The following is a 288,358-nucleotide window of genomic DNA, read 5'->3' as shown; positions in this document are numbered from 1 at the left end:
GGCAAGATATGAGAATCTGTTATCCTGCTTCTGTTTCTGGAATACTTACACTCGTTGCTAGAGAAATGTTCTGTCAACAAAAGTCAGTCATTACAACTTCTTGATATGTAAAATATTGCCTAGTTTGATCCCCAAGGAGATACTGTGGATTTTCTTAAATTATTTCAAACATTAGTTGTTATTGAAAAGCAGATTAAGAGGCCATGTATGAAATCACTTTTCAAGCCTTTAATAATTTTAAAAGTTTTGAAAGTAAATGTGTTTTGAAAAATGAGAGACTAATATTTCTTGCTGGCTAAATCGTTGCGATCACTGATTTTCTTGGTTTCATCCCTTATCATGTATAATACATTCATGTTACCTAGCATATTTATTAAATATGTATCTAATGCACTCTCAGGCTAAGAACATATGAACTGCCTAAATCTGCCTGTTGATCTCCAAACAAAAAATTGTTGAAGGCACAAATTTAGAATATAACATTCAGAGGAAAACAGGTATATTTCATAATTATCCACAAGGCTTTCTTGATTAAACAAAATTTCCTTAATTGTTTATTTAATTAAGCTTATAAAGAACTTCAGAATGGAAAGTGTTTTAGTTCCTCTATAAAAGACTGCTTTCCTGAGGGCATCTATGAATTGTCTAGAATTTTTGTTCCAATGGCCACATAGGAATCGGGAAAAGAGAAAAATTGTATCATCCTCCCAGTCTGGGGGTTCTAACAGAGACACTTCTATAGAGTTGGAAGGATGAGTTAGGGAAAATTCCACTCTATAGAAAGAGACAGGAAGGAAATATGCCTGTCTTAAATTTGACACTCGGTAGACAGGGAAAATCTAAAAAAAAAAAAAAAAGAATCACTAGCAAGTACTTTTGTCAGTTAACACCGAAAATATACTACCTGTATGACAAGAAAAAAAAAAAACTAACTAGAACCAACAATCAATATTAAAATATAACCCTAGCAATGTCCCTTCATGTTCCAAATGGAATAAAAAGAAATTCATACCTAGACACATCATAATGAATTTACAGAAGATGAAGGACAAAGAGAGAATCTTAAATGCACCCAGAAAGAAAATTTAATATCAAAGGAACAACAATTAGAGTTGTAGGCTTCAACAGGAATAATCAGATGCTAGAATATAGTGAGGTATGTCTTTGGGTATGACTCCCTACAATAGAAAATATATATTTTATAACCTACTTAAAATGTTGCAAAGAATAAGTGTGAAATCAAGACCATTTTTGGACAAAAATTAACACCACAAGTTTACCACCAATAGAATCTTACTAAAAGATCATTTTAAAGAATTTAGTTTAGGTGGATTGATCCCATACAAAAGTCTGAAATACAAGGAGTAGCGAACAAAAAAAAATTGGTTTACATGGATCCCGGACACTATTAAACAATAACAATGCCTTTGGGGGTATAGCCACATACTCGCCTACAGAAAGATGAAGACAAAGTAGAACATGAAAATATTAAGTAAATTCAAAGAGCCACTGTATGAGGGAGAAATAAATTCTCTCAGATCGTTGTCAACTTAGTTCCTTCCATATTCTTACTACTACAGTCATGGGAAAAACTGTCTTACAAGGATGATAAAAGACCATTAGAGAATTTTGATAGAGTGAAATTGTAACAAATTATCTATATGAGTAAGCAATAGGAAATTTGTGGTAGGCATTCAGACAAAAGAGGTGTCAAGTAAATTAGGAGGCTATTTGATTTGGGATCTCATTTTAAGGATTTGATTGTTGATTAGATGACCAGGTTGAGAGAAAGAAAGAAGTCAAGATGGCTATAAAAGTTAAGGACCACATGACTGAATCAAGGAGGAGCTACTTCCTGCAGTGGGGAACCCCAAGCAGGGAGCTACTTACAAGGAGAAAAACAAGAACTCCAATTTCATGCTTGAGACTTGTCAGATATCTCTTGAAGATGTCAAGTGGGTGGTGGGGTATGAATCTGCAGTTCAAGGTGAGAGGAAACAAAATACTGGAAGCAAAATAAAATTAAAATCAGTGTGGGTGAATTTAGCACACTTCTATCTTAACTTGTAAAATATAAAGAAACAATGCCCCAAAATAGATGACTAGATCAAGAAGATGTGGCATATATACACAATGGAATATTATTCAGCCATCAAAAAAGATACTCATGTCATTTGCAGCAATGTGGATGGAGCTAGAAGGAATTATGCTCAGTGAAATAAGCCAGAAGGAAAAAGAAAAATATAGCATGGTTTCACTTATAGCAGGAATATAGGGGAACCAAATAAGACATCAGTGTAAAAAAATAATAATAGTACAAAACACAACAAAGCAAAAATGGACAATTATAAATCAGTGACATCCTGCAGGGGAGGAGGAGGGAAAGGGATCAGGGAGAGGAAGGGATGAGCACAGGGGACTGAGGTGATGGTGCACGGGTGCATTGGTGAAGGAAACTCTATGGGGACTACACCTGAGGGGGTGGGGGAAGCAAATATTGTTTAAAAATGAACAATGATGTAAAAAAAAAGCAATTCATATAAAAAAATTTAAAAATTTTTAAAAATCAAGAAACAAAAAGTTAGTCAAGATAGAATAAATTTTAATGATACAACTACACACACACATACACCCCACCTAATACATTGTGCATACTGGGACACATTCCAAAATGAAAGGGCACAAAATAATTACAGAGACAGCAGGTATAAAAGGGGACAGACATACAGTTATCCCGCATTTATGTCACACTTTAAACCTACCAGATAAAAATGTACTTTCAAAAATATGTGAAATATTCACCAAAAAGATATCTTACATAGGACCCAGAGAAGTTTTAACAAACACACTGTGTTTTCCACCACCATGTTTTTTAATTAGAAATTCACTATGAAAAGAAATATTATGCTCCCCTCAAAATAATTATTATCAGGACCTCTCTGGTGGTGCAGGTGGTTGAGTGCCGTGCTGTGAAGCTGTCGGCAGCCTCTACAGTGCCAGTTCAATTCCGGCAGGCTGGCGAGGGTCCCACATGCCATGACAGATCTCTCCTGTCTCACCCGCTCTTCCCCTCAGCAGTGTATTTCATCAGTCTGCCTGTTATGTTCCCCACTCTGTCTCTGGTGAATCCTCTCACCCTCCCGCACATCTGGCCTGTAACCCAGTACTTGTACAAAAATAAATAAATCTTTAAAAAAATTATCATCAATAAATCATAAGTTTGAAATCTGAAAAACACAAGTGCTATGTGCTAATGGAGGGGCTCACTTTAACGATCTAACTGGTTTTATTAAATGATTCATGAATTGGGCAGTTCCCCTACTAGCAAACTTGCACAAAGTGGTTTTTATAGAAAAAGGTGAGGCCAGGTCATTAGGAAAAGAAAACAAAGATCATTTCAGGCAAAAACACCTTCCACTAGGAAAAGACAGGAGGGAAATTATGCAAATGGCCTCGCTAGTGCTAACTAGGAAGAGCCAGATTGGTTAATTAAAACTTCTACTTCTGGAACTACGGGTAGGTTAGGTATTGAATATTGGTGGGGGCTTACTGCATTTTAGGCTTATTCTTTCTATTAAACATATTATTCATGATTTTAAGATAAAATTGAAAGGATCAAAAAAATTGAAAGAAAATTTTGGAACTAGATAGCAAGAAATATATAGTGTATCAAAACATAAAAATATCCTAAAGTGTTATTTAGCAGTAAAGTTTTTGCCTTAAGAATTAACAATGAGGCGTGCAGACCTCTCCTGTCTCACCCACTGCTTCCTTTAGGAGTGTGTTTCAGTCAGTCTGCCTGTTCTGTTCCTTGCTCTGTCTCTGGTGAAATCTCTCACCCTCCCGCAAATCTGACCTGTACCCCGGTTCTTGTATAAAAAAGTAAATAAATTAAAAAAAAAAGAATTAGCAATGAATTTCAAGGATGTTATATTATGATTCATATTAAGAAGTATATATTTAGATCTCATCCCCATTCCTGGCACAGGAAATGGAAATTTCCTAAGTGATAAGAACAATAATGGTGAAAGAAAAGTCTTTGTATTCATAACAAGCCTTGCAACCACACCCAAGTTTCTGCTAGTGAAGATGGGAGCTGGATGCCAGGTGAACCAGCCATACCACTACGGGATTGGAACTTTCATACCTCACCTCTGGGAGGGTACAGATGCTGAGGTTCAATTATTCACCAACTGTCAATGCTTTAATCAATCATCCCTATGTAATGATACCCCATAAAAGTCCCTACAGTATGGGGTTCAGGTTGGTGAACACATGGAGGTGTGAGGGGTGCACCTGGAGAGGGCATTGGTCTTCCATGGTCTCTCCTCTACACCTTGCCTTACGTGTCTCTTCCTGACCTGACCATTCCTGCGTTATAGCCTTTTGCAGTAAACTAGTGATCTAGGAAGCAAACTATCCTCCTGAGCTGCATGAGCTACTCTGGGAATTCATTGACCCAAGATCCTTTGATTTATAGCTGTTTGGTCGGAAGCACAGAGGACAGTCTGAATCTGTGACTGATGTGTGAAGTTGGGGAGGAGGGTCAGTCTTGTGGAACTGAGCCCTTGAACTGAGGCATTGAAAAGCAAAATTGGGGGATATGGTCATGGTGGTGTGGGTTTTCACCTGTGTGTTCACAATTGCAAGACACCCCTCAGGCTCAATCTCAGGGTGCAATAACAAGTCGCCACTGTCCTACCTCAGGGAGTGTCCACAGTGTCCAGGAGTCCAAACCAAAAGCTGTTCCTGCAAGATGGCTCTGTTCCTCTGAAGAGAACCTGGGACAGGTGGCAGATCAGTAAGCAGGGAACCAGGATCCAACTAACCTGTGGCAACTGGGGTGTCACAGTGGCACTGCTGAGGCAGCACCCCAGCAGCATAGTAGCAATGTGGAGACCAGCCTGGGCAGTGCCAAATGTCAAGCCATGTTACAGCTCTTTAGAGATGCTGGGTTTAGGCCAGTGGCACAGCTGAAGCCAAGGTCTGCGGGTTTTACACCAATGGTCTTCTCAGGAGAGTCTAGCCAAGTCTCTCTCCACAGCCAGGTCTCTCCCTGAAGCCTCTCCCAAGCTGGATCAAACCTCTTTCTGAAGCTGAGTCCCAAGCAAATGAAGCTGAATCAAGACTTCCTCAAGCTTCACTGAAGCTTTGGCTTATATCCCCCTTCAGGGTTTCAAACCTGACTGGCCCATTTTCCACACCAGCTGTTCCTAAGACTTACTGGGTGCCGGTGCTAGCTTGAACCTAAGTGATACCAGTGGGAGTTTGAACCTGGCCCATTTTCAAAACCAGCTGGGGACTCAAAACCGAAACCCCACTCGTGTTTACATCTGTAGGGTAAGGAAAAATGTCAGGCTTTTCCGCCCTCCCGCCATCAGGATAGATGATGGATCCTTGCGGTCCTGAATGCATGCCTGATGACAGGCACCTAGAGTAGGGTGCGGGCATAGGTAGATGGGATTCACCTGGGCTAAGACTGTGCTTTTAAGGGCGGTGTCACAGGGACGCCAGTAGAAGCCAAAAGAGAAGCCGAGAGAGAAGCAAGAGAAGCTGAAGCTGAGAGGCCGGAGAGCCCAGAGTGAAGACCTGCTGGGGGCTGGGAGGCCGGCAGGCCCCCAGTTCCCCAGCCTGCCTTGTACCTGGTAATCTAAATAAAAAGACCTGCTAAAAGCCACTAAGGACTCTGACTCCTCCTTCACCTGGTCTGCTGGATCAGAAAACCTGCACCGAGTCCATACCTGTCCCAACAACATCCCACACTGTGCTCTCTCACACCAGAACTGGGCCGGCAGGCTCTGCTGGATCAGGACGGTATGACCTGATTTAAGCCTGACCCACGTGTTTCCAAAATTGCCGAGGTTTCTCTCTCTCTCTTTTCTAAAACTCAAACCTGGTTGTGCGGGCTTGGCCATCAAAGCTAGCTGCTCTGGTGTAGCCCAGGCTGATCCTGCTCAGCAGGGGATCAAACTTGTGCCCTCAGAAAACCAGGAGTCCCCAGGGCCATGTGACAGGGTGTGATGCTAACTGTATGTAGTGTTGGGACTGAATTAAATTCAGTAAGAGTTGAGAGGAGATTCCAAGTTCTCCCCGTATAAGGGGCTAAGAAGAGATGGATAGAGTAACTCTAAAAGAAAGACAAAAGGGCCTCCCTGGTGGCGCAAGGGGGTAAGCACAGCACCATGAAGCTATCCACAGCCACTGCAGCACAAGTTCGATCCCCGACCAGGGAGCTACCCACATGGCACAGCAGACCTCTCCTGTTTCCCTGCTGCTCCCCTCAGCAGTGTATTTCGGTCCGTCTGCCTGTTCTATTCCCCACTCTGTCTCTGGGGAATCCTCTCACCCTCCACACCTCTGGCCTGTACCCCAGTTCTTATATGAGTAAATAAATCTTTAAAAAAAAAATAAGAAAGAGAAAAACAATGTAGAAAGTGAAAACCTCAGCAGAAGCCAGTAAACTGGTAGCAAACACAGAGGAACAAATGTCAGCCTAAACATTCAATAGGCCATTAGAAAGGAAGATGCAATTATTTGGGATCAAAGAACAGCACTTGTGTACACAGATTCAGGCAGAAAATCTAAACCATGCCCAAGGAGGAACAAAGGCAGGGGCTTATGGGAGAAAAGAAGTTGAGTTGTTACAGAAAAGCTTTGAATGGTATTAACAAGCTTAAGCTATTCTTGGATATACATAATTGACTACCAATTCTCTACATAGGATGGAAAGGGAAGTGATTGATTTGATGCAGTCCAAGTCCACAATTACCTGTTCTCATGCTCTCGATAGTGTCTCAATTGTTTGCTAGATGACTTCTTAAAACAATTGCCTTTTAGCTGAAGGTCTTTAACCTTATTCAAAGAAGACAAGTAATGCAATTTCTCTGTAATTGCTCCATTTTAAAAAGTCTTTACAGATGTCAACTTTTCACACAAATACAAAAACAAGAAAAGCAAAACCTAGTTTTTTGCAGCTATATATTTTTAATAACAGAACATTGGAAACAATTTCAATACTCAGCACTTAGGGAATAGGCCAATAAAATGTGCCATGTTAATACAATAGAACAGAATGTTGCCATTTAAATGAATGGACTGGAGCCACATGTATTCTCATGAATAAAATCTGAAGAGCAAAATCCAGTTGCAAAATGGAAGGTATAGTAAATAGCGTAAGTTTCAAGTACATCAAACACTGAGGTATATTTTATGACTATATAGAGCTTCTGAAAAATGAAAATTCTGCATGAGAAAGAGGCCAACTTGAGGTGTGGCTGGCCCTAGGGGAGAGGGGAGTAGGAGGTGGAAGCGGGAGAGAGGAGAGAGGCAGGGAGAGAGCAGGGAGAAGAGAGAGGAGGGAGGGGGGGAAAGGGAAGAGGATGAGACCAGAAAAAGACCAGAAGTGAACTTTATCTTTTCTATTTTTAGAAAATGAAAGTCTGGAGTAAATAAGGCAAATGTTAACTGGTTAAACCTGGATCTTAAATGCATAGGTGCTTTTGCTCTTTATTTTCTGTATGTCTGAACTTTAGCATCATTAAAAACAAATCTCAAAAGGGCCTCCCTGATGGCACAGGGAGTTGAGGCACAACCTATGAAGCTGTCCGCAGCCACTGCAGCACAAGTCCGATCCCCAGCCAGAGAGCTGCCCACACATGGTGCCGCAGACCTCTCCTGTCTCCCCTGCTGCTCCCCTCAGCAGTGTATTTCAGTAAATCTGCTTGTTCTGCTCCCCACTCTGTCTCTGGTGAATCCTCTCTCCCCTCTCCCTTCTCTCCCTTCTCCCTTCTCTCCCCTTTCCCTTCTCTCCCTTCTCTCCCCTCTCCTCTCTCTCTCACACACTGTAAAGGCAGGATTGGACACAGCACGTTTTCTGATCCCATGCAGACCGGGTAAAGGAGGAGTCAGAGTCCTCAGTGGTTTTTTGCAGGTCTTTTATTGGGGTTCAGCGGGTACATGGCAGGCAGGGGTGCTGGGAGGCCTCCCAGCCCCCAGCAAGTCTTCACTCTATCTGGGCTCTCTGGTGTTCGTTCTGCTGCTTCTCGGCTTCTACTTCGGCTTCTCCTGGCGTCCCCGTGACGCCGCCCTTAAAAGCACAGTCTTAGCCCAGGTGTACCCACTCCAGGCGCCCGCCATCAGGCATGCATTCAGGATCACAGGGTTCCCTCGTCTATCCTGATGGCGGGAGGGCAGAAAAGCCTGATATTTTTCCTTACCCTACAGTCCACCCCCTCAGGGTTTTCTGCCATATAGTCTTTATCAGTCTCTATATACAAATCATAAACACATGTCTCTTGGCAATATGAACACTGCAGCCATGGCCCACAAAAGTAAATGAAATACATCACAATATAACAAAATACAATGGAACACAAATAAGTCCAGGCAGGGCCCCAATCTAGTGCAAAAGACAATTATTGGTACCAGCAGATGAGCCACCACATCTGCTGCCGAAGGCACTGCTCATACGAGGGAGGGGAACCACTCACGGCATCTACTGTAACATACCAGGAGCCGTCAGGCTTCCTGACCTTCTCTGGCTGTAGTCTTGGCTACAAGTCACACACCACATCCACCCCCAGGATGCACTTGCTCTGGGATTGGCGATTCTATTCTGTTGGGGGTAATCGCCAACCCTCAGGGTTTCTGTTTGCGGTCGCTCCAACACTCGGCCTTCATAGCCACCCATGCGACTGGCAGACCCCTGCACTCAGGCCAGCCCACTGCACAAGCACATGGGTTGGGGATCCAAATTCTATATGCGGCTTGGGCTCCACCCCAAGCCACGTTCCCCACCCGTCCCCCAAGGACGGGTTCCTCAGCTCCTCACCCTCACTCAAGAATGAGCAGGGCATCACCCACAGGTGATTTTCTGAGACTCACAGGTCTTCAGCTTACTCAGGCTGCTTAACAGCCACTCAGGGCTTCTCAACTTAGCATCAGTACCAGCTTTTGCCTTCTCAGTTGGCTTTTTTCCTCCACCTGGCTGCTGGGCATGCACAGGCTGCTTTTGGCCATCAAGGCCCACTGGCCACCCCCAGACTCCCATCTCCTGGGGTGTACAAACAAAACTGTTCCACCCCCAGGGTCCCAAAACATATCAACCTGCAAGGTCCTCCGCCTTCTGGCGGGATTGTCAGTCCAAGTTCAATTGTCAGTCCATCAGTCCAAGTCTCTTGGCCTCTCCCTGAATCAGCACTGGCGAGCTCCAAATCTTGGTCCTCTCTTTGCTGATGATTCTTGCTGCCTCAAGGGTCTTTGGCTGGTCCTTTTGGATGTCGTTGGCTGGTCCTCTCGGGTGTCTCCTCCTCCAGGTGTGGTCTTGTCCTGCAGCTCCCGGATGGTGTCCACCTTCTATACTGCCATGGGGCCTCTAGCATCATCACAGGCAAAGTCTGTTACTCCTTAGTCCCTCCAGGTCTTCGGAGGGCTCCAATAACCGTCTACATGGATCATCCTGCCGACTTACGCCAATTGTAAAGGCAGGATTGGATACAGAGCAGGTTTTCTGATCCCATGCAGACCGGGTAAAGGAGGAGTCAGAGTCCTCAGTGGTTTTTTGCAGGTCTTTTATTGGGGTTCAGTGGGTACGTGGCAGGCAGGGGTGCTGGGAGGCCTCCCAGCCCCCAGCAAGTCTTCACTCTATCTGGGCTCTCTGGTGTTCGTTCTGCTGCTTCTTGGCTTCTCTTTCGACTTCTACTTCGGCTTCTCCTAGCGTCCCCGTGACGCCGCCCTTAAAAGCACAGTCTTAGCCCAGGTGTACCCACTCCAGGTGCCCGCCATCAGGCATGCATTCAGGATCACAGGGTTCCCTCATCTATCCTGATGGCAGGAGGGCAGAAAAGCCTGATATTTTTCCTACACACACACACACACACACACACCCCTGGCCTGTACCACAGCTCTTGTATGCATAAATAAATCTTTAAAAAAAAATTCAAAAATCTCATAAAAGGAAAAAATTGTGTCTCAACCTAGAGCTTCTACAAAATAAAGTTTATTTTATGAAAATTGTAGCTTACACTAGCTTCTAAAATATTAATAAAATTAAAACTTTAGCTGGCCTCCATCCAAACCGTGTGATTTATGAGTTTGCTGGAATTGACACCACTTCCTGCTGCTGTTCTTTCTCTCCTTTTGTTTGTCTGCCTTTTCTTGGAAGCACAATATTGTGGAAAGAACATTGACCAGATCGTCAATAACAACTGTGAAAAACACTGTTTCAAATGAAGAAAAAGGAAGGCATCTCGACTAATAAGTGTTTAATTCTATCAACAGCTCAGCTTAAATAAATCAAGTATGGACTCCATCATCAGATTTCACTGTTTGAGAAAGACGCGTCTGGTCTAGGCCCAGAGAAGCAGACCATCTATCAAACATGAAACCTACCCAGGACGCATTATTCAGGCAGAAGGTCTACCCTTCTCTACAGCTAAGCATCAAAGCACTGCCATGTGGTTCTCATCAAAGGGCTCAAAAGTGCATTTCACATCATAATCTAAAGAGACGACCCTAGATTAAAAGCAGGCCCAACTTATATACATTTCAGGATTTGGTAGAGGCATTTCAATTGTGTAATATATGTAGTCATTTCTGGTACATAAATTGGATTTCTACAGCCGCTTAAAGAATCCATAAAGAACTCTACCTCCTTTTTATATTCTTTCTGACAATACTTTATGTAAATGTTGACAGATAGCCTTTGAATTGTGTTAATTGGGTGGTAAGGTTTCTGCATCCCCATAGGATGATTGTGAGATGTGAGGGTTGAGGAACAGAAATGAGAAAGGAAGGAGGCAGGAGGAAAGGAGCACAGGGATTCAGCAAGAGGGTGGCAGGAAGGTGGTGAGAAGACCAACAGGGGAAGGGTAGGGAGACCATTAGAAAATCCAGCCTAAGTCCCTGATCTCTGTTAGCTGGGACTAACAAGCTCAAGGCTGCAGGTGGAGACAGCCTCCTCCCAGAACAGTAACTTCTTCAGCAAAGCGTGTGTGGCTCTGGGGACATCTGTAACCCCGATTTTCTTTCCATTCACGTCCACATCACTGCTGCTCCAGCCAGAGTTCCACCAGATGTTTGTTTAGTTTCCCTTGTCCGTATTCACTCGTTGTGAGATCTTGGATGTGTTTTCCAGTGTGAGACTTGCCACCTCTCCCTTTCAAGGCACAGCATATTTTTCAGTCATGATGGCCCTCGGCGGCCCCTGCGCCATGAGGCTGAACACCAGCATTCAGTCTTCCTCCAAATACTGCACCACCAGCTCACCAGCCAGGTCTTTAAGTTGGTTCATTCTGAAATGCTGACTTCTACAAATGAAGACCAACTTTCAGCCCATTCAAAACAAGTGTATCAGAGTTTTTCCCTCAACATCCTCATCAACTACCACCAAAGGCTGCTGGGAAACACTAGCAATGTCAAGAGCAGGTACAATACATCAGATGCTAGAAATTTTCTTTTCACCAGTTTCATGCAGTGTCTTCCATTCTCTACTGTGATGATGCTCATTCTTCCAAGATTTTCCACTGCAGCAGAAATGACCTTGCCAATTTCTTTGTCTCCAAATTATGAAATCTTAGAGAACAATTTCCTCCAGGCTGTCACAGGCTTTGACTGTTTTGTCTGTGCAGCAAGGACAGCACCAGCAGCTCCTGACACGCCTCTTCTGATGTCTTCTCGAAGCCTTCCCCAGCCACAGAGCGGGCCCTTTCAGTGACAGTGGTGGCCACACCTTGTGGTACTGCTGTTTTCAGAGGTTATAATATGCATTTTAAAATATAATATGCAGGGCCTCCCCGGTGGCGCAGCGGTTGAGCGCTGGGTTGCGAAGCTGCCGGCGACCTCTGCGGCGCCGGTTCGATCCCTGGCTGCTCCCAGGCCACCGGAGGAGGGTTCCACATGGCGCACAGACCTCTCCTGCCACCCGCTGCTCCCCTCAGCAGTGTACTTTGGTCCTTCTGCCTGCTCTGCTCCCTGCTCTGGCTCTGGTGAATTCTCTCACCCTCCCGCGCTTCTGACTGTACCCAGTGCATGTATAAACAAAGAAACAAACAAATAAGTAAATAAATAAAACATGCCTCCATAAAAAATAAATAAATAAATAAATAAAATTAAAAAAATAAAATAAAATATAATATGCATTTTAAATTTAACTTGGAGTACTTAACCGCATGCTTGTAAGAAACACTGTACAGTCTAAGGGGGTGTTATAATAAAATGGGAAAGTAAAGGAATGTGCGGAAATGTGTGAGACAGGAATCGTAGGGAAACCTACATATATTGTCAAGCTGGATAAGATCAAATGACTTGTTCCAAGAATTTTAAAAATTAGACTTTTGTTGGTTTTTTTTTCCCCACAAAGCTTTTCTCTTTGCAAAACAGGAGCAGCAATTCTCCTGCCCACCTGTGACTACGCGGGTGCCTCTTTTTCGCCTTTCCCTAATAAACCTCTTATTAAAAAGTTTAAATGTAAGAAAAAAATTAAAATGTAAGAAAAAATTTTAAATGTAAGAAATGTAAGAAAAAATTAAACTTTTGATATCAGTAAAAAATTTATATTATATAAAGTTATATAAAACCAAACCTTAATTTCTTTCATTCTCTTAAAGGGCAAAAATATACTCAAACTGCGGTCAACTTTTAATAACAGACTTGGTGCCTCAGCCTTCTGGTTAACTAGAGAGAAGGAGTCCTATCAGCACTATATTCTTAGGACATGTCAGAGCCGAAACCAGATGTTTCTCAAGTGACTGTTTATAACTAAACATTTTTTTGTTTGTTTTGTTTTTTCAAATTTATTTATTTATGCATACAAGAACTGGGGTGTAAGCCAGAGTTGCCAGGGGGTGAGAGAGAGTGGGGAGCAGAACAGGCAGACCAATTGAAATACACTGCTGAGGGGAGCAGCAGGAGAGACAGAAGAAATCTGCTGTGCCATGTGGGTTGCTCTCTGGCCAGCTGGGGGTTGAACTCGTGCTGCAGTGGCTGGCCACAGTTTGATAGCACTGTCTTTAACCCCTGTGCCACCAGAGAGGCACTATAACTAAACTTTTAACATTGTGTTGTAGAATGCCATATTTATAGATATAGAATAAGTGACAACAGCAGAACTAAGGCTTAGAGATGGTAAATGGAGTTGTCATTGTTGCAACTGTAAAGAACCCAGAAGTTATCGTTCCCATCTGACAAGATAATAGCTGGACACACTGAAAATCAGTAACTTTTCTCAGATCCTTCGGAGAACAGCAGTTGCAGGCAAACCATGACCCTAAATTATGGAGAGGGGGCCCATTAACAGAAACAAGGTCAAGAACTGCTTATATAGAACAGAAATCCCCAGAGACAAAAACTGATAGGACCAATGAAATTGTGATTTTGACAAATTGCTGGAGGCCAAGTTAGGCCTCTGGAGACCCTCAGAAGCTCCTGGGGCCATGGTCTTGGGTGCCCCATGCCTCCACAAGCTTTCCTCCAGGAATCCCCCCAGATTCTCACCATCAATACTTTATTCACTACTGTCATTTTGAAAAAAGAAATCTACGAATAGACATCATTTGAGTGAGTAACCTCATTTTGAGTGCCTATGTCCTAAATTGTCTAACTATTGATCCACTGGGATTACGAGTTTTCATTCCACCATGGAGATGGCAGAAAGATCTATCATTGGGTTAGATTCCCAGAAATAAAGACAAGATAAAGAACTTACAGCCAAGGAAGCTACTTGCATTAAGGTTTCGGGAATTTGGAAATAACTTGGATTAAGATATCCCTTTTGTAAGTAACAATTATGGGAAATGTAAATGGTATACTTGACTGCAGTTCATAGGGATATATTCTCCAAAATCGATCTATGTTTACTTAGAAATCCAAGAAAAAGGAAAAGGTGGTTGTTTAATGTAACACAGCCTTGGTCTCAATATAAATTAGATTCAAGGGAACAGAGATTTGGATATGAGTAAAACGTATCTTTTATCACCTAGAAAAATTGGTGTACATGTTCTAGAAATTATGAAAAGTTATTTGTAAGTCTTCCAATCTAAAGGGATACTGATATAACACAGTTTCAGTTACTGCTTATAATTTAAAAATTAAGACATTAAGGTTTAAAGGCCTAAGAGTTCTAATTAATACATAAAATTAAAGCTAGTGGAAATAATAAGGGAAACAGCACTGTTCCTAAAGAAAATTAGATGTTTGTGTTCAGTGAAAAAAGGAAAGTATGAAGGATAAAAATTTTTGTTGTGGGAAGAGAAAGATTTAGGCTCAAGATGAAACTTGTTATTGTTGGAATGGGTATATATATATATATATATATATATATATACATATATAATATGTGTATATATATATTTGCGCTAAGATTCTTTACTGGTTGCCATGGGTAATTAAGTATTGTTTCATAATAGTCTCTGTGTTTTAAACCTTTTAATACTTAATGACAAATCTTCCTGGAAGTCAAAATTCTAAAATTAATAAAATCTTTGATAGATTAAAAAGAGAAAGAAATATGGGAAATCTTACAAAAGTTCCTAAGGCACCCAATAAAAAATTGTTCTCTTCCCTTGCAGAAAGAGAAATATTAAACAAATTAGGCTGTAACTAATACATCTTGTGTTTATAGCAATGGCCCCTTGGAGTTGAAAGCCATTTAGACAAAATCAGGCAACAGGCTATGTGGCTGCAGCAAGTTATCCCTTAACATGGAATTGATTTATTAGAAAATAAGTTTTCATGAGTCCCCAAGGAAATAAAGTTTATTCTTGAGGACCTACCAAGAATGGGAATCATAATCCATAACCATAATAATAGTAGGGTTGCTTTTCCTCCTTATTAAGTTCTTATGCATTGGATGACACAGATTTTTAAAATGCAGTCTTTGATGTCCCATCATATTATGGTTGCTCAGAAAAAAAAAATATAGTCTCTAACCTGTGGATAGTTACTATTGAATGCAAAGCTATGTCATTCCTCAAACCCAGACATATGTCCCCAACCAGATCAAGCTGGAGTAGCTCAATTGGTAGTTACCCCAACCCCTCAGTATTGAGAAATATACAGTCTCAAAGGGTTGCTGAAAGTGAGCCCAGCCTGCCATTAGTAGTCATTGCCAAGACAGGATGACACTTGTTTAACTGTCTTTTGAACTTGTCTTCACAGAACCTGTAACAGGTTGGTGCCAAGGAAAAGGGGAGGTTCCAAGTTCCCTGCCCCACCCAAGGGAGAGTGGGACTGAGCAGGGAGAATAAGCTGGAGAGGAGACTGGGGAAGGAAGAAAGCAGGATGGGGAGCCAGAAGGAGACCTGAAGGAGGCACATGGAGGAGAGAGACACATGAAGGAGCTGTGCTTGCTTCTTGGTCCTGGAATGGGTGAAACAGATGTGGGTGAGAGACTGTGGGGAGGTGACAATGGCAGCTTTTATCTTGATTTTGATTTTGCTCTTTTCCTCCTAGACTTGTCTGACTGTTTTTGTCCCTTTTCTATGGGTCCCTACTGGAAGGTGCTTTAGACTTATGTCAGGCTTTTGGGCCTTGCTCTGGGCCAATCCTGTTTGGGTGGACCTTTACCCACAAGGGGATGTGTAACTTTGGATGCTTGATTTAGAAACTATATTTTTTCTCTTCTGTGTATTGTTCACTAATTGTATTAAAGTTCCTTTCCATTAAAGGTCTTACATGTTTTGTCTTGATGTGGCGGAGGGCAGAACTTATTTACAGCAGGCAATCTGGGGGTTCTGGGGTGCCCCTCTCCCTGCCCTGTAACAGAACCAGAACAACCTGTCATTTATCTGCAGGTAATACCACCTAGCGACACATAGAAGCAATTGACCTTATGCTGAACTCCAAGCTGGTTGGCAAAAGCAGTATCACTTGCCACAGGAGATGCCAGGCAGGTCTCTTCTGGCTGGATTCTGTAGTGTGCACTGAATATTGAGTATGAGAACTCGCATCTAGGCTCCTGACTTCATTTCATTGAGGCTTCTATGTATTATTTTCCACAACACCCACCACAACAAATTTGAAAGACTAGACATCTACATGCTCTAAGACAACATACATGCTCTACATGCTCTAAGACAACATAAAAATTGCTAAAAAAAATTCATCTGAATTAATTTAAAGATCTAGTTGGCTTTATGAAATAGATTGTGAATCAGGTAGCTTCTCATCTTTTGCGTAGCTTCTTATCTTGTTGTGAGGGCTTACACAGAATGGAAGTGTTTTAAGTTAAAATGAGGGTGGGGGAAGTAAAACCACCTTCTCTCAGGGAAAGGAAAGGGGGGTTCTTATCAAGCAGGTTAGTTCATGAGTGCTGACCTGGAACCCCAAGATTGATTGATTTAATATTAACCTTTTGGGAGAGGTCAACATTACTATTGGACATGGCTCGATTTTGGGCTACTTTTTAAAACAGGATTAAGTTAAAAATTAACTGCAGAAAAATAGTTATGGAAACTGTACTTTTTTGCTCAATTTTGCTGTAATCAAGAACTGCTATAAAAATAAAGTCTATTCTAAAAAGTAAAGGGAAGAATTAATCAATGTAGATGTAAAACTGAAGAAGTAGAAAGAATGCCAATAAAAATGTAAATGCTACTCATAAAAATGAAATTTTTTAAAGTGGCAACTGTGATTAAGAATATAAACTGAAAAAAGACTTCTGAATTTTCTGAAAATGCCTCCAACATTCTAAACGTATATTTATATCCAGCATGTCTTGTCGCTACTTTGTCCAGAAATAGTGTCATTTAAGCAAAGTAAGCAGTGAGCGGGAGTGCCAGCGTCTGATGAAGAATACAATGACAGAATTGTCTTATAATTTGAAACATTTGGAGAAGGAAGCCTATTAGAATTAAATGTATTCAAGATACTCGAGTGAAAATCATCGAACAATTTAGTTTTAAAAGTTTGGTGGAAAATGAAGTGCAATTTAAAATCCTTTCTTTTAATTGAGTGCTTCCAGAAAACAGTTTTCTCCCCTCACAAAAAGTCTAACATCTCATATTTAAGCATCACAGTGGTTTTTATTTTTGTAAAGATTTATTTATTTGTGCATACAAGAACTGGGGTACAGGCCAGAGGTGTGGGGGGTTGAGGATTCACCAGAGACAGAGTGGGGAGCAGAACAGGTGGATGGACTGAAATACACTGCTGAGGGGAGCAGCGAGCAAGACAGGAGAGGTCTGCTGCGCCATGTGTGTTGCTCCCTGGCTGGCCAGGGATCGAACTCATGCTGCAGAGGCTGCGGATATCTTCAAAGTTGCTGTGCTTAACCCCTTGTGCCACCAGGGAGGCCCCCCTTCACAGTGGTTTTTAAAAGCAAAAATATAAGTAAATAAATCATTTTAAAGTTTTAAATTAACTCAGGTTTGCAAGAATAATGATGGCATCTTCATTTTATCTGTGAGACCCCAAATTAGTTCCCAGAAACTTCTCTTTAAATAGCAAGGACACACCACAGGAAGCAACCCTCTCCTCTAAATGGTAAGGTTGATTATGCTCCATTTTCTCTGCCTCCAAAGCAAGTCAACCCCTGTTGCACTGAGAACTATCTGTTGACTCCAGCATAAAAAGTTTGTTTCAGGGCCTCCCAGGTGGCGCAGCGGTTGAGCGCTGGGTTGCGAAGCTGCCCGCGGCCTCTGCGGAGCCGGTTCGATCCCCAGCTGCTCCCCGGCCACCGGAGGAGGGTCCCACATGGCGCGCAGACCTCTCCTGCCGCCCGCTGCTCCCCTCAGCAGTGTACTTCGGTCCTTCTGCCTGCTCTGCTCCCCGCTCTGGCTCTGGTGAATTCTCTCACCCTCCCGGCTTCTGACTGTAACCAGTGCATGTATAAACCAAACAAACAAATAGATAAATAAATAAGACATGCCTCTAGAAAATTAAAAAAATAAATAAATAAAATAAAATAATAAAATAAAATAAAGAAGTTTGTTTCAACTGGTCCAGCCACTATGAAAAGCTGTCTGGAGGTTCCTCAGTCTACTAAAAATGGAGCTGCTATATGACTCAGCAATTCCACTCCTAGGGACCTACCTAAAGGACACAGAAATGGGCCTCCCTGGTGGCGCAGCGGTTGAGTGCTGTGCCCGCAGCCTCTGCAGTGCCGGTTCGTTCCCCAGCCGCCGGTGAGGGTCCCACAAAAATAAATAAATAAATAAATAAATAAATGAATAAATGAATGACACAGAAACATTGATTCAAAAGAACACCTGTACTCCTACGTTTATTGCAGCACTATTTACAGTAGGTACAACCTGGAAACAAACCAAATGCCCAAAAATAGATGACTGGGTCAGGAAGATGTGGTACATATACACCATGGATTATTACTCAGCCATCAAAAAAGATAAACTCATGCCATTTGCAGCAATGTGGATGGAGCTAGAAGGAATTATGCTCAGTGAAATAAGCCAGAAGGAAAAAGAAAAATATTGCATGGTTTCACTTATAGCAGGAATATAGGGGAACCAAATAAGACATCAGTGTAAAAAATAATAGTAACAGTACAAAACACAACAAGGCAAAAACAGACAATTATAAACCAGAGACATCCTGCAGGGGAGGAGGAGGGAGAGGGATCAGAGGGAGGGAGGGGGGAGCACAGGGGACTGAGGTGATGGTGCACGGGTGCCTTGGGGAAGGAAACTCTATGGGGACTACCCCTGAGAGGGTGGGGGGAAGCAAATATTATTTAAAAATGAACAATGATATAAAAAATTTTTAAAAATTAAAAAAAAGAAAAAAATAGGTTAACAGTGGTCATCTGGGACCACTAGAAATAGTGGGGGGGCGGGGAGAAGGTCGTCTCAAAATAGGAAGGCTGAGATCTAAGTAAAATGTTATCCCTGGCTGAACTAGGGAGAGAGGGTGAGGGAGAGACATATTGAGAGAGAGAGAGAGAGATTGAGAGGGAGAGAGATTGAGGAAGGGAGAGAGCGAGAGGGAGAGATTGAGAGGGAGAGAGCGGGGAGGGCTGGCGAAGATGAGGGAGGGAAGGAGGGAAGAAGAGAGCAGAAGAAATAAAAGGCAAAGCCAGTACACATTCTCAACTGGGCAGTGTAAGATTTTGAGGGTGACATTTACTGCAGAATTTTTCAGATAACTGAAGAACTACTGCCATCTCATGGAGAACAGAGAGATCTCATTAGAAGTATTGGTTTTATGCAATCACAAGTTTATTTCTTGCCTTTTCTCTTTGATTACACTATTAAAAAGAAAATAACACAATCACAAACATTTCTTTTTTTTTTAAAGATTTATTTATTCATTCATTCATTCATTCATTCATTTATACAAGCACTGGGTACAGTCAGAAGTGCGGGAGGGTGAGAGAATTCACCAGAGCCAGAGCGGGGAGCAGTGCAGGCAGAAGGACCGAAACACACTGCTGAGGGGAGCAGCGCGCGGCAGGAGAGGTCTGTGCACCATGTGGGACCCTCCTCTGGTGGCCAGGGAGCAGCCGGGGATCGAACCGGCGCTGCAGAGGCTCGGGCAGCTTCGCAACCCAGCGCTCAACCCAGCGCTCAACCGCTGCGCCACCGGGGAGGCCCAATCACAAACATTTCTGCTAGAAGATACCCATTCTTCTCGATTTGGAATTTTCTTTTAAAAATAACTAATTCAGTGTTGATGGCCCTAGTAATGCATATGAATATATATATATTTATATACATAGAAGCTCATGTTAAGTGATTCAAATTCTGTTCCCCAACATGACTGTGCAGTGAAACGGTCTGGCAGAACAGGCTGCAATTCTGCCCTGAACATATACTTTACAAATTGTTGAGTTAAATTTCAAAGCTTAGAGAAGAACAAACTGGTACTGCTCTTGCCTCTCCATGCCCACCTCTCTTTGCAACATTCTGACTGAGAATCAAAAATCTTCTCTTTTTACTTTTTGTATCTTTCTCGCCAGTTGCAGGTCTTATCTAGGCAATATGATTCTGGTGACAGAAGTGGGCAGGTTCAAGAGCTAAAAAGCAGTAATAGATGCACTTTTGTGGAACTTCCGTATGTTAGTGACACAGTAGAACAACATGCCTTGTTCTGTAGCGTATGCTGTAGTGTGGATTCTGTGGAATATGTCATGGTGTGGATTGCAATCCAGCAAAAAAGTGACCTTAAATTCTAATATGTAATTTTTATTTATTTTTTTTAAAGATTTATCTATTTTTATACAAGAACTGGGGTACAGGACAGAGGAGCAGGCGGGTGAGAGGATTCACCAGAGACAGAGTGGGGAGCAGAACAGGCAGACGGACTGAAATGCACTGCTGAGGGGAGCAGCAGGTGAGACAGGAGAGGTCTGCCATGCCATGTGGGACTTTCCCTGGCCGGCCGGGAATCAAACCTAGCAGAGGAATCAAACCCAGCAGAAGCTGCAGACAGCTCCACAGTGCTGCACTCAACCCACTGCGCCACTGGGTGTGGATTCTGTGGAATATGCCATAGTGTGGATTGTGATCCAGCAAAAAGTGACTTCAAATTCTAATATGTAATTTTTAAATGTCTACTTCATCCCACTAGGCTATAAATTCCAAGAAAGTAGAGAACCCTTCTGTCTGTCTTGAGCTAGCTTGTAGGCAATTAAAAGTATTTCTTGTGTGGGTGAGAAAAATCATCATTGATTTACACAGTGATAACTGTTACTGCTTCCCTAGCAACTGTGTCTTTGTTGCAGTTCCTTGCTTATCAAAACAGTTGAGGCCATATGGATGGCATTTCTCCACATACTCCCAAAATAAGATTGGCTTTTGTTGTGCCCAAGATCAGCAGACTCGGCGAGCATAGCCTCCAAGAATCCAAAGACAGCTGATGCAAATGCAAAAGGGAGTTTATTACAGGCTCGAGTCCGGGCCCACGGCAACTACCAACGCAGTGGCAGATAGCGAGAGCCCCGAACAGAGGAAGCAGGGGTCTCTTACAGGGTCACAAGTGGCGCGAATTTTGAAAGAAGCTGGCAATTACTCATTGGCTACTACAAAGGCATTTTGGCGTGCGCAGTTACAGTTTCAAACTGATTGGACCGTTAGAGATGCTGTCCCATTTATGGACAGGACTGCCCTCATTGGCGGCTGGGGTGGTCTGCTTTTTCGTCACCAAGTGGAGTGAGGGTTGTGACTGCTGAAACTATCTCCGGAATGCGGCTGGACAAGGACTAACATATCAAGGTGGAGGATATACAAAATGGCGAAACCTCGGCTAAGCTTGGTTCCACAGCTTTCTTTTAAATTTAAATTCAGAGAGAGTTTAGAATTAAATGGAGTTTTAGAAACTACTCAATTTACTTTTTCAAATTACTAACCTAAGACCTGTAATAGTTAATCTTTGTAAGTCAAGAACCTCTTGAGAAAATAAAAGCTCTTTCCTGCTGCACAGGTAGACAGACAGCAGCACGTGCCTGGTGCTTGACCGAGACTCGTTCTCAGTATCCAGGCCTTTGCAGTGCAGGGGAGCTGATAACATTCCCAACACGTATCTTATTTGTCTTTATCCACTTAGAAATCACTGTGTTATTTATTTCCAGCTCACTGTTCTAGACTTCCTTTTAGCACGTTAAAAATTTCGTGGAGACAAAATGCTAATGAGAAAAGGAAGATACACATAAACATGAGAAATGTGACCTTAGAAAAATAATGTTTGAGTATATTACATTTTGTTGCAGGAAAAGTTGAACATTAAAAGAAAAAAAAACATGTTTTCTTTATATGAATAATAAAAATTGACTTAATAATAGAAAAACTGAGAAGACTGATAACCAAGGTATGCTAATAACAGCTGGCACTTTGGCACTTATTGAAGCCCTCTGTTCTATATCCCTAATGCATTTAAAGCTCATGACTCTGCGAAGCTGTTGAAACTACTATCCTGGTTTTGGTATGAAGAAACTGAGAGCCGAAAAGGTTAAGTAACAGGCATACAGTAAATAACTGAGCTAGGGAAAGAAGCCCCAAAGGCTGCCCTCCTAAACCATTTTTGCTCTAATGTTCTACTGACTTCTAGGAAACTTGCAATGAATAGAAAAAATCCTTTTTTTAAAAAAAATTAAGTATTCCAGCTTGTAGGAAAAAAAGAGACCCTCTCAGTGTTATCAGTCTGGCAAAACCTGAAGTCAGGAACAGCAGAAACAATAGCCAGTAGGGAAGTGGTGGATGCTGAGGAGAGTGTGGCTCTGAAAATCTAAGCTCCTGGCCTTGAACAGAGGTGGGAGGGCCTGCATGACCTCTGGCTGAGGAGCTCACTGGGCTGGCTGAGTCTTGCATGGACATACCCTGGGGGAAGGCTGGGGTGGGCAGGCCTTAACAGCAGCAGTGAAATGGGGGTGGGGGTGGGGGAGGGAGGGGAGACCCTTCCAACACTTTATCAGGCTCCAAAACCAAAATAACATCAGAAACAAAATAAATGCCCGAAATGTCCTCTAAATAAATTTTAAATTGCGAATTAAATTTTTGCAATTTTACGCAGAAAATTAAAGACAATCTAGCTTAAACCAAACTGCCAAATCGATTAGGAAGCTGGACAGACTTAGCAAACAACTTTTCCTTATTAGCAAGTACCTAGATTCTGAAATGAGAAAAACAATTCTATTTACACTAATGAAAACAAATTCCTAGGAATAATTTTATTTTATTTTATTTTTTTAAAGATTTATTTTATTCATTCATACAAGCACTGGGTACAGTCAGAAGTGTGGGAGCGTGAGAGAATTCACCAGAGCCAGAGCAGGGAGCAGAACAGACAGACTGACGAAGTACACTGCTGAGGGGAGCAGCGGGCAGCAGGGGAGGTCCGTGCGCCATGTGGGACCCTCCTTGCCTGGCAGCCAGGGATTGAACTGGCACTGCAGAGGCTGGGAGCAGCTTCACAACCCAGCGCTCAACCGCTGCACCACCGGGGAGGCCCTCTAGGAATAATTTTAATAAAGGTGAATTCAACTCCCATGTAAACAAAACTACTTTAAAAAACTGTACAAAATCAAGTTGCTGACAATAAATTTGAAAGCGACATTATATCCCATTTGTTAGCTGGGGACTCAATGTATATAGAAAGGTATTAGTACATAAGAAAGGTCTAAGATGATCCACTCATCTGTTTTGGGGCATGTAGTTTGGGTTCATAGGTTGGCTATTGTAAAGAGTACTGCAATAAACACAGGGGTGCAAATTTCCTTTAAAATTAGCATTTTTGTATTCTTTGGATAGATACCTAGGAGTGGAATGCTGGGTTGTATGGCAGATGCATTTTCAGTCTAGAGAAACCTCTGTACTGCTGTCCATGGAGTCTGGGCCAGTCTACATTTCCACCAACAGTGTAAGAGGGTTCCCTTTTCTCCTCACCTTTGCCAGCACTTGTTTCTGTTCTTTTTGACATGGGCCATTCTCACTGGTGTGAGGGGCTATCTCATTGTGGTTTTGATTTGCATTTCCTTGATGGCAAGTGAGGTTGAATTTTTCTTTCATGTGCCTGTTGGCCATCTGTATGTCTTCTTTGGAGAAATGACTGTTTAGCTCTTCTGCCAGTTTAGTGATTATTTTCTTTTCGTTGAGTTGTGTGAGCTCTTTGTATATTTTTGATAATCAACCCCTTATCAGATGTATGGTGTGTAATATTTTCTCCTATTCAGCAGTGTCTCTTCATTTTAGTTATGGTTTCACTAGGCAGAAGCTTTTCAGTTTGAAGCATTTCAGTTGTTTATATCTTCTTTTCTCTGTTGCTGGGGACAAGTCCACAAAATTACCTCTGAAGCTTAAGTCATGGAGTGATTTACCTAAGTTTTCTTCTATGCACTTTATGGTCTCAGGTTTTACCAAGTGTTTTATCCATTTTGAGTATATTTTTGTGTATGGTGGGAGAGGCAGTCATTTCCTTTTTTTGCTTGTGGCAATCCAATTTTCCCATCACCATTCATTGAAAAGGTTTTCCTTGTTCCAGTGTATAGTCTTTGCTCATTTGTTGATTAGCTGTCCTTATAAGTGTGGATTTATTTCTGGGCTGTCAATTCTTTTCCATTGGTCTGTGTGTCTGTTTTTGTTCTAGTACTATGCTGTTTTACTTAAAATATAGCTTTATAGTAGTGTAGTGTGTATGTGTATACAGTATCTATAGTGTATATGTACTATATATACTATACTATATATACACTATACTATATATATGTCTATACTATACTATATATATACTATATCCATTATATATACATATATATATATAATATAGTTTGAGTCTGGACCTGTGATATTGTCCTTTTTCCTCATTTTTGTTAGGATTGTTTTTGTTATTCACAGTCTTTTGTGGTTCTACACAAATTTCAGTAGTTTGTTCCAGTTCTTTGAAAAATGCCATTGAAATTTTCATTGGGATGCACTGAATCTGTATATTGAGATCTATTTTTTCCACATATTTGCTAACATTTGGCATTATAGATCTTTCTAATCACTCCGGTGATGGTGTTTGGTATTACATTGTGGTTTTAGTGTGCATTTCCCTAGTAACTAATGACATTGAGCAATTGCTCATGTTTACGGGCCATTTGGAAATTGTTTTGTGAACTACCTGCTCAATTATTTTGCTTACTTTCAACGACTGTGTTGTCAGCATTTTACTTACTGATTTGTAGGAATTCCTTAAAGATTATGGCCATTGAGGGAGGAGTGGGCAAATATTATGCATGAGTCTCTTATAAGAACCCCTCCCCCTGCCCCTGCAGCGCGGGGGGCTAAAAAAATAACAAAGAATATTCATGACTGACAGGAAGAGGTCTAATAGCAACATTAAGAGGAGTTTGGAAGAAGTTGATTCCAAACCTCTAGGATGACTCTGTGGGATTTAAACTTAAGTGGAAGAAATAACTGCAGACGTAGTGAAAAATAGCAAGAAAACCATAATTAGAAGCAGCCTGAAGATGTGACTGAATTGCTGCAATCTCATGATAAAAGGTGAACAGATAATGTGTTGTTTCTTGTGAATGAGCAAAGAAAGTGGTTTCCTGAGAATGAATCTACTCCTGGTGAAAGTGCTATCAAGGTGGCTCAAACGACAAAGAAGGATTTAGAATATTATATAAAATTAGCTGAAAAAGCAGCAGCAGGGGTTGAGAGGACTGACCCCAATTTTGAAACAATTTCTACTTGGGTAAAATGTTATCAAACAGCATCACATGCTATAGAAATATCTTTTGTCAAAGGAAGGGTAAATCGATGATCATTGTTGCCTTATTTTAAGAAACTGCCACAACCACTCCTACTGTCAGCAAGACCTTCCATCAGCAAAAATATTGACTCACTGAGGCTCAGATGGTAAGTGTTCTTTAGCAATAAAATATTTTTAATTAAAATAGTATAGAACCTAGACAAATATATCCCATGTTTCTTAAAGGCAAGTATCATTCAATTATCAGTTTCCTCATAATTAACATAGAAATGATTCTAATTAGAATCCCATTTAGAAAAAACTGATTAAAAAATCTTTGATAACAAGGTTTTAATTATACAACATTTCAAATATTCAAAGGACAAATCACTGATTAACAGTCTTTAGCAATGTGAAAGGATTCGTAACCTTATCACATTTTAGAAACAACTTTTTAAAAAAAGGAACCACGAAAAGGAAAAGTGGGCAAAAAAGAAAGTGGTCTTTAAGACTGAGATGTGAAACATAACTGACAAAGAGTACTTGCCATACCGGCCCATAGTAAACATTATAGGACCACTATCATCAAAACTTGTCTCACCAGGCCCCTGCGGCAGTTGGATGAAACCTGTGGAGCTTTTCTAAGACTTTTTTTTTTTTTTTTAAGTATGGAATAAAATATACAGAATTAAAGGAAATAAATTACACTGAAATACATTCCCTTCCAAGCTTAAGAGATTCCAAAACAAAAGCCCCAAAGTAGATTCCAGCAGTTGTGGAATTTTAATCTCAGGTGAAAGTTTCCTTAATATGCAGTGTTGGTATATAGCGACGCATGTGAGGAAAAATAAGATTGCTCCTTTTCTTGTGGCATAAGCAAAAGTGAACTCTAAGTTATTAAAAACTTCAAAAATAAGAATCAGAAAAGGTTAAAGAGGTTGTACATACAATGAGTTGGGGAACTCAGAAGCCATAAATTATAAAAATTGAATGTAAAGAAAAACACATCATAAAGTTTAGAAAAATATTAGATTGGAAACAAATGCTTAAACCATAAACTTTAGGGTTAATGTCTGTACTGCACAAAAGCTCATATAACAAGACCACAAAATATTACATTAAAATTAAAATGACAGTTACACCTCACAAATACCAAAGTGGCAAAAATCAAAATCTGAGAACCTATCCTAATAGAGAATTCCAGGGGAAAAACATACATTGACATATTGTTAGTGGAATGTAAACTGTTACTATATTTTGGAAAACAATCTACAAAACATCTCAAAAGATACACACTTTGTTTGACCCATGGATCCAACTTTTAGATATTTGATCTATAGAAACAAAAATATGTATACAAGGGTATTTACTGCAGCAACATTTGCAGAGGCAAGAAATGTAAACAATAAACACCATTACTAGAGTGTTAAGCAGACTGAGCTATGTTCACATCATGGAGTATTAGCGTCGTGCAACCATCAAAATATATGTTAAATGCATATAAATTGTCTTGACTGCATTTTCACAATCTATTGTTAGGTAAGAAATGTAGACATGAAGAATAAATGGATGGGGCCTCCCTGGTGGCACAAAGGGTTAAGCACAGTACTGTGAAGCTATCAGCAGCCTCTGCAGCACGAGTTCGCTCCCTGGCCAGCCAGGGAGCTACCCACATGGCACAGCAGACCTCTCCTGACTCGCTCACAGCTCCCCTTGGCAATATATTTCAGTCAGTCTGCCTGTTCTGCTCCCCACTCTGTCTCTGGTGAATCCTCTCAACCCCTGCACCTCTGGTCTATACCCCAGTTCTTGTATGCATAAATAAATCTTTAAAAAAAATGGATGAACCCATTTTTGTAAAGTAAATGAGAGTAATGTATACATAGATATTTACATCATTACAGAAACATGGAGCAATGCAGGAAGGATACACACACCAGTCTGTAACACCAACTACCCAGGAAGCCAGGAAGGAGGGGGCAAACCTGAGTGTTTCAGTCACAGGAAATTGAACCAAATTAGAGATCTATAAAACAAGAGGCCTTTAAAAATCACATGTATGAAGTTAATTCATTTATATGTATGTATCCATAAAGAAATATATGAAATTAACCTCACAAAATATTAAGGGCTATTTAAGAGTAATGGCTTTTCAAATGACAGTTTTACATTTTTCTTCTTCTTTTTTTAAAAAGATTTATTTATTTATTTATACAAGCACTGGGTACAGTCAGAAGTGTGGGAGGGTGAGAGGATTCACCAGAGCCAGAGCGGGGAACAGAACAGGCAAACTGACGAAATACACTACTGAGGGGAGCAGCGGGCATGGCAGGAGAGGTCTGCGCACCATCTGGGACCCTCACCAGCGGCAGGGGATGGAACTGGTGCTGCAAAGGCTGCGGGCAGCTTCGCAGCCCAGCGCTCAACCACTGTGCCACCGGGGAGGCCCTACATTTTTCTTCCTTATATAAATAAACATCAACATGCTGAGCTTGATATACAAAGTGTACTATAAATAAGAACATAAAACACACAGCATACATTTGGTTATGAGAAAAAAAATTCAACTCAAACTGGTTTAAACAATAGAGAGATTTATTGATTCATGTAAGTGAAAAATTCAAAAGATCTCATTTCAGGTCCCATTTGGTCCAGACATTCCAGAATACATCAGGGCACCAATTCTGATTCCTCTCATTTTCTTAGGTCTGCCTGCAGGCTGGCTCCTTCATATTAGAAAACTTAGCTGCATCAAGTTTCTCAACATGAAGCCTCACGCCATAATGTCTTCAAGAACAAGTCTTCTTCCACAGTTTCCGAGGAAACATCAGCAAACATCTTGCATCTAAGTAAACTGATCTGGGTCTGGTGCCTATTCCTGAACCATGTATCTGGGTGAAGGGGGAAGAATGGCGCTGATTAAAAGTAATGGGGTGAACTCTAGAACTGGGAGTGCGACAATCTCATAGAAACCACATGCATGGTAACAGGGGTAGCTGTCCAAAGAAAAAGTGGGTCATATTGGGAGAAAAGGAATTGAACGTCGGTTGGGCAACACACATATGTGAACAAGGAATTAAATACAAATATCCAATAAAATACTAAAAGTGCTCATACTCACTTGTAATCATTAAAATAGAAATGAAGTTATGTAATTTACTGCTAACCAGGTTCATAAGAAGAAACACTGTGTATGTAAGGGAGATGGTGAGGGGGCAGGCCTTAGAATAGGAGCTCACGCTACTGGAAATGTGTGTGCAACAGCTTTCCCTAAGACATTTAAACAAACTATATCAATCAAAAAATTACTGATTTTTAAATATGGAACAAATAGTAACATTTAAAGTTACAAATAGCAATATTTAAAATCTTAGAAGTTGACTACATTTTCCCCCATAACCTCATAATGTTCCCATTTTGAAAAAAAAGTCGGAGAGATCACTGGGTGAATCCATATTTAGTTCCAAGTTTTGACTTAGCAAATCTGCTTTCTATTCTCCTCTTTCAATAGTCCTAGACAAAATCCAGGGTGTAGTCTATGGTTGATTAACTTTGGCAGAGTTGGAGTCAGAACTAGTAAAATATCTCATGAAAACTGATAAAATGCTTTTCCCCCTATGTCTAACTAGGGGAAATACATGAATAAAAAAAACTTCTTAAGTATAACTGGTGAAATGGACAGCACAGTATCAAAGAATAATGCTTGAATACTGAGAAGACCTATAATCTACAGTACCTAGTTATCATCCCAAGCCACTTTAAAATCAGCTTCACAAATATACACCCAAATTGTATTTAAAGATATTGTGGCAATGAGATCTGTACCATCCCACAGGCAGAACAGTACTATTTTAAGAATTCTCTTATGCAAAGTCCCACACTTAGTATAGAATCATGCATAGTTCTTGAGTAATAGGAAAACCAAGTACAATTCTATTGAATGCAATTAGAAAGCCAACACCAAGTGTGAATTTCTAGATGACAATTAAGTCGTTAAAAATGAAAACCTCGGGCCTCCCCTGGTGGCGCAGCGGGTTGAGTGCCGTGCTGTGAAGCTGTCCACAGCCTCTGCAGTGTAGGTTTGATCCCGGCTGGCCGGCGAGAATCCCACATGGTGCAGAAGACCTCTCCTGTCTTGCCCGCTGCTCCCCTCAGCAGTGTACTGTCATCTGCCTGTTCTGCTCCCTGCTCTGTCTCTGGTGAATCCTCTCACCCTCCCACGCCTCTGGCCTGTACCCCAGTTCTTGTAAAAAAAATAAATCTTAAAAAAAGAAAAAAGAAAACCTCCCCCAAATTTTAATTTTGGGCAAAAACATTGTTCCTAGATTTAATTTCTTTTATGTCCAATTACAAATAGGAAATTAAAGTGCCATAAGTCCCCATGACTTAGTCTTTTTCTAAGTCAGGGGTTTTCATTCCACCATGCAAAGGTGGAATTACTCTAGTATTACTCTATAATCAAAAATTATTAAATATTTCTAGTAGACCTAATAAAAGAATGATAAACAGGCAAAATCCCTTAAGCATGCCTTAAAACAAAAAGAAACTAGTTATAGCAAAAGAAATGAGTTAATAGCATGAAGTCAGAAGTAAAAAAGACCAAAAAAAAAAAAAAAAGAAAAAGAAAATGCCTTGACTGGAATCCATCTCCATCACTTGTTAGCTATATGATCTTAGGGAAGTTATCTATACCTGTTTGACAATCCTGATCTTGAAAATGGGTCAAACAGGAGTACCACACAATCTCTATGGCTGTTGTGAGGTTTAATGATAATCTAGCACTTAGAAAAGCACCTAACACCACAGCAGCTTTCAATAAAAGATAACTATTACTTGTAACAGAAATTAGTTATTTGCTTAGCTCTATGTCAGTACTCCTAGAACTCAAACACTATATTCTAATTGTTCCAATTTGAACCATCTAGTAGACTTTTTTTTTTTTTTTTGAAAGGCTATCCTTGCCTCATGGCCTTTTTCTTTCTTTCTTTTTTTTTTAAAGATTTATTTATTTATTTATACAAGCACTGAATACAGTCAGAAGCGCGGGAGGGTGAGAGAATTCACTAGAGCCAGAGTGGAGAGCAGAACAGGCAGACTGACTGAACAGGCAGAAATACACTGCTGAGGGGAGCAGTGGGCTCGGCAGGAGAGGTCTGTCGCACCATGTGGGATCCTCGTCGGGGGCCGGGATCAAACCAGCGTTGCAGAGGCTGCAGGCAGCTTCGCAGCCCAGTGCTCAACCACTGCGCCACCAGGGGAGGCCCTATCTAGTAGACTTTAAACCTACCTCGAGTGATTTGGAAAAGAAGGAACAAAATCCTGTTATTTCACTGACTAATATTAGATGTTACAACTATTTCAGTTATGAAATAATAAGCTTGCAACAAAATAGTAGAGTGAAAGTCATATAATTTGAATAACTATATTTAGATGTTCCTCAACTGATGAGAGTAATAAAGAAAATGGATATAGTTCCTGCACAAATACATCTATGGAAAGCAGGCTATATTTATTCAAAACTATAAAAGGTTACAATATAAATGAAACAAAATTAGTTTTTAAAAGTTAAGTGACTCATGTGTCCAAATTCTGACCCAAATTAAGACAACAATCCGATGAACAGAAAGATTAGAATATAGTGTGTCTTATCAATACACACTATATAAATTTACAAGTCTGAAGTTTCAGTGTAACACAAGCTGTAAGTACATCTGTCAGCTACCTTCTCCAACATTAAAGTAGTAAATGGTTTATATTTAATAAAAACATAGAGTGTAGAAAACCTTTAATCACATGTAATGGAGATTGCCATGGTGAACCAAGTAGAGTGCAAGTAGTGTTTTCTTATGGAGGACGAACATTTCGGAAAGAACCCAGCTCAAAGTTCATCCATTATCACTTGTCTTGTAAAGGTGACCCATAAAAATATTTATCATTTGTAATTATAACACAGAAAACAAACTTCCCAGAAATTAATATCAATATCTTACTAAAGGGTAGTATAGTGACCAGTCTGAAAGGACAAGTTACTTATTTGGCGGTTTAAAATAGCAAAGATCAATGTAAATTAAATAACATCAGTGAAAAAACAATGTACAATAGCAAGAGGTTAGAAAACTGAATACTGTGGAAAAGATTTATTAGATCTGTACAAGTTGGGTTTTTAGATACTCTATTGACTACTTGTTACAATAAATTACCGAGATTTTCATTGCAATGGTATTTCCCCCCAACATCAAAATCTGGAAGCAATATGCTTTTCTTAAGCTGTCATTTAGTGTTTGCTTTTTTTTTTTTTTTTTTGCCCAACCTTCAAAACACAGAAATAGGTTTTAAATATCAACTAGCCATTATGGAAGTCATAAGATACAGATACTGATAAACATTACACAAGCTATATAATTGATGTACCTGGACAAACCCACCAGCATTTATGGAAAAAAGGTGTTGCTTTTAAAAGTGGTAAGGACCATATGAGTTACATAAACACACTACTTGTGTCCTGAAACCAAAATGGGGAAAAATCTTATTGCTATTCTGTCAAACACCACAAAACTAAAAATGCTGCACAAAGGGTCAGGTGTCAACACACATATCACAGAAATAAAACTCTCATTAAGCAACTGACCTACTCACTGAAGTAAATAAAAAAAAAAAGACCAAACTTCTTTAACATATCAATGCTACTTTAGAAGTATCATCAGAACAAGTAGAGATTTAATTATAAATTGGACTGGACTATTGACTTAAAGAATTTTGCTTAGTACTAAAAGAGAATCTGTCAGCAAACATCCTAGAAAAGCTGTGGAAATCATACTGTTATTCCTGAAAGGAAATTTGCCATGTTTGATGATACCTCTCTCTCCCCCAGAGGCTCCAGGGGTTCTACATACCAATTAATTCAGTAATTGATAGGAGTAGTTAAGTAAAAAGGAGATCGAAATATACTTTGTATCAACAGAGACTGGATAGGTGGATTTTTTAAACACATGATAAATGTAAATCATAAAATCAAATGTACTGGTAAAGGTACACCTATTTTATGTTACACGAAAAACTGTAGACTGCAAACTGTGCATGCTCACCATAACATTGTACCTGGGAAAGCCGATGAGGGGGCTTTTTTGCAAATGTTTACTGCCATGATACAAAACAAATTATGTGCAAACTGCAAGGTCCCTAAGATAGCAGTTGAAGAGTTTATATACAGAAAGATGTCACTATCTGATTAATATGCAAGAGATGGAGTTTCCCAGAGTTTATAACACAGAACAATAACCACCACAGGCTCCTCCTCCGTGGCCTTCTTCTCTGTGTGACAGTTTGACTCCTTTATTCTGGTTCTCACTTTCCCACAGTCCTGGTGTCTGAATGATCTTTTCAACAAGTTCTTCAAAGGCACACTGTACACCATCACAGGTTTTTGCACTTGCCTCTGAAATTCAAGGAAACGTGATAGTACATTCTTTTCTGACCATATTCCTGCTTTTCTGGGAAACTACTATGGCCAAAAAAAAAAAAAAAAAGTCCCCTGAAGCAGATATTATGCCCATTTTAAATATGGAAGTTTAGGCCCCAAGAAAAACAATCTGGCTATAACATGCATCCAAACAGCTGCAGGTTGCTGAAAAAATGACACACAGTCATGGACAAGGGTCCCAGTTTAAATTCATGTTCATGAAACTCAGGTGTACATTTAGCACCTCTCCCCAAGCCTAAATTTCCCTAGTGATACTCTTATCACTGTCTGAGGTGACATTTTATTCCTTTGTCTTAAAACTCCTTTTTCTCAACTGGTAATCTAGCTTTTTGTTAAGAAAAAACAGAAACAATCTGGCAGAACTACTGATCATCCACTAACAGTTGTAGCACCTCCCTGCAGCTATAGCCTTCTGTTATAATGGAAGAACTATCTCTGTTCTAAGGCCATTTTCTTTTTTAGTACCTGGGATCCTATCTTTTCTCATTCACTGAAGGATCATTCTCTATTGGATTATACCCATCAGCCTAAAAGTCTACCAAAATCATGATCTATCTTATTAACTGACCAACTAACCAACCAATTTGCCCTCCAGCCCAAGTATCCTTCCAGCAGTCACCCATTTTCTCTACCTCTTTCAAAGAAAAATTGCTTTAGAGTTATCCATATAGTTTGTCTCCACTTATCTCAAATTCTTTCTTCAAATTATTCTAATTAGGTTTTTGTTCCCACCACTCCATTTAAACTATTCTTTTAAAGACCATCAAAATTCTCTATCTTGTCAAATTCAATGTCCTCATCTGATTTGACATCCCACAGCATCTGATACAGCTGATCACTTACCTTTTGTATACACTTTGTTCATACCTGACTTCTGGACACTAAACACTAATTCTTCCTCTCACTGGCATGTCATTCGCAGCTTCACCTACAGCTTTGTTTGCTGGTACCTCTTCTTTCTTCTGATTTAATTGTTGGAAGTACCATAGAGTTCAATCTATAGTCCTTTTCTATCAAGTTTTTCCCATAGTGATGATGGCCTCAATCCAATGACCTTAAATATCATCTAAATGCTAAAGACCAGCATACCACGAGTTATCTGAGAGTTGGCTTATTCTTATAGCTAAGCAGAATGGTTGATTCCTCAGTTACCTCCAAAACCAGTTCTTAGTCTTCCACACCTCAGTTAAGGGTGGAACAATCTATTTAGGTGCTTATGCCAAAAACCCAGAGTTGTCTTTGATTATTCTCGTACCTTCCCTTCTACACCCAATCGATCAGCACAGGATATCAGCTGTACCTTCAAAGTATCACCTGGATCTGTCAACACTGTACAACCCACTACTGCTAACGTAGTCAAAGCCACAAGCATCACATCTGGACCATGTTATGAGAATCATTCTTCTCTTTTTCTTTCTGCTTGTTATGTTCCATTTCTACACAAATGGGTCTTTTTAAAAGAACATCAGTTCAAAAGAACATCGTATCACAACACTACTCCCTTGCTTCCGAACGCATTTAGAATAAAAGCATTTTCTTTACCATATCCTATGAGATCCAAAATGATCTGCTTAAAGCTCATCTCCTGTCACCACCCCTTCCCCCAGTACACAATATACTCCAGCCCACAAGCTTTCTTCCTGTTTCCTGAAGACACTAAAACTGGCTTCTACCTCAGACAGTATTTGCCACTCTCTCAGCTACTCCCCCTTTAGATCTTCCGGTGATGGATTCCTGCCCAAATGGCAGTCTAATAGCTCCCACTCAAGTCGTTCTCTCTCCCCTAAGAAGGTTTTATTTCTGTCACAGCACTACTTACTTACATAAGTCTGTTAAATTCTACATACTAGAATTTAAACTCATGAGGAGTTAAATTAGTCTGCTTTGTTCATTGTTATATCCTCAATATTCAATAAGTATTTATTGAGTAAACTGATGTATAGACATAAAGGGCATTCAGCAAGTAAGCTTACTGCTACCATTACTAGGTAGTTTTTCAACTCCTTTCTGAAATTCCTTATACCTTCCACTTATACAACCCTGCTTTTATTTATATATGCATGATGTTCTCCTATTTCCATTTCCTGATTCTTAATTAGTTCTAACACTGAAATAGCTAAATCATTAATTTCTAATGTTAAAATTGTCAGAATCGATGACACTAGTTTTTTATAAACTGCCTTCCAGGCCCTGAGAGGTCCAGGGATGTATAATTTTAAAGAGCTCCCCAGGTAATTTCGATATAGCCAGTCCATTTTTCTAAATGATGGGATAGCAAAATGTTGTTGGTAAAAGATCAGGCAGCTTAGGCTTTGAAAGCCATGTGGTTTCTGTTAAAACAAATGAACACACCTGAACTCTGTCATGAAGCAAGCACAAAAGCAGCAATAGCAATATGCAGATGACTGGGTATGGCTGTGTTCCAATGGAAGTGGTGGGTCAAACCTGACCCATGCTGTGGTATGCCAACCATGCTCTACCACGCTTCTTAAATATTAATGTGCATACAAATCAAATAAAGATCTTGTTAAAAATGTATTCTGACTTAGAAAATCTGGATTATGGCCCAAGATGAAGCATTCATTTCTAACAAACTCCTAAGTTGTACAATGCTGCCAGCACCCGGATCAACGAGGTACAAGTTCAGCACAGGGCGCCCAGCCTACTGAATGCCATTATATTCTAGAGGGATTCCACTGTGTTCTACAGGACATCACATAATATGATCTTTTTTCCTCATAGAAGAAAAAAATAAAGAACTGTTTCTAAAGTCAGATTTTATAGCATGAGACAACTATAAACTAAATACCTATTTTTATGGTTCATAAAGAGAAACATTAACAAACTCCATTTAAAAATTTGTTATTAACAATGAAAGCATAAATATTCACACACTTACCTATAAATAACATGGAATGCTTTCGTGCAAATTTCAGGCCTTCATTTCTGTCAACTTCACGATTTTCCTAAAAGATAAATGCAAAGATTAAGAAAGGCTACCAAAATAGAGAGCCCAAATGCCAAGCATCTGACTTCTTACCTTGTCAATTTTATTTCCAACTAGCATGTTTACTATGTCATTTCTCGTGCAATATGTTTCCAATTCGCTTAGCCAATTATCCAGTTTAACAAAGGTGTCCCTTCTTGTGACATCATAAACTGAAATCAAAAGAGTCATTTACTTAATAAACATTCAAAATAAAAAGTAATGACATTTTATTTCTCATACATAACTAGGGGTTAATGTTACCATATAGGCAAGTCTACTGAAAAACCCTTCAACACTTAACAATGAGTGTCTACTGATCCTGATAGACAAAACTGACCTCCAAAATAAAAATAACACACACATACATTTACATATATATATATACACACATGCACACATATTTAATTTTATTAACACAATGTGAAAAAATTATATCCTACAAGATCAGTGCAAATTAATTTAAGCGAACAAAACAACAGCTGGGCCTATTTGTAACAATAAGAGGTTTGTCCAAAAACCGAAGCGTTTAGGTCCAAACCTGTGGCAAAAGAGCAAATATTAATTAAAAGATCTATTGATTTATTTCTTACAAGGACCCTGTTGATTTGTTTCTTACAAGGATCAAAATTTGCAGCTTTGAAAAAATATGTAGAGTTAGTGGATGGGTATTAGTTGACTTCCTCTATTATCAACTGCATTATAATACAGGGCTTCTTCTTAAAATGTTTTCTAAACTTTTAACTTTGAAACTAGTCTCATAAATAAGTCATAATATAAGAAAAGCATTCTTCCTATAATTGATCAATATTCATTTTATACAGCTACCCAAGAATTATTAAGACAAGCACTTTTCAACAATTTAGAAAGACATTTTAAAACTTGAAATATGCATTAGTACTAAGTGACTATAATCTGTTACATAAAATAAAAAAACATAAAACTAAAAGTGTACTAACCTTCATAGACAATGAAAATCAAAAATTCCAGTATTTTTTTTTTTAAAGTAAGTATATTAAAGTAAAAATTTACCTAATATAACACCTTGTGCACCTCTGTAATAGCTGGGAGTTAATGTTCTGAACCGCTCTTGACCAGCAGTATCCTAAAAATGACAATCAATTACTATTAAATAATGAAAGTATAACTACTAATACTTCAGCATATTAAGAATAGAAAATAAAAATAGCATGATTAAAAATAAGTTCACTTAAAACTTGAAATTTATATAAGATGTGTTTTCTTACAAGCATTACATAAAACACAATAAATACTGAATCATTAAATAAAGGCTTTCTACTTTTGGGGGTTTAAAAGTATTATCACACATGAAACCCACTTCACTGAAAGGCCATGGTTCTCAACTCTGGCTGCACCCAGGGGAAAGGAAACTGAAACATCCCCTGGGTCCAACCCCTAGAAGATTCTGATTTAACTGGTCTAGAGTCTGACAGATGTTTTTAAAATCTTTATAGGTGATGTTAACCTGGAATCAGGGTTGAAAACCACTGATTTAAAGAGAATTACAGGATTGTCTTCTTTTAGGTCAGGGATTTTTAGGTGGGACTGAAAATTAATAAGTTTCTGACTCACTTTGGGGTGATCAACATAAAATGTACACTAGCTAGGAAATTTAAATTTCTTACGGAAGTGACTTCATCTACTTAATCACCAGTTTAAGTGTAATGCCCAAAACAATTCTTGCTAATGGAGAGCTGCTAAACTTTCGTTGGAAAAAAAGTGAATAATCTATTAATGAGTCTCTGCTTCTGGTAGCTCCTTCTGTCTTCTTTCTATAGTCCTGTGGCGGGTTCAAGATATCTAAAATTATTCAAAGCAGTAGTTGGCAATCTGCTACCACAGCCACACACTTGTTTTATGTAAGTGTTTATTAAATAAAGTTTTATTAGAATCAGCCGGGCCCATTCACATGGTCCACTTTAACACTAGACTAAACATTTACTATCCAGTCTTTTAAGAAAAAGTATGCAGTGTGCTAATGTAAAGTAACCTGAAGAAAAGTAAACCTTACACTTTTCAACTTAACTATGAGTCCCATGGCTACAAAAGTGGCTACAAGGCAAGCAGAAAGTATAACCCCCCAGAAAGTTCTAAAAGATTAGAGAGGAATTTTAAAGTAGCACTGAAGGTCTCTAAGCAATATGTTGTTTTCTTTGTACACCCACTACTCTTCCACAAATACATTAATGCAGAATGTCCTTGCTTCCAGATCCTCACCACAACAAAAAGTATCCCTACCCACACCATGCTGATGTGGAAAAACATCAAAATTAAAATTTCTAAATACATAAATTTATGAAGTAACAAAATGCTTTATAAGCATTTTTTGTCTCAAAGTTTCCTATAAGACCTCTGATAAATAAAATTATTCAATTTGCATATTTATTATTGAACTTTTCAAAAACAATAATATATATTAAAAGCCACATAAAGTGACATGAACTTGCTATCTAAAGCAAATTTAAAAAAAAAGTAAATCATAACTTTGGTAATCTGATAAAGGTTAAGGCAAAGATCAAGCATGAAATGTTTTCATCAACAACAGTATTGTAACAAGATTTTTGGTAATAATGTGGAAGTCATTCTACTTGCATAATGAAAATATCCATATTTTAATAAATTAATTCCCAGAAGTAACAGACAACCTTTGAATATAAATTGTCTCGTTTGGTTTTCACTGAGATCAACTTCAACAATAGCCTTGATGAAAAGCAATATAAAAATCAGAATTCCAGTTGAATTATGCATAAAACCCCAATGTTTTCAGAGAAAGACTACAGCAAAAAACTGCTTCAATGGCAAAATATTACTGCACATGATTTTGACAGTTTACAAGTAAATATTTAACTAAGCCAAATGTTTAATCTTGACATTTTTAGATTTCACTTTGGGCAAAACAGCCTGTGCCACAGTATTAATTAAATTAGGATTTCTAACAAGTAACAAATTTATATGCTCAGTCAGAAGTTAGTTATGCTTGTGTTTGTTTTCAAAACAGGAATATGCAGGGCCTCCCTGGTGGTGCAAGAAGTTAAGATGCAGCACTATGAAGCAATCTGCAGTTTGATCCCAGGCCAGGGAGCTACCCACATGGTGCAGCAGAACTATCCTGACTTGCCCGCTGCTCCTCTCAGCAGTGTATTTCAGTCAATCCTCCTGTTCTGTTCCCCACTGTCTCTGATGAATCCTCTCACCCACTCCCACCTCTGGCCTATACCCCAGTTCTTATATGCATAAATAAACAAACAAACAAACAAACAAATAAATCTAAAAAAAAAGGAATATGCAAAGAGTATAATGACATCTTTGTTAAAAGAAACAGAACTTTTAATTTTCTTTCTGTGGTTTTATTTTTTGGCAGGAAAAGAGAAAATAAATTCTTGATAGAGAAGTAAAAAAGAGCTGGAAGGGATCTAGAAATGGGAGTGAAGTATATGACAAAGGGAAGGAACAAAATCTTGTTCCTTACAGGTGTCAAGTAGGTCATGATGTATATGCAGCACTTTGAAGAGGCAGTGGGACAAGGCTATGCGTGATTACTATATCTGATTCCTACATAAAGTTTCCAAGCAGGAGATAACTGACTTTATATTTAGACCAGAATTGGAGGATTCATATGGATTCATATACTTCTAACACTGAGAAAAGCTTCTGACACCCAGATGCCATGAAGAAAATAACTGATTTGATCACATAAATACCAAAGCTTTGGTGTGGCAAACATCTAGATCCCCACCCCTAAACAAGAGGTGAATGTAAATAACAAATGGAAAAAAAAGATCTGTAACATGACAGTTAATATTTCTCTCTCTCTCACACACACACACACTCCATTAATATATATTCATCTTAAATAAGATTTTTTTAAAAAGATTTATTTATTTACACAAGAACTGGGGTATAAGCCAGAAACGCGGAAGGGTGAGAAAATTCACCAGAGACAGAGTGGGGAACAGAACAGGCAGAAGGACAGAAAACACTGCTGAGGGGAGCAGCGGGTGAGACAGGAGAGGTCTGCTGCACCATGTGGGTATCTCCCTGCCTGGCCTGAATCGAACCCATGCTGCTGAGGCTGTGGACAGTCTCACAGCGCTGCTCTCAACCTGCCACACCGCCACCAGGGAGGCCCTTAAATAAGATTTTAAAGACAGGGCCTCCCCTCATGGTGCAGCGGTTGAGCGCTGGGTTGCGAAGCTGCCCGCAGCCTCTGCAGCGCCAGTTCGATCCCTGGCCACTGGCGAGGGTCCCACATGGCATGCAGACCTCTCCTGACATGCCCGCTGCTCCCCTCAGCAATGTATTTCATCAGTCTGCCTGTTCTGTTCCCCACTGCAGCTCTGGTGAATCCTCTCACCCTCCTGCGCTTCTGACTGTACCCAGTGCTTGTATAAATAAATAAATAAATCTTTAAAAAATTTTAAAAGATGAATGAAAGAGCAGGAAACACAGAATGACAAAAAGTTAATATTTTTATTATGTAAGGATTTAATCATGAAAAAGATATGTATTTCTTTAGAATGAGCAAAATGTATTAAAAGATTCATTTAAAATATAGTCAATACATTAGAGAAAAACCTCACAAATCAAAAAGAAAGCAAACACAAGTAAAAAACTATTATTCAGAAAGACAAAGAAATATTGGCAATATACAGACACACAAAGTATATATCTATGTGCACGTTTATGTATTTTGTCAATATTTCTCATCAACAAAAAGCCAATTTATACACATATGTATACACCTTAAAATAACTGGACAGGGCCTCCCCTGGTGGCGCAGCGGCTGAGCGCTGGGCTGCGAAGCTGCCTGCAGCCTCTGCAGCGCCGGTTCAATTCCCGGCCGCCAGGCGAGGGTCCCACATGGCCCGACAGACCTATCCTGCCTCGCCTGCTGCTCCCCTGAGCAGTGTATTTCATCACTCTGCCTGTTCTGTTCCCTGCTCTGGCTCTGGTAAATTCTCCCACCCTCCCACGCTTCTGACTGTACCCAGTGCTTGTATAAATAAATAAATAAATCTTTAAAAAAAAATAACTGGACACACACAGCTGTCCACATTAGGATTCAGCAGAGCACTAGTACTAATAGTAATGTAAATAGCTTTCACTCAGTCTGACTAAATTAGAAGATGGAAAACTGGTGGCGATTTAAACTGATACACATCTATAATCATATAATCACAAAAAAGTACAGTGTTAGGTGTATGTAAAGGAAGTGGGGAAGATAAGTGAAAAGTTTCCAAAAAACTACATATACATATATGTGTAACAGTACGCATGTGCCTGGATATTTTAATGAATATTTACTAAAAGGTATACACTGGTTAAAGATGAACTTTCTCCTACTAAACTAATTTCTTACTGTTTCCATTATCCTTTTGAGAACGAGCCTGTTATCATCCTTATAGTCAGAGGGAAACTTTACAGGCCTATGATAAAGATATTACTTCATAATACCTGCTGGTCTTTTTATTAGACAGTAACTAGAAATTAAACTAAAAACAAAAACCCCTCTTGTTTGCAAGCTCTAATCTGTATTATTTCACAAAGCAGTATCAACAGCACAAACGTGACACAATCATGAATGAAAGTACATGGAAAATCAGGGACCTGCTTTAGTACACAAGGCAGGCAGCATTCTTAAACTGTTCACTATACTTTACGATGGCCTAATCCAACATTGTCCGGTATTTTCTGTTAGCCTTTACTGACTGATTTTCATAATACATGTGGAAATTGATATATAAAATACCAAATTTTAAAAACAACATGATACATATCAATATATCAGTAATCATATTTAGACAGAAGAGAGCGAGTGACGGTGGAAAGAGGGAGTGGGAGGAAGAAGAGAGGGAGGGTGACAGACACAAACACTGATCATCTTGGGTATTTTTCAGTTAGTGCCACCTGACTGAGAACTAGCAGAAAGAGGTCTAGTTAGAATAGCAATGTGGATCACAATGGTTGAGCTCACAGGAAAATGAGGAGATCTACGCGAAGACTAGACACCAGTTTTATTTTTATTTTTTATTTTTAAAGATTTATTTATTTATTTATACAAGCACTGGGTACAGTCAGAAGCGCGGGAGGGTGAGAGAATTCACCAGAGCCCGAGTGGGGAGCAGAGCAGGCAGAAGGACCGAAGTACACTGCTGAGGGGAGCAGCGGGCGGCAGGAGAGGTCTGCACACCATGTGGGACCCTCCTCTGGTGGCCGGGGAGCAGCCGGGGATCGAACCAGCGCCGCAGAGGCCGCGGGCAGCTTCGCAACCCAGCGCTCAACCGCTGCGCCACCGGGGAGGCCCAAGACACCAGTTTTAAATATAAATTCAAAGCCAGCAAACCCATTTTATATCTAACAAACATGAAAAATAATTTTTTCCCTAAGTATCTCTACATTCACCTTCTCCCAAACAACTGCCTTTAGTGTTAGGTCTGTCTAGGGTGTCTTTTAAAATTTGAAAGAAACATATTCAATAATGAGTCTCTCTGCCAGACAACATGATTTGTTTCACACTTTGTTCTATCTTTAAATATCCTAATGGGATTATATATTTAAAAAACTTAAATCAAGCCCCTGCCTAATTACCCAATTGAAAGAAATAATAATTTATTGTTTGCCTTTTTATCAACATTAAATCTCCCAAAAGTTATTTAATACAAGTGTTTTTTTAACCTCTGGAACACTACACACATCAATTTCTACTCCTCTAAAGATTTTGAATTTGATATTTATACAAAATATATTTTAAAAACTCTTACCCATATTGCAAGCTTAGCCTTATTTCCATCCACTGAAATTGTTTTCACCTTAAAGTCAACACCTTGAAGAAATAAAAATTTTGATAAGAACCTCAGTAAAATATATTTTAAACTCAATTACTAAGAAAATAAAAAAACAGGAATGCCACTTTATCAAATTCACACTCTAAATTCTGAGTTATGAATGTGAAGATAAAAGAAAATGTGTCACTGAATTTCAGCAGCTTAGGATTTTAATATGGATATGTGAAAATAAAATGCTTGTAGAATTTAAACACCTACTTGAACAACTTGAAAAAAAATTATCAAAAAAAAAAAAATAACCAATGTAAGACAATAACTGATTATTGTCACAAGCCAAGAGCTAGAATTCACAGTGCCACAGTAGGGAAGACTATCCATGTCTGACTGTGGATAGGGAGAGTTTTCAGTGGGCTTACTGAGCATCTACAGGCTATTAATTACCAAAAGTGTTGTCCACAGGTGGCCAACCCCCCAACTCAGCTCCTGACTATAAGCAGTTTGGAGAACTGGTAAATACAAAAGGGTCATTCACTTCTTGTCATATAAATTCTTTATTTGTTTTCATCCTAAAAAAGAGAATATTTTTATAGTTTCATCAATGACCACTTGCTCCTGCAAAATTTCAAAAGGAGAATTTACATACAAAAACATTTGTACTCAAATCTCAGAATCAACAATCTTCAGAAGTGAAAGGGGGTGCTCCAAGTTCTGTGACAATCTCCTATAAGTACTAATTTATGTAAAGAAAAGAGTTTTGTAAGAAGTTACATAAGGCTTTACTATAGCAGCCCTCACAAAAACTCTCCCTTTCCATAAAAAGGAGTTGACATATACCATCTGGCTTAAAGGAACAGTAACTGCTTACATGTCTCTAGAGAGTATTAAAAAATACTATGCAGTCTACCCCACTGGCCAGAGTGAAAAACATTAGGTCAAGAAGTTTGGAAAGACTTTCAAAAGATCTCATTAGCTTGTCGTAATTAATTCAGAACAGTCCCAACCACGATGAACAATACTCTTATATACTAAATGCTTAACATGGAAATACATTAGTAATTACTGGGCAGTTTCTGGTGATCCATTACATACACAAATGAGGCAATGAAAAAGCATTGTTAAACGTGCAATATGTCAGCTCTTTCTGTATGTTGAAGATAAAAAACAAAAAAAGTTTGGTGTTTAGGGGTAGGGCAATAAAGGGGTTGATAAAGTCATGCCTTGAGTGAAGGGACCATTAGTGAAAGGATCATGCTGATTATACAGACCAAGGGAAATCTTAAAGTTTCTTCACAAACAAAAAAGGATCACAAATTAAATAATTTTGTATTCACCAGGTCCAGATAAAGATATAGTATGCCATATCATCTATATATAAATATAAAATTATATTTTATTCATGTGGTGCTTAAGAAAACCAAAACCTAAGAAAAGGCAGAAATTGCATGTGCTGACTGACAGATACTGCTGGACATTACACAGAAGTAGTAGTTAAATTCTCAAAGTTTATCAGCGAGTGTAAGTTGTTGTTTTTTTTAATAGCTGAGCATGCCCAATCATCGGTATACCCATGAAAAGGAACTGTTTCTAGAATGTTTGTGTTTCCCATCCCTTCCCCAACCTTCTCTTTCTTCTTTTTTAGATTCCTACTTTCACATGTTCATTGACAGTCTAATGACTGTCTCTCTCACATGTGTAATTTGCATGTCAATAACTACTTCCAAGTTACCTTCTGAGTTCTTAGATCTGAAAATTGCAGATACCACCCTCAGGAAATACTGGAGAAAATGTGGTATAAATTTATAAAGAGAGAGTATTCAGTGATAAGAAAATTCTGCCATTTATAACAACGTGGATGGATCTTGAAGGTAATATGCTAAGTGAAGTAAGTCGGACAGAAAAGACAAATACTATGTGATCTCACTTAAATGTGGAATCTTAAATAAAACAAGTTCACAGATATGGAGAACAGACTGGTGATTGTCTAAGGTGAGCAAAATAGGTGAAGAGACAAAAAGGTATACACTTAAAATTATACAATAAATGGGGATGTAATATAGCAAATCAACTAGTTACAGCACTGCGTATTTAAAAGTTGCTAAGAGGATGCTAACAGGTTTGTAATCATTTCACAACATATACAAATATCAAATCATTATGTTCTATATCTGAAACTAATGTCAATTATACCTCAATTAAATATATGTAACACCAGGATTTTAAAATTTCAAATCTAAATTTGCAGTGACATCAATTAAATGTAAGATATCTATCACATATAATTAAATTGGTGCCTTGGGGGCACCATAATTATATGAACTGTTGTTCTGAGAACAGATGAAACCAAGAATCTAGAGGTTAGTAGGAGAGATAAAGAAACTAATCTATTCTCAGCAAACTAGAAAAAGGGAAGGTCCTCAACCTGATAAAGAGCATCTATGAAAAATATAAAGCTAATCTCATACTTAACGGTAATAGACTGAATGTTTCCCCTTAATGTCAGGAACTAAAGAAGGACTTCAGTTATGACCACTTCTGTTCAATGTTATACTGGAGATTTTTAGCTAAGGCAGTGAAACAAGAAATAAAAGGCATCCAGACTGAAAAGGAAGGTAGAAACCCAATGGAAGCTACAGGGAAGAAAAAGCTCCTAGAACTAGAAACAAGTTTAGCAAGGAGGATACAAAATAAACATTTAAGAAATCAGCTGTATTTCTCTATATTAGCAATGAACAAAAGGAAATTGAAAAGTTTTAAATACTATTTATATGAAAATCTATTAAATACTTGGGTCTGAATTTCATGAAATGTGAAAGACTGTAACTAAGTCAACCAACATGACAATGCTATCTAATGTTAGTTGAAATTAATCAACCCAACACTAAAATCTTAATAAACAGATGAAAAACAGATTCTGATGGCGGAAAAGTGAAGATGCCAGACTCTCTTTCTCTGCATATTTACAACCAAATTACATGTAAATAAAGATATAGATTCCTGGAAGATGACCAGATCACCACTACACATGAAGAAGGACAAAACAGCCCAGGCTAGGAAGAACTGCAGTTTGTGTTTGGAGTGTTACCTGAGCAGCATGAGCCAAGAAAAGGAGGGGCAGCTGGGATACAGAGCCTCTCTGGTGATGACTGAAGGACTCATGCTCACTGCAGGGACTTTAGAACCATTTTTGGTGAACCTTTTAGCCGGGCTAACAAAGAAGAAAGCAAACTATAATAAACAGAATAGAAATGAAAGAGGACAAAATATTATAATGTAGAAACATATAGGATCATCAGAGATTACTATGAACAACTATAACAAATCTTGATAGTCTTGAAGAAATGGGTAAGTTTTAAGAACAACAGTTTACTAAGACTGAACAAAGAAGAAACAGAAAATTTGAATAGAAAGAAATCAAAATGGTAGTCAAACAACTTCCCCAAAACAAGTCATATATTATTCCATAATTCTGATAAAGAATATGTTTTTTGTGGTAACAAAACAAGCAGTTAGAATGATTCCTTTCGTCCCTTGGAAACTCTAATGGCAACTACCAATGAATAATGGTGATTGTTCCTGAGTCACAAACATGCAAAAAAAATTGCTGATAGCACTGATGAAGGAGGGTTTGGTAGTTACTGCTTTAGTTGGCAATATCTGCATTTAAGACAAAGGGACATTTCCTGCTAAGCCTTATTTTAAAAATTACAAAATTTATACAGAAGGCAGACTCACAGAGGCTATAATGCTGATGACTTAAGTAACTTGCCCATGAAATGGGTGCAGTTTTTAGAAGATATTCAATTATCATTTTGCTCTAAAACTAAATGCCTCTACTTTTCACGGTGTTCCCATTCTTCAGTAAGAAACTTGAGCAGCTTTATAGTTCTGCTATAAAAACAAACAAACAAACAAAAAAAAAACCACTCCTGTTAACAAACCAAAAATGTAAAACAAAACCAAGAGTGGACGCAGTTTTTTACAGTTAACTATAACTGGAAGTGTAGTAAGTGTTCAAGCAGGGCACGTAATCTTAAAACTACATTTGAGTATTGGCAGAGACCGTACTTTAAAGTCTCTCCAGGGGTCCCTGCATTACTGTGGTCCTGACTGGACTATCAGCTATTCTGGCAGCCATGGATTTACAGGTCCCTGGTCACTGCTTCCACCAGTACATGAAAACTGGCATCCCTTGATTTGGAACCAATTTGAATTCTGTTTCCCACTGGCCTGAATGTACCTGTGCAAGTTACTATTCATAGAATTACTCTCCTATTCATTGTGTGCCCCTCTGTTCTTTTGTCCTGATCATCTGGGATGGGTTCACTAAAATTTGGTTACTTCTGAATAAACCATATAAAATTCCCCACTTTTTTTAAGTTCATCACCCACCTCTTCCAGTATAAGTGTCAGACATCCTTTCCACATGAATGCATACCTTCCAGTCAACTAAATACCACTGACTGTGTAAGAACTCTTTTCACCTCTCAAACACTTTTATAGATTTTTAAGCAATGTTCACATTTATTTTTCTCCTACCATCAGCCCTTATATCCCTCTTTGGCCCTTTCTCCCTCCTAATTGCACACACCAGTTTGGTTATCAACGCCTGCTAATATATAATTATTTTACTTTCTTAGTTCATCTGCTTCCTTCATCATATTATTAATGTATGTGAAATTGTCCAATATCTTTATCTTTCTGAATTACTGTGCTACACAGAATTCCTTCCAGCTCCTCAATTTTGCTGTAAATGGTAACATTTCATCTTCCTCATAGCTGAATAGATTCTCATTGTGAGTATATACCACATTTTCTTTATCCTGAGCTAAGTAATTTTCATCATTTCTCAGCAGCATTTTTTCTGTTGAGTATTCTTCATCTATTCTTTGCTTTTCTGTACCTTTCTTCCTTTTTGATTCTTGGATGGTGGTAGAGTCTTTAAGTTGGCCTTCGAAAGATGTGCGGTTTCCCTGGTCAACTAATTCGTAGGAGATTTATATAAAAGACCATAATGGCTCCCATTCTGGACCAGCAGCACTTTTTCTTGAGTCAGAGTTTTCCATAAGAATTATTGAGGTTGGTGGCACAAGGGGTTAAAGCACGGCACTATGAAGTAATCCGCAGCCTCTGCAGCATGAGTTCGATCCCCAGCCAGCCAGGGAGCAACCCACATGGCGCAGCAGACCTCTCCTGCTGCTCCCCTCAGCAGTGTACTTCAGTCAGTCTGCCTGTTCTGTTCCCCACTATGTCTCTAGTGTATCCTCTCACCCCACCCCAACTCTGGCCTGTACCCCAGCTCTTGTATGCATAAATAAATAAATCTTTAAAAAAAAAAGAATTATTTAGGTTCTTCTTTTTTTTTTTTTTTTATAGAGGCATGTTTTTATTTATTTATTTATTTGCTTGCTTGCTTGTTTTGTTTATACATGCACTGGGTACAGTCAGAAGCGCGGGAGGGTGAGAGAATTCACCAGAGCCAGAGCGGGGAGCAGAACAGGCAGAAGGACCGAAGCACACTGCTGAGGGGAGCAGCGGGCGGCAGGAGAGGTCTGCGCGCCATGTGGGACCCTCCTCCGGTGGCCGGGGAGCAGCCGGGGATCGAACCGGCGCCGCCGAGGCCGCGGGCAGCTTCGCAACCCAGCGCTCAACCGCTGCGCCACCGGGGAGGCCCTATTTAGGTTCTTAACAGAGAACGGAAACAGGCAGTATTGAGATTTGTCAAAATACATGGTTATTTCCTCCCCTATTGCTGCAGGGACAGATAAATTTAATAATGGCTTGTGTGACCCCTTCTTTGGCTTCATCTCCGTAACTTCTCAGAATTAAACCAGGTACGTTAGCTTCAAGAAACACGTTTTGCTTTTGCAAATATTGGGCTTAAGTTGTGTACCTCAGGACATCCCGAAGCATCTCTTGCTAGCTGGCTGTCAGGGGCAGCTGTGAATCCCTCTCACTGCTTTTTCCCACACGCAGCCTGCTTAACCTCTGTTTTCCCAGCTCGGGGTTTTTGCTGTCTTCTGAGTTTGTGAAATCAGGGGTTTGTGTTTTAGTTTTTTTCTCCTCAGTTTGTTATTATTAGCTAACTACCAGAAAGTAAACAGAAGAAAATGTCAACTTTCTAGTACCATCTTCAAACCCCAAACACAGCCAACTCTCTTAAAAGGAACAAGATAGAAACCTATTACACCACTTAAAAATAAAGATGTGTTATCCTCACTATTTTACTTTGAAGTAAAATAATTTTCCATAAAACACTAATTTTTACACAGCCACTAATAACTACATTCAGTATTTAATAAATTAACAATTGAGTTAATTAAAAAACTTATGTGGATATTAGCTATAACCTAAGGCAGAAAATCTTGTACCTAAATGTAAAAATACTTTTCATATCCACAGTCTATTTAAGGAACAAATTATGTACATTTTCATTGTAATTTCTTTTTAGACATAGCCTTTTTAGTAATAAGGACAACATAGGATGCGTCATTCTGCAAGTCCCAGAGTCCATCTGGGTCTGAAATGAAGACAGCTTTATATTACATGTAAGATTATTCCCTTAGCAAAATTTTAACTCTAGTCAAGTGTATTTTTGTGTCGGTTACTTAAACTTTCTACTCCTCCAAATTCATTACCAGGCATGTTCTGAGCAAAATAAATGTTTATTACTAGTTTACCAGTAGTTTTATCACTACTAATGTTAATATGTCTATAAAAGCTAAGCAATACCTAATAAAACTCAATAAACATTTGGAGGCACTGTGAGTTCACACAGACATAAGAGAGAGACAAAAGAGAATTCTAAGTAAGAAGTGAGGATGCTATGATGGAATCTAAAATATCACCATCTGAACACCACCATAGTTGATACTCCACAGTGGGGAAATCTGGCATACAACATGTTTAGTAACCAAAGTCCCATCACCAGAAATGGGACAAAGAGACACCATGTGCCTCCTGACAGGAAGTTCTGAAAAGCACTTTCGTTGAATTCCTGCCCAAAATACTAACCTGAATCTAACCACGAGGACTCACTGGACAAATGTAAATGAAGGATAGTCTACAAAAATAACCGATCTGTATTCTTTAAAATGTCAAGGCCATGAAAGACAGAAAAAGCTTGAAGAACTATTCAGATTAAAAGAGACTACAGAGAAATGACAACTAAATTCAATGAGTGTATGATCCTGGCCCAGAAACAATTCCTTTTCTTTTGCCATATAAGACATTAGTGGGACAAGTGATGAAACCTGCCTGTATACAGAACTGTATCCACATTCATCTAGGAGATACACATTAAAAATGTGGAGGTTAAAGATATCATGTCTGCAACTACTCTGAAACTATTTTAAGGAAATAATATTTTGTGTGTATGTAGAGAATGACAGAGCAAATATGGCAAATATTAATATTTGGGAAATTTGAGTGGGATCAACTGGAATTCTCTTTCCTTTTTTTACAATTTTCCTCTAAGTATGACATTATTTAGTAATGAAAAGATACAACAAATGAAAAAATCAATTAAGAGAAACATTATGTTTCTTAGTAATGTTAAAGATATCTTTACTACATTTACTCCTCATAACATTTAGAGCTAGAAGCAAGTTTATGGTCACTCACCAAAACCTCTCAGTTTACAAATGGAGACAATAAAGTTAACTCACTTGTTCAAGATCACAACTAGTTCAAGGGAGAGCCCAGATAGCACCCTGCTCTGTCTCAGCTCTTTCAACTATTATAAGCTGTCCCTCGACACCTTTACATTGGTGTCTACTACCCAAACACAAAACACCTAAGTATTAGCTCCATCTTCACATGCATTCCATTAGACTAATGTGGGAAACCACTTTCAGGCAATCTAAATTTCACTGTTAGTCCAGTCCCTATGGAAAGCAATATGAAAGTTCCTTAGAAATTAAGAATAGATATAGCATATGATCCAGCAATTCCATTCCTTGGCATTTATTTTAAAATGCAAAAACCCTAATTCAAAGATATATATGTACACTCCTATGTTCATTACCACACTATTTAAATAGCCAATTATGGAAACATACTAAATACCCAAAAACAAATGAGTGGATCAAGAAGATGTGGTCTATGTACACAATGGGATACTACTCAGCTATAAAAACAAAAAAGATGAAGTCTCATCATTTGCAACAACACGGATCGAACTGAAAGGAATTATTCATGTTAAGTGAAATAAGTCAGAGGGAGGGTCGAGAAATACCAGATGATTTGATACATATATGGAATATATGTTTTAGTATATATTTTGAAATACCACTGCAGAACTGAGGCTATAGAGGGGAAGAATGAGGTGTGGGAGACAAAGGGAAGAGGGGCCCAATGGTCTATAGTGAAGGACTAAGGGTGCTTTGCTGGTAGGTGTGGTGTGGCAACATACATCTGAAAAGCTGTGAACCTGTCCCCCTAAATCATACAATTGTTGTAAACCAATATTACCTCAACAAAAAATAAAATAAAATTTAAAAGTTAATTTTAAAAAAGGCATTTAGCACTCCTATGTTCACTGGAATACTATTTACAATAGCAAAGCTATGTACCTAAGTACCCAAATATAGATGAATGGATCAGGACGATGTGGCATACACATTCAATGGAATACTACTCAGCAATTAAAAAAACCAACCATAAACCCCTGCCATTTGCAACAACAGGAAGGGATTATTCCTAGTAAAGAAAGTCAGAAGGTGTGTCAGACAAATCCAGGAAATCTTACTGTAGAAGAGGGGATGGAGGGTGGGGGAGGAGAGTGGAGCAGGGGACAAAGTAGACAGCAAGTGCAATGGACTCCGGGGACTGACTGAGGTGGTTTGCTGATAGGTGTGGTGCAGGAACAACACCTGAAGGGAAAGATCTTGTATTTCTAAGACACAAACAACAATGTAAACCAGTATTATCTCAATTAAAAAAAAAACAAACAAACATGGGGGGGGGATTTAGGTAAATCGCTCCTAACAATCCTTAATAACTAGTATTGGTGAATATGTGTCATAATACACATGAGACATTGCAGCAAATAGTAAAAAAAACAAAATTAACGCAATGTAGTTGGGTGATAACTGCCATCACATAACCCCACCTCTTACGATAATGTTGGCATATAACAAATATTCAAACAATTGTATGTTGCTAAATAAAAGATAATTTATAGTACAGGAAAGAAATGTGCTGTGTGCACAGATAATCATAATATTAGTGATGTTAACAAAGTGCCATGAGACAACAGATACCAACGTTACTGCCTGGTGAGATGTGGAAAGGCTTCAGAAACCTTATGACACTAGAGCTAAGTTGTGAAAGGTAAGAAAAACTGTAAGAGACAGGGAAGTAAGAGTGTGGATAGTATTTTGAGGGAAATGAGATAAAACAGCCTGAAGTCAAGAAAATATTTGGCATTTCTATTGAATTTTAAACATAGGCTTACCTATTGTTGCTGCAAGTTCTGGATCAAAAGTATCATCTGTGAACCGCAAGAGCAGGCTAAAAGAGATGTTAAAAAGACAGATTAGGAATTTGACTTTTCTTTCTAATCCTTTGATAAAAGTGATCATCATTGCTATTTTTTGTAACAAATTAGATGCCAATAAGCAACTGATTTAGGTCTGCTCTCAGAAATACTGTCTTGTACATACTGCAGGTACATACAGAGAAATTAAATTATGTAAAGGCATTTAAAGAATCCCAAGAGCAAAGTAGTTTACTAGAAAATATATTCCCCATGCTCTCCTACACAATTCCCCAAGTATGAAAAGGCTTGTGGGTTTTGTTTTTTTGAATTGTAATGATATATCCTTCTAAGGAAAATGATATTCACATGTCATGCTTTATTTAGCAAAGGACAAAAGGGTTGGAAAAATAAGTCTCTTAGAATAAAACAAGCTAATTTTCTTTAAAAAGTATGATCCACTCTGAATTCAAGTGAAAAATGGAAGATGGGAAAGTCTAGTGTTTATAACAACTAATATAACTTCTAGCTAAGTAAGAAGAAAATTTATAGAAAAAGTGGGGGCATAAAGATCGCGAGGCCCAGAGTAGATACACTCTGGCAAATGCTAGGTAGGAGACAGAAAATCAAGCAGGCAATAGAAAGTTTGAAGGCTTTTAAAGAAAGCAATGACAAGAACTGCTATACATTTTTAAAAGTTAATGTCAGTTAAAACAAAGCAATAAGCATGGTTAGCATGAGCATTTACAAAGGATTAAACCTAGGAAAGCATGAAGATACTAGAAATGAAGGGATGAAATGCAAGCAGCAGACACCAGTTTAGAAGAGTACTCTTAAGATTTATTCAAAACTCTTCAAAAATATCTAAGCTTTTCTTAAAGTCCAAGATTTATCAAATAATTCAATCTCCCCTATATTATCTCCTAAAGTAGGACAAGACTATTGTATTGACCTATTTGTATTAATAAAATCAAGGCAATCGCCATCGGATATCTGAATTACAGAAAAAAGTATGACTATTTCTACAGGTTGTAATTACTGCTGCTAGAGACTGTTTTCGCCCACAGAGTATACTGCAGAATTCCCTATTGCTTCTCAGTAGTTTCCAAACCCACTGTCATTAATTGTATTTCTTGACTTTGCTTTAAGTGTTTACCATAAAACCAGCACAGCAGAAGCAAAGCAAAACAAGAGTCAAATTGTAGAATTTCTTACCTAACATTGAACCTTCTTGACTATTAATTACTTTAACTTAGGTCCAATAGGAGTTATGAGACAGCACTAATAAGAATCTTAAGACTGTTTATAAAAACTTTCTTCTCTCTCCAACATTAAACTTCAAATTAACAAAGGTGAAGATTGACTAAAAATTTCAATTACCCTAAATTTAAAAACAAAAAAGGTATATATCTGTATCTGGTCAGCACAGAAAATGTTATACAAACATAACATAACTTGTAGAGTGACAGTAGTAACAACGATGCCATAAGACAATGTCCAATTACTTATTGGGCATTGACAACTAGGGAATTTTCTTACACGATTGCTAATTCTTAGACAATCTATGTTATTAACGGTCCTTAGGAAAGGAAGGGAATTGGTATGGTGCAGAGCAAGAAATTTGAATACAGGCTCTGAGGATAAGTCAGCAGATCTCAGCTAGGAGGACAGTGGTAGCTTGAAAAGTATCCTAAATTCTTTACACACATTTCCCTAAGCAGAGTACATTTCTTCATTGGATTTTGAAAGGAATTCAAAACCCTAAAAATGATTAAGAACAAATACTTTATAATGGGTGTATATTTAGGCCTTCATATTTTCAAGGCAAAATACTCTCCAAGCAGAGCTGCAGATGGAAGTAGCACCACCATTTCACTTAGAGAAGATCAAATTTCTAATAAATAGACTGCAATTATAACGAATCCATATTTCTTAAATAAGGTATGAAATTGGCCAAAAGGAAAGGGGATTAAAAAGGACATTGGAGGGAAAGCAATTTAGATAATAGGTTTCTCTAACCCCTTCTGAAACACTTTGCTACTTCAGTTCACTATGCCTTGCCACAGAATCAAAGAATTTTACATATTTAACATCAGATAGGGTTTGAAAGATTTCTATTCTACCCTCATTTGTCAAAGTGAAAAATGAAGGCCTTCAGTGTTCACATAAGGTCACATAAATGGAAGCATTAATTTCAAAATCCTGATCTCACAAGTAGTTTATTCTCCAACAGACTGAAATTAGCTTGAAAAATAACCCACAAATTTGAATTAAAGACTCTTGTGCAATGATTTTTCAACAACAAGTGATCTCTCAATGCCACTAACTCTAGATCTGAAAAAAAAAAAAACAGAAACCAACTATTGGCTAGAACCCTTTCAGATTATATCCATGACCTATGTTTTTATACTAACTCACTTTAAAAAGCATATATTTCTATTTTAGTGGAATTATTTATTCTCATCTTACCCAAAGAGATAAGTATCGAGGTTTTTGTTTTCCACAGCATATCACAAATGTTTATCTAGCTAGAAAAATAAGACAACTTTTTCACAAATGCCATCCTTTCTTGAAAGAGGTATTAAAGGTGTTCAACTACTGCAGTGAGCATCTGACAACTCACTACTAAGTATGGAGGAAAAGTTTAGAACAGATTAGATCCACATACCTTTGAGGCAGGGGAACTAAGAACAAGAAATCACTTAAAAGACTGTGGTGTGGTGGAAGAACCTCAATCAAACCAACACTGTACTTCCAGATAATCTTCAAAAAACCTCTAGCAGAGCCTTCCTAGGCAGTGATCCCCCCAATACATTTAGAAAAAGTGCCCTGCCATTTACTGGATTGAATCACATGAAATGATTTTCATCTTGATTTCAGATTTAGCAATATGATAAGCCTTAACCTAAATGAGACACATCTCAAGAAACAAAGGTCACAAAGCTACGGAGTTCTTATTGAGATAATGCCAGTATATACCTTTTAAACCGTCAAAACGAATGGTGATCATTCTATCTAGCCCTTTCTCTCTCCCTCCCACCCTCCTCCGCCCCCCCCCCATACTTTCCCTAACCCAGTGTTCCAGGACTGCAATCCTTGTTGAACACAAATCCTTCACTCCGGTGCAGAGGACATTAAAGGAGAAAAAATACGAAAATAGATTACCATACTTAAAAAATACATAAACCTTCAGAACATATTAGAGAATAAGATTTCAAATCCTTAAGTCTCTAAAAATCCTTAACTTGGAAGCGATTAAGAAAGTGACTTGACATATAAGCGTATCAGGAGCGAAAACAGGAAATATGGTGAGGATAAATTCACCCGGGGAACTGCTCCACAGACCTGGACGAAATCAGGATGCTCTTCCCACACCGCGAGCTCCATGTCTCCGCCACACACTCAAGTCTAACTATTGTCAGTATCACTCCCCTCGCGCCAAGAAAGAAAAAAACAACACTCTGTTATCTTCTGTGCTGCGGCAGAATGGAACCATCATTTGCAAAGGTGGCTCACAGCTTCAGCAAAACTATCTCAGAGCACAGGGAGTTACTCCAGCAGCTGGAAGACCAAAGAGATCTTTCAGGGCTGACTCATGACACACGACAGCAGCAGCCGGGGCGGGCGTTGTGCGCGGCCAGGACGGCGACCTGCGGCGTCACGAGGCTTCCCTGCGCGTCACGTCGTTAGAGAAAGTCCAACCTGAATCCCGAAGTGATAAAGTCCCGACTCCAGCTCGCCGGGGCACGAGCGGCCTGAGCCCGGGGCCGCGGCCTCGCCCAGGCGAGCCTCGGGACCAGCGCGGCCCCGGCGCCCAGGCCTCGCGCGGCGGGCGGCAGCCGCGGGGCGCTCTCGCCACGAGGGGGGAGCAAGACCCGCCACTCGGGCCGGCACGGGCCGGCGGGGGCTGCGGGCGCGGGGCGGGCAGGGCGGGGAGCGAGGCCGCCGGAGCCGGGGCCGCCGGGCCGCGAGGCGGAGGGGCCCGCGGCGCACAAGCGGGGACCCCGCGCGGCCACTCGGGGCGCGCCGTTGACGGTTCCCGGCCGGCCCAGGAGACGCTGCCACGGCGGCCCCGTCCGCCGCCCCCGTCACGACCGCGGGGCCGCCTCACCTGGACTTGCCGACGCCGCTCTCGCCGATGATGAGGATCTTCAGGGTGGTCAGCACGTCCTCGTCCATCCTGACGCTGCTCCGCTCCAGCCCAGCTGACCGCCCGGTCCGGCTCTCAACCCTTCACCCCGAGAACTGCCCGCGCATGCGCACCGCTCCGCGTGCCACCACCTTTTCACACCGGGTGTGTCGGTCCCGAGAGCAGGGGACGCCCCAGTTCCGCCTGGAGGTTGCTCTGCGACTGCGCCAACCCAGAGTTCCAGGCGGCTTCCCCGAGAGGTTAGTCCTCTCGTGCGCAAGCGCAGACCCGGCGGGCGGAAGTGTGTGACCTCACCCGCCTGCGCACTTCCTCCTTCTGGCCTCCGTTGGCCTTGGTTGTGCAGTTGGCAAAGGGAAGGGGCTGAGCCAGGGGAGTGTAACGCTTGTTTGGTTTAGTTGCTGCTCATAACAGCTGTGCGGCGTGGGGAAGCACTGTGCGGAAAGGCAAATTATGGTAAAAGTAGGTCCCAACTCTACCACATGGCCAGCTAATTTATCTCGCCTTCTGAACCTGTTAGCTCGGCTCAGAAATGGAGGCCAGCGTATGTCTTAGAATAATACCAGCTTCTTGGATTGCTGTGAAGAGTAAGTGAGATCGTTTATGAACACACTTTGTAAACGCAAGTAAACCATGTAAGTGTGACCAGGTATGGATTTCCTGATTTACCCTCCTTTAATGAAGAATTCCCTTCCTACATCTGTACCTCTTGAAAGGGAATTGTAGACTCTGTACAGATCTGGTGCATAAAAACTTAATGGTGGTGCAATTTCAAACCAGCTATTTCTGTTCATAAAAACTACACAACTACAGGAATCGTGTACATGTGCTTTTTTTCCTTCACTAGGTTTTAAATCTTATTGAAAGTACCAAATCTCATGTGGAAATGAAAGCTAATGAAATGCTTGGTTCTTAGCACACTAAACAGTTCTTTCATCTTCTTACACTTGCAGCTAATGCCAGATACAATAGATTTGATTACAGAAGAAATAGGGGGAAAATTAAATAATTTTTTTGTTAAAATCTGGGAAAGCACTTTTGCCATATATCCAATTGGTTCCTTCACTTCCTTCAGGTCTTTACTCAAATAATGCCTTCCTAAGGAGGCCTTCCTTTATCCTGTGCACAGCTTTCCAGCCTTCCCTATACCTCTTCACATTATTTTTCTGCATAGAATTTGCCATCTTTATATATGTGTATATAATTACTTTATTTATTCACTGTCTAATCTTCCCCAAAGAGAAGAGAAAGAGCCGTTGTGTCTAGTTCCTGGTATATCATGTAAAATTATACTAAATGTTTGGTGAATGAACTGAGTGAACATTCTAGACGCCGTTCCCAATTTTGAAAAGTAATATCAACCAGACAACCTCTCATAAAATCATCTTTGAAATCTCAATCGGTCTATTCCAGTCTGCTCCTGGCTGTGGCATCAAGAATGTATTTCTGAGATTCTCAGTATATATCAAACTCTCCTGCTGTGGGGCAGTGATTCTAAAAGTGTAGTCCCCCTATCCGAGGGGAGCCATTTCTGGGGATCTGCAAGATCCAACTCTTCATAAATATTTAAGATGTTATTGAGGTTTTTTTTTTTTTTCACTCTTATTGTTCTGTGATGCCACAAAACCAAATGGGAGTTTTCCAAAGGCTGCATAAACTGTGACAGCAAAACAGAATGCTGGTAGAACCAGATAGGGTAATTCAGCTTTTTTCTATTAAGCCAGACATTAAAGAGATTTGGAAAAAAGCTCATACTTTTAAAAAATAATGTTACTCTTATCACTAATTTTTGTATTAAAATAGTTATTTTCATAAACATTAACTAGTAATACACTTGTTATTTTTAAGTGAATGAATACATGTCTAAAATTTCTCTAATTTTTGATTTCCAATAGAATAAATATTGATAGCTGTAGCCATATAATCAGCTTTTTTGAGTTTTCAGTGATTTGTAAAAGTAGACAATATGTTATAGAACCAAAAAGTGTGAGATCTGACGCACTTTACTATTCACATAAAAATATAAATGAAAAAAATGGAAGCTTGTCAATAATAGTCCTGGATATTGATACTGCATGTGATGTTTGTTGACCTACTTCAGCAATATCATTTCCTCCCATCTCTTCACCACCTTTGGGTTTTTTGCGAAATCTTCTTGCCCATCTTTTAAATATTGTTGTATTTTGGGTAGGCCAGCAGACACAACTGCCAAGCCCTTTCCACATGGGTGTGCCGGGATGGAGCACATCACTGACTGTGACCTTATTATGTTCTCCTCTGTACTTGCTGTTTCTCCTTATTTCCCTCAAGAGAATGACAGTGCCACCCATTGAACTTTCCCTCGTTCCCCATGTTGAGTACTCGAAAGTACTCAACTTTTAAGGATGTCCCTTAAGCATCCCTGAAAAAAATTTTTTTAAGATTTATTTATGTATTCATACAAGAAATGGGATATTTCTTGTATTTCTTGTATGAATGGGATATTTCTTGTATGAATAGGTGCCAGAGGTGAGAGGATTCACCAGAGACAGAGTGGGGAGCAGAACAGGCAGATGGACTGAAAAACATTGCTGAGGGGAGCAGCAGGCGAGACAGGAGAGGTCTGCTGCGCATATGCATCACCTCCCTGGTTGGGGATCGAATTCATGCTGCAGTGGCTGTGGATAGCTTCATAGCTTGCATCTTAACCCCTTGAGCCACCAGGGGTGGTCTTTATTATCACTACTATGATTAGATCATCATCTTTTGGCTGAATGAGCTACCATACAGATTGCCCAGTATGGCGATCCTGCCTCCATTATCCTCACCCCTCAGACTGTTCTCTATGCTGCAGCCAAAGTGCTGTTCCCAAAATGCAAACCCACCTGAGTCATCCCACCTTCCATAGGCTGCTCTCTGTCCTTAGAAGTGTTTGTTTAGTAGCATAGGCCCTAATTATTCCTCCTACCTAATCCCTTGCTAGCCAGTGCTTTCTACTTGGTGTTTTGGCAAATTAATTTCTTTTTATATTTTTAAGAACCATGTTGTCCTTGTCAGCAGGACCTTGCACAGGCCATTCCTTCTGCCTGGAGCCCTCTTCAGTCTCCCATCCCCCATCATCCTCTGCACATACTCATACACACTTTTCTCTGGGCAACTTCTACTCATCCTCTGTGTTCCAGCTTTTGGATCCCTTTCTCCTTGGTCAGCATTAAATGTTCCTATTACATGTTCTTATAACATTCAATGCATCTGTTATGGTAGACATTCTAGTAGTAGTATTCTGTGTTCCCCAGAAAGAGACAATGGAAAGAAAAAAGTCAAATTCAGGCCATTGACTTTCCTGATTTTATTTTTGTTACTTTCTCCAGGTGTCAGTGGTGAAGACAAGAATATAAATGCTGCTTTCAGAACTCACATGCTGTGACAGGCACAAACAGGAGCATTGTGACTCATGGCTTGTGCAGGACTGCTTATGGCCAAGTGTAACAGGCTTGTGTACTGGATTTCAGGTCCTACTAGTGAGAAGAGTCATATGGCATGCCTCTCTCACCCCGCCCCCGCTGTGTTGGCCTGCACTGAGCAGAAGTTCCAAAACAACACTCCACCTTCCAGCTATCTCTTTGCCTTCGTCAATGAGCACAGGACCTTCAGTTTACATGCAAGGAGATGTTCCCTTCACTGTTTAGCTGTTTGGTGAAGCATTGGGAACTTGGGAGAGAGAAAGTCCTTAGAGGAAGACGCTTGTGTGCCCTTTGGCACCGTGGGTGGGATTTCAGTCCTAAGATGAGAAGGGTCACAAACTGGAGCAGCCAGTTTAAACTTTGTGGCTTAACACAAGCAACATTATCTCCAGGGCCCATGGGACAGTGTAGCCCAGACTTGGAATAGGACCTGTTATTGTTATTCTCCTTTTGATCCAAGACCTATTATAACTCACACAGTATCACTTCCTACCAAGCAATTCATTTTACAGCAAAAGAAATGTGGCAGTGGGCTCATGTTTGCCCTTGGTCCTCGCTGATTTCATCATCTCACGTATTGGGGAAGGCAGTCAAAATAATATACCTCCAGGGCCTCCCCGGTGGCGCAGCAGTTGAGCACTGGGTTGCGAAGCTGCCCGCAGCCTCTACAGTGCCAGTTCGATCCCCCACCACCAGCGAGGGTCCCACATGGCGTTCAGACCTCTCTGCTCCCCTCAGCAGTGTATTTCGTCACTCTGCTCTCCCCTCTGGCTCTGGTGAATTCTCTCACCCTCCCGCACTTCTGACTGTACCCAGTGCTTGTATAAATAAATAAATCTTTAAAAAAATATATATACCTCCAAAGTGACCCTGAAGCTGGAACTAGGCTCCATAAGGCTACTTAGCCACCTCCCCTGGTGCGTGAGTTCCCATAATCTGCTCCAAAGGTTCAGCCTTGAAGTGTTAGCATGAAACCAAGGGGCACCTAGGGACCCCAAACTATTAAGTGCTGCCTGCTCTGAAAGTCATCAGACCATCTACACACACAAAGATAAAATAAACATACTCTTAGTGTGAAAGATCTTTTATAGAATTAGTGTGCATAAAGAAGAGAGGAATGGGTATTCCCGATAATAGTTTCCCAATAAAATGAAAACTCTTAGTTTTCCCTATGTAAGAATGCATTTCTTCCACCTTCAGTTCTGAGGGATATTTCTCTCAGCTATACAGTTTTGAATTGATAGCTCTTTATTTTTAGCACTTGAACATTTTCTTCCTTCTTTCTGCCTTCCATGGTTTCTGATGAGAAAATCATAGTCATGTGAATCATTGTTTCTCTATGAACAATGAGTCATTGTCATTTTCCTCTGGCTGCTTTCAAGATTTTCCTTTGTCTTTAGTTTTATGTGTGTGTGTGTGTGTGTGTGTGTGTGTGTATGTGTTTATTCCCACACTGTGGGAATGGATTTTCTTGGAATTATCCCATTCAGGATTTGCTCCATTTTTTTAAAAGTTGTAGATATATGTCTTTTAACAAATTTCTTAATATTTAACCATTTTTTAAGAAGAATTTTTCAGCATCACTCTCCTCTTAGGATTTTTATGAAATGAATGTTAGGCTTTTTTCCTATTATCCCAAAGTTTCCTGAGATTTATGTTCTTTTTCTCTCTTATGTTTTCTCTGTTGTTTGAATTGGATAATTTCTATTGATCTATCTTTACATTTTCTGGATCTTTCCTCTGATATCCCTATGTTTGCTATTAAGTTCATTCAGTGAGTTTATTAGTGAGGTGTTTTTTTAATTTCAGTTATAAGGTTTTTCAGTTTTTTTAAAAAATTTTTATCTGTTTAATAATACTTTCTTTAAGATTTTTTTTTCATTTGTTACACGAGCCTTTGTAATTGCTTCCTGGAGCATTTTAAAATAGCTGTTTTAAGTCTTTGTCAAATAATTTCAAATTCTGTGTCATTGCAGCATTGAAATTTACATGTTGTCTTTCTGGGTTGAAACTTTCCTGATTCCTCGGAAGCTGAGTAATTTGGATTATATTCTGGACATCTTCAATGATGTCATTGAGTCTTGCTTAAAACTGGCAAGAAATGTTGACACATAGTTTTAGCATGAAGCATGCCTGACTAGATTCAGAAAAAGAGTTCCAGCCCACCTTCAGCCAGCAGTGGCCCCAATATTTGGTTTTCAGAGCCTTAGCAGGGCTATTGGACCTCTCTCCAGTGTCTGCGATGCCCAGTGCCTCGTCTCATATGCTGAATAGGATCAGATTGAATCACCTGAGCTTGGGGGCCAGCCCAGGAGCTCATAAACAACTGTTAGAGTCATTTTCCCAAGAACTTCTCTCTTGGTGATCTGCCCAATATTCTCTTAGTCATCGTAGATCCTCTTCTCATTCCTCAGCCAGAGAACAAAGACTTTAGTTAACTCTGGTTGGTGGAAAGTTTCACAAATAAGCCCAAGTCCATGGTCAGATGGCGGGAGAACTGAGAGAAAGAAAAGCAGTGGTTTGGCCTCCACATCTTGAAACCAGAATTCCACTGAACAGAGAGGAAAGATCTCCAAAAGCATTTTGCATCCTCTGTACCAGCTGCTTTTGCTGACACTGAATTCTTGGAGGCTGAGGCACAATAAAAGAAAGAAAAAGGGAAATGGTGCCAGATTTCCACACTCCCTGAGTATAGAAGTTGTTTTTCCATCCCCAAGTTACCACCACAGAACTTCCCAGGAGCTCACTCTTCTACTTGAAAAAGATTTGTTGGCCAGTGGCTTTTGAGTTTTGTAATGCATGACCCACTAGTTTACTCACTAGATTTATTGAATAATAAAGAATAATCTCCTCTGTCATAAACTCAAATTTAAGAAGAATGTCTTTCTTTAGTGCATTTAAAACAATCATTTATTTTATGAAATGCCACAGTCCTTGATACATATGGACGATATTGCCAGGGCTTGTTTCACATATTCTAAACCCAATTACATTGTCAGAGGTTCATCCATTTTAGGAATAGGATCCTTGGCCTCTTCTACCCCAAAATGATCCACCCCAGCACCACATCAAAATCTCTTGCCTGCTTTGCTCACCTAAGGGTGCTTACGTTAAGTATGTCTATGGTTCCAGTACTCCTAAAAGTATCGGCAAATCCACAACATGGTAAGTCCAGGCTCTACCTGACTCTTCTACCTTCAACATTTGAGGACTCATGAGTTAATACTCTTAGTGTTATGGTGTCAGTGCCTTTTGGATAGCAAGCCAGCTGGCTGGAAGCTGCTTCCTTCTTCATTCCTGCCAGTCCCATTTCCTGGGGGCTGGGTCTCGTTCTTTTGCTCTCCAGTTCTAAGATCATTCTTAGCAAGACCTGGCTCTGTATCCAACACTCCCGCTGTCCTGTTCCAAAGCAAGCCTATGTCCTCATGCTTTAGATCACATTGTCCCTGCTGATATATTGGACAGAATCGTTCACTTTTGTTAGCTTTAGCTTTTCATTGGTACAACAATTTTCCCATCTTTTATTTATGGTACCATTTTGTATCTGTTTTCTCCCTTAATATATTGACAAACATTTTGTTTTTAAAAATTAAGTAAAAATGATAATAAGGATCTTCCAGCAAATACATCCTTTAGATGTATGAAGTTTGGACCAAATCACTCAGTATACATGCATTCTACTAACAGGAAAATATTAGGTTAAAAGAAACATGAGCAATTAAAAGGGGAAAACATTTTTACAAAAGTCTCAAGAGAAGAGGTGGAATTTCCAATTACTTTTTTTGAAACTTGTGGACAAGGCTGTTACAGGTGTCAGAGACATATCTGTGGATGAGGCCAGGCCAAATAACCATGTCACCTCTGTGATGCTTTCTCATGTCATCGGCCATTGTGTAAATACTGAATCATCCAGGTGAAGGCAGGATGCAGTCCCAAAGAAGAGCTTTGAGATACAACTTCCTACTGGAGAGTCAGAGAAAGGAGGCATGTGGCAACATGAAAGGAAATTAGGGCTGAATTTCCTTCTGCAAGGAAAGTCCTCCATAGTGCTGCCAAACGTCTTTCTGGACACATTCTGAACTGAGCTTGACCTTCCTCTGCCGTCTAACTTGAGTAGACAGTCTTCTCAACTCACTTCCCCCTTCTATCACCAGTGGCTTAAAGCTGTCAGAATGTAGCTGGTAAGTGCTTATTGTTAAATAACAAAATTAAAACAATTTTCAACCAGCAGTGATTTTATTCCTCAAGGGTCATTTTGCCCCCCACAAATGTAGACTTCATTTGGCAATGTGTGGAGACATTCTGATTTGTCACAAGTGGGAGATTGTTAATGGCATCTAGTGAGTGGAGGCTAAGGATGTTGTAAAATATGCCCCAATGCCCAGGACTGCCCCACAACAAAGAATTATCCAGCTCAAAATGTCAGGAGCGTCCTTGTTGAGAAACCCTGTGTTGGTGGTAATGCAAGTTAGTCTAGTTAGTTGTGGTTTCAGCTTTTTGATGCCTATGCACATATTAACATTCCTTAACCTTAAACTATTATTTCTTTAGTCTGTGAACCCTCATAAAGAATGACAAAATTTCCTTCTAAAGTGCCCCTATGATTATGTGTTCAGACATATAAATCATGCACCTATAATATCAATACCAAGTTTCTGCTCTGCCCCATATAAGTCAGTAGACATTCCTTTCCACACCCACTAAAATATGTATATATAACAAAATATGTGTATTTTGTAACATGCTGTCATTTTGAAAACCCATCTCAAGCAAAACTTAAGCCCCACCAAGCCCCACCATACCCAACCCATAACTTAATAAAGTGGATGGAACCACTTTACCCAACCAAGCCCCACCATACCCAACCCATAACTTAATAAAGTGGATGGAACTCTTTCCAATATGGACAGTGACTTTCAGAGTAAGAGCCTTCTTCATACCAATCCTGTCTTAATTTTAGAGATGAGAATGAGAGAACTCAGAACTAGAATAAATAATTGTTCAGAAACATTTCTGTTATTGCACAGTAATTATCATAAATATTCTTCCAGGCTATGAATCTTAGTGGCGGGTGTAGCTGGTAACCTGGGGCAACTGACCTCTTGTTACCACTCTCTTGAGCTTCTTCATCTCACACAGTGCAGGGCGCTGCCTCTGCCAACCAATCAGCAAGGGCAGAGTTGGGTTAGAGGCAAAAATGCTGGGAAAGTGGGGTGCAGCAAGCAGCACAGAATTACTTTAGAGTTAGTAATAATGAATCTATAATACACTTTGCATTTCCACAACACATTTGATCCCTATAATAACCCAATGATGTCAGCAACATAACTCACAGATGGGAAAAAACGGAATTATTATGAACAGAACGGCTTGCTCTAAACCATGTAGCTATTGAGCATCTGAGATCCAGAGCTTCCAGTTCTTAATCTAGCGTTCTGTGGACGATCGTACACATATACACAAACTTAAAGGTTACCTGATGGTCTCTTCCTTCCAGTTCCTGTGATTTGAGTCTCCCGACTCAGCTGCAGGATTATAAAAGAGAACTGAAGACTCCGAGCTGCAGCAGGTTTGCAGATGGCAAGAGAGGAGTGGAAATCTTTCACCAGAGCAAAGCAGCCATAAATGGCTGATGTTCTCCCACCCCTAAAAGACCACCTCCATAGAAATCTTTAGCAAAATCATTCATTTCCTAAAAATCATTTTCACACCATCATCAATTATCCCAGAAGGATTGTTCAAAATTGGTCTTCAAATAACATAATAATATCAGTCCAACTTAGTTTTACCGCATTTCTCTAATTTAAGCCATATTACTATGATTTAGTCTGCTTTTCTTTGGGATATTTTTTTGAACATTTGAAGACAGCTTGTTCCAAATTAATAGTGTCATGACCTGAATGCATTTATTTATCCATTCCCTTCATTAACTCTCTTAGCTATTTATTCTTCCTTGAAAGGAGCTTTCAGTTCCTGTAACTTCCTCTTACTTGAACACTCAGTGTTGTTGCTTCCACACAGAACATACGGATCTTTTTTTCTTTCTAAGAATGTGGAACCACACTCGTTCCAGTTATAGGAAGTCGTTTTGATGAGGACTTGTGTGTGAATGTAGGGAGGTCATTTTAGTTCTATTTTTGTTCATTTTCTGAGGAGTTAAAAGTTTCAACACTAGCTCTCAGTGCCATTTAATGGTAGGGTTGTTTTTTTTTTTTTAATGACTACAAAATTATAGTCAGTCTTATAACTGTGGAGGAGAAAACTACGAAGATAGTACTGTGACAGTGTGTAGGTCCTGAATCAGCAAGATATACATTATGCATATGTAAGCTGTAATATGAATATATTACAATATATTCATTGTAATGAATGTAGCTGGTAAGTGCTTATTGTTAATCACAAAATTAAAACAGTAATTTTGTAGAAGGTAGAATACATATTTAATGTATTCTACCTTCTACAAATGCAATTCATAGCTGTATTGTTATTGCCTTCCCTATTGTACTTTAAAAATTTAAAACTTCAAAGACAGCAAAACTCTCAGTGAGTAGAGATGACACATTCACTTCTGCCATAATAGCTTCAGCTAGGAAAAAAAAAAATATTCTGTTCTGGCATCATCTACTTCTAGGAGAAAATGGGGAGACATATTTCAGATGTCACTATGAGTTTACCAAAACGCAGCATAGCTCAAGAGGAGTAAAAATGTCACTGAATGAAAGGAAAAGTAAATGTCTTGATGTCAATTTGGACATCAATTCATTGTTCCATGTAAAAATTAACTAAAATTATGAATCATATTAGAATTCAAGCGATCTCCTTTTGTAGATAAGTTTTAAAGGGTAATATATAGTCATATAGTCTCATATCAGCTAATGAGAGATTCTTCTTGGTTTTGTGAGTCATCACTTTCTAATACTTTCATTATCTGGGAGAAAACAACAGCAAGCTTCTTGAAAGCCAAAGTATTCCCTTAAAATCCTTTCAAAGGGGAACTCAAGCTCTAATATACCTTAAAAGGGTGAGTTGTTCGCCATACAATTGCACCCCCCTTATTTTGACCCCAATCCCTCCTCTCCTACCCCCACCCTAGTGTGTCTCTGGTTTATAGTTGCTTGTTGATTTTGATTTTTACTTTATTATAATTAGTCTGTATTGGGTATGTAACCAAAATGAAAATGCATACATTGTGCAAAAATGAAAAATGATGTAAGAATTATGTAAAATAAAATATATTAAACATAAAAAAGGGGAAGTTGTAATATACCTCCAGTTATATTTCCCCCTCTAATTTAGATAGCACTTTAATATCCCAGTCCTGAGGCCATAAAAGCGATCTTACTTTTATATAACAATTCCCTGCCTATTTTTTTTCTAAACTTGCATTTCCCTGGCACACATGACAAAGACATTTTCCTACACATCAGAACCAAAAGCTTAGATGGAGCCAATGTTCATTTCATCTTGAATCACCCACCCACTCGGGCCTGACGCAGGTTGGCAGTCCAAAGGGAAAACACTGCCCGGGACACATTACAGCTGGCAGCTCTGGCCCCCCTGCTCAGGCGCACAGACCCCAGATTCATCTTGAGAGTTGACGTGGCAAATGTGACTGGAGGGGAATTCTGGGAGGCAGCGGGGTTTAGGGTAACCCAAACCGTTTGCCAAGGAGTAAATAAAAGAGACTTTTGAGTGGGACAATTTGAGAAAGAACAAGGTTGTTCACGATTCCAAACTATTGCCAGAATTTGTTGAAGCTTTTTAGCTAGAAATGTCTTGCAGACCAGACTTTTCCTTCTGGAGAAGCTTAAGACCTGAAAGTCAACCGTCTTTTGCTATTAAGTAACATCATAATATCTAAAAATGTTAAAATCAAGACTTGTGTTCAAGAATTTGTTTTTAAACGAGGAAACTAGAATTCATTTGTTCTTTGCTTCTGGAGATCCCTTTCAAATCTCCGTTTTTATATACTAAAAGCAGCATCTTTTTTCAGATGGGCTTTCAGGAAAAGGAAGGGTAGTTTTATTAGACAATTATTGTTCTTTCCTTTCATTCATTGACCAGATTTCCCCAGGTGAATAAACAGTGTTAGCCATTTCTTTATGAGTCTTTCTAGCTTTGTCTCGCTTTATCTCCCTTAAGCTTCTAGGCTATTTCTCATTCAGGGCAAGTGTCAATTTACTCTCTACCCAAGGACCTAGCAATACGGTGGGTCTCCAGAAGAGTTGGCAAGGTGTTGCATACTTAATCAGGAGCTAGTCAAGTACCCAGGAGTCTTGTAGACCATGGGTTTTAGAAGTTTAGAAGGTTTTATACATATGACTTTTCAGAGAACCATGAACGTATTTCCAGCTGCTGTGTGTAGTGGCTAGGTAGTTGGGACAAATTACTTAATCCCTAAGACCCATTTCCTCATCTGTAAAATGGGGCTAATCATGCCTACATCACAGTGCTATTTTAAGAATTAAATAATATATAAAGAACACATAATTAATGCTAAACATATGTTAGCCATAGTTATCACATATGTGTGTGTGTGACTCATGTAACTGCACTCAACCAATTTTCATTTGTGCCAGTAGGATTTCATTGTCACTTTTAATCAGATACGCCCTGCTTTTAAACCTCCTTTATGATGAGCCACCCTGGTGGCGCAGCGGTTGAGCACTGGGTTGCGAAACTGCCCGCGGCCTCTGAAGCGCCAGTTCTATCCCCTGCTGCTCCCAGGCCACGGAGGAGGGTCCCTCATGGTGCGCAGACCTCTCCTGCCGCCCGCTGCTTCCCTCAGCAGTGTACTTCATCAGTCTGCCTGCTCTGTTCCCCCTTCTAGCTCTGGTGAATCCTCTCACCCTCCAGCACTTCTGACTGTACTCAGTGCTTGTATAAATAAATAAATAAATAAATCTTCAAACTGCTTTTGTGATTGTGAGATCACACACACACCAAGGGGCAGTGAGCTGCCAGCTGAAGCAGAGGGGCAACAGTGATCCCCTGGAACTGTTGCTCCCAGTGCCCTTTTAGCCCTCATCACTGTTGAAAGCTATTTTTTAGGGCCATAAGTAGGTACTCTTGGGAGCCTTGGGAGCAGGCGTTGTGATTTTTAAAAGCTCCTCAACAATTACTCTAGGTTCTACTTTGGGAATAGGTGTCATATATCCACAAAGAGAAATCAGTAGAAAGAAATACTGTGGACCTAAAAGCCATCATAAGAGACTCACTAATCTGAGCTACTTGATACTGCTACTATTTATGAAAAGACCCTTGAAATCACCCACAAAAGGAAACCTAAATGGACACAATATGAACATGCTACAGTTTCATTTCAAATAAATTATCAATAAATGGAATACAAAAAAGCAGTTTCCCCAAAGAATGGTTTTATTGCTTTTGCATCAATTTTGCTGAGTACATTTTCAGAGGACAGCCCGGTACACCTGTCATAGTAAATATAACTGCTGGCTATTAGGAAATGAGTTTCATTGAAAAATTCAGCTTTTTAGAACTTTTTGTTTCTTTTCCTCTATTGCTAGAAATATGGAAGGATTCTTCATTTCACTCCCAGCTGAAATATTTGTAATCTAACCCTCTGGATTTGGATGCCTGTGCAAACATCCTGAGCTGCAGGGGAGTTCTCCTCAAAAATATGTACATTCACAAATTGGCTGCTGACATGATAGGGAATTATTTTTGTTGTTCCACTGGCCAAATAGGGAAAAATTCAGAACTTCATTTTCATTTTCTGAGATGTTGTTCCAGATACAAATGTCTCATAACGTCATAGGTGTCTTAATTTTACACCCAAAGGCATAAAACAGAAAGGATTTGTACAGCCATTGTTGTGAATTTCTCTAAATCCCTGCCAATCTAATATTAGACAGATGTTTTAACTCTACCATAATGTAGACACCTCAGAGAAATGACAACAGTAAGCTAGAAAAATTTTAAATCCTGAAATTATGACAACGATTATTTTCATATTGAACATATCTGTCAAAAATAGAAGCCTTAAGGGGCCTCCCCAGTGGCGCAGTGGTCGAGCGCTGGGCTAGGAAGCTGCCCGCAGCCTCTGCAGCACCGGTTTGATCCCGGGCCACCAGAGAGGGTCCCACATGGCGCACAGTCCTCTCCTGCCGTGCCCGCTGCTCCCCTCAGCAGTGTACTTTATGAGTCTGCCTGTTCTGGCCCCCACTCTGGCTCTGGTGAATTCTCTCACCCTTCCACACTTCTGACTGTACCCAGTGCTTGTATAAATAAATAAATTTTTTAAAAAAGAAAGAAATTGCTAAAAAGAAAATTGGTAAAATATTTAACAAAAAAAAAGAAGCCTTAGCTGACTTGGTAACAATGACAAAATCAAACCAAGTGCTTCAGAATATTCTTTAGTTTACAAATGAAAATTCATGAAGACATTTCTTATTTGTTGATGACAAACTGTTACCAGATTTTAAGCGATGACTTGTGAAGTGTAAGATATAGCTTGTGCTTTTTAGATGCTAAAAATACATCTAAATATTAAGCTAAGATCCGATGAAAGCAAAAATCAAATCCCTATCATTTTATTTTTGTATGGCTTTTAATTTATAATTTCTAATCAGCTTAAGATATGATTCATATTTACTTTCATTTTAAAATCTAGCTTAGTTTTCATTTCACAGCAATGTTTCAATTTATTATGACTATTTTCTTTACTGTGACTTAGTCCTGGTTTTTAAACTTCACGACTATGTTGCATTATTAGAGTAATGATTGCAAAACATTTTTGACAAGTATGGCAAATAGTAGCTAATGTTTTCCATCTGGTCCCTGGTGTGTCACCAAAAGGACCATTGATCCCAGACAATAAGGAGACACCCTTCCAAGCACGTGACATGAATATAAATGTCTAATTAATTTTGATCATTTACCTATACATTTTTATAAATGCTACCATATGTTGTTTAAATTATTCAGGCACCAAATTAGTGCCTGAATGTTATCTCATCCAGACCTTCAGTCTAAAGTTTTTAAAGTTTCAATTCTTTTAATTGATTTGTGTAAAAATGTATCATCATTTATTTCTAAGTATCTCCTTTCTAAAATTACAACCAGTCTTCTGAAATCTCCCCCTTATCACAGCTTTAGTGGTGTTTCCCACAAAAGTTCTCCAAAGAGTCAAAACGAAGAGCTGTATCGAATGACCCCAGATCTACACCACAAATCATGGAAGGGAAATGCAAAATGCTTCACAATTTCAATCTGCTTGGAAAGCACTGCAGATAGTCAGCGTTCTAAGCAGTTGCTATGGCATGGTTCTATGTTGAGAACTAGCCCATCCCACTCCATCCTTCCAAGGGATTGTCCAGGGGGAAACATGCTTAAGACAATGTACAAAAAAGAATAAACTGTCTTAATGAGTTCACTTTTGCTGGCTGAAAAATAAAGTCAGAAAGTCTTCTTTTAACTAAAACAACCATTCTAAATATAAATATTGTAGGGCCTCCCCTGGTAGCGCAGCGGTTGAGTGCTGGGCTGCAAAGCTGCCCGCAGCCTCTGCAGCGCGGGTTCGATCCCCACCTGCTCCCCGGACACCGGAGGAGGGTCCCACATGGCCCGCAGACCTCTCCTGCCGCCCGCTGCTCCTCTCAGCAGTGTACTTCGGTCCTTCTGCCTGTTCTGTTCCCTGTTCTGGCTCTGGTGAATCCTCTCACCCTCCCGTGCTTCTGACTGTACCCAGTGCTTGCATAAATATATAAATAAATCTTTTAAAAAATATATATATATAAATATTGTCATAGTCATTTTGTCATTTAGTGAGCATTTACTCAGTTCTTAGGAAGTGCCAGCACTTTCTTAAGTTCCTTACAGGCAGCTATTCTAATATCCCCATTCACCTTGCCCAAGGTTACAAACCTCAGACCCTGCCAAGCTGGGACATGAATACAGACGCCTGACCACAGAGCCCTAACCAGTGCACAATGTTACCTCCAAATGATCCATGAAAGGACTAGAGATCCAGGTACAAATGATACAACGTGGCTTCCTGTTTTGCTCTGGATGAGGCTCGATTATCAGCAATGTCAGTAAGCAATTTTTCTGGCCCCTGATTTCTTTTTGTTTTGTGTTAAAGATTACAAATCCGGGCCTCCATGGTGGTGCAGTAGCTTGAGCGCAGTGTTGTGAGTCTGTCAACAGCCTCTGTAGCACAGGTTCGACTCCCAGCCGGCCATGGCGATTCCCATTAGGCGCAGCAGACCTCTCCTGTTTCACCCTCTGCTCCCCTCAACAGTGTTTTAGGTCGTCTGCCTGTTCTGCTCCCCACTCTGTTTCTGGTGAATTCTCTTACCCTCCCATGTCTCTGGCCTGTACACCAGTTCTTGTATAAAGAAATAAATATTAAAAAAAAAATAAAGTTTATAAATCCTTCCTTATCACAATTCATATCACACGTGCAAATTCCACACAGTGAACATGTAAAGAAAACACAAATCTTAAATCATATAGCTGTGTCATTTGTATTACTGGCAGCATAAATATCACGGGATTTGCTCTGCTCTCCCCTCACCAAACCATTAAATCAAGACTGAACTACAGGGGAGCCACAGACTTCTAAAAACAAGCACAACCTTGACAAGCAAACACAAAAATTTTGCCTGGGGAAAGATCACATGTTTTTTTTTTAAAATCAGATATTCATATCCTCAAATATGTAGATTCACTGCAATAAAGAAATTAAAAATGGAAAATCTGACTCATAACTTTACTATGTATAAAGAATATTAATCGATTGGTCCTCCCCGGTGGCGCAGCGGTTGAGCGCTGGGTTGCGAAGCTGCCCGCGGCCTCTGCGGTGCCGGTTTGATCCCCAGCTGCTCCCCGGCCACCAGAGGAGGGTCCCACATGGCGCGCAGACCTCTCCTGCCGCCCGCTGCTCCCCTCAGCAGTGTACTTTGGTCCTTCTGCCTGCTCTGCTCCCCGCTCTGGCTCTGGTGAATTCTCTCACCCTCCCGCACTTCTGACTGTACCCAGTGCATGTATAAAAAAACAAACAAACAAATAAATAAAATAAAATAAAACATGCCTTAATAAAAAAAAAAATTTAAAAAAAAAAAAAAAAAAGAAAACCTGACCTGCTTGTTCTATTTCTCATGATAAAGTAATATATTTGTATAATGATTTATGCAAAAACAATGTTAGAAAAAAATTTAAAATGTTCCACTAAGGTTTACAATGTGCACGTAACACAGTTATGTGAAATGATAAAAGCAAGATAACACAGAAAACACAAAATAGTATAATAGAAATAAATCCCAAAATATGTGATATAGAAGTTCAAATGGGTTGAACACACCTATTAAGAGACAAACTTTCAGATTAGATTTTTTTAAAAATCTTGTATGTCACTAATAAGAGACATACCTAAAACAAACAAATACCAAAGTTTAAAAATAGACATAACATAATTACAACAAAAAACAATAAATCAAGATGAGGTAGTGATATTTTTAAGTATCAAATATTAATGAGGCAAAGAGATATTTGATATATATAAAAGGAGTAAGCTTGTGAACAAAGCAAACTTATAAGCAGGATCGTAACCAAAATAGTTTCTATATATAAAGAAAACAAACAGAATTACAAGGTTAAGTTGGCAAATTCAGACTTAGGGTAGGAGGTACATCTTTCCTGCTCAGATAAAATTATTAAGATACACAGATGTGCAATGTACTTCAGAATAAAGAATCTTATACTCAACACAATAACTATTATTTTCATATACAAAAAAATTTACACAAATAACCATATATCGGCCTCCCCAGTGGCCCAGCAGGTTGAGCACAAAGCTATGAAGCTGTCCACAGCCTCTGCAGCGAGGGTTCGATTCCCAGCCCACCAGGGAGATAGCCATGTGATGCGGCAGACCTCTCCTGTCTCATCTCCTGCTTCCCTCAGCAGTGTATTTCTGTAGGTCTGCTGTTCTGTACCCCACTGCATCTCTGGTGAAACTTCTCACCCTCCCGTGCCTCTGGCCTGTACCCCAGCTCTTGTATAAATAAATAAATCTTTTTAAAAAACATATATCCAGAAAATATGCCTCATCAAATTGAAAAGAATTGATATTATACAGAATATTCTCTGGCAATATAACGATAATAGAAATAATATATGAACCATGTAAACCCAATAGACTTGGAAACAATCCCACTTTTAATAATTCATGATTTAAAAAAGTTAAGGAAATTACTAGATTTTTGAAAATTTATAATTAGGACACTACCCATCAAAACCGGGAGAGTACCTAGCCCAACACTTCAGTAAAAGTTAATAGTTTTAAGTGCACTTATTGGAAAATAAGAAACTGTCAACCCAACAAGTCAGAAAAAGAAGAAAGCTGGAAGAAGGAAGTAAAGGCATAGGTAGAAATGAAAGAAGCAGAGTGATCAAAGAATTTTAAAACAGAGTTAAACAATATAATCAAAACCTGGTTCTTCTAAAGGAGTTGTAAATAGAGAGAGCTTTGAAAACCTGTTTAAAGAAAAAAAGAGAATAGGCACAATTAATGTTATGAATGGAAAAAAGGATCAAAAGTATAAATAAATAACAGATTTTTAAAAAATTCTTTCAAAACACATGAAAATGTTAATAATTTTAAAAGAAATGGCATAAACACATATTTAGAAAAATACAAATTATCATGTTTCCTGGAGAACAATTAAAAACCTGATTCACCCTCTGCTATTGAAGAAATTAAACTGAATGCTAAAAATGGCCATCTCTTAAAGTCACTAGACCCAGCTATTTCACAGAAGAAATTTAACTGTCTTTTCTGAAACAGGTTATTCCTCCCTTATATAAAGTCCTCTACAATAGAAATTGTGGCCCTTTGATGCCTGGAAGGACCAATGCATCTGCAATGTTTCTTCCCCCAAAAGGTAGCCATTAATCAACCTTTGGACTTTTCATACCCTAAGTAACTTCACTTCAAAGAAATGTCATGTCATTTTCAATGCTGGAGATCCATGGCAACTACCGCCCTGTCAGTCCCATATAATTATTCCCCTACTTCTTTCCAGAAGGTTCCCTTAGTGTTAAAAATCTCATCTTGACCCTTACATTTTGGAAAAATCTATAAGCCAGCCATGTTTTTTAGGATTGAGCTCTCTCCTTCCATTGCTTTAACTTGATTTGGGGATTGGATATGTTGGTGGGTTTTGTTTTTTTTTTAAACAAAGACCTATGTGTTTGTTTTGAGGCCAGAAATATTAAGTTCTGAATTATCAAACCATTCATTATTTAATTAAGTCTTGTCCATCTTCACCTTACTCATGTAGATAAACTTATCCAAATTCCTTCTCAGGATCCTTACATCATGCACTTCAGGCACAGGTTGACCACTTTTTCCTTCTTGGTTCCTTCTAAGGTTTCTCTTCTGTGTGCTTCTTATTGAGAAGATTTAACTCTAGAAATTCTTGGCCCACTAGAGCTCAGGTAAAACACGAATCTCTATGTAACTTTATCCTTTGAAATGTACTTACTAATGCATGAAATAGTCTAAACAAATGGTCCACAATCTTGGCTTAACATCTCTGGAATACTATACAGATGTGAAAAAAGATAAAATAATGGCTTTGGGGATGGTTCTCAAGGTAATTATGTTAAGTGAAATAAATCAGAAAGTGAAAGATAGATATTGGATGTTTTCACTCATCTGGAAGTATGAATAACCAAAAACAAACAGACAAAATACAGCAGGAATAGATCTTAAACTCAGTGAAACAATTTAATGGTTACCAGAGGAAACGGGGTGGGGGCAGTGAGTAGGCAGGGTATTGACATGAGTGATTTGGTGGAGGGTTAGTGGAACATGTATACATATGGAAAAACAAAATTAAAATATAAATATAAAAATCTGTTGATTTTTTTGTAACCACTGACTAGCTCTTCTATGCTTCAAGAGAACTCCAACTATTCATTCACCTTTTGCACTTGTTCCCCTTTAGGGGCATTACTACTATTTTCTCTGAATAATTTTTTCAGATTATAGTCACTCTCTGATCTAGTTAAATATTAAATTATTTCCCCCTTTCAAAGTCCTATTTCAACAATATTTCAGATCTCGTTTGCTTGTTTTACTTTTTGTGTGCTGAGTACAACCTTCAATATCTCCTTTCTCCTTTTCTAATATTTCCATTAAAATCTGTTTTTCTTTCCCTTAAGCAATCTCCAGTTTGTTTTCTGGTATTCCTTTCTGGGTATCACTCTGTTACAGAAAATGGGAAATTCACTTTATTATATAAAAAGGAATTTAAGGTCAAGGTTAAAGTAACTACTTAAAAAAAGTTTTACTATGAGTGCTGTGACCCTGATCCCAATTCAACAGGACCCTGTTTTCTCTTGTTTCAGAGCCAACAAGTCCCAAATGCACAAAAACTTGTCAATCCTCTGATGTGTCAGTCTTACTAATGTCTCATTTGACCAAGTTAGTCAAACCCAGAATCATTAAGGAAAGGGACCAGGGAATGTCACAAATACTGACAGTCAAGATTCTATGGAGGCCATTGATGTTAAGAGTTGACCACACTACCATGTTATTTATACGCAAGTTACAATGTTTCCCCCACATATTATATTCATGATCAGTTCTTGATGTTGGCACTATTAATCCTTATTTCAGTTTCTTTCTGAATTATTCGTGTTTCAGCTTTAGAGGCCCTTCTCAATGTCTGCTGCAACTCTTACGATTTTAACCCAGAAAAAGAAAACTATGAGGAGCTCATAATACCTAGGGGCGGCTTACTACACAAATTGGGAGGAACAACTCTACTGGTTTAATTCCTAACAAGTAAGAAAGAAGAAAGGAAAAAGGGCTCATAAGAAGATACAAAAAGATACCTCATATTTCATTTAGCATAAAGCATCTGGAAAAACCCTAGAGGATCTACTTAGCCCAGAATCCATATCAGTTAATGTGTCTACCACACATAATTAAATAAAACTGGAGTACAGAAAGGCCAGGAGGGCCATCTGAGTAGTGAGAATAAGCAGATATATATTAGTCGGTTGGAAGGTGCTTTCTTTGCTGCCACTGCTGTATTGTCACCCACTTTTGAATAACATTGAGTCTCCAATGGGTAACAAATGCAGGAATGAATAAGCCACAGTTCTTGCCTCTGAAGAGCTCATGGTCAAAGGTAGGAAACGAATAATCACATTACTTACTAACACACAAATTTAAAAAGCCATGTTATAAATAGCGGTGGGCAATATCCCTTTCCACCCCCCCCCACCACACTAGCTCTAGCTAACCTGAGAGAGTGGGACTAAAAAGAAGGAGATGGGGACAGAAAATATGCATGTACAGTGTCCCCAGTTGAGGACAACTGGGGAACAGAAGGAGAATGAAACTACCTACTGATAAAGATAAGGATAGCAGGTGACTGAGCACTCGGTTATGCTTTGTCTGCTTGATTGGATCTAGCCTGCTTATGCCTAAGAGGCAGACTAGATAAAATGTTAAGTTCTAAACTATGTTCTTTAATATCCCAATTCCTTTCCTGTTCTCATACAGACGGTATTTTCTAAAGTATGGAGGATCCTTCTCTGGAAAAGTGTATTCCCATACTCAGATGAAAGTTCAGGGCATCGTCTCAGTCCAAAGGAAGAAACCTGAGAAACTAACCGATTCCAATGCCATATCATTTGCATGCCATCATGTCTCAGCTAATACTTGGTGTGATCTCCAGCTCTGCAGCCAATACGAAAGAGTTTCACAAATCAAACATTAGCAGGTAAACTCATAGAACAACTGGCCTGATCTTATTTCTTTGGCATTGTAAGAAAGCCAAATTCCTCTGTAGGGTAAATGGTTTTTCTGCCCTCCCACTATTGGCTAGCCCTGCCTGATGGGGCCCTGCAGTTGTTACATTGTTGCAAGCTGTCTCCTTTACTTGTGTGGGCCATGGGAGGAGTATTGGGATAGTCACCAAGAGAAGCAGCAGCAGAAGAGGCAGGACATAAAAACGGTGAGACAGAAGCCAGAGAAGCCCAGAGTGAAGACTTGCGGGGACTTGGATGCTTTTGGGCCTCCTGGTCCCCCGGCACCCATGCCTGCTGTGTACCTGTTTGCCATACTACATGTAAAGCTCAATAAAAGCCTGAGAAAGCCATGGAGGGCTCCAAGCCTCTCCTTTACCCATCTGCTGGATCATAGACATCCTGCTCAGTGGCCCTTCCTACCACTACACCTCTTATAATATAAAACAAAATTGGCAGGTGAAAAATTAAATAAAGGCAGTCTTTTTTGACTGACATTCTAGACTCAAACAAATATTAGTAATCTAGATAAGTAGATTAATAAAATAATCTGGAAGGAGAAGACAGGATAACATAGGATCCAAGAGCAAATAATTACTTTTCTATAAAAGTTAGTACTTACCAGTGACTGATTTGTGAACTCTTGTGGACATTCAGTAGTTGTTTTCTGAGGGGAAAAATATGCTGATGTGATGCTAAAGAAATATCAAAGAGATGGGCAGTGAGAGGCCCTGTGCCTGGATTTGCTTCATGGTAGAGTACTTGTAAGCACCCTGTGACATTTCCTCTTCAAACTTTAGGAAACCAAGCCATTCCCTCCATAATATGCATGTGGTATAACACATGGCATTCCCAAATCAGTAATTCCATCTACAGGCTAAATGTGATACAGATGCCAGTAGGTTTAAAGCATGTGAATAATAAATTCAAGAGGTGGCTGTAATTAGGACTTGAAACATGGAAGAAAAAGAAAAGGAGCCCTCCTGCTAGTTTACTGTAACTTTTAAGGCAGAAAATGGGTGCCCTCTTGTGGTGTCCTTTCAACCATGACTTTATGGAAAACCAACATTCAAAATCTATTTCTCCTTTAAGAGACTGTAAAAGATATTCCCATAAACTCTTAGATAGAGCAGTCTTATAATCTGGAGATTTTATGAAAATGCATTTTCTACTTACATTACTATTAATGCAAAAAGATTGCAACCATGGGAAAATGCCAGGCAATTTTCCTTATAATTGGAACTGTACATCACCCGCCTTTCCAAAGCCCAGTTAAAAGCATGCTCAGAGAGGCTTTTCTTTGACTGAGTCATTCTCTTCCTAGAGAGAGGTCTGTCCTTTCGGCCTTGGTACCATTTCTATTCCAAGGAATTTGTCTGTTTCATCCACTGTGCTCAATTTGTTGGCATGTCATTTTTCAGAGTAATTTCTTATAATTGTTTTAAATTTCAGAATGATCCATGGTAATCTTTCATTTTTGATTTTAGTCATTTGGATTGCACTGATTTTCTCTATTTATCAAGTATCTGAATATCCACTTTTCGTGATTGTAATCGAACTACCTCAACTTCCATGACTAGCATTTTATTAGTATTCGATTTCTCTTCACTTTTAAAATGAAAAGTGGGGCCTCCCCAGTGGCGCCGCGGGTTGAGCGCTGCACTGTGGAGCTGTCCCCGGCCCCGGCCACCGGCGAGGGTCCCACATAGCACGGCAGACGTCTCCTGTCTCGCCCGCTGCTCCCCTCAGCAGTGTATTTCAGCCAGTCTGCCTGTTCCACTCCCCGCTCTGTCTCTGGTGGATCCTCTCACCCTCCCGCGCATCTGGCCTGTACCCCAGTTCTTGAATAAAAATAAACAAATCTAAAAAAATAAATAAATGAAATGAAAAGCCCCCACAGGTCTTCACTCTGGGCTTCTCTAGCCTCCTTCTCCCTTTCTGTCCTGTCCTCGGCTTCTCTCCGCAGATATACCAACACCCCCACCAGGCCACAGGAGGGAACCCCAGGACTGATAACAGTGTAGCAAATGCAGGCCGCTCAGGTGGGGGATCGTAAGGGCAGGAGCGCAGACCTGCCTCGAAACCACTTCCCCCAACTAGGCCAGTTGGAAAGACCCGGCTCTCCAGCAAAGTACCCCCCTCACAGCCCCCTGCCCCATCCCGGCATGCACAGCGGAGGTCAAAGGTCACAGGAGCTGTGACCCTTGGCACAGCCTCCCTGTGGATTCCTCCCGGAAGCCGCTGGGGGAGGGGACTGGGCGCAACATCCAGTCGCTGCTTTCTCGTTCTCCTGTTGAACAACTGGTTGGTCCTTCCAGAAATGGGTGTCCATTCCTCCAAGGTTGCACCCCAAGGGGGGTTCGAGCAAGGGGAGGCTTCAGGGGCTCAGAGGCCAGAGCAGGAGGACTGGCCCGAGCCAGAGTCTGAGAGCAGAGCAGATCCTGAGGGGGTGACTGGGCCCCAGCAGCTCCCCGCCTCCGCGGGGCAGCCAGAGCAGGTCCTGGAGTCCAGTGAGGGGCAGGAGCCCGACGAGAGCCAGGCTTCGGGGCCTTCCTCAGACCCACCCTGCCAGCCGTCTGAGAGAGGGGATTCACCGGTCCCAGAAGCCCAGGGGCAGCAGCCACCCCCTGGGAGGCCCCGCTGCCGCACCAACTGCCTGGAGCAGCCCCTGGCCCGGGGATTCCGGAGGATGGGGCTGGCTGTGGGCTCGCACCCCTGGCTCTTCCTGCTGGCGCCCCTGGTGCTGATGGCTTCCTGGGCACCGGGTGGATATACCTGCCCAGGGAGACGGAAAAGAGCCTGGAGGAGCAGGATACCTCTTTGGGCAGCCCGGCCAAGGCTGAGTGGCGCTTCGTGCAGGCACATTTCTCCACCAACGAGTCGCACCTCTTCACCCCATTTCAGTCCAGCGCCGAGGTCAACTTCGCCTCCGTCCTCGTGGGCTCCAACACTGCCAATCTGCTGGATCAAGTCATTTCTCAGAAATGAGTCAACTGGACGAGGCGGTGCAGACGCTGACTGCACCCTGGGGAGATGGAACCCAGGTCCTCTACCCTCAGGTGTGTGCCAGGTACCAGAGCACCTGCATGCCCTCCAACCCACTCCTGTTCATCTGGCAGAAGAATAACAACATGGACCTGAGAAGCATCACCTTCCCTATTTACAACACCTCCGCTGCGCCCCTCTACTTGGCCAGCCTCTTGGGAGGAACCGTCCTATGTCCTGGCACGAGGACAACTCGCTTACTCCTGCAAGCCAAGGCCATGCGGCTGCAGTACTACCTGAAGACCGTGGACCCCGAGAACAGCGCGCAGCCAGAAGTGGCTGCTCGAGTTCCTGGACCAAATTCATGCCATTGAAAAGCGCCTGACCTTGAAGAACATCCAGGTGCCTGGGGCTGGGTTTAGAGGGAGGAGAAGGTGGGAGGGATAAGACCTGTCCAGGGATGTGTCCGCGCCTGGCTACTTGGTGGAGGCCTTGACCTGGAACCGGGTCTGCTCCACTCTCTTTGAAGCTTAAGCCAGCTTTCTTCAAGGGACACCAAGGGAAGCCGCCAGCCTAGATACTGGGTCGCATTCTAGTGGTAAACACTCATTCTCCACCCCAGGGGTGGGCGTGTTCAGGGCAGACATTGATCTTCAGGGTTCCTTTTGGTTTTCTAGCCAGAATGCTCTCACTTCATGTCTGTGTTGTTTCTGGAGCCCCCGAAAACTTGCTTGGTGGCACTGGAATAAAAAACAAAGCTTTAAGCTGAAGTTCCCTGGTGTTTTTGAAAAACAGAACTAGCTCAGATTTCTCAAGTATTTTCTAGCATCCTGCCAGTCACCTCAGATGTGGAGCAAACCTGCTAACACTTTTGGCAAGGCCTGGTGAGAGACACCCTCTGGGAAAAGGCTTTGGATACCAGGCCTTGCTGAAATTATACTTTGTATTTAAATACCAAAAGACAGCAACCTACTCGTCATTTAGAAAAAGCCAAAATTTTGACAGTTATTAATGATTACACAGTATTAGAGAAAATTGAGAATTTGTATACTCAGGAATGTTAAACATTGGATTTTTGAAAGAAATCTTAGAAAGCATGCCACGGATTGGTGGGGAACATTTTTTATTACCTTTATTTATAATCATAATTCACATATTTTAATCTTTTACCGAACTGTTACATGTTTCAATCAATAAGCTATAATATTTTGATAGATCTTGTCACTCATACACAAATATTGGAATTAAAAGTTATTTACCTGAGTGTATTTTTACGACAGGTGGTCTACTTCACATCACTTTCTAGGAAACTGGAATTTGAGGTGACTGCTAGGTCAGTGGTCCCTTTGTTTTACATGGCATACCTTCTGATCATATTATTTGCAGTCATATCATGTTACAGGTAAAAAACTTTTATTAGTTTTTAAACTTAAAAATATTTGTTGTAAAACATTTAATGTAACACGTGCCATTCTAACCATTTTAAGTGTACAGTTCACTGGCATCAATCACATCCCCACGGCTGCGTACTGTCGTGACTGTTTCCAAATATCTTTCATAACCCAAAGGAGGAACTCTGTGACCAGTGAGCAGTGGCTCCTGCTGCCCTTCTCTCCTCCAGTCCTGATTAACCTTGACTCTATTCTTTCTCTGAATTTGCCTTTCTTAGATTTTCATGTCAATGGAATCATACGTTTTTTTGTGACTGACTTATTTCACTTATCATAATGCTTCCAGGGTTTGTCCTTGTGCACATGTGACAGCTTCATTCCACTTGATGGCTCTGTGTTCCATTGTATGTGTGCTCCACAATTTGGTTATCCTCGGTCTTTTGTGGGCACTTGGAATATTTCCTTTTCTTGACAATCGTAACACTGCAAGGAACATGGTGTGCTCATGTGAAGAGAATCATTTACAAGTGGAATTGGTGGATTGCATGAGAATTCCATAGTCAGCTATTTGAAGAACCATCACACTGTTTTCCAGAGTCTACACCCTTTTCGATCCCACCAGCAGTAGATAGGGGCTCCAGTTTTTCCACAGTCTCCCTATAAACCAGCACTCATTCTTTTCCCTTTTATGGATTTTACCTGTCTTAGTTGGTGTCAAGTGGTATCTCATTGTGGTGATGATTCGCATTTCTGTAAATATCTGATCATGTTGACTGTCTTTTCAACTGTTTATTGGCCTCTTGTATATTGTCTTTGGAGAAATGTCTATCCAAGTCCTTTGCCCTTCTTATAATTGGGTTGTTTGTCCTTTTGTTGTTGACTCGGAGTTTTTCATTAGCACTTTGCATATTTCAGTTATTAAGCCCCTTATCAGCTATATGACTTGCTGAAATTTTCTCCCTCTTTATAGACTGTCTCTTCACTTTCTTGACAATGGCCTGTAATGATTAACATTTTTTTATTTTTTGATAAAATCCAACATATCTAATTTTTTTTGGTACTTGCATTTTTGGTATTATATCTAAGTGTCCACTGACAAGTCCATGGTTATGCACATTGACCCTGTGTTTCCCTCTACAAGTTTTTATGGTTTTAACTCTTTTATTTAGATTATTGATCAATGTCTATTTAGTTCTGTTTATGGTATTTCATAAGGTCCCAGCATCATCCTTGTGTATGTGAAGATGCCGTTTTCCAAGAACCATTTATTGAAGAGACTTTTCCAGTTTGTTAGACTTACTACACTTGTCAATCAACTGGCTGTATTTATGGATTATTTCTGGACTCCCAATTCTATTCTGTCAGTCTGTATGTTTATTTGCATGCTAGTACCACATTGTTTTCATTACAGTACCACTTTGTAAGTTTTGAAATCTGGAAATCTCAGTCCTGCAATTTTTTCTTCTTTTTGGAGATTGTTTTGGATATCATGGGCTCCATGCAAATTCAAGTGAATTTGAAAAGAAAAAAGGAAATTGGAATTTTAATAGATATTGTGTTGAATCAGTAGATTGCTAAGTGATTGACATTTTAACAATATTAATCCTTCACATCAACTAAGGATGTCTTTCTATTAAATTAGGTTTTCTTTAGTTTCTTTCACCAGTGTTTTATAATTTTCAGTGTACACATCTTTTACCTCCTTGGTCAAATGTACTCTTAAGTATTTTCTTCTTTTAGACAGAATTGCTTTATTAATTTCCTTTTGAAATTGCTCTTTGCACATAAATAGAAATACAGCTGATTTTTATAAGTTGCTCTTGTATCTTGTAGCTTTGTTGAATTTTTTGTAACTAGTAGTTTTCTTGTGGATGCTTTGAAATATTCATGTCTGTGATTATGTAATCTGTGAAATAGGATACTTATATTTCTTCCTTTCCAGCTTGGATTCTTTTTATTCTATTCCTTGACCAATGGCTCTGGCGAGCAATTCCAGCACAATGTAAATCTGGTCAGCATCTCTAAGTTTCACTTGTTTCTGTTGTGTGTGTGTTTGTTGGTTTTTTTTAGCTTTTCAGCTCCAGAATTTCTGTTTGTTTCCTTTTAATTTTTTATATGTATATTATTATTTCATTCATATAGTGTGTTCAGTGTTCTCCTTTAGTATTCTGAGCATATTTAAGACGGTGTTTCTCATAGTATTTGTGTAGTATGCCTTCCTCCTTTCCATATTGCAAAACTACTTCCTGGGTTGGAGCAGGCACAAAGAGGAAAAGGACCAGGAAATTTCTGTCGGCACAAGTGCTGAGTATAGTCCTAATACTTGCCTTCCTTGGACTTGAATATATGTAACTGATTTTCCTGCTAGTGCTTTTGTAGATTCTTTTGACATCTTGCCCTCCCTCTCTCTGTTATCAATACAACTATCTTGTGTTTGTTTAGCTCAGGGATTCAACACATTTGAGCATTCCATATTTTTTGGCTTGGAATGAAATCATTTGGATAATAGTAAGACCTTCCCAAGAGTGTATGGCCAAATTGAACACCATTCTATGGCAAGTAGTGGTATATTGAGTTTGTAGTCTATTTCAAATTTGACATTTTAGAAATGACAAAACTTATTATGCCAACTATTAGATCAATTTCTGATACAATCTGGAAAATCCTTCTCTTCTCAAACATACTTTAATTTTTCTTGTGTTTAATAGACATCATTATCTTTTAGAATGATGTGGCCTCCTCCCCAAACATACAGTTTTCTAAATGTAATCATTTCTAATTCAGCCCGACGCACTCAAGTTATTAGAATATTCAGAAAATTGGCCATTTTGCTACCAGGGATGCCTCAATTTGACTGACCATTGGAATCGTTTTAGGAAAATTTTAGACACAATGATTCTGCAGCATCATTGTAAACCTACTAAGTCAAGATCTATTGATCCGGGGTTGTAGGAAATCTAAAGTTCGATCATTCTCCAATCATTTTGATAAACTGCTTGTATCAAGTTTCTTGTAGGGTTCTAGAATATCTGCAAGCGCATTTCATCAGTTTCCTATGGTATCCATTTTTATATCTTTCCTTCATTTACAATTATTAACAGTTGCTTAGAGAAACTCAGCACAACTAGTCAAAGTAGAGTCACTGTAGCCAACAATTTGCCTTCCTACCTCAGTGTCTAAAAAAAATTACACAAGGGCCTCCCTAGTGGTGCAGCGGTTGAGTGCTGGGTTGCGAAGCTGCCTGCAGCCTCTGCAGCGCCGGTTCGATCCCCAGCTGCTCCCCGGCTACCAGAGGAGGGTCCCACATGGCACGCAGACCTCTCTTGCTGCCCGCTGCTCCCCTCAGCAGTGTACTTCAGTCCTTCTGCCTGCTCTGCTCCCCGCTCTGGCTCTGGTGAATTCTCTCACCCTCCCGCGCTTCTGACTGTACCCAGTGCTTGTATAAATAAATAAATAAATAAATAAATAAATAAATAAAAAATCTTAAAAAAAAATTACATAAAAATGCAGAAACTTGTAAAGGGGATTGAGACTAAATATGTCCTGTGTAGCTCTCACTAATCTTTTTGCATTTGAACTTCATCTTTGTTATGTTCTTATCTTAAACATTTATAAATTGTGTTTTCAAGAATTATTGCAAAAGGAAAATATTCATTATGTTCAAATTTATTGTTCACCAAGCGATTTACTTTTGCTCTGAAATTGTGTGTGTGTGTGTGTGTGTTTGGGACCCTAAATTTAACTCAAGGCACCAGCAGTTTGAGAAAAAGTGGAACACATCAATGGTGCAGAAACCTTTTAATAAAAACAAAGTTTTACTTTGTGAATATGGTCTGAAAAAGTCTTTTCGTCACATTCTGTTTTAGAATCAATAGCTCCATTTCCTTAGTTGTCTTTCCTAGTCTTCAAACTTAGTTTCTTTTTCCTATAGAAGTCCAGAGAGACTTTTATCAATCATTTGTTTTAAAACTGTTCAAAGAAAATTAAAATATAAAGCCACAGGGTGTTGTCAATATTTTAAAATGTAATGTAGTTATTATGGAGGCAAAGTACTGCATACATGTTTCAAATGCTCTCTCTATATTCCCATTTCTGGTGGTCCAACAGAGAAACAGAAAAGTCTTGTGTTGATCCAAAAACAGTACATTTCAAATCATTTTTTTTTGCAATTAATAGCAACTTTTCTAGAACCCACTTCATCAATAAAGGAGAATCTTGAAAATATGTTAGCAGGATGCTTTCATGCATTTTATTAACCACATCCTATCTCTGTTGTACAGGAACCCTTTAGGTTGGTGTTAATAGCTAGTTGGAATCAGGAAATGAGTGCAAAGATAATTGGATGTGGGTACTTTCTCAACTGCAGCTGCCTGCCCTTTAGTGTTGTGTTCTATTCACACACAACTCCTTGAACACTAGAGTGGAAATGACCATCTGCTGTGCTCCAGTACATGTATGTGGTTCTGAAACACCATCAGGGAATTAGTGCTTGGCCAGATGCATAAGAAGATAGTTTAGTAAAAGCACAAAATGCCAACTTTTTTCCCCCTCTTTGAATTGGTGTAGTGGGTCTGGGATAGTGCATGGGAATTAAAGGTCTCCAGGAGACAGGCGTAGAATGGTCGCAGAAGAGATTTCAGAACAGGTCCAAATCAAGAATGTCATGGATTGATGGAATTTAAGTATGGAAGCTGCTGCCAAAAATTCATCATTTTTCCCTCCCTATTTATAGGTTTAGCTGTATACGAAACCAAATGTTTACTGCAGTCATTGGAGTGATTTCTGTTGCCCTGGCAGTGGTGAGTGGCTTTGGCCTCATGTTGTACGTGGGGGTGCCATTTGTGAAAATAGTTGCAAATGCACCATTTCTAATACTAGGTGAGTAAAGCAAATGTGAGGCTACACTATGTGTGTTGGGAAGAAAGTAGATAACAGAAAGATTTTATGATAGATTAAGTAAAAGAACTGTGCTTAAATGACTACAGATCCAAAATGAGGTGTCAGAAATGAAGACAAACATTAAATTGTGTCTTCAGAACTGGAAAAAATAAGGACCCCAAATGCGAAAGTAAAGACAATGACATGAGCAGGTAGTTCTCTTTCTCTCTCTCTCTCTCTCTCTTTCTCTCTCTCTCTTCTTTCTCTCTCTCTCTCTCTCTCTCTCTCACACACACACACACACAACCCTGAAAAGGGAAAATACAAGTCACTGAAAATGTAAGGGGAAAAAAAATATATGACCTCTCAATCAAAGGATGCAAATTAAACCAAAAGTGAGATGCCTTGTTTTCTTATTAGAATAATAAGTATTGCAAGACTGAAGCTTTTGGGGTGGTTGTATGTAATGAACACTGTCATCTGCTAGTAGGAGAAGATTGTGAATTGGCTCATACTTACTCCAATTTTTGTATCAAATCAAAAGGCTTACAAGAGGATTCAAGGTGCATGTCTTTTACCTCTCCATTCTACTTCTAGGAATTTGTCCTAATAATTGAAAAAATGCTCCAAAAAGTAGAGTAAGTGTGTTTATTTCAGTGTGATTCAGAATTGAAAAAATAATTAAAAACAATCTACCATATCCACATGAGATTGGTGAATTCAAACATATGAAACATCTATATTCCCACCAAGAAAGTACTAGGGTTCTTTTTTCTCTGCATCCTAACCAACCTCTGTGGTTTCTGCCAGATACACATGTAGACCATTTTCACTGGTACATCCCTCTACTTTTGATTTGCCTTTCCGTGATGATAGGTGATGTTGAACATTTTCTTCATGTGCCTGCTGGCCATCTGTGTGTTGTCCTTGGAGAAGTGTCTATTTAGCTCTCCTGTGCATTTTTAATTGGCTTGTTTTCATTTGGTTGAGTTGTCTGAGTCCTTTGTAGATCTTAGATATTAGCTACTTGGCAGGTGTGTGATGTGCAAATGTATTCTCCCATTCAGTAAGGTGTCTTTTAATTTTGATGAGGCTTCCTTTCGCTGGGCAGAAGCCATTTAGCTTATGTAGTTTCATTTGTTTATTTTTGCATTTGCCTTCCTTGAAGTTGGAGTCAAATCCCCAAAGACAGCCATGAAGGCAATATTATGGCGTATTTTGCCTGGTCGCTTTTATGTATTATATGACTGCAGATCTTACATCCAAACCCTTAATCCACTTTGAGTTATTTTTTGTGTATGGTAGGAGAGAGTGGTCTAGTTCATTTTTCTACTTGTGGCTGCCCCGTATTGCAGTACCATTTGTTGAATAGAACTTCTTTTTTCCATTGTGTACTCTTGACTCCTGTTTTGTACATTAACTGTCCATAAAAGTATGGGTTTATTTCTGGGCTGTCATTTCTATACCATTGGTCTGTGTGTCTGTTTTTATTCCAATACTTTTTTTGGTCAATATTGCTTTGACTATTTGGGGTCTTTTCTGGCTCTATATAAATTTCAATTATATTTGCTCTATTTCTTTGAAAAATTCCATTAAAACTTTAATAGGAATTGCATTTCATCTCTATATGTTTTACTTTGGAGAAGGTGTACATTTAAACAATATTAATTCTTCCAATCCATGAGCAGGGAATATCTTTCTATTTTTTGCATCATCTTCTGTTACTTTTAGCAATACCTTATCATTTTCATTGAATAATAGATCATTCACCTCCTTATTTTTTTATTTTTATTTATTTTTATTTTTATTTATTTTTATTTTTTACATCATTGTTCATTTTTGAACAATATTTGCTTCCCCCCCATGTGTAGTCCCCATAGAGTTTCCTTCCCCAATGCACCCGTGCACCATCACCTCAGTCCCCAGTGCTCCTCCCTCCCTCTGATCCCTCTCCTTCCTCCTCCCCTGCAGGATGTGTCTGATTTAAAATTGTGTCTTTGTTTTGTTGTGTTTTGTGCTGTTATTATTTTTTTACGCTGATGTCTTATTGGGTTCCCCTATATTCCTGCTTTTAGAGAAACCATCCGATATTTTTCTTTTTCCTTCTGGTTTATTTCACTGAGCATAATTCCTTCTAGATCCATCCATGTTGCTGTAAATGGCATGAGTTTATCTTTTTTTGATTGCTAATAATATTCCATTGTGTATATATGCCACCTCTTCTTAGATCATTCACCTCTTTTGTTAGGTTTATTTCTAGGTATTTAATACTTTTCGATGTTATTGTAAATGAGATTGTTTTCCTGAGGGCTTTCTCTTGTAGTTCATTATTTGCATATAGGAATTCAACAGAATTTTGCATGTTGATTTTGCAGTCTCTCACTTCCCTGATTGTTCTAATATTTGGTAAAATGTAGTGTTTAGGTTTTTCTATATGTATTATCGTGTCATCTATAAATAGTGATAGTTTGACTTCTTTGTTTCCTGTTTGGGTTCCTTTTATATCCCTCTCTTGCCTAATAGCTCTAGTACCTCCAATACTACGTTGAACATAGGTGGTGATAGTGCACATCATTGTTGTGTATCTGAAATCTTGTCCTATTTTCGCCCTGAGTATGTTTCCTGTGGGTGTGGTATAGATGCCTTTTATCTGTGGAGATATGTTCCTTCTACCCACTTGTACTAAGAGTTTTTTCTTACTGAGTCTACCTAGAAGTTTTCTATCTTATTTTTTCCCCTAAGTTCCAGCTGCTCATTTCATTAATTTTTTAAATTAAAAAAAATTCTTAAGATTTATTTATTTATGCATACAAGGGGTGGGGTACAGGCCAGAGGTGTAGGGGGATGAGAAGATTCACCAGAGACAGAGTGGGGAACAAAGCAAGCAGACTGACTGAAATACACTGCTGAGGGGAATAGCGGGCGAGTCAGGAGAGTTCTGCTGTGCCATGTGGGCAGCTCCCTGGCTGAGGATCGAACCCATGGCCCAGTAGCTGCAGATAGCTTCATAGGTTGTGTCTTACCCTTGCACCACCAGGGAGACACTCAATGATTTTTTTTAAATTGTTATTTTAACTTCTATGTCATTTATTTCCACTGTGATTTTTATTATTTCCTTCCTTCAACTAGCTTTTTTGCTAATTCTTTCAGGTAATGTTAGCATATTTATTTGAGTTCTTTCTTATTTCTTCTTGTGTGCCTGTGTTGCCGTGTACTTCCCTTTTGGAACTGTTCTTGATCCTGGCCAGAGGTTCTGATAGGTTGTGTCTTCAGTTTCTGTTGTCTCCAGGTGTTTTTTAAATTTCTTCTTTGATTTCCTCATTAACCCAATAGTCACGAGTGTTGTGCTTTATAGTCACCACATACTCGGGGTTTTTCCCACTTTCTTTTTGTGCTTGAATTCTATTTGATACCTGATCAGAAAAGGTACCTGACAATGATCTCAAACTTCATGAATTTATTGACACTTGTTTTGTGACCCAACATGTGATCCACTCTGGAAAATGTTCCATGTGACCTTCAGAAGAATGTGTGCTCAGCTTTTGGGGAGTGTCATTCTCCATAAATGTCTGGTCGGCTCAAGCGGTCTATTGCTCACTTAAGGCTATTGTTTCCTTGTCGATTTTCCCTCTGGTTGATCTGTCTTTGATGTAAGTGGGGTGTCAAAGTCTTCTACCATCATTGTGTTGTGGTCAATGTCTGTTTTTAGGTTTATTAAATAGTTGTCTTATATATTTGGGTGCACCTTTGTTTGCTGCATGTATGCTGATGTTATATTGATCCTTTCCTGATGTGTTGCTCCATTAATCACTATGGAGTGACCATTCTGCCTCTTGTTCCCTTTTTTAACTGAAAGGGTTTTTCTTTGTCTGATGAAGTATGTCTGTCGCTGCCTTTTTGAGGGTCCCATTCACTTGTAGAATTTTTTTCCAGCCATTTGCTTTGAATGTGTTTATCTTCTGAACTCACATAGGTCTCCTGGAGACAACAAGAAGTTGGATTTGTTTTCAGATCCAACCATCATTTCTGTGCCTTTTGCTTGGCAAGTTCATTCCATTCACATTTAAAGTGATTATTGATATAAAGGTATTAGCTACAGTAATTTTTTCTTTAGTTTTCTGTTCTATAGTTTAGTTTCTTGTGGCTTTTCTTATCTGAAATTCAGATAGGAGTTTTCTTTTCAATAATTCTTGAGGAGGAAGTCTAGTGATAGCAAACTCCTGCTTTCATTTGTCTGTGAAGGCCTTATTTTCTCCCTCACATCTGAATGAGAATCTTGCAGGATATATATTCTTGGCTGGCAGTTTTGATCTTTGAGTGTTTCGAATACATTATTCCATTCTCTCCTCGCTGGTTGAATTTCCTCAGAGAATTCAGACGTAAGCCTGAAGAGGGTACTTTTATAGGTTATCTGCATTTTCTGCCTGGCTGCCTCCTACATTCTTTCTTTGCCTTGAACTCTTTCTAGTTTCCTTACTGCGTGTCTTGACGTAGGTCAACTTCAGCAGGGGACCTACCTTGGTGGATTTGCTTCTAGGCCCTGAGGTCTGCCAAGGGCTACTTCCCGGAGTGCCTCCTGCGCCCCACTAATGATCACTGATGTCTGCACCAATGCCTGCTGTGGCTGGTCTCTTCCAGTCCTGCCCTGGCTCACTGAGAACTGCCAAGGCCTGCTGTCAATGGGGCTGCTTCCATGAGCCACTGCTGAGCTCAGAGATCTGCACCACCGTCTGGGGCCTGGGTGGTGGGTCTGCTTCAGGACCCAGTCTGGAGGCTTGCTGAGGTCTGCCAAATGTTTCCGTGTAAGCACATTGCCAGTTCTGCCTGGCCACTGGGGCTCACCTCACTGCCCAGGCAGGCTACCTGCTTGGCCTGTTCCACTGCTTGCTGGGGTCTCCCTTCTCTGGATGGGCACTTAACTTGTGCTGTAATTGTCTGTTTTTCCTTCAGGAGTCATTGGCTTTGTTCTGTTGCAATCTAGTTTGAACACATGGAGAGGGTGAGCCCAGCATCTTTACTCTGCTGCCATTTTGCCCCTTTGACATTGTTTTTTAAGTGAACTTTCTATGCCTTTGTTTTTGTTACTTCTAGGACCCATATGAGATGGATGTGATTTCTCTCTGTTTTCCCGACAGGAAAACATGGTATCCTTTTTCAAATTCCTTTTTTCCTGCATTGTTCTATTGTGTGTTCGCCAACATGGTGTTTCTCGAGCTCATCGATTCTTTCCATTGCTTCTGTTTGTCTGCTACTGACGCCCTCAATGAATGTTTTTCATTTAGTTATAGTGTTTCAGACTTCTGTGATTTCTAACTGTAGCCACCTCATATTGCTTTGTTTGTATTCTCGTGCTGGCTCATGTTCTCTGTTATTGGAGTTCCATGGCTTTGTTAGAACTGTTGCCCTAAATCTATGTCAGTCATGTGCTGCAGTTTTGCTGGAATGAGGCTCCCATCTTTTGTTTTCCCCTCCAACATTTGTGATCTGTTCGTCTGTCCCCTCGTTTTTAATTTTGATGGGTTGTAGTAGGTATAGACTTTCAAATTGTTGTCTTTTCCCCTGTTGAAGTAACGAGAGAACTGTCCTTATGAGGGGCAGAAGGTACAGTGAGTGCCAGGGCAGTGGGGCACCAAAGAATCACCCCAATGAATGCCAGGAATTCAAGCTTCCTACTGTGCTGTGCATACCAGAGGTGGTACTGGGAAGTGCTCCCCAGTTCTTTTTTTTTTTTTATAGAGGCATGTTTTATTTATTTGTTTGTTTGTTTATACATGCACTGGGTACAGTCAGAAGCGCGGGAGGGTGAGAGAATTCACCAGAGCCAGAGCGGGGAGCAGAGCCGGCAGAAGGACCGATGTACACCGCCGAGGGGAGCAGCGGGCGGCAGGAGAGGTCTGCGCGCCATGTGGGAACCTCCTCTGGTGGCCGGGGAGCAGCGAGGGATCGAACTGGCGCTGCAGAGGCCATGGGCAGCTTCGCAACCCAGCGCTCAACCGCTGCGCCTTATGAGGGGCAGAAGGTACAGTGAGTGCCAAGGCAGTGGGGCACCAAAGAATCACCCCAATGAATGCCAGGAATTCAAGCTTCCTACTGTGCTGTGGATACCAGAGGTGGTGCTGGGAAGTGCTCCCCACTTCTTTGCCCACTTCTCAGCCTTAATGTCCTTCATGGCTTCATGCTCATGCTAAGCTGTTCTTGAATGCTTGAGCTTGAGCTTGAGCACTGGGCACAGATTGCAGCTGACATGGGCTCACAGGCCGGGAGTTCTCTTCTCTTTTTACACTCAAAGCCTTATCCTGGGGTGTGAGTGCCTGTCATTAGCAGGCACTGAGCTCTAGTTTACCAGGATTCCTTTGTTGTTTTGGCTTTAGCCACAGGTTGGGGTGGCGATTTCTCTGAATATCCTAGTCTCAAGTAGTAGCCTTTTCTATGGGGAGACACAGGTGACCTGACTCAGCTCTCCCTGTTGAGAGGTCAGGGTCCAGCTGTTCTATACTGTGAGCCTCCACTCAAGCCAGTAATGCTCATGCTGAACCCCCACCCCAAAGCTTTCCAGTTCCTGGCTGTCAACTTGCTGACTCCCTTATTCAGTGCATTGCCGGGTCTCAGGAGTCCCTGATATTGCTGTGTGTCAAACCCACAACTGTAGGGGTTTCTTTTTTTTTTTTTTAAGATTTATTTATTTATGCATACAAGAGCTGGGTTACAGGCCAGAGGTGTGGAGGGGTGAGAGGATTCTCACTGACTGAAGTACACAGGCAGACTGACTGAAATTCACTGCTGAGGGGAGTAGCAGGTGAGTCAAGAGAGGTCTGCTCGCCATGTGGGTTGCTCCCTGGCCAGCCAGGGGATCGAACTCGTACTGCAGATTCTGAGGATTGCTTCACAGGCTGCGTCTCAACCCCTTGCGCCACCAGGGAGGCCCAACTGTAGGGGTTGTTGTATAGCATGTGTCCACCCGCCACGAGTTGTGCTACCCTAATCTCACTACACAGAGTTTGCTTCATGTTTTCTCTCCCTTGGGACTGCTACTCCTCAGATATGCTGTGGAGGTATGTTTTTCCTTCAGGGGTTTTGGGCTTTGCTCTATTGCAATCTAGTTTTGTGTATCTGGAGAAGATAAGGCCAGCTTGCTAGATTCAGCTTGGGAAGTTTGAATGACATTATCTGGATATTAAAAACAGAAGAGCAGGAAAACTAGTGTGTGCATGCTTGTAAATGACACGGTGTCTCGCAAGTCATATTGCAATGATAGACTGATGCTGTGGTGGTCAGATAGGTTCAGTAACAGAATGTTGGCTGAAAGTGTTTGTGCATTTCTGTGAAATGGCTTATGAGAGAAAATGGTCTCTCAAGTAATCTAGTGGAATCAGGAACAGATTGCTAATCCTGCTTGGACTAACACGCATCCACCAGGTTTCCTGATCTCAACACTGAGGCACCACAAATGGAGAGGAGGAGTATACTGTGCTGTGTGGAAATAATAGGAATCCATGCAAAGCACAAGCTTATTACAGAGGGAAGAGTGCGCTCTGTTGTGGACTCAGAGACAGATTGTGCAAGATAAACAAAACGTGAAGGGACAAAGAATAAGACCTTAAGGGACAAAGGATCATTTCACTTAGATGTGGAATATAGGGAAACCAGACAAAGGGTCATACAAAGACAAACTTTCAAAGCAAATCTTGAAAGCTGACCTAGAGCTGAGACAGCCAGGAAGCAGGGGGAGGAGGGGGAGGGTGGCAAGAAGGACAGGGAGGAGAGCACAAGGACTCTGGTGGAGGACCACAGGTTCACTGGTGCTGGGAGAGCGAAGGTGGCCACACCTGAGGGGAGAAATTCTAGACTGTCAAAAACTCAACAAGGATGTAAAACAATGTTGCTTCATTCAAAAGAGAAAAAGGGGGAAACCTTTTGAATTGTGCTATTTACACTTTCATGTATATGAATATACATTAAGATTTATTTTTTTAACAGGTTTTGGCATTGATGACATGTTTATCATGATTTCTGCTTGGCAGAAGACCAACATCATGGACAGCGTACAACAGCGAATGTCTGACGTCTACTCCCATGTGGCGGTGTCCATCACCATCACCACTCCCACAAATGTCCTGGCCTTCATTACAGGGGTGATGACCTCCTTTAAGTCCGTGCAGTACTTTTGCATTTACACAGGAACAACCTTGATCTTCTGTTATTTTTGAAACATCACCTGTTTTGGCACCTTTATGGCCCTAGATGGTAGGAAAGAAGCGGCCTGTCAGCGCAGGCTGCAAAGGTCAGAGGGAAACCCAGACCAAAATTCTTCCTCGCTGATAAGGTGCTGCTGCCTCCCATTTACTTCTCTTCGAACTGATGAAGAATCGAGCATCCATCCAATGAACTTGTTCTTTAGAGATTATTTTGGCCCCTTTCTCACAAACACTAAGTCCAAGTCTGTGATAGTGGTTTTATACCTTCTGTACATCGCATTCAATATACATGGCTGTTTCCAGTACAGGAAGGTTTAGACCTTCAACATTTGGTAAGTGACGATTCCTATATCACACCCTATTTTAACATCCATGAAGAGCATTTTTCAGATTATGGTCCCATCGTGATGGTTATCATGACTGAAGCTATTGACTACCGGGATAAAGACACTAGGCAAACATTGGGGAAATGTCTGACCACTTTTGAAAACAGTGACTATGTCATTCAAAATCTAACAGAGTTTTGGTTACAAGTATATATACAGTATATGGAAGCCAACATCTTAGCTGTAAATGACAGAGATAGTTTTATAAACAACATTCCTGGTTTTTTAGTGCATATTCCAATTTTTACATGTGATATTAATATTTCATCATCACATGAGATTACTTCTTCCCGGGCCTTCATTCAGACCACGGGTGTTTCTTCTTCGCACAGTAAGAAGAACATGTTATTCCAATTAGGAAGTATTGCCAAAAGGAGTGAGATTCCCCTAATGGTGTATAACCCAGCTTTTATCTATTTTGATCAATATTCTGCAATCTTAGATAACACTGTTGGAAGTGTCATTGTTGCATCCATAGCTATGTTCATTGTTTCTTTATTGTTAATTCCCCACCCATTGTGCTCCTTGTGGGTCACTTTTTCTGTTGGGTCTGTGATTGTAGGAATAACAGGTTTCATGAGATTCTGGCATGTCAACCTTGATTCCGTATCCATGATGAATCTTGTGATTTGTATAGGGTTTTCTTTTGATTTTTGTGCACATATTTCATATGCATTTGTTTCCAGTTCTAAACCCTCAGCAAACCAAAAAGCAATTGAGGCATTGTTTTTGCTAGGTTACGCAGTGTTACAAAGTGCACTGTCAACAATAATAAGAGTGTGTGTTTTATCTGTAGCAAACACATACATCTTTAGGACGTGTTTTAAGATTATGTTTCTTGTCATGGTATTGGGGGCTATTCATGGCCTAGTTTTTATTCCAGCATTCTTAACCATTTTTTGAAGATTTGTTGGAATATCCACTAACAAATCAGAGGCCAATGATAGAATTCTTGACTGCCCCAACCCAGTCTGGTAAAAATGCTCTATTAAGGATAGTTGATAAACTGAAAAGAAAGGCATGTTTCCTTGATTTGGAAATCTCATTCCAAGCAGTTCTTTAAAATATCTTGAGAAAAATTAATTAGTCCCACATTAAAATATTTTTACTAAATTAAGAAGTGTTGTCATCTTTATTTTAAACTATAAACATTGATTGAGTGTAACCAGGCATATGAAAAAATGTTCAACGTCACTTGCAATCAGGGAAATGCAAATCAAAACTACAATGAGATACCATCTCACACCAGTGAGAATGGCACATATTAAAAAAACTAGCAACAACAAATGTTGGTGAGGATGTGGAGAGAAAAGAACTCTCCTGCACTGCTGGTGGGAGTGCAAACTGGTCCAACCACTATGGAAAGCTGTGTGGAGATTCCTCAACCTACTGAAGATAGAGCTTCCGTATGATCCAGCAATCCCACTCCTAGGTATTTACCCCAAGGACACAGAAACATTAAATCCAAAGAGCACCTGCACCCCTTTGTTTATAACTGCACCATTTACAATAGCTAAGCTTTGGAAACAACCCAAATGCCCAAAAATAGATGACTGGATCAAGAAGATGTGGTACATATACACCATGGAATATTACTCAGCATTCAAAAAAGATAAACACATGCAGTTTGCAGCAACATGGATGGAGCTGGAAGGGATCATGCTCAGTGAAATAAGCCAGAAAGAAAAAGAAAAATACTGGGTGGTCTCACTCATAACAGGAATCTAGAAAACCTAAATAAGGGACCAGGAAAATGAATAACTATAAGAAAGAAAAAAATCAAAATCAACAAACAACTATGAACCAGAGACATATACATTGGGGTGGGGGCGGGGAAAGGAGGGATTGGGGTCTAAATCGGGGTTGCAATTGTATGAGGAATATAAAAATAAAAAGTTTTATTTATGCATACAAAAAAATAAGAGACACTGGAAATGTAGGTAATGAATTATAAGTTTTGTGAGAAAGATTATCTAGAATTTCAATCATCAGATTAAAACTCCTAGAAAAATCGAAGAGGGGGCGGAGCAACATGGTGGCGAGGAGACGCTGCGAGTAAGATCTCCCATTAAAAAAAGTTAATAGGGAGGAAAAGCGGCAGGTCCCAGTGAGAACTGGGACACGGAAGATAAACGGACGACTCCAGCAAACTGCCCAAAGAAGAAAGTTGCCATAAAAGAGGACGAGAAGGGAGGGAAGCGCAGAACCCTGCTCCCCTCCCCCGCCCACAGAGGCGGCACTCTCCGACCGGCAGAGAGTAGGGAAACAACAAACCAAAACGCCCAACAAGAAAAACGGACGCAGCAAGTGGGACTGTGAGTGGAAAGGAACTATTTCAGCCACCACACCCCGTGAACGGGAGCTGAGGCGAACCCTGTAGGATCCGCCGCGGAGGTGAGCTCCAGGCGCCATTAAAGAGAGCCCCGCCCCCAGGAGGAGACCAGCACCAGCACACAGCCCCGGCCGCCCGGTAAGCTTGCGCGAAAGCAGTGCTCGGATTGCAGCTGCCCAGATCCCCGCGACTGCGACCTAGGCTTGTGGGGAGACGGCGGAGGCCCTCCCTGAGTGAGCAGGAACAAGGTGCCCAGGCAGGGGAGCGGGATTCAAAAGGCGCCATTCCCGCGCCACTGATCTGGGCTACAGCCCGCGTCCTGGAACTGAGGGCTTTGGAACTGAGACCCGGGCGGAGGCCCTCCCTGAGTGAGCAGGAACCAGGCGCCCAGGCAGGGGAGCGGGATTCAAAAGGCGCCATTCCCGCGCCACTGATCTGGGCTACAGCCCGCGTCCTGGAACTGAGGGCTTTGGAACTGAGACCCGGGGCACGAAATTAGGGGCGTGGGTTCCCCACGACGGTGGGGCACAAGGCGGACACAGCACCCCAAAGCCGTTGAGGTGTACCCTACCATCCCCGCTCTGCTCCCTGTCCCACAGGGTGGAAAATCAGCTCCCCAAGGGCTCTAGGAGAGATCTCTGGCGCCACCTAGCGACTTGACCCCAGCACAGGCTACTGAAGGAGCTAGTGGCCAGCTGGGGAGTTAGCCCACACCGGGCCCCTTCCGAACAAGTAGTCTGAGCCCACAGGGAGAGCGAGCACCCACAGCCGGGGCAGACCAGGCGCGCAGAAGAGTGTGCCTGAGACCAGAAGCGCAGGGAGTGTGTCCCACATCACCATTTTAGAACAGGGACATTTCTTCAGTAAAGACTACCTGCAGAAGGCTTCCTCAGGAGCCAGAGGTGAGCGGGGGAAGTTCGCCCACGCCAGACCCCCTCTGGCCTGCAGTCCAAGCCCAGAGGGGAGCAGGAACCCACCGCCGGGGCAGACCAGGCGCACAGGGGAGTGTGTCCCCACATCGGCATTTTAGAACAGGGACCTTTCTCTAGTAAAGGCTGCTTGAAACTGACAGATGACTCCTGGAAGAACCAGAGGGGAACAGAGAAGCCCACCCAAGATGCCGGCCAGTCCCAACAACACAGTGTCCCAACGCATACGGCAAATTAGAAAACAGACAGTAGGGAGGAGAAGAACCACACGCAACCTAGCAACTCTCCAGAGAAAAAGCACACCACAAAAAGAAAGCCAGCCCCCAGATTGCAACGACAATAACTTGGAAGAATTTCTGAGCCTTCCAGAAAGAGAATTTAAAATTGCCGTGATTAAAAAACTGACAGAAGTCATAAAGGAAAACAATGATAAGGGAAAAATAATCAACGATCAGAAGAATGCAATTGAGTCCCTAGAGAGGGAAAACAATGGTCAGAAGAAAGAAATTGAGTCCCTAAAGAGGGAAGTAAAAGAAATGCAGGAGATCAAAGAATTAATGGAAGAACTAAAGAATTCTGGGAAAAGCAATGAAAGCAGAATAGATGAAATGGAAGAACGAATAAGTAATCTTGAAGACACAGAAATAAAAAGAACCAAAACAGAAAAGGAAAGAGAAGTACGAAGGAAAAAGAACGAAGAAAGACTTCGGGAACTATCTGACTCCATGAGGAAAGGAAATATAAGAGTTATAGGAATACCAGAAGGAGAGGAGAGAGATGTAGGAACAGAGAAAATATTCAAAGAGATAATTGAAGAGAACTTCCCAAATGTGAAGAAGGAGCTGAAAATTGATATAAGAAGCAAGAAGAACACCAAACTTCCACGACAAAAGGAAAAATACAGCAAGACACATAATAGTAAAGCTCCAAGAATCCAGGACAAGGAAAAAATAATGAAGCTGGCAAGAGGGAAGAAACAGATAACATTCAAAGGAAAACCAATCAGGCTGACATCAGACTTCTCCGAAGAAACACTACGGGCAAGGAGAGAGTGGAGGGACATAGTCAACAGACTCCAAGAAAACAGATGCCAACCAAGAATACTCTATCCCGCAAAGCTCTCCTTCCTCTTTGAAGAAAGAATATGGACCTTCCCAGACAAACAGAAACTCCAGAATTTCATTGCAACTAAACCCCCACTCCAAAAAATACTACAAGGAGTCCTAAAGCCAGAACCTCAGAGCGACGAATAACAATGAAAGAAGGCCAAAAAAAAAAAAAGTTATTAAAAGAATAAATAAATAAAATCAAAGGAAAGACAAACACAATGGCAAATACAGATGTTAACATATCAATATTAACTCTAAATGTAAATGGACTAAACTCTTCAATAAAAAGACACAGAGTTGCATCCTGGATTAAGAAACAAAACCCAACCTTTTGCTGTCTCCAGGAAACACATTTAGCTACAAAAGATAAAAATAGGCTCAAAGTGAAAGGATGGAAAACAATCCTTCAAGCAAATGGACCAAAAAAGAAAGCAGGAACAGCTATACTTATATCAGATAAAACAGATTTCAAACTCAAAAAGATAAAAAGAGACCCCAATGGTCACTACATTATGATCAAGGGGACAATACTTCAAGAAGAAATAACACTCATTAACATATACTCACCAAACGAAGGAGCACCAAAATATATCAGACAACTGTTGTCCTCTCTGAAAACAGACATCAGAGATAACACATACGTAGTGGGAGACTTCAACACACCACTATCAACAATGGATAGATCAACAAGACAAAAAATAAGTAAAGAAACCAAAGCTGTAAATAAAGACCTAGAGCAATTGGGCTTAACAGACATCTATAGAACACTAAAACCCAAAAAAACGGAGTACACATTTTTCTCAAGCGCACACGGATCATTCTCCAGGATCGATCACATACTGGGGCACAAGACAAACATCAACAGATACACCAAGATTGAAATCATACCAACCATCTTTTCTGACCATGAAGGCATCAAACTAGAAATAAACCATAAAAAGAAGGCAAGGAACTTTCCTACCTCATGGAGATTAAAAACCACACTACTGGAAGACCATTGGACTAATGAGGAGATCAAAGAAGAAATTAAAAAATTTTTTGAATTGAACGACAAGGAGGACACCAATATCCTAAATGTATGGGATGCAGGAAAAGCAGTAATAAGAGGAAAATATATAGCAATAGAAGCTCACATCAAGAAACAAGAAAGAACGCAAAGAAACAACCTAATCTCGAAGCTCGAAGATCTAGAAAAAGAACAACAAAAAAACCCCAAAACCAGTAGAAGAAAAGAAATAATAAAAACCAAAGCAGAAATAAATGAAATTGAAACTAAAAAAACAATCCAAAAGATCAACGAAACCAAGAGCTGGTTCTTTGAAAAAATCAATAAAATAGACAAACCCCTAGCCAGGCTCACAAAAGAAAAAAGGGAGAAAGCACAAATAAACAGGATCATCAATGAAAGAGGAGAAATCACAACGGACACAGCAGAAATCAAAAGAATAATCAGTAACTACTATGAACAGTTATATGGAAACAAGTTTAACAATCTAGAGGAGATGGACAAATTCCTACAACTCTACAATCACCCAAAGCTAGATAAAGAAGAAATAGAACACCTAAACAGACCAATTACAATTAGCGAAATTGAAATGGTAATCAAAAGCCTCCCCAAAAACAAAAGCCCAGGACCTGATGGATTTACAAATGAATTCTACCAAACATTCAGAGACGAATTAGTGCCTATCCTTCACAAACTCTTCCAAAAAATTGAGAAGGAAGGGGCAATACCAAACACGTTCTATGAAGCCAACATTACACTAATACCAAAACTGAACAAGGACAACACAAAAAAGGAAAACTACAGGCCAATCTCCCTAATGAACACTGATGCAAAAATCCTCAATAAAATTTTAGCTATCAGAATCCAACAATGTATCCATAAGATAATTCACCACGACCAAGTAGGATTCATTCCAGGGGCACAAGGATGGTTTAACATCCGAAAATCAATCAACGTTATCCAACACATCAACAAAAAGAAATATAAAAACCATATGATAATATCAATAGATGCTGAGAAAGCTTTCGACAAAGTGCAACACCCATTCATGATAAAAGCCCTTGAAATTCTTGGGATACAAGGAACATACCTCAACATCATAAAGGCCATCTATGACAAGCCAACAGCCAGTATCATTCTCAATGGTGAAAAGCTGAAAGCAATTCCATTAAGATCTGGAACAAGACAAGGATGTCCACTCTCACCATTGCTTTTCAATATAATACTGGAAGTCCTAGCCAGGGCAATAAGACAAGAGAAAGACATCCAAGGAATCCAAATAGGAAAAGAAGAAGTCAAACTATCACTATTTGCAGACGATATGATATTATACATAGAGAACCCCAAAAACTCCACAGAAAAGCTAATTCAACTCATCAATCAGTTCAGTAAAGTGGCAGGATACAAAATCAACACGCAAAAGTCAGTAGCCTTCCTATACACAAACAATAAATCTGAAGAAGAAGAAATCAAAAAGACCATCCCTTTTGTTATTGAAACAAAAAAAATCAAATATTTGGGAATATAACAAAAGAGGTAAAGGACCTATACAAAGAAAACTATAAAACACTGTTAAAAGAAATAGAAGAAGACACAAAGAAATGGAGAGACATCCCCTGCTCATGGATTGGAAGAATAAACATTATTAAAATGGCCATCCTTCCAAAAGCAATATACAGATTCAATGCTATTCCAATCAAAATTTCAATGTCATTCTTCAAAGAAATAGAACAATTATTGATGAAATTCATATGGAATCACAAAAAACCCCGAATAGCCAAAGCTCTCCTGAAAAAAAAAGAAGGGAATGGAGGCATCAGACTCCCAGACTTCAAACTATACTACAAAGCCATAATCATCAAAACTGCATGGTATTGGAACAAGAACAGACATACAGACCAATGGAATCGAATAGAAAATCCAGAAATAAACCCACAGATTTATGGTCAACTAATCTTTGACAAAGGAGCAAAGAATATGCATTGGAGCAAAGAAAGTTTGTTCAATAAATGGTGCTGGGAAAAGTGGGTCGCTACATGCAAAAGAATGAAGCTTGACCACCACCTCACACAATACACAAAAATCAACTCAAAATGGATTAAAGAACTAGACATAAGACCTGAAACCATAAAATATATAGAAGGAAATATAGGCGAAACACTACGTGATTTGCACATCAAAGACATCTTTACAGACACATCACCCAAAGCAGTGATAGTGAAGGCAAAGATAAACAGCTGGGACTACATCAAATTAAAGAGCTTTTGCACAGCAAAAGAGACAATAACAAAAACAAAGAGAAACCCCACCAACTGGGAGAACATTTTTGCACCCAACACTAATGATAAAGGACTGATCACAAAAATCTGCAAAGAGCTGATGAGACTCAACAACAACAAAGAAAATAATCCAGTCAAAAAATGGGCAGAAGACCTTAAAAGAAACTTCTCTGAAGAGGAAATGCAAATGGCCAACAGGCATATGAAAAAATGTTCAACATCACTTGTCATCAGGGAAATGCAAATCAAAACTACCATGAGATACCTTCTTACACCAGTGAGAATGGCACATATTAAAAAAACTAGCAACAACAAATGTTGGCGAGGGTGTGGAGCAAAAGGAACTCTTCTGCACTGTTGGTGGGAGTGCAAACTGGTCCAACCACTGTGGAAAGCTGTGTGGAGATTTCTGGACCTACTAAACATAGAGCTTCCATATGATCCAGCAATTACACTCCTAGGTATTTACCCAAAGGACACAGAAACATCAATTCCAAAGAACACCTGCACCCCTATGTTTATAGCAGCACTGTTTACAATAGCTAAGCTTTGGAAACAACCCAAATGCCCAAAAATAGATGACTGGATCAAGAAGATGTGGTACATATATACCATGGAATATTACTCAGCATTCAAAAAAGATAAACACATGCAATTTGCTGCAACATGGATGGCGCTGGAAGGGATCATGCTCAGCGAAATAAGCCAAAAAGAAAAAGAAAAATACCGGATGGTCTCACTCATAGCAGGAATCTAGAAAACTTAAATAAGGGACCAGGAAAATGAATAACTATAAGAAAGTGAAAATCAAAATCAACAAAAAACTATGAACCAGAGACACTTTTAGGGGGGCGGGGGCGGGAGGGGAGGGATTGGGGTCAGAATGGGGGGCTGCAATTTTATGGGGAATATAACAATAAAATTTATAAAAAAAAAAAAAAAAAGATTAACAAGTCAAAAAAAAAAAAAAACTCCTAGAAAAATCTTTGATTATACTATAAAAGATTGGTAAATGAATACACACATATACACACACACGTTTGAAGGAAAATTAAAATAACCATGTACCTTTAAGAAAAAATATTGGGTGTAAGGTAAAACTTTCCAGATTTTTTTTTCTATTTTTTTCCTCTTATCATTAGTGTTTATTCCTGGAATTCAAGAATTTTCTATATTATATATACTATCACTGGGATGTTATGTTTATTGTACTTCCTATATGCATTGCTATGTAAAGGTTTGATTTATTATTACTTATTCTCCATCCTGGGACTTTTCTATGCAATTTCTTAATGGTATATTTGGATGAACTGAAGTTGCTATCAATAATTTTTTAAAATTTGGAAGAATTAACCACTGAAGGGGACTCCCTGGTGGTGCGGGCAGTTGAGCACCACACTGTGAAGCTGTCCGTGGCGTCAGCAGCGCCGGTTCGATCCTGGCCTGACGGGGAGAATCTCACATGGCGAAGCAGACCTCTCCTGTCTCACCCGCTGCTCCCCTCAGCAGTGTGTTTTGGTAGTCTGCCTGTTCTGCTCCCCACTCTGTCTCTGGTAAATCCTCTCATCCTTCTGTGCATCTGGTCTGTACCATGGTTCTTGTATAAATCATTAAATCTGAAAAAAAAAAAAAAGAATTAACCACTGAAGCCATGAGGTGCTGGACTTTTGTTTTTTGGTAGGGGTTTGACTGCTGATTCAATCTCCTTGCTAATAATTGATCTGTTTGGATTTTCTTTATCAGTTAAATTTGATACCTAAATGATACTTAAATGATAATGGATATATGTTTTATTTATAGATAAACAGATATAGATAATAAAAATAAGTATTGCCTAATGCTGCAAAGAAAGAAAGTGATATTCCTGGTAATTGTAGGTTTAAAACTATTTTACTTTTTATTTTTTTAACAATAGAGAATAATAATTCAATCTCTCTTATTACATAGATAATTGAAAAGCATAAATTCTTTCTTTGAAAAGGAAAAGGTTTTTTTTTTTTTAGATAATAAATTTTATTGTTATATTCCCCATACAATTGCAGCCCCCCCATTCTGACCCCAATCCCTCCCCTCCCGCTCCCGCCCCCCTAAAAGTGTCTCTGGTTCATAGTTTTTTGTTGATTTTGATTTTCACTTTCTTACAGTTATTCATTTTCCTGGTCCCTTATTTAAGTTTTCTAGATTCCTGCTATGAGTGAGACCATCCGGTATTTTTCTTTTTCTTTTTGGCTTATTTCGCTGAGCATGATCCCTTCCAGCGCCATCCATGTTGCTGCAAATTGCATGTGTTTATCTTTTTTGAATGCTGAGTAATATTCCATGGTATATATGTACCACATCTTCTTGATCCAGTCATCTATTTTTGGGCATTTGGGTTGTTTCCAAAGCTTAGCTATTGTAAACAGTGCTGCTATAAACATAGGGGTGCAGGTGCTCTTTGGAATTGATGTTTCTGTGTCCTTTGGGTAAATACCTAGGAGTGCAATTGCTGGATCATATGGAAGCTCTATGTTTAGTAGGTCCAGAAATCTCCACACAGCTTTCCACAGTGGTTGGACCAGTTTGCACTCCCACCAACAGTGCAGGAGAGTTCCTTTTTCTCCACACCCTCGCCAACATTTGTTGTTGCTAGTTTTTTTAATATGTGCCATTCTCACTGGTGTAAGATGGTATCTCATGGTAGTTTTGATTTGCATTTCCCTGATGACAAGTGATGTTGAACATTTTTTCATATGTCTGTTGTCCATTTGCATTTCCTCTTCAGAGAAGTTTCTTTTTAGCTCTTCTGCCCATTTTTTGACTGGATTATTTTCTTTGTTGTTGTTGAGTCTCATCAGCTCTTTGTAGATTTTTGTGATCAGTCCTTTATCATTAGTGTTGGGTGCAAAAATGTTCTCCCAGTTGGTGGGGTTTCTCTTTGTTTTTGTTATTGTCTCTTTTGCTGTGCAGAAGCTCTTTAATTTGATGTAATTCCAGCTGTTTATCTTTGCCTTCACTATCACTGCTTTGGGTGATGTGTCTGTAAAGATGTCTTTGATGTGCAAATCACGTAGTGTTTCGCCTATATTTCCTTCTATATATTTTATGGTTTCAGGTCTTATGTCTAGTTCTTTAATCCATTTTGAGTTGATTTTTGTGTATGGTGTGAGGCAGTGGTCAAGCTTCATTCTTTTGCATGTAGCGACCCACTTTTCCCAGCACCATTTATTGAACAAACTTTCTTTGCTCCAATGCATAGTCTTTGCTCCTTTGTCAAAGATTAGTTGACCATAAATCTGTGGGTTTATTTCTGGATTTTCTATTCGATTCCATTGGTCTGTATGTCTGTTCTTGTTCCAATACCATGCCGTTTTGATGATTATGGCTTTGTAGTAGAGTTTGAAGTCTGGGAGTGTGATGCCTCCATTCCCTTCTTTTTTTTTCAGGAGAGCTTTGGCTATTCGGGGTTTTTTGTGATTCCATATGAATTTCATCAATAATTGTTCTATTTCTTTGAAGAATGACATTGAAATTTTGATTGGAGGGCCTCCCCAGTGGCGCAGCGGTTGAGCGCTGGGTTGCGAAGCTGCCTGCGGCCTCTGCGGCGCCGGTTCGATCGCCGGCTGCTTCCCGGCCACCAGAGGAGGGTCCCACATGGCGTGCAGACCTCTCCTGCCACCCGCTGCTCCCCTCAGCAGTGTACTTCGGTCCTTCTGCCTGCTCTGCTCCCCGCTCTGGCTCTGGTGAATTCTCTCACCCTCCCGCGCTTCTGACTGTACCCAGTGCTTGTATAAACAAAACAAACAAGCCAGCAAACAAATAAATAAAGCATGCCTCTATAAAAAAAAAAAATTAAAAAAAAAAAAAGAAATTTTGATTGGAATAGCATTGAATCTGTATATTGCTTTTGGAAGGATGGCCATTTTAATAATGTTTATTCTTCCAATCCATGATCAGGGGATGTCTTTCCATTTCTTTGTGTCTTCTTCTATGAAAAAGAAAAGGTTTTGAGACTTCTCAAGTTCAAGATTTTCTCTAAGGGCATCTGACTACTAAGGGTCTCATTCTCCAAACTCTGCCTGGAGGATGCCCTAAACACACTCTTCCTGTCCAGACCATCTCTAGAGGCAGGTCAGGGATCGGCAATGACATCACCCACCAGGAGGAGCCACTAAAACCACGTCCTTTGTTAGGCATTTCAAACCCAGTAGGGAGAACAGATTCAAAGAATGCCCTCCGTTAGAAGAAGGAGGTGGGTTGAAGAGGGGTGGTTGGCAACACTTCTGCTCTTTTTTTTTTTTTTTTTGGTGAGAATTTTTTTTTTTTAATTTTGACATCATTGTTCATTTTTAAACAATATTTGCTCCCCCCCTTTCAGGTGTAGTCCCCATAGAATTACCTTCACCAATTATGCTCAGTGAAATAAGCCAGAAGGAAAAAGAAAAATATAGGATGGTTTCACTTATAGCAGGGATATAGGGGAACCAAATAAGACATCAGTGTAAAAAATAATAACAGTACAAAACACAACAAAACAGAAACAATTATAAATCAGAGACATCCTGCAGGGAAGGAGGAAGGACAGGGAGCAGAGGGAAGGAGGGAGGAGCACAGGGGACTGGGCTGAGGGTGCACTTGCTTTTTTAACAGCTGTACTAATAGGCCTTTGTCCTCGTTTTACATTCCCAGTGTGAAAAGTGAACAATTCATTTACTTCACAATTTGTTTTAAAGCACTTGCATTGTGGCAAACACTCTTCCAGGCTTTTAGCATAAACAATGAAGAAAGTGAACAACAGTCTCTGCCCGTGGGCTGAGGAAGAAACACTCAAGGCAGATACTCAAATCAACATATTAGGAAGTGATATCTGTCCAGGAGAAACCTGCCAATTACCGTGGAACCCAGCAAGGTCATGTGAGCCCTCAGCACCACACAGGGAGCTGCATGCTTGTGCGAGCGCTGATGGGAAGGCGGCTGCAACTTGTAAGGGACTGAGAAACGTGTGTTGTATGTATGTGTGTTAACATGCAGTGACTGGCAATTTGAAAAAGTGGGTAAAAAGAAGTACACTACTATGACATATCAATCATGATTACTCTCTTTTCTAAAAAAAACTTAGCATTGACATCAATTTTGGGGTATTTAAAAGAAACTGATTTTGAATTAAAATTCAAACGGCACTTAATTATCTTAACAGTTTTTTAGATTTGAAGTTTCACTGTAAGGTTTTTAGCTTTTCCTAAGTAGAAAAACCATAAAGTGAACTGACATTCTAGGGGGATTTCATAAGAAAAAGCCCACATCTCATTTCACTGTAACGAAGGTCATCACTCACTGGGGACTCCAGCCAGGCCCTGCAGATCTTCAGCACAAGCTGGCTGTGCTGAAGCAAAATCCTAAATGCAGGAACCATTCAATTTCTCTATGGAGAGCGACTTTTTTGAAAGGCAGAGGAGGAAAAGGAATTCCATAATGTGACACAACCAAATGCAACCAAAGGGAAATTGTTCCTCAAACTCAAAGTCTGTTCCCTAAGCATTTATGGAGAATCAGTTTATCAGACACTACAAACACATGGAGGTGGGCTTACTTCAGGGAAACACACAACTATATCAGTAACAGCAAAATAGAGTCAAGGAGCGTGTGCCTACGCTTGGCGTGAAAGCAGGTGATGGACAATGTTTTGTACAGCTTTGTCCAACACCCAGGGGTTTTCTTAAAGAAATCCGAATGATGCCACTTTTTTTCCTCCTCTGTTGCAGTGTTGTTCCAATAAAATGATTCTCATCCACTCAAAGGTTTAGGTTGAGTAAACCCATGTGACTATCAAATCATCCAAATAATAACTATCACCACTGAGATGATGAGAAAATCATCAAGATAAGGATTTTAAAAGACCCTGAATGGAAAGAAATTTAATATAGTTCTATTTTTTCTTTCTCCAAAACAACAAGAAGAATAAGAACAACAACAAAAACCAACTATAATCCAGGTGTTAAACTACTATAGAAATAGTAAAAGAAATGTTAATAGGAAAAATGTACCATTCATCAATAAAATCCTAAAGCCAACTAAATCTTGAGCCAAGAATCAACTGCAGGCCATGATGAAGATGTAAAGAATTTTTTTTGTTGTTTATTAAAGAAACAGATATTTGAATGAATGTAAGACGTTCTTAGTAAGTACGCACAATTTTTAAAGAGATGTTACCAGTAGCGGTGACAGCCATTCTCTCTCCTTCTCTCTCATAGGATGGAGAGAGATGGAGAGGGAGAGAGATTACACACTTGATTCCTGAATTTACTAATACTTCAATGTTTTATTTTCTGTTTTTCTCTTTTTACTGAATTATTTCTTCTTAAGACATATTTTATTCTCTGAGATGTGCAACCGATGAAATCATACAAATACATGAACAAACCTGGGCTCTCTCCCTCATTTTCTATCTTCTCCCCATATTAATTCTCTCTCTAATGCAGTCTTTCAAAATGTTATTCAAATAACAGGCTACCAGATAATGTTCCCTGTAAAAGTGTACCTGCATCTTTCATCTCCTCTGATGGAAATTTTTTGTGAGCGCGTGCCTAAGCTAGGAGCCCGAGAGTCAAAGAGGAGGCAAAGTATTATGAATTTTTCTGATTGCTGAACAAGAAATATGATCCATTTCGTACACTATTTGTGCTGTTAAAGTGAAGGTCATATCACTTCTGGAACATAAAATAAATTTAAAAGCAAACAAAAGTTTATGTGAATACTTTTTTTGGTTTATTAAAGGAAATACATTTCCGAGGCCTTTCACCAAGAATTTATTAGTGATAAAATGGAAGCTAGTGCACCATACCATCTTTGCTAGCAAGTCAAGAATAAGTATGATCTATAACTTCAATACCCTTTTCAACAGTTTTTACAGATTTTCCCAACCAATTGGTGGTTTGTTTCAGCCCCACACAGACAAATGTATTTGTATAAGACGAGCTGATGTCCCACAGCCCTTTTCTTATTTACTAGCGGACATGGGATGCCTGTGTAGAGTTTCAGGTTAGCTTCAGAATGTTGAGGAATGTTTTGTTGCCTAAGAAAAAGTCTTTATTTTCTTTATATAATTTCTGCTCCCAATTGAGTCGCTGTTGCATTTTAAGATCAAAGACTTTCAGCAGGTTGTTTTTCTAGGTGAAAACACTACATGTCACATATGTTTTCTTCACTTTGTCCCCATTGAAAGTTTCTAATCAACAGTGGCTATTGGCTTCATCTGGCTAAGTCACCCCCAGGTGACAAGAGGAAGAATCTTCTGGTCACTGATGGTGGCAAAAGGGTGAATGTCTAAGTGCCAGGATTAACTTAAGACACATTTCCCTGTAGATTACTATGGCGATTCCAGGTTTAGCTCTGCTGGGAAGTCATTGTATGCGTATTCTGAACAAAGTTTTGAAGTACCTAAATTATCTGTTCAGAAGAATAGAGACAATAACTCTACATGTGTCTTTTAAAGAGAGCAGAAGTAGTTAACCTCCCTAAGATCATCCTCAGGGCTTCCTCTCTCCCTATCACCTCTTTTCTTGGCCATCTCCAGCCTCAGGCCTGCACAGACTATTGCCACTTCTTACAGAGACAGTGTCTATGGGTAAGAGATGAAATTATTTTATCTACTGCCACAGTAACCTGTTTTATTCCCTAAATACCTCAGACCATCTGGCCTAAAGACAAAACGGCAAAATCCAAAGGGAAGGATCATCCTATACTTATTCACAATCAGGAGGCATGGACCTCAACAGACTTTGTGGTGTGATATTTAATCTGCAGTGTATGAATCTCCTAAGGTGAGAGCTACTTTAAGCTAGACATGGGACATCTTAGTGGGTTTTAAGTGTCATTGGTTATAGCTTTTTGAACACATATTATTACACTGAAGGTAACTGAAGATGAAGAAATGAGGAGCTATTTGAAGATCAAAGCTTCTATGGCAGGAGCCTGACCTCCTGTTAGGTTTGGAAACCCATGGGGCCTCTTTGTGAAACACTGCATTTAAAATTAAAAAATGCCCTTTAGAGAATCATTTAGCACAAAGTTCATTGTGAAAACAGAAGAAAATAAATGCTGATGCTGATAGCAGGGAAGGGGCGGGCTAGTGTCAGGACCCTTCTTTCCATGAGGTCACACATTCCTTCCCAATGGGTCTGTTTGTACACTCCCCTCCTTCCTTGCTCTAGCAGAGAACTCCTCCTCAGCTTTCTTAAGGCAATAGTTATGTGCTAGTCTTACCACCAGGAGGAAAAGTCACCCCCTACTCACCATTCATTCCACCGGTACATTGCCTGCACAATGTCAAAGAATGCATCAGAGAGAGATCAACATGGTAGAGGGGAAATACTGCGAGTAACTCCCATTAAAAAAAAGTTAATAGGGAGGAAAAATGGCAGGTCCCTGCGAGAACTGGGATGCGGAAGATAAACCAGGGTGATTCTGGCAAACTGCACGAAGAAGAAAGTTGCCATAAGAGGACTAGAAGGGAGGAAAGCTCAGAACCTGGCTACCCTCCCTGACCCACAAAGTCAGCACTCTCTGACCAACAGAAAGGAGGAAAACAAACAAACCAACAAAAACAACCAGCAAGAACAAACTACACATCAAGCAGAACTTTGAGTGGAAAGAAACTATTTCAGGCACTGCACCCTATGAACTGGAACTGTGGAAAACTGGGCAGGAATCACCGCAGAGGTCAGCGAATGGCTCTTGCGCCATTAGAGGAAGGTAAAGACTCCACGGAGACCTACACATAGCCCAAGGCCAGCTGGTAAGCTTGTGTGGAAAAGCGGTGAGCTGGAAAAGCCTATGCGGTTCCCAGCTGCACAGGTCCCTGCACCCGCAGGGAGATGAGCGGGAGCCCTCATTGAGGTGAATGTCCCTCACCGAGTAATCAGAAACCAGGCGCCCGCACATGGGAGCAGGGTGCAAAAGGTGCCATTTCTGTGGACACTGAACTGGGCTACAGCCCACATCCTGGATCTGAGGGCTTTGGAACTGAGAGCACAAAATTTGGGGCGCAGAATACCCACGACAGTGGGGCACAGGGCAGACACAGCACTCCCGCGCCATTGAGGCTCTCCACGCCACTCCCACTCTGTTCCCCTGGACCCACGGGGGGGGGGGGGGGGGGGGGGGAGACAGTTCTGGAAGGACACTAGAAAAGATCTCTGGCGCCACCTAGTGACCAGAAAAAAAAATCACCAACATCCTGATAGTTGGAAACCAAGAATCCCAAAAACACCCTCAGGCTCTGAGAGAGGGTGGGCAGCTCAAAAGGGGGGTAAGGAGGGAAATAAGGAGTGGAGCAAGACCCCATCCTAGAACTGAGAGCCAGCCGCAGGATCCGGGGTGTGGGGCATGCCATAACAGCGGGCACTGCACAGGGTGACAGCCGGCATTTGGATTTGATAGCCCTGGAACTCAGACCTAGAGTGCAGAAGTCAGGGCATGGAATCCATACACCTGTGGGCACAGTACCGGGTGAACACAGAGCAGACACAGCACAGCTTGAATAAGAGCCCCTGTGTTGAGGTGCTCACCTAGGCACCCCTCCCCACCTCCTCCGTTTCTCAGAGAACCACTGGGAAAAAGCACAGATCAGCAAGTACGGATCTCTGACGCCACCTCGTGACCGGAACAAAATCACCAACTAGTTGATTCCCTGTTGGAACAGTAAATACAGAGAGAGGGAACTGTAAGGGACAGTGCCCAGCAACACAGCATCAACACCCTGGTGGAGTTTAGGCCTACCAGTGCTGGTCTCTGTCTGGTAAACAGTTTCTAGCACCCCTAAAGGAGCACTCCAGAGAGATGCCTGCCAACACCAATGGCAAGACCTCCCAACGCACAGAACTAATTAGAAAGCAAACAACAGGGAGAATTAAAAATATAAATAACCAAGTTAGCCCACAGGAGAACACACCACAAAAAGAAACACAGTCACCAGAGCTCAACGATGACATGGAAGAACTCGGCCTATCAGATAGAGAATTAATGATCATCATGATTAAAATGCAGAAAGAAAACAAAAAGGAAAAAAAAGATTTGAGACAAATAATCACTGAACTTAAGAATGAAATTGAGACATTGAGAAAGGAAAGAAAAGAAACACAGGAGATTAAAAGATTACTAGAGGAGCTAAAGAACTCTGGGGAAAGCAATGCAAACAGAATCAATGAAATGGAAGAACAGATCAGTGGCATTGAAGATACAGAAATAAAAAGAGCCAAAAGAGAAAAGGAGAGAGAAGTGCAAATGAAGCAGTTTGAGGAGACTCTTAGACAATTATCAGGCTCCATGAAGAGAGGAAATGTAAGAGTCATAGGCATTCTGGAAGGTGAGGAGAAAGACAAAGGAACTGAGAAATTATTCAAGATGATAATTGAAGAAAACTTCCTAAGCATAAAAAAGGAGATGAATATAGACATACAAGAAGTGAGAAGAACTCCCAATTACCACAATGAAAAGAAAACTACAGCAAGACACCTAATAGTAAAGCTTGCAAGAGTCCAAGACAAGGAAAAAATAACGAAACTGGCAAGGGGGAAGAAACAGATAACTTATAAGGGAAAACCAATCAGGTTAACTTCAGACTTCTCCAAAGAAACATTATGGGCAAGAAGAGAATGGAGTAACATATTCAGCAAACTTCAAGACAGCAAATGCCAACCAAGAATACTTTACTCTGCAAAGCTCTCCTTCCTCTATGAAGAAAAAATATGGACCTTCTCAGACAAACAGAAATTCCAGAAATTCATTACAACTAAACCCCTCACTCCAATAAATTCTACAAGAAGTCGTAAAGCCAAAACCAAGAGAGGAATTAACAAGAAGAACAGAATAAAGCAAGGAATACAATCACAAAAAAGACAAACAAAATGGCAAACACAGATGCCAACATATCAATATTAACTCTAAATGTAAATGGATTAAACTCATCAATAAAAAGACACAAAGTAGCAGGCTGGATTCAAAAACAAAATCCAACCTTCTGCAAAATCCAACACATTTAACCACAAAAGATAAACATAGATTGAAAATAAAAGGTTGGAAAACAATCCTACAAGCAAATGGACCAAAAAAGAGGCAGGAACAGCTATACTTATATCAGATGAAACAGACTTCAAATTAAAAAAGGTAAAAAGAGACATAGACGGACACTACATTATGATCAAGGGGACAATACATCAGGAAGATACAACACTCATCAACATATACTCACCAAATGAAGGGGCACCAAAATATATTAGACAATTATTACCAGCTCTGAAAACAGACATTAAATACATATATACTGGGAGACTTCAACACCCCACTCTCACCAATGGACAGATCAACGAATAAACAGACAAAAAATAAACAAAAACACTAGAGCCTTAAATAAAGACATAGAACTCATGGACTTAACAGACATCTATAGGACACTGCACCCAAAAAAATATGAGTACACATTTTTCTCAAGTGCACATGGATCATTCTCCAGAATCGATCACATACTGGGCCACAAGACAAACATCAACAGATACATGAGGATCAAAATCATTCCAACTATCTTCTCTGATCATAAAGGCATCAAACTAGAAATAAATCATGAAAAAAAAAAAACAAGGAACCCTCCCACTTCATGGAGATTGAAATCCACACTACTGGAAAAACACTGGACTAATGAGGGGATCAAAGAAGAGATTAAAAAATACTTTGAGTTGAACGACAAGGAGGATACCACTTTCTAGAATGTATAGGATGGAACAAAAGCAGTAATAAGAGGAAAATATATAGCAATACAGGCTCACATCAACAAACAAGAAAGAACTCAAAGAAACAACCTAATCTCACATCTCAAAGAGCTAGAAAAAGAACAACAAAAAAACCCTACAGCCAGTAGGTGAAAGGAAATAATAAAAATTAAAGCAGAAATAAATGAATTGGGGATTAAAAAAACAATCCAAAAGATCAATGAAACCAAAAGTTGGTTCTTTGAAAAAATAAAACAAAATAGACAAACCTCTAGCCAGGCTCACAAAGAAAAAATGGGAGAAAACACATATAAATAGGATTACAAATGAAAGAGAAGAAATCACCACAGGCTCAGTAGAAATCAAAAGAATAATCGAGATTACTATGAACACCTATATGCAAAAAATTCAACAACCCAGAAGAGATGGACAAATTCCTAGAACGATATAATCATTCAAAGCTGGACAAAGAAGAAATAGAACAACTAAACAGACCTATTACAAGCAGCGAAATTGAGGCAGTAATCAAAGCACTCCCCAAAAACAAAAGCCCAGGTCCAGACGGCTTCACAAATGAATTCTACCAAACGTTCAACAGTGAATTAGTGCCTATCCTACACAAATGCTTTCAAAAAATTGAAAAAGAAGGAATACTAACAAATACATTCTACAAAGCCAATATTACACTAATACTAAAACCAAACAAAGACAGCACAAAAAAAAAGAAAATTACAGGCCCATCTCCCTAATCAACACTGATGCAAAAATCCTCAACAAAATCCTTGCCAACAGAATCTAACAATGCATCAAAGAGAGAGTACACCATGATCAAGTGGATTCATCCCAGGGGCACAAGGATGGTTCAACATATGAAAATCAGTAAGTGTAATCCAACACAACAACAAAAAGAAAAATAAAAACCATATGATCATATCAATAGATGCTGAGAAAGCATTCAACAAAGTCCAGCATCCATTTATGATGAAGGCCCTTGAAGTTCTCAGGATAGAAGGAACATACCTTAACATGATAAAAGCCATATGCGATAAACCCACTCCAACATTATTCTCAATGGCGAAAAGCTACAGTTTGGTATTGAAACAAAAACAGACACACAGACCAATGGAACTGAATAGAGAGCCCAGAAATAAAACCACACTTATATGGACAACTAATCTTTGACAAAGGAGCAAAGAATATTCAGTGGAACACAGACAGTTTGCAGCACTATACCTCCACATGCAAAAAAATGAAACTAGACCACTACCTCTCACTGTGCACAAAAATCAACTCAAAATGGATAAAAGAACTGGACATAAGACCTGAAACCATAAAATATATAGAAGAAAATAAAGGTAAAACACTACAAGACATATCTCAGAAACTTCTTTAAAGACTCATCACCCAAAGCAGTGATAGTGAAGGTAAATATATATACCTGGGATTACATCAAACTGAAAAGCTTCTGCACAGAAAAAGAGACATTAATCAAAACAGAGAGATAATGCACTTATTGGGAAAAAATCTTTGCACTCCATCCAGCTGATAAGGGACTGATCACAATGATATACGAAGAACTCACATGGCTCAACAAAAACAAAATAAACAATCCAGTCAAGAAATGGGCAGAAGAACTCAAAAGACATTTCTCCAAAGAGGAAATGCAAATGGCCAACAGGCATATGGAAAAATGTCCAACATCCCTGATAATCAGGGAAATGCACACTGAGATACCACCTTACACTAGTAAGAATGGCACATATAAAAAAAACAAGCAACAACAAATGTTGGCGAGGCTGTTGTGAAAAAGGAACTCTTCTACATTGCTGGTGGGAGTGCAAACTGGTCCAACCATTGTGGAAAGCTGTCTGGAGGTTACTCAGTCTACTAAAAATGGAGCTACCATATGACCCGGCAATTCCACTCCTAGGGATCTACCCAAAGGACACAAAAACAGTGATTCAAAAGAGCACCTGTACACCTACGTTTATTGCAGCACTATTTACAATAGGTAAAACCTGGAAACAACCCAAGTGCCCCAAAATAGGTAACTGGATCAAGAAGATGTGGTATCGATACACAATGGAATATTATTCAGCAATCAAAAAAGATAAGCTCATGTCATTCGCAGCAACGTGGATGGAGCTAGAAGGAATTATGCTCAGTGAAATAAGCCAGAAGGAAAAAGAAAAATATTGGATGGTATCACTTATAACAGGAATATAGGGGAACCAAATAAGACATCAGTGTAAAAAAATAATAACAGTACAAAACACAACAAGGCAAAAACAGACAATTATAAACCAGAGACATACTGCAGGGGAGGAGGAAGGAGAGGTGTGAGAGGGAGGGAGGGAGGAGCACAGGGGACTGTGGTGATGGTGCATGTGTGCCTTAGGGAAGGAAATTTTATGGGGACTCAATCTTAGGGGGTGGGGGGAAGCAAATATTGTCCAAAAATGTAAAAAATGATAAATGTTAAAATAAAAAAACCTGAAAATAAAAAAAGAATGCAACAGTAAATCTTCAACCTTCTCCTTTTTAGACTGTTGGAAGCGTCCAGTACCTTAGGTAACCAGGTTTCTCTCGCCGTTGTTCTCAGTTGAAATTATCAGCTGAAACATTAATATAACGTGGAAGCCCTGGGCACTCAGAGGGCTAGAGCAAGAGGGCCTGTGAGAACCAGCGAGGCTGAGAACGAATGGAAACAAAGACCATGTGACCAGGAATACTGGACCATGGTGGCAAAGGACACATGCACTTGCGAAGTCAGCAGTAAAGCTGTGGGTGTGGCTCTGAGAGCCATTCCCCACAGGGTGTGAAGGACACGTGTGTGGGGATCCCTGGACCCGAGGGGCCGGTGCCAATAATTTGACAAGTTTTCAACTGAAACTTCAAATCACATTAGGATAATGTCTTCTCTAATTTACATATTCCTGTACTTTAAAGTGTTTCCTTTTCTAATATTCATAGTTGTCTTTGTAAGTCAGTCCTATTTTTTAATTATTTGAAATGGATGCTCAGATTGCCAACATAAATGCTAACTTTTCAGATATTACTCCTCCTTGTCACACCAAGAATGGAGAACTCTCTCTCTCTCACTTCCTTAAGCCCCACAGGAAGATCAACAAGGTAGAAATTATGTTTAAAAGTCAGGCTTCCTACCTGATAGCTTGTTAGAGCTGAGTGAGAGCCCATGTTTCCATAGCTCTGCCAGAATATGCATGCAGCTGGCTGTCCCAGAATAGGGTAGAAAATGTCAATTGGAGTTTATAATAAACCAGACTGGATTCTTTCAAAGTTAAAGCTGATTCAGTTTACATAGTGGGGAAAAAAGCTGCTCATGGAGCCTGTTTTTCCCAAGAAAAGTACAGTCATCATGGCATTACAACTGGTTTGAGCTTTCAGAAAGAACCTTTAGAAATCAGGAAATCTGTGATGTATGTAAGTGAACTCAGCAAGATGCTGTTGCGCTCAGCACCTGGCACGAAGCACTTCCTCACACAGGACATGCCTATCTCCACAGTGCGAGCCACCTCCTGGGAGCTCCCAGCACACGCACAGCCCCTGGTGAGATGAAAGCTAATGAGAGTCAAGAATAAAGTCAACACCACATAGAAAGTTTTCTTCATCAGCACAACCATGTGACCACCCATCAGGATGAATGAGCAGCCCCACTTTGAGTACAAAGAGTTTTGTACTAAGATTTCTGTCAAATGCCCTAATTTCAGGCTTCAGCACCACAAGTGCATACAGCGAATTAAGGGAGATCCAGTCAAATCTCTTGGTAAAGAGAGAGAGGGAAAGAAGAAGGCAGAAAGAATAGAGAGGCGGGGCCGGGTGTCGGGGGAGAGGGAGAAACATACAGAGATTGACTTTCCATCTGGAAGTTAACCCACCCACCCTAGAGTTCGCCCATGGAAATGAATGGCTCCAAGAAGCAGAATGCTGGAGAAACAATGGGTCAAGCATGCAGTTACCTCCACGAGCCTCTCCTCCTAAGTTGAAGATCTCGATACTTATGTCTAGTCTTTGCCGATAGTTATTAGACTCTGCATTTTCACTGCATTTATTTAGTACAATATATCATCGCGTCAGGAACATTGGCTTTGTGCCATGTCATAGCCCTGATATTTCCCTGGGAAGATGTATGGACATGATTTATCACCTACGGACCTTTCAGGGATACCCACTTTTTTTCTGTTGCAGTTTAGTTGTAATTATTGGAGGGTGCAGGGCCTCCCCGGTGGCGCAGCGGTTGGGCGCTGGGTTGCGAAGCTGCCCGCAGCCTCTGCGGCGCCAGTTTGATCCCCGGCTGCTCCCCAGCCACCGAAGGAGGGTCCTGCATGGCGCGCAGACCTCTCCTGCCGCCCGCTGCTCCCCTCAGCAGTGTACTTCGGTCCTTCTGCCTGCTCTGCTCCCCGCTCTGGCTCTGGTGAGTTCTCTCGCCCTCCCGCGCTTCTGACTGTGCCCAGTGCTTGTATAAATAAATAAAAATAAATCTTTAAAAAAAAATTATTGGAGGGTGCAAGCCTGGCTTCTTCTTTCTGCCGCCACCTTGCTGGACTTCTACTCACAAATCCCTATTTACTGCAGTGATCGTGGTTTTATAGTTTGAGTCCATACTTAAGGGTAGATTCTAACCAAACCTGCCTAATCCTTGTAATCTTGAAAAAGTTAAAAACAGAAATGTGCTAAACTTTGAAAAATAGGAAATTGATGCCATCTTGTGGTTATGAAGTAAAAATTTTTCTTTTTTATTAAAGAATCATTGTCAAAATCAGACTACCTTAAACAATTTCCCCGTGTTCCTGAACACTCAAATGTCACTTTCTCTTTGAGAATATTGCTAATGTGTAGATACGTTTTTCCTTGACAATCAGACTTGTTATTTCAACCAGGTAGTGCCAGTTTCCTGAAAAAAATCATTTTTTATGATTATACTTGATTTTTTTTTTTTAATCAGGCAGATCATAATTCTGAATGCTGGGGTAATGTATTCATGGAAAAAGATTCTAAAACATTTTCCAGGCATTAACATGATAATCAACAAATGTCTTTGAGAGATGGTCCAAAGCACTGGAAACAGCAGTGACTTGATTTTTGGGTCTTTGAAAGTGTAGATTGACTTCCAGAAAGCATAGGGTTATAGGAAGGTTGCTGTTCTTCCAAGGAACTTATTGATCACAGAAATAAGACTGATCAATTCTTATTGATCAAGAAATAGCATGATCCAAGATGTCATACCAATCCCCACATTTTATAAACTAGACTGGAGGAAAATGCCAAGAACTGCCTGATAAGTATTCTTAGTATGAATGCAAAATGGTAACAAGGATTGGTGCCGTCCTTCCTCTGCATTGTATAGTGTGGGCAGGTCAATTCCTGATATTAAAGGGCTTTAATATCCCCACAAGTAATCATGTTTCAGTGACATGCACTTAAACTAGCAGATAGGGCCTCTTAGTCTAACTTGATGTGGTATTTTTAGTTAAGCTTAGTAATGTACTTAATATTTACTGGGAATTATATACATAAATATGCATGTATAAATGAATTTGTACTACTTATTAACAGGAAGGATGAAAATACAAGAGAACTTGAAGGATAAATGTGGAGTTGGCCACAGCAAGGTGAAAAGGAAAAAGAGAAAAAATGAGTTGAGGAGGGGAGAGATAAAGACCAAGAAGGTATTACATAAGCACAGGCTAAGCATTACCTGTGCATCTTGTCCATTAAAACACATGTGCTGAGGGCCTCCCCGGTGGCGCAGCAGTTTAGCGCTGGGTTGCGAAGCTGCCCGCAGCTTCTGCAGCGCCAGTTGGATCCCCGGCCACCAGGCGAGGGTCCCACATGGTGCACAGACCTCTCCTGCTACCCACTGCTCCCCTCAACAGTGTACTTTGTCAGTCTGCCTGCTCTGCTCTCCCCTCTGGCTCTGCTGAATTCTCTCACCCTCCCGAGCTTCTGACTGTACCCAGTGCTTGTATAAATAAATAAAAACAAAACAAACTGAAAAAAAAAAATGTGCTGAGTGGGGTGAAAAAATAATCACAAAAGCCAGTATTTGCTGCATACTCAACACACGCTGGGTAGAATGCTATGATCTGATTGTACAGTATTTCATTTAATCCTCTTCGAAAAGAGAAAAAAAAATAGGTGAATTTCCAACACTTTAGAATCAGATCTTTAGATGGGGATTTTTCATAGATTTTTTCCCCCCTTCAACTATAGATATCTAGATTACACTTTTTAATCTGTGCGGCATTCTTTCTCAGCAATACCTTGCATGATGCCCATTCATCGACTAAAGATGTATGCCAGGCATTTATTTATTTTTTTGAGAGGCTGAAACATTAAGAAACAAAATGCTGTGTAGACACAGATTCTTGATGTCACTCTTAAAAGTGAGTTGTCAACTAAGAAAAAAAATAACTGAAATCAGGATTATATCTTCTCTGCTGAAGCTAGAAACAGGACTAATCTTATACTCCAAACCTTGCAGCAAATTAAATGCAGGAATGGAAAAGTGACTTACTTTCTAGAGATGAGCATGCAAAAATAACAGCAGTGGTGGGAGGAACCTCGAAGACCTTACTTAACTGTAGGCAGTTCAAGGGCCGGAAAATACCTTGTTTTGTGCTAAGATTGTGAAATTATGTGGTTTTTTTCCATAGGTCATGGATTAAACATGATGCTAGTTAAGTGTCAATGAACTATTTTTACTCTTTGAATATGAAATGTAAAAATCTCCAGGGTGATGGTGGCAGTGGTGCCTCCTACGTCCTCATGTGGTGAGATATTAGGTCAGGTAGGAACTCTTGAACTTTCTGCCATCACCTGTTTAACCTCTTAGTGCATTTCATAACCTCCCAGTGCAGGTAACTCAACTTATGTGACCTGACATAATTAATAATCAATAAAATATGAACTAGACACACACACATAGAAATACTATACACATTCTCATGACACAAAAATATTTTAATATTCCTTTTGATTTAATGTTAATATTCCTTTAATAAAATGTAAGAAACAATTACAGTGTTATGTAAACAGCCCAGGGGAAAATTTTTCATTATTTAGCATTCAGATCATATAATTTTTCTTCAAAATCTGTACATATTCTTGTGATGTTTTCCAAAGCAAATCTTGATTTGATTCATCAGTAGATCCTAGAGGAGAAGCTCTATAGGATACAGACTCAAATTCAGCAGCAGCTAGAAAAAAAAAAAAGCCCAAAGAATTATATTTTTTTAGTATTTTATTTTATATAATTTTTACATCATTTTTCATTTTTGCACAATGTATGCATTTTCATTTGGGTTATATTCCCCATACAATTGCACCCCCCCTTATTTTGACCCTAGTCCTTCCTCTCCCCGCCCTTCCCCCTACTTCCCCCTGACCCTGTAGTGTGTCTCTGGTTTATAGTTGCTTGTTGATTTTGATTTTTACTTTGTATTGATTAGTCTTTTTCCTGGTCCCTTATTTAGGTTTTCTAAATTCCTGCTATGAATGAGACCATCCGGTGCTTTTTTTTTTTTTCTTTCTGGCTTATTTCGCTGAGCATGATCCCTTCCTGCTCCATCCTTGTTGCTGCAAATTACATGAGTTTATCTTTTTTGATTACGAGTAATATTCCATTGTGTATGTGTACCACATCTTCTTGATCCAGTCATCCATTTTTGGGCATTTGGGTTGTTTCCAAAGCTTAGCTATTGTAAATAGTGCTGCTATAAACATAGGGATGCAGGTGCCCTTTGGAATTAATGTTTCTGTGTCATTTGGAGAAATACCTAGGAGTGGAATTGCTGGATCATATGGAAGCTCTCCCTTTAGTAGGTCAAGAAATCTCCACACAGCTCTCCATAGTGGTTAGACCAGTTTGCACACCCAGCAATGCAGGAGAGCTCCTTTTTCTCCACAACCTCGCCAACATTTGTTGTTGCTAGTTTTTTTAATATGTGCCATTCTCACTGGTGTAAGATGGTATCTCATGGTAGCTTTGATTTGCATTTCCCTGATTACAAGTAATGTTGAACATTTTTTCATATGCCTGTTGGCCATTTGCATTTCTTCTTCAGAGACGTTTCTTTTTAGCTCTCCTGCCCATTTTTGACTGGATTATTTTCCTTTGTTTGTGTTGAGTCTCATCAGCTCTTTGCAGATTTTTGTGATCAGTCCTTTATCATTAGTGTTGTGTGCAAAAATGTTCTCCCAGTCGGTGGGGTTTCTCTTTGTTTTTGTTATTGTCTCTTTTGCTGTGCAGAAGCTCTTTAATTTGATGTAGTCCCAGCTGTTTATCTTTTGCCTTCACTATCACTGCTTTGGGTGATGTGTCTGTAAAGATGTCTTTGAGGTGCATATCATGTAGTGTTTCGCCTATATTTCCTTCTATGTATTTTATAGTTTCAGGTCTTATGTCTAGTTCTTTAACCCATTTTGAGTTGGTTTTTGTGCATGGTGTGAGGAAGCGGTCAAGCTTCATTCTCTTGCATGTAGCGACCCAGTTTTACCAGCACCATTTATTGAACAAACTTTCTTTGCTCCAGTGTATATTCTTTGCTCTTTTGTCCAAGATTAGTTGACCATAAATCTGTGGGTTTATTTCTGGATTTTCTATTTGGTTCCATTGGTCCATGTGTCTGTTCTTGTTATGATACCATGCAGTTTTGATGCTTATGGCTTTGTAGTAAAGTTTGAAGTCTGGGCGTCTGATACCTCCATTCCCTTCTTTTTTTTTCAGGAGAGCTTTGGCTATTTGGGGTTTTTGGTAATTCAGTATGAACTTCATCAAAAATTGTCTTATTTCTTTGAAGAATGTCATTGAAATTTTTATTGGAATAGCACTGAATTTGTAAATTGCTTTTGGTAGGATGGCCTTTTTAATAATGCTATTTCTTCGAATCCATGAGTAGGGATGTCTTTCCATTTCTTTGTGTCTTCTTCTATTTCTTTTAACAGTGTTTTATAGTTTTCTTTGTATAGGTCCTTCACCTCTTTTGTTAGGTTTATTCCCAAGTATTTGATTTTTTTGTCAATAATAAAAGGGATGGTTATTTTTTTTTGACTTCTTCAGATTTATTGTTTGTCTATAGGAAGGCTACTGATTTTGTGTGTTGATTTTGTATCCTGCCACTTTACTAAACTGATTAGTTTAATTAGTTTTTCTGTGGAGTTTTTGGGGTTCTCTGTGTATATTATCATATCATCTGCAAATAGTGATAGTTTAACTTCTTCTTTTCCTATTTGGATTCCTTGTATGTCTTTCTCTTGTCTTATTGTTCTGCTTAGGACTTCCAGTATTATACTGAAAAGCAGTGGTGAGAGTGGACATTCTTGTCTTGTTCCAGATCTTAATGGAAATGCTTTCAGCTTTTCGCCATTGAGAATGATACCGGCTATGGGTTGTCATATATGGCCTTTATGATGTTGAGGTATGGTCCTTGTATCCCAAGAATTTCAAGGGCCTTTATCATAAATGGGTGTTGTACTTTGTTGAAAACTTTCTCAGCATCTATTGATATTATCATATGGTTTTTATATTTCTTTTTGCTGATGTGTTGGATAACACTGATTGATTTTCGGATGTTGAACCATCCCTGTGTCCCTGGAATAAATCCTACTTGGTCATGGTGAATTATCTTATGGATACATTGTTGGATTCTGATAGCTAAAATTTTATTGAGGATTTTTGCATCCATCTTCATTAGAGAGATAGGCCTGTAGTTTTCTTTTTTTGTGTTGTCCTTTGTTTGGTTTTGGTATTAGAGTAATGTTGGCTTCATAGAACATGTTTGGTGTTATACCTGCCCTCTCAATTTTTTGAAAGAGTTTGTGAAGGATAGGCACTAATTCGTTTCTGAATGTTTGGTAGAATTCATTTGTAAATCCATCAGGTCCTGGGCTTCTATTTTTGGGGAGGTTTTTGATTACTATTTCAATTTCGCTCTTTGTAATTGGTCTGTTTAGGTGTTCTATTTCTTCTTTATATAGCTTTGAGTGATTGTAGAGTTGTAGGAATTTGTCCATCTCTTCTAGATTGTTGAACATGTTTACATATAACTGTTCAAGTAGTTTCTGATTTTTCTTTTGATTTCTGCTCTGTCCTTTGTGATTTCTCATCTTTCATTTGTGATCATATTTATTTGTGCTTTCTCCTGTTTTTCCTTTGTGAGCCTGGCGAGGAGTTTGTCTATTTTATTTATTTTTTTGAAGAACCAGCTTTTGGTTTCATTGATCTTTTGGATTGTTTTTTTTTTTTTTTTTTTTTTTTAGTTTTGATTTCATTTATTTCTGCTTTGATTTTTATTATTTCTTTTCTTCTATTGGTTTTGGGTTTTTTTGTTGTCCTTTTTCTAGTTCTTTGAGCTTTGAGATTAGGTTGTTTCTTTGAGTTCTTTCTTGTTTCTTGATGTGAGTCTCTATTGCTATATAGTTTCCTCTAATCACTGCTTTTGCTATGTCCCATATGTTTAGGAAATTGGTGTCCTCCTTGTCATTCAACTCAAAGTATTTTTTAATTTCTTCTTTGATCTCCTCATTAGTCCAGTGGCCTTCCAGTAGTGTGGGTTTCAATCTCCATGAGGTAGGAGAGTCCCTTGCCTTTTTTTTTTTATGGTTTATTTCTAGTTTGATGCCTTCATGGTCAGAGAAGATGGTCGTATGATTTCAATCTTGGTGTATCTGTTGATGTTTGTCTTGTGTCCCAGTTTGTGATTGATCCTGGAGAATGATCTGCGTGCGCTTGAGAAAAATGTGTAATCAGATTTTTTTGGGGTTTAGTGTTCTATAGATGTCTGTTTTGCACATGAGCTCTAGATCCTTATTTAGAGCTTTCTTGTGCTTACTTATTTTCTGTCTCGTTGACCTATCCATTGTTGATAATGGTGAGCTGAAGTCTCCTACTACATATGTGTTTTCTCTGATGTCTGTTTTCAGAGATAATAATAGTTGTCTGATATATTTTGGTTCTCCTTCATTTGGTGAGTATATGTTAATGAGTGTTATTTCTTCTTGAAGAATTGTTCCCTTGATCATAATGTAGTGACTGTTGGGGTCTCTTACTTTTTTGAGTTTGAAATGTTTTATCTGATATAAGTAGAGCTGTTCCTGCCTTCTTTTTAGGTACATTTGCTTATAGGATTGTTTTCCATCCTTTAACTTTTGAGTCTATTTTTATCTTTTGTAGTTAAATGTTTTTCCTGGAGACAGCAAAAGTTTGGGTTTTGTTTCTTAATCCAGCCTGCGACTCTGTGTCTTTTAATTGAAGAGTTTAGTCCATTTACGTTTAAATATTGATATGTTGCATCTGTATTTGCCATTGTGTTTCCTCTGATTTTATTTATTTACTCTTTTAATAACTTTTTTTTGGCTTTGTTTCATTGTTATTCACCCCTCTGTTGGTTCTGGCTTTCGGACTCCTTGTAGTATTTTTTGGAGTGGGGGTTTAGTCATAATGAAATTCCAGAGTTTCTTTTGGGAAGGTCCTTATTCTTCCTCATAGAAGAAGGAAAGCTTTGCAGGATAGAGTATTCTTGGTTGGCATTTGTCTTGGAGTCTGTTCACTATGTCCCTCCACTCTCTCCTTGCCTGTAGAGTTTCTTCAGAGAAGTCTGATGTCAGTCTGATTGGTTTTCCTTTGTATGTTATCTGTTTCTTACCTCTTGTCAGCTTCATCATTTTTTCCTTGTCTTGGATTCTTTTGAGCTTTACTGTTTTGTGTCTTGCTGTATTTTTCCTTTCGTCGTGGAAGTTTGGTGTTCTTCTTCCTTCTTCATGTTTGGGAAGTTCTCTTCAATTATTTCCTTGAACATTTTCTCTGTTCCTAGGTCTCTCTCCTCTCCTTCTCTGATTCCTGTAACTCTTATATTTCCTTTCCTCATGGAGCCAGATAGTTCCCGAAGTCTTTCTTCAGTCTTTTTCATACCTCTCTTTCCTTATCTCTTTTCTCCTTTTCTCTTCTCTTTCCTTTTCTGTTTTGGTTCTTTTTATTTCTGTATCTTCGAGAGTGCTTAATTGGTCTTCCATTTCATCTATTCTGTTATCACTGCTTTTCCCATCATTTTTTAGCTCTTCCGTTAATCCTTTGATCTCCTGCATTTCCTTCATTTCTCTCTTTATGGACTCAATTTTATTCTTCTGAGTGTTATTTTCCTGAATGACTTCTGTCAGTTTTTTCATCACAACAATTTTAAATTCTCTTTCTGGAAGGCTCAGTAGTTCTTCCAAGTCACTGTCATTGCAATCTGGTGGGTGGTTTTCTTTTTGTGGTGTGTCTTTTTCCTGAGGAGTTGCTAGGCTGCATGTAGTTTTTCTTTTTCCTGCTGCCTTTTTTCTAATTTGTCCTATGCATTGGGACACTGTGTTGCTAGTACTGGCCGGCATCTTTTTGGTGTGCTCTTTCTGGGATTTCGGATACTGGCGGTCCAATGGAGTCAAATACTGTTATGCCAGAAGTCCAGTGAGGCAGTAGTACTTTGAGTATATTAATGGTTGCTGTCACAGAATATCTCCTCTTTCTGTGTTTGTTTAATTCCAAAGGTGTGTCTTGAAGCCTCACAGACTTCCCCGGAGGTGGGGCAGCTGGATTGCACCCTGGGCTCCAAATCACTGGATCCCCCTCTGGGCTCCAACTCCCTGCCAGGTGGGACCAGGCTTGTGGGTCCTTCAGCTCACCTCTGGCTGTGCAGGGAGCCTTCTCCCAGTTTCAAGCAGTCTTTATTGAAGGAAGGTCCTTGTTCTAAAATGGCAAGTCGGAGGTGCACTTTCCTGCACACTTGGTCTGCCCCAGCCTTGGATGCCCGTTCCCCCTCTGGGCTCATTCAAGAATTATATTCTTTAGCTAAAAGGCTTTGTAATTAAGTAACTTGGCATGACACATCCCACCCTCAGCAGACATACACTGTCAACTAGAAAAAGAAACAAACAGGCAATTGCCATGAATCCCATATACCAAGATAGGTGCAATACAGGGCACTACTGGAACACACAGAAGAGTCATTCCAGTTTTATGACAATATTATGGCTTTGATGGTGATACCTCACTGATACAAAGAGTATGCCAGATGAAGGGAAGATGCATATGCAAAGAGCTAGTATACGTGGTGTTATAAGTGGTCTAGTTCTGTCAGATGTTAAAGAGCAAAAGTATAAATAGCAGCAAGAGATAGGCTGTATAATTTGGCAAGAACCAAGGTGATGTAGCTGTGATTTTATTCTATGCTAAGGATTTTGAAAATTTTCCTGAGGGTCAAATGTAAAACAATGACAAAGTCAATGACTGGTGATTTAAATGTCACTTGTCAAGTGATAGTGTTTGGCCTTAATATCACTACCCTCTGGTAGTTCACAAGCTGATGAAGTTCATGCTTCCAGAGAAGAGTTTATATGCAGACCGACTTTTTAGGGGATGGCAAAGTGAAGGAAGAGGACAGTCAGATATTCAAAACTGAAAAATTCAAAACTGTTACTTTCAGAATTTTAAAAGCTATAGAACATGATGCATAAGTGTGGGTTAAGAATATTTCATATAATGAATTTTTACACTTTCACATTTTTATTCAATATGGATAAGAAAAAATATTTAGTTATTCACTATCCAAACAATGAAAAGGGTTGACTTAGTTCTTACAGTTTATTTGAGAAAGCAATGATATCTAAAGTAACTTATAAATTTCGGGTACATACCTTCTTCTAGTTCTCTAGTTATATTTTTTTCCAACTCCTGCTGCATCTGAAATAAGCCCAATATTATTTATAATGATTAAGGATCAAGAGACATTATTGTAGGAATGATATATAGCTTATGAAATGTGCGTTTTAAATAATATTTCTAGAGACAAAACTAGTGGGTTGCTTAAGTAGAAAAAATAATCCTATAAATAAAATAAATTCCTATTAATTTTAATTAATTTTAGAAACAGGACATAATTACACAATGCTATTTAGATTGATCTGATAGAAAGTATAATTAGTATTGGCCCACTGCATATATACTGTTGCACATTCTTTAATGGCAGACCAATTCTAAGCAAAAGTCAGTTTTATAGTGAAAGCATTATTTTGCAATTCTTTGAAAAACTACCCTTTGAAAAAATTCACTTTTTTTTTACTTTAATGGACTTTCCCTTAAAATGAACTTTCCATTCTCCACACTGAAAATATTAAAATCTTAAGGTCTGTTCTGTTTTTAATTTTTTCAGCACAGTCTTAAATATAAAAATAAAGCAGTACTGTCATCATGTCATGTGAAAGTCCTGGCAAAAAAAACCCAAAAACTATTTTGTTCTCTGGATTAGACGGAAACATTTCCTTATGCTTATGAATGCAAAGATTTAAGAAAATGTGTTTGAAAAAAGGAAAAATATAGGCTAGTGTCAGCTTTCAAACATAGCTTCACTTTCATGACTTTCTAGAATTAGAAACAAGAAAAAAAATATATAACTCCCTTTAATTGTAACTTTGTCTCCTCTAGCAATTAGGGTTAATTTTTTTTTTTATAGAGGCATGTTTTATTTATTTGTTTGTTTGTTTATACATGCACTGGGTACAGTCAGAAGCGCGGGAGGGTGAGAGAATTCACCAGAGCCAGAGCGGGGAGCAGAGCCGGCAGAAGGACCGATGTACACCGCCGAGGGGAGCAGCGGGCGGCAGGAGAGGTCTGCGCGCCATGTGGGACCCTCCTCTGGTGGCCGGGGAGCAGCCAGGGATGGAACCGGCGCCGCAGAGGCCGCGGGCAGCTTCGCAACCCAGCGCTCAACCGCTGCGCCACCAGGGAGGCCCAATTAGGGTTAATTTTTGACACATTGACTAATCATAATCCTATTAGCTATGGAATCATGAAATATAAGGGGATATCTTGAACTATACTACAAACGACCCTAAGCTGTCTAGGGTGTTATTAAAATCATTCACATATAAGGGTTTCTTATCAAAATCTATGATATATAAAAAATAGACTCATAATTATTTAAGACAGGGTCTACAATAGTGACCCTGAACATAAAACCACTGTGATAATACAGAAAACATGATATCCAGTGCTTTTACAAACTTTGTGTAGACAGATTTTTTTTTTTTGCCTAGACATATTTTCCAATATTTAGAGACAATCTTTCATAACATTTTTGTGACAAAAGCATTATGAAATGAATAATGTGACATCATCACTAGATAAATCTTATTGGATTAAGAATTGATATGAGATGGCAGAAGTCTTTTTAAAAGAATTTTATATTACCATTAAAACATTAGGAACTACCAATGTAGTAGTATTATTTACAATCATCAAAAAAATTAAATATTGGAGAAATCACAAAAGACTCAGAAATCAAAAGAATAATCAGAGATTACTATGAACACTTATATGCAAACAAATTCAATAACCTAGAAGAGATGGACAAATTCCTAGCATGATATAATCATCCAAAATTAGACAAAGAAATAGAACAACTAAACAAACCAATTATAAGCAGCGAAATTGAGGCAGTAATCAAAGCACTCCCCAAAAACAAAAGCCCAGGTCCAGACGGCTTCACAAATGAATTCTACCAAACGTTCAACAGTGAATTAGTGCCTATCCTACACAAACGCTTTCAAAAAATTGAAAAAGAAGGAATACTAACAAATACGTTCTACAAAGCCAATATTACACTAATACTAAAACCAAACAAAGACAGCACAAAAAAAAGAAAATTACAGGCCCATCTCCCTAATCAACACTGATGCAAAAATCCTCAACAAAATCCTTGCCAACAGAATCTAACAATGCATCAAAGAGAGAGTACACCATGATCAAGTGGGATTCATCCCAGGGGCATAAGGATGGTTCAACATACGAAAATCAGTGTAATACAACACAACAACAAAAAGAAAAATAAAAACTGTATGATCATATCAAAAGATGATGAGAAAGCATTCGGCAAAGTCCAACATCCATTTATTATGAAGGCCCTTGAAGTTCTCAGGATAGAAGGAACATACCTTAACATGATAAAAGCCATATACGATAAACCCACTCCAACATTATTCTCAATGGCGAAAAGCTGAAGGCCTTTCCTCTAAGATCAGGGATAAGACAAGGATGTCCTCTCTTACCACTGCTCTTCAATATAATACTGGAGGTCCTAGCCAGGGCAATAAGACAAGAGAAAGACATACAAGCAATCCAAATAGGCAAGGAAGAAGTCAAACTATCACTATTTGCAGAAAATATGATAATATACATAGAGAACCCTAAAAACTCCTCAGAAAAACTACTCAAAATAATCAACCAGTTCAGTGAAGTATCAGGATACAAAATCAACAAGCAAAAATCAGTAGCCTTCCTATACACAATCAATCAATTGGAAGAAGAAGAAATCAAGGTAACCATCCCTTTTATAATTGAAACAAAAAAATCAAATACTTGGGAATACACCTAACAAAAGAGCTGAAAGACCTGTACAAAGAAAATTATAAAACACTGTTAAAAGAAGTTGAAGACGACACAAAGAAATGGAAAGACATCCCCTGCTCATGGACTGGAAGAATCAACATTATTAAAATGGCCATCCTCCCAAAAGCAATATACAGATTCAATGCTATTCCAATAAAAATCTCAATGACATTCTTCAAAGAAATAGAACAAATACTGATGAAATTCATATGCAACCACAAAAAACCACGAATAGCCAAAGCCCTACTGATGAAAACAAAGGAGAAAGGAGGTGTCACACTTCCAAACTTCAAGCAATACTACAAAGCCATAATAATTAAAACAGTTTGGTATTGGAACAAAAACAGACACATAGACCAATGGAACCGAATAGAGAGCCCAGAAATAAAACCACACTTATATGGACAACTAATCTTTGACAAAGGAGCAGACTATGCAGTGGAACGCGGACAGTTTGCTCAATAAATGGTGCTGGGAAAACTGGACCACCACATGCAAAAAAAAATGAAACTAGACCACCACCTTTCACCATGCATAAAAAATCAACTCAAAATGGAGAAAAGAACTGGACATGAGAACTGAAACCATAAAATATCTAGAAGAAAATAAGGTAAAACACTACAAGACATACATCTCAGAAACTCCTTTAAATACTCATCACCCAAAGCAGTGATAGTGAAGGCAAAGATAAACACCTGGGATTACATCAAACTGAAATCTTCTACACAGCAAAAGAGACATTAACCAAAACAGAGAGACACCCCACTGATTGGGAAAAAATCTTTGCACTCCATCCAACTGATAAGGGACTGATCACAATGATATACCAAGAACTCACACGGCTCAACAAACACAAAATAAACAATCCAGTCAAGAAATGGGCAGAAGAACTCAAAAGACATTTCTCAATGAGGAAATGCAAATGGCCAACAGACATGAAAAAAATGTTTAACATCCCTTATAATCAGGGAAATGCAAATCAAAACCACACTGAGATACCACCTTACACCAGTAAGAATGGCACATATCAAAAAAACAAGCAAACAACTAATGTTGGCGAGGATGTGGTGAAAAAGGAACTCTTCTGCATTGATGGTAGGAGTGCAAACTGGTCCAATCATTGTGGAAAGCTGTCTGGAGGTTCCTCCGTCTACTGAAAATGGAGCTACCGGGCCTCCCCAGTGGCGCAGTGGTTGAGCGCTGGGTTGTGAAGCTGCCCGCAGCCTCTGCAGCACCGGCTCAATCCCCAGCCACTGAGCAAGGGTCCCACATGGCGCACAGACCTCTCCTGACGCTCGCTGCTCCCCTCAGCAGTGTACTGCCTGCTCTGCTCTGCTCCTCGCTCTGGCTCTGGCGAATTCTCTCACCCTCCCATTCTTCTGACTGTACCCAGTGCTTGTATAAATAAATAAAATAAAATCTTAAAAAAAAAAAAGAAAAAAAGGATAAAAAAAATTAAAAAAAAAAATGGAGCTACCATACAACCCAGCAATTCCACTACTAGGGATCTACCCAAAGGACACAAAAACATCGTTTCAAAAGAATACCTGTACACCTATGTTTATTGCAGCACTATTTACAATAGGTAAAACCTGGAAACAACCCAAAGGCCCCAAAATAGGTAACTGGATCAAGAAGATGTGGTATCGATACACAATGGAATATTATTCAGCAATCAAAAAAGATAAACTCATGCCATTCGCAGCAACGTGGATGGAGCTAGAAGGAATTATGCTCAGTGAAGTAAGCCAGAAGGAAAAAGAAAAATATTGGATGGTTTCACTTATAACGGGAATATAGAGGAATCAGGTAAGACATCAGTGTAAAAAAAATAATAATACAAAACACAACAGAGCAAAACTAGACAATTATAAACCAGAGACATACTGCAGGAGGAGGGAGAGGGGTGTGAGGGAGGGAGGGAGGAGCACAGGGGACTGTGGTGATGGTGCACAGGTGCCTTTGGGAAGGAAATTCTATGGGTACTCAACCTGAGGGGATGGGGAGAAGAAATATTGTTTAAAAATAAAATAAAATAGTGATTAATTAAAAATTAAATACTGAGGAATTAGCTAAGAAGGTAAAGGATTTATATAATGAAAATATAATGAAAATGTTTTAATTTTGTATCAGACTCAACAACTTAAAGAATATTTGACATTTATTATTTTTTTCTTTATCCAATAGTTCAATATCACAACTTTAAATTAATTGTACCCTATTTGGTTGCAATGCTGTCTAAGAGCCTTAATTTTGCCATTTTATGATTCATTATGACATGAAACCAAAAAGAAAAAATATAAGGTTGGGCCTCCCCAGTGGTGCAGCAGTTGAGTGCTGGGTTGCGAAACTGCCCACAGCCTCTGCAGCGCCAGTACGATCCCCGGCCGCCGGGTGAGGGTCCCACATGGCGCGTAGACCTCTCCTGCTGCCCGCTGCTCCCCTCAGGAGTGTACTTCGTCATTCTGCCTGTTCTACTCTCCGCTCTGGCTCTGGTGAATTCTGTCACCCTCCTGTGCCTCTGACTGTGCTCGTATAAATAAATAAATAAATAAATAAATATTAAAAAAAAATATATACAAGGTTCAGAACTCATTAAACAAAGGCCTATACTACGGATAAGTTTATCTGCATTAAGAAGATCAGGAAAACATCATAAAAACTATAAGCATTGATTGAAATGGATATTTTAAAAACAATGAAAACTAGTTGCTATTCAAAGATGGCATATCATTGTCATCTTAGTTATTCAGGGAATTGCCAGATAAAGAAACATAAATGAACTTCATTTTAAACATTCAGGTATTTGCTCAATTCAACTATTTGAAAAATGTTCTACAATTGTTCAGAAAGACATTTTATATCAATTGAGATAAAAATGTCATAACAGCAATTAAGGATGCACTCTCACGTAAGAAAATGACAAAACATTTAACTCAAAAACAAACTAATTTTTTTTGCAATTAATTTGCAGGTTTATTTAATTTATGAAAGGGATTAATCTTGGATTCCTTTAAATAACAAGCATCAACATTTGTCAGGGGTGGAGGGTAGGGGGTGGGATGGGAAGGGTATGGCACAGGTATAGGAAAACTTTTAAATTGCTTTGAACCACAGTGAAAATGAAATCAATTAGACAGTATGTCAAAGCATTTCAAAGTATACCTCTGGTTTTTAGACATAACTATTTCATTTCTAAAATCTAATTAAATACAGCTTTTCAGGAAAATTTAAATGTGTCAGTTAAATTACATTTATTGAATAAGATTAGAGATGGATATTTTTGAAAATGTGACGTAAAATTGCAAAATTTCTGTCTCCTTTATTAGCACTACTGATGTTTACTTACTGTGTATAAATCAAATACATTATTCAGAATTTCACCAAATTAAAAATGAGTATTGTATTGAAATCTGAAAGCCAGGGATAAAAAGATACTACAACTAACCTTGGTCAAGAAAGTCTCCATGCTGTTACTTGAAGGCCGCTGGTTTGAGGTAGAAAGAGAAATCACTAAGTTTTCTCTTGGACTAAGATGTTTATTGAACACTAAACTATTACTAAGATCTCCCACACAATGTGGATCCAGGCCTGGTCTCACAGTAAGAGAGCTGAGTAAAGATTTGTTCTGCTGTTTCTCCGCAAAAAGTTTAGTACTGATCTCTGCTAACCTCTCGTTAGTCCTGTGAAGATTGCAAAAGACAATTAGTATTTCATTGTTCTTTGATTCATAAATAACTTGCATTTTTTAAGAAAAATGGTGCCATAAAAGTAAATGGAATTTCCCATTCAACAGTGTTTTAACCATCAGCATGTGCTGCAGCATACCTACTGTTTACAATCACAGCTTTAAAATTGTTCTAAAGAAGTACATATGTTTCCAGGACGACTCCTATAACTCAAAATAGGGAGGGCTGTGAGTGATGGAGATGGCTTGGGAGGTAGCACCTGCTCTCTTCCCGAAAACTCCTTGAAGATGCCATTAGATATAATTAGTAAATCAGTTCAGAGATAAAAAAAAAAAATCCCTCAATAATATTTTCAAGCATTTGCTTGCACCACTCTTGTTCATTTCATTCATCCCCACAGAGAAATTAAGCATTTGGCACTGAGGAATAAATTTAGAACACAATTTAGAACAATCTCTAGGGGAGAAATACATAGGTTGGTGGATGATGAAAAAGAACTAAACAGCTCCAGAGGCTATGAGCTCATAACATGGTTACCAAGGTGTAGGTGGTGAGATCTACCCTTTCTATAACCCATAGATCCCCCCACGGCTTTTGTGAATTATACTACCCTTCAGGCCTAAGATAACTTTCCCCTATTTTACATGTATGCCTTTACATAGAGCAGAAAAATTATAAAGGATAGTTTGTCTTATGGCATCTTCTAGTGATAACAACAAAGATCACAATCAAGAAAGTTAATTTACCAAGTGCCAAAATGCTCTTATTATTTGGACATCTGGTTTAAGTTATAATCTTCTACATGATAAACTCATTACTATTCCTCTTTAGGGAAATTCTGATAAGTAATTTTACATTATCGTTCTCTAAATTATGAAGTTTCAAAAATATTTAGCTCAAATGCTAACAGATCAGGTCAACTATGTGGTATTCACTTCCTACTTATCTCATGAATCTTGAATCTATAATTTAATCTATGCTATGGAGGCAAACCTAAGAGCTAAATTAATTTTCCACTATTTTATGTTTTGACTTACCTGTTTAGTTGATTTGCTAATGATTTTCTGACCTTTAATTCTTCTAGGTAGAGTTGCTTGTATTTTTCCAATTCTATTTTATTAGAATCTTCTTGAGAGATTTTCATTTTGGAGAGTTCAGATTCCAGATCTTTAATTCTGAGGTCCATCTGACTTCTTATTGAAGCATTATGATTCTCCCTTAACTGTTCTAAGTTTTCTTGAGATGCTGCTTGTGCCTAAAACAAATCAAAGAACACATTTTAAAAATAATTATAATCTGAATAATTATATTTGTTTCCTTAAGTTTTGAGTCAATGATTTAGAAAATAATTTCACATATAAATAAAAAGCTTAAGTTTAAAATATTTATCATCAATGAATGACAACCAAATTAAATAGAAATTATAAAGAGTAGTTAAATTGTTCTTATATTAATTCTCATATAACAGATAACTCAAAGACTAATACAATCAATTTAAATTTTTTTGACTGAATAATATAACTTGAGAATAATAATATGGTGCTTTTTTTCCTTTTCTTCCTAAGATTCTTGTTTTATACTAACTGGTCTCAAAATAATACAATGATTCTCTTACGAGAATAATGCTGAGAGATCAAGATTCCAATGCTGGGAAACAGAAATACCCAAAAGGGAGAAACAAAGCTACCTTCCTTCTAGAAATCTACAAAAGAAATGACTGTAATGGCTATAACAGAAGTAGAGAGAACGCATACAGTGTACATATCCAAAATGTAATATGCAGTGAAATGAAATTAAAGCATGTCACAGATCAACAAATTACCTGTATAAATAGATTAACTTCTTTTAATTTTTCCACTATATCCTGCCTTGCTCTTTCTTCAATCTCTCGTTTATACTGTTCCACTTGATAGTGTTCTACCATATTCATTTCCATATGACTTTTGAGGTTCACTACTTGTTGTTCCAACTTCTTTTTGTTCCTCTCTAGTTTTTCACATTTCTTTTGCATTGCTTTCATAGATGATAACTCCTGTTGAAGAACTTGATTTTTTGCATCCACATGTAGATAGTTTGAAGATGCATTTTCTAGTTTTGCAGTAAGATCATCAATCTGCATGATTAAAATAAAAACTTTGGTAGTGAAGGAAGCCGAATGAAAACAGTCTGATTCAAAACCAGTATCAAATTTTGAAATAAATTCAGTTGCAATAGAATGTTATCTAGATTAAAGTAGAATCTTAGAGCAGTACAAGTGGTAACTCAGAAAATCAAGAACAAAGTTAAAACCACTAAGAGTGACAAAAATATATTTACTGTCATTGTCTTTGTTGTGACATTTGCAATTGATTTTATACACTTTCCTATGATTGCTTTATCTTCCTTTCACAAAATAATTTTAAGTCATCTCTCAGTAGACAGTCTCTGGCCTCTTATCCCACTTTAACATCCCATAATTATACTGAATTCTTTAGGCCTGAGTCAATAAATGCCCCCAAAATAAAACTTTGAAAATAAGACTCTACAAATTTTATTCCTTTGTCACTTGCACAAAATAAGGGACCATGCTAAATAATAAAAACAAAAAACTTGATGGAATTTCAATGATACTGAGTTGGGAAGAGCTGCTTTCCTTTACATACAGTAATTATTGTTGATACAATAGTTCTTTGGTAAGAAAAGGTGAGAGTAAATGGTGGTTCTTACACATGTCTACAGACTGACATTTCTCCCATGACTTTCCTTCACTTTAATATGGGTTATTCTTAGTAACTAGCTACCAAGCAAGTAACATAAATGCTGTGTTCTGTAACTGCCAGGTTAGAAAATGTGAAACAGCTTCCACCTGACTTTTTCTGTCCTGAGAAGCTTGCTGAAGCTTGCTGTCACTTTGTGAAAAATGCTTTCAGCTGAGATTATCCAGGCCAACGTCCCAGCTAAAAGCTAGCTGAGTCGGCCAGACGTGTGTGAACAAATCTTTAAATACTAATTCTAGGCACCAGTCTCAAGGCATTGCAGTGAGGTCAAGCAGAGACCCATGTCTAAACTGTACATTCAATAACAAAATAAACACAAAGAAAATAAATCTTACACCAACAGGTTTTGAGGCGGTTTATTATGCAGGAATAAATAACTGGCACCATTATTGATAATAAAAATGGGGTCTAGCCAAGAATATACAATCTTTTCACTAGATGGTGTTGGGAAAACTGAACAACTACAAGCAAAAGAAAGAAATTGGACCTCTATTTTATTCCATACACAGTTCATTCATTGCCACAGGTCTTGGGTATGACTTTTTTTTAACTTGACACTAAAGCAAAAGTAACAAAAGCAAAAGTCAAAATTGGGACTAAATAGCTTCTGCATAGTGAAGGAATCCATAAATAAATCAAAAAGTTAATCTAACAAATGGTAGAAAAAAATTGAAAGTTGTATATCCAAAAAAAGGTGAATATTCAAAGTACATAACAAACTTGCCCAACTCAATAGCAAAAGTAAAAGACAGAGGATCTGACTAGACATTTTTCCAAAGAAGACATACAGATGGGCAATAGGTACATGAAAGAATGCTCAGCATCACTAATTATTAGGGAAGTGAAATCAAAAGCACAGTAAGCTATCAAGAAGACAAGAAGTATCAGGTGTTATACAGCATGCAGAGTAAAGGGAACCCTTGTCCACTGCTGGTGGGATCTAAATTGGAGGCATCTCAAAATATTTTAAAAAATTTAAAAAATGATGTAGTAATACTACTTCTGGGTATTTATCTGAAGGAAATGAAAAAACTAACCTTAAACAATTAATGTACTGCCCATGCCAGTGCAACATATTTACAAAAGCCAAGGCATGGAAGCAACCTAAGAGTCCATCAATGGATAATGGATTAAGTAGATGAAATGCATATATGCAACAGAGTAGCATTCAGTCACAAAAAAGAAAGAAATCTTGCCAACTGCAGCAACTTGCTTGGCCCTTGAAGGCATTAAACAAAAGTGAAATGTTAGACAAAGAAAGACAAGTACTATATCTTACTTATATGTGGAATCTAAAAAAAAAATTTGAACTCATAGACACAGAGAAAACATTGTGAGAGTCCACTGACGGCAGATGTCTGAAATAAGCAAATCGATAGAGAGAGCAGAGTAGTAGTTCCAAGGGCTTCTGGGGAGAGAGATGAGGAAACTGGCTGAGGGTGATGGGTAATAAGTATAAGGTTTGTTTTTAGGGGGGTGAAATGTTCTAAAAATTAATTGTGTTGATGACTATACAACTCTTTGCGTATACTAAGTCACTGAATCATACACTTTGAGTGACCTGCAATGAAAGCCATTACAACAAACAAACAAACAAACAAACAAACAAACCCAAAAACCCAACTTGGTGCTAGTGCTTTGGGTCCTGTGATGTGTGCTGCCTGGATTCAGATCACCAGCCAAAGCTTGAGACCTAAGAAAGTCTACAGTAGGCCTTTTTTGTAGAGAAATAACATAGGAAAAAAAAAAAAAACACAATATTTTCAGCAGTATCAAGTCTATATAAGTAAGAGGAAAATCTTTATTTTGCTGCTCCAAGAATTGAATGACTTATATTTCCCCAAATTAAGTGATTTGGGGGTATCAACACTAATTACACATTACCTTATTTTTTAGCATATTAATCTGACTATCCATTTCAGTTTGATTGGTTTTCAAATCTCCATGGAAACTAAACTCCCCATTTTCATATTCATTTAACTTCCTTTTTGACATTTTTAGGAGTTTCTTAAATCTGTGGGAATATACAGAATGATAAATCAACTTCTTAAAAGTAAATATTTAACAGATGTTGCTTCTATATATAAAGTAAACAAATCTATCAATTGTGATCCTCTCATTTGTCTCCATTTACCACTGTTTGAAAGCATACTATCTAAATTATACTCTTGTAAAAAACATAAAGACAAATTTTATGACATTTATGGCAGATAAAAAGTTAATGTGGTAACTATATAGACTTATAAATTATTCATATCCATATTTAGTATGTCAATATAAAACTTAACCTACTATTAAATATTAGCTATAACACAGACATCAGTATCCAAGAAGAAGAAATCATGTTTACAGATGAATGTTTTTAAGAGACACAGAATACATTTTGGTAAAATGTACTGACATCAATCTATAAGAAGAGTACATTCAATAGAAAGAGAAAATCTTTCAAGCCTGAGTAGAGGAAAAAGAAGCAGAGCTTTAGAAGAAAGGCAAACAGCAGCAATACATGACTCCCCAAAACTGATTTAAGAAGAGATGAGCGATCTTGCTAGCAAAATGTCAACAAATGAAAGTCATGCATAAATTTTTGTATAATGATACATATTATAACTAACAAAAGTAGAAAGAATACATAAGCCAAGTCAAGGTAATTATGAATGTTAAGCAATGACACAGAGTTCTTAGATATCTAGTAATGTGAATGTTGAAACGAAGAATGTAATTGAAACACGAGAGACTCTCAGAGAGAACAGAGCTTGCAGAAATAAAAACTCAAGGTAGAAGATGAAGAATGTAGTTGATGTTTTAAGCAAAAGGCATTGTCACTATTGTTTAAAAAATCATTAAAGAATTAATCTAATATTTAATGCATTCAGATTGTGTTCTAAGTTTCTGAAGTAATTTTTTAAAAGGGTTTCTTTAATAATAAAAATACAAACATAAAATGAATTTGTATTTATGTTTTAATAGTCAAATTAAGTCAATTAATGGTCGAAATATCAAAAACCATACCCAGTAATCTCTTTTTCCAGTTCACTGTTTTTCTTCATTTCTTGATCCAAACTATGTTCCAGAGATTGCTTTAATTCCATATATTTCTTTAATTGTTCTTTTTCATCCTCAGGCTTTGAAAAAAGTTTTAAAAGAGAATTCTTTTTGAAAATCTAGAAACTCACTCTTCTTTAAAAAAATTTCTTGACAGTTCATGAGTAATATGTGTTTAGATAGGTTTGTAAAATGTCATTTATAAACCTGATGGCAGCAAAGACAGATTTCAAAAACATGACTTTTCTTGAAACAAGTTGATTTGACATGTTCATTATTACTCTTCCTAGAATTTAAACTGCCAAATTTATTTGCTGAAAAGAAGTTTTCGCACATAAAATACCAAGTGCTAATGAATTTTTAAAAAAGAATTTTTAAAAAAGAATTTAGTTACTGAAGATGCCCTAGAGACATTTTCATCAATAGTTCAATATATTTCAGGTTTTGTTAAATTACATTCCTTCTGAGATAATCTTTGGAAAATTCCCATGTAGTCCCACTACATTTATGATGATCAAATGACTTTAGGATGAGTCAAAGACTCATTTTCTACAAGAATACTTCTATAGGATTCAAGATCTCATTTCCTGTTAATCACTTTTATCTTTAAATAAAACTTGTCTTCTTTAATTATGTAAAAATGTAACTTTTGTTCAATTCTATAGCTTTTTCTATCATCTGCTTCCCCCCTTCCATTGGACTCTGAAATACTTTAATGCCTGGGCTCATAAACAGACTGATCTTTTCATCATTTATTCCTTTCTGTTATATTTAAATCTGATTTTCTTTTTTTTTTTAAAAGATTTATTTAATTTTATGCATATGAGAGCTGGGGTATAGGCCTGAGGTGCGGGGGCGGGGGTGTGTGTGAAAGGATTCACCAGAGACATAGTGGGGAACAGAACAGGCAGGCAGACTGAAATACACTGCTGAGGGGAGCAGCGGGAGAGATAGGAGAGGTCTGCTGTGCCATGTGGGTTGCTCCCTGGCTGGCTAGGGATGGAAATCCTGCTGCGGAAGCTGCAGATTGCTTCATAGTGCTGTACTTACCCCCTTGCGCCACCAGGGAGGCCCTACATCTGATTTTCAATCCTATAGTTCCAACATGAAATTTCTGCCAGTCATCACATATTATTTTTTTTTAAAGATTTATTTATACAAGCTCTGGATATAGTCAGAAGCGGGAAGGTGAGAGAATTCACCAGAGCCAGAGTGGGGAACAGAACAGGCAGACTGCTGAGGGGAGCAGCGGGCGCTGCAGGAGAGGTCTGTGCCGCCATGTGGGACCCTCGCCGGCCGCTGGGGATCGAACTGATGCTGAAGAGGCTGTGGGCAACTTTGCAGCCCAGCGCTCAACCGCTGTGCCACCAGGGGAGGCCCATCACATATTATTTCCAGACTTGATAACCCCTTCCTCCCAACTTCACTGAGGTTCAACTGTATTTCATATCTTCCTTCCAGTTTACTTCTCAGAGACAATTTCCTCAACCACATACTCAGACTATTATACCAAAAGCACAGGTGTGGACTACCGGGGTAGATTGCTAACCTTGTACATTTTAGGTTGACCAGCATATTTTGTCTTGCTTTTCTTCTATTATGTACATGTTTTTCACAAGGGTCAGATTATCAACTCTCTTGGTTTTCTTTTTGGATTACTTCCTGTTTCTGCTGCACCTCCCCCTGCAGTGACCTTTAGGGATAATGGCTTTCGCCACAGTCCCTAGGTCCGGCTGGGCAAGGAACCAGTGCACAGGGGGAGAACAGCAAGACTCCCTGAAGCAAGGGGAGAACAGCAAACCCCCCTGAAGACATAGATAAGATGGAAGCCTGTTGAAAGATAACGACCCCAAGGAGCCACTACAGGAATGCTGACCGCAGGGAAACTTATCTTGCCTTCTCAAGGCCCACAAACTTTATTCTAATACAACTGTCTCTCTAAAATCTTTTCTCTTTCTAAAATCTTTTCTCTTTCTCTGTCTAAAAAGGTCATTGGTTGCTGATTAAAAAAGAACATACAAAATCTAATAACTAGGTTAATTTAAATGAAACGTTACTAAACTCTTGTATTAATAGAACTGTTAGCTTAATAATTTCTCTGTTGTATGCTTAGCCTTGTTAGTATTAATCTTTTTTTAATTTTTTTTATTAAATAATAAATTTTATTTTTATATTCCCCATACAATTGCAGCCCCCCCCCCATTCTGACCCCAATCCCTCCCCTCCCGCCCCCGCCCCCCTAAAAGTGTCTCTGGTTCATAATTTTTTGTTGATTTTGATTTTCACTTTCTTATAGTTATTCATTTTCCTGGTCCCTTATTTAAGTTTTCTAGATTCCTGCTATGAGTGAGACCATACGGTATTTTTCTTTTTTTTCTGGCTTATTTCGCTGAGCATGATCCCTTCCAGCGCCATCCATGTTGCTGCAAATTGCATGTATTTATCTTTTTTGAATGCTGAGTAATATTCCATGGTATATATGTACCACATCTTCTTGATCCAGTCATCTATTTTTGGGCATTTGGGTTGTTTCCAAAGCTTAGCTATTGTAAACAGTGCTGCTATAAACATAGGGGTGCAGGTGTTCTTTGGAATTGATGTTTCTGTGTCCTTTGGGTAAATACCTAGGAGTGGAATTGCTGGATCATATGGAAGCTCTATGTTTAGTAGGTCCAGAAATCTCCACACAGCTCTCCACAGTGGTTGGACCAGTTTGCACTCCCACCAACAGTGCAGGAGAGTTCCTTTTTCTCCACACCCTCGCCAACATTTGTTGTTGCTAGTTTTTTTAATATGTGCCATTCTCACTGGTGTCAGATGGTATCTCATGGTAGTTTTGATTTGCATTTCCCTGATGACAAGTGATGTTGAACATTTTTTCATATGCCTGTTGGCCATTTGCATTTCCTCTTCAGAGAAGTTTCTTTTTAGCTCTTCTGCCCATTTTTTGACTGGATTATTTTCTTTGTTGTTTTGAGTCTCATCAGCTCTTTGCAGATTTTTGTGATCAGTCCTTTATCATTAGTGTTGGGTGCAAAAATGTTCTCCCAGTTGGTGGGGTTTCTCTTTGTTTTTGTTATTGTCTCTTTTGCTGTGCAGAAGCTCTTTAATTTGATGTAGTCCCAGCTGTTTATTTTAGCCTTTACTATCACTGCTTTGGGTGATGTGTCTGTAAAGATGTCTTTGATGTGCAAATCACGTAGTGTTTCGCCTATATTTCCTTCTATATATTTTATGGTTTCAGGTCTTATGTCTAGTTCTTTAATCCATTTTGAGTTGATTTTTGTGTATGGTGTGAGGCAGTGGTCAAGCTTCATTCTTTTGCATGTAGCGACCCAGTTTTCCCAGCACCATTTATTGAACAAACTTTTTTTGCTCCAATGCATAGTCTTTGCTCCTTTGTCAAAGATTAGTTGACCATAAATCTCTGGGTTTATTTCTGGAGTTTCTATTCGATTCCATTGGTCTGTATGTCTGTTCTTGTTCCAATACCATGCAGTTTTGATGATTATGGCTTTGTAGTATAGTTTGAAGTCTGGGAGTGTGATACCTCCATTCCCTTCTTTTTTTTTTCAGGAGAGCTTTGGCTATTCGGGGTTTTTTTGTGATTCCATATGAATTTCATCAATAATTGTTCTATTTCTTTGAAGAATGACATTGAAGTTTTGATTGGAATAGCATTGAATCTGTATATTGCTTTTAGAAGGATGGCCATTTTAATAATGTTTATTCTTCCAATCCATGAGCAGGGGATGTCTTTCCATTTCTTTGTGTCTTCTTCTATTTCTTTTAACAGTGTTTTATAGTTTTCTTTGTATAGGTCCTTTACCTCTTTTGTTAGATTTATTTCCAAATATTTGATTTTTTTTGTTTCAATAAAAAAAGGGATGGTTTTTTTGATTTCTTCTTCTTCAGATTTATTGTTTGTGTATAGGAAGGCTACTGACTTTTGCGTGTTGATTTTGTATCCTGCCACTTTACTGAACTGATTGATGAGTTGAATTAGTTTTTCTGTGGAGTTTTTGGGGTTCTCTATGTATATTATCATATCATCTGCAAATAGTGATAGTTTGACTTCTTCTTTTCCTATTTGGATTCCTTGGATGTCTTTCTCTTGTCTTACTGCTCTGGCTAGGACTTCCAGTATTATATTGAAAAGCAGTGGTGAGAGTGGACATCCTTGTCTTGTTCCAGATCTTAATGGAATTGCTTTCAGCTTTTCACCATTGAGAATGATACTGGCTGTTGGCTTGTCATAGATGGCCTTTATGATGTTGAGGTATGTTCCTTGTATCCCAAGAATTTCAAGGGCTTTTATCATGAATGGGTGTTGCACTTTGTCGAAAGCTTTCTCAGCATCTATTGATATTATCATATGGTTTTTATATTTCTTTTTGTTGATGTGTTGGATAACGCTGATTGATTTTCGGATGTTAAACCATCCTTGTGTTCCTGGAATGAATCCTACTTGGTCGTGGTGAATTATCTTATGGATACATTGTTGGATTCTGATAGCTAAAATTTTATTGAGGATTTTTGCATCAGTGTTCATTAGGGAGATTGGCCTGTAGTTTTCCTTTTTTGTGTTGTCCTTGTTCGGTTTTGGTATTAGTGTAATGTTGGCTTCATAGAACGAGTTTGGTATTGTCCCTTCCTTCTCAATTTTTTGGAAGAGTTTGTGAAGGATAGGCACTAATTCGTCTCTGAATCTTTGGTAGAATTCATATGTAAATCCATCAGGTCCTGGGCTTTTGTTTTTGGGGAGGTTTTTGATTACCATTTCAATTTTGCTGCTTGTAATTGGTCTGTTTAGGTGTTCTATTTCTTCTTTATCTAGCTTTGGGTGATTGTAGAGTTGTAGGAATTTGTCCATCTCCTCTAGATTGTTAAACTTGTTTCCATATAACTGTTCATAGTAGTTTCTGATTATTCTTTTGATTTCTGCTGTGTCTGTTGTGATTTCTCCTCTTTCATTGATGATCCTGTTTATTTGTGCTTTCTCCCTTTTTTCCTTTGTGAGCCTGGCTAGGGGTTTGTCTATTTTATTGATTTTTTCAAAGAACCAGCTCTTGGTTTCATTGATCTTTTGGATTGTTTTTTTTAGTTTCAATTTCATTTATTTCTGCTTTGGTTTTTATTATTTCTTTTCTTCTACTGGTTTTGGGGTTTTTTCGTTGTTCTTTTTCTAGATCTCTGAGCTTCGAGATTAGGTTGTTTCTTTGAGTTCTTTCTTGTTTCTTGATGTGAGCTTCTATTGCTATATATTTTCCTCTTATTACTGCTTTTGCTGCATCCCATACATTTAGGATATTGGTGTCCTCCTTGTCGTTCAATTCAAAGAATTTTTTAATTTCTTCTTTGATCTCCTCATTAGTCCAGTGGTCTTCCAGTAGTGTGGTTTTTAATCTCCATGAGGTAGGAAAGTTCCTTGTCTTCTTTTTATGGTTTATTTCTAGTTTGATGCCTTCATGGTCAGAAAAGATGGTTGATATGATTTCAATCTTGGTGTATCTGTTGATGTTTGTCTTGTGCCCCAGTATGTGATCGATCCTGGAGAATGATCCTTGTGCGCTTGAGAAAAATGTGTACTCCGTTTTTTTTTGGGTTTAGTGTTCTATAGATGTCTGTTAAGCCCAATTGCTCTAGGTCCTTATTTAGAGCTTTGGTTTCTTTACTTATTTTTTGTCTTGTTGATCTATCCATTGTTGATAGTGGTGTGTTGAAGTCTCCCACTACGTATGTGTTTTCTCTGATGTCTGTTTTCAGAGAGGACAACAGTTGTCTGATATATTTTGGTGCTCCTTCGTTTGGTGAGTATATGTTAATGAGTGTTATTTCTTCTTGAAGTATTGTCCCCTTGATCATAATGTAGTGATCATTGGGCCCTCTTTTAATTTTTTGAGTTTGAAGTCTGTTTTATCTGATATAAGTATAGCTGTTCCTGCTTTCTTTTTTGGTCCATTTGCTTGTAGGATTGTTTTCCATCCTTTAACTTTGAGCCTATTTTTATCTTTTGTAGCTAAATGTGTTTCCTGGAGACAGCAAAAGGTTGGGTTTTGTTTCTTAATCCAGGCTGCAACTCTGTGTCTTTTTATTGAAGAGTTTAGTCCATTTACATTTAGAGTTAATATTGATATGTTAGCATCTGTATTTGCCATTGTGATTGTCTTTCCTTTGATTTTATTTATTTATTCTTTTAATAACTTTTTTTTTTTTTTTGGCCTTCTTTCATTGTTATTCGTCCCTCTGAGGTTCTGGCTTTAGGACTCCTTGTAGTATTTTTTGGAGTGGGGGTTTAGTTGTAATGAAATTCTGGAGTTTCTGTTTGTCTGGGAAGGTCCATATTCTTTCTTCAAAGAGGAAGGAGAGCTTTGCGGGATAGAGTATTCTTGGTTGGCATCTGTTTTCTTGGAGTCTGTTGACTATGTCCCTCCACTCTCTCCTTGCCTGTAGTGTTTCTTCGGAGAAGTCTGATGTCAGCCTGATTGGCTTTCCTTTGAATGTTATCTGTTTCTTCCCTCTTGCCAGCTTCATTATTTTTTCCTTGTCCTGGATTCTTGGGAGCTTTACTATTATGTGTCTTGCTGTATTTTTTCTTTCGTCGTGGAAGTTTGGTGTTCTTCTTGCTTCTTGTATATCAATTTTCAGCTCCTTCTTCACATTTGGGAAGAATTATCAATTATATATATTGATAATTATATCAATTATCTCTGAATATTTTCTCTGTTCCTACATCTCTCTCCTCTCCTTCTGGTATTCCTATAACTCTTATATTTCCTTTCCTCATGGAGTCAGATAGTTCCCGAAGTCTTTCCTCGTTCTTTTTCCTTCGTACTTCTCTTTCCTTTTCTGTTTTGGTTCTTTTTATTTCTGTGTCTTCAAGATTACTTATTCGTTCTTCCATTTCATCTATTCTGCTTTCATTGCTTTTCCCAGAATTCTTTAGTTCTTCCATTAATTCTTTGATCTCCTGCATTTCTTTTACTTCCCTCTTTAGGGACTCAATTTCATTCTTCTGACCATTGTTTTCCCTCTCTAGGGACTCAATTGCATTCTTCTGATCGTTGATTATTTTTCCCTTATCATTGTTTTCCTTTATGACTTCTGTCAGTTTTTTAATCATGGCAATTTTAAATTCTCTTTCTGGAAGGCTCAGAAGTTCTTCCAAGTTACTGTCGTTGCAATCTGGGGGCTGGTTTTCTTTTTGTGGTGTGCTTTTTCCCTGGGGAGTTGCTAGGTTGCGTGTGGTTCTTCTACTCCCTACTGTCTGTTTTCTAATTTGCCGTATGCTTTGGGACACTGTGTTGTTGGGACTGGCCGGCATCTTGGTTGAGCTTCTCTGCTCCCCTCTGGTTCCTCCAGGAGCCATATGTCAGTTTCAAGCAGTCTTTACTGGAGAAAGGTCCCTGTTCTAAAATGCCGATGTGGGGACACTCTCCCCTGTGCGCCTGGTCTGCCCCGGCGGTGGGTTCCTGCTCCCCCTCTGGGCTTGGACTGCAGGCCAGAGGGGGTCTGGCGTGGGCGAACTTCCCCCGCTCACCTCTGGCTCCTGAGGAAGCCTTCTGCAGGTAGTCTTTACTGAAGAAATGTACCTGTTCTAAAATGGTGATGTGGGACACACTTCCTGCGCGTCCGGTCTCAGGCACACTCTTCTGCGCGCCTGGTCTTCCCCGGCTGTGGGTGCTCGCTCCCCCTGTGGGCTCAGACTACTGGTCGGAAGGGGCCCGGCGTGGGCTAACTCCCCAGCTGGCCACTGGCTCCTCCAGGAGCCTCTGCTGGCTTCAAGTCACTAGGTGGCGCCAGAGATCTCTCCTAGAGCCCTTGGGGAGCTGATTTTCCACCCCGTGGGACAGGGAACAGAGCGGGAATGGTAGGGTAAACCTCAACGGCTTTGGGGTGCTGTGTCTGCCTTGTGCCCCACCGTCGTGGGGAACCCACACTCCTAATTTCGTGCCCCGGGTCTCAGTTCCAAAGCCCTCAGTTCCAGGACGCGGGCTGTAGCCCAGATCAGTGGCGCGGGAATGGCGCCTTTTGAATCCCGCTCCAGTGCCTGGGCGCCTGGTTCCTGCTCACTCAGTGAGGGCCTCCACGCATCTCCCCGCAAGCCTAGGTCGCAGGTGCGGGGACCTGGGCAGCTGCGATCCGGGTCCGCGTTTGCTTTTCAACTGCACTGCTTTTCCGTGTGATCCCGATTCCGGTCCGCGCCGCTTTTCCGCGCAATCCCGATCCCGATCCGCGTCTTCTTTTCCAGCGCGCCGCTTTTCCACGCAAGCTTACCGGGTGGCCCGGGGCTGTGTGCTGGTCTCCTCCTGGGGGGCGGGGTCTCTCTTTAATGGCGCCTGGAGCTCACCTCCGCGGGGGATCCTGCAGGATTCTCCACAGCCCCCGTTCACGGGGTGTGGTGGCTGAAATAGTTCCTTTCCACTCACAGTCCTGCTTGCTGCGTAGTTTGTTCTTGTTGGTCCTTTTAGTTTTTTTTTTGTTTTTTTTCCTCCTCTCTGCTGGTCGGAGAGTGCCGACTATGTGGGCGGGGGAGGGGAGCAGGGTTTTGCGCTTTCCTCCCTTCTGGTCCTCTTTTATGGCAACTTTCTTCTTCGGGCAGTTTGCTGGCGTCACCCGTTTATCTTCCGTGTCCCAGTTCTCACTGGGACCTGCCGCTTTTCCTCCCTATTAACTTTTTTTTAATGGGAGATCTTACTTGCAGCGTCTCCTCGCCGCCATGTTGCCGTTAGTATTAATCTTAATGATAAAAATATTACATTGTGAAAAGTAAAACTCACCCGTGTTAATTTATAGTAATTTAGTGGTAATGAGTAGTTAAAACAAAAAAGTAATCACATAAAACAAAAAGAAAAATTAATAGCCTAACTACTTAGGAATGCGCCTGGGTCCAGATGTAAATCACTGCCCTGTCAATGATAAGCTAAACCTATAAGCAAGCTGATTTCTTCACTGATGTTCGCCATTCCTATGCTTTTAGAAAACGTATATATACTGGTCACCAACTCAAAGAAAATTACACTCAAATTTTCACTCTCTTGAAGTGTTTCTGTTTGTCATTTCTTTCACCAACTCTCTTACCACCCTGCACGCTTCTCTCAACCCTGAGACAGCCTCATCGTTCACCGCTGTGCTGGTCCGCGGCAGTTTCACAAACCTTTTGGAAATATTCTGAAGTTCTTTTCAGATAAATACTTGACTATATTATTTGGAGGCTTGAGTCAGAGCTACCTCTCTCTTCCCAGTCCAGATTATTCATCTCAAAATTGTGTTAATTATATATCTTTTTAAATTTTATTTTATATATTTTTACATCATTTTTCATTTTTGCACAATGTATACATTTTCATCTTGGTTATAGTCCCCATACAATTCCCACCCCCCTTGTTTTGATCTGACTCCTTTCTCCCCCACCCCCTGCCATAGTGTGTCTCTGGTTTATAGCTGCTTGTTGATTTTGATTTTGATTTTATTATAATTAGTCTTTTTCCTGGTCCCTTATTTAGGTTTTCTAAATTCCTGCTATGAGTGAGACCATCCGGTACTTTTTTTTTCTTTCTGGCTTATTTCGCTGAGCATGATCCCTTCCCGCTCCATCCTTATTGCTGCAAATTGCATGAGTTTATCTTTTTTGATTGCTGAGTAATATCCATTGTGTATATGTACCACATCTTCTTGATCCAGTCCTCTATTTTTGGGCATTTGGGTTGTTTCCATAGCTTACCATTGTAAATAGTGCTGCTATAAATATAGGGGTGCAGGTGCCCTTTGGAATTAATGTTTCTGTGTCCTCTGGGTAAATACCTAGGAGTGGAATAGCTGGATCATATGGAAGACCCATCTTTAGCAGGCTGAGAAATCTCCACACAGGTTTCTGTAGTGGTTGGACCAGTTTGCACTCCCACCAGGTGTGCAGGAGATTTCCTTTTTCTCCACATCCTCACCAGTATTTGTTGTTGTTAGTTTTTTTAATATGTGCCATTCTCACTGGTGTAAGATGGTGTAAAATTTAAGTCTTCTTTAATTATGTAAAAAATGTAACTTTTGCTCAATTCTATAGCTTTTTCTATCTATCATCTGCTTTTCCCCTTCCACTGGACTCTGATATACTTTAATGCCTGGGCATTATAGTTTTGATTTGCATTTCCCTGTTAATCACATATCTTAATCCAGGCCTGGAAACACATGACATGGTGAGAAACTTAGAGAACTTAGGTCTATTGATTGAGTCCTGGAAAGCTCTGTTAGTAGATTTTTGAGCCACAGAAGAGACCTTAAAGTGACTAATAATTTTATGTCATAATTCTAGCTCATTTCTATAAGAATCTGTAAAAAAATCACTCATCATTTTTGAATAAGTTTAATTATTTTGGGATATTCTTATATTTTCAATTTTTGATACCTTAATAATTTTTATGTGACACTATAATTTTTACCTGGCACTGCCACAGTCCTTCACAGTCCATTCCTATGAACACAGTATCTATAAAGTATGCTAACATAATGTGACTATGAATAACTTTCAATGTTTCTTAGACTATAAGAATATGGACCAGTCAGTAGGAATGTTCTACATTCACTGCAGGAATCTAATTATTGCGATTTAAAGAAACTATGTTGTCTCTAATGCAGCCACCTCATTGCTCCATGCCCCAACTGAGGGTTCATAATGCAATGCAATCTTCTAACCTTAAATCATAAGAAACCTCTCCTATAAAGGAGAGTCTGGATGACAAAAGAATCTTGGTAAATAATCACAGAGTTTGCACGATACATCAATACATTGGCATCAATACATTGGCATTAAACATCAATCTTTTGTGAGATTGGATCATTAAATTTTTGAAAGGCTAATGATTAACTCAAGTAAATGGGAAAACATGGTTTCTGAACCATGTGAGTGCTGGAGCGCTATGTTACTCTATAAGGTCCCGATGAAACAGTTCGTACTCTTTCACTAGCATCTCTATCATTTTAAAAATCTTTAAAGGAGAAAAGTACGTTCCTTCCAGAAAAATGCTTGCACAATGACATACTATTCATTCTTGATGAATAGAACATATTACAACATTAAAAACAAATCAATACCAAAATCTCACCAAAAGGTGTAGATAACAAGAAAAATTCAGAATTCTAGATCAAAACAGGATTCAAATATGGAGGAATTTTTAAACATTGAAAATATTAGTTGAGATTCAAACAGGCAATTGTGTGCCAGTGGTCTCAAAAGCATCATCAATAATAATCCAGGGCCTCCCCTGGTGGCGCAGCGGTTGAGCGCTGGGCTGCAAAGCTGCCCGCAGCCTCTGCAGCGCCAGTTCAATCTCTGGCCGCCGGCGAGGGTCCCACATGGCGCGACAGACCTCTCCTGCTGTGCCCGCTGCTCCCCTCAGCAGTGTATTTCATCACTCTGCCTGTTCTGTTCCTTGCTCTGGCTCTGGTGAATTCTCTCACCCTCCTGCGCTTCTGACTGTACCCAGTGCTTGTATAAATAAATAAATAAATAAATAAATCTAAAAAAAAAAAATAATCTGAAGGTGGAAAACTAGTTTATCAATCAATGGATAAACAAAATGTAGTAATACTGCTTTTAGATTAATAGATTCTTTTTTACTAGAATCTTACCACAAAAATAACACATTTTATGAAATCAGTTAACTTCCTCTACAAAGTATAACTACACTACCAGTAACAAGCAGCAGCAATATGAATATAATAAATAAGTTTACCATTGAGGTCTTTTATGTTGTCCAAACCACTGATACATACTGCCACTGGAGAAATAAAATTCCTTTTCACAGAAGTTAAGAGACTTGACTTACCGTATTTGTACTTAGCAGAGTTTTCTGAAGCTGTTCAATTTTGCATGCTTGTTTTTTGATTGTACCTTTAAACTTCGCATTTTCCGTTTCAAGCCTAGAATGTGTATTTTAAAATATTAATCTCACACATAAACAAAAGCAACCACATAAATCCTAAACAACTATCTGAGGGTGCAATTACATAAATTCTTAAAAATATGCAGAGTAGATGATTAGCCAATTGTGTATTTTTCAACTTGTGCTTTGTAGGTTATATATATGATTTAGAAAAAAGCACAAAAATTATGCACTTCAAGAGCTAAGTACTCAAAATTTTACCCAACTTAACAATGATGTCAATAATATCATAACACATAGTTCTTATATGACACTGTGTCAGTAACCTTTGGCAGTACAGTTTTCCGGCCGACAGAGGGACCTGGGGTAGTGCCCGCTTCCACCAAATAATGAGACTACAAATCTGATGCAATCTTAACAGGAAGTTGCAAGGTCCATGGAAAGCGCATGCTCAAGGCACAAGCTGATGCAACGTAAAGCGCATGTGCAGGCCACGTAAAGTGCATGTGCAGGCCAAGAAAAGCACATGTGCAGACTTTCCTATATATATCCCTGCCCCTCGGTAATAAAGAGAGTTCCTGCTTCCAGCCAAGTGAGAGGACGCATCTTTCATCCCCAGCCCCTCCGCTGTGTTCCTGAAACCCGACGGCCTGCGGGACGGACGGACAACACTGCTCATCTGCTTTATAAATACTCAAGTTCTTTGTGCTGCTTTAAAAATGTACTTTTGCACGTGATCTTGCGTCTTCTCAGCACATCTTACGGCCTCTGTATGACCATCCTGTGCCTCTTGCAACTGAAAGAAAAAAAAATTTTTATTCACTAGTAATCGAGGACAAATGTGCCATTACATGTTTTTTTAACTAAAACTTTATTGGAATGTAAACATACGCTCTCAATTTGTATACTGTTTCTGGCTACTTTTTTGCTGTTAAGAGCAGAGTTTGATTATTACAAAAAAGACCTTGGGGTGCACAAAGTCTAAAACAATTATCATTTGACCCTTTACAGGAACATTAACCAATCTCTCCTCTAATATTGATATACAAAATTATTATGTTTTAAATTATTGATATACAAAATTATTATGTTTTAAATTATATTTTATCAAATCATACACAAATTTATAAATTGGTCAGATGGAGAAAGATGGAAAATTACCTCATAGCAAACATTTATATTTTTGTATTCTAAGCACCCCTTCAAGTATAAATTTAAATAAAAACTGTGTGAATGACCACAGCTTTCTAAGTGATTATAAAGGTTAATGTGCTGCTTGAAGTCACAACCACATGTTTCACGGAATAGTTTGAGATGCAATCACCTACATAGGAGACAGGTGCCGGGGACACAGCCCATCTCTACCAGACCTTAAGTCTCTATTGTGACCTTAAGTAAATTACTTAAAATTTTGTCTTAGTTTCTTCATCTGTGTAATGTAGATAATAATAGTACTAACTTACTGGGATGTTGGGAAGATTAAATTAGCAAGTATACATACAGTAATTAGAAGAGTGCATGGCACGTAAGTTCTAACACTGCAATTAGCATTATACTGTTACTATATTTGATGTTCTAATTACATTGGATAATTTATACAGATAGTGCACCGTGGTATCCTAAACAAGTTACAGGGAAATCACTGATACCACTGAAAGTAGCAATGAATGGGGAACATGAGGCCCAGAATTTAACTTCAGTGCTTCAAAACCCTTCACCAATTCCACTAGCCAATGTACTTTGTTCTACTTGCAATCATTTGTAACACACTTCTCTCTCTGCACACTCGTTGGGACTCATGGACTACAAAGAAAACATCACCTGGATTAAACAGTACATGATCATGTGATCACCACAGGCAGCAACAAAAGAGTTGCTGACATGGAAATACTGGACTTCCTTGCTAAATCAAAGTACCCAAATCAATTCTTTCCCAGCAACTGTTAATGCTGGGCTGCTTTGGACAGTACTCTGATGAGTTGATTAAGGTTACGTGACATGGCATTCCAGAAAAGCCACTCCCACGGTTACACAATGGGCAAAGCTTTGTAAGTCTGTAAGCTCAGTTCTGACTGCATGTAGGGTAAAGAAAATGTCAGGCTTTTCTGCCCTTCCGCCATCAGGATAGATGATGGATCCTTGTCCTGAATGCATGCCTGATGGCGGGCACCTGGCAAAGGGTGTGGGCATAGGTAGATGGGATTCAGCTGAGCTAAGACTGTGCTTTTTAAGGGCGGCGTCACGGGGATGCCAGTAGCAGCAGCAGCAGCAGCAGCAGCAGCAGCAGCAGCAGCAGCAGCAGCCGCCGCCGCCGAGAAGCAGCAGAACGAACGCTAGAGAACCCAGCCCCCCAGCCAGCACCCCTGCCTGCCATATGCCTGGTGAACCCCAATAAAGGACCTGCAAAACTACTGAGGACTCTGACTCCTCCTTTACCCGGTCTGCATGGAATCAGAAAACCTGCACTGTGTCCTGTTCCTGGCCTTTACACTGCACAATGAAGGTAAATTTAGATTTTCTTTTCATACTGAGGGAAGAAAATTAACATTTGATTGAACAGTTAATGCCTCTTAGATTAAGTGTTTAATTTCATACTTAACTGGTTGAAATACATTTAGAATAAAAGCTTTATTCTATCAATATCTCCAAGAAGAAATTATTGGTGTGGCATAAAGTACTTAATTTCTATCTCAACAACTGTCAAGCTCAAAAATTTTCAATTTTTATAAGACTTTATCTCTCATGAAAAATACTTAAAACAATACAAAGTTAAGGGCTAAAATGTTTTATATAGACTATCTGACAAGCACTGAAGAGAGTATGACCAGTGAGAAGGCAGTAGGAGAAAGCTTCATGCACAAGGAGAGATTGAACTAGGTCTGAATGAAGGCAGGATTAAGTAAAAGAAATAGAAACTGAAGACAGGAAGGACATTGTGAGTAAAAGCCAAGAGGAGGAGAAAGCAGAGGCTAAAAATCTAATATGAGAAAATAAAAACATACATCCACACAATAATTTGAAAATGGAAGTTCATGGCAGCATTTTTAAGGTAGGGAAAATAAAACACAAGAAAGGTTCATTAACTAGACAGTGCTTTAGCCATAGAATAGAGTATTATTTGACAGTAAAAACAAGTGAAGCACTAATATGTACTATAACACAGATGAAATCTGAAAACATTATGTTAAGTGAGAGAAGCTACATACGGTATGATTCATTAATATAAAAATAGATAGATAGGGGCCTCCCTGGTGGCACAAGGGGTTAAGACGCAGTACAATGAAGCCATCCATAGCCACTGGAGCACGAGTTTGATCTCTGGCCAGGGAGCTACCCACATGACACAGCAGACCTCTCCTGACTCGCCTGCTGCTCCCCTCAGCAGTGTATTTCAGTCAGTCTGCCTGTTCTGCCTCCCCACTCTGTCTCTGGTGAGTCCTCTCACCCCTGCATCTCTGGTCTGTATCCCAGCTCTTGTATGCATAAATAAATATTTTTTAAAAAACATAGACAGACAATAGATTGGTGGTTGTCCTGGGCTGGGGATAGAGGCTAAGGGATACAGGGCTTCTTTTGAGGGTGATGAAAATGTTCTAAAATTGATTCAGTTTCAGTTTCACAGCTCTCTGAATATACTAAGAGCTACTGAATTGTACATTTTCGATGACTGACTTGTATGACATGTGAATTACATTTGAAAGCTTTTTAAAAATTCCAATGGCAGGTAGTCTCTTAATTCTCTATTTTCAGTGTATATATTATATACGATCTTTTATGTGCTTTTACAACATATCTAAAATGATTAAACATGCACAGACTCTATATTCATACACAAAAGATAAGGAGAAAAGACAACATCCTGGAACATTCAATTAAACATTGTCCTGTGACTTTATCTGGCTTACCTCGTTGTAGTAATAGAGATTACTAAAAAACAGTTTAGTAGAAAAAAAGTATTTCAACTTGTATGAGGAATGGTAAGTTTCTATTGTATAATATGACAGAATAAAGCCAAAGCTTAAGAAACAAATACATTATAAAGAAAATAATGAAAAAAGGAAAGATGTCCATGAAAATCAGTACTGGTAACACTGTATTATGTAACCAGTTAGAGATTAACTATTAATATTTTAATTTTCATACGTACTTGACTTCTGATTTGACTTAATTTCTTCTTTAAATCCTGTATCTCCTCCTCTAAATTAATACGATGGCGTGAAGTAACCTCCAGCGAAGCCTCTGACATGGATTGCTTTTTTAGGGTATCAGCCAGTTCTTGTTGAAGTTGTCTCACACCTACCTAGTAAGACATATCTATTACTGATTTCATAAATCATCTTATTAAATTATGTTAATAATATGTAATGCTAACACATGTTATATGGGGGAAAATCACCAGTTTACCTTCTTTCCCTCATAAATACACAATTTCTGTTTACTGAATTTGATTAAAGACATCCTCCTGCATAATCATCCTCTGCTAGCCTCCTGCATAATCATTACCGTGTTAAATTGACAGGATTCAGCCCCACCATGCACTCCCCCCTGATCAGTTTGCGAAGCATTACAAGCCACTGAAGTTTCAAAAGGAGATAAGAATATAGAAAGAACCTAGTGGTGGTAAATTTCATATTGTTGAACCTCTTCCCTCTTTCTACTAGATGTTTAAATTAACTTCATGGTCACTCACATAGTCAATCATCTGCTCAAATCCTTCCAATACATTTCTCTCTCAGAATAAAAATGAAGTAATTCTGATGGCCTTTTCAAACCTGGAGGCATAAAACCTGGCCGCCACTTCACTTTCTGACCTCAGCTGGTCCAACTCTCCCCTACTCACTCCATTCCTGAGTACATAATACATAAACCCACATAGTCTGAGTGTGGAATCCAATGCAAATTAACAAATCACACAGAGATACAATTCTTTTAGTACTGAACACACTTATGACCAATTAATAATAACTGAACTTTGAACTGAGTCTTGAGTGACTTATTTATAAAAATGTTCAAAGTAAATTAAAAAGAGCAGTGGGGAGATTAAATCAAATAGTAATTTGCTAACACCACATTTGCCCTAAATTACAATTTAATGAAAAGTAAATGTCTTTAAAGAATTGAGTGGGCTCAAGAATATATGATCTGAGACCAAAATATTCCAAAGTGAAATCAAATTGACATGAACAAGCAAAAAAATCCACTTACACAACAAAACCAATTAAAATATATTAAAAGTTACTTAAGGAACTTTTTAAAGTTACTTAAAGGAAAAGTACACTGGGAAATCTGAAATTAATGGTCAAGGTAGTCTACAAAACAATCATTTTAGTATGAACATCTACATTTATCTGCTTTATCATGGCATTAAAATTGTGTTGACAGATTAAAATGATTATTTTAGCAGTATAAGACAAAATTATTAACATTAGTCTATATCTATTAACAAGTTACAAACAGCCCTCTTAAAATTTCATAGGTGGTACAATGTCTTTGACAGTGTAAAGTGCGCCTCTCTGGTCTAATTTTTATTTGCTGGATACATGGTATGCTTCTAAGCTGATAGAGCAAATACACTGATTACTTTGACTTTTCTTTCAGGAAGATTGAAAAATATTTATCTTTCTGGATACTTACTTCTCTTGCAGCTTTCTCATTTTCATACTGATACATCCTTTCTTTTAAATGATTGCATTCATTGATTAACTCCTTATTCCTTTCTTCTAGCATAAGACCTTGTTTTTCACTTTCAGCTTGAAGTCTTTTTACCACATCCTGAAACTGATCTTGGATATTCATTATCATCTTTTCTTTATTTTCAGTTCTGTTGTGAGCATCATCCAGTTGCTGCCGAAGCAATGTATTTTCACTTTGTAGCTGAGATAATCTCTCCTCTAAGGATTCCTGCTTTCCAATGTATTTATTCACTTTACCTTGTTCATTTTGATACATCTGTTCAATTTCCTTCTTCTGACTCTGTGTTTGGTTTAGGTCTCTTTGTGCCCTTTCTAAAACCAAAGTCTTTTCTCTGAGAGCATCTCTTGCGTGATGGAGTTCAATTTCGAGGTTATTGAGTTTACTTTCGACTTTTGAAAGTTGCTGAGAAAGAATCTCATTGTTATCTTTTAGGTTAGACACATCAAAATTCATTTTGTCCTGTAAACGAAGCCATTCATCTCTTGCCCTCTGGAAAGCAAGTTCTAGGTCTCTCTTGGATGTCTGACTTTGGTCATGATCGTGTATAGCAGAAGCCAGTCTACAACGGAAGGATTCAATTTCTGCTTCTAGTCTGTCTTTGTTTTGTTTTTCACTCTCCAATTTAGAGTTTAGCACTGAATTCTCAGTCTTCAGAATATTAAGCTGTCCACTATATTGGGATATTGTTTTTGTTAATGTTTCCTCATTTAATTTTAGTGTTTTGAGAAGATCATCATTCTTTCCTTTTATAATTTCAATGTCCTCAAAATATTTATTTTCTTTTTCCTGGTTCTGATTTCTTATTGTATCTATTGCCAGTTTTAGCATTGCAATTTCATCCTGTAACATGTGGTTTTTATGCACCAGATCTTTTTCTTTTTCATAGATATCAGAAACCTAAATAGAACACAAGAGACTTCTATCTAGCACTCAATAAAATAACATATCATGATTTCTTCTGAAATTAAATAAAAATTATATAAGCATAGATGCCTGAAAGTTTAAAAATTTAATTGAAGACAAAGAATCCAAGAAAGTGAAAAAATTTTGAGTTTTTGAAAAAACCTCAAAGTTAGAATGACCTTGCTCTAAATTACCACAAACCCAGAGGCAGAAATAAAGATTAATAAATGTATTTGGACAGGTTAAACTTCCTAAAGCTCTTTTTATCTAAGATTCATTCCACATATTTTTTCTACTTTTTTAACATTCTTAATAATCAGCTATAGAATGAAAGTTACTATTAGCTGGTAAATCTAGGCATTGTACTAAAGATTTACGAGTGTGTGTGTGTGTGTGTGTGTGTGTGTGTGTGTACACACACATACACATACACAGAGTTATCACAGTTCTGGAATGGAGAGGTCAAAACTATAAGCTAGTTTGCAAAATCTTCCTACTCTACCACGAGTGCTCTTCTATTAAATCGCAACTACTTCTCTAACATAAACATACAAATACAAAAGAAGCATTCTAATTCAAAATAAAATAGGGAATATGGAAAAGTAGGGGTAGGAACAGATCACACCAGTTAACAGCCACCTGGCCACCAGATGGTTCCCGGCCCAGGAAGACATGATGGACACTGGAGAGACTGTATTTTTTTGTAAGTGCTCTGCTTATACCCACTTTGTTTTATTCAATACTTTACATTGTTCCACACATACTGTGTATGCCCATGAGCAATCACCTTTCCCCAGGCATATGGGGACACTCCACAGGTTTACCTGCAGCCCTGATCAACAGGGGACCTCCAGAGTCATGAAAGATCAAACACTGTGCTCCACTCTGCAGAACCCAGACATCTCAAAGCAGGAGACAGGATCCTTGAAGACTCCTGAAAAATTGGTCTTGGGTTTCCCTCAGGGAAACAATCTAGAGTCCTGTCCAGGGGCCATCCCTTGCATTTTTTGACTGCACTCTGATAAACCCTCTTTGGTTTGACGACACTTCATGCTCTGTGGTGAATTCTTCTTTTTTTTTTTTTTTCATAAGTTTTCTTTTTTTTTTTTTTAATAGAGGCATGTTTTATTTATTTATTTATTTTGTTTTGTTTGTTTGTTATACATGCACTGGGTACAGTCAGAAGTGCGGGAGGGTGAGAGAATTCACCAGAGCCAGAGCGGGGAGCAGAGCAGGCAGAAGGACCGAAGTACACTGCTGAGGGGAGCAGCGGGCGGCAGGAGAGGTCTGCACGCCATGTGGGACCCTCCTCCGGTGGCCGGGGAGCAGCCGGGGATTGAACCGGCGCCGCAGAGGCCGCGGGCAGCTTTGCAACCCAGTGCTCAACCGCTGCGCCACCGGAGAGGCCCTGGTGAATTCTTTCTTTTGAGGGCAAAGGACCCATGCTTTTCAGTCAAGCTCTGCTACAAAAATACTAATGGTAAATGAGGCAAAATTTAAAGAACTTTCTGAAAAGAATCATGAAACTCTTTGTGGCTGCAATAAATTTTATTTCTTCTTCATGATGTTTAAAATAGTAAGAAATGTGAAAGAGGGGAAACATACACTGAACTGATTTACTAAGAATATAGTACTTTTCAATAAATTATCACAAAGTACATACTATAGTGTATCATTATTTTCTAAAGCTCTTTCTACTGAAATAGAGCACTGTTTGGAGCAAACTGTCACTTTTCAAATGTAGGAAAATGAAATTGAAAACATAGTCTCTGAACTTGTTACCCTTTTTCTCCTCACCATAAGTATAAGTGATAAACTGATTTCTAATAATATGTCAAGGAGGTGAAATCACTGCCAGAAACTGGACATCTATTGCTAGTAACAAAAGTTTTGAGATTATAGAAAGTTCACTGGTCCCTATAGAAAATATTAAAAGCCTCTCCTTTGGGAGACATTTGCAAATGTCACCACTTGATTACTGCAGACAAGTACATTTGAATTAAGCATATTATTTTATTCAATGGCCCAAAGATGCCAAGAATTTTATTGTTTTACCCAATGGCCCAAAAATATTAAAAATACTATTTATTATTTCAATTATTGATCCAAAAATAATGCCCCCCCACAAATATATACATTTAAAAACCCTCCATATTTTCCATGATGTATATAGTGTTGATTTTTAAAACATATGCCCATACAAATACATATACATTCATATTTGAAAACAACTAAAGAAATACCTCAGAATTTGTTTTCTTATGAGCCATTTCTATCTCCTTTTGTTTGCAAAGGAGATTGGTCAGAATTCCATCTTGAGATATTCTGGCATTCTGTTCTCGAGAGAGCTGCCTCTGAGTGTCATTTCGCTCTTCTACAACCTAGAGACAAGTTTCATTAAGTTTTTGGTCTTATACCATTAAAAACAAAGTCAAAAGCGCAAAGTCTTTCTAAAAAATGTTCAAAGGAATTGGCTTTTTTAAGTACAAGGGTCTCTATTCTACAGACTAACTCAATTGGAACTTAAAGGAGAGTTAAATTTGTCATAGAGCACACAGGTACAAACAATGTCTCTACAGAATATTTAACTAATTTCACCATAGCATTGAGGCAATTATGTATTTTAACATAAGAAAACAAAATTAACTTGCAGGCTAATGATGAAGCTGAATTTACCTTCATTCCTTCATTCAGAAAACATATAAAAGCATCTACTAGATTCTTCGCACTGCAATAAATTAATCATTGTGGCTATAGATGGCATAGTTCATATTTTTGATTTGTTTTAAATCTAATAATATACATTAAATGAAAATTATACTATAGTATTGATAAAATATTAGAAATATGAATTTCTCACCAAAGATTACTTACCTGATTCAAATTATTTCTTAGTGTCCTTAATTCCATGTCTAGTGTTCGAAGATTAAGTTCAAGCTGTTGTTTCACTTCAACTTCTTTATGATATTGCTCTTCTGTTTTTTTTAACTGCTCCCTAATTTTTTCACATAATGTATCTGAATTTCTTCTTTTCACTTCTTCTTGTTTCAAGGTAAATCTGCAGTTAAATATGCTTACCTTAATATTCACTTTGTTAAAAAATAAAAAGTTGACTTCATGATCTATTTCTAAGTACGAGTGAACCATGTCGCTTTGTTCAAATGATGAGCTCATTTACCTAATAAAATTTCTATATTCTTAAATTACTGTCTTTTTTAGATTGTAAGTTTTTATTTCTTGCTACAACCTCTTCCAAAAGATGTATACATCATTGAAAGATAGCAATAAAAACATATTCTCCTATGCAGTAAATTTCTTTAATAGTAACTCTATGGTAGGAAATAAAGTCTTAAATTATTCAGTAAAGTAAAAGCTGAAAAGCACCTTTTCTACACAAGTATTATTCCTCTGCCATTTGGATAGATAATTTAGTTACTAATAAAATGGAGACTTTGGGCCTCCCTGGTGGTGCAGCGGTTAAGTGCTGGGCTGCGAAGCTGCCCACAGCCTCTGCAGTGCCAGTTCAATCCCCGGCTGCCAGTGAGGGTCCCACATGGCGCGTAGACCTCTCCTGCCACGCCGCTGCTCCCCTCAGCAGTGTATTTCGTCAGTCTGCCTGTTCTCTTCCCCGCTCTGGCTCTGGTGAATTCTCTCACCTTCCCGCGCTTCTGACTGTAACCAGTGCTTGCATAAATAAATAATCTTAAAAAAATAAATGAAATAGAAACATGGTTGTTCATAAGCAAGTTTATAAATTCACTAGAAAAAAGTTAAACTGCACAAAATGATGGAGTGTAAAAGAGTATCTGCAGGTATCTTTTACACCATCACAGCTCCGCAGAGACTGCACGCCCCAGCTCAGGAGTCTATTGTCTCCTCCCTGCACTTCTTACATCTCTCTTGCAACACTTTCAATATATCTTGTTTCGTATGTGCTCTCAAGACAGATCTTTAAATTTATTTTCTATGTAGGAGGGCTATGTTAAATAATCAGTAATCACCTTCTACTTTTTACTTTTTCCCCATGTTTATAACAATAAAACTGTATACATTTAAAAAAACTGTGTCTTGAGAAAAATGGCCACTTCATACTCTATTGATGGAAATGCAAATTAATATAGTTTCTTTTTTTAAAGATTTATTTATTTATACAAGGACTGGGGTACAGTCAGAGGCACAGGAGGGTGAGAGAATTCACCAGAGACAGAGTGGGGAGCAGAACAGGCAGACGGACCAAAGACACTGGTGAGTGGAGCAGCAGGCGAGGCAGGAGAGGTCTGCTGCACCATGTGGGTTTCTCCCTAGCCAGTAGGGAATTGAACCCGCACTGCAGAGGCTGTGGACAGCTTCACAGCGCAGTGCTCAACCTGCTGTGCCACCAGGGAGACCCTAATATAAAGTTTCTTAAGAACAGATTGAAAATTTGATGTAGCACTGATTTAAAGCACTGTATACAATTCAGGGGAACAGGTTCACACCTCCTCAGATGTACATCATCACACCACACCCACCAGCAGACGCTAGTGGGCCCCCCCGACTTTGTGCATTCTCCCACCTTCCCCACTTCTAGAAGCCTCCAGTCTGCAGTCTAGGAGGCTTCTAATTCATAGTTCTAGGCTCTTGGTTTCGTTTTGTCAATTCCTTTGTTTCCACAAACATTTTTTAAAAGTGCTTATTCTTAATAGTATATTGAAGAATTCATTCAAAGTAAAATATTAGTAGAAACAGAAATACTTATATAAAAGACATTCCTCTACCATTTAGGAAGAGAGAGAATTTTTAAAAATTGAAATTCAATTTTTTAAATAAATAATGAGGCTTCCATATGTTGGACTTCCATATGGCCATTAAAATTATGATGAGGAGGGGCTTCCCTGGTGGCGCAGTGGGTGAAGTGTTGTGCTGTGGAACTGTCCACAGCATCTGCAGTGCGGGTTTCATTCCTGGCCGCCCAGGGAGATTCCCACATGGCATGGCAGACACCTCTCCTGTCTCACCCACTGCTCCCCTTAGCAGTGCTTTTCAGTCTGTCTGCCTGTTCTACGCCCCACTCTCTATCTGGTGAATCCTCTCACCTTCCCGTGCCTCTGGCCGGTACCCCAGTTCTTGAATAAAAATAAGTAAATCTTTGAAAAAAAATTATGATGTGGAATAATACACATTAAATTATTAGTAAAAGTGGTCATGTTAAGAAGCTGCTATATTATTTACAAGAATTTCTATATCATAATACTAGTAAAGGTTTCTCCCCCATAAAATCCCAGAAGGTAAATTAGGAAGTTTTACAAAACTTATGCTACATCTCTGTAATACATTACTTTAAAGCCAGAATGATCAATACCTCAAACTGCAGAGTTCCCGTTTCCATTCCACTTTTTGATGCTCTAACTGGGATTTTATTTCTTTGGTTTCTGAGAGCTCCTTTTGTAGGCCACTAACCTTATTTTTCATTTTTTTAATTTTTCCCGAAAGCAATTGACAGTGATTTTTTTTAAGTTCTATTAATCTTTCATATGAAAGAAGTGCATCCTGGATTTTCAATAAGCTCACAGAATCTGCTCAGGGAGAAAACAAACAGAGAAATAAATATGTAAGTACTTTTGGTGTACAAAGGATGTGGATTTTCATATTCACTTCTGCATGTATTTATTTTATATATTGAGTGTCATGTCTACTATGTAGAAGACATAATCAACTTTGTAGGTAAAATAAACAAGAACTCTGTCTATTGTTTAGCTAATGTCTAATGACAGAGGAAGACAAAATGATAAGTTCTGACAGATACTGTAAGCAAACTGAATTCTATGATCACTAACAGAACATGATCTAGGAAGAGGAAGAGATGGCTACCTTGAGAAATGAAGGATAAACAGGAAGCAATTAAGCAAAGGAGAAAGAACAACATTCTAGGAGTTTACAGCATGTGCTGAAGTTCTACTGCGATCTGCTTCTAGCCAACATGGAATAACAGGTACTTCCTACTGAAACAAGCAAAGACAAAACAGACAAAATACATTCAAAAATAATTTTCAAGATAAAGAACTTCAGGCAGTGAAGGTCAATGATTTCTGAAGTTAATCTAATGAATGCCCCAGCTCACTGCCTTCAAGAATTTCCAGGCCATGCTACAGGGAGCAGGAACTGCAGCGGGGCTGATGAAACAGAGTCTGTGAAAACAAGGTAGATGGAGATCACAGGTCCAACAGTGGAGAGAAAGAACCCCAGGGATCTGCAGAGGGGTCCCTCAGGGTATTCAGCAAAACCAATCAATAGTGTATATACCCTTGTGAGGAAAGCACCAGAGACCAGTGGGGAAAACCATCAGAAAAAAGTAGAGGAAACAGTGTTGGCTGCTCACATAGCACCAGGAATAGTGTCTGCTCCATTAGCTAGGCTGGAAAAACTCCTCATTCGCAGGACAGTGGCTAGTGGGTAACACCCAAGCCGGGGCTGAGCACTGCTTCAGAAGTCACTGGACTAATCATAAGAACAAGTACAGGAGGATCAGCCTTGTTGAAAAGTAACTTAACTGTCCTAAAACAGAGCTCCAAAAGATAAGGCAGCTATTTAAAAAACAAAACAAAACAAAACAAAAAAACACGACCTATAGAGCCAGAATTCAAAATGTCAGAGATGAAACACACTGGTGGGGGTAAACACATATTAGACATTACAAAAAAAAAAATGAGTTAGTGTGATATAGGTGAAATGTGAGAAAAATTCAAGTGGCTAATACACAATTCCCAAGAGGTAGGAGAAAGAGAAAGAAAAAAATTTCAAGAAAAAAATGGCCAGAACTCTCCAAAGTTAATGAAACCTATTGTCCCATAGATCTAGAAAAGATCAGAAATGAAAGTAAACTATTGTCATTTTCTCACACACTGTATATAATATGGTAAAGTATTACTTGAACGTAAACTGTGATTACCTACTCATAAACTATAAACTCTAAAGCAACCACTAAACTAACAAGACAAAAGAGATATAGCTAATAAGCCCAAAAGAGAAATAAAACTACATCATAAAAATTACTTAAGCTTAAAAAAAGGCAGGAAAAAAAGAGGAACAAGGAGCAGATAGGATGAACAGAAATCCAACAGCATGATGACAGATTGAAACCAACTATATGTCAGTATCACCGTTAGGTGCGAATGGTCTGAGGATCTCAATACAACATCTCCATACTTTGTAACAGATGTGAAAAAAGCTCACAAGGTCAATACAGCAAAATGACCTCAATGTAAGACCTCAAACTATACAATTTATAAAAGGTAGCATAATCTTTGTGACCTTGTGCTAAGCAAAGTTTTCTTAAAATGAACACCCAAAGCAAAAGGCATGTAAAGAACAACCACCTAAATCGGACATCAAACATTTTTGCTCTTAAAAAATGAAAATGGACACAAAATGGAAAACAAATGGCACAGCTACTTGAGGAAAAAAGTTGGCAGCGTCTGAAAGGAATACAAATGGTCGTGAGGAGATATTTTAGGGGTGATGCATACATTAAGTATCTTGATTGCAGTGATGGTTTCCCGTGTATAGACATGGTCAAGTGACCCAGGGACACACTTGCTATATGTGCAGTTTACATCACTAAACTATAACAAACAAAAAGTCTTACTGCAAGAAAGAACCACCATGGCAGTGCCTGAGACGCAGATGGATAAAGAAGGACAAGAGATGCAGTGAGAAGACTGTGGCCTTTAACCTTATTCCAATAGCTGGATTTTATGGAAGGGGGTTAACATGATGAGATCTGCAGTTTTGAAAATATATCACAATCAAGGTTTTGGAAAGTGGAATGGCAGGGAGAACGGCTCTGAGGTTATTTCAGTATTTCACGAGGGAAAAAATGGTACATGACCTTGAATGAAGGCCTAGGAGACAGCAGAGTCAGCAAGAGTACAATGAGAATTCTCAAAGCTCTTTGGCTGAGTTTATACAATTGCTTTCATTTCAATTTAATATAAAACAGTTCTGAGATGAATAACATTATACCTGTGCTTTATGGTGCAGTACTAGATAAATGGTGTATAAAACCCCACAGTGTAAAGAAAAGACTTTATAGTTATAAAATCCTACCTTTACAATCCATGCTAAGTTGTTCAATTAGCAACATAGAATTCTTATAATTAGAGTAAGGTAATTCACTATCTTCTGAAGCTGTTTCAGATGACTGAGTTAAGTCCTCCAGGTTATCCACAGAATTAATTTGCTTCTTGACCTACAAATAAGCAATGCTATTTCAAAATGTTCTCAAAATACTTAGGAAACATACTAAATATGCAAGGGTGATAAAAATCCATCTTTCTATAAAAGCAAAAACAGACTTCTTTTTAATTACTGTTTTTATCAAAAGACTACCTTTATATATAACTAGTGTTATACATCACTCTTTCAAAATAAACCTCTCTGAAGTTTAGGAAAACTTTCTATTTTTTCATTCTACCTTTTATAATGTATTTCTTTTACAACAGAATAATATTTTTTAAGGATTTATTTTTATTTATTATGCATATAAGAACTATAGGCCAGAGGTATGGTGGGGGTGAGAGGATTCACCAGAGACACAGTGAGGAGCAGAACAGGCGGATCTACTGAAATACACAGCTGCAGGGAGCAGCAGGCGATTTAGGAGAGGTCTGCTGCCCCATATGTGGGTCAGCTCCCTGGGTCTGGGGATTGAACTAATGCTGCAGTGGCTGGCACTAGCTTGATAGCGCTGACTTTAACCCCTGCACCCCCAGGGAGGTCCCAGGATAATATATTTTATCAATTAATTTTTACTGTACCTTGTTCTTTTCTTTAGATGTTTTCTTTATAAGCCTAAAAAAAATAACCAAACACCTATTTCAGATGCATGTTAACTACTTTAATACAGGGAATAACTGAGACTAGATTTTTTTTAAATAAATATCTGCAATGTAATTAATTTTCTAGAGAGGGGGTTAAGCAATACATAAAAAGAGTAATATTAATGAACAAAGAAAATGTACTACAAATAATATTAGCAAATCATTAAATATAGATCAAGCTGACAGTCAACAAGTTTCTAACATTGGAAATACAAACAAAATCAAATTTAATAAACATGTTCTTCTCTACTGGATCATTTCCAAGAGCATAAATATCTAAGAAAGAAAACTCCCTCGAACTCCACATTCTTCTGAAGTTATCCATTTTTCTACTGTCTTTCTCCGTATATATTCTTCTATAAAGGAGCAATTCACACTCACTCACCACAAACTGGCTGAAGGGCAACTATTTATTGAAACTTTCTCATCAAAGTTAATAGTCCTCATTGTAACCTCTCAATAGTATTTCTCTGATATTCTCTAGAACTCTCTTGTCGGGGACTGTACACTACATTATAGTTGTTTTATTCCCAGAAAAAGTAATCACTGCTAATATTCCTATACCTAGAAATAAAGAACTTAGAGAATTTACCTTCCATCATTCTGATCTACTTCACTTAAGCTGCTGTCATCATTCACTTGAAGCGCACCACCAGTTAGGGAACCAGCCTTCTCAAACATGGATGTAGTCACAGATGCTTTGACTGTCCATTTGCTATTTTCATTTTTCTTTACTTCTTTCATAGGCAAGCCAGGATTACTACTTTTAAAAATCCACAAAAAGGTCAATATTTAGAATAACTACTGATATTTTGTACAGTTCCAACATTTATCTACATTCATTTGTCTATTAATTCACAAGAAGTATGAAGTACCATCTGTAAGCAAGGAAATATATTTTTCTTGCTTCAAAAACAGATATACAATTATGATATAATGTGCTATAGAAGAATTGTCATATGAAATGTTAAGTGAGCACAAGGAAGGCTTTAAGAAGAGGGATGGCAGAGGAGGTCACCAGGAAAAAAAATGCACGAGAAAAAACCATTACACATGGAGTCTTTAATGCACAAAGACTAGGAGAAGTATAAAATTCATAGAATTTTATGTGATAGAATTTTATAGTGATGAGTTAGGAAATTGTGAAGCTTCTGTGCAAAAGCTTGAGAGTAAGGTGCCTAAAGTAATGACTCTCAGACACTGTAGTACTAATTAGACCACCACTGTATTTTTTATTTTAAAATATAGTAATACTTAAATGACATTATTTTTAAAATAGCGTGAGGCACATATAATATGAAAGAAGAAATCAGAACTAGGGCCTCCCCGGTGGCGCAGCGGTTGAGTGCTGGGTTGCGAAGCTGCCTGCAGCCTCTGCAGCGCCGGTTCAATCCCCGGCTGCTCCCCGGCCACCGGAGGAGGGTCCCACATGGTGCGCAGACCTCTCCTGCCGCCCGCTGCTCCCCTCAGCAGTGTACTTCGGTCCTTCTGCCTGCTCTGCTCCCCGCTCTGGCTCTGGTGAATTCTCTCACCCTCCCGCGCTTCTGACTATACCCAATGCTTGTATAAAATAAATAAGTAAATCTTTAAAAAAAAAAAAATCAGAACTATCTTGGGTGGTGAGGGCAATCTTACTTTTAAAGTAGGCCTGAATGTCTCCAGTAAAAATATAAAATTTGTTAATGACGATATTAGCGCACATTATACTTTGTTTTACAAGAAAATAACAAGTACCTACTATTAAATATATGCTAACTAGGTTTACCTATCAGAATCTTCATTCTCCATAATAGGAAAGTGCTGGTTATCAGTTTTCCCATTCTTTGTTTGTTGAATTAATCCACGGTTATCAATAGCAGCATCACAAATATTCTCTGATAATTCCATTTCACTATTTTTGTGCATCTTGTTTTCTTCTTCAACCTTCAGTAAAAGTTTGATATTAAGGAAATTACTATTACTTTATTCATTAAAAAGAATTATTGTTGTTTTCATTAATTTTATCTTCTGACTAGTGGTTGTGATTTTATCCAATACAGATATTTTTGTGTGCTTCCTTTATTTTTATCATTACAGATCATTGAGATTTTTGTAAATTCTGCTTCATTCTGACTCAAGAAAGATCTTTCCAAAATTCCTACAAGGGCTTTCTTAAATCTGTGCTCTTATTCACACCCATTCTTCACTACCTAACATATTTACTCCTGCCATCTGACTGACAGATGGCAAAAAGACTTCAGCACAATGTGACCTTGTCCGTCTTTACCGTCTTTAAACAGCCAAGTTAATATACACTAATGAGAGTGGATTAAAATATTTTAATATGTACTCATTACCCACACTGAGATAGAAAAATATTACCTGTATCTGAACAAGAAAAAGCCCACCCTAGAAGGTGTTATTCTCTTAATAGGCAGTTGGATTATTTCTTTTTCTTTCTTTTTTTTTTTTTTTTTTGCCAACTAATTAAGTCTTTAATTAGTGCTTCAAATTCAACAAGTCATTTCCAGGATGATTTTTCTTAAACAAAAGAAACTGATAATTCAACTTCTTGACAAGTTGCTGCTGAAGAAAATAAACTCTTTAAATATATGACACATCATTTAAAAAATTATCCAGCATCACCTTCTATGATATTGTTTTGCATTTTGGGCACATAATTATTTTATTTTTTTTATTATTTTTTAATAAATTTTATTTTTATATTCCTCATACAATTGCAACCCCCCTTATTTTGACCCCAATCCCTTCCCTCCTTGCCTCCCACCCCCTATAGAGTATCTCTGGTTCATAGTTTTTTGTTGATTTTGATTTTTACTTTCTTATAGTTATTCATTTTCCTGGTCCCTTATTTAAGTTTTCTAGATTCCTGCTATGAGTGAGACCATCCGGTATTTTTCTTTTTCTGACCCCATATACTGTTTGAAATTAGACTCTAAGTCAATTGCATAGAGATCACAGGAGAATAAGTCTTTCACCTTGATGTTGGTGACTGGCAATATGAAACTGCAAATTTTGAATCAGTGGGAATAATTACTTCTTTTACATTTTTCCAACTCAATGGACATCACTGTTTCACTGTTCATAATTTCAACGGATTATCATGTTTCAGCATTGGATTTCTACCTTGTTAATCATGTAGGGAAGTTATAAAAATGCGAGAAGCAAGCAATATTCAGGAATTTTTTCTCTCAATTCCAAGGATAAAGTTACTAGATTCTAAAAACATTTTAAGTTTTTAACAAGCACAAATATTTTCAAAACTAAATGTTAAATTATGATCTATTAAGTCTAAAAAACTAGTCCAAAAATAATTTGATTTGTATTACACTATGTTTAAAGCACAGAAAACAATATTAAACCAGAAATTAAGTATAAATTTCTACATACCAGTGGGTGGTCATTTTCACTTCCATCAAGCCTTTCTTGACCTTCCTCTGATGTCATTTCTAAGTCTGGTTCTTCTGACAAATCTATATATGTTGTTAAAATGAACTACTTAGAATGCTTAGGCAAAAACACAACGTAACATTTTATTGAAAGTTCAAGTTAAGCTTAATGTTTAACTGAATGTTGGCTTCATAAAGAATGTTGGCTTCATATTTCTGGGCCTCCCTGGTGGCGCAGAGGTTGAGCGCTGGGTTGAGAAGCTGCCCGCAGCCTCTGCAATGCCAGTTCGATCCCCGGCTGCCGGGTGAGGGTCCCACATGGTGCGCAGACCTCTCCTGCCGCCCGCTGCTCCCCTCAGCAGTGTACTTCGGTCCTTCTGCCTGTTCTGCTCCCTGCTCTGGCTCTGGTGAATTCTCTCACCCTCCTGCACTTCTGACTGTACCCAGTGCTTACATAAATAAATAAATAAATAAATAAATAAATAAATCTTTAAAAAAAAAAAAAAGAAAGAAATTGTTTCTAACTATCTAAAACTTCAAGATCATCTGGGAAAATTTGATTCCAGGTACAAACAGCTCAAGGGTTCACTCACTCACAAATTTACCCATTCAACATCAAGGGGAAAAACTATATATGAAACACAATTTTAAAGTATACATTACTAACCAATAAAGTCACACTATTAAATAGCACATGAAGCTTTAACTGCATTATTCATGGTTTCCAAAATCACTGTTGATTTTTCTGCCTTTATCAGTGCTCAGCTTTCCATAATTGGAAATGTTTTCTTGTATTATTCTGACAAATTCTTTTGCATCTTTTTAGACTCAGCTTGCTATGTTAAGTCCTCCTTGATTATGACGCTTTTCCCAGATAAACAGATGTCTCTTTCCTTGGGGCTACATAGCACTATACAGATTTTTCTTTTGTATCTTCATCACTTGAACTGCAATTTATTTCTTTACATGTCTATCCCCTCTGTTCTTACACTGTGGGGATTAATCTCTTGGATTATCCTTATATAAAGAAACTATTTATTTTGCTCAATAGCTATTATTTGAGATCATGGCTTTTTTAGAGATAATCCCTGAAATGAGACTTCAAAAGTTGGTTGGCCAGACACAAAGGGGTAGGGGCAGGAGAAGGGTATTCAAGGCTATAGCAAGACAGTGAGAGAAGCACACAGGACACATATTTGTCTAAAATACCAGGATGATGAAGAAGGCATCAATCATCAGAAGTTGAGAATGCCAGAGCAAAGTGCAGTAGAAAAGACTGAAATGTTAGATCTGTGCTGCAAAACTTACCTGATTGAAATGTTTGCACATCTTTCACTCCTACTGCATTTTTAGGAACAGCATCTTTCACTTCAATGGTAGGCTGAAAGGGTTTTGAAACAAGATGATAAATAATGTGCATTTCATACAACCTATAGTTAATAATTCAAAATGAAAAAATTGAAGTTACTACCTTCAAGTGATGGTATTTTTCAGGAGAATCTGGAAAGCAAAAGGGACACATGATCAGTCATATGTAAATATGAAAGCCAGCAAGACATTCAGGCAGAGTTAGTATCAAGCTGAATCCTCATGCTGGGCTTTGGAAATGATCACATCAGGCTTTGGTTGGTTGGCTTTAGGTTAGGACAGCCACAGGCAGAAATGTGAGCCCAGTATAACACTGAATGAAGAACAAGACTACAGGTTTAACAAAACATGCAGTTAATATTTCAGAACTTAAGGTTAAGTTTCAAATGATTATAACTAAAATAGAAAAGTATCAATATCTCAGTGTGAACATGCTGATAGATGGGGAAAAAGTGTTATTTAATCACAAGAAAAAACCATGACGCTGAGAGGATAAACGTGAGAGCTGATGGTAGAATGAAACAGCATGTATTTAGTGCAAGACATCAGAATCATGTAAACCATTATACTACAAGTACTTATCATATTTCATATTATCATTCTCATACCATATATATTATATTCTTATCATATCTTCAATTTATCTTATAATTTAGGAAGTACACAGCTGTGACGACAGTTCAATTGATTGCATAATTTGTCACTCTTTAGAGAGAGTGTTATGAATTGATCAGCATGGTTATACACTTGTAGAATAATAGTTAATAAAAATATTCACATTTTTCCATACCCAGCTGGGCTACTGGAATGCCTACATTTCTTGTATCCTCTACTTCAGACATCTTAAAGTTTGTTGATCCGCTCATGCAAGAAGGTATATAAAATACATCTAAGAAATAATGTATATAAACTTTTAATTCTAAAATATGGTTATCAAAAAAGAAAAAAATTAATTGCAAGAAAATTATCAGATATCTTAAATCTTTATATTTCAAAATCAGTGTAAGGTTTACTGAAAATAACAGTATTACTATGTAGGGGGGAAAATTCTTTAATTTCTTTCATTTCCAAAATGAATTTGGCTTGCTATATCATGATACTCATTAAAGAATTTTTATGAAAGTTATAAAAAAAATAACTATCAAAAAAAAAAAGTCAAGGCTACTACTATATTCAAATTAACTTCATTAATTTGAAAAATATACATGGCACCAATCACCACATGTATTTTTTGATGTCTGATAGTTATTAGGAGGTAAATTAGCGGCTAAGGTTTACCCCAACTCCAGCACCCTCTCCTGCTTCCAGTACTGTCTGGAGAAGCAATGATAAATTTTTTTTGAGTGCAAATACACTGAAGTCATCTAAACTGAGTTCTCTCAAGTTTCATCAACTGTAAAACTACCAAGTTAACCATTTTTCCTCCCTCCTGCCCTTCACTATCCTCCTTCCTCTTCAAAAGAAATCTCTAGATCTGTGGTCTTGATCTTCACCTTTTACATGGATTATATGTGTGTGTGTGTGCATGTGTGTGTACTCATATATATGTATATAGTATCTAGTCATATATATGACTATACATAATTTATGTATTACATATTATCCTCACCACTTCCTCTTTTCTCTTTGCTTAGCAGCAGTATCTTTTATCTATAGTTTTAATTCTTCATCTGTTTCCCTCTGACTATAAACATGTTCAGAAATAAAAACGAAGAAGTGCTTTCCTTAATCCTTTTATATCTTGAGCTATCCAGTGACTCTTCTTCCAGAATTCTCTAAAGAGAAGTTTACACCCTGGCAACTCAGAGCAAGGTCTAAGGACAAGCAACAATGGTGTCACCTGAGAGCCTGTTAGAAATGCAGATTTCCACCACAAAACTCAGAATGTGTATTTTTAACAAGTTACCCAAGTGATGCATTAACATTTGAGAAACTGTAATCTATACTGAGTCTGCTGTCACATTTATTTTACCGTAACTCATCCTTTTAAAATCTAGTTTCAAGTTCCTCACTATCACTTCCTCTGCATTAGAAACTGCATTAGAGGTCATGAACTTTGCAATGGATTTTTTTTTAATCAGGCTATTGCTTCCTTAATCTTTCCATAACTGACTCTACCCTCCTCTCTTCAATTCTCTTATTTTGTCCTAGATGATCCTATCCTATGAGGTAGCAACATTTTACTTAACATTTAAGCATACACATTGATAGTTGGCCACATCCATGATGCTCACCCATGGAAAATAAAACATAGCATTAAATGATCTCAATCTTTAATGTCTTCCCAACAATGAGGAAAGCAGTAAGAATGGGGAGATTTTGTCCTGCTTCTCCATGAGTTTTGGTACTGGGAACTCACCTTACATTCTCTCCAAGTTTGAACACTCTGCTCTTCCCTTTTTTTTTTTTTTCTAGTGAATACCTATATTTATTGAGTAAGTTCAACGCCTTTATGGACACAGGTCATATATAACAGTCACATTACAATAGTCACATCAAAGATTACAAATCATAGATTACCATAATAGACATTAAAATAACGAAAAAGTTTGACATATTTTTGAGAATTACCAATATGTGACAGACAGTTACAAAGTGTGCACAGACTTTGGAGAAATGATGCCAATTTTTTTTTAACACCTCCCTCTATATATACACCCAATTCTCTCTCCTTCATTTAGCCCCTATCTCCACTCTCTGCCTTTCTCATTCATTCTTCACCCCCACTTTTCCTCTTCTTTATTTCCTAATTTTCCGAGCTCTCAGAGTATCTTAAAGTACACTAACACCCCTTTAGAAGAAAAGCCTTTCAATGTAATCTGTTGTTGACACCTGATAAGAAAACAAAACTTATTTCCTTTTCACTTCTCTTTTACTTTAGTATGCATTTATTAGGTGATTATCTTTGGCTATTAGAATACATCACTATTCTTATTTTAACTCAACATGCAGTCAAATGACCCCTTTAAAGATAAATTTCTTACCATCTACTTTTCCAGTTAACATATTTTTTCCTCTTTGGTCTGCAGCTCCAGATAAATGATCAACATATTTCTGTGGAAGACTCTCAGAAATACTCTGTTAAATTTGATATTAATAAATAATGAGTGGGAGAAAGATTTCCTAATCTCTTTCTAAGAAAATATTTGAATTTCCTAGCTTAAACATTTTTAAACTTAAAAAACAAAGAGAAGCATGTATTAAAATCTAAAACATTTAAATTGAAAACCTCATCTATGCTTTCTAGGTCAATTCTATCTTTCATCTTTATTTGGCAATTGGCTTAGTAAACTGAGCAAAGAAGGTAAGAGTGTTTTCATTGACAAAATACTGATTTACCCACATATTTCTACAAAACACTTACCTTTAATTTTCATTTCTCAACAAGATAAAAGAATATTTAAAAAAATATGTATTTAAACAAATTCTCTAATGAGTATACTTGTTATAAATTTAAACTATCTGTAATAATAGAAATTCTTTTAGTGTTAAAACATACTTGGCATAAAAAACTTTGGTGCATGTCTTGTTCCCTATAAAAAGAACGCTGTAGGGCCTCCCTGATGGTTCAGCGGTTGAGCACTGGGCTGCGAAGGTGCCCGCAGCCTCTGCAGCGCCAATTCGATCCCTGGCTGCTGGGCAAGGGTCCCACATGGCACAACAGACCTCTCCTGCAGAGCCTGCTGCTCCCCTCAGAAGTGTACTTTGTCAGTCTGCCTGCTCTGCTCCCCGCTCTGGCTCTGGTGAATTCTCTCACCCTCCTGTGCTTCTGACTGTACCCAGTGCTTGTATAAATAAATAAATAAATCTTAAAAAAAAAAAAAAAAAGGTTACTATATTTTGGAGAACAGGAAGAATCTAAGTTTTGGAAGAATGTAAGTTTTAAAATATTGCATGCATCTTACTTTAGCTCAACATGGAGACAAAGTAACCCTTTTCTCTCTAATTTGGCAATGTTTTATAGATTTATTTTTATTAAGGTAACATTGGTTATTTGTGTGATATATCTAACAACTAAAGCTTGAAATGAAATTACTTCCCATATTTTAAATGCATTTCTGTTCTTTTCATAGATAAATGGCAAATTGTTTCTGTGTGTTTATTTTCATCATTGTGTGCTTAATTGTATTATCTTCTATAACAGATTAATTAATCTATTCTGTTACAAATCTGTCACATCCCATAACATAAAATAATCTGTGCACTGTGCTGCCACAGCTTCTAATTGCTCCTTATATAAAGGTACAAAATTCTCCTCATGGCACACTCAGGAGTAAAATTCCTGGTTTGCATGGAATGCAAATATTCTGCCTTTCAAGATAATGCTCAACCGTTTTCCAGTATGATGGTATAAATCTTTTCTATGGAGTTTGATTGCAGACTACAGGTAGAGTTTGAGTTAGTGGTAGTGCAGGTGAGCTGACATGAAATAGAAAATAAAATAGAGAACACAGGAGAAAAGAAGATATCGATGGACAAAAATCAGCATAAACAGAAGTACTGCAGTGGACAAGAGTGATGTTCCTGATCGATACAGGCACAGTAACATCACAGACACAGAGCTAATGCCAGATCCTGAAATGTTCCAGTTTCTGGGGGATGGCTCAGTGACACCACTTCCAGTAGTGTTGAACAGGAATGGTGACATTAGGCACTGTTCTCCCATTCTCAAATGCAGGGCAAATGCTTTTATCATAAAATATGCCCTTTTTTATAGATTATTGTATAGATGAAAGAAGTCTCCAATGAAAATATGTTCCTACAGGATTTATTTTAAAGTGAAAAATATATATTGCATTTATCAAATGTTTTTTTCTGCATCTATCAAGACCACTGTATTTTATCTCTTTGTGCCATTCATGTAGAAGATAACATTATATGTCAAAGCCACACTGCAATCCTTCACATAATAAACCTAAATTTGGGAGGTTATTTTCTTGAGGATTTTTGCATCTCAGCATATGAGACAAATTGGACTTTAAGTTTTCTTTTCTGAAATGTCCTGAAGAAGGTTTTATAACAGTGTTATGCTGGACTCATAAAATAAATTGTAAGTTTTCCCAATTTCTCTATTTGAAGGAAGATTTTGTTTGAGATGTCAATAAGTCTAGCTGAAATATCTGGAGATTTTATTTTTTGATCTCTCTGGACCTGGGATTTTCTTTGTGGGGAGAATTTTTGTCATTCCTGTTTTATTACAATTTAAACATCTTTAACAGAAAATAGACTACTCAGATTTCCTATTTTCCCCCACAATGGTTTGTACATTTCACCTAAATTTTCAAATTTAATGTCACAAAGTTGCACTTTATCTCCCTTTAAAAGTGTTTGTGTGCAGACAATTATAAACCAGAGACATACTGCAGGGAAGGAGGAGAGAGGGGGGTGAGAGGGATGGAGGGAGGAGCACAGGGGACAGTGGTGATGATGCATGGGTGCCGTGGGGAAGGAGATTCAATGGGGACTCAATCTGAGGGGGTGGGGAGAAGAAAATATGGTCCGAAAATGTAAAAGTGATAAATGTGGCAGACCGGGCATGCAGGGAGTGCATACCGCATCGCCATTTTAGAACAGGGACATTTCTTCAGTAAAGACTACCTGAAACCAGCAGAAGGCTCCTGGAGGAGCCAGAGGTGAGCTGGGAAGTTTGCCCACGCCAGGCCCCTTCTGGCCTGTAGTCTAAGCCCAGAGAGGGAGCGGGAACCCACCACCGGGACAGACGAGGTGCGCAGGGGAGCATGTCCCCCGCATCGGCATTTTAAAACAGGGACATTTCATCAGTAAAGACTGCTTGAAACCGACAGATGGCTCCCGGAGGAGCCAGAGGGGAGTGGAGAAGTTCACCCAAGATGGCGGCCAGTCCCAGCAACACAGTGTCCCAATTCATACGGCAAATTAGAAAACAGACAGTAGGGAGTAGAATAACCACATGCAACCTAGCAACTCCTCAGGACAAAAGCACACCACAAAAAGAAAACCATCCACCAGATTGCAACGACAGTAACTTGGAAGAACTTCTGAGCCTTCCAGAAAGAGAATTTAAAATTGCCATGATTAAAAAAATGACAGAACTCATAAAGGAAAACAATGATAAGGGAAAAATAATCAACGATCAGAAGAATGAAATTGAGTCCCAAAAGAGGGAAGTAAAAGAAATGCAGGAGATCAAAGAATTAATGAAGGCACTAAAGAACTCTGGGAAAAGCAATGAAAGCAGAATAGATGAAATGGAAGAACGAATAAGTACTCTTGAAGACACAGAAATAAAAAGAACCAAAACAGAAAAGGAAAGAGAAGTACGAAGGAAAAAGAACGAAGAAAGGCTTCGGGAACTATCTGACTCCATGAGGAAAGGAAATATAAGAGTTATAGGAATACCAGAAGGAGATGAGAGAGATGTAGGAACAGAGAAAATATTCAAAGAGATAATTGAAGAGAACTTCCCAAATGTGAAGAAGGAGCTGAAAATTGATATACAAGAAGCAAGAAGAACACCAAACTTCCACGACGAAAGGAAAAATACAGCAAGACACATAATAGTAAAGCTCCCAAGAATCCAGGACAAGGAAAAAATAATGAAGCTGGCAAGAGGGAAGAAACAGATAACATTCAAAGGAAAGCCAATCAGGCTGACATCAGACTTCTCCGAAGAAACACTACAGGCAAGGAGAGAGTGGAGGGACATAGTCAACAGACTCCAAGAAAACAGATCCCAACCAAGAATACTCTATCCTGCAAAGCTCTCCTTCCTCTTTGAAGAAAGAATATGGACCTTCCCAGACAAACAGAAACTCCAGAATTTCATTACAACTAAACCCCCACTCCAAAAAATACTACAAGGAGTCCTAAAGCCAGAACCTCAGAGGGACGAATAACAATGAAAGAAGGCCAAAAAAAAAAAAAAAGTTATTAAAAGAATAAATAAAATCAAAGGAAAGTCAAACATAATGGCAAATAGAGATGCTAACATATCAATATTAACTCTAAACGTAAATGGACTAAACTCTTCAATAAAAAAAGACACAGAGTTGCAGCCTGGATTAAGAAACAAAACCCAACCTTTTGCTGTCTCCAGGAAACACATTTAGCTACAAAAGATAAAAATAGACTCAAAGTGAAAGGATGGAAAACAATCCTACAAGCAAATGGACAAAAAAAGAAAGCAGGAACAGCTCTACTTATATCAGATAAAACAGATTTCAAACTCAAAAAGATAAAAAGAGACCCCAACGGTCACTACACTATGATCAAGGGGACAATACTTCAAGAAGAAATAATACTCATTAACATATATTCACCAAACGAAGGAGCACCAAAATACATCAGACAACTATTGTCATCTCTGAAAACAGACATCAGAGAAAACACATACGTAGTGGGAGATTTCAACACACCACTATCAACAATGGATAGATCAACGAGACAAAAAATATGTAAAGACACTAAAGCTCTATATAAGGATCTAGAGTGCTTGGGCTTAACAGACATCTATAGAACACTAAACCCAAAAAAAAAAAAAAAACGGAGTACACATTTTTCTCAAGCACACACGGATCATTCTCCAGGATCAATCACATACTGGGGCACAAGACAAACATCAGCAGATACACCAAGATTGAAATCATACCAACCATCTTTTCTGACCATGAAGGCATCAAACTAGAAATAAACCATAAAAAGAAGGCAAAGACTCTCCTACCTCATGGAGATTGAAAACCACACTACTGGAAGACCACTGGACTAATGAGGAGATCAAAGAAGAAATTAAAAAATTCTTTGAATTGAATGACAAGGAGGACACCAATTTCCTAAACATATGGGACACAGCAAAAGCAGTAATAAGAGGAAAATATATAGCAATAGAGGCTCACATCAAGAAACAAGAAAGAACTCAAAGAAACAACCTAATCTCGAAGCTCAAAGATCTAGAAAAAAGAACAACAAAAAAACCCCAAAACCAGTAGAAGAAAAGAAATAATAAAAACCAAAGCAGAAATAAATGAAATTGAAACTAAAAAAACACTCCAAAAGATCAATGAAACCAAGAGCTGGTTCTTTGAAAAAAATCAATCAAATAGACAAACCCCTAGCCAGGCTCACAAAGGAAAAAAGGGAGAAAGCACAAATAAACAGGTTCATAAATGAAAGAGGAGAAATCACAACGGACACAGCAGAAATCAAAAGAATAATCAGTAACTACGATGAACAGTTATATGGAAACAAGTTCAATAATCTAGAGGAGATGGACAAATTCCTACAACTCTACAATCACCCAAAGCTAGATAAAGAAGAAATAGAACACCTAAACGGACCAACTACAAGCAGCAAAATTGAAATGGTAATCAAAAACCTCCCCAAAAACAAAAGCCCAGGACCTGATGGATTTACAAATGAATTCTACCAAACATTCAGAGATGAATTAGTGACTATCCTTCACAAACTCTTCCAAAAAATTGAGAAGGAAGGGACAATACCAAACACGTTCTATGAAGCCAACATTACACTAATACCAAAACCGAACAAGGACAACACAAAAAAGGAAAACTACAGGCCAATCTCCCTAATGAACACTGATGCAAAAATCCTCAATAAAACTTTAGCTATCAGAATCCAACAATGTATCCATAAGATAATTCACCACGACCAAGTAGGATTCATTCCAGGGACACAAGGATGGTTCAACATCCGAAAATCAATCAACGTTATCCAACACATCAACAAAAAGAAATATATAAACCATATGATAATATCAACAGATGCTGAGAAAGGTTTCGACAAAGTGCAACACCCATTCATGATAAAAGCCCTTGAAATTCTTGGGATACAAGGAACATATCTCAACATCATAAAGGCCATATATGACAAGCCAACAGCCAGTATCACTATGAATGGTGAAAAGCTGAAAGCATTTCCATTAGTATCTGGAACAAGACAAGGATGTCCACTCTCACCACTGCTTTTCAATATAATAGTGGAAGTCCTAGCCAGAGCAATAGACAGGAGAAAGACATACAAGGAATCCAAATAGGAAAAGAAGAAGTCAAACTATCACTATTTGCAGATGATATGATAATATACACAGAGAACCCCAAAAACTCCACAGAAAAACTAATTCAACTCATCAATCAGTTCAGTAAAGTGGCAGGATACAAAATCAACACGCACAAGTCAGTAGCCTTCCTATACACAAACAATAAATCTGAAGAAGAAATTAAAAAAAAATCCCTTTTATTATCGAAACAAAAAAATCAAATACTTGGGAATAAATCTAATGAAAGAGGTAAAAGACCTATACAAAGAAAACTATAAAACACTGTTAAAAGAAATAGAAGAAGACACAAAGAAATGGAAAGACATCCCCTGCTCATGGATTGGAAGAATAAACATTATTAAAATGGCCATCCAACCAAAAGCAATATACAGATTCAATGCTATTCCAATCAAAATTTCAATGTCATTCTTCAAAGAAATAGAACAATTATTGATGAAATTCATATGGAAGCACCAAAAACCCCGAATAGCCAAAGCTCTCCTGAACAAAAAAGAAGGGAATGGAGGCATCATACTGCCAGACTTCAAACTATATTACAAAGCCATAATCATGAAAACTGCATGGTATTGGAACAAGAACAGACACACAGACCAATGGAATTCAATAGAAAAATCCAGAAATAAACCCACAGATTTATGGTCAACTAATCTTTGACAAAGAAGCAAAGAATATGCATTGGAACAAAGAAAGTTTGTTCAATAAATGGTGCTGGGAAAACTGGGTTGCTACATGCAAAAGAATGAAGCTTGACCACTACCTCACACCATGCACAAAAACCAACTCAAAATGGATTAAAGAACTAGACATAATACCTGAAACCATAAAATACACAGAAGGAAATATAGGCGAAACACTACGTGATATGCACATAAAAGACATCTTTACAGACACATCACCCAAAGCAGTGATAGTGAAGGTAAAGATAAACAGCTGAGACTACATGAAATTAAAGAGCTTCTGCACATCAAAAGAGACAATAACCCAAACAAAGAGAAACCCCACCGACTGGGAGAACATTTTTGCACACAACACTAATGATAAAGGACTGATCACAAAAATCTGCAAAGAGCTGATGAGACTCAACAACAACAAAGAAAATAGTCCTGTTAAAAATGGGCAGAAGAGCTAAAAAGAAACTTCTCTGAAGAGGAAATGCAAATGGCCAACAGGCATATGAAAAAATGTTCAACATCACTTGTCATCAGGGAAATGCAAATCAAAACTACCATGAGATACCATCTTACACCAGTGAGAATGGCACATATTAAAAAAACTAGCAACAACAAATGTTGGCGAGGGTGTGGAGAAAAAGGAACTCTCCTGCACTGTTGGTGGGAGTGCAAACTGCTCCAACCACTATGGAGAGCTGTGTGGAGATTTCTTGACCTACTAAACATAGAGCTTCCATATGATCCAGCAATTCCACTCCTAGGTATTTATCCAAAGGACACAGAAACATCAATTCCAAAGAGCACCTGCACCCCTATGTTTATAGCAGCACTGTTTACAATAGCTAAGCTTTGGAAACAACCCAAATGCCCAAAAATAGATGACTGGATCAAGAAGATGTGGTACATATACATCATGGAATATTACTCAGCGTTCAAAAAAGATAAACACATGCCATTTGCAGCAACATGGATGGAGCTGGAGGAGATCATGCTCAGCGAAATAAGCCAGAAAGAAAAAGAAAAATACTGGATGGTCTCACTCATAGCAGGAATCTAGAAAACTTAAATCAGGGACCAGGAAAAAGAATAACTATAAGAAAGAAAATATCAAAATCAACAAACAACTATGAACCAGAGACACTCTATGGGGGATGACGGGCAGGGAGGGGAGGGATTGGGGTCAAAATAAGGGGGTTGCAATTGTATGGGGAATATAAAAATAAAATTTATTTAAAAAAAATCATAAATGTTAAAATAGAAAAAATAAGTGTTTGTGTGAACTAGATATGGATGATTTTTATTTTCTCTTGTTTTTTAATATCAGTTTTGTTAGATATTTAACAATATTATTAGAAATTATTTTCTCTAGTACATGTTTTTCAATTTCATGAATTTCTGTTCTTTTCTTAATATATTTCCCCCCCCCACATCCTTTGTGTTTAATTTGCTATTTTATTTTACTTCTTAGATTCCTGTATGATAAAATTTCACTCTTGCCAATTAGCAGCATTGTACTATGAAGTAGTATTAAATTTGGCATGTTATTAATTATATATTAAATCTATAATGAAATAATTTAATGGGAAATACAGAGATGAGAAAAATCAAGTCAAATCAGAGTCTTTTATGTTTTAATGTCATTCAATGCTTACAGTGGGAAAAAATTGATAAAAGACAGTACCTCGGAATCCCAAGGTGATTCTGTATCTTCCTCTTCTCCTAATCCTAATTCTGACATCATATCTATAAAACATAGGTACAGATACATTAAGGACAATGTCTATTACTATGAATTATTTTTAAAAAGTCTATGTTTATGAATATTTCCATAAAATATTATAGCAGAAAGGAATTTCAGAGGGTTGAAGAAGTTTCAGGAAGAAAAAGCTGGTATACTTATGAAGAAAGCAAGCAAAAGAAAAATAATTAAAGGAAATAGATATTGACTGGTTGACTTGGAAGGAGGGATACACCCTTAGGGGTTATGTACAAATGGAGGTAACACAGGCATAAGCCCAGCCCATATGCACAACTATCACTAGTGATGGACTTCTTTGGGACCACCCCTCTCAGCCCCACCCCGACTCACTGATGACCCAGCTACATTTTACTTCTCCCTGACATACAGTGCCATCTACCGGAAATGTAGAAGCTCTGTAGCTTTAATATTTAGAAAGCAAATAACGGGGAGGTGAAGAAACACTACAAGCAGCAACCTAAGTTCTCAGAGGAACACTACAACACAGAGAAAGAACACTCGCGAGCCTAACCAAAGACATGCAAGATCATTATTCCTGTCAAGTACAGAGCTCAAAAAGGCACAGAGTGACTGATTAGATTAGAAAACAGAATCTAACTTTCTGCTGTCTCCAGGCTCAGACTAAAGAGTTGGGAAACAATCCCACAAGCAAATGGGACAATAGCAGATAAAAATAGATCTCCAGCTGAAAAACATGAGAGACAGGGATAAACACAATAAATGATTTAAGGAAAAAACACATCGGGAAGTCATAATACTCATCAATATTATACTCACCAAACCAAGGAGCATCGAAATATATAAGGTAATCACTATCAAATATAAATATAGACTTTGGAAAAAACACATTCATGGCTAGGGGTTCAACATTCCCTTTTACCAATGGGCAGATTAACCACACAGAAAGTAAGGACAAGTAGCCTTAAATAAAGAATTAGACCATATGGGCTTAAAAGACTTTCGTAGGGCAGTGCACCCCACCCTCCCAAAAGCTCAATACATATTCTTCTCAAGTGCACATGGGACATTCTCCGGGATTGACCACAGAGTGGGTCACAAGACAAGTATCGACAAATTCATAAAAACTGAAATCATACCAAGCTTCTCCTCTGACCACAATGGTATCAAACTAGAAATCAATCAAAAATGAAGGAAGGAAAAAACTTCTAATATGTGGATGTGGAGACTGAATAATACACTACTGAGTAACTACTGGATTAATGAAGAAATCAAAGGTAAATTAAAAAATACCTTGAGACAAAAATGAGGACAAACCTTTCAGAACTTATGGGACATAGCAAAAGCAGTATGAAGAGGGAAGTATATAGCATATAGCAACACAGGCCCACATATATAAAATGAACAAAAGATCAAATAATCTTATAGCTCACTGTAAGGAACTAGAAAAAAAGAAGAAGAAAAAAAAGCCAGTAGAAAGAAGGAAATAATAAAAATTAGGGCAGAAATAAATGAAGTAAAAGTCAAAATGACAGTCCCAAAGATAAACAAAACCAAAAGTTGGTACTTTGAAACAATAAACAAAATAGGCAAACCTATAAATAGGCTCACAAAGGAAAGAAGGGAGAATTCAAATAGGACCAGAAATTAAAGAGGAGAATTCATAACAAATATCTTAGAGATTCAGAGAATCATAAGAGTTTTACTATGAACATTCTGTATGCTGTTAAGCTGAATACCCTAGAGGAGATGGATAAATTCTTGGAAATATGCAACCATCCCAGGTTGAACAGCGAGGAAAATCTGAGCAGATGAATTACAAGCAAGGATATATATATATATATATATATATATATATATATACACACATACATACACACACACACACACACATATGTGTGTGTGTGTGTATATATATATCTCAAAATCCAGAAACAAGCATTGGTGAGGATGTGGAGAAAAAGGAATCCTTATACACTGTTGATGGGAATGTAAACTGGTCCCTCCATCCCCTATGGAATATAGTTTGGAAGTTTCTCAAAATATTAAAAATGGATGTACCATATGACCCAATAATTCCACTCCTAGATGACTATCCAAAGAACAGAAAAACACTAATTTGAAGGGACACATGCACTCCTTATTGCAGCACTACTGACAATAACCAAGCTATGGAAACTAAGTGCCCAAAAACAGATGAGTAGATCAGGATATATGGTATATATGTGCAATAGAATACGACTTGGCTATTACAAAGAGATAAACCCTTGCCATTTGAGATACCATGGATGGAGCTGTAGGGAATTAGCTAAGCAAAATAAGACAGGGGCCTCCCTGGTGGCACAAGGGGTTAAGACACAACCTATGAAGCTATCTGCAGCTGCTGCAGCATGAGTTCGATCCCCGGCCAGGGAGCTACCCACATGGTGCGGGAGACCTCTCCTGGCTCACCCGCCGCTCAGCAGTGTATTTCAGTCAGTCTACCTGTTCTGTTCCCCACTTTGTCTCTTGTGAATCCTCTCACCCCCAAAACCTCTGGCCTGTACCCTAGTTCTTGTATGCATAAATGAATACATCTTACAAAAAAAAAAATAAGACAGAAGAATAAAGGCAAATACTGAATGGTGTCGCTCATATGTGGCAATAGAGAAATAAACCAAAGGGTCAGATAAAGTCAAACCAATAACAGAACCTAGAAAACTGACTTTATTACTGAGGCTACTAGAGGGGGAGAGGGGAAGGGGCAAGACCAAAGTGGGATGGGAGCCCAGGGGACTATGGGGGCTTTGGTGAGGTTTGTGGAGTAGAGACAGCACCTGCAGGGGGAGACGCTGTACCTCTAAAACACAAGCCATGCTGTAAACCAATGTTGCTTCAAAAAAATAGAAAGAAGTGGATATCTCATTTGGATCTAGAAACTTTAGGTTTGTTTATACCACCATTTAAGGATAGAAATATATTAATAAATAGTCACTCACTTACCACTTCTATTATTTTTGTGTGCTCCATCAACATAAGCCAAATTGTAATTATTTATGTGCTCTTGTGGAGCAATATCAATAATATCATTACCCTTTTCTTCATTTCCAACTGCTGGCTTTGTTGCTTCTTCCTGTAAAGGCAAAACAAAAACCCAACTTCAGAAAACAACCATTCATTCACATGCTTACTCACTGAACTAATCCATCAGTAAATCCACAACATTTACTATACTCAAGTATAGGCACCAGCCCTGCCTGGAAAAAGCTGGAAATATAAATAAAAGACAGATTCTCCCAATATTTCAGTTAGGGTAGAAACACATGAAGAAAATTAAGAACAGAAAAGTGTAATTCACTAGTTCTTCAACTGAGGTGAATAAATTACAACCAGGGCACAAAGGAGAGCACAGTTAGTTGTACCTGGAAAGCTCAGGAACAGCTCACAGAATAGGGTTGTATCTTGAAATATACAACAAGTGCAGGGAGAAGGGAGTGAGAGTATTCTGGAAAGGTGATAGGAGCAAAATAATGACATACAAAGCAAGAGAGTCAATGACACTATCAAGGTAATGTGGTAACACAGGAACTCAGTTATTAGGAGTGGGATGGAAAAATAAAAGTAGAGAATCAGAGACAAACCAAAAAAAGTCAAGTGTCATGTGAGCCTATGAACTTTCCCTTCAAGTACAAGTATGGATTAAATAAACAGTGGTGTTACATCAGTGCAAATATAAGTTAGTAAAGTCACTGTTGGCATTGTGAAGATGATACAAGGGAAGCAAACGAGAAAAGTATTTCAGAACTATAGTGAGAAAGTAAGTTACGGTAATAAGATATCAAAAATGTTAAGCAAGCAAAAATATTGTTTGGTGAGTGACTGAATTGATGATTTCAAGGAGGACTGAAAACCAAGATTTTGCTTGCTTCGTGGGGTTTCAGGGGTGCTATTTGCTAGAATGGCAAAAACAGATGTCAAAGTAAATTACAAAGAGTCAGGATAGAGGAAAATCTTTGGGAAAATGACTTTAGTTTCAAATATATCAAATTTGAGGAACCAGGAGACTTAGAAGAAAAATTGCATGAATACATTTGGATTAGAAATATTTCTACTACAGGAAGCAATGATGTTCCCTACTCAGGAAAACATGTTAAGAAGATAAGTATTCGTAAATTATACTAAACAGGTAGAATTATGCAAGCCTACACTGAACACTAAAATTTTGAAAATGAAAATAAGAGCAGTGGGGAGAAAATGGGATTTTTTCAGCTACATAATTCACATTTGTTCCAAGGATACAAAATGTACTCCTCACAAGTAAAAACAAATGTATATATACATTTTTAATATACATTTTTAAGCTTAATGAAAAGATTTCATTAAAAAACACTAGTTCAAGATGCTACAAAAAGAGTCCGTTTTAAAATTAATTTTAAAAGGCAAGTTTTAAAGTCTAAAGGAGATATGCTTGTGTAATTACAGAATTAAGTGGTGCTTTTAAGTATTACTCTGATGCAAGAAAATATATAAAACACTAGTTTAAAATTCAAATGGTTTTCCCATCCTCTGTGAACAGCACAAAAATAACTCATTTTCTGCTTATGCCACATAGAATGGTAAGATTGGAGAAAGGAACTAGCATAAGAAATTATACAAGTTGCAGATGTAAAAGTCTTCAAATATATCTACAATTATCAAGCAAGACCCAATACTCACATGAGGAAAGAAGAAAGGGATTGAATAATAAAGTCATCAGGACATCTGAGTTTTAGGTATGAAAGACTTGACATGTTAGGCTTAACAACTATGAAAAATAAGGTAAATAAAGTTTCCCAAGAATAATAGGAAATGTACACACTGCTACAGATATGTAAAAAGTGAAAATCATCTTCCAGAAATAATTTTGCATGTCCTGTTGGAAATCTTTCCTTATGATTCTTTAACAATAAGGATATTTATATTAGGGGTAAAAATCATAAATTGTGATTCCATTCATTTGATGTGCATATATGTATTCATTACACACAGATAATATTAGGAAAAGATACATCAGAATCTTCACAGAAAAAATTATTTTCATATTATTTTGTCTTTGAGTGCTGCAGCTTAAATTTAATTTCTCATTAATGGACAGAGATTAAGAACCTCATTTACATAATGAGAAATTTTAATTACTGAAAAGACTAAAATAAATGGGTAACTTATTTCCTCTCTTTATTCTCAAAAAGATCAAATTCCTACACCAAGATTATACCAAACAGTAAGCTAAGATAGTTAAAGAATTAAAGTCTCCATCAAATAAAAGTTAGAAACCACAAGAAACAGAAGAGCCAAAAATTCAAAATTCATAAAATATCAGTAAGACCTTAAACATTTCACTTTCTATTGTCTATGAATACAGGTTTTGTTATATTAACTATGTCATCATTTTATTAACCTTACAGAAAGTGAGGAATAAGTTTTCTTTCAGTTCATCATAAAAATCAGCTATAAGACATTCAGGAGAATCTGAACATTGTTTTTATGATCTGGCTTTGTTAATTTGCATTTAAAATAATTTCTATCGGTGCCTCCCTGGTGGCGCAGGCGGTTGGGTGCAGCGCTGTGGAGCTGCCCACAGCCTCTGCAGTGAGGGTTTGATCCCGGCCGGCTGGGGAAATACCCACCTGGTGCCTCAGACCTCTCCTGTCACGCCCGCTGCTCCCCTCAGCAGTATATTTCAATTAGTCTGCCTCTTGTGCTCCCCACTCTGTCTCTGGTGAATCCTCTCTCCCTCCCATACCCGGTTCTTGTATAAATAAATAAATCTTTTAAAAAATAATAATAAAATAAAATAATTTCTATATATTTTATGATAGTGTTCCTGCTTTCACTTAATCCCACATTTCTGTCATGTTTTACTAATAATCTTTCTCATCTTCACTGTCTTATCCAATCTTCATATTTATCTTATTCTCACATGAATTCTCCCCTTCATCCTTCTCATCTTTCTATTCATCTAGCTGTTATTCCTAGTTGCTTTCTCATTTTTTCTGTCCACAATAGTATACTTAAGAATTGTTTCCTCTCATCAATCTTTATAAATCTCAATCCTTTGTACATCTCTCTTCGGTTATTCTGTGCTCTACTGTAATCTCAAGGAATTAAATTTCTTTCTAGGATTCTTTCCATCACGGTAAGGATCAGGGGAATGTTATGTACACAAGCATGGAGGGTGAAGTTTTAAAAACAGAACAAAATTACTTACTTTTGTATGATCCAGGATTGCTAGAGACTTGAGAGGCTCAGGTGATGGAAAGGCAGGATGAGAAAAGTCCTGGACTTTGACTGATGGCTTAGAAAGGGTTTCAACTACATCTTCATTTTCACTCTCAGAATTGTTATCCTCAAATAAGGATCTACTTTCTGGTCTCATGATGGCACATTTGGCTTGTACTATAGTAAAAACAAAGTAAAGAGTACATAAGAATATCTGTATTTTCAAATCAGTGAATAACACAAAAATAGTCTTCAGATGGCTTACTGTTTTTCCCGCATTGCTGAGAAGCAGACATTAGCTTGGCAAAGTTCAGTTTCGGGACAGTCTATGGAAAAAAAAATAACAGCTTTAAGAATAGCAAGTATCAAATTGTATAAAATAAATACAATATCACAATAATATTTCCAAATGTTATTTCCTTTATCTACAACTTATTAAACAAATACTATGATATCCATTAGATTATTTTCTTTACCAGGATAACCAAAAATAAAAACTATAAGTAGCTTAAAAGTAGTATTGAAAAAAAAACTAACACTATAAAATTTAAATTTATTATTTATTATAATTCAAAATGTGCTTGTCTGATTTATACTTGTGTGAATTTTTAATTGTAGGGGAAAATGAGAATTTACTTCTGAGCAGTATTTTATATAGATGGGCTGGAATGGCAAACAATGTAAGTAGTTCCTATTTTGTTTGTCAAAAAGATGAAGACAAATGATTGTGTAAATTCAGTTGCGAAAATGAAAAAAAAAAAAAAAGAAGCCACCTTGTGGGGCAGTGATTCATGAATGAAAACAACACTCAGATAATAAAGAGAAACTAAATTAAGAGCAAGAAAATTACTTTCACAAAAGAACATTTTACCTTGGTTTCAAAATGTAAGTCTTCATCATCTGATGTAGGCCATGAATCATCAATGCCAGGTTTGCTGGAAAGCCTTAAGAGGTAAAATACTGACTAAATATGAGTGATTTAATTTCTGTATTAAAAAATTCAAGTAAAAGTAGGTTATTTAAATATTAAGTTTCTTGATATAATTTAAATTTGATCTCCAGTTTTTAAAAAAAGTTCCCAGTTTTCTGTTTCTTATTCTACCTCTCCAAACATGTAAAATATTCAGTAAAATCACATTCTTAGTTCCCACACAAAAAGTGACAGCCCATATATTGGCAAAGTCTGAGAATACTTTGTTTTTACCAAAGTCCTGACCTATGTAGTTCAGTAATATCAAGTCTCCTAATTTTTGAAGGGATCTAAGCTACCCTCTATAATCTGAGGTGGAGGGAGATGATATCACATTCTATTTACTGTAACAAGTGGCTCAAGTTATCATATATTTCAATAGACACCTTAAAGTTTGCTGGTTCCTTCAATTAAACAAACAAGCAGTAGCCTGTTGAGGGTTCCCCTGAGCCCTCCACTTAATGTGCCTTTCTACACAACTTCCAACATACTGTGTCCATTGCTCCTGTAATTTATCTGAGTTGCTATAAACCCTAATATTCACATCTCTTTTCTAAGCCCCTTATCACTCTCCAACCCAGTGTCGTTCCTCTTGAAACATGTCACTTCCCTGCTTATTCCATTCCAGAGACCACAGAGAGACCACAGCTATTCTTCATTTACAGTAAGACAATCCATCTGAAGGAGTGTAAGGTATCACTCATTATACCTAAGAAGACTTGGCTGATTAGGGCTTGCATACATAGCTCTAAAGTTCTGGCTATAGCTTCTGAGATCTGCCTTAAAACTTTTGAGGGTGAAAACAAGGTAATTTGACACTGCAACTGTCAAATTATTTAGGTCAAATCTTGGACAAACCAGGTTTCTTAGAAGAAGTCTAAAGCAAAGTTAACACAAACTAAAGCTAACTTTCTCAGCTGATCTGATTTAGATCGCTCCAGTGCCTGTGCTACACAAGTACATGTCAATTTACACTGAAAGACAGAATGGATTTTTGAGAGAGCAGGATGACTGTCAACTCATGGGTCAGTAGCTTAGTAAACAATGGAATCATGAGCCAATCAAGATTCTGGAACCACAGTTACCTAATTAGCAAAAAAAAGAGCTATAGCAGCACAGCTACTTTGAAAAACTATGGAGATGACTACATGAGATAAGCTGTTAACCACATAATATAGCGTGTAGTCCAGGGTAAAACACTCAACAAATACTAGTTCCTTTTCTCTGCACTTCATTAACAAATAATATTTCTAACCAATAAACTCATACCTGCTTAAAGAATCTTCTTCAGAACTCTCGTCCACTAGTAAAGACAAAAGTAAAATACATTTTAAATCAATAACAGAAAAATACAGAGTATTAAAATACAAGTGTAAATCTGATGTTTTGCTAAAATGCATGTCTTTGGAGCCACACCTGGAGATTATACTAGAGTGAGCATTCTACTATCAGTATGTAATTAATGTGTTAAAAACTCTTATGTCCTTGACCTTTTATATTTATCAAATGCATGAAACTTGAAATAATTTACCACAATTTGGTACCTACACATGAACTGCTGTTAACAATGAAATGAAACTAACATGAAATGGTATCACTAGCAGAACCAGCATACAGTGCCATACATTGCCAATGTCAAACTTAAATAACATGATTTTTGTGGCGGTCCACCAATAGTAGTTAGAGGAAGTATAATAATCTTGCTGCGACACAACACAACTTCACCTCTTTAGTAGAGACTGTTCAGTTTAGGATGAAACACCCTATCACAAGGAAGTTCAGTTTCCAGTCACTTATTTTGTAGCAGGGCAAAAGAGGAAATAGATTCTCTAGTTTTACTTCCAAGTACAAGATAGGTACGGACTTTATGATTCTAGTTTTATTAATTGCAACCTGTTCAAACTGTCTCCTTCCATTGGTAGGGTCTTTTTCTGTACCCACCTCATAGACCAGGATGGTCCAGTTAATGCTGCGCAGTAGTGCATGATGCCATTTTTCTCAACCCTCCTCATTATGTGACAAATGTCAACAGAAAGCATGCTTTTCGAGCTTATAAGGCATATTTTATCAGATACTGTGCTGATGAACAACAACAAAAACCATAAAGGACAAAGAACATCTTAAAAAACTGCATTCAACTTCCCTGGATTTTAACATTTTAAACATTCAAAAAGATAGTCACAGTAGGATTCCACAAGACATTCTGCAAAAGGCAAAGCTATGGAGACAGTAAAAAAAGATCAGTGGTCACCAGAGATTAGGAAAATGGAGGGATGAGTAGGCAGAGCACGGAGGATTTTATGGCCATGAAGCTATTCTGTATAACACTACAATTATTGGATATGTCACTACACATTGTCATAAGGCACACACCTATAGAATGAATCACAACACCAAGAGTGAATCATAAGGTAAATACAGACTCTGGGTGATAATAATGAACCAATCAGTGTAAGCTCAGGAGTTGTAACAAATGTACCTCTGGTGCAGGATGTCAACAATGGGGGAGGCTGTGCATGTATGGGGATCTGGGACATGTGGGAACTCTGCACTTTATGCCCAATTTTGCTATAAACCTAAAACTGCTATACAAATGAGTTAATAATTTTTTTAAAAGGTATCATCTGAACCTGGTATTACCATGTATCATTGATATTGTCATTGGTATTATCTCCCCAACTGAAGTATACAAAAATACACAAAGTAAATAAGTCTGATCATATACTTAGGCAGCAACATTTTACTGATCGTATGACTGAATTTCTTACTTTATAATTAACAGGATTTAGCAAAATAGGAACCAGAACTGGATCAATTTTTATTCTAATTTTACATCAGCTATCAGTTGGCTAGGCAGGAATTCGATCAAGATGGTGTCTTAAGAGGTCTGTTGCATTGCTCTTAGGCGGATAATTTGAAAGTTATACAGAGATGCAATAAACCTGGAGGGTCCTGTGACTTGGGGTGAAACTGGAGCAGCTCTTGGATATTGGCGACCAGCATGGACTGCACCTGAAGAGACTCATGTTTCATTAAACAAGAGGTACAAGGAGGGCATCTCCTCGAGTTGTGGTCTGGGGCAGGGAGACCTGAACGGTGTGGAAGTGCACACCCCTGACTGAAGGGAAACATGTACAGAGGAGCGGGCCACTCCTGTCTAACCAGGTTCCCGGTAGAAAGAATAAGGACCATAGTGCACTGGGCAGCACTCAGCCTTCCCCACCCCTCAGGACTGGTACTGACCTCCTGAAGTGCACTGACAGCGCGCAGCCTGCAGACTCTGGTCTGAAGCCCAGAGAGGAGGGGCATGGGCAGTGCCACAAGAACAACCCAGCGCCTCCCCCACGGCACATTTCAAACAATAATTGGTCCCTTCCAGGGCCCTCCCTTAATCCCTGACTCAGTATTCAAGATTAGGCCTCCTGGCCTAAAGAAGTTGAGAAAGACCAATAAATAAATAAATAATAATTAAAATTAAATAAAACCACCGTGCCACTTGATGGAAAAGCAGAAGTAGTGCAAATATTTATGCAACTCTTTCAGGCGCTTTAAAAAAATAGGGACATCTAAAACAGCAAAATGGGCAGACAAAAAAAAAAAAAAACAACACGTGGCACAGCTTGAGACCTCAAGGGAATATGTCACTATAGATAAAGAACAATTAACTCTCCATAATCGAACCACAAAGACATGGAAGATTTTATCCTCCTCTTGGTACAGAATTAAACACTGTCATGATAAAGACATTCAAAGAAATAGTAGAAAATGCAGAAAACAAGTCCAAGAGATAACTCTGAAAAGTTAAAAACAAAATTCAGAAAAACAGATGAATCAGATGAGAAATAAAATGAATGACCAAAAAGAAAAGAACAGGGTTGCAAAACATAAAAAGATCAATAGAGGAGATAAAAAATTCTGGAAAGTCAAAAATGGCCTCAGAGCAGGCCTTTAGGATGATCCAAAAAGGCTGACCCACATTGGAACTGCACCCAGGGAACCATGTCTGGGGCAAAACTGGAACATGTCTCAGACATCGGAGACCAGACCACACCAGAAAGGACAACAAAAAGATTCATGCATAAGCCAGAAGTTGGTGGAGACAGACAACTGGGGGTTGTGGTCACAGGTGGGAGGCTGCCTTACGAACCACAGCTCTGCTGCCTCGCTGGCATACTTCAGAAGGGACAGAGCCTAGCAGTGTGGAGCCACAACACAGAGTCAGAGGGGAGACATGTGCAGAAGAGCTGGGGTGCTCCCAGCAGGCCGGGTGCCCAGTGAAAGGAATAAAGACAGTGCAGTTGGCTGTGTCTCCATTCCCATAGCCCTTAGGATGTGCTGACCTTGTGGACCTTGCTGAGAGCACTCAGTCTACAGAGACATGGGCGTGAAACCCTACAGTGGAGGGATTCAGTGGTGCTACAGGCATGAGCTAACACCCTGCCGCCTGCCCACCAGAGCCTGGACCCTCCAGGCCCTTCCCCAACCCTGACTCAACAGCTTCAAGATCTGGAAAGGCCAACATCTAACATTGTAAAGCTGGGAAAACTTCAAAAAAGAAAGAAAAAGAGAGGAATGGAGGGAGGAGAGAGGGAGGGAAGGAAGGAAGGAAGGAGAGAGGATAGGAAGGAGGAAGGAGGGAGAGGGAGGTAAGGAGGGAGGGAGAAGGGAAGAGGGAGGGAGGGAGGAAGACAGTGCCACCTGCTGGAAAAGTAGAACAGCAAAAGTCTAAATTATTGCTACTGTAACATTTAAAAAAATACAGAAATCAAAAGAAGCAAAATAGGCTAACAGAAAAATACAGCACATGGAACCTTGACATATCAAGGGACTACGTTATCACAAGGCAAGAATAACCTTCCAAAATCCAACCACGAAGACATGGAAGATTTTATCCCCCTATCAATAATTCAAAGAACAGGAAGAAAACTGAGAAAAGCAAATGAATGACGTGAGCAATAAAATTAATGAACAGAAAACACAAGGTGAAGCTTTAAATGAAAAAATAATGGCTACGCAGGATGTGAAAAGATCAACAGAAGCAATAAAATATTCTGGAGAAGCTATGGAAGCAGAATAGACCACATGCAAGACTGAATTAGTGACATCAAAAATTATAATGCACAAAGGACCCAGGAGGAAGAAGAAAGAGAAATATAAAGAAAAAGAATCAAGAAACCCTTCAAGAATGAACTGATTCATTAGGAAAGGCAACATAAGGATCTAGGAGCAGAAGAGAAAGAAGGAACAGAGATCTTGCTCAAAGAAATGATAGAGGAAAACTTCCCAAAGCTGGTGAAGGAACAAAACATACAAGCCCATGAAGTTAAAAGAACACCTGGTTATCTAAATGTAATGAGACCTACACAAAGATGTGAAACATCCAAGAGTTCAAGACAAAGACAGAATATTGAAGGAAGCTAGGGAAAAAAAAAACAGATCATCTGTAAAGGTACTCCCAATCAGGCTTACATCAGAGTTCTCTGAAGCAACCACACAAGCAAGGAGAAAACAGAATGACATATTCAAAATACTGAAAAATAAAAACTGCCAGACAAGAATACTACATACCCTGAAATACTCTCCTTCAGATATGAGAGAGAAATAAATGCCTTCCCAGACAAACAGAAATTGAAAGAATTTGTAAACACTAGTCTCCAACTGCAAGAAATGTTGAAAGGAGCTCTTCTAATTCGGAGAAGAAAATCTACAAATAAAAACCTGACCAAGGAAGTAGATAAGTAAACTAAAGACAAAATGACACTGTGCTTAAAATGAAAATATACCCCACCGAATGGCAGAAAATATTTGCACATCACATATCTGACAAGAGGCCAATAGCTAAGATCTACAAAAAATTCATACAACTGAACAGCAACAGTAAAACCTCCAAATCCAATCAAAACATGGGCACAAGGACTAAAAAACTTCTCCAGAAAAGCACACAGATGACAAATACGCATATGAAAAAAATGCTCATCATCACTAGATATCAGGAAAAGGCAAATCAAAACTATGATGAGGTACCATCTCAAACCTGTGAGAAAGATCCATATTTAAAAGACCAGAAACAACTATTAGGGAAGATGTTGAGAAAGGGGACCTTATACGCTGCTGGTGGAAATGTAAACTTGTCTATCGCCTCAATAGGAAGAAAATGCAGTTTTCTCAAAATATTAAAAATAGATCTAACATATGATCCAGCAAATTTTACTCCTAGATATCTATTAGAATGCAAAAACACTTAACTTGAAGGGATATATGCAGCACAATTTATAATAGCCAAGTATGGAAACAACCTAAATGCCCAAGTACTGATGAGCATATAAAAATGTGGCATATATACACTAGGAATACTACTCTGCTATAAAAAGAGATGAACTCTTGCCATTTCTGACAACATGGGTGGAACTGGAGGGAATTATTCCCAGAAAAATAATTCAGAAGGAGAAAGAAAAATACTGAATATTTTCACTCACATGTGGAACATAGAAAAACAAAAGAAAGGATCAGGAAAATCCAAACCAAAAAAAAAAAAAAAAAAAACCCCTAGAAATCCTACTGAAAACTTGAGGGTAGCAGAGGGTGGAGGGAGGTTGGAGAGCAATGTAGAATAGAGCCAAGGGACTACGGCGGATGACTATGGATAGCTTGGTAGTAGGTGCAGTGTGGGAACATGCATCTGAATAAGTGTGATTCTGTACCTTCTTTTTTTTCAATTTAAATTTATTTTTATATTCCCCATAAATTACAACCCCCTTATTTTGACCCCAATCCCCCCTTTCCCTGCCCCCATACCCCATAAAGTGTCTCTGGTTCATAGTTGTTTGTTGATTTTGATATTTTCTTTCTTATAGTTATTCATTTTCCTGGTCCCTTATTTAAGTTTTTTTTTTTTTTTTTTTTTAAATAGAGGCATGTTTATTTATTTATTTATTTGTTTGTTTGTTCGTTTGTTTATACATGCACTGGGTACAGTCAGAAGTGCGGGAGGGTGAGAGAATTCACCAGAGCCAGAGCAGGGAGCAGAGCAGGCAGAAGGACCGAAGGACACTGCTGAGGGGAGCAGCGGGCGGCAGAAGAGGTCTGCGCGCCACGTGGGACCCTCCTCTGGTGGCCGGGGAGCAGCCGGGGATCGAACCGGCGTGGCAGAGGCCGCGGGCAGCTTCGCAACCCAGCGCTCAACCGCTGCGCCACCGGGGAAGCCCCCTTATTTAAGTTTTCTAGATTCCTGCTATGAGTGAGACCATCCAGTATTTTTCTTTTTCTTTCTGGCTTATTTCGCTGAGCATGATCCCTTCTAGCTCCATCCATGTTGCTGCAAATTGCATGTGTTTATCTTTTTTCAATGCTGAGTAATCTAATTATAGTGAGTATTGTGAACCAATGTTACATGAATTTAAGAGTGTAGTATACCTGGAGCTACCATACAACCCAGCAATTCCACTACTAGGGATCTACCCAAAGGACACAAAAACAGTGATTCAAAAGAACACCTGTCCCCCTATGTTTATTGCAGCACTATTTACAATAGGTAAAACCTGGAAACAACCCAAATGCCCAAAAAGAGACTACTCGATCAAGAAGATGTGGCATACATACACAATGGAATATTATTCGGCAATCAAAAAAGATAAACTCATGCCATTCACAGCAACGTGGATGGAGTCAGAAGGAATTATACTCAGTGAAATAAGCCAGAAGGAAAAAGAAAAATATTGGATGGTTTCACTTATAACAGGAATAGGGGAACCAAATAAGACATCAGTGTAAAAAATAATAACAGTACAACACACAACAAAGCAAAAACAGACAATCGTAAATTAGAGACATAATGCAGAGGAGGAGGGAGAGGGATCAGAGGGAGGGGGGGAGGAGCACAGGGGCCTGCTGTGGTGGTGCATGGTGCCTTAGGGAAGGAAATTCTATGGGGACTCAACCTAGGGGGGTGGGGGGAAGCAAATATTGTCAAAAAGTAAAAAAAATTATGTATTGTAAAAGGTTAATGTAAAATAAAAAAAAAAGAGTTGTATACCAATTTTATTTAAAAACTATAGGTTAATCAAATAAAAAGAATAGACTATAATGATCTACTATTGTCACAGTGATGTATGGAAAATAGCTAATATTCATCAAAATTCAAAAAGGAGCACTAGAATTTCATACAGATGATGTAAATGAAACTAGTACCATGTCGTATCATCATATTAGCTGCTATTAAATAAATTTAAGATAACAGCAAACGCTGAGGCAGGATTATAGATGTTATGCAGACATTTCAAGAAGCAGGCCTGAGATGCCTATCTTTAGAAAGTCCTGCATGAATAGCTGACCCATGGTTGTGAATGGGAACTTGGACTTGAAAGGGTCTACTATTCCCTAACTGATTGATAAAGGTGGCTCACTGTGTCTCAACTGTGTGTGCAAACAATGTGGTTTCTGCTGAACACTTGGCTTTCCTTTTGGGATTGTGGGATTTCAGTACATGCTAGGGAGAGGAAACCTATGTAACCAGACTGCAGTTGTAACCTCAGGCACCCAGTCTCTAAGGAGGCTCTGGCACTAGTAGACAACATATTTTCATGCTGGAGAAATTAAGCAGATCTTGCTAACTACACAGGAAAATGACTCTTGCAAACTTGAATCTGGTTTACTCCATTTTTCCCCAACCACCTTTCTCTTAGCTGATTTTTGCCTTGCATCATTTCACTACAATGACAGGCATGAGGACAAATATATGCTGAGCCCTGTTAGTTCTCAACAAATAACCAATGGGGTGTGATTTGAGGAGCCTCTACCATGAGTACATTTTATGAAACTCTTATTAGTTATCTGCCTTTCAAGTTCCTGTACTTCTGTCAATTTGAAGAAAGGCATAAAAGGGATACAGGAAACGATGTCAGAAAAGAATGTGAAATAAGCAACAATCTTATTTTAATCAGAATTTTTAAAAGCACTGATAATTGGCAAAATGGCCCATACCACAAAAGCTATGAAGACAAGACAACACACTCAATTTTCTCCAACTATGAAGGGTTTAAGTCCTTTTTATAATAGTTATGAATCAAATAGGTCACTGAAATAATTATGTAAAAATGTATAACTATCACAGATAGTATAGTTATATAGTTTTTGCTTCTAAACTTTTTCTTAATCTTATGAAACAAAAACCACCACTCACTTATTAAAGGAAGTTGTTGACAGAACGAGTCAAAATGAAAAAAAAAAGGAAAAGAAAAATGCACCCAAAATGCAGGATGAGTTGTTATTCCACCCTGTACACAGTGGGCTTGATCATTTACAATCAACAGAACTGATGGCTGAGGAAGAGTGAGTTATCTTATATGTGGATGGTTGGAAAGTTTGGTAATCTAATTGAGTACATAATCTAGTTAAGCCACAGATGATCAATTTCTGAAAAAATGTAATATCAAAAAAGCACTTCACAATAAAACTATGCCAGATAAAAATTTGTGTTTGATAATCCAGAAGACACTTTAATCCTGGCAGACCATCATTAGTAGTTCTGTGATTGTGATACAAAGATATTCAGCATAAGAAACTAACAGACTATGAGATAAATGTTTGGTTAGGTAACCAATGACCTTAAAAGGAAATGTACACATTTGTCAAACATACACATGTTAGACATGTGTTCTGATTGCGGTAGATTCCAAGACAATTTTCCACAGGATGACATTTAGAAGGCAACACTAAAGAGTAGAAATATTAGAAGTAGGCAAATGAAAAGAGAATCCTGAAACATAGCACTAAAATAGTCAGGGACTGACTTTTTACTAATATCATGAGAATTCCCAAATAACTGAGAACTAGTATATTCAGAAATATTATTTTCTCCTGGTATATTAGTTTTCTGCGATAAAATATTTAGGAGATCCCAGTGTCTCCAAACTGTGGGTCTGTAGAGGAAATCTGATCAAAACATGAAACTATCAAAACATGGTTGTGTTATGACCCCCGATAAATTAGGGTCTGACAGTGGCTTGAGGTTGTGTTGGCCAAATTGTCATTTCAGTATGCCTCCAGGAGAATGCATCCAGAATGTGAGAAAAACACAAGCATTTCCACAAAAAGCAAGTAGGAAAGACAATCATTTTTTTCACGGTGTATCCCAAGGCTTTGACAATTATGGAAAATGTTGGCATGTGTACTCACTAGCACACACTTTCCCCAACCCTAGGTGTGTGTGTAGCACTATCCTTACAAAAAAGTTTGTCATGACCTTGGTAGATTTGATTACTTTTCCATATTTGGACATTGAATGTACCAGTCATTTAAATAGTCGATATAGGATGCTAAAATTGTTCTTTTAAAAATTACTATCTAAGGGCCTCCCCGGTGGCGCAGCGGTTGAGCACTGGGTTGTGAAGCTGCCCGCAGCCTCTGCAGCGCCGGTTCGATCCCCGGCTGCTCCCCGGCCACCGGAGGAATGTCCCGCATGGTGCGCAGACCTCTCCTGCCGCCCGCTGCTCCCCTCAGCAGTGTACCTCGGTCTTCTGCCTGCTCTGCTCCCCGCTCTGGCTCTGGTAAATTCTCTCACCCTCCAGCGCTTCTGACTGTACCCAGTGCTTGTATAAAAATAAATAAATAAATAAACAAAAGAGATCATATTCATGCAACATCATTTAAAAAAAAAATAAAAATTACTATCTAAGAGCTTTTAAAAATTAAATCCAACTTACTTTACAATATATTTACTTGATACAACTGATACTTCTCCTCCTTAAAATTTCAATTTAAAAAAATGTTTGCAACATTGCTTCCTGATTCCTGTCTTACTCTTCTTGAGTCCATTCTTCGGTCATTTTATTAGCTTCCTTGACCATCCATTCCGGCTGGTATTCCCAAGGTATTGTCAATGGCCTTCTCCTTAATCTATATGTTCTTCATCACAGACAGTTCATTCAGATCTATAATGCTGCCTTATAATTACTGTAAGATTATTTCAAATATGTATCTCTAACCTTGAGCTCTAGCTCCAGCTAGAAATTTCTATTATCCAAGTAGCCAAGAAAAAAGTTGGTCTTCCCTGGTGACCTGCTGTTCTTTGTTCATGAGACAAAGTCCTACTCATTCTTGTCCAAGGTAAACACTAGGGCTCACCTCAGAAACCTATGAATCATCTTGGATTTGTCTCCAGCTCCCTTAACTTTTTATACTCAATAATTACTAAGTTCTTTACCTGCCTCTCCTTTACATTTCCACTCTATTGCTCTGGGTAAGCATGGCTCTTCCCTTATGGCTTGCACAGGAAAAAAGGGCAAACTAAAGCCCAAAACCACCTACAATAATTATTGTTATTTCATAATGAGTACATTTTTAGAGCAAAACAACTGAGATAGAAAGCCTAGAAAACCCATCTTTTCCCCCTTTTTATTTTAATGAGGTAACAGTTTCCAAAACTGTAGCAGTTTCAGGGGTACCATATCTTACAACACGAATTATATATATCACCACTCATCCACCATCAAAAAAAAATCAATATTTTAAATGGAATAAATTGAGCTTGCTGACTTATTTCAGCATGGATATGTGAAAACTTCAGAATGGACTGATACTAGCTCCAAAAAACTTATCTCACAATCTCTTTATGATTTCCTTCAACCTTTACATGAAGGGTTAGCAAACTCTGGCCCATAGACAAACTCCACCCTGCATCTGATTTTAAAAATAAAGCTTCACTGGAGCACAGTCATATCTAGTCCCTTATGGTCTGTGACTGCTTCCCATTACAATGGCAGAGTTGAGCAGACATGACAAAGACCACATGGATTAAAACATTTAGTAACAGGCCTTTACAGGAAAAGCTCTCTAATTCCTGCTTTATACAATAACCACAGTGCCCTAACTCTCAAGTCCAAGCTTGTTACTCTAATGCTGAAAATTCTTCAATGAATCCCTGTGGCAAACAGAGCTAGCACCTGCCCTAATAGCCAGCCATTCTTATTCTCTTTGTTATTGTTGAAGAATCACAAGTTGAAGCCCCTCCACAGTTCCACAAAGAGAAATGATTGTCCTGAGCTAATCACAGTAACCACGTTTCCTTTACCAATGACTGGTTTATGGGTGTGCTTATGATGTAATCCAACCAATACAGTGTTAGGGGAAGTCTACTGCAAGCTTCTACTGCAAGTTTTGTTTAAAAGAGACACGTGAAGAAAAGCAGCCTTTTACCCTCTGGATATTGTTATGGGAGAATATGATGCTTGGAATCACTGATATTAGCCAACCAGGCAAGCAGACAAACAAAACACCCCCTACCCCACAACTGAAAGAGGGACAACTGGAATCCTGATGACATCACTGAATCCCCAAACAATCCTGATTCCTATCATTTCAGCCACTGTTATTTAAGTCACCTGTTAACTGTTGCTAAAAGCCTTCTACCTGATAAATCCCCCAAGGTGCACAGGGTTCAGGGGAGGAGTCCTTCCTTTATACTACCATCAGGCTGTCATCAGCTTGCCCTAGCTAGTTATTCACCTCTTTCCCAGCCATTCCCAGAGTACACTTTTCATACCAACAAGAGCGAACACCTTATGAATTCTGCAAAATTCACTCCTGCATCAAAGTCTTTGCACTACTGTTCACTTTTTAAAAAACTAGAATTCCTTACCAAGAATTTAAAGTATCTGGCACTTATTAAGTAGCAACCAAAAGCAATAACAAGTTACTTTTGTTACTACTTTTTTGACTTCTATACTATCAATAGGTATCTTTTTTTGGTAAATATTTATTTATTTAAGCATATAATAAGTGGGTACAGGCCAGAAGTGCAGGGGGTGAGCAGATTCACCAGAGACAGAGTGGGGAACAGAAGAGGCAGACTAACTGAAAAACACTGCTGAGAGGAGCAGCGGGCGAGTCAGCTCCCTGGCCAGCTGGGGATCAAACTCGTGCTGCAGAGGCTGAGGATAGCTTCACAGTGCTTTTTGCTTAACCCCTTGTACCACCAGGGAGACCCTCAATAGATCATCTTAAGAATGATCTCTTCTTGGACCTCCCTGGTGGCGCAGGCAGTTGAGTGCAGCACTGTGAAGCTGTCCGCAGCCTCTGTAGTGCCGGTTCGATCCCCACTGCTGGCCTCGGAGCAACCCAGATGGTGAGCAGACCTCTCCTCTCTCGCTCACTGCTCCCCTCAGCAGTGTATTTCGTCAGTCTGCCTGTTCTGTTCCCAGCTCTGTCTCTGGTGAATCCTCTCATGCTCCTGAGCATCTGGCCTATACCTCAGCTCTTGTAGAAATAAAAAAAATTAATAAATCTTAAAAAAAAAGATCTCTTCTTGGTATCGGTGCACACTGGCTAAGTTTTGCAGTTTTTTTATTTGCTACCTATTTATAGTACCCGACAGGTGTTGTTGAGCCTCCAGTTTTAAAGACAGTTTTTTTAAAAAAAAGATTTATTTATTTACACAAGAACTGAGGTACAGGCCAGATGTGCAAGAGGTGAGAGGATTCACTAGGGACAGAGGGAGGAACAGAACAGGCAGACCAAGTGAAATACACTGCTGAGGGGAGCAGCAGGCGAGAAAGGAGAGGTCTGTGGTGCCATGTGGGTATCTCTGCCACTGGCAGGAATCTAACAGGCACTGCAGAGGCTGCGGACAGCCTCACAGCGCTGCACTCAACTGCCTATACCACCAGGGAGGCCCAAGATATAGTTACTTTTTTAGTGAGAAAAAGCATGATATAATAATTTACATTTAACATATGTAATCCACTTGTTGGAAAAACTGAATAAAGATCATTTTTAAAACAAGTCCTATTCAGCGAAATAAGCCAAAAAGAAAAAGAAAAATACCGGATGGTCTCACTCATAGCAGGAATCTAGAAAACTTAAATAAGGGACCAGGAAAATGAATAACTATAAGAAAGTGAAAATCAAAATCAACAAAAAACTATGAACCAGAGACACTTTTAGGGGGGTGGGGGCGGGAGGGGAGGGATTGGGGTCAGAATGGGGGGCTGCAATTGTATGGGGAATATAACAATAAAATTTATAAAAAAAAAAAAATAAAACAAGTCCTATTTGTTATGATGTTATTAGGAAGAACATATAGCATACTAACTAATAACCTTTTTCTTTTTTATAAAAGGTATTATATGGTATTTTAGGGTCCACAGGAACTAAATAAATGACTTTCTTTTTTTCAGAAAGACAATATTGTCTCAGATTTTAAATTATCTACAATTAATTTTCTAAACTGTGAAAAACAGACTATGAAGAATTTAATATACATGTAATTGGGCACATTAATCTTTTTCATTATCAAAACTCCCTTATGTTTTCTTTCTTTACCTGTGGTAGGAACACCAAGAGTCGTTCACTATCTAAAGTCTTACCTGGATTGCTAATTGCTGGAGAAGAATGAAGTCTCTTTTCTTCTTTATATTGAGAAATTAGTTGATGATTGCTGTGATTAAAAAAAAGGTGATAATCATATCACTATTTTAATAGTAGTTTCATATAATATCAAAACGATAATTATCCTGTATACTTCAAATTTGTATGGTCGACAAATTTTTATAAAACATAATTTAGGGCCTCCCCGGTGGCGCAGCGGTTGAGCTCTGGGTTGCGAAACTGCGCGCGGCCTCTGCGGCGCCGGTTCGATCCCCGGCTGCTCCCCGGCCACCAGAGGAGGGTCCCACATGGCGTGCAGACCTCTCCTGCCGCCCGCTGCTCCCCTCAGCAGTGTACTTCGGTCCTTCTGCCTGTTCTGCTCCCCGCTCTGGCTCTGGTGAATTCTCTCACCCTCCCGCGCTTCTGACTGTACCCAGTGCATGTATAAACAAAAACAAACAAACAAACCAGCAAACAAATAAATAAAGCATGCCTCTATAAAAAAAAAAAAAAACAAAAAACAAAAAACAAAAAAAAACATAATTTAAAAGGGGCCTCCCCGGTGGCACAGCGGTTGAGTGCTGGGCTACGAAGCTGCCCACAGCCTCTCCAGCGCCGGCTCGATCCCCGGCTGCTGCCGAGGGTCCCACATGGCGCGACAGACCTCAACTGCCACTCCCGCCGCTCCCCTCAGCAGTGTACTTCGGTCCTTCTGCCTGTTCTGTTCCCCGCTCTGGCTCTGGTGAATTCTTTCACCCTCCCGCGCTTCTGACTGTACCCAGTGCTTGTATAAATAAATAAATCAATCTTAAAAAACAACAACAACATAATTTAAAGAAGAAAAAAGAGGAAGGTGAAGCAGTCATGAAATGAGGGCAGTATAACTCAGAACCTCATACACAGTGGAAGACGTCTTGAACTCAGAACGAGTCCAATGCTCTATAATCACAGCTATTTCCTCCTGGACAAGTCACTTCCCTTCAGCTCAAAACCTTTCTCCATAAAACGGGGATCTGATTGCCTTATTTTAAAGGATTATTAGAAGATTTTATGAGATGATACAGCCTCCCCAAAGATAAGACAAATAGTGAAGCAATAGAATAATTTGTTCTTGAACTTTACCACTGGAACAATTTTGGAATCCTCCCAAAATCTCAATGTGTGTTTTTTCATAAGTTCTGACAACGAAATGTTGCAGTTTCAAGAAAATGTTATTAATTTGGGTTATTAGTGACTTTCTTTGTGGTTTGTTACTCAAGGTTTTAGCTATTACAAATCTGTAACTAAATTTATTATAAATGTCACCTCCTTATATAGCATAATTTAGCTAATCATAACAAGAGCAGAAAACTAAGAAGACAAACCTGGCTTTGACTACCACTATTCCTTCTCTACCTACTCAAACCCTGAACCAGCAGATCTTTATTGGAATAGTGTTCACTGCCATGTTCATCTCTAACTGACTTGGAAAACATAATCTAACTTTTATAACTCATGGATACTGGTGAATCATGGATGGGTCTTGGTTTTCCCATTGTCAACTAACTTACTTCAGATCTAGAGATTTCTGCTGAGTGGCTTCCTTTTAAGGCAGAATCAGAAAATAATTTGAAATTTGACATAAATATAAGTCAAGTAGGGGAATTTTCATTTGTATAGGAAATAGATCGCTGGAGAGCTCAGTCTTAATTGTGGAATCTCAGGCATGTTGGCACCCAACCAAGAAAAGGTGTCACAGGACGTAAAGCAGCAGTAGCATACACATCTGGTAACACAGGAGAAGGGAAAGTCTGATCTCTTCCTGTAGCATTGTTTGAAACCCTCTACAGCTTAGAATGGCCCCAACTAATATCTACTAGCGGGAAAATCAAAGAAGATCCTAGAAGGATAACTTACTGCGACGGTCTGGGCAAAGATAGGGACTCTACATAAAGGTTTTGAAGGAGGGGGGAAGATTATCTTTGACTAAAGATGGGAGGCCCACCTGTCAGTGCTTTGAAGCAGTGACGGAAACATATGGAGGGAATTTTAAAAAATTGCAGCTTTGAAGACTAAATGCAGATCACCATGAAGGCTGAGGAATCTGGACCAGCAAGGTTATCCTGGGAACAAAGGTCAATCACTACCAGACCAGCAGGGCCAGCCTGTGAGCAGCATAGCAGACTAGCTATGCTGCAGCAGTACGGTGAATGGAAACCAAATCAACTCTTAGTTATGCATCAAATACAGCTTTAAAGGAAAAACATATTAAGTAGAGGTTAAAGAAATACCATAAAAGTTAAGAAAGTCAATTGTACCATAAACTAAAAGTTGGAGCCCCATTAACTAATACTCCATTAGCTAATCATAGGACTAAAAGAATCAGATTGTAAATGATATCAGCAACATTAAAAAGGAATAAATTTTGCTATATACTTTTATATATTGCCCATCAGAATAATTGCTTTTCTTCCCGATGACTTATTGATATTTTTCAGTATATGTCAGGATTATAAATTAATTCTCCTAATGATTTAATCCTTCTTATTTGAGTGACTATTACCACTCTAAACAATACTAAAGTTCAAAAAAAAAAATTACTGTACCTTATAATGTTATCTACAGCATGTCTATTTCCTTCCTTCCTTCCCAACAATTCTACCATTTGCTGTTTGTTTTCACTTAAAGCAAGTAAAAGTGGTGTGAGGTTATCCTGTAAAACAGTAAAAAACAGTTTAGAATTTCTAAGTCACACATTTTTAAACTGAATTTTAATACTTATAGATAATATGAATTAAAACATGTAATACAGAATGTAAGAAAAAGTGACCCATTTGTTCTCACACCTCTGTAATTTCTCATGTGCTCCTCCTCCTTTTTCTCTTGCTCCATCTTTTCAATAAATGCAAACTCCGAATGTTTACTGTCTCCAAGAATCATACTTCTATCACAGCCTTTACCATGGTATATTGTATTTAATTTATTATTCCCCATCTAAACCAAGAGCTTCTTGGGGGCACAGGCTAATTATTTTTCTCTATCTCCAAACTTTAAACATACTAGTAATGCTTTAAGTATTTTTATTGCATTAATAATCAAGCTGAGTATCTCTTGACTAGTGTTTCTTAATTACATTCCAAAAAATATGTACCCTTACCAGAAATTAAGGAATACACCCCAATGGAAACATTCTGTGATCATCTATTATTTGGAAACATTTTATTTTTTTAAAGATCCATTCATTTATACATACAAGAGCTGGGGTACAGGCCAGAGGTGTAGGGGTTAAGAGGACCCACCAGAGACAGAGCAGGGAACAGAACAGGCAGATCAACCGAAGTACACTGCTGAGGGGAGCAGCGAGCGAGCCAGGAGAGGTCCGCTGCGCCACGTGGGTCACCCCCCCCCCCCAGCTGGCTGGGGATCAAACTCGCGTACAGAGGCTGCGGACAGCCTCCCTTGAGTCACCAGGGAGGCCCCAATTTGGAAATATTTTAAAACATTATATGTCTAGTGATAATGAAATCTGTTTAACTTTGCTTAATCCCTGTTTGATAGTACTTTTTGTGGCAAACACAAACATTTGAGGAATTAGGAATTGCAGTAATAGTTTGGAGAATTTTCCACTAAAGGGAATGCGTTTCTCCAGGTAATATGACCTTGTGTGGGTCTCTTCCCTCAATGGCATCAAGATCCCAGATGTCGCCTGCAGGCACTAGGGAAATGGGCGCTGAATGAAAGAAACAGGTTTCAAATGAAGTTTGATTGCTTATTATTAAATGGCCCAATGGGGTTTCCCTTATTACAAGCTGGTAAATTTTTATCTTAGCTGTCAGAAAGCTCAGTGTGTAATTTTATTCTCAATTATAGTAATTCTGAAACCTTAATGCATATGTACTTTTTAAAAAATCCACTTTTATTCTGATTTCCATTTTTAATTCCTACTTAAAATCACTTCCTATTTTATATGAAATATTAATTAGAAATAAAAATACAATGGCTTACCAATAAAAATTCTAATAATGACCTACTTGGGTTATTTTAGCAAAATAAAAGCTACTAAATCACTTGCACTTTTTTAAGGATGAATACTGAGGAGAAAGATAAAATATTGTGTGCAACATGCATAATCTATTCAACTGAGATTAACCTAACAAGGCTGGTAGACATTTGATTGACAATATGATTATTTAGAGTACAGGTAAGTATTCCTCTTAAAATCACTGAGAAATTTTAATTTGAAACACTCAAACTCATTTATAAGAGATTAAAAAAATATGAAACATATTATAAATTGATAAGACGGTTTTCAAATCTTGAAATCTTCATCAAAATACACAGCAAGGGCCTCCCCTGGTGGCACAGGCAGTTGGGCACTGTGCTGTGAAACTGTCTGCAGCCTCTGCAGTGCTGGTTCAATCCTGGCCAGCCGGCAAGGGTCCCTTATGGCGCAGCAGACCTCTCCTGTCTTGCCTGCTGCTCCCCTCAGCAGTGTATTTCATCAGTCTGCCTGTTCTGTTCCCCACTCTGTCTCTGGTGAATCCTCTCACCCTCCCACACACCTGGCCTGTACCACAGTTCTTATATAAATTTTTTTTAAAAGATTTATTTATTTATTTATACAAGCACTGGGTACAGTCACAAGAGCAGGAGGGTGAGAGAATTCACCAGAGCCAGAGCAGGGAACAGAACAGGCAGACCGACGAAATACACTGCTGAGGGGAGCAGCAGGGGAGGCAGGAGAGGTCTGTCGTGTCTTGTGGAACCCTCGCCTACAGCCAGGGATTGAACCGGTGCTGCAGAGGCTGCGGGCAGCTTCGCAGCCCAGCGCTCAACCGCTGCACCACCAGGGGAGACCCTAAATAAATAAATCTAAAAAAAAAAAAAATACACAACAAAACAAGCACTGTAAGCTCAGTGCTAATGGAAGCAAAGTAGGTGACCCAGTAAGTGAAGAATCAAGTAGGACAGATCAAGCGGAGGACACAACCCTCACATGGCTCTAGAGCTGTTTCCATGGCAACAGGGCCTGATGGTAGTATTCAGTATGTATGCATGAAATGTTCTGTGGTTTAAAAAAACACATGTACTTTGTGGGTCTCCTAGATTTAAAAGGCCTGCTCTGCCACCATCTTGGTTATGTGCAGTTCTGCATTCAAATACAAGGTCAGGAAAAAAAAATACAAGGTCAGTCCAGACCAGTCAATTAATTATTTAAAATAATGTAGGACTGCCAGACCCTACAAGGCTCCTTTCATATTCAACAGGAGCAGGATGTTTGATCATCCTGGAACAATGAGTATGAATCACAAGGTATGACTAGGAACTCTAGCGCAGGGCCACTGACTGATGCATAACCCTGCCCTCCCAGAGACTGATAAGCTGAAGGTCTTATCATCAATAAGATTGGAACCAGGAGTAGGGGGACTGAGATACAGCTTCCATCTCAATACCAAGTGATCAAGTGGATAAAAAAAAATACACTTGTTAGTAGACTCGCCTTCCCCCGGAAACCCTGGATACATATGCACATTTGTTCAGTTTCACCCATCCTTTTTCCTTGTTCTCCTATCCCACACAATTGATGCTGTATTATTTTTCTATCAATAAAAGGCCAGGAGCTTGCTCTTTCAACAACATCCTGCACTGGACAGCTTGCTCCACGACTCCCATTGGTCAGTGAGGAATTGTCAACACAACAGTACTACAAATAGTTTGTAAATAATGTTGGTTGGTCTAGACCTTGTTTCTGGCTTCAACGTCTGCGTTGTGTGCCAGCAGCTTGGCTACGATGGCTGCATTCTGACCCCGCACAGCATAGTGCAGAGCAGTGTTGCCGTCCATGTCCACGAGGTCTGGATCAGCGCCATGCTCCAGCAGAATGGCTGCACACTCCTCTTGCTGGCATTGTACTGCCTGTCAGTGTTAGAAGAAGAAATAGATAGTCAATTCTAGGAATTCAAAGTAAACATTTCACCCATTAGTTTTATTTAAATGAGATAAATTAATGTTTATTGTATTAATCAAGTCCATTTCATACTGACACAGTTGGCTACCACATACCTTCATCAGGGCTGTCCTGTTTTCACTGTCACAGAGGTTAAGCTGGCATTTTCTCTCTACGAGGAGAGTTACCACTTCTCGATGGCCATTGGCACAGGCCAAATGGAGAGCAGTCCTATGAAAGTGAGAAGGCTTTTTAGGAAATTATAGTGTACTAACTCAAAACTGTAAACATTAAATGCCAAAATTCCCATGTCTTTAAACACATGCCCATTGGAAAGTACAACATTATTAGCCCTTATTGCTCATCACAGTAGTGAAAGAGCAGTTCATTTGACTAGTTAGAGTGTGGATTCAGCTCACTTTGGGTTTGAATCCTACTTTGCTCTGTCACTTATTAGCTATTGCTTAGCCTCTCTATGCCTCATTTTCTCTTGAATAAAATGGGGATGAAAAGGAATTGTCTCACAGGCACTGTTGTGATACTTAAGTTACAATCTTTCAAAGTGTTCTAAACAACCCCTGCAGTAAAAAGCAACTCCTTATTGTTAGATAGTATTATTCTATTTATTGCCATTACTACCACTTTACAAAGACATTTAAACTAAGAAAAATAATACAAATATACCTATTTTGCAGTATGTTTTAAGATTAAAGAGAGCACTGCACTTTAATGATTCTAAGATGCACACTTTCTCACATTTTACCCTTGACACTGGAATGCAATTTATAATTCATAATGTCTTAGAATTATAACTGAGGCAGTTAAAAAAATATGTCTTTGGTACATAAGATAGAGGGGCATTACACAATCCACAGTGCGGTACAGCATGTGATTCATGTTGCAGTTCTAATCACATGGTTGGCATTTAACTAAATTATAGTTCTTTTAAAAATACTGGAGAAAAGGGACTAAATAGCAAAACTAAAGGATATTTTTAAAAAGTCAATCTTACTTCAATTTTCAGGAAACTTTAAGTCAAAGGAAACTGAACATTTGCATGAATATGGATAGCTCATTTATTCAATTATTTTGAGCCAGGGATGGTGTGAAAAATCAGACCTTTCCAATAATTAACATTAGCACTTAATACTACTATAAATTTTCAAAAGAGCAAGTAAAAGTTATCTTTTACAACTTCCTACCCTCCAAAATGCTTTTGTTTGAAAGGATGGAGAAAAAGCTTCAAATGAGATTAGGTCTTAATACATTCTTCAGTTTTAAATTTCATAACTTAGGCTGGGCAACATTTAGTTTCTAAGGATGAAAGAGTCCTGGGAGGTATTAGAATACGTCTGCTATATAACAGATATTCAAGCTATAGCTGATGAACAAAAAGAATGGATAAATGTAGATGGAGAATTCAAAATACATCATACACATATATACACACATACACACACATATATAAGTATATATTTACCTATATATAATCTCCATTAACAGCTCTAGTAAAGTTCCCCAATATCTCTAATACACTACATACTTTCAAGTTATCGAAGCAAAGTCTACCTGTATCCTCGCATTATAAACTGGGAATTCAGAACAATAGGTTTAAACAACGTACAGGTTAAATGTGGAAAAGAGCTGAGGGTGCAGTTTGTTCAAAATCTTCAAAGAAAGGTTTTATAAAGTAAAGCACTGATAATGATAATCATCATTTATGTTTACTATTTTTAGATTCATACACAACTAAAAATTGTTTACAAATTAAAATAAAGCTATATAATAAAAATGTATATATTTAAGTGTATGCATAATAAAATCTACAAGCACATATAAAAAGATTCTATTTACTTCTGAAAGGTCAAAAGTTATCAGAAGATACCAGGCCTTCAAGAAAAAAATGTAAAAAAGTAAAATCTCTGCAAAATTCATATGCCTGCTCTTCCCCAGGAATATTTCATAAATAATAAACTCATTAGAATTTTTATACATGTTCCATGTAGAAATCACAGACTTTTTAAAAAAAGAAAAATTCACTTAAAATACAAAAGCTCAAAAATAACATTTTATCACATCTTGTACATGTTTTTGGCTAACACTACACTACAGTCTATGTGTATGTGTAATCCAAGTGAATGTAGATCAAAATGATCTACTAAAGTACACCTTTGATTGTGAACACACATCTATATGGATGCCACTTTCAAAGGCCATTATCTAGATTATGGGCGCACTGTAATTATAAACTCTGTTATGAGTTTTTTTTAATACATTGCTATTTTAAGCAGCACTAGAAAAAAATTGTACATTATAGGTCTCAACTTCCTAAAGATATTTTTAGAATACACATAAGTAAAAGGAATATATATATATTTGTAAGTGTGTTAGTTATCACCAAGTTGCCTACTGAAAAATCAAAAGCAGCTTAAACTTTAAGCAACTGTGTAAGAACGACAGCTCCTCATCATCACAAACTCTGCGGATGGAAAAGGTGATTTTGCTCATCTATTAACTTAAATTCATTTCCTACCTGGGACACTAAATATTTTTTCCCATGTCCACTGGTCACCAGATATGCAAAAAATATATCTGCCCAATCTTCACATTAGTTTCCTTCTTGTTGATTTCAAAGAATTCTTTAAAATGAAGACATATTTTTCATCTGATACAGATATGCTGTAGACATTTTTATTTTGTTAATATGATTTGATATACAGAGAGCTTTAATTTTTTATGTTACTGAATCAAACTTCTTCCTCCTGAAGTCATTCTTAGGAAGGTCCTGGACAACATAAAAAATGAACAAATACACATTTGTGTTTCCTTCTGGTGCTTTTCTCATTTTGTATATTTAACATTTTTAATTTCTATTTGATCTGGAACTTATTTTTATGAGATTAAAAAATCTAGTTAGTTTCTTCCAAACACAATTAGCTGGTATTTCACCATTATAATATTTCACCAGTAAATTCACATGCATTTGGATGTTTGGGCATCTTCTATCCTGTTCCATTTATTTATGTGTATTTTCAGTTGTGAACCAATTACTAGTTAGTGGAAATTTATACCACATTTTGATCTCCAGAAGGCAAGCTTTTGTCTATCTTACAAACCTTTTGTAAATTTCATCACAACAGTAAAAGACAGCATATGTAACTCAAATTTTTTAAAACCTTATTTTTTTGTTTGGTTTATATAAAATTGATAAATACCAGGAAGAACTCGCACTTAGAGAAAATGACATTTTCTGTTCAAGAACCCAGGGCCATCTTCCCCCTTCAAAGTTTCCTTTGAAGGTCGCTCCATAAGAACATATAGAAATAGGTACAGACTGGTACCAGGTGGGTCCTGGAGTTCATCCGAAGCATGTCTAGCCTGGGCGTTGCTCTAGGATGGGAACGGTCGCTCTCATTCTGCGCTTTTCTACAGTATGGAGTGTGATGGCATGAAAATGCAAACATAAATGCAAAAATAAAATGTTGCACACGACTCTTATAACTGATACTAGCTGCATCTTTCTAAAATTGTCAGTAAAGGTAGTTTTGAGTGGACGCAAAGGGCGCGAGCGCCGGCGGGGCTCTTCTCCCCCACGGGCGGGCGCGGCCCCGCGGCGGCTCCAGGGCCAGCGGCTGCCGAGCGTCGGCGCGAGGACGGCCGGGCCCGCGGGGACAGGCCGGGCCCCGCCGGGCCGCGAACGTGCGCGCGTCTCCCGGGTCCTCCCGCCCCGGGGCCGGCCCGCTGCCCCGTTACCTGGACATCTTGTCTCGATCATTCAAGCCGTTTCTCCCCAGCAGAAGCAGCTGCTGCACCGCGGCCACGTCGCCCGCGCTCGCGGCCCGGTGGATCTTCCCGAGGTCCCGGGCGCGGACGCAGTACCCGGGCGGCCTCGGGGCGACGGCCTGGGCGCCCGCGGCGCCGCTCTGCGGGCTGGTGGAGGAGCCCCGGCGCCACGCGCCCTTCCCGCTCCGAAAGCCAAAAATCTTCTTCATCGCGTCAGAAACTCCTCGCCGCCGCCGTGGCTTTCCTCCGCCCCCCGAGCTCAATTCCCGTCCACAGAGAAGCCAACCGGCTGTCGCCGCGGCGGTCACCGCAGCCCGGGCGGCGGCGGATTTAAATCTTTCGGACTAGGCTAGCGGTAGCCAAGCAACGACGCCACACGCAACTGCGCGGGCGCGCCTCAGAAAAATGGCGTCACTGCGCCTGCGCACCGAGAGGCATTTCCCCCAGAGGGTGAGCAGTGCGCGTGCGCGAGGGCGCGGCGTCTCAAATCTCGGCGACGGCCGGCTGGTGGCGCGGGGTTGACGTCTGAAGTCGGTGGCGTAGGCGACTGTGGTGGACCTTAAAGATGCTTAAGGTCTCGTTCCCCGGAAAGCTCCTCTAAAATAGTTCTAAATATGCTTGCTCCTCAGCTTATTTCTCTTCTCCATCACACAGGGCCCAGGACATCTTTGTGGAATTTAACAAATACAACAACAGGAAACAGAAAGCTGTTTGTTTTCATGGTTCCAGAGGTTGTGGCACTGTACGTCATCAAGTGCAAATTTAGAGAAATCAGTGCACGTATTTCAGATGAAGTGAAAATGCAAATGGCCAACAGGCATATGAAAAAATGTTCAACATCACTTGTAATCAGGGACATGCAAATCAAAACTACCATGAGATACCATCTTACACCAGTGAGAATGGCACATATTAAAAAAACTAGCAACAACAAATGTTGGCGAGGGTGTGGAGAAAAAGGAATTCTCCTGCACTGTTGGTGGGAGTGCAAACTGGTCCAACCACTATGGAGAGCTGTGTGGAGATTTCTTGACCTACTAAACATAGAGCTTCCATATGATCCAGCAATTCCACTCCTAGGTATTTACCCAAAGGACACAGAAACATCAATTCCAAAGAACGCCTGCACCCCTATGTTAATAGCAGCTCTGTTTACAATAGCTAAGCTTTGGAAACAACCCAAATGCCCAAAAATAGATGACTGGATCAAGAAGATGTGGTACATATACACCATGGAATATTACTCAGCATTCAGAAAAGATAAACACATGCAATTTGTAGCAACATGGATGGCACTGGAAGGAATCATGCTCAGTGAAATAAGCCAGAAAGAAAAAGAAAAATACTGGATGGTCTCACTCATAGCAGGAATCTAGAAAACTTAAATAAAGGACCAGGAAAATGAATAACTATAAGAAAGTGAAAATCAAAATCAACAAAAAACTATGAACCAGAGACACTTTTTGGGGGGTTGGGATTGGGGAGGGGAGGGATTGGGGTCAAAATGGGGGGTTGCAATTATATGGGGAATATAAAAATAAAATTTATTATAAAAAAATGTTAAGAACAAGAGTTAAAAAAAAAAAAAAAAGAAAAGAAAACGCAATTCTGAATGCCTCAACTCTCCCATTGGGCCCAGGCTCACAATTTTTTTTTTTTACTTTATTATTTTGCATTTCTTTCATCGAATTAAATCTCTAATCTGATACTTCTTTTAGAGCGTAATGGAACATTTAAAACTTTTAAAAATGGGTATTCACTTGTCCCAAACAATCCATGTTTTCTGACCTGGTTTAAAATACTTTATCTGACATTAAATTCTGAGATACTCTTTTCTGATTCTGGGTTTTCTATTCTTTTCCACTAAGTGATCCTCTGCTTCTTGCATCCCTACCCTACTATTTTAATTCCTTATAAAATATATTTACTATGCATTATATTTTCATTTTGTTGAGTGTTTTCTTTGCTCTGCTGAAGATTGATGGTTTGATATAATGCCACTTTTTTTTGTTGTTGTTGCCTTTGCTTTTGGTGTCAAGCCCAAAAAATCATTACCAAGTCTGATGTCAAGGAATTTACATGCTTATGTTTATTTCTGGGAGTTTCATGGTTTCAGGTCTTATATTCGTCTTTAATCTATTGTGGGTTAATTTTGGCCTGTGGTGTAAGATGGTGGTCCTTTTGCATTCTTTTGCGTGCAATTTTCCAACACCATTTTTTTGAAGAGACTGTACTTTTCCCATTATATATTCTTGACTCCTTTATCATATATTAATCAGCCATTTATAAACAAGTTCATTTCTGGACTCAACATTCTGTTACAATGTTATATGTCTTTTTTATGCCAATACCATACTATTTTGATTATTATGGCTTTGTAATGTAACTTGGAATGAGAACCATGATACTTCCAGTTTTGTTCTTTCTCGAAGTTGCTTTGGTTATTTGGGGTCTTTCATGGTTCCAAACTAATATATTGCCTGTGTTGTTTCAGTGAAAAATGCCAGTGGAATTCTGATAGGGGTTGAATTAAATATGTAGATTACTTTGGATACTATGGAAATTTTAGCTATATTGATACTTTCAATCCGTGGACATGAAATAGCTTTCCTTTTATATTTCTCCTCTCTAACTTCTTCTAACAATATCTTACAGTTTTTACTGTACAGGTCTTTCACCTCCTTGGTTAAATTTATTCCAAGATATTTTAATCTTTTTGGTCTAATTGTACTTAGTGTAAAGAAATGCAACAGATTTTTGTATGTTGATTTTGTATCCTGCACCTTTATTAAAATCATGTCATTGGTTCTAACAGTTTTTGTTGTGTTGTTCTTAATGTTTTCTGTATATATAATGTCATCTGCAAATAGTGACTCTTTTACTTCTTCCTTTGTGGGATGTCTTTTATTTCTTTTTCTTCCTTAATTGTTCTGGGTGAGAATTCCAGCACTGCATTGAGTAAAAGTGATGAGCGTGAGTGCCGCGGACCAGCACAGCAATTTTATTATTTTTGAAAGTTAATTTATTTAGTATTTTAGTATATTTATGATTATTAAATTTATTCTTTGACTGGGAAAGGGATATTTTTAATACGGGACCAGAGGCTTGGGCAAATAATGGCGTTATTTTTAGATTATTACTGTTTTTAGGATTATTTGGAACTTTATTCTGTTGGCCTTCCCATAATGTTGCCTCAGTGGCATTAACCAACAAATCTTGATTAGTACCCAGAAGGACAAAGCCTGTGTTGGGACTAAGATGGCCCATGAAGGGCATAAAATTTTTTTACTTTTTTTTTTTTTTACTTTTTTTCCAGGTTTTTAGTGATAGACTGCCTTCTTCTGGAAACCACGGACATACCCATAATATAAATTTATAAAGTTGCAGTAGAGCTTTTTTATTTACTTTAATAGCATGCGTTTTAATTATATTTTTTAATATAGATAGAAAAAGATTTTTGTTTTTGGTCTGTAATTGACCCATGTTCTTGTGGTGCTTTTATTTATTTAAGTAGAGATTTTTTTTAACTGTGTTGTCCGGCCTGTGTCCCTCGCGGGAACTTGTGGAGGCGTTTTAGCTAAGGTCTGTTCGTATAAATTCCGGACCAGGCTACTTCGAAGAGCAGATGACCGTTATGTCGTATGACGTTTCTCCATGGGAATCGTGGGTGTAGCCCACTCAGACTCCGTAGCCACGAGGCCGTGGAGCCGTAATCATACACTCTCACACACACGCAGCACCACGAGCATTTACACTTAGAAAAACTTTTTACTGTCTCAAACTGATCACCCTTTATCAGCGAGCTCCGGACGCTCCAGTGAGGATCCTATCCCTGACTTTTTTAAAAGAGGGTATTTTTAAGGGAATCACATTTACACTCACACACAAGAAGGGAGATAGCTTACCCAATGCAATTTTTTCATTACTCACCTCTCCTTTGGGTGGAAAAACTCAGCAAAATTTGAATTCGGGCCCCACATTGGGCGCCACCTGCCGCGAACCAGCACAGCAGTGAATGATGAGGCCATCTCGGGGTTGAGAGACTGCGCTGGGTGGTCAGGGATTCGGCGAAAGAAATGACAAACAGACACACTTCAAGAGAGAGTGTAAATCTGAGTGTAATTTTCTTTGAGTTTGTGACCAGTATATATATATGTTTTCTAAAAGCATAGGAACAATGAATATCAATGAAATCAGCTTGCTCATGGGTTTAGCTTATCACTGACAGGGCAGTGATTTACATCTGGACCTAGCCTCATTCCTAAGTAGATAGACCATTAATTTTGTTTTTAAACTATATAATCACATTTTTTGTTTTACTAGCTACTTTTCACCTAAACTATATTTTAATTATTACAGGGTTTAGTAATGTTTCATTTGAGTCAGGCTTGCATTAAGGATTTCATATGATTTTTTAATTAACAACCAATGACCTTTATAGAAGAAAGAAGGAAGTTTAGAAAGACAATAAGGGAATAAAGTTTGTAGTTCTAGAAAGACGAGATAAGGTTTTTTGTAGTAGCATTCTTGTAGTGGTTCCTGGTGGTCATTATCTTTTGATAAACATCTGTCTTATCTATGTTTTCAGGGAACTTTGCTGTACTCCCCTGCACACTGGTTCCTTGCCCAGCCGGACCTAGGGACCGTGGCGAAAGCCATTAGCCCTAAAGGTCACTGCAGGGGGAGGTGCAGCACGTGAGCATCCTTATCATGTTTCTAATCTTTCAACTTTTCACCATTGAGGATGAAATTAGCTATGGCCTTGTCTTATATGACCTTTATTATATTGAAGTATGTTATCTGTATACCCACTTTGTTGAGAGTTTTTTCTCGATGATCTTCTGCATCTATTGAGATGATAATTTTGTTAAGAATACATGATTTGAGACTAAAATATTTCCAAATTGAATTCAAACTGACATGAGTAAAAATATAAGCTAAAAAAATGTTAAAAGCTACTGAAGGAGTAGTACATGAGATTCAGCACATTTCAGTCATCTGGGAAATCTGGATTCCAAAACAGTCACTTTAGGTATAAGTATTTCCATTTATCTGTTTCACCATTGTAGTAAAATGTGACAAATAAAATGGTAATTTTAGCACATGACTAAATTATTATCAGTCTATATCTGTTAATGATTTATAACTTACCCTCTTAAAATTTCACAGGTGACACAATGTCTTTACACAGCACAAAGCATAGCTCAGTACTTACTTTTTTGTTGTTCCTGGAAACAAAGTATGCTTTTAAAGTAGATAGAGCAGGGGCCTCCCTGGTGGCACAGGGGATAAAAACACAGTGTTATCAAGCTATCCACAGCCACTGCAGAAAGAATTTGACCCCGGCCAGGGAGCTACCCACATGGTGCAGCAGACCTCTCCTGTCTCATCCATTGCTCCCCTTAGTGTATTTCAGTAGATCTGCCTGTTCTGTTCCCCACTCTGTCTCTGGTGAATTCTCTCACCCCCCACATGTCTGACCTGTACCCCAGTTCTTGTGTGCATAAATAAATCTTAAAAAAATAGAGCAAATACACAGTCCCTGGGTCTGATCTGCTCTCAGAGTCTGGTTCAGGCCAGTCCTCCTGCTCTGGCCTCTGAGCCCCTGAGCCCCTGAAACCTTTTCATTCTTGGACTCCCCTTTGAGAGCAGCCTTTGAGGGACTAAGACCCATTTCTGGAAAGGAAAGTCCACTTTGTTGAACAGGAGAACAGATTAGAAAGTAGTGACTGGATGGAGTGCCCAGTCCCCCCAGTCCCCAGCCCCCAGCCCCCACCCCCAATGGCTTCCTTGAAACATTTGAAGAGAGGTTGTTGGAGGTGGGGCTGTGCTTTGCCTGGATGCTGGAGGCATTGATGGGGAGCATGTGATTTGACAGCCTAACTAGCCCCAAATGCGTTGTGGGGTGCCTGTCCTTTCAGGAGCTCAGTTAAATAAGCAACATCTTATCAGAATAAAATGGATTCGCCTATCTAATTATTGGGAGAATTTGTCTTGTTCATGGTTACACACACACACACACACACACACACACACACAGAGAGAGAGAGAGAGAGAGAGAGAGAGAGAGAGAGAAATACACAGATACTACATGTACTCTAAGTGCCATTTTTGCCTTTCTTGGAATCACTAGGTAGCACAGTTTTCGGGTATGGTTTTTGTGAATCTGGGATACATAATTTAATTATTGTTTTTGCTCCTAACTACAAACTTGACATGCACATGCATTCATATTCCAGTAAAAAAGTTGGGAGTAAGCACACAAAATGAAAAGTGAAAAAAAGTGGGTGTTTATCAGAAATATTAGCAAATTTAAACTGGGATATTTATTTACTTTTTAAAGATTTATTTTTTATTTTTTTTTAATAAATAAATCTTAAAAAAAACAAGATACAAACTAAAGTACTGAAGGTACTCACTTAGTGGCTTAAGGCACTGACAATTTTCCTCGGATAATGTAGTTAGGGCAGCATAAGGAGGGGTGTGGATAAGGAGCTCTAATTGTCCCAAACAGTAATAATACAAAAAAAACAAAAGTGACTCTATTTTTTGGGGAGGGGATTATCAAGAGCCAATGAAATTTCTTTTTACTCTTATCAGATGTTGATCAGAAGGACAGTTAATGTTTTCTCCAGCTCTCAATAACTGATATATGCAAGGTCCCCAGCTTGTTAACTGCTGATTTGGCTATCATTAGTTCCTGCTTTAGAAGATGGTTCCATTTATCTTAGCTTAATACATTACCATGCCAAAATATGATGGTATATAGGTATTCTTTTATTATGTCCAAGTAGCATATTGAAGCATGTTTCAATTTAAAGTGACACACAAATCTAACTTTTGTCACCCTTTAATTTGACTCAGTAGTAACACAATATGGGCATAACAGACAATGTACAGTCTATTAGCAATTTTATAGTGAATCACTGTTAGAGTCTGTCATCTTAGTATTTATTTAACTGAGTCGCATATGATCTAGTTGAACATTTCACAGAGCCTGTATTTTGCTTCCTGACAACCTGTGTAGAAAGTGCATCTAGCACAGCATATGAAATATGCACACGTCCTCCCATGAAAATGTTTATAAATAGATGATGTTAATAGTGAAAATATTAAATAAGGATGACATAATTGATCCTGCTCCTATATGCACAGTTATTATTGAATTTTATTTTTTTTAAAATATATATATATATTTATTTATTTTTTTTTATAAATTTTATTGTTATATTCCCCATACAATTGCAGCCCCCCCATTCTGACCCCAATCCCTCCCCTCCCGCCCCCGCCCCCCTAAAAGTGTCTCTGGTTCATAGTTTTTTGTTGATTTTGATTTTCACTTTCTTATAGTTATTCATTTTCCTGGTCCCTTATTTAAGTTTTCTAGATTCCTGCTATGAGTGAGACCATCCGGTATTTTTCTTTTTCTTTTTGGCTTATTTCGCTGAGCATGATCCCTTCCAGCGCCATCCATGTTGCTGCAAATTGCATGTGTTTATCTTTTTTGAATGCTGAGTAATATTCCATGGTATATATGTACCACATCTTCTTGATCCAGTCATCTATTTTTGGGCATTTGGGTTGTTTCCAAAGCTTAGCTATTGTAAACAGTGCTGCTATAAACATAGGGGTGCAGGTGTTCTTTGGAATTGATGTTTCTGTGTCCTTTGGGTAAATACCTAGGAGTGGAATTGCTGGATCATATGGAAGCTCTATGTTTAGTAGGTCCAGAAATCTCCACACAGCTCTCCACAGTGGTTGGACCAGTTTGCACTCCCACCAACAGTGCAGAAGAGTTCCTTTTTCTCCACACCCTCGCCAGCATTTGTTGTTGCTAGTTTTTTTAATATGTGCCATTCTCACTGGTGTAAGATGGTATCTCATGGTAGTTTTGATTTGCATTTCCCTGATGACAAGTGATGTTGAACATTTTTTCATATGCCTGTTGGCCATTTGCATCTCCTCTTCAGAGAAGTTTCTTTTTAGCTCTTCTGCCCATTTTTTGACTGGATTATTTTCTTTGTTGTTGTTGAGTCTCATCAGCTCTTTGCAGATTTTTGTGATCAGTCCTTTATCATTAGTGTTGGGTGCAAAAATGTTCTCCCAGTTGGTGGGGTTTCTCTTTGTTTTTGTTATTGTCTCTTTTGCTGTGCAGAAGCTCTTTAATTTGATGTAGTCCCAGCTGTTTATCTTTGCCTTCACTATCACTGCTTTGGGTGATGTGTCTGTAAAGATGTCTTTGATGTGCAGAACACGTAGTGTTTCGCCTATCTTTCCTTCTATATATTTTATGGTTTCAGGTCTTATGTCTAGTTCTTTAATCCATTTTGAGTTGATTTTTGTGTATGGTGTGAGGTAGTGGTCAAGCTTCATTCTTTTGCATGTAGCGACCCAGTTTTCCCAGCACCATTTATTGAACAAACTTTCTTTGCTCCAATGCATAGTCTTTGCTCCTTTGTCAAAGATTAGTTGACCATAAATCTGTGGGTTTATTCTGGATTTTCTATTCGATTCCATTGGTCTGTATGTCTGTTCTTGTTCCAATACCATGCAGTTTTGATGATTACGGCTTTGTAGTATAGTTTGAAGTCTGGGAGTGTGATGCCTCCATTCCCTTCTTTTTTTTTCAGGAGAGCTTTGGCTATTCGGGGTTTTTTGTGATTCCATATGAATTTCATCAATAATTGTTCTATTTCTTTGAAGAATGACATTGAAATTTTGATTGGAATAGCATTGAATCTGTATATTGCTTTTGGAAGGATGGCCATTTTAATAATGTTTATTCTTCCAATCCATGAGCAGGGGATGTCTCTCCATTTCTTTGTGTCTTCTTCTATTTCTTTTAACAGTGTTTTATAGTTTTCTTTGTATAGGTCCTTTACCTCTTTTGTTAGATTTATTCCCAAATATTTGATTTTTTTTGTTTCAATAACAAAAGGGATGGTTTTTTTGATTTCTTCTTCTTCAGATTTATTGTTTGTGTATAGGAAGGCTACTGACTTTTGCATGTTGATTTTGTATCCTGCCACTTTACTGAACTGATTGATGAGTTGAATTAGCTTTTCTGTGGAGTTTTTGGGGTTCTCTATGTATAATATCATATCGTCTGCAAATAGTGATAGTTTGACTTCTTCTTTTCCTATTTGGATTCCTTGGATGTCTTTCTCTTGTCTTATTGCCCTGGCTAGGACTTCCAGTATTATATTGAAAAGCAGTGGTGAGAGTGGACATCCTTGTCTTGTTCCAGATCTTAATGGAATTGCTTTCAGCTTTTCACCATTGAGAATGATACTGGCTGTTGGCTTGTCATAGATGGCCTTTATGATGTTGAGGTATGTTCCTTGTATCCCAAGAATTTCAAGGGCTTTTATCATGAATGGGTGTTGCACTTTGTCGAAAGCTTTCTCAGCATCTATTGATATTATCATACGGTTTTTATATTTCTTTTTGTTGATGTGTTGGATAACGTTGATTGATTTTCGGATGTTAAACCATCCTTGTGCCCCTGGAATGAATCCTACTTGGTCGTGGTGAATTATCTTATGGATACATTGTTGGATTCTGATGGCTAAAATTTTATTGAGGATTTTTGCATCAGTGTTCATTAGGGAGATTGGCCTGTAGTTTTCCTTTTTTGTGTTGTCCTTGTTCGGTTTTGGTATTAGTGTAATGTTGGCTTCATAGAACGTGTTTGGTATTGCCCCTTCCTTCTCAATTTTTTGGAAGAGTTTGTGAAGGATAGGCACTAATTCGTCTCTGAATGTTTGGTAGAATTCATTTGTAAATCCATCAGGCCCTGGGCTTTTATTTTTGGGGAGGTTTTTGATTACCATTTCAATTTCGCTAATTGTAATTGGTCTGTTTAGGTGTTCTATTTCTTCTTTATCTAGCTTTGGGTGATTGTAGAGTTGTAGGAATTTGTCCATCTCCTCTAGATTGTTAAACTTGTTTCCATATAACTGTTCATAGTAGTTACTGATTATTCTTTTGATTTCTGCTGTGTCCGTTGTGATTTCTCCTCTTTCATTGATGATCCTGTTTATTTGTGCTTTCTCCCTTTTTTCCTTTGTGAGCCTGGCTAGGGGTTTGTCTATTTTATTCATTTTTTCAAAGAACCAGCTCTTGGTTTCATTGATCTTTTGGATTGTTTTTTTAGTTTCAATTTCATTTATTTCTGCTTTGGTTTTTATTATTTCTTTTCTTCTACTGGTTTTGGGGTTTTTTTGTTGTTCTTTTTCTAGATCTTTGAGCTTCGAGATTAGGTTGTTTCTTTGAGTTCTTTCTTGTTTCTTGATGTGAGCTTCTATTGCTATATATTTTCCTCTTATTACTGCTTTTGCTGCATCCCATACATTTAGGATATTGGTGTCCTCCTTGTCGTTCAATTCAAAAAATTTTTTAATTTCTTCTTTGATCTCCTCATTATTCCAGTGGTCTTCCAGTAATGTGGTTTTTAATCTCCATGAGGTAGGAAAGTTCCTTGCCTTCTTTTTATGGTTTATTTCTAGTTTGATGCCTTCATGGTCAGAAAAGATGGTTGATATGATTTCAATCTTGGTGTATCTGTTGATGTTTGTCTTCTGCCCCAGTATGTGATCGATCCTGGAGAATGATCTGTGTGCACTTGAGAAAAATGTGTACTCTGTTTTTTTGGGGTTTAGTGTTCTATAGATGTCTGTTAAGCCCAATTGCTCTAGGTCCTTATTTAGAGCTTTGGTTTCTTTACTTATTTTTTGTCTTGTTGATCTATCCATTGTTGATAGTGGTGTGTTGAAGTCTCCCACTACGTATGTGTTTTCTCTGATGTCTGTTTTCAGAGAGGACAACAGTTGTCTGATATATTTTGGTGCTCCTTCGTTTGGTGAGTATATGTTAATGAGTGTTATTTCTTCTTGAAGTATTGTCCCCTTGATCATAATGTAGTGACCATTGGGGTCTCTTTTTATCTTTTTGAGTTTGAAATCTGTTTTATCTGATATAAGTGTAGCTGTTCCTGCTTTCTTTTTTGGTCCATTTGCTTGTAGGATTGTTTTCCATCCTTTAACTTTGAGCCTATTTTTATCTTTTGTAGCTAAATGTGTTTCCTGGAGACAGCAAAAGGTTGGGTTTTGTTTCTTAATCCAGGCTGCAACTCTGTGTCTTTTTATTGAAGAGTTTAGTCCATTTACATTTAGAGTTAATATTGATATGTTAACATCTGTATTTGCCATTGTGTTTGTCTTTCCTTTGATTTTATTTATTTATTCTTTTAATAACTTTTTTTTTGGCCTTCTTTCATTGTTATTCGTCCCTCTGAGGTTCTGGCTTTAGGACTCCTTGTAGTATTTTTTGGAGTGGGGGTTTAGTTGCAATGAAATTCCGGAGTTTCTGTTTGTCTGGGAAGGTCCATATTCTTTCTTCAAAGAGGAAGGAGAGCTTTGCGGGATAGAGTATTCTTGGTTGGCATCTGTTTTCTTGGAGTCTGTTGACTATGTCCCTCCACTCTCTCCTTGCCCGTAGTGTTTCTTCGGAGAAGTCTGATGTCAGCCTGATTGGCTTTCCTTTGAATGTTATCTGTTTGTTCCCTCTTGCCAGCTTCATTATTTTTTCCTTGTCCTGGATTCTTGGGAGCTTTACTATTATGTGTCTTGCTGTATTTTTTCTTTCGTCGTGGAAGTTTGGTGTTCTTCTTGCTTCTTGTATATCAATTTTCAGCTCCTTCTTCACGTTTGGGAAGTTCTCTTCAATTATCTCTTTGAATATTTTCTCTGTTCCTACTTCTCTCTCCTCTCCTTCTTGTATTCCTATAACTCTTATATTTCCTTTCCTCATGGAGTCAGATAGTTCCCGAAGTCTTTCTTCATTCTTTTTCCTTCGTACTTCTCTTTCCTTTTCTGTTTTGGTTCTTTTTATTTCTGTGTCTTCAAGATTACTTATTCGTTCTTCCATTTCATCTATTCTGCTTTCATTGCTTTTCCCAGAATTCTTTAGTTGTTCCACTAATTCTTTGATCTCCTGCATTTCTTTTACTTCCCTCTTTACGGACTCAATTTCATTCTTCTGATCGTTGATTATTTTTCCCTTATCATTGTTTTCCTTTATGACTTCTGTCAGTTTTTTAATCACGGCAATTTTAAATTCTCTTTCTGGAAGGCTCAGAAGTTCTTCCAAGTTACTGTCGTTGCAATCTGGGGGCTGGTTTTCTTTTTGTGGTGTGCTTTTTCTCTGGAGAGTTGCTAGGTTGCGTGTGGTTCTTCTCCTCCCTACCCTCTGTTTTCTAATTTGCCGTATGTGTTGGGACACTGTGTTGTTGGGACTGGCCGGCATCTTGGGTGGGCTTCTCTTCTCCCCTCTGGTTCCTCCAGGAGTCATCTGTCAGTTTCAAGCAGTCTTTATTGGAGAAAGGTCCCTGTCCTAAAATGTCGATGTGGGGACACACTCCCCTGTGCGCCTGGTCTGCCCCGGTGGTGGGTTCCTGCTCCCCCTCTGGGCTTGGACTGCAGGCCAGAGGGGGTCTGGCGTGGACGAACTTCCCCCGCTCACCCCTGGCTCCTGAGGAAGCCTTCTGCAGGTAGTCTTTACTGAAGAAATGTCCCTGTTCTAAAATGGTGATGTGGGACCCACTCCCTGCGCGTCCGGTGTCAGGCACACTCTTCTGCGTGCCTGGTCTGCCCTGGCTGTGGGTGCTCGCTCTCCCTGTGGGCTCAGACTACTTGTTCGGAAGGGGCCGGGTGTGGGCTAACTCCCCAGCTGGCCACTAGCTCCTTCAGGAGTCTGTGCTGGCTACAAGTCGCTAGGTGGCGCCAAAGATCTCTCCTAGAGCCCTTGGGGAGCTGATTTTCCACCCCGTGGGACAGGGAGCAAAGCGGGGATGGTAGGGTACACCTCAACGGCTTTGGGGTGCTGTGTCTGCCTTGTGCCCCACCGTCGTGGGGAACCCACGCCCCTAAATTCGTGCCCCGGGTCTCAGTTCCAAAGCCCTCAGTTCCAGGACGTGGGCTGTAGCCCAGTTCAGTGGCGCGGGAATGGCGCCTTTTGCACCGCTCCTGTGCCTGGGCGCCTGGTTCCTGCTTACTCAGGGAGGGACCTTCACCTCAGTGAGGACCTCCGCGCGTCTCCCCGCAAGCCTAGGTCGTCTTCCAAGCCTAGGTCGCAGGCGCGGGGACCTGGGCAGCCGCGATCCTGGTCTGCACTTACTTTTCAAGCGCGCGGAGCGCGCCACTTTCCGCGCAAGCTTACCGGCAGCCCGGGCTGTGTGCGCGTCTCCCGGGGTCTTTGTTCTTCTCTAATGGCGCCCGGATCCGTTCGCTCACCGCCGCGGCGAATCCTGCAGGGTTCGCCTCAGCTCCCGTTCAAGGGGTGTGGTGGCTGCAATAGTTCCTTTCCACTCACAGTCCCGCTTGCTGCGTCGTTTGTTCTTGGTGGCCGTTTTGGTTTGTTGTTTCCCTCCTCTCTGCCGGTCGGAGAGTGCCGCCTCTGTGGGCGGGGGAGGGGAGCAGGGCTCTGCGCTTCCCTCCCTTCTAGTCCTCTTTTATGGCCACTTTCTTCTTCGGGTAGTTTGCTGGAGTCACCCGTTTATCTTCCGTGTCCCAGTTCTCACTGGGACCTGCCGCTTTTCCTCCCTATTAACTTTTTTTAATGGGAGATCTTACTCGCAGCGTCTCCTCGCCGCCATGTTGCTCCGCCCCTTCTTAAAGATTTATTTTTATTTATAAATTTAAGAGCTGTGGTGTTGGCCAGAGGTCTGGGGGGGGGGTGAGAGCATTCACCAGAGACAGAGTGGGGAACAGAACAGGTGGATCTACTGAAATACACTGCTGAGGGGCACAGTGGGCTAGTCAGGAGTGGTCTACTGGGCCTTGTGGGTCACCTCCCTGGCTGGGGATCAACTTGTGTGGCAGTGGCTGGCAATAGCTTGATAGTGTTGAGACTTTAACCCCTGTACAACAGGGGGACCCTAAAGAGTGATACTTAAACACAGCCCCTCTTCTTAAAAATAAAATTTAGAAACGAGACTGCAAGCAAAGTTGCCAATTGATCATTAGTTTACCAAGGGAGGAAAGCCATGTAAACTGACAATGACTTAAATCATGTTTTCTGGCAGCGGCCAAAAAAAGTTGTTCAGAGTAAATAAATCTGCTGAGGACTGTTCCAGTTTTTGTTTGATGAGATGAGGAAGTTGGGAGCAACCAATTTTAAAGTGTGCAATTTTCCAGCAGAGGGCAGCGTTACCCACAGAATCAAAACCTGTGTGCAGTAACATGATTAAGAGGGTCTGATGTGTGAATGTATTCTTTTGCCAAGATTTAATAAGTGACATAATTAGTCTAATGAGAATACCCCAAAACAGGCATTGCTTTTATCCTAGTTTTTCAAATAAGAAAGCTGAAGCTCAGAATGGTTAGCTGACATACAACATCACATAACTAGAAAGTCCAGGCTATTTTTTTTCCGATTCCAGAACTTTTATTTAATATGTAAATGATTGACAAGTGCTCACTCTGTGCCAGGCATGACTTAAACACTTTGCATCTTTTAACTCCCTTACTCCTATACTAATCCCAAAATTTAGCCACTGTTATCATCATCTCCATGTTACAGATGTGGAAACTTAGGTACAGAGAAGTGAACAACTCTGAGATGATTTCACCAGTAAATGGCAGAACTAGGATTTGCGCTCACATTGTCTGCCTCCAGTCCCTGGTGCACCTCAGTGCTTTAGCCCCTGCCCTCTGTTGGCAGGGATCATTTGTACAATACAATCTGCCAGAACTTCTCAAAGTTGGGTGTCACTAAGGAACTTCCTAGGATTGCAATTCGGGAGTTCTACCCCAGGCTTCTTGAATCAGAAAGTTTGGGTAGAGCTGAACAATCTGAGTGTATGAGATCTTGGGGTGGCTCTCAGGCATGCTGAGGCAGAAAAAGAATTATCCCTTCCTTCCAGGTCTTCTGCTCAGTATGGAGCCAAGGGTCAACGTAGGTGTCTGCCCAGGAGCACCGGCAACTTAGGAGGCCATTGGGGTGACAGAGACAAGAGACTAGACATTTGTGGTTGTTGGTAGCAGTGGACAAGGAGAGAAACCAGGACTTAGGTACTAGGAAATCTTACAGTTCTCAGTGGCCCTGGCGTGATTACTTATACCCCTTTTTGTTCTCAAAAGTGTTCACATTTGAATGCACCCTATATATTGGGAAAACCAAGCTGGATCTGGGGATAGGGTCAGTGTAGTGATGAGAGATGAAGTGTCAAGGATGATTCCTAGTGTTTGGCCTGTAGACCAGAATGGAAGGTATTGTCAGTCACTGGGAACTGTGCACTGTGAGGGACAGGTTGGGCAAAAGTCACAAAGTTAGACAGAAGATACACATGTCTGGATCTCAGAGTGGAAATCTGAACCGGGGAGAGGAAGTTATGAGTGAGTGACTGATGAAAAGTTGGTAACTGAAGCTGAGTAAGAGAGACGTCTAGAAAGAGCAAATTCTGCAAAGAGGAGAGATCCAGGAGGAGAGTCGGGGAAAGAAGTCTAGAAAGGCAAACTGGTGGCATCTGCAATTTGCCTCCTGTAAGAAAGCGACACAAGTTGATATCTCACTTCAGTGCTGGAAGTGTCACTGGCTATAAGAGAAATCACAAGTGTTCCTTTTGCCTCCAAAGAGTGTTTTGGGGGGAAATGCTGAATCTCTCTGAAAATATGCACTACGTCTGAAATATCAGTGTCTGCTTGCAAAGTTAGTTATATGTGAGTTTCCTCCAGAAAGTAAGTGAGGTACACATACACCTCACTTCGTAGTTGTAAGAGTCACTGGCTATGAGAGAAATCACAAGTGTTCCTTGTTCCTCCAAAAAGTGCCTTCAGCGAAAATGAATGACTGAAAACATGCACTGCCAGTGAAATATCTGTTTCTAGTAGCAAGAATTAGTTATATGTGACTTTGCTCAAAAATGCATGTAAAATACACATGTCTCCCTATGCAGTTCTAAGAGTCACTTGTTATGAGAGAAATCACAAGTGTTCCTTTTGCTCCAATGAAACTTAATGAGAAAAAGCTGAAACACAGTGAAAACCTGCACTCTTGGAAAGTTCAATGTGTAGGTGCAAGAGTCACTTATATGTGACTTTCCTACAGAAAGTAAGCAATATACAGAGATAACTCACTTCAGTGCTGTGTCACTTTTTTATGTAAGAAATCACAAATGTTCCTTTTGCCTCCAAAGAGTGCTTTTGGGGAAAATGCTGATTCACTCTGAAAACATGCACTACGTCTGAAATATGAATGTCTAGTTACAAGAATTAACTATGTGTGACATTCCTCCAGAATGTAAGTAAAATATATGTACATCTCACTTCACAGTTATGAGTCACTAGCTATGAGAGAAATCACAAGTGCTCCTTTTTCCTCCAAAGAGTGCCCTCAACAAGAATGCAGAATGACTCTGAAAACATGCACTACCTCTAATATCAACATCTAGTTGCAAGAATTAGTTATATGTGACTTTGCTCGAGAATGTAAGTAAAATATATGTACATCTCACTTTACAGTTGTAAGAGTCAGTGCTTATGAGAGAAATCACAAGTGTTGCTTTTGCTTCCGATGAGAATTAACAAGAAAAAGCTGAAGCACAGTAAAACCTGCACTTCTTTGGAAAGTTCTGTGTGTAGGTGTAAGAGTTACTTATGTGTGACTATCCTCCAGAAAGTAAGCAATATACAGAGATATCTCACTTCAGTGTAGTGTCACTGGTTATGTAACAAATCACAAGTGTTCCTTTTGCCTCCAAAGAGTGCTTTCTGGGGAAATGTTGAATAACTGAAAACATGCACTATCTTGAAATTTCGATGTCTCATTACAGGAGTTATCTATCTGTGGCTTTTCTCTGGAAATTAAGCAAAATACATAGACAACTCGCTTCAGTGCTGTAAGGTTTACTGGTTATGAGCTAAATCACCTGTGGTCCTACTGTCTCCAAAGAGGCCTAGGGAGAAAAACAGAAACACTCTGAAAACTGCACTTCTTGGAAAGTGAATGTCTAGTTACCAAGTTACACATATGTGACTTTCCTCCACAAAGTAAGTAAAATACACAGATATCTCACTTTAGTGTTGTAAGTATCACTGGGTATGAGAGGAATCAGAAGTGCTCCAACTGCCTGCAAAGAGTGCTCTTGGGAAAAATGCTGATTCACTCCAAAAACATGAGTTTGTGTGAAATTTCAATGTCTAGTTGCAGGAGTTAACTATATGTGACTTCCCTCGGAAATTAAGCAAAATACATAGATATCTCACTTCAGTGCTGTAAGATTTACTGGTTATGAGCCAAATCACCTGTGTTCCTACTGCCTCTAAACAGGCCTAGGGAGGAAAAGCAGAAACACTCTGAAAACTGCACTTCTTTGCATAGTTGAATGTCTATGTAGGGTAAGAAAATTATCAGGCTTTTCTGCCCTCCCGTCATTGGGATTGATGACGGAAACCTGTGGTCCTGAATGCATGCCTGATGGCGGGCACCTGGAGTGGGGTGTGGGCATGCGTAGGTGGGTGCACCTGGGCTGAGAGACTGGACTTATAAGGGCAGCATCACGGGGACACCAGCAGAACAGACCACCAGAAGAATGCCAGAGAGCCCAGAAAGAGTGAAGATTCGCAGGGGGTTAGGAGGCTGCCAGCCTTCTCGGCCCCCCAGCACCCCTGCCTGCCATGTACCTGGTAAACTCAGTAAAAGCCTGAAAAAGTCACTGTGGGCTCCAGGATCCCTCCTTTACCCTGTCTGCTTGGGTTATAGAGATTCTGCCCTGTGGTCTTCCCACGGCTGCAGTCTAGTTACAAGAGTTACTTATATGTGACTTTCCTCCAGAAAGTAAGCATAAATACACTTATATCTCATTTCAGGGTAGTAAGTATCTCTGGATATGTAAGAAATCAGAAGTGCTCCAACTGCCTCCAAAGAGTGCTTTGGAGGAAAAAGCACAATCACTCTGAAAACATGCACTATCTCTGAAATTTCAATGTCTAGTTGCAGGAGTTAACTTTCCACAGGACAGTAAGCAAAATACATAGACATCTCACTTCGGTGTGTAAGATTTACTGGTTATATGAGCTAAATCACCTGCGTTCCTACTACCTCCAAAGAGACTTAGGGAGAAAAATCTGAAACACCCTGAAAACCTGCACTTCTTTGCAAAGTCGTATGTATAGTTACATGTGTTACTTATATGTGACTTCACTCTAGAAAGTAAGCGAAGTACACAGATATCTTACTTCAATTTGTAAGTATCACTGCATATGAGAGGAATCAGAAGTGCTCCAACTCACTCCAAAGTGTGTTTTCGGGGAAAATGCTACATCACTCTGAAAACATGCACTATCTCTGAAATTTCAATATCTAGTTGAAGGAGTTAACTGTATGTGACTTTCCTCTGGAAATTAAGCAAAATACATAGACATCTCATTTCAGTGCTGTAAGATTTACTGGTTATGAGCTAACTCACCTGTGGTCCTACTGCCTCCAAAGAGGCCTAGGGAGAAAAAGCAGAAACACTCCTGAAACTGCACTTCTCTGGAAAGTTCATTGTCTAGCTACAAGAGTTACATATATGTGACTTTCCTCCACAAAGTAAATAAAATACACAGATATCTCACTTAAGTGTTGTAAGTATCACTGGGTATGAGATGAATCAGAAGTGCTCCAACTGCCTCCATAGAGTGCTTTCAGGGAAAATGCTGAATCACTCTGAAAACATGCACTGACTGTGAAATTTCAATGTGTAGTTGCCTGACCTATGTATATGTTTTTTCTACGAAAAGTAAGTACAATACACATCTGTCTCTCGAAGGTGTTTGAAAATTTGGTTGTTTTGATGATAATGACAATATCTCCTAGTGGCTCCAAACAGTACTTTGGGAGAAATTGCTGAATCACTCTGAAAATAAGCACTACCTCTGAAAGTTCAATGTGTATTTGCAAGAATGTGTCATATATGATTTGTCTCTACAAATTAAGTGAAATACAAAGGTATCTCACTTCAGTGTTGTAAAAGTCACTGACTATGAAAAAAAAACCACTCATGCCTGTGCTCCGACTGCCTCCAAAGAATGCTTTTGGTGAAAAAGCTGAAACACTCTGAAAACCTGCACTTCTTTTGAAAGTTCAATGGCTAATTACAAGAGTTACTTTCTGGAGGAATATTTGACTTTCCTCTAGAAAGTAATTGAAATACACAGATATCTCACTTCAGTTTTGTAATTGTCACTGGTTATGACAGAAATCAAAAGTGCTCCTATTGCCTCCAAAGAGTGCTTTTGAGGAAAATGCTGATTCACTATGAAAACTACTTATGAAATTTCATTGTTAGTTGCAAGAGTTAATTATGTGTGACATTCCTCCAGAAAGTATGCGAAATGCACAGCCATCTCAATTCTGTGTTGTGAGAGTCACTGGTTATGAGTGAAATCACCATTATTCCTATTGCCTCCACAGAGTGTTAGGTAGAAAAAGCTTAAGCATTCTGAAAAATTGCATTTTTGGGGGGAGTTCAATATGCAGTTACAAGTGTTTGTTGTATGTGACTTTCCTCATGAAAGACACAGATATCTCACTTTAGTATTGTAATTGTCACTGGTTATGAGAGAAATTAGAAGTGCTTGTATTGCACAAAAAGAGTGCTTTCAGGGAAAATTCTGAATCACTCTGAAAATATGTACTATCTCTGAAATTTATTTATTTTTTTAAAGATTTATTTATTTATTTTTGCAAGCACTGGGTACAGTCAGAAGCATGGGAGGGTGAGAGAATTCACCAGAGCCAGAGCGGGGAGCAGAACAGGCAGAAGGACCGAAGTACACTGCTGAGGGGAGCAGCGGGTGGCAGGAGAGGTCTGTGCTCCATGTGGGACCCTTCTCTGGTGGCCGGGGAGCAGTAGGGATAGAAATGGCGCTGCTGAAACTGCAAGCAGCTTGGCAACCCAGTGCTCAACCACTGTGCCACCAGGGAGGCCCTATCTCTGAAATTTAAATGTCTCATTTCAAGAGTTACTACCTTCAAAGAGTGCATTTGGCTGGCAAAGCTGAATCTCTTAAAGTTGCACTAACACTCAGAATGCAATGTCTACTTACAAGAGGAGCTTATATGTGATTTTACTCCTAAAAGCAAGTGGGAAAACTGGGTCGCTACATGAGAAAGAATGAAGCTTGACTACTACATCACACCATGCACAAAAACCAACTCAAAATGGATTAAAGAACTAGACATAAGACCTGAAACCATAAAATACATAGAAAGAAATATAGGTGAAACACTACATGATATGCACATCAAAGACATCTTTACAGACACATCACCCAAAGCAGTGATAGTGAAGGCAAAGATAAACAGCTGGGACTACATCAAATTAAAGAGCTTCTGCACAGCAAAAGAGACAATAACCAAAACAAAGAGAAACCCTACCGACTGGGAGAACATTTTTGCACACAACACTAATGATAAAGGACTGATCACAAAAATCTACAAAGAGCTGATGAGACTCAACAAAAACAAATAATCCAGTCAAATAATGGGCAGAAGAGCTAAAAAGAAACTTCTCCAAAGAGGAAATGCAAATGGCCAACAGGCATATGAAAACATGTTCAACATCACTTGTAATCAGGGAAATGCAAATCAAAACTACAATGAGATACCATCTTACACCAGTGAGAATAGCACATATTAAAAAAACTAGCAACGGGCCTCCCCGGTTGCGCAGTGGTTGAGCGCTGGGTTGCGAAGCTGCCCACAGCCTCTGCAGCACTGGTTCCATCCCCGGCTGCTCTCCGGCCACAGGAGGAGGGTCCCGCATGGCACGCAGACCTCTCCTGCCGCCCGCTGCCCCCCTCAGCAGTGTACTTCGGTCCTTCTGCCTGCTCTGCTCCCCGCTCTGGCTCTGGTGAATTCTCTTACCCTCCCGTGCTTCTGACTGTACCCAGTGCTTGTATAAATAAATAAAAATAAATCTTAAAAAAAAACTAGCAACAACAAATATTGGCAAGGTTGTGGAGAAAGAGGAACTCTCCTGCCCTGTTGGGGGGGAGTGCAAACTGGTCCAACCACTATGGAGAGCTACTAAACATAGAGCTTCCATATGATCCAGCAATTCCACTCCTAGGTATTTACCCAAAGGACACAGAAACATCAGTTCCAAAGAGCACCTGCACCCCTATGTTTATAGCAGCACTGTTTACAATAGCTAAGCTTTGGAAACAACCCAAATGCCCCCAAATAGATGACTGGATCAAGAAGATGTGGTACATATACACCATGGAATATTACTCAGCATTCAAAAAAGATAAACACATGCAATTTGCAGCAACATGGATGGAGCTGGAAGAGATCATGCTCAGTGAAATAAGCCAGAAAGAAAAAGAAAAATACTGGATGGTCTCACTCATAGCAGGAATCTAGAAAACTTAAATAAGGGACCAGGAAAAAGAATAACCATAAGAAAGAAAATATCAAAATCAACAAACAACTATGAACCAGAGACACTCTTTGGGGCTAGGGGGCGGGGTAAGAAGAGATTTGGGTCAAAATAAGGGGGTTGTAATTGTATGGGGAATATAAAAATAAAATTTAAATAAAAAATAAAAACAAGTAAAAAACACAGATACCTCAACCCAGAGTTTTAAAGGTAACTGATTATGAGGAGAATCACAAGTGTACAAACTGCCTCCAAAGAGTTCTTTTGGCCTGTAATGCTAAATCTCTGTGAAAGTGGTACTAACACTCAGAATTCAATGCGTTCTTACAAGAGGAACTTATATGTGATATTTTCCCAGAAAGTAAAATAGTGGGTATCTGAATCCTGAGTTTTAAAGAGTCACTAATTATGAGAAGAATTACATGTGCTGAAACTACCCCCCAAAGAGTGCTTTTGGCAAATAAAGCTGAATCTCTCTGAAAACTGCACTAACTCCCAGAGTTCCAAGTCCAGTGACATGAGCAACTTATCTGTGATTTTTTCCCCCGAAAGTAAGTAAAATACACATATAGCACACTTCAGATTTTAAGAATCTGGGAATGAGAAATATCAAGAGTGTTCAGTCTGCCTCAAAGGGTGCTTTATCCGAAAAGGTTGAAAAGCACTGAAAACATACACTACACTATGAAAGTTCATTGTCTAGTTGAAAGAGGAAATTATAAGTGATTTTTCTCCAGCAATTAAGTAAAACACAGATATCTCACTTTGGTGTTTTATGAGTCTCTAACTATAAAAAAAAACACTAGTGCTGAAAATGTCTCTAAAGAGAGCTTTAGGGCGAAAATGGTGAAAAGCATTGAAAATATGCAGTAACTCTGAAAGTTCAATGTCTAGTTGAAAGAGGTACTTATATGTTACTTTTCTTGAGAAAATTATTAAAATACAGGGCCTCCCTGATGGCGCTAGGGGTTAAGACACAACCTATGAGGCTATCAGCAGCCACTGCAGTGCATGTTCGATCCCTGGCCAGGGAGCTTTCCACATGGCACAGCAGACCTCTTCTGACTCACCTGATGCTCCTCTCAGCAGTGTATTTCAATCTGCCTGTTCTGTTCCCCACTCTGTCTCTGGTGAATCCTCTCACCACCACCCCCAAACCTCTGGCCTGTACCCCAGTTCTTGTATGCATAAATAAATCTTAAAAATAAAATTATAATTCAATTAAAAGTTAATACACAGATTTCTTACTTCGGTGTTTTAAGACAGTCTATGCTTGAGAATCAACACTATTGCTTAAAATGCCTCCAAGGAGCACTTTAGGGCAAAATGGTGGAAAAACACCAAAAATATGCACTAACTCTGAAATTTAAATGTCTAGTTGAAAGAGGTACTTATATGTTACTTTTCTCAACAAATGAGTAAAATACACAGAAATCTTACCTTGTTGTTTTAGAAGTCCTAGGTATGAGAAAAATCGCTAGTGCTCCAACTGTCTCCAAAGAGTGCTTTTGGGTGATAATGGTGACTCACTCTGAAAAAATGCACTAAATTATGAAATTTCAATGTGTAGTTGCAAAAGTTCTAGGTGATTTTTCCTTCTATGTGATGTTTTCTCCAAAAATTAAGACAAACACACAAATATGTGACTTTGGTGTTTTATGAGTTTCTAGGTATGGCAAAAAGCACTGGTACTCAAAAAGCCTCCACAGATCTCCCTGAACATCCCTAACACGAGATGTTCAGGGAGTAGTCGAAAGAAATACATGTGTTTTTTCTAAAGAGAATGCTCAAAATCGCTGAAAATATGCACTAACTCTGTACCTTTAAGTTTTATTTGAAAAACGTACTTGCATGTTATCTTTCTCCAGAAATTAAGTGAAATATACAGATAACTCACCTCTGTGTTATACCAGTCATTAGGTATGAGAAAAATTACTGTGCTACAATTGCCTCCAAAGAGTGTTTTTGGACAATAAACCTGAGCCACTGTGAAAATATGCACTAACTCTCCAACTTCAAGTTTAAGTGAAAATGTTCCTTTTATGTGATTTTTCTCCAGAAAGTAATTTATATACACACATATCTCACTTCAGTGTTTTGAGAGTCTCTAAGTATGTGAAAAAACACTGATGTTCAAAATGCCTCCAAAGAGCTCTTGTGGGTGAAAATGCTGTAAAAGGCTGAAAATATGCACTAACTTTGAAATTACAAGGTTTAGTTGAAAGAGATTCATGTATTTTACTTTTTTACAGAAAGTAGAAATATACACATGTCTCATCTCAGCATTTTACCAGTCACTAAGTATGAGAAAAATCACTTGTGCTCCAAATGTCTCCAGAATGCTTTTGAGTGAAATACTGACAAACACCGAAGAAATGCACTAACTCAGATGTTCAGGGATCAGTTGAAAGAGTTACATATATGTGATTTTTCTCAAGAAAATGTAAAATCTCACATGCATCTCACTTCTGTGTTCTTTCTTTCTCCAGGTGTGATAAAAATCACATGTGCTCTAAAGGCCTTAAAGAGTGTTTTTGGGGAAAATGCTGACAAACACTGAAAAAAAATGACCTTACATGGGATGTTCAGGGAGTAGTTGAAAGAGTTACATATATGTGATTTTTCTCAAGAGAATGAGTAAAACGCTCATACACATCACTTCTGTATTCCTCCAGTCTTCAGGTGTGACCCAAAACACTTGTGCTCCAAAGCCCTCCAAAGAGTGCTTTTGGGGGAAAATGCACAAACACTGAAAAAATGCACTAAATTGGGATGTTCAGGGAGTAGTTAAAAGAGTTACCTATATGGGATTTTTCTCAAGTAAATGAAAAAAAAAAAAACACACATGCATCTCACTTCTGTGTTCTTCCTGTCTCCAGGTATGATAAAAATCTCTTGTGCTCCTAAGCCCTCCAAAGAGTGTGTTTTGGGGAAAATGCTGACAAGCAATGAAAAAAATGCACCCACTCGGGCCTCTCTGGTGGTGCAGCGGTTGAGCGCTGGGTTGCCAATCTGCCTGCAGCTTCTGCGGTGCCGGTTAGATCCCTGGCTGCTCCCTGGCCACTGGAGGAGGGTCCCACATGGCACGCAGACCTCTCCTGCCACCCGCTGCTCCCCTCAGCAGTGTGCTTCGGTCCTTCTGCCTGCTCTGCTCAACGCTCTGGCTCTGGTGAATTCTCTCACCCTCCCGTGCTTCTGACTGTACCCAGTGCATGCATAAATAAATAAATAAATAAATCTTAAAAAAATATGCGCCCACTCTCAATGTCAGTGTTTAGTTGAAAGAGAGAATGTAAATTACAAAGATATCTCATATCTTTTTTTGTCATTCTCTTGTTATGAGAAAAAACAATTGTGTTCCAAATACCTACAAAGAGTACTTTTGGGTGACATGCTGAATCACACTGAAAACATCTACTAACTCTGTAAGTTCAATGTGTAGTTGAAAAAGTTACTTGTATGTTATATTTCTCAAGAAAGTAAGTAAAATACACAGATATGTAACTTGTGTGTTTTAGCATTCTCTTGTGAGAAAAAACACAGGGCCTCCAAAACTAAGAGTGATTTTGGGCAAAAAAGTTGTTTCTCTAAGAAAACCTGTTCTCACTCTGAGAGTTCAATGTTAGTTGAAAGAGTTACTTGTATGACTTTTTTCTCAAGAAATTAAGTAAAATATATAGATTTCTAAATTTTGTATTTTAACATTCTCTTTTGTAAGAAAAAAATACCAGTACTCCAAGAGCTTTCAAAGAGTGCTTTTGGGTGAAAATGCTGTATCACTCTGAAAACATGCACTAACTGTAAAAGTCAGTGTTTAGTTGAAAGAGTTACTTGTGTGTTACTCTTCTCAAGAAAAAAGAAGTGAAGGGCCTCCCTTGTGGCCCAAGGGGTTGAGACACAACCTTTGAAGCTGTCTGCAGTCACTGCAGCACAAGTTCAAGCCCCAACCAAGGAGCTACCCACATGGCACAGCAAACCTCTCCTGACTTGCCTGCTGCACTCCTCAGCAGTGTATTTCAGTCAATCTGCCTGTTCTGTTCCCCACTTTGTCTCTGGTGAATCCTCTCACTGCCCCCATGCCTCTGGCCTGCACCCCAGTTCTTGTATGCATAAATAAATAAATCTTTGGGAAAAAAGGTAAAATACAAAGATAACTCATATGTGTATTTTAATATTCTCTTATTATGAGAAAAAACACTTGTGCTCCAAATGCCTCCAAACAGTGCTTTTGAGCCACAATGCTGAATCACACTGAAAACATGCTCTAACTCTGAAAGTTCAATGTTTAGTTGAAAGTGTCACTGGTATGTTACTTTCTCAAAAAATTGTGTTACTACACAGATAGGTCACTTTTCAGTTTTAACATTCTTTTCTTATGAGGAAAAATAGTTGTACTCTAAAAACCTCCAAGGTGTACTTTTGGATGACAATGCTGAATCACGCTGAAAACATGCACCAACTCTAAAAGCCAATGTTTAGTTAAAAGAGTAACTTGTACATTACTCTTCTCAAGAAAGTAAGTAAAATACACAGATATCTCACTTCTATGTTTTTACATTCTGTTGTTATGAGAAAAAAATTTCAGTTCCAAATGCCTTCCAAGAGTGCTTTTTGGCGAAATTTTGAATCACTCAGAAAACATGCACTAGAGACCGGGCACGCAGGGAGTACGTCTTGCATCGCCATTTTAGAACAGGGACATTTCTTCAGTAAAGATTGCTTGAAACCGGCAGAAGGCTCCCGGAGGAGCCAGAGGTGAGCTGGGAAGTTTGCCCATGCCAGGCCCCTTCTGGCCTGCAGTCCCAGCCCAGACGGGGAGCGGGAACCCACTGACGGGCGGCCTGGGCACGCAGGGAGTGTGTCCCTGCATTGCCACTTTAGAACAGGGATATTTCTTCAGTAAACACTGCTTGAAACCGGCAGAAGTCTCCAGGAGGAGCCAGAGGTGAGTAGGAAGTTCACCACGCCAGGACCCTTCTGGCCTGCAGTCCCAGCCCAAAGGGGGAGCGGGAACCCACAGCCAGAAGTTCGCCCATGCCAGGCCCCTTCTGGCCTGCAGTCCAAGCCCAGAGGGGGAGCAGGAACCCACCACCGGAGCAGGCCAGGTGTGCAGGGAGTGCGTCTTGCATCGCCATTTTAGAACAGGGACATTTCTTCAGTAAAGACTGCTTGAAACCAGCTGAAGTCTCCCAGAGGAGCCAGAGGTGAGCTGGGAAGTTCACCCAAGATGCCCTCAGAGGGACAAATAACAATGAAAGAAGGCCAAAAAAAGTTATTAAAAGAATAAATAAATAAAATCAAAGGAAAGACAAACACAATGGCAAATACAGATGCTAACATATCAATATTAACTCTAAATGTAAATGGACTAAACTCTTCAATAAAAAGACACAGAGTCACAGGCTGGATTAAGAAACAAAACCCAACCTTTTGCTGTCTCCAGGAAACACATTTAGCTACAAAAGATAAAAATAGACTCAAAGTGAAAGGATGGAAAACAATCCTACAAGCAAATGGACCAAAAAAGAAAGCAGGAACAGCTGTACTTATATCAGATAAAACAGATTTCAAACTCAAAAAGATAAAAAGAGACCCCAATGGTCACTACATTATGATCAAGGGGACAATAATTCAAGAAGAAATAACACTCATTAACATATAGTCACCAAACGAAGGAGCACCAAAATATATCCGAAAACTGTCGTTATCTCTGAAAACAGACATCAGAGAAAACACATACGTAGTGGGAGACTTCAACACACCACCATCAACAATGGATAGATCAACGAGACAAAAAATAAGTAAAAACACTAAAGCTCTAAAAAGGATCTAGAGCGCTTGGGCTTAACAGATATCTATAGAACACTAAACCCAAAAAAATCTGGGTATACATTTTTCTCATGCGCACACGGATCATTCTCAAGGATCGATCACATACTGGGACGTCAGAAAAGATGGCTGGTATGATTTCAGTCTTGGTGTATCTGTTGGTGTTTGTCTTGTGTCCCAGGCATCAAACTAGAAATAAATCATAAAAAGAAGGCAAGGAACTCTCCTACCTCATGGAGATTGAAAACCACACTTCTGGAACCACTGGACTAATGAGAAGATCAAAGAAGAAATTAAAAAAATTCTTTGAATTGAATGACAAGGAGGACACAAACCCCTAGCCAGGCTCACAAAGGAAAAAAGGGAGAAAGCACAAATAAACAGGATCATAAATGAAAGAGGAGAAATCACAACGGACACAGCAGAAATCAAAAGAATAATCAGTAACTACGATGAACAGTTATGTGGAAACAAGTTCAACAATCTAGAGGAGATGGACAAATTCCTACAATTCTACAATCAACCAAAGCTACATAAAGAAGAAATAGAACACCTAAACAGACCAATTACAAGCAGCGAAATTGAAATGGTAATCAAAAACCTCCCCAAAAACAAAAGCCCAGGACCTGATGGATTTACAAATGAATTCTACCTAGCATTTAGAAATGAATTAGTACCTATCCTTCACAAATTCTTCCAAAAAATTGAGAAGGAAGGGATAATACCAAACACGTTCTATGAAGCCAACATTACACTAATACCAAAACCAATCAAGGACAACACAAAAAAGGAAAACTACAGACCAATTTCCCTAATGAACACTGATGCAAAAATCCTCAATAAAATTTTAGCTATCAGAATCCAATAATGTATCCATAAGATAATCCACCACGACCAAGTAGGATTCATTCCAGGGACACAAGGATTGTTGAACATCTAAAAATCAATCAATGTTATCCAACATATCAACAAAAAAATCTAAAAACCATATGATAATATCAATAGATGCTGAGAAAGCTTTCAACAAAGTGCAACACCCATTCATGATAAAAGCCCTTGAAATTCTTGGGATACAAGGAACATACCTCCACATCATAAAGGCCATATATGACAAGCCAACAGCCAGTATCACTCTCAATGGTGAAAAGCTGAAAGCATTTCCATTAAGATCTGGAACAAGACAAGGATGTCCACTCTCACCACTGCTTTTCAATATAATACTGTACTGGAAGTCCTAGCCAGAGCAATAAGACAAGAGAAAGACATCCAAGGAATCCAAATAGGAAAAGAAGAAGTCAAACTATAACTATTTGCAGATGATATGATAATATACATAGAGAACCCCAAAAACGCCACAGAAAAACTAATTCAACTCATCAATCAGTAAAGTGGAGGATACAAAATCAACATGCACAAGTCAGTAGCCTTCCTATAGACAAACAATAAATCTGAAGAAGAAATTAAAAAAAAAAACATCCCTTTTATTATTGAAACAAAAAAATCAAATACTTTGGAATAAATCTAATAAATGAGGTAAAGGACCTATATGAAGAAAACTATAAAACACTGTTAATAGAAATAGAAGAAGACACAAAGAAATGGAAAGACATCCCCTGCTCATGGATTGGAAGAATAAACATTATTAAAATGGCCATCCTACCAAAAGCAATATACAGATTCAATGCTATACCAATAAAAATGTCAATGTCATTCCTCAAAGAAATAGAACAATTATTGATGAAATTCATTTGGAATCACCAAAACCCCGATTAGCCAAAGCTCTTCTGAAAAAAAGAGAATGGAATGGAGGCATCACACGCCCAGACTTCAGACTACACTACAAAGCCATAATCATGAAAACTGCATGGTATTGGAACAAGAACAGACACACAGACCAATGGAATAAAATAGAAAATCCAGAAATAAACCCACAGATTTATGGTCATCTAATCTTTGACAAAGGAGCAAAGAATATGCATTGGAGCAAAGAAAATTTGTTCAATAAATGGTGCTGTGAAAACTGGGTTGCTACATGCAAAAGAATGAAGCATGACTACTACCTTACACCATACACAAAAACCAACTCAAAATGGATTAAAGAACTAGACATAAGACCTGAAACCATAAAATACATAGAAGGAAATATACGCAAAACACTACATGATATGCACATCAAAGACATCTTTACAGACACATCATCAAAGCAGTGATAGTGAAGGAAAAGATAAACAGCTGGGACTACATCAAATTAAAGAGCTTCTGCACAGCAAAAGAAACAATAACCCAAACAAAGAGAATCCCCTCCGACTGGGAGAACATTTTTGCACACAACACTAATGATAAAGGACTGATCACAAAAATCTACAAAGAGCTGATGAGACTCAACATAAACAAAGAAAATAGTCCAGTCAAAAAATGGGCAGAAGAGCTAAAAAGAAACTTCTTCAAAGAGGAAATGCAAATGGCCAACAGGCATATGAAAAAATGTTCAACATCACTTTTAATCAGGGAAATGCAAATCAAAACTACCATGAGATACCATCTTACACCAGTGAGAATGGCACATATTAAAAAAAACTAGCAACAACAAATGTTGGCGAGGGTGTGGAGAAAAAGGAACTCTTCTGCACTGTTGGTGGGAATGCAAACTGCTCCAACCACTATGGAGAGCTGTGTGGAGATTTCTTGACCTATTAAACATAGAGCTTCCATAGGATCCAGCAATTCCACTCCTAGGTATTTACCCAAAGGACACAGAAACATCAATTCCAAAGAACACCTGCAACCCTATGTTTATAGCAGCACTGTTTACAATAGCTAAGCTTTGGAAACAACCCAAATGCCCAAAAATAGATGACTGGATCAAGAAGATGTGGTACATATACACCATGGAATATTACTCAGCATTCAAAAAAGATAAACACATGCAATTTGCAGCAACATGGATGGCACTGGAAGGGATCATGTTCAGTGAAATAAGCCAGAAAGAAAAAAAAATACTGGATGGTCTCACTCATAGCAGGAATCTACAAAACTTAAATAAGGGACCAGGAAAAAGAATAACTATAAGAAAGTAAAAATCAAAATCAACAAACAACTATGAACCAGAGACACTCTATGGCGGGGTGGGGCTGGGGAGGGGAGGGATTGGGGTCAAAATAAGGTGAATGCAATTGTATGGGGAATATAAAAATTAAATTTATAATAAAAAATAAAATTTACTATAAAAAATAAAAAAAAAGAAAACATGCACTTACTCTGAAAGTCAATGTTCAGTTGAAACAGTTACTTGTACATTACTTTTCTCAAGAAAGTCAGTAAAATACACACATATTTCACTTGTTTTTTTTTAGTATTGTCTTCTTGTAAGAAAAAACACATGTGCTCCAAATGACTCCAAAGATTGTTTGTTTAAAGAGTTACTTCTATATTACTTTTCTCAAGAAAGTAAGTGAAATACAAAGACATCTCACATCTGTTTTTTACATTCTCTTGTTATGAGAATAAACACTTGTGCTCCAAATGCCTCCAAAGAGTGCTTTTTGGTAAAAATGCTGAATCACACTGGAAAAAATGCACTGTTCTGAAAGTCAATGATGAGCTATTTTTATGTTATTTTTGTCAAGAAAGTAAGTAAAATGCACAGATATCTCACTTGTGTGTTTCAGCATTCTCTTGTTGTGAGAAAAAACACTTGTGCTCAAAATTACTCTTAAAGTGCTTTTGAGCACAAGAGGTGTTTTTTCTGAAGAAAACCTGTCTAACTCTGAAAGTTCAATATTTCATTGAAATAATTACTTGTTTGTTACTTTTCTCAGGAAAGTAAGTAAAATACACAGATATCTCACTTGTGTGTTTTTACATTTTCTTGTTATGAGAAAAAAAAGTTTTTGTTTCAAATACCTCCAAAGAGTGCTGTTGGGTCAAGAGGTGTTTTTCAAAGAAAACCTGTTCTAACTCTGAAAGTTCAATATTTAGCTGAAAGAGGTCCTTTTATGTTACTCTTCTCATCTGCAATCTACAGACAGGTGGTCTCCAGGAAGCTTTCAGTTTGTGTCAAACCAGATGCCTCCCTAAATGTTCTCTTGGGTGTCATGACAGGATTAACTGTTTTTAGCAGCTTGCTGACAGTTGGAACCCATAGCAGCTGGCTTCCTCTGGACCGAACAAATTTGAAACAAGCTGTAAAGCCTTTATTGTATCTGTGGCAGTTCAAGCCCAGTGTCTGCGACTGTCCTGTTGTACCATCAAGAGGTCCACATGACCATCTTGTGGTGTCCAGGCGGGGTTCCAGAGCTGGCGACCCTGGTTTCCAAGCCAGGGTTTCTAAGCAGTGACCACAGTGGGCAGCAGGAACCTGCCCAGTGCTTTGCAAATGTGGGTAGCAGAGTAGGACTTTGCTCCATGCTTGGCCCTCACCTCCCCTGAGCTTTTCCCCTTGGCCCCACTGTCATTCTCCTCCTCAGGCTGCAGGGGCACCGCCATCACCACAAAATGGTGCTGTGCTCCTGCCTTAGGTCCAGCAGCTTCTCCTTCCTAGGCCCTTTCCCTTGGCCCACAGATGTTCCCAGCAGGACATACCCTTGGCCTTTCCTGGTGTTTTGGGGACAGCAATGTGGGGAGATGCCTGGTGGAAATTTTCGGGAACCAGTTGGTGTGGGGACCATCAGGGCCAAGGAAAAAGAAGCTGCTGGGACAGAGCAGATGATGGAGGAGTTGTGTATGCTGCCTCTTGCCTGGGGGTTCAGAGTGAATATGGGGCCAAAGCCAACAAGAATGAGCCCCCACGGCTCATGACCCTTCCCTCTCCCTAACCTCCCCACACACACACCAAAAGCTGACAGAGAAAGAAGGGAACCCAAGCCAAGGGCCAGCAAGAAGGGGAACACAATGGTGGCCAAAGGCAATGAGCATGGAGTGCAGATGGGAATTAGGGTGGTGGTGGTGGGGATATATGTGTGTCAAAGCCTTGCAGAATATGGCTGGATGGAGCAAAATGGCCCAAGGAAGAGCTGACTCCTAAAGAGCTGAATCCTGGACACTTGCTCAATCCTGAGAGAATATATGTAATAGTAGAAGTAGTAATTCCATGTTTGGGAAGTGACTTTGAACACAAATAACAATATTTATTTGTGAAAATGTTCCCCATGAGAAAATGTTCCCTGGCACTTTATTACAGTAACAAATGATTGGAAACAATCTAAATGAAAACTCCAGGAAACTGTCCAATATATCTCACATATACATAAAATGTTACAATGTTCAATGAAGAAAGTGGAATATAAAATTCTAGATAGTGTTATTCCAGTTTGGATAGAAAATATAAATGCAATAATCTAGTGTGAATGTAGAATAGAGTGGGAAAATTACTGGGTATTAAGTGGAATACTATATAGCAGTGAAAACATGAGGCTCTAGCTACAGCCAAACCTGTGGATCATCTTGCCCATATTGTTGCACGAAAGAGTCTAGATAGAAAATGAACATAATAGAATTTAATTATATTTTAAATACCAGACAAAATGAAAATCATGTTTTAATTATACATTTAATAATACAGAATTATATGAGAACTTGTCATGAAAAGCAAGGGAAATAGTTACTGTAAAGGTCGCATATTGGTGTGAACTCAGAGAAGATGATGATGATATGTGATTTTATGTTTCTCCACCTAGTTAATGGGAGTTCATTTGGTGATTCTTAAACTCTACATTTATACAACCTGCCCTTATACAAGGGTGTTATAGTTCACAATTCAAAATATTGGAAATCACAAGGAAGAAAATAAGCTAACTCATAAAAAATATTTATCTTTTGATGAAAAATCATAGTTGGCCATTGGTCATTTTATTTCATTCGACTGTTCAAATTTTGTATAATGCATGCAGCCCTCTCTTATGATCAGAAACACTTGACTAAAACTAATGAAAACATCATCATTGTGCTTACATCCATGATCCTTGGCAGGTGAAAAGGAACTGCTAAAATTATTTTTAAAATTAATAATTCCTTGATGGCCATAGAAAAACTACTATTAAGGATGAAATTGTGGCCTTCCTTCTAGTTAGGCAGGCGTGGGCACAGCAGCTTCATTTGGAGTGAATGTCAAATACACCTCATTGATTTTAGGCTCCTACTCATTTGCAAATCCAAATAAATATATTTTGTCTTTAAAAAAATTTAATTATAGGGATCTCCCGGTGGCGCAGCGGTTGAATGCTGGGTTGTGAAGCTGCCCGCAGCCTCTGCAGTGCCAATTCGATCCCCGGCTGCTCCCCGGTTACCAGAGGAGGGTCCCACATGGCGCGCAGACCTCTTCTGCCACCCACTGCTCCCCTCAGCAGTGTACTTCGGTCCTTCTGCCTGTTCTGCTCCCCTCTCTGGCTCTGGTGAATTCTCTCACCCTCCCGCGCTTCTGACTGTACCCAGTGCTTGTATAAATAAATAAATAAATAAATCTTTAAAAAAGACTTCTCAAAAAATTTAATTATAAATGTACTCTGTTTAACCCATACACTTTATATTGTTTTGATTAAAAAAAGTGAAAATAAGACACTAACTCAAAATCCAGACCCTTCCAGCTTTCATGTACAAGAGTTCTGAAAGTTGTACATACCTATGGAAAGAAAAAGGCAAAATGATGAATGGAGCAATGATGTTTCATAAAACAAAATTTGAAATAACTGAAAGATCCTTCCTCTGCCTAGTTACCAAGAAACAAACAACGAAAAAGAATAGGGTAGAATAGAACGAAATTCCTATGTTCCAAATCAACTCACCCCATGTTGACATCCTGTGGCAGACCAGCCTCAGCAAAATGTCTTGTCAGGGGTTCCCGAAAGTATGAGACGGCTTCGGCAAAAACTTAAGGGCTAAGGGAAGGGAATGAGGTAATGAGGAGACACTGACACTCGATGAGGTGCAAGTATCTTCTGCCGAGGGACTCAGCAGGTCTTTATTCATTTTTAGCAAGCAGAGAAATTACATCATCATGTGCAAAACAGAAGCAATTAGTGTATTCTATCCCCATGGACTACTGGCTCCTACGGGTCTCAGCTAGACGGTAGCCTTCAAGGTTAATAGATAAAAACCCAAACCTTACACTAAAATTTATTATTTCAGCTAGACAATTACCTAAGACAGTTGATAGCCGCCAGTACACCCCTATCAGCTAAAGCCTAAGCATCAAAAGACTCTTCTATTCACATGGCCTTCAGCCGGAGTCCAGCTGCTACTCAGCTATCAGAACTTTTTCTACCTAGAAACTCCTTAACACAATTAACTTCACTTAAAAACTTTCCTAAGAAACTTCTAAAAAGCAAAAGGAGGACTTACTATAATTGTTGTGGTGGAATGCTTGTCAGGCATGTACAATAAATTGTCTTCCACTGTCAAGTGGGCCAAATTGTTTAATAACTAATTTCTAAACAGATAATTTTCCATGCCATTTCCTTGCAGTATACTGATACATAAAATTTATTGCCTAATGTACATTCTGAGAAATTTTTCTCTTTTTATGACCAAGTACAAAAAAACGAAGGGATGTTAAATCTTCAGCCTCAAAGTGTGAGGGTCTTTCGCTTCAGCCCCACCTGTGAGGCCCTTTAGCTTCGTTACCACAGTGTGGGGCCCTTTATCTTAGCTGCTTGCCAGTGTCTTATCTGGCTTTGGCATCAAGGCCCCCTGCAGCAATATCCATCCTCAGTGTCTTGCCAGACAGCACGCTTTCATTTTCTGTCTCATCCTAGAACTCCAATCCTGATTATGTTAGCAGAAATTCCACAGTCAACAAGAGAGATGGTGGCGGAAAAATATATGTTTACACATTTGTGGAAGTTCAGCATTGGTCTTACTTCTGGGCAGGTTTGCCAACCATCCAACATCAGAAGCATGCTAACTTATTTGGGTGCTAACACTTAAATTAAGAAATGAGGAAGGATGAAAAAACCTCTGGGAATAACCAGAGCTATTTCAAGGAACCTTGAGAATGATAACAATGTCTACAGCAGTTTTTTTTAAAAAGAAATTTTGCCTTTAGCTGAAAACATTTCACTCTAAATGAACTGATGTCATCCGTCAATGAAAGAACAACACAAATACAATGCAGACACCTGATGCAATGTCCATCAGGGCCCTTTATTGTTTTTTACAATTGGTGACTTTCAAGGTAGCAAGGATGACAACCAATGTGTTAATCTAAAGCTCAACCCATTTGAGCAATTTTGAAATGGAATTGCACACAGACCACACAAAATTGATATCATAACCAACATTTCCACCAAAGATTGTAAGAACACTTTCTTCTCCATTTATCTTAGAATTATTAGATAGTCACTATCTTTGGAGAAAACACAGGCTATTTACCTCTATTTCACTTTGAATTTCCACACTGCCATGATGAAGCGGGACTGTCGGGTGGGTGCACCATGAGTGAGTCCCATCCTCCCGTTAGGAGCCCCCCAAGAATTGGAGAGGAGTCCCAACCCTGGGCGTGTGGGCAGGGATTTGGGGGAGGGGATGAACCTGGTCCAGCAGGATCCAGTGGTGCAGCACCCTCTGTGCTTTCATCTGGGGAGAAAGTGAGACCCCAGAGTGAGGAGTATCTCCCTGTGGGCGGCCTATGGCAGAGTTGGGGAGTAGCATTCACGAGGACTCGGGGGAGAGAGGGCTGGATGTGGAAAACTGTCAGGCTTTGGCGGGTTGCTTTATGGGCATGGAGGAGCACAGAGGTCCGGCTTCATTCATTCCTGAGCAGCCGAGTGGGTCAGAACCTGCACTGATTGGGGATCCCCAGGAGACCCATGGACACCCTGGAAACTGCTCAACACTGTGAAGTCAATGAAGACGACACACGAAGGTGGCAAGATCTTCTGTGCTCATGGCTGCCAGGATGGGGTGAAGGTGTCCAGTCCACCCAGGAGGAGGAAAGGCCAAGCCACCTGAAGTGAGCACCACCTGCCCACGTGACCACAGAGCTGTGGGGTAAGGACGTGCAGTGTGGGGAGCAGGCACGCCAGGTAGGGAAGAGTAGGTGTGATGGAGAAAGGGCTGGAAAGAGATGAAGGTGACAGAGAGGGGTGTGTTTGAGCAAAGTGTTCTGGGAAGGCCCCTATGAGGAGGGAGTTCTTTGAGAAGGAGGTGAGGGAAAAGGCCTTTCAAGCAGACAGAACCTCAGGGGCCAAAGTACTGAGGCTGGCAGGCTTTGTCTTCAGCATACACTGTCAATACAGCCAACGGAAAACTGACAGACATAAAAGGTAGAAAGAAAAGGAGGCCTAGACGTGAAGACCTCCTGACTGAAAGAGGCCACCCAGAAAAGGCCACCCACGCAGGAGTCGTCCTTGTTCTTCATCCCTGTGAAAGTGAGGAAAGGTCTCAGGAGCAGTGACAAAAAAGGACATGAATGGAATTAAGACCTGTTCACATGGCAAGGGCAGGTGACGGGAGCTGAAATGGGCCCGTGGGTTGGATGAGCATGTGGACACCATGACGACCACTCACTGGGTCCTAGGTGGTAGCCCCCTGGGATAGTTTGGTGAAAAATGCACAATAGAATGGTGTGAAGAAAGCACAATGCAATGTGGTGAGTTCAAATCTGCGCTGGAGGAAGGCTGCTGGGAATCCCTGTGTAGAGATAAAGCGTGCTCTGCTATGAAAGATTTCTGTGCGTGTGAAGGAAAGGACAGTCAATTCCTTGTCGGGAGGCCTCTCCAGAAGAACAGAGAAGACACTGACAAGGGTGATGGAGGGCCAAGGTGAGGGGCCCAGGCTGCAGATGAGAAAAAAGGCACTGCCCACGGCTTAGGAATCTGCACAGGCACCCCTCCTCTGACGCGTAACTCGTTTGCTCTGAGTTCAATTCCTACTCCAGGAGGTTCCTGGAAGAGGCACGGAAGGATGCCATTTCTGTCAGAGACTGAGCCATCCCAGGAGGGTGAGAGGAGCTGAATCCAGAGGCCAAGGGAGGGGGAGTAGCCAGGGAGACAGGCCTGAAGGGCCTGCCATGAAGGTATTCAGGGATCACTCCCGTCTAGGCTGAACTCCATCAGATGCCTGTGAGAGAGCAGGTGGCCACGGCTCTCTCTGGAGCATACTGATCTGATCAAAGCGCATATCAGAGTCAATCCCTGATTGTCTTCACTGGGCAACAGGAGGGTGGCAGGAAGAAAGGCAGCCGGCATTTCCCAGGAAGTCACCGACAGGGCCGAGGTCGCATCCCTCCAGGGCCATGTTGCTGAGGGTTCCGGTCTCAGGAAGAGGCTGTGTGTGGAGATTCCACCAATAGACCTGCTGCCTCGGGTGTGGCGGACGACCCGGGATGTGGTAGAAACAGCAGCAATCTTTCATTCCAAGTCTCTGTCACTGCACAAAAAAAAAAAAAAATAACTTGGAGAAGATGAAATCAGGAAGGTGGCAGGACACAAAATCAACAGCGAAGCTCAGCTGTGTTTCTCTTCCCTGACAGCGACCAGACAGAAAGAGTCTTCAGGGAAACGACCCCACTAACGAGCATCTGGAACTGCGCTGAGGCCAGAGGCGGGTGGATGATGGTGCCTGTCCCTGCCCTGCCCAGGAAGCCAATGCCCGACTCCGCTTCCGCTGCTCGCCCCGCCCCCAGGCGTGGGATGGGGGTGCTGCGCCTCAGGGGCGGGGAGGGGGGTGGCGGCCGAGACAGGGCAGGGCAGGGGCCTGGGCTGGCCAGGGCTAGGACTAGGGCGGCCCGGGGCGGGGGCTGGGGCTGGGGCTGGGGCCGCCCCAGGAAGGCGGGGCTCGGCGGCTCGAGCGCAGCCGGGAGCTCAGAGCCACAAGGTCTGGGCCACAGAGGAGCCCGGAGCCCGCACCCAGGCAGGGGCGACGTGGGGGGGCGGGAGGCGCTCAGGGTCAGCGTCAGCAGAGCCAGGGACAGGGTCTCCCGCTCAGGGACGGAGCCGGGTCTCTGCGTCCCTTCGGGCCGACGTGCGCCGAGAAAAGCCTCCCGGTTGCCCGCCCAGGAGAGGCGCCCGTCTGGGAGAGGCGCTGCTCGCGCCGCTCTGGGCTCACCAGCCGGGCCTCTGCCGCGGGCCCCAGGGTCACAGCGCGGGCGGTTCCGCAGGGACCCAGGGGCGGAGCTGGCCCCAGTGCCGCGGGGGCGGGGTCTGCCCCCCATGGGCTCACGTGGCCATGGCCAGGCCCACAACCCCAACCCCATCATCACCCCTCACACGCGCACACACACTCATGCACACCCCGCCTCGCACACTCAGGGGCGCCCCAGAGCCCAAGTTTGCTCCAAAAAGGGCCCAGGCAGTCTCTGGCTCCTGGAGACACAGTGAGCCGCTGTGCGTGGGGGGCGCCTGGTCTCTGCTCGGTCCCACAGGCCGCTTGGAGGGGGCTGACTCCAGCACGTTCTGTTCGGAGGAAGCTGCGTCCAGCTCTGTGAACAGACAGCGCCGTGGGGGCCCCTGTCCCACGCAGATGTCTCAGATCTCCTCCCTCCATCTGTCTGCCCAGAACGCCCAGTCTCAGGCACAACAGAGCGGGCGCCTCCGCCCGGGCCCCGCCCCTGTCTCAGGAGTCCCCTTCCAGAGGGCCACCCTGAGCCCACCACTGTTTGCTATGGCTTTTGTAGGGTGGCCCGTGTCCTGAGGAGGAACCATTTTCTTTATAAATGCATGATAGAGGGGCCTCCCGGGTGGCGCAGGGTTAGAGAGAGCGCCATCAAGCTATCGCCAGCCACTGCAGCACGAGACCAGTTTGGTTGCGCTGCCTGCCTGGGAGTGACCCACATGGTGCAGCGGACCTCTCCTGGCTCACCAGGTGCTCCCCTCAATTTCAGTAGATCCACCTGTTCTGCTCCCCACTCTGTCTCTGGTGAATCCTCTCACGCACCCAGCTCCTCTGGCCTACACCTCAGCTCTTGTATGCAAAAATAAACAGATCTTAAAAGGTAAATAAATGAACAGATGCTAAATAGAGATAGAGCTCTGTGTCTATCTCTAAATCTATCTCCCTCCAAGAGGGCAGGTTTACTCCAAACAGGGAGTTTAGAGTACTGGACATCGGCCCAGACACCAGCACGCCAAGAGAACTGTCCCTGGAAGGCGCAGGATTGAGGAGAGCGAGGGCTGCCTAGTCACAAGTGGGTGGCCTGGGAGGGAGGAGCACCAACTCAGCGGCTTGGCACAAGGTGGGCTGAGAGAAGCACGGGCTCAGTTGGGCAGGAAGGTGGCTCGGAAGATACTTTTTTTTCTTGCTTTCTGACTCTAAATCTGTTCTTGGCTTTGGGGGTGGGGGGTGGTCACACGAGTTTCCTGGGAACAAGGGAAGGGCAAACTCTGATTGGCCATCCATTTGTCCACCCCAGGATGTGACCATGGAGATAGCAGTGCCCACGGGTCTCTGCTTTACTTTTTTGTCCCAGGACAGTATGTGTGGGTTTTTGTCACCTCTTGGATTGCTTTGTTTTGGCTTCCCTGACGTGTTCACTTGCACTGAGACACATTTGAGGATGATCCTGAGGCATGTGTGCTGGGCTGTCCTCATCACCGGTGAGGTGTCTGGAACCCACACTTGTTCTGATGGACCCCACGCTGACCCTCCTCGTCCGCGCTGTGTCATCTCAGTGTCTGCTGCCTCTGTCCAAGGGATGACAGTTGCCTCCCTCAGAGGCCCCTCCCCCCTGACTAAACCAGAGCCCAGCTGTTGCTTCGCAAAGGCTGGACAAGGTGCCTTGCTGCCCCCGTGTGGAAAGAGTCTCCCCTCACTGGCCAAGACAGCACACAAATGGGGGGTCGACGCCGCACCAAAGCCCTTTTCTGCTCTCCCAACTGCTTAGCTGGGATGTGACTTGACCTAAAAAACAAAACCAAACAAACTGGAGACCTTGGCCTCGAGGAACTGCATTTTTGGCAGGACATTTGAATGGATGGAAATCTTCTGTTCCATGGGAAGAATACTGATGCTTGTGAAAATGACAAGCCCAGCCGCTGTTCAGAAGACTCAGTGGATATGGGTTGGGATCGAATCCACATTCAAGGAATTGGACTGAAATCTCTGGGACACCGCAATACCTCTAGTGCTTTCTTGTCATCTACACAGCAGCTGCTCTAAATGAGATGTCATCTGAGCCCTGGGTTCCCCATCCATGCGCAGACCACCGAGGACATGGAAGGCAGCCAGGACTGTGGCCATCCTGCCAACAGACAGGTTGCAGAGTGGGGTCCCACAGGACTGCCGGGCATGGACGGATTGTAGGGGCTGTGGGCAGTATGCACAATGCCCACTTTCTCTAATTCTGATATTGTGCCCATAATTTCCTTGTGGCCTCCAGGCAGCCGAGATTGCTTGGTATTAGTCACCCACCTAGGGACTGGCAGTTGTATGGGCGGATGCTTAGCGTGTCCTCGCACCACTGCCTTTATCACACACACTCTAAGGAGAAACTCTCCACTGTGATCTCTAACCATAAGCCACGTAGTACATCCACTCCCAGGATGTGCTCTGGGATAGGCAATACATATACTTTATACTACTTCAGGGGTAATCGCCCAAACCCCAGGGATAGTCTCACTGCTGTCACCTTGACACTGGCCTCCATAGCCATCAAATGTTTGTAAGCAGACCCTTGAAATTTTTCTGGATTTCCATAGAGCAGAGTACATTCTGCTCCTGTGTCTACCAGAGCTAAAACCATTTGCACATTAGTCGGGGACCAGAGGATGGCAAGCTCCACATGTGGCCTCAGGTCCCCGCCCATCCCCTGAGGACAGGTTCCTTGGCCCTCAACCTATTCGAAAGTGATCAGGCCATCGCCCGAGGACGGGGTCGGCAGCAGGTGGTCTTCTAGGTGGAGGGCTCATGCCTGAGGCCTGCAGTCCTTCTCAACAGTGTGAGCCTCTGGTCTTCTTGAAGCTGTTTCTGTAATTCTAACACGTATGCACTGGGCTTCACATGTATTTTAGTGTGATCTACACCTGCTATCACTAAATCTGTCCACATTTGGTTCTGGGTAACTTTAACAGGTTGTGTGATGCCAAGAAGCTTCCTTGCCCTCCTCGGCATTCCTCTTGATTGTTCAACAATTATGCATATTCCTTTCTGAGTTTGAGAGTACTGGCTCTTGACTTCACCCAAGCTAGCTATCGTTGCTGTGACATTGTGTATTTGACGTTCCACATAGGGTGCAAAAACTGCCATGAGGGAATCCAAATGAGGACAACAGGGCCCTTGTTAATACCAAATCTCTCATCCCTGCTGTGAAATGCTCACCATTGGGACCACGAGTATTCACATTGAACAGGGCCTGCCACATCCCCAATTCCCAAAGTACATGTACCAGCTCGACATATGTCTTCCATGTGCTCACTGTCTCTGGCACATCTCTTGCATCAGCCCATACTGTTCGTATGGCAGCCATTATCCTTTCCAGCAGGATATGATTGCCCTGGCCATACCACCGGCTGTTCTGCAGCCTCTGTCTCAAGGATGGGTGTAATTCACTGAGGCCAGTCTCTCCATCTCTTGTGCCATACAAATAATCCATTCCACCCCCACATCCCTCAAATGTAGCAGCCAGGATGCAAACGGTTGCCCTGCTTTCTGGCAGAATTGTTGCCCAAGTCCACCAGTTCCACCTGGGTGTATGGTTGGTATGCAGTAAATTCTGTCATTTGTGCTGTTTCAGCAGCCTTAACCCCGGGGCCATGGGCCGCTTTGGCTTCATTTTCTGAGACACCACCCGGCGAGCCAGAACATGGAGCCAGCCTTCTCCTACTTTCCAGAGGAGTCTGGCAACTCTGAGGTGGCAGCTTGGTTTGCCACTACTGGATGACACTCGGATAAAGGGCCAGACTCCCTCTCCTCCTCTCCCGAGAAGGATTCTGGCGTCTTCATAACGGTGGGTTGGTTTCTCAGAACTTCTTACCCAAGAATCACCAAACACTGTTGCAGATCTTGCCTCTAGCCCTGCAGTTGCTGGATTCTGGATCACTCTTTCTGCCTAGACTCTCACAGAGCTGTGAGAACCACCCGTCATACAGCCCCTGCTGCCTCACAGGCACTATATTAACTAAGGTCTCTTCTATTTCGTATATGGCCTGCACCAACTGCAATAGGGATTCATCAACTTCTGGCCATTCCTGGGGAGGTGCCCGCTGGGATAGGAGACTGGTCCTGAGTACCATCAACTTGTGGCCACCCAGCCCTTCATCCCTGCCCAGATTTCCAAGGATTAATTTACCCGTTTAAATTCAAGCATCCTGCTTTCTACCCAAATGAAAGGCAAACCCCAACATGGTAGATTCATCAGTGTTTGAAGCAGTTGGGTTGTTTTCCTAGCTGTTGTCATCACCTTCCTATATTCTGCCATAATCCACAGCACTCTACCCACTCCTGATACTCCAAAAATAGTCGCCCAACCCCAAAGCTTGCCCAAGAAATACACAGCACATACCACACAGTGGACAGCCAAAAGTGCACCCAGGGCCCACTGCCATCCCCAGAACCAAAAAAATGAAACCCATGGCCCCCCAGTGGTACAGCCAGAACCAGCCTTCTCTCCTGGAGCCTGGAAGGCACCGCCCGCCTGCCGGTGTTTGGGCGCCCGCCCGCAGTACCCACGGGCGTCCCCGGTACCCGGGTCGGACCCAGAAGGGCCATGGGGGCTGGCGTCCGGTGGCTGGGGGCAGGCCGTGCCCTGGGCCAGGCGACCCCAGGCCGGTGAGGAGGGGGCCGCTTGTAGCTGCGGTGGCCAGTGTCCATTCGGGCCCTGCGGGGCCGCTGGCCGGGTTGGGGACGCGGGCCTGCCGGCGCCGGGGCTGTCAGAGGCCGAGCACTGAGACGGGCCATGCCAGCCTGTGGAGGTTGGGTGGGTGCCGAGCTGCCCGCCAGCTTCAAGGCCTGGGGTGCTGGACTGCGCCGGCTGCCCTCCCCTGGCTGGCCCTGTGTGTTTGTGCGTGTGAGTATTTTTGTGTGCCAGCGGGCAAGCACTTGTAAGCGTGCTTATTGGGCGCGCTGGGACCCCGCGCAGACGACCAGGAGCCCTCAGGTGGGGCCGGTGGTCACCTGGGCGGGCAGGCAGGGGGCCGAGGCAGGAGGGTCCCAAGGCCTTTGGGAGGTGGGTGGAGCCCCAGCCCACGCCAGTGGCAGACTCCGCAGGGGCGGGCCGAAGGCAGCCAGCAAAGCGTAGAAGGCCCAGGGGCCAAGGGCCATCACACCGGCGATGCCCCTGCCGCCCCTGCAGAGACCAAAGGCGGAAGATAGAGGCGTGAGAACACACAGAGGCGACCATGACCCCAACGACCACCATGGGGTGGACGCCGTGAATGCAGCCAGGATGGAGGCGGCCTTGCTCCCGGGGAAGCCAAAGGTCCACAGGCCATGAAGGCAACAGGCCAGCAGGCCCTTCCCCTTTCAACCATGACTTTATAGAAAACCAATATTCAAAATCTATTTCTCCTTTAAGAGACTGTAAAAGATATTCCCATAAACTCTTGGATAGATTAGTCTTATAATCTGGAGATTTTATGAAAATGTTTTTTTAACTTAAATTAAAAAAAATAACAATTACTATTAATGCAAAGTGATTGCAATCATGGGAAAACGCCAGGCAAATGTCCTTATAATAGGAACTGTTCATCACCTGCCTTTCCAAAGCCCAGTTAAAAGCATGCTCAAAGAGGCTTTTCTTTGACTGAGTCATTCCCTTATTTGAGAGCGGTCTGTCCATTTGGCCTTGGTACCGTTGCTATTCCAAGATTTTTGCCTGTTTCCACTGTACACAATTTGTTGGCATGTCATTTTTCAGAGTAATTTCTTACAATTGTTTAAATTTCAGAATGATCCATGGTAATCTTTCATTTTTGATTTTAGTCATTTGATTGCAATGATTTTCTCTATTGATCAAGTCTCTAATTTATGCACATCCATTGTAATTTTCATTATTTTCTTCTGCTCTGGAATTTTAAAAACATTTTGAGACTACAATCACCTCACATTTTAGGATTGTCCCATAAATCAAACTCTTTGTCACTATGTGGTCACCTCTTTATATGCAATATTTTTTATTCTTCTGAATATCCACTTTTCTTGATTGTAATTTAACTACTTCAACTTTCATAACTAACATTTCATTAGTATTTTGATTTCTCTTCACTTTTAAAATGAAAAGTGGGGCCTCCCCAGTGGAGCAGCAGGTTGAGCGCTACACTGTGGAGCTGTCCCCGGCCCCGGCCACAGGCGAGGGTCCCACATGGCGCGACAGACGTCTCCTGTCTGGCCCGCTGCTCCCCTCAGCAGTGTATTTCAGTCAGTCTGCCTGTTCCACTCCCCGCTCTGTCTCTGGTGAATCCTCTCACCCTCCCGCACATCTGGCCTTTACCCCAGTTCTTGAATAAAAATAAACAAATCTAAAAAAATAAATTAATTAAATGAAAAGCCCCCAGCAGGTCTTCACACTGGGCTTCTCTGACTTCCTTCTCCCTTTCTGTTCCAGCCTCTGCTTCTCTCCCTGGATATAACAACACTCCCATCAGGCCACAGGAGGGAACCCCACCACTGATAACAGTGTAGCAAATGCAGGCCTCTCTGGAAGGGGAATCCTAAGGGCAGGAGTGCAGACCCACCGGGAAATCACTTCCCCCCACTAGGCCAGCTGGAAAGACCCGGCTCTCCAGAAAAGTACCCCCCTCGCTCCCGCCACCGCATCCCTGCATGCACAGCAGAGGTCAAAGTTTGCAGGAGCGGAGACCATTGGCACAGCCTCCCTGTGGACTCCTCCTGGAAGCCGCTGGGGGCAGGGTGGGGGGCACTAAGCTTGCCAACCAGTCACTGCTTTCCAGGTCTCCTATTGAACAACTGGTCGGTCCTTCCGGAAATGGTGTCCATTCCTCCAATGTTGCACCCCAAGGGGGGTTCGAGCAAGGGGATGCTTCAGCGGCTCAGAGGCCAGAGCAGGAGGACTGGCCCGAGCCAGTGTCTGAGAGCAGAGCAGATCATAGGGTGAGGTCTGGGCCCCAGCAGCTCCCTGCCTCCATGGGGCAGCCAGAGCAGGTCCTGGTGTCCAGTGAGGGACAGGAGCCCAATGTTAGCTGGGCTTCAGGGCCTTCCTCAGACCCACCCCGACAGCCATCTGAGAGAGGGGATTCACCTGTCCCGGAAGCCCAGGTGCAGCAGCCACCCCCTGGGAGGCCCCGCTGCCACACCAACTGCCTGGAGCAGCCCATCACCCGGGGATTCCAGAGGATGGGGCTGGCTGTGGGCTCACACCCCTGGCTCTTCCTGCTGGCGCCCCTGGTGCTGACGGCTTTCCTGGGGACCGGGTGGATTTACCTGCGCAGCGAGACTGAAGAGAGCCTGGAGGAGCAGGACACCCCTTCATGCAGCCCAGCCAAAGCCCAGCGGCGCTTTGTGCAGGCACATTTCTCCACCAATGAGTCATACTTCTCCCCATTTCGGTCCAGCGCCGAGGTCAACTTCACCTGCATATTGGTGCTCTTCAACACTGCCAATCTGCTGGATCAAGTCATCTCAGAAATGAGTCAACTGGACGAGGTGGTGCAGACGCTGACAGTGCCCTGGGGAGACGGATCCCAGGTGTTCTACCCTCAGGTGTGTGCCAGGTACCAGAGCACCTGCATGCCCTCCAATCCACTCCTGTTCATCTGGCAGAAGAATAACAACATGGACCTGAAAAGCATCACCTTTCCTATTTACAACACCTCCGCTGCGCCCCTCTGCTGGGCCGGCCTCTTGGGAGGAACCGTCCTAGGTCCCGGCTCGGGAATTAGCAGGTTACTCCTGCAAGCCAAGGCCGTGTGGCTGCAGTACTACCTGAAGACCGCGGACCCCAAGGACAGTGTGCGCAGCCAGAAGTGGCTGCTCGAGTTCCCGGACCAAATTCATGCCATTGAAAAGTGACTGGCCTTGAAGAACATCCAGGTGCCTGGGACTGGGTTTAGAGGGAGGAGAAGGTGGGAGGGATAAGACCTGTCCAGGGATGTGTCCACGCCTGGCTACTTGGTGGAGGCCTTGACTTAAAACTGGCTCTGCTCCACTCTCTTTGATGCTTAAGCCAGCTTTCTTCAAGGGAAACCAAGGGAAGCCGCCACCCTAGATACTGGGTCGCATTCTAGAGGAAAACACTCATTCTACCCTCCAGCGGTGGGCATGTTTAGGGCAGACATTGATCTTCAGGATTCCTTTCATTTTTCTAGTCAGAATGCTCTCACTTCACATCTGTGCTGTTTCTGGAGCCCCTGAAAACTTGCTTGGTGGCACTGGAAGAAAAAACAAACCTTTAAGCTGATGTTCCCTAGTGTTTTTCTTAAACACAACTAGCTCAGATTTCTGAAGTATTTTCTAGCATCCTGCCAGGCACCTCAGATAATGAGCAAAAATGCTAATAATTTTGTCCAGGTCTGGTGAGAGACACCTGCTGAGACACCTGCTGGGATAAGGCCTTGAATACCAGGTCTTGCTGAAATTATACTTTGTATTTAAATAGCAAAAGATAGCAACCTACTCGTCATTTAGAAAAAGCCAAAATTTTTACAGTTATTAATGATTACACAATATTAGAGAAAATTGAGAATTTGTATACTCAGGTATGTTAAGCATTGACTTTTTTTTTAACAAAAGATATATTTATTTATTTATACAAGCACTGGGCACAGTCAGATGCCGGGAGGGTCAGAGAATTCACCAGAGCCAGCGCGGGGAACAGAACAGGCAGACTGACGAAGTACACTGCTGAGAGGAGCAGCGGGTGTGGCAGGAGAGGTCTGTTGCATCAGGTGGGACCCTCACTGGTGGCCTGGGATCTAACCAGAGCTGCAGAGGCTGCCAACATCTTCAAAGCCCACCTTTCAACCGCTGCGCCACCAAGGGAGGCCCAATCATTGGATTTTTGAAAGAAATCTTAGAAAGCATGGCATGGAATGGTGGGGGAAATTTTTTATTACCTTTATTCTAAAATCATAATTCACACTATTTTAATCTTTTACCAAACTGTAACATGTTTCAATCAATAAGCTATAATATTTTGATACATCTTGTCACTCATACACAAATATTGGAATTAAAAGTTATCTACCTGCGTGTATTTTTACGACAGGTGGTCTACTTTACATCACTTTCTAGGAAACTGGAATTTGAGGCGACTGCTAGGACAGTGGTCCCTTTGTTTTACACGGCATACCTTCTGATCATATTATCTGCAATTGTCATGCCACAGATAAAAAAAATTGTATTCGTTTTTAAACTTAAAAATATTTGTTGTAAGATATTTAACGTAACACGGGCCATTCTAACCACTTTAAGGGTACAGTTCTGTGGCATCGGCCACATCCCCACGGCTGCGTACTGTCGTGACTGTTTCCAGTATCTTTCATAACCTGAAGGAGGAACTCTGTGACCAGTGAGCAGTGGCTCCTGCTGCTCTTCTCTCCTCCAGTCCTGATAAACCTTGACTCTATTCTTTCTATGAATTTGCCTTTCTTAGATTTTTATGTCAATGGAATCATATATTTTTTGTGACTGACTTATTTCACTTATCATAATGTTTCCAGGGTTTTTCCTTGTGCACATGTGACAGCTTCATTCCACTCGATGGCTCTGTGCTCCATTGTATGTGTGCTCCACAAATTGGTTACCCACGGTATTTTGTGGGCATGGAGTCTTTCCTTCTATTGACAATCCTAACACTGTAAGGAACTTGGTGTGCTCATGTTAAGAGAATCATTTACAAGTGGAATTGGTGGGTTGCATGAGAATTCCATAGTCAGCTATTTGAAGAACTATCACATTGTTTTCCAGAGTCTAAACCATTTTCGATCCCACCAGCAGTAGATAGGGGTTCCAGTTTTTCCAAGTCTCCCTATAACCCAATACTCAATTTTTTTCCCTTTTATTGATTTTGCCTGTCTTAGTTGGTGTCAAGTGGTATCTCATTGTGGTGATGATTCGCATTTCTGTAAATATCTGATCACGTTGATTGTCTTTTCAACTGTTTATCGGCCTCTTGTATATCCTTTTTGGAGAAATGTCTATCCAAGTCCTTTGCCCTTCTTATAATTGGGTGTTTGACCTTTTGTTGTTCACTCACGTTTTTCATTAGCACTTTGCATATTTCAGTTATTAAGCCCCTTACCAGCTATATGACTAGCTGATTTTTTCTCCCTTGATATAGACTTCTCACTTTCTTTGATTGATTGATTTATTGATTGATTGATTGATTTATACAAGCAGTGGGTACAGTCAGAAGCGCAGGACGGTAAGAGAATTCACTAGAGCCAGAGCAGGGAGCAGAGCAGGCAGAAGGACCGAAGTACGCTACTGAGGAGAGGAGCGGGCGGCAGGAGAGGTCTGCGCACCATGCAGGACCCTGCTCCAGTGGCCAGGGAGCAGCTGGGGATCGAACCGGTGCTGCTGAGGCTGCGGCCAGCTTTGCAACCCAGCACTCAACCTCTGCGACACTGTGGAGGCCATGTCTCTTCACTTTCTTGACAATGGCTTGTAATGATTAACATTTTTTTTTATTTTTTGATGAAATCCAACATATCTAATTTTTTTTGGGTACTTGTATTTTTGGTATTATATTTAAGTGTCCATTGACAAGTTCAAGGTCATGCACATTTACCCTGTGTTTCCAAGTTTTATTGTTTTAACTGTTTTATTTAGATTATTGATCAATGTCTGTTTCAGTTCGTTTATGGTATTTAGAAAGGTCCCAGCATCATCCTTGTGTACGTGAAGATCCAGTTTTCAAAAAAAACATTTATTGAAGAGAACTTTCCAGTTTGCTAGACTTACAACACTTGTCAATCAACTGGCTATATCTATGGATTATTTCTGGACTCCCAATTCTATTCTGTCAGTGTGTATGTTATTTGCATGCTAGTACCACATTGTTTTCATTACAGTACCTCTTTGTCAGTTTTGAAATCTGGAAATCTCAGTCTTGCAACTTTTTGTTCTATTTCGAGATTGTTTGGATTTCCTGAGCTCCTTGCAATTTCAAGTGAATTTGAGGGTTGGCTCTTCCATTTCTGAAAAAGAAAAAAGGAAATTGCAATTTCAATAGAAATTGTGTTGAATCAGTAGATTGCTAGGTGATTGACATTTTAACAATACTAATCCTTCACATCAACTAAGGATGTCTTTCTATTAAATTAGGTTTTCTTTAGTTTCTTTCACCAGTGTTTATAATTTTCAGTGTACACATCTTTTACCTCTTGGTCAAATGTACTCCTAAGTATTTTCTTCTTATAGATGGTATTTAAATAGAATTGGTCTCTTAATTTCCTTTTGCAATACCTTTTTGCACATAAATAGAAACACAGCTGATTTTTGTAAGTTGTTCTTGTATCTTGTATTTTTGTTGAATTTTTTGTAACTAGTAGTTTTCTTGTGGATGTGTTGGAATTTTCATATCTGTGATTATGTACTCTTTGAAACAGGATTCTTTTACATTTCTTCCTTTCCAGCTTGGTTTCTTTTTATTCTATTCCTTGAAAAATTACTCTGGCGAGCAAATCCAGCACAATGCTAAATCTGGTCAGCATCTCTAAGTTTCACTTGTTTGTATTGTGTGCGTGTTTGTTGGTTGGTTTTTTAGTTTTTCAGCTCTAGAATTTGTTTTGTTCCTCCTAAGGTTTCTATGTATATTATTATAGCATTCATATATTTTGTTCCCTGTCAGTGTTCTCCTTTAATTTTCTGAGCTTATTTAAGATAGTTTTTCTCATAGTATTTGTCTAGTATGCTTTCCTCCTTTCCATATTGCAAAAATACTTCCTGGGTTGGAGCAGGCACAAAGAGGAAAAGGAGCAGGAAATTTCTGTTGGCACAGGTGCTGAGTATAGTCGTAATACTTGCCTTGTTTGGACTTGAATATATGTAACTGATTTTCCTGCTAGTGCTTTTGTAGATTCTTTTGACATCTTGCCCTCCCTCTCATGTTATCAGTATGACTATCTTGAGTTTGTTTAGCTCAGGGATTCAACACATTTGAACATCCATATTTTTTGGCTTGGAATGAAATCATTGGACAACAGTAAGACCTTCCAAAGAGAGTATGGCCAAATTGAACATGATTCTATGGCAAGTAGTGGTATATTGAGTTTGTAGACTATTTCAAATTTGGCATTTTAGAAATGACAAAACTTATTACGCCAACTATTAGATAAATTTCTGATAAAATCTAAGATTTCTGATAAAATCTTGAGAATTCAAAGATATCACTTTTCAAAGTTGGGAACGAGTCCAGAATTTTCACTCAGTTCATTCATCAAACATTTAGTATAATTTAACATTATATGCCAGGAATTAGACACCAGGGCTCTTTCTCTTCTCTTTGGGGAAGATTAGACAGTGAACAAATAAACTAGTAAAATATATATGAATATAAAGCAGAATTTATTTATCATGCATATGTAAGGATGGCAAATTCTGTGCAGAAAATGTGAAGAGTTATAGGGAAGACTGGAAGGCAGTGCACAGGACAAAGGCAGGCCTCCTTAGGAAGGCATTGAGTAAAGACCAAAGGAAGTGAAGGAACCAATGGGATATATGTCAAAAGTGCTTTCCCAGATTAAAAAAAAAAACTCTAATTTTCCCCCTATTCCTTCTGTAATCAAATCTATTGTATCTGGCATTAGCAAGTGTAAGAAGATGAAAGAACTGTTCAGTGTCTGCTAAGTACCAAGCATTCCATTAGCTTTCATTTCCATATGAGATTTGGGATTTTCAATAAGATTTACAACTTAGTGAAGGAAAGAAAGCACATGTACACGATTCCTGTAGTTGTGTAGTTTTCATGAACAGAAATAGCTGGTTTGAAATTACACCACCATGAAGTTTTTATGCACCAGATCGATAGAGTCTACAATTCCCTTTCAAGAGGTACAGATGTAGGAAGGGAATTCTTCATTAAAGGAGGGTAAATCAGGAAATTCATACCTGGTCACACTTAAATGGTTGACTTGCGTTTACAATGTGTGTTCATAAAAGATCTCACTTACTCTTCACAGCAATCCAAGAAGCTGGTATTATTCGAAGACATACGATGGCCTCCATTTCTGAGCCGAGCTAACAGGTTCAAAAGGCTAGATAAATCAGCTGGCCATTTGGTAGAGTTGGGACCTACTTTTACCGTAATTTGCCTTTCCGCACAGTGCTTCCCGACGCCGCACAGCTGTTATGAGCAGCAGCTAAACCGAAAAAGCGTTACACTCCCCTGACTCCGCCCCTTCGTCTACTGCACAACCGAGGCCTATGGATGCCAGGGCCAGAAGGAGGAAGTGCGCAGGCGCGTGAGGTCACGCACTTCCGCCCTCCAGGTCTGTGCTTGCGCGCGAGAGGTCTACCCTCTCGGGGAAGCCGCCTGGAACTCTGGGCTGGCGCAGACGCAGAGCAACCTCCAGGCGGAACTGGGTTGTCGCCGGCTCCAGGGACCGACACACCCGGTGTGAAAAGGTGGTGGCACGCGGAGCGTTGCGCATGCGCGGGCAGTTCTCGGGGTGATGGGGTGAGAGCCGGACCGGGCGGCCAGCTGGGCTGGAGCGGAGCAGCGTCAGGATGGACGAGGACGTGCTGCCCGCCCTGAAGGTCCTCATCATCGGCGAGAGCGGCGTCGGCAAGTCCAGGTGAGGCGGCCCCGCGGTAGTGACGGGGGCGGCGGACAGGGCCGCCGTGGCAGCGTCTCCCGGGCCGGCCGGGAACCGTCAACGGCGCGCCCCGAGTGGCCGCGCGGGGTCCCCGCTTGTGCGCCGCGGGCCCCTCCACCTCGCGGCCCGGCGGCCCCGGCTCCGGCGGCCTCGCTGCCCGCCCGCCCCCGCAGCCCCCGCCGGCCCGCGCGTACCGAGTGGCGGGTCTTGCTCTCCCCTCGTGGCGAGAGCGCCCCGTGGCTGCCGCCCGCTGTGCGAGGCCTTTGCGCCGGGGCCGTGCTGGGTCCCGAGGCTCGCCTGGGCGAGGCCGCGGCCCCGGGCTCAGGCCGCTCGTGCCCCGGCGAGCTGGAGTCGGGACTTTATCACTTCGGGATTCAGGTTGGACTTTCTCTAACGACGTGACGCGCAGGGAAGCCTCGTGACGCCGCAGGTCGCCGTCCTGGCCGCGCTCAACGCCCGCCCCGGCTGCTGCTGTCGTGTGTCATGAGTCAGCCCTGAAAGATCTCTTTGGTCTTCCAGCTGCTTGAGTCACTCCCTGTGCTCTGAGATAGTTTTGCTGAAGCTGTGAGCCACCTTGACAAATGATGGTTCCATTCTGCCGCAGCACAGAAGATAACAGAGTGTTGTTTTTTCTTTCTTGGAGCGAGGGGAGTGATACTGACCATAGTTAGACTTGAGTGTGTGGCGGAGACATGGAGCTCGCGGTGTGGGAAGAGCGTCCTGATTTCGTCCTGGTCTGTGGAGCAGTTCCCCGGGTGAATTTATCCTCACCATATTTCCTGTTTTCGCTCCGGATACGCATATATGTCAAGTCACTTACTTAATCGCTTCCTAGTTAAGGACTTTTAGAGACTTAAGGATTTGAAATCTTATTCTCTAATATGTTCTGAAGGTTTATCTATTTTTTAAGTATGGTAATCTATTTTCATATTTTTTCTCCTTTAATGTCCTCTCTACCGGAGTGAAGGATTTGTATTCAACAAGGATTGCAGTCATGAAACACTGGGTTAGGGAAAGTATAGGGTGTGGGGGAGCGGAGGAGGGTAGGAGGGTAGGAGGGTGAAAGAAAGGCTAGATAGAATGATCACCGTTCCTTTTGATGGTTTAAAAGGTTTATACTGGCATTATCTCAATAAGAACTCCGTAGCTTTGTGACCTTTGTTTCTTGAGATTTGTCTCATTTAGGTTAAGGCTTATCATATTGCTAAATCTGAAATCAAGATGAAAATCATTTCATGTGATTCAATCCAGTAAATGGCAGGGTACTTTTTCTCAATGTATTATGTGGATCACTGCCTAGGAAGGCTCTGCGAGAAGACTTTTGAAGATGAGCTCGAAGTACAGTGTTGGTTTGATTGAGGTTCTTCCACCACACCACAGTCTTTTAAGTGATTTCTTGTTCTTCGTTCCCCTCCCGCAAAGGTATGTGGATCTAATCTGTTCCAAACTTTTCTTCCATACTTAGTAGTGAGTTGTCAGAGGCTCACTGCAGTAGTTGAACACCTTTAATACCTCTTTCAAGAAGGATGGCATTTGTGAAAAAGTGTCTTATTTTTCTAGCAAGATAAACATTATTTATGCTATGCTATGGAAAATAAATCTTGATACTTATCTTTCTGTATAAGATGAAAATAAATAATTCCACTAAAATGGAAATAGATGCTTTTTAAAGTGAGTTAGTAAAAAACATAGGTCTTGGATATAATCTGAAAGGGTTCTAGCCAGTAGTTGGTTTCTGTTTTTGCAGAAACCCAGGGTGGCAATGAGAGATCACTTGTGTTGTTGAGAAATCATTGCACAAGAATCTTTAATTCAAATTTGTGGGTCATTTTTCAAGTTAATTTCAGACTGTTGGAGAATAAACTACGTGTGAGATCAGGATTTTGAAATTAATGCTTCCATTTATGTGACCTTATGTGAACACTGAAGGCCTTCATTTTTCACTTTGACAAATGAGGGTAGAATAGAAATCTCTCAAACCCAATCTGATGTTAAATATGTCAAATTCTTTGCTTCTGTGGCTAGGCATAGTGAACTAAATTAGCGAAGTGTATCAGAAAGGGTTAGAGAAACCTATTATCCAAATTGCTTTCCCTCCAATGCCCTTTTTATCCCCTTTCTTTCTGGCCAGTTTCATACCGGAGATCGAACTGGTGCTGCAGAGGCTGCGGGCAGCTTTGCAGCCCAGCACTTAACCGCTGTGCCACCAGGGGAGGCCCTGCTTTTAAAGTTATTTTATGTTCCAGAAGTGATATGACCTTCACTTTAACTGCACAAATAATGTAGGAAATGGATAGTATTTCTTGTTCAACAATCAGAAAAAATCGTAATATTTTGCCTCCTCTTTGACTCTTGGCCTCCTAGCTAAGACGCTCGCTCACACAGAATTTCCATCAGAGAAGATGAAAGATGCAGGTACACTTTTACAGGGAACATTATCTGGTAGCCTGTTATTTGAATAACATTTTGAAAGACTGCATTAGAGAGACAATTAATGTGGGGAGAAGACAGAAAATGAGGGAGAGAGCCCAGGTTTGTTCATGTATTTGTATGATTTCATCAGTTGCACATCTCAGAGAATAAAATATGTCTTAAGAAATAATTCAGTAAAAAGGGAAAAAAAAACAAAATAAAACCTTGACGTACTAGTAAATTCAGGAATCTAGTTTGCAATTTCTCTCCCTCTCCACCTCTCTCCATCGTATGAGAGAGAAAGAGAGAGAATGGCTGTCACCGCTACTGGTAACATCTCTTTAAATTGTGCGTACTTACTAAGAATGTCTTGCATTCATGCAAATATCTGTTTCTTCAATAAATGACAAAAAATAAATATTTACAGCTTCTCATGGCCTACAATTGATTCTTGGCTCAAGATTTAGTTAGCTTTAGGATTTTATGGATGAATTGTGCATTAGTTTAACACCTGGATTATAGTTGTTTTTATTGTTGATGTTGTTGCTGTTGTCTTGGAAAGAGAAAAAAAAATAGAAATATATTAAATTTCTTTCCATTCAGGGTATTTTAAAATCCTTATCTTGATGAATTTACTCATCATCTCAATGGTGATAGTTATTATTTGGATGATTTGATAGTCACATGGGTTAACTCAACCTAAACCTTTGAGAGGATGAGAATCATTTTATTGGAACAACACAGCAACAGAGGAGGGTAAAAGTGGCATCATTCGGATTTCTTTAAGAAAACCCCTGGACGTTGGACAAAGCTGTACAAAACATTGTCCATCACCTGCTTTCACGCCAAGCGTAGGCACACGCTGCTTGACTCTATTTTGCTGTTGCTGATATAGTTTTGTGTTTCCCTGAAGTAAGCCCGCCTCCATGTTTTTGTAGTGTCTGATAAACTGATTCTCCATAAATGCTTAGGGAACAGACTTTGAGTTGGAGGAACAATTTCCCTTTGGTTGCATTTGGTTGTGTCACATTATGGAATTCCTTTTCCTCCTTTGCCTTTCAAAAGGTCGCTCTCCATAGAGAAATTGAATGGTTCCTGCATTTGTGATTTTGCTTCAACACGGCCAGCTTGTGCTGAACATCTGGAGGGTGTGGCTGGAGTCCCCAGTGAGTGATGACCTTTGTTACAGTGAAATGAGATGTGGGCTCTTTCTTATGAAATCCCCTAGAATGTCAGTTTACTTTATGGCTTTTCTACTTAGGAAAAGCTAAAAACCTTAGGGTGAAACTTCAAATATAAAAAAACTGTTAAGATAATTAAGTGCCGTTTGAATTTTAATTCAAAATCAGTTTCTTTTAAATATCCCAAAATTGATATCGAAGCTAAGTTTTTTTAGAAAAGAGAATAATCATGATTGATAATGTCATAGTAGTGTACTTCTTTTTACCCACTTTTTCAAATTGCAAGTCCCTGCATGTTAACACACATACATAGAACACATGTTTCTCAGTCCCTTTCACATTGCAGCCGCCTTCCCATCAGCGTGCGCACAAGCATGCAGCTCCTTGTGTGTTGCTGAGGGCTCACATGATCTTGCTGAGTTCCACGGTGATTGGCAGGTTTCTCCTTGACAGATATCACTTCCTAACATGTGCATTTGAGTATCTGCATTGAGTGTTTCTTCCTCAGCCCAGGGGCAGAGACTGCTGTTCACTTTCTTCATCGTTTTATGCTAAAGGCCTGGAAGAGTGTTTGCCACAATGCAAGTGCTTTAAAACAAATTGTGAAGTAAATGAGTTGTGCACTTTTAACACTGGGGATGTAAAACCAGGACAAAGGCCAATTAGTACGGCTGTTAAAGAAGACAAGTGCACCCTCACCCCAGTCCCCTGTGCTCCTCCCTCCTTCCCTCTGCTCCCTGTCCTTCCTCCTTCCCTGCAGGATGTCTCTGATTAATAGTTGTATGTTTCTTTTTTCTGTTTTGTACTGTTGTTATTTTTTTACACTGATGTCTTATTTGGTTCCCCTATATCCCTGCTATAAGTGAAACCATCCTATATTTTTCTTTTTTCCTTCTGGCTTATTTCACTGAGCATAATTGGTGAAGGAAATTCTATGGGGACTACACCTGAAAGTAGGGAACAAATATTGTTTGAAAATGAACAGTGATGTCTAAATCAAAAAAAAAAAAAATCTCACCAAGACAAAAGACAGAAGTGTTGCCAACCACCCCTCTGTAACCCACCTCCCTCTTCTATCGGAAGACATTCTTTGAATCTGTTCTCCCTACTGGGTTTCAAATGGCCTTAACAAAGGACGTGGTTTTAGTGGCTCCTCCTGGTGGGTGATGTAATTGCCTCTAGAGATGCTCTGGACAGGAAGAGTGTGTTTAGGGCATCATCCATGTAGAGTTTGGAGAATGAGACCCTTAGCAGTCAGATGCCATTAGAGAAAATCTTGAACTTGAGAAGTCTCAAAACCTTTTCCTTTTCAAAGAAAGAATTTATCCTTTTCAATTCTATATAATAATAGAAATCAAATTATTATTCTCTGTTGGTAAAAAAATAAAAAAAGTAAAATAGTTTTAAACCTACAAATACCAGGAATATCACTTCCTTTCTTTACAGCATTAAGTATACTTATTTTTATTATCTGTATCTGTTTATCTATAAATAAAATATATATCCATTATCCTTTAAGTCTCATTTAGGTATGAAATTTAACTGATAAAGAAAATCCAAACAGATCAATTACTAGCAAGGAGATTGAATCAGCAATCAAACCCCTACCAAAAAAACAAAAAGTCCAGCACCTGATGGCTTCAGTGGTTAATTCTTTTTTTTTTTTTAAGATATATTTATTTATACAAGAACAGTGGTACAGACCAGATGCACGGAAAGATGAGAGGATTTACCAGAGACTGAGTGGGGAGCAGAACAGGCAGACGACCAAAAGACACTGCTGAGGGGAGCAGCTGGCGAGACAGGAGAGGTCTGCGTCACCATGTGGGATTCTCCCCGGCTGGCTAGTATTGAACCAGTGCTGCTGAGGCTGCGGACATCTTAACATCATGGCGCTCAACTGCCCGTGCACCCGGAAGGACCCTAAAGTGGTTCATTCTTCAAAATTTAAAAAAAAAAATTATTGATAGCAACTTCAGTTCATCTGAATATATAATTAAGAAAGTGCATATAAAAGTCCCAGTATGGAGATTAAGTAATAATAATTTGAACCTTTACATAGTTATGCATATAGGAAGTACAATACATATAACATCCCACTGATAGTATATATAATGTAGAAAATTTTTAATTCCAGGCATAAAGGCTAATGATAAGAGGAAAAAAATAGAAAAAAAAACTGGTAAGTTTTACCTTACACCCAATTTTTATAGTTTAAAATAAAGATGACAACACTTCCTAATTGAGTAAAAATATTTTAATGTAGGACTAATTAATTTTTCTCAGGATATTTTAAAGAACAGCTTGGAATGAGATTTCCAAATCAAGGAAACGTGCCTTTGTTTTCAGTTTATCAACTATCCTTAATAGAGCTTTTTTACCAGACTGCGTTGGGTCAGTCAAGAATCCTATCATTGGGCACTGACATGGTAATGGATATTCCAACAAATCTTCAAAAAATGGTTAAGAATACTGAAATGAAAACTAGGCCATGAATAGCCCCCAATACCCTGACAAGAAACATAATATTAAAACATGTCCTGAAGATGTATGTGTTAGCTATAGGTAAAACCCCCACTCCTATTATTGTTGACAGGGCACTTTGTAACACCGCGTAACCTAGCAAAAACAATGCCTCATTTGCCTTTTGGTTTGCTGAGGGTTTAGAACTGGAAACAAATGCATATGAAATATGTGCACAAAAATCAAAAGAAAACCCTATACAAATCACAAGATTCGTCATGGATATGGAATCAAGGTTGACATGCCAGAATCCCATGAAACCTGTTATTCCTACAATCACAGAGCCAATAGAAAAAGTGACCCACAAGGAACAGAATGGGTGGGGAATTAACAATAAAGAAACAATGAACAAAGCTATGGTTGCAACAAAGACACTTCGAATAGTGTTTTCTAAGATTGCAGAATATTGATCAAAATAGATAAATGCTGGGTTATACACCATTAGGGGAATCTCACACCTTTTGGCAATACTTCGTAATTGGAATAACATGTTCTTCTTACTGTGGAAGAAGAAACACTTGTGGTCTGAATGAAGGCCTGGGAAGAAGTAATCTCATGTGATGATGAAATATTAATATTATATGTAAAAATTGGAATATGCACTAAAAAAACAGGAATGTTGTTTATAGAACTATCTCTGCCATTTACAGCTAAGATGTTGGCTTCCACATACTGTACATCCGCTTGTAACCAAAACTCTGTTAGATTTCGTATGACATAGTCACTGTTTTCAAAAGTGGCCAGACATTTGCCCAATGTTTGCCTAGTGTCTTTATCCCAGTAGTCAACTGCTTCAGTCATGATAACCATCACTATGGGACCATAATCTGAAAAATGCTCTTCATGGATGTTAAAATAGGGTGTGATATAAGAATTGTAACTTGCCAGATGTCGAAGTTCTAAACCTTCCTGCACTTGGAAACAGCCATGTATACTGAATGTGATGTACAGAAGGTATAAAACCACTATCACAAACTTGGACTTAGTGTTTGTGAGAAAGGGGCCAAAATAATCTCTAAAGAGCAAGTTCTTTGGATGGATGCTCGATTCTTCATCAGTTCGAAGAGAACTAAATGGGAGGCAGCAGCATCTTATCAGTGAGGAAGAATTTTGGTCTGGGTTACCCTCTGTCTTTTGCAGCCAGCGCAGACAGGCCACTTCTCTCCTACCATCTAGGGCCATAGAGGCGCCAAAACAGGTGATGTTATAAAAATAACAGAAGAGCAAGGTTGTTCCGTGTAAATGCAAAAGTACTGCACGGACTTAAAGGAGGTCATCACCCCTGTAAAGAAGGCCAGGCCATTTGTGAGAGTGGTGATGGGCACCACCACATGTGAGTAGACGTCAGACATTCGCTGTTGTACGCTGTCCATGATGTTGGTCTTCTGCTAGGCAGAAATCATGATAAACATGTCATCAATGCCAACACCTGTTAAGAAAAATCTTAATGCATATTCATATCCATTAAAGTGTAAATCACATAATTCAAAAGGTTTCCCCCTTTTTCTCTTTTGAATAAAGCAACATTGTTTTACATCCTTGTTGAGTTTTTGACAGTCTAGGATTTCTCCCCTCAGGTGTGGCCACCTTCGCTCTCCCAGCACCAACGCACCTGTGGTCCTCCACCAGAGTCCTTGTGCTTTCTTCCCTGTCCCTCTTGCCACCCTCCTCCTCCTCCACCTGCTTCCTGGATGTCTCAGCTCTAGGTCAGCTTTCCAAGAATTGCTTTGAAAGTTTGTCTCTGTCGGACCCTTTGTCTAGTTTTCCTATATTCCACATCTAAGTGAAATGATCCTTTGTCCCTTAAGGTCTTATTCTTTGTCCCTTCAGGTTTTATTTATCTCGCACAATCAGTGCTTAGGTAACACTTTCCTTGGTTGTCTCTGAGTCCACAACAGAGCACACTCCTCCTTCTGTAATAAGCTTGTGCTTTGCATGGATTCCTATTATTTCCACACAGCACAGTATACTCCTCCCTAATTATGGTGCCTCAATGTTTAGATCAGGAAACCTGGTGGATGCGTGTTAGTTCAAGCAGGATTAGCAATCTGTTTCTGATTCCACTAGATTACTTGAGAGACCATTTTCTCTCATAAGCCATTTCACAGAAATGCACAAACTGTCAGCCAACATTCTGTTACTGAACCAATCTGACCACCAACAGCATCAGTCTATCATTGTGGTATGACTTGAGAGGCACGATGTCATTTACAAGCATGCACACACTAGTTTTCCTGCTATTCTGTTTCTTGGTGGGAATATAGAGGTTTCCTATGTTTGAATTCACCAATCGCCTGTGGACAGGGGAGATGGTTTTCAATTAGTTTTCAATTCTGAATCACGCAGAAATGAACATACTTAGTCTACTTTTTGGAGCATTCTTTCAATTATTAGCACAAATTCCTAGAAGTAGAATGGAGAGGTGAAAGACATGCGCCTTGAATCCTCTTTTAAGCCTTTTGATTTGATACAAATATTGGACTAAGAAATGTATGAGCCAATTGACAATCTTCTCTGAGCAGTAGTAGACAGTGTTCTTTACACACAACCACCCCAAAAGTTTCAGTCTTGCAATGCTAATTAATAAGAAAACAAGGCATCTCACTTTTGGTTTAATTTGCATCCCTTGATTGAGATGTCATATATTTGTCCCCCTTGCATTTCCAGTGACTTGTATTTTCCATTTTCAGGGTTTGTGTGTGTGTGTGTGTGTGTGTGCGAAAGAGGGGGGGGTAGAGAGAGAGAGAGAACAGCCTGTTCATGTCATTGTCTTTACTTTTGCATTTGGGGTACTTATTTTTTCCAGTTCTGAAGACACAATTTAATGTTTGTCTTCATTTCTGACACCTTATTTTGGATCTGTAGTCATCTAAGCACATTTCTTTTACTTAATCTATCATAAACTCTTTCTGTTATCAACTTTCTCCCCAATACACTCATAGTGTAACCACACATTTACTTTACTCATCTAATATTAGAAATGGTGCATTTGCAACTTTGGCACAAATGGCACCCCCACGTATAACATGAGTCCAAAGCCACTCACCACTGCCAAGGCAACAGAAATCATTCCAATGACTGCAGTAAACATTTGGTTTTGTATACAGCTAAACCTATAAATAGGGAGGGGAAATGATGTATATTTGGCAGCAGCTGCCATACTTAAATTCCATCAATCCATGACATTCTTGATTTGGACCTGTTCTGAAATCTCTTCTGCAATCATTCTACACCTGTCTCCTGGAGACCTTTAATTCCCAAGCACTATCCCAGACCAACTATACCAATTCAAAGAGGGAAAATAAAAGTTGGCATTTTGTGCTTTTACTTAACTATCTTCTTATGCAGCTGGCTAAGCACTAATTCCCTGATGGTGTTTCAGAACCACATACATGTACTAGAGCACAGCAGATGGTTAATTCCACTCTAGTGTTCAAGGAGTTGTGTGTGAATAAAACACAACACTAAAGGGCAGGCAGCTGTAGTTGAGAAAGTGCCCACATCCAATTATCTTTGCACTCATTTCCTGATTCCAACTAGCTATTAACACCAACCTAAAGGGTTCCTGTACAACAGAGATAGTATGTGGTTAATAAAATGTATGAAAGCATCCTGCTAAAATATTTTCAAGATTCTCCTTTATTGATGAAGTGGGTTCTAGAAAAGTTGCTATTAATTGAAAAAAATTGTTTTGAAATGTACTGTTTTTAGGTCAATACAAGACTTTTCTGTTTCTCTTTTCGACCACCAGAAATGGGAATATAGAGAGAGCATTTGAAAGCATGCATGCAGTACTTTGCCTCCACAATAACCACATTACATTTTTGAATATTTACAGCCACCTGTGGTTTTATATTTTAATTTTATGTGAACAGTTTTAAAACAAATGCTTGATAAAAGTCTCTCTGGAATTCTATAGGAAAAAGAAACTAAGTTTGAAGACTAGGAGAGACATCTAAGGAAATGGAGCTACTTTTTCCAAAACAGAATGTGACAAAAAGACTTTTTCAGACTATATTCACATAGCAAAACTTTCTTTTTATTAAAAGGTTTCTGCACCATTGATGTGTTCCACTTTTTCTCAAACTGCTGGTGCCTTGAGTTAAATTTAGGGTTTAAACACACACACACGAAATTCAGTGCAAAAGTAAATTGCTTGTTTACAATAAATTTGAACATAATGAATATTTTCCTTTTGCAATACTTCTTGAAAACAATATTTATAACTGCGATAAGAACATAACAAAGATGAAATTCAAATGCAAAAAAGATTAGCGAGAGCTACACAGGACATGTTTAATCTCAATCCCTTTTACAAGTTTCTCATTTTTATGTAAAATTTTTTGACACTGAAGTAGGAAGTTAAATAGTCGGCTACCGTGACTTTACTTTGACTAGTTGTGCTGAGGTTCTCTAAGCAACTGTTAATAATTGTAAGTGAAGGAAAGATATGAAAATGGACACTGTAGGAGATTGATGAATGCGCTTGCAGATATTCTAGAACCCTTCAAGGAACTTGATAGAAGCAGTTTATCAAAATGATTGGAGAATGTTCAAACTTTAGATTTCCTAAGACTCCGGATCGACATCTTGTTTCAGTAGGTACCCGGAGCATGTGCAGTGTTGCATATCATGTGCCATCAGTTAAGTTTCACTTTACTGTTTTACCTTCTGAGAAACCACAGGTTTTTCCTGTTAATCAAATGAGACTGGGAGGTAAGAAGGGAGGGGCTACCAGGATATACCAGGAGAACCAAGAGAAGGTCGGAAGGTTACTGCGAGAGGAGCAGAGAGAAGGTCAGGGAAGGTAGAAAGACAGGGAAAAGTAAGGGAAGGTAAAGGAAAAATAAAGAAGCAACCACTAGCGTCAAGTTATCTCAAGCCCCTGATTTCAATCCTCAGCCCTTCTCTTTTTGTGCCTACGAATCCCGCGGGTCAGGACAGGGGCGCCCAACTTGGGGCATGAAAAAGAACGAAGGACTCACTGAAGGACCAGCTGTGGTGAGCCGGCAAATAAGGTAAAGTAGCTGGGATCATGGGCAATTCAATGTCCAAGGGGCACTTAGTTATTTCCCTGGAAGCTCTCCTAAAAGAGTTTGGGGTTCCTCTCAGTAGAAAAATTCTTAAAGGGTTTGTAGAGACCCTTAGTATCACTATTAAGTGGTTTCTGGAGAAGGATCGGGTCGATAGTGCCAAATGGAATAAGGTAAAAGGAGATATCGTCTTACATCAGCAATTATATGGTCTTGAGTCTCTTCCTGGCACTACTTTGATGGTCTGTGGGGTGGTGCGAGATGCTCTTAATGCCGGTGGCACTGCCGCCACTCAGTTAGACACTGAGGCCATCAGGACCGCTAAACAATCGGAGGAAAAAGGTAGACGTTCCATTGTGAGTTCTACATCGGTAAATCCCCCTTCCTCTTCTCAAAAAATACCAACAGCCCCTCCCCTAGAATATTCTACCGATGAGTCGGGAGGAGAGGAGGAACAGGATGAGGAAGGCCTCTGTTGTTATAAGCCAGGGACGCGTAAAAGGAGATGGAAAACACCTGGGGAGCCACCTCCTGAGCCACCTCCTAGAACACTCAACAGGGTTGATCTTCCTTTAATTGAAAGAATGTGCTCTATGATGGAAAGAGTCCTGTTTTCCCAGGTCCCTAATTATGCTTACCCAGTCATGGAAGGGACAGATCCTCAAGGGGTGCTTACTAGAGTACATGTCTCCACAGCTTTTAAAGATTTGAAGGTGTTAAAGGAGGCAGTTACTCAGTATGGTCTCCAGAGCGCTTTTACGCATATCTTATTGGATAGGTGGTTCGGCATGAATCCGGCTCCTAATGATTGGAAAGTGCTAGTCAGAGCGGTGACTTCCCCAGGGGATTATTTGGTATGGAAAGGTATATTTTTAGAGAACTGCACCCATACAGCTAAACTCAATGCTGATGTTGGATTTCTGGTTAGAAACAAGGGTATGTTAGCAGGAGAAGGGCAATATGATAGTAACGACCGACAAAAGGATTATGATCCGGCTGTATTTGCCCAAGTTGCAGCAGCTGGACGGTCAGCCTGGAAGGCAATAGGAGATAAAGGAGGAGCCGACATTCAATTAACAAAGGTCATTCAAGGGTCAACAGAACCATATGCGGAGTTCCTAGCAAGATTGATGACTGCAGCTGGCAGAATTCTAGGTAACACTGATGCCTCCCTACCAATAGTTAAAAAGCTTGGATTTGAAAATGCTAATAAATGGTGTCAGGAAGCTATTAGACCCTGCAAATCTTGGGCTAATTTGGATGATTATGTGAGACTTTGTAAGGATATTTGTGAAGCTCAAGTTACCGGTGCAATGATCGCTCAGGCTTTGGATGGTCCAGTCACTGGACCACGAAACCATGCCTGTTTCGCTTGTGGTCAGCAAGGGCACATAAAGGCCTCCTGCCCATTTTTGGGGTGGAGCGGGGGCACTAAGGCACCACGAATTGCTAACCCTCAAAAGAAACCAGGAGTTTGTCCACGGTGCCGAAAGGGTAGCCACTGGGCGAACGAGTGTCGGTCTAAGACAGATTATCAGAGAAATCCGCTGACCCCCCGTATGGAAGGGCAGCCGGGAAACTCGTGGGGGAGGGCACAGCCCCGGCGACCCTCTCAGCCAATTATAGGGGCCGTTCACAGCAATCCCCAAATGAGGCAAAGTTTTTCTCTAACCTCTTCCGCACCTCCCCAGGAAGTGGCGGATTCAATTTGAGTGTCTCCGCATACACTGTTCTGACTGCTAGCATGGGAGTGCAATGCTTACCTACGGGCCAGTATGGTACTCTCCCCGATGGAATTATGGGACTAATAACGGCCGCAGCTCCGGTGCCCTCAAAGGCCTTCAGGTCATCCCAGGCCTCGTTGATACTGTTTACACTGGAGAAATTAAGATGCCTGCGTCTGTTTCTCGTGGAGTTATCTCTATAACCCCTGTTGACAGAATAGCTCAAATTTACCATTACCAAGATTAGCCAGTGATGGAAAAGTCCACCGTTTAATTTGCGGTGCTGAAGGTTTTGTTTCTTCAGGCAACCCTCTTGTGAATTTGGCTTTGACATTAGATAAGAGGCCTCTAATTGAATTGATAATTAATAGCAGAACATTCAAGGGCCTTTTGGATACTGGGGCAGACACTTCCATTATATCCAAGGAGCACTGGCCTTCACAGTGGTCCATGGCTACTGCTTACACCTCCTTGCAGGGTCAGGGAATATCCCAAAATCCTTCCAGGAGTACTACTGTGCTCTGCTGGAGGGACAATGAAGGCCATACTGGGCAATTTCAACCTTATGTCCTCCCTGGAATTCCCATGAACCTCTGGGGACGAGATGTTCTGGTGGAGATGGGGGCTTCATTAGTCATGGATAGTCCAGCTGGCCAAAGGATGATTAATCCGGGCTACGTGCCTGGACAAGGTTTGGGTAAACAACAGCAAGAGTCTCCCTTTTTTAATCTACAGGAAGTGATGAGGGAAGTGGGGGATAAATGAGGGCTCAGTTACCCTGTTTTCTAGGGTCCGCTGTGATTAGGCCTCCACCCACGCCCATTCCTATCACCTGGAAATCTGACACACCTGTGTGGGTACCAAAGTGGCCCCTACCGAAAGAGAAGTGAGGGGCTGGAAGAATGTTAGTAGAAGAACAGCTACAGGCCAGACACATAGTCCCATCTACCTCCCCCTGGAATACGTACCCATCTTTGTTATCAAAAAGAAGTCCGGAAAATGGAGACTATTACAGGACCTTAGGGCAGTGAATGCGACTATGGAGATTATGGGACCAGTGCAACCTGGCATTCCCTCTCCAGGTGCCATTCCACAAGATCATTATATCTTGATCCTTGATCTTAAGGATTGTTTTTTCACAATTCCATTACATGATCAAGATTCCAAACACTTTGCATTTTCTATCCCGGCCATTAATGCTGCTGCCCCGCATGATAGATATCAATGGGTGTGCCTTCCTCAGGGTAAGGCAAACAGTCCCACTATCTGCCAAATTTATGTCTCCAGAGCCATTGCTCCTGTTAGAGTCAAACATTCGCAGGTGCATGTATATCATTATATGGATGATTTGTTACTGGCAGCTCCTATGACCGACCTGCTGTATGCCTGTTTCCAGGACCTGGAGAATCATTTATTGATGTCAGGTCTAAAGATTGCTCCTGAGAAGTTACAAATGGCTGCGCTTTTTCAGTATTTAGGATACCATTTGAGTAAAGGCAGTTATGCTCCAGCAGTACCAAAATTGGCAGTAGCTCACCTTTGCACCTTGCATGATTTCCAATGCCTATGTGGTGATCTAGCAAGGATACGCTCTTCGCTCTCTATTACATCGGGAGAGCTGAAGCCCCTTTTTGACATGTTGAAAGGAGATGCAGACCCCACTTCCCCTAGAGCCATTACGCAGGAGGCTCGTGAAGCGATTACTAGAGTTGAAAAGGCTCTAGCCCAGGTGACCTTAAATAGATTGTCTGTCTCAAGTCCTTTTGATGTCTTGGTATTTTGTAGTAATCTTATTCCCACAGCACTTATATGGCAAGATGGTCCTGTTTATTGGATCTATCTTAACATCTGTCCAAAACGAGTCTTAGAGCCTTATTTTCATTCGGTTGCCAGAATTGTACCAACGGCTCTGGACTCCAGTCTACATCTTTCAGGTGCTCACCTGCGAGCGGTGATTCTCCCCTATAATGAAGAACAAATTCAGTGGTTAATATGCCACGATGAAACGTGGAGTATCCTTTATTTTACCACTTCAGTGCTTTTTGATTCACATTATCCTAGCAACCCTTTATGCAAATTTTTACAAAATCATCCAGTCTGTTTCCCCAGGATCCTCGTTACTGAACCTAATGTGGGGATGTGGTCAGTGTTTACAGATGGCTCCAGTAATGGTACAGCCTCTTTTGTCACTGAAGGGTATCGGAAAGTGGTCTCGGTGCCCAGTGGTTCAGCCCAAGTCATTGAGGCGACCGCCGTCCTCTCGGCTCTCGAGACCTACTCACGATAACCTATCAATTTGTATTCTGACAGCAAATATCTGGTACATTCTTTAAATGTTTTGGAAACTGTTGCTCATATTTCTGTTCATAGCCCCATTGCACCCCTCCTTCATCAGTTGCAAACACTGATTTGTAAGAGAATTCATCACCTTTTTGTGGGTCACATCAGAGGTCATCTTCCATTGCCAGGACCTTTAGTGGCTGGCAATGACGCGGCTGATTCTCTTACTAGGGGACATCTAATTTGTCCAGCACTTCAGAGTGCTATGGAAGAGCATGCAGTCTTGCACACCAATGCCACATCACTTAAGGGTCATTATGGGTTGACTCGTCAAGCTCGTGACATTGTTTGTGCCTGTCACAAGTGTGCATCTTTTGCTCCAGCTGCTATGCCGCCCCCAGGAGTTAACCCCCGGGGCATCCTCCCTAACCATATTTGGCAAACTGATGTGACTCATGTTCCCTCTTTTGGACGACAGAGCCTGGTCCATGTCTCCATCAACACATTCTCTGGTTTTCTTTTTGCCTCCCCACATTGCTGTGGAAAGACTTCTGATGTCCGCTCACATTTGCTACAACCGTTTGCAGTAATGGGCCGCTCATGTGTCATTAAGACAGATAATGGTCCTGGTTATACCAGTAAGGCTTTTGCCTCCTTTTGTGCGGTCCATCGCATTGTGCACAAAACGGGAATTCCATATAACCCGCAGGGGCAGGGTATTGTTGAATGTGCCCATGGTTCTCTGAAAACTATGCTTTTAAAACAAACAGGGGGAGAACACTCCCCCAGGGACCGTCTGACTACAGCTCTCTTTACCCTTAATTTTTTGACCCTAGATACCCAGGGGCGGTCAGCTGCTGATCGGCACTGGTTGCCAGACCCTCGGCAGGTCACGATGCTGCAAACAAGATGGAAGGACCTGGTCAATAATGAGTGGCAACCACCCGCACCAGTACTAATACAGCTGCCTGGCAGCATTTGTCTTTTCCCACAGGATGTGGAAGCACCCCGATGGGTTCTTGCTCGATTGGTTCGGTTTGTCAATATACCTGAACCTGCTAACCTTGATGACAAGAGCAACCCAGATGTCAGTACGATGGGCGATTGTGCAACAGCTGACTTTTTTGCTCCTCATTAATCATCATGATTCCACTTTTCTGCAAATATTTGCCACTAATCTTACTACTGATCTGGCTTCCAAGCCATTGGATAGTGCCCTGTTGGGCCAGGGTGAGGTGAAATTATTTAATGTCATTTAATCTGCAAACATTAGTTCTACCATTGAACAATCCGTTAGTATCCAGAATAATAGATCAGAGAGTTTGTCTACTGTTGTTTGTCTGTGTCCTCCTTTTTTTTTGTCCTCTCCAATAATGCAGGAAATGCAACTGTGTTGAACTGTCCAGCGGAGCCCTGCGCCCTCTCTGCCTGCTGTACCCAGAGTGCAGAAAGGGTGGTCATCTTTCGTCTGCTTTCTACTTTAATCATGCCCGTGGATGTTTCTGCACTTCTTTCCTTTTCCTGTTCTACCTAGGAGGAGACGTGATTTTGGCATCTCTGCAGCTGTTGTTGCTGTTTCAATAGCGGTGGCCACGGCTGCGGCTGTTGCTGCCATCTCTGTCACTCAAGCTGCTGCAAACACTGACACTATAAACAATTTAGCTGCCAATGTTGCTTTTGTGTTATCAACATAGCAAGATATGAATGAACATTTACGAAATGGACTTTTGATGCTTAATCAGCAGATAGCTCTAATGTAAGAAGAGACAGACAGACTTTTGTTAACTGCTCACATGCCTTGTAACCTTCTGTACCATTTTGTTTTATTTGTGTAATTCCTGTTATGGTGAAAAATATGTCTATGGAAGTAAATAGGTTAAATAGTGTAATCAGAGGACCATGGAACCACCAGTTCCTGAACCTGACTGCTCAATTGGCGAGACAGCTCATAACTGTTAACAACACTCGGGTTACCCCTGTTACGAGTGAGGGTCTCATTGCCTGGTTTAGAGGATCCCTCCAGAGTTGCTGTTTGTGCATTAGGCATATGGTTTCTCCATCGGCTATGGAAGTGAAACAAAGAATGTGCTATGGAGGTCAGTCAAGTACTTGGCGCCATGGTGCTTGACCAGGACTCCCCAGTGGCATCCGGATGGGTCAACTTAGCCCTAGAGAACATAAGCGCCAAAGACGGGTAAGAGCGTAGCCCATCCAGGCCAACCTAAGACAGCGGTCCGGACCAACATCGCCATATTAGCGATGACGGGTAAGGCTGGTCAAGGAATATGCCAACCTAAGACAGGCCAGGTGTCTCAATTAAAGGAACAAAGGGGGAGATGTCCGGAGGCAGTGTTGCACAACACGTGCCATCAATTAAGTTTCGCTTTACAGTTTTGCCTTCTGAGAAACCACAGGTTTTTCCTGTTAATCAAATGAGACTGGGAGGTACGATGGGAGGAGCTACCAGGATATAAGAGGAGAACCACGAGAAGGTTGGGGGGTTACTGAGTGAGGAGCAGAGAGAAGGTCAGGGAAGGTAGAGGACAGGGAAAAGTAAGAGAAGGTAAAGAAAAAAATAAAGAAGCAACCACTAGCGTCAAGTTGTCTCAAGCCCCTCATTTCAACCCTCAGCTCTTCTCTTTTTGTGCCTACGAATCCCAGCGGTCGGGACAAGTAGGTTTACAATGAAGCTGCAGAATCATTGTGTCAAAAATTTTCCTCACACGATTCCAATGGTCAGTCAAATTGAGGCATCCCTGGCAGCAAAATGGCCAATTTTCTGAATATTCGAATAACTTGACAGCATTGGGCTAAATTGGAAAAGATTACACTTCAAAAACTGTATGTGTGGGGAGGAGGCCACATCTTTCTAAAAGATAATGATGTCTATTAAACACAAGAACAATTAAAGTATGTTTGAGAAGAGAAAGGTTTTCCAGATTTTATCAAAAATTTATCTAACAGTTGGCATAATAAGTTTTGTCATTTTTAAAATGCCAAATTTGAAATAGTTTACAAAGTCAATATACCACTACTTGCCATAGAATGGTGTTCAATTAGGCTATACTCTTTTGGGAAGATCTTACTATTGTCCAGATGATTTCATTCCAAGCCAAAAAATATGGAATGCTCAAAAGTGTTGAATCCCTGAGCTAAACAAACACAAGATAGTCGTACTGATAACAGAGAGAGGGAGGGCGAGATGTCAAAAGAATCTACAAAAGCACTAGCAGGAAAATCAGTTACATATATTCACATCCATGGAAGGCAAGTATTAGGACTATACTCAGCACCTGTGCCGAGAAATTTGCTGCTTCTTTTCCTCTTTGTGCCTGCTCCAACTCAGGAAGTAGTCTTGCAGTATGGAAAGGAGGAAGGCATACTAGACAAATACTATAAGAAACACTGTCTTAAATATGCTCAGAATGCTAAAGGAGAACACTGACAGGGAACACGCTATATGAATGAAATAATAATATACATAGAAAAACTTAAGAGGAACATAACAAAATCTGGAGCTGAAAAGCTAAAAAGCCAACCAACAAACACGCACACAACACAAACAAGTAAAACTTAGAGATGCTGACCAGAGCATTGTGCTGGAATTGCTTGCCAGAGCAATTAGACAAGGAATAGAAAAAAAAAAAGAATCCAAGCTGGAAAGGAAGAAAAGTAAATATCCTGTTTCACAGATATGAAAATTCCAACACATCCACAAGAAAACTACTAGTTAAAAAAAATTCAACAAAGCTGCAAGATACAAGAACAACTTATAAAAATCAGCTGTTTCTATTTATGTGCAAAAAGGAATTGCAAAAGGAAATTAAGAAAGCAATTCTATTTAAATAGCATCTATAAGAAGAAAATACTTAGGAGTACATTTGACCAAGAGGTAAAAGATGTGTACACTGAAAATTATAAAACACTGGTGAAAGAAACTAAAGAAAACCTAATTTAATAGAAAGACATCCTTAGTTGATGTGAAGGATTAATACTGTTAAAATGTCAATCACCTAGCAATCTACTGATTAAACACAATTTCTATTGAAATTGCAATTTCCTTTTTTCTTTTTCAGAAATGGAAGAGCCAACCCTCAAATTCACTTGAAATTGCAAGGAGCCCAGGATATCCAAAGCAATCTCGAAAAAGAAGAAAAAGTTGCAGGACTGAGATTTCCAGATTTCAAAACTTACAAAGAGGTACTGTAATGAAAACAATGTGGTACTAGCATGCAAATAAACATATAGACTGACAGAATAGAATTGTGAGTCCAGAAATAATCCATAAAGATAACCAGTTGATTGACAAGTGTAGTAAGTCTAACAAACTGGAATGTTTTCTTCAATAAATGTTTTTTGGAAAACTTGGAACTTCATGTACACAAGGATGATGCTGGGACCTTACTAAATACCATAAACAGAACTGAAATAGACATTGATCAACAATCTAAATAAAAGAGTTAAAACCATAAAACTTGTAGAGGGAAACACAGGGTCAATGTGCATGACCTTGGACTTGTCAATGGACACTTAGATATAATACCAAAGATACAAGTACCAAAAAATTTAGATATGTTGGATTTCCACAAAAAAAATGTTAATCATTACAGGCCATTGTCAAGAAAGCGAAGAGACAGTCTATATAGAGGGAGAAAAAATCAGCTAGTCATATAGCTGGTAAAGGGCTTAATAACTGAAATATGCAAAGTGCTAATGAAAAACATGAGTGAACAACAAAAGGTCAAACAACCCATTATAAGAAGGGCAAAGGACTTGGATAGACATTTCTCCAAAGAGGATATACAAGAGGCCGATAAACAGTTGAAAAGACAATCAACGTGATCAGATATTTACAGAAATGCGAATCATCACCACAATGAGATACCACTTGACACCAACTAAGACAGGCAAAATCAATAAAAGGGAAAAAATTGAATATTGGTTTATAGGGAGACTTGGAAAAACTGGAGCCCCTATCTACTGCTGGTGGGATCGAAAATGGTTTAGACTCTGGAAAACAATGTGATAGTTCTTCAAATAGCTGACTATGGAATTCTCATGCAACCCACCAATTCCACTTGTAAATGATTCTCTTAACATGACCACACCATGTTCCTTGCAGTGTTACGATTGTCAATAGAAGGAAATACTCCGTGCCCACAAAAGACCGTGGGTAACCAATTTGTGGAGCACACATACAATGGAGCACAGAGCCATCGAGTGGAATGAAGCTGTCACATGTGCACAAGGAAAAATCCTGGAAGTATTATGATAAGTGAAATAAGTCAGTCACAAAAAATGTACGATTCCATTGACATGAACATCTAAGAAAGGCAAATTCATAGAAAGAATAGAGTCAAGGTTTATCAGGACTGGAGGAGAGAAGGGCAGCAGGAGCCACTGCTCACTGGTCACAGAGTTCCTCCTTCGGGTTATGAAAGATACTGGAAACAGTCACGACAGTACACAGCCGTGGGGATGTGGTCAATGCCAAAGAACTGTACACTTAAAGTGGTTAGAATGGCACGTGTTACGTTAAATATCTTACAACAAATATTTTTAAGTTTAAAAACGAATACAATTTTTTACCTGTGGCATGATACAATTGCAGATAATATGATCAGAAGGTATGCCGTGTAAAACAAAGGGACCACTGTCCTAGCAGTCGCCTCAAATTCCAGTTTCCTAGAGAGTGATGTAAAGTAGACCACCTGTCGTAAAAATACACGCAGGTAGATAACTTTTAATTCCAATATTTGTGTATGAGTGACAAGATGTATCAAAGTATTATAGCTTATTGATTGAAACATGTTACAGTTTGGGAAAAGATTAAAATAGTGTGAATTATGATTTTAGAATAAAGGTAATAAAAAATTTTCCCCACCAATCCATGCCATGCTTTCTAAGATTTCTTTCAAAAATCCAATGATTGGGCCTCCCTTGGTGGTGCAACGGTTGAATGGTGGGAAGTTGTGAAGCTGTGAAGCTGTTGGCAGCCTCTGCAGCTCTGGTTAGATCCCAGGCCACCAGTGAGGGTCCCACCTGACGCAACAGACCTCTCCTGTCACACCTGCTGCTCCCCTCAGCAG

The 288,358-nt window shown here is 39.7% G+C and overlaps 2 protein-coding genes and 2 pseudogenes across 7 annotated transcripts in view; 1 reads left to right on the top strand and 3 right to left on the bottom strand.

Moving 5' to 3' along the window:
• Nucleotides 1-32,292: 32,292 nt before the first annotated feature.
• Nucleotides 32,293-56,048, bottom strand: RAB18 (RAB18, member RAS oncogene family; the record flags this gene model as incomplete). Of its 4 annotated transcripts, none has more annotated exons than XM_084253812.1 (7): nucleotides 32,293-32,557; nucleotides 35,502-35,568; nucleotides 35,643-35,761; nucleotides 36,621-36,693; nucleotides 42,371-42,450; nucleotides 51,849-51,904; nucleotides 55,981-56,048. In XM_084253812.1, the coding sequence occupies 7 exons, from the start codon at nucleotides 56,046-56,048 to the stop codon at nucleotides 32,382-32,384; spliced, it is 639 nt and encodes a 212-aa protein (XP_084109938.1). In that variant the 3' UTR covers nucleotides 32,293-32,381. The 4 variants fall into 4 exon arrangements, with proteins under 4 accessions (XP_084109938.1, XP_084109939.1, XP_084109940.1 ...); XM_084253813.1 differs by having other exon boundaries at nucleotides 42,371-42,432; XM_084253814.1 differs by lacking the exon at nucleotides 35,502-35,568 and having other exon boundaries at nucleotides 42,371-42,432.
• A 24,185-nt stretch (nucleotides 56,049-80,233) lies between these two features.
• On the top strand, nucleotides 80,234-121,169 carry LOC311184222 (patched domain-containing protein 3-like; annotated as a pseudogene). The gene is made up of 6 exons: nucleotides 80,234-80,581; nucleotides 81,515-81,567; nucleotides 86,358-86,503; nucleotides 94,481-95,415; nucleotides 118,212-118,267; nucleotides 121,158-121,169. The product of its transcript is annotated as a patched domain-containing protein 3-like (transcript).
• A 400-nt stretch (nucleotides 121,170-121,569) lies between these two features.
• ANKRD26 (ankyrin repeat domain containing 26) lies at nucleotides 121,570-215,428 on the bottom strand (the record flags this gene model as incomplete). Its single annotated transcript, XM_084254062.1, has 34 exons — nucleotides 121,570-121,700; nucleotides 128,173-128,218; nucleotides 134,370-134,604; nucleotides 135,648-135,865; nucleotides 136,433-136,723; nucleotides 139,251-139,380; nucleotides 140,379-140,491; nucleotides 152,234-152,327; nucleotides 153,016-153,086; nucleotides 156,438-156,586; nucleotides 157,921-158,881; nucleotides 161,131-161,268; nucleotides 161,762-161,945; nucleotides 164,229-164,442; nucleotides 166,973-167,114; nucleotides 167,683-167,716; nucleotides 168,338-168,508; nucleotides 169,511-169,668; nucleotides 171,136-171,218; nucleotides 172,443-172,515; nucleotides 172,606-172,634; nucleotides 173,293-173,391; nucleotides 175,487-175,580; nucleotides 183,907-183,968; nucleotides 186,925-187,054; nucleotides 190,169-190,356; nucleotides 190,445-190,505; nucleotides 191,051-191,123; nucleotides 192,419-192,452; nucleotides 205,510-205,580; nucleotides 208,096-208,202; nucleotides 211,232-211,405; nucleotides 211,553-211,667; nucleotides 215,190-215,428. The coding sequence occupies 34 exons, from the start codon at nucleotides 215,426-215,428 to the stop codon at nucleotides 121,570-121,572; spliced, it is 5,112 nt and encodes a 1,703-aa protein (XP_084110188.1).
• A 57,733-nt stretch (nucleotides 215,429-273,161) lies between these two features.
• LOC311184220 (patched domain-containing protein 3-like) overlaps nucleotides 273,162-288,358 on the bottom strand; it is a 78,005-nt pseudogene continuing 62,808 nt past the window's right edge. Inside the window, exon 3 of the transcript in view lies at nucleotides 273,162-274,661. The product of the transcript in view is annotated as a patched domain-containing protein 3-like (transcript). The remainder of the gene's footprint in view (nucleotides 274,662-288,358) is intronic.

The sequence above is a fragment of the Talpa europaea genome (assembly GCF_964194135.1).
Source record: "Talpa europaea genome assembly, chromosome: 14".
Lineage (NCBI taxonomy): Eukaryota > Metazoa > Chordata > Mammalia > Eulipotyphla > Talpidae > Talpa > Talpa europaea.
Note: the sequence above shows the minus strand (reverse complement) of the source record. Positions and strands in the feature narration are given on the sequence as shown.